General features: G+C 43.5%; 5 protein-coding genes across 8 annotated transcripts in view; 3 read left to right on the forward strand and 2 right to left on the reverse strand.

Moving 5' to 3' along the window:
• Nucleotides 1-11,884: 11,884 nt before the first annotated feature.
• LOC129704902 (kelch domain-containing protein 8B-like) lies at nt 11,885-157,165 on the forward strand. Of its 3 annotated transcripts, none has more exons than XM_055648312.1 (6): nt 11,885-13,192; nt 25,244-25,962; nt 63,556-63,720; nt 65,973-66,197; nt 130,192-130,293; nt 152,008-157,165. In XM_055648312.1, the coding sequence occupies exons 2-6, from the start codon at nt 25,587-25,589 to the stop codon at nt 152,202-152,204; spliced, it is 1,065 nt and encodes a 354-aa protein (XP_055504287.1). In that variant the 5' UTR covers nt 11,885-13,192; nt 25,244-25,586; the 3' UTR covers nt 152,205-157,165. The 3 variants fall into 3 exon arrangements, with proteins under 3 accessions (XP_055504287.1, XP_055504288.1, XP_055504286.1); XM_055648311.1 differs by lacking the exon at nt 11,885-13,192 and adding an exon at nt 14,308-14,892; XM_055648313.1 differs by lacking the exons at nt 11,885-13,192; nt 63,556-63,720 and adding an exon at nt 14,286-14,892.
• A 2,019-nt stretch (nt 157,166-159,184) lies between these two features.
• On the reverse strand, nt 159,185-184,574 carry LOC129704427 (uncharacterized protein C3orf84-like). Its single transcript, XM_055647482.1, has 4 exons — nt 184,548-184,574; nt 184,328-184,441; nt 172,982-173,059; nt 159,185-161,934 (listed from the first exon to the last, which is right to left on the reverse strand). The coding sequence occupies exons 1-4, from the start codon at nt 184,572-184,574 to the stop codon at nt 161,455-161,457; spliced, it is 699 nt and encodes a 232-aa protein (XP_055503457.1). The 3' UTR covers nt 159,185-161,454.
• Nucleotides 184,575-194,971: 10,397 nt separating this feature from the next.
• On the forward strand, nt 194,972-223,867 carry LOC129704903 (interactor of HORMAD1 protein 1). Of its 2 annotated transcripts, XM_055648315.1 has the most exons (7): nt 194,972-195,194; nt 197,628-197,697; nt 208,064-208,232; nt 217,367-217,527; nt 217,618-217,666; nt 220,184-220,271; nt 223,749-223,867. In XM_055648315.1, the coding sequence occupies exons 2-7, from the start codon at nt 197,642-197,644 to the stop codon at nt 223,757-223,759; spliced, it is 534 nt and encodes a 177-aa protein (XP_055504290.1). In that variant the 5' UTR covers nt 194,972-195,194; nt 197,628-197,641; the 3' UTR covers nt 223,760-223,867. The 2 variants fall into 2 exon arrangements, with proteins under 2 accessions (XP_055504290.1, XP_055504289.1); XM_055648314.1 differs by lacking the exon at nt 194,972-195,194 and having other exon boundaries at nt 196,555-197,697.
• A 1,169-nt stretch (nt 223,868-225,036) lies between these two features.
• On the forward strand, nt 225,037-238,790 carry LOC129704905 (uncharacterized). The gene is made up of 2 exons (XM_055648316.1): nt 225,037-226,428; nt 236,034-238,790. The coding sequence occupies exons 1-2, from the start codon at nt 226,345-226,347 to the stop codon at nt 237,366-237,368; spliced, it is 1,419 nt and encodes a 472-aa protein (XP_055504291.1). The 5' UTR covers nt 225,037-226,344; the 3' UTR covers nt 237,369-238,790.
• Nucleotides 238,791-255,275: 16,485 nt separating this feature from the next.
• The window catches only part of LOC129704906 (NUAK family SNF1-like kinase 1), a 70,648-nt gene continuing 43,910 nt past the window's right edge, over nt 255,276-282,013 (reverse strand). The window contains exons 4-7 of the mRNA XM_055648317.1: nt 282,004-282,013; nt 266,267-266,386; nt 263,132-263,264; nt 255,276-258,756 (exon numbers count right to left, since the gene is read on the reverse strand). The exon at nt 282,004-282,013 is cut by the window's right edge and continues 56 nt beyond it. Coding sequence (XP_055504292.1) covers nt 257,714-258,756; nt 263,132-263,264; nt 266,267-266,386; nt 282,004-282,013 — 1,306 coding nt within the window. The 3' untranslated portion in view covers nt 255,276-257,713. The remainder of the gene's footprint in view (nt 258,757-263,131; nt 263,265-266,266; nt 266,387-282,003) is intronic.

The raw sequence follows: 282,013 nt of genomic DNA on the forward strand, positions 1-282,013 counted from the left end.
CAGTTGCTAAATCTGGAAGGAATCGTGCATAGAACTGCACCATCCCAAGGAATGATCGTAGCTCTGACACATTGTTGGGTTTTGGAGCATTCACTATTGCTTCAACTTTCGCTTTCACTGGGCGAAGTTCGTTGCCGTCTACTTTGAGTCCAAGGTAGACCACCTCTGACTGTGCAAATGCACATTTACTTTGACGCAGTTTGACATTGTGGCAGTTCAGTCTTCAGAGAACTTGCTCTAGGATTTCCAAATGTTCTACCATGCCTTCAGTGAATATCAATAGGCCATCCTGGTTGCACACACAGTGCGGAATGCCTTGTAATATTTGATCCATGACAGACTGAAACATTTTTGGGGATAATTTCACACCATAGGGCAGCTTTGTATATGAACACAAGCCCTTATGTGTGTTGATAGTCAAGTACTGCTGACTTTCCTTGTCAACATTGAGTTGGGCGTAAGCGTGAGACAAATCCAGTTTAGTGTGAAGACTCTTGCTCCGCTAAGTTCTGCGTATAGATCTTGTGAGGTTGGTAACGGATATTGTTCATCATCAACGGCTTGGTTGATTGTGACTTTGTAATCACCACATAGTCGAACAGTTATGTCGGCCTTGGGTACGGTCACAATTGGCCTTGCCCAGTTACTCTGGTCTGTCTTCACGAGTAATCCATTACGCTCTAATCTGTCAAGTTCTACCTCCACTTGTTGCTTTAGTGCATATGGTACAGGTCTTGGTCGACAATACACAGGCCTCACATCTTGCTTTAGTCGAATGTGTGCAGAGTACCCTGTTATTCCCGTGTCACTGTCAGCAAAAATGTTTGCATGTTTGCTTATGACGTTTTCAAGACGTGATTTGGACAAATTGATGCTGAAAATGTTCTTCCAGTCTAATTCTATTCTACTCAACCAATCCTTTCCAAGGAGGGTTGGTTTATTTCTGTAGCTGGCCACTATGATGGGCAGTGTTACTGACTGACCATTATGCTGAACTTTACAGTTCATTTGTCCACAAGTCTCCAAAACTTCGCCCGAGTAGGTTCTCAGCTTGACCTTATTCTCAAACAATGGTATCTGTGGGAACTTTGTTTCGTACAGGTCTTTGTTCATGACCGAACAATCTGCTGCCGTGTCAATACACATATCGATTAACTGTTTATCAATAATAATAATAATAATAAATTTTATTTATGGGCGCCTTTCAAGAGTCTCAAGGACACCTTACAAAAATTTAGCAGGTAGAGGAAAAACATGTAAGGGGAATGAAATAAATAGTAGAGACATGACTAGTACACAAAGTAAATACAGAATTCAATACAAAACACAGTATGAGGCAATTAATGCACAGATGAAAAGGGAGGGGGACGTGGGGTTAAGGATAGGCAGAGGTGAAGAGATGGGTCTTGAGGCGGGACTGGAAGATGGTGAGGGACACAGAATTGCGGATCAGTTGGGGGAGGGAGTTCCAGAGCCTGGGAGCTGCCCTGGAGAAGGCTCTGTCCCCAAAACTGTGGAGGTTGGACTTGTGGATGGAGAGGAGACCAGCTGATAACCATATAACAACCATATAACAATTACAGCACGGAAACAGGCCATCTCGGCCCTAGAAGTCCGTGCCGAACAATTTTTTTCCCCCTTAGTCCCACCTGCCTGCACTCATACCGTAACCCTCCATTCCCTTCTCATCCATATGCCTATCCAATTTATTTTTAAATGATACCAATGAACCTGCCTCCACCACTTCCACTGGAAGCTCATTCCACACCGCTACCACTCTCTGAGTAAAGAAGTTCCCCCTCATATTACTCCTAAACTTCTGTCCCTTAATTCTGAAGTCATGTCCTCTTGTTTGAATCTTCCCTATTCTCAAAGGGAAAAGCTTGTCCACATCAACTCTGTCTATCCCTCTCATCATTTTAAGGACCTCTATCAAGTCCCCCCTTAACCTTCTGCGCTCCAGAGAATAAAGACCTAACTTATTCAACCTATCTCTGTAACTTAGTTGTTGAAACCCAGGCAACATTCTAGTAAATCTCCTCTGTACTCTCTCTATTTTGTTGACATCCTTCCTATAATTGGGCGACCAAAATTGTACACCATACTCCAGATTTGGTCTCACCAATGCCTTTTACAATTTTAACATTACATCCCAGCTTCTATACTCAATGCTCTGATTTATATAGGCTAGCATACCAAAAGCTTTCTTTACCACCCTATCTATATGAGATTCCACCTTCAAGGAACTATGCACGGTTATACCCAGATCCCTCTGTTCAACTGTATTCTTCAATTCCCTACCATTTACCATGTACGTCCTATTTTGATTTGTCCTGCCAAGGTGTAGCACCTCACATTTATCAGCATTAAACTCCATCTGCCATCTTTCAGCACATTTTTCCAAATGGCCTAAATCACTCTGTAGACTTTGGAAATCCTCTTCATTATCATCTGCATACTTACTAATCCAATTTACCACACCTTCATCCAGATCATTGATGTACATGACAAACAACAAAGGACCCAACACAGATCCCTGAGGCACCCCACTAGTCACCTGCCTCCAACCCGATAAATAGCCATCCACCATTACCCTCTGACCTCTCCCATTCAGCCACTGTTGAATCCATCTTGCTATTCCTGCATTTATACCCAACAGTTGAACCTTCTTAACCAACCTTCCATGAGGAACCTTGTCAAAGGCCTTACTAAAGTCCATATAGACAACATCCACTGCTTTACCCTCGTCAATTTCCCTAGTAACCTCTTCAAAAAATTCAAGAAGATTAGTCAATGTTGTGGTAGCAATCTTGCATGCTTTCTCGAATGTGAGATCTGGAGTGTTCATCAGTTTGGACTGAATTTGTTCATCCACTAGACCACAAACAAATCTGTCTCGTAGTGCTCGTCCAAGAAATGTTCCAAAGTTACAGTGTAACTTTGTTTTTCAAGGCAACAATGTACTCATTGATTGTCTCATTCTGCTTCTGTTTTATAGTGCCAAATTTATATCTTTCTGCAATTTCCAGAGGCTTTGGGTTGAAGTGCTCCTCCAACCTATTTATAATGTAATTGAATGGCACGTCTTTTGCATTTAACGGTGCAGGAGATTCACGAGTGTGCCGTACACTTCAGGACCGATCTCCGTGAGCAGAATTGCTTTAATTCGTTCGCAAACAGCCTTATTTGTTTCAGCCACTATCTCTCCTTCACCACTAATCTCTAATATATTGTTTTCCATGAAAAACATGTTTGCTCTCTCCATGTAGGAGCTGAATGGCTCTCTACTCTTGTCAAAAGTTCCACGGTTCCCAATGTAGCCTGTGGACGCTGCCATCGTGTCGTTCTCTTTAAATAAAATTAAATAAAAGGTCTATTCAAAACCCCAAATTCCTGTCTGTTCTGGTGTAACAATTCACCTAAAACTTAGCTGTACAAAGACTATTCAGCTTGAGGAATTCGACAAAGAAAACTCAGTCAATAATCTTGTACACTCCCAAGGACGACATCTTGCCACATGGACACAACATAGAGATACCTGACAAACTCTTGCCAATTTATTCAGCTGCTGTTTTACTACAGCTCCCTGCCTAGAAGGATCTGCAGGCCTCTCGTGTCTGATGAATAGAAATTCTGAATCAATGCTATAAGATTGTTCTGTAAGACAAAATGGTTGGCCAGGTAGACTGAAACAAAGGACATAAGATGGCTGCTGACCAGGCTTGCTGGAACAGGCTGTTAGGAGGGAATACACAATGTCTTGCAGTTACTGCGTAGTCATGAATAAAGGATCACAGGCCCAGTCTGACAAGATTGAGGAATACACAACCTCCCCCCCTTGCCAGGAAGACTAAGGGATGTACTGGTCTGAGATTATGTGTGGTTCCTCTTTCATCCCCTTATATGTACATACTTGGTTTCCTGTATTCTTCGTACGTGTTGGTTCTTTGATCGGGGGAATGTGGGAGGTGCTAAACGGTGGCATTAACATATAAAGAGCCTTGCAATTAAGGGCAGGCAGCTTGACTCTTTGCCAGGTTGTAACCTGTGTGAAGACTCCTGCTCAATAAACGTACGTTTAAAGCAACCCCGGTGCCTGGTCGATTATTGTCGAAACAACCGATGTGAGAGAAAAACGTGAATCAACATTTGGTGTCAGAAGTGGGATGTCAACCAGCGACTGATCGAGCCGGCGAGTGAATCCACTGGGCGACGGGATCGATGTGAAGGGTGCGCAGCCAAGTGAGTAGATTTAGTTAAATCTCCTCTTGGTCCTTCCTCGTATCCCGGCGTAGCAGGGTAATTCGCTGACTTGCGTCAGTTGGTGGGACGACATCCGAACATTCCGGTTGTGGGCACGGGGATAGGGCCGTCTCGAGGATTATCCTAGTCTGATCGAGCGGATAAAACACCCCGTAGAGGGGGACCGTAGACGGTATATAAGAGGAGTGCACTGTGTATAGGAAGTTAACTAGTATTGAGACGTTAACTGAGACCAAGGTACCCCCATATCTCACAGAAAGTCCACTTCAAAGTGACTGAGTGAGATACGGCGGAACCAAGGACTCTAGGTTAACCCTGAAAGAGTTAACAAGTATTGAGTGTTAACCGAGACCAAGGTACCCCCATATCTCACAGAAAGTCCGCTTTAAAGTGGCCGAGTGAGATACGGCGGAACCAAGGACTCACGGTTAACCCTGAAATTTTGTTGTGATATTTGTGTAATAAAGTTAACTAGTATTGAGACGTTAACTGAGACCAAGGTACCCCCATATCTCACAGAAAGTCCACTTTAAAGTGGCCGAGTGAGATACGGAGGAACCAAGGGCTCTAGGTTAACCCTGAAAGAGTTAGCAAGTATTGAGTGTTAGCCGAGACCAAGGTACCTCCGTATCTCACAGAAAGTCCGCCTTAGACTGGTTGTTAAGAGAGGAAATCCTCCACGCGAAGGTCAGGAATTGAAGTGACCGAGTGAGATACGGTGGAACCAAGGACTCGCGGTTAACCCTGAAATATTGTGTGTAATAGTATAAGTTTAAAAATGGGTAATGGTATGGACACCAGTGGTCACCCAGACCGGCCATTACATCAGCTATGTTTCTTGCATCCAGAAATGGAGGAGACCTTTAGGCGTATGTCGGGAGGACTCATTCATAAACTGGGGAAGGATGAATGGCCTGAAGGGGGTTCCAAGGATATGGGTGTGTTATCAAGGGCCCAAAGTGTAATATGGAGAACGGATAAAAAAATATATATAAAAAGGCCATTCAGTTGTGGATCGATCATTGTAACAAAGAAAAGGCACGGTCTTTAACGGCCAGTTGGCAGAGTAATGCCTTGAAACTAGGAATACCCCTGACCGAGGGGGGTCAGGAGAAGTCAGTGACAGTATTAAAACAGGAATGCAGGCATGCTAAGGAAAGTAAGGATCGTCAGGAGAGAGAGAGACAAAATAAGGCCAAGGTAGATAAAGACTTACGTAAGTCGGTGGCTGGCATAGATTTGGGAGGTGACGACGAGGAGGAGGTAGAGGATTATCCTTGGGGAGTCCGTGGAGCACCCCCGTTGAACCAGCCTGCCCCCGTTGCCAGTCCTGTGTCCGCTCCTCCAAATCCCGCTACCCGATCCAAGATTAAAACTCGCCCTTCACAGATACCAGTTTCCAAATCTCCCGTACCCTCGCTGAACCCCCAGAAGACGGTCCCATTCAGGGGAGACCACCGGGAAGACAGTTGCCCCTAGTGCCCCTCCCGCAGACTGACCCCCTCCGTATTCTCCTGCTGTCCCACAATCTATTGACTCCATGGGAGGCAGAATTAAGCTGAACCCTCGGACCAAAACCAGAAAGAATATGGCACAGCGGCGAACTCAATCCCTCTCCTACAGTATACATGGACCAGATTGCCACAGGGCTTTGTAAACTCGCTATTTTCTCGTTGTCTGCAACAGCAATTACAAAACCTGCAGTTACCTGAGGGGTCTGCATTGATCCAGTACATCGATGAACTTTTAGTGGCCAGTGAAATGGAGGAGCAGAATAGGGAAGCTATAATTTTGTTGTTGAACTTTGTAAAGACATTGGGGTACGTTGTGGACAAAAGGAGGTGAAATTCCTCGGAGTCATAATCTCAGCAGATGACCGTCGGTTGGACGAGAGCCGCACAGACCCCATTTACAGGACACCACCCCCGTCAGCCAGGGGAATGCGACAGTGGTTGGGAATGATACCTGACTCTCCAGCAGGACATTACCGTATATTCCTCCCACTCCGTGACCGCCTTACTGGGACAGTTCCAGACCCAGCATTTGACTTCAGCCAGACAAAATAAATATGAGATCTACCTGTTGAATAATCCCAAGCTACAGTTCCGGCACTGCACCACTATCAACCCTGCTGCGTTTCTCTGCTCTCCTCCTGATCTCCTCGCTCCATGCGACCATAACTGCTTGGAGGCTATTCTCGCGGATACCAGTCCGCGCCCTGACCTTAGCGATCAACCTCTAGCCTCTCCAGATTTGATCCTCTATACCGATGGAAGTTCGTCCATCAACGAGCAGGGACGCCGTCTGTCAGGCTTTGCGGTAGTTAAGCAAGATGGAACCTTGCTGGATTGTGGCAGTTTTGACCCACCGTTTTCAGCTCAGCAGGCCGAGTTGTTTGCCCTCACCCGAGCCTGTGTCCTTGCAGAGGGGCACTCCGTCAATATTTACACCGACTCCCGATACGCATTTGGAGTCCTTCACGATTTCGGACAGTTATGGAAAAACCGGGGATTCCTTACCTCGACGGGCCATAAGATTGCCAATCAGATCCTGGTCTCTGACCTGTTGAATGCTATCCTCCTGCCCTCTGCGGTAGCCGTAATCAAATGTGCGGCCCACACGACAGGAGATTCCCCGGTCCAAATCGGTAACAGGTTGGCTGACGATGCGGCTAAGTGTGCTTCACGCGGTAGATTTAAAGTGGTGGGTAGTATGATGAGGCAGGTGAAAAGCCTTTATATGGGCTCGTCTGAATCTGAGAAACCTATGCCAACCATAAATGATGTATTGCTCTTACAGGGGGACGCCTCTGCTAATGTTATAATGGAATGGGAGCAGCTGGGCTGTCGGAAGGCTGACTCCGGATTGTGGCTCACGCCGGCCGGACAGACCTGTATGACAGACCAGTTAGCGACCTGGGTCGTTGATTGCCTACATCTAGCCACTCACTGTGGGGCCACCTTGCTAGTAGACGCTCTCTTACAGGCATGGTGGCATCCTCGACTTAAGGTTTTGGCAGCCCAAACTAGTGCACGGTGCCTCACCTGTGCTACACACAACCCTGGTAAAGGAGTTGTCTGCCAGACGGGTCGTACTCCATTACCTACTGCTCCGTTTGAAACCTTACAGATGGATTTTATTGATTTGCCTAAGTGTCAGTGTTATAAACATGTACTTGTTATTGTTGATGTGTTTTCTAGATGGATTGAAGCCTTTCCAACCACTGATTGCACTGCCTCTACGGTGGTGTCTATTTTATTACGGCAGTTTGTTCCTCGCTTTGGGGTTCCAAACACCATCAGTTCGGATAACGGCCCTCACTTTATTGCCGCTATCAATAAAGAATTGTACCGACAGCTGGGCGTAACCCAGCGGCTGCATTGTGCTTATCGCCCACAGGCTGCAGGAATGGTGGAACGCTTGAACCAGACCCTGAAGACCAAGCTTGCCAAGCTGGTGGACCAATCAGGCTCCACCTGGGTTAAAATGTTGCCTGTTGCTTTGTTCCAGATCAGAGTCCTTCCAGCAGGGAAGACAAGGTTGTCTCCTGCAGAGATCATCTATGGCCGACCTCTGCGCACCCCCTGGACAGACATTATCCCGGCCACAATGACATTGCATCACATGACGGAGGAGATGGTCTCTTACGTCCTTGCCCTTACAAGGGCCCTGCGTGAGATTCATGGGGAGGTCAAGGCCGCTTATGTGGGCGACATAGATTTTCCCGTTAATGGACGGATCACCCCGGGTTCTTATGTGTTGATTAAGAATTGGGTTCGTAAGGACACCCTTTCTCCTCGATGGTTGGGCCCCTTCCAGGTTCTCCTCACCACCCCCACCGCGGTAAAGGTAGAAGGACGATCGGCATGGGTGCATTTGCACCATTGCAAAGTGGTTGGTGACACCAAGCAAAGGGGGGAGGTCGAGGTCAGGGAGGGGGATCCAGTCCACGGGAAGCAGGGCACGAATTAATTTTGCCATGAAATTGCACGTTCTTTTCTTTTTCCCTCCCTTGTCTTCACAGATACGAAATAAATCGCTGAGATGAGGGTCTTCGTGGCATTAATATGTGTGGCGACCACTGCAGGGTTAATCGGTTTTGGCTGGAAATGGACAAAGCCTGAACACGGACGGAACAAACGGGAAAAGAGAGGGGAACGAGAAAACTCCAATTTATTCATCCAGGCACACAACGAGCTATTCGGGAAGGGGCAGGTGGTTTGTTATCCACAAATGACATCAGTTACCTCCCTGTTTACCCCATCCCCTGCATGGGGCAGAACTGAACGACTGGTGAAGTGCCAGGACAAAAAACTGGTCCCTGTCAAGCCCGATTAATGGTGGCCTTATTGGGTTTGGGGACCACCCCCGAGGAAACTAAAAATTCTGTACGAATGATGGTCTTACAGCGTGAGCAGGAGAGACTGTTACCATTCCCCAACAACAGCGAAAACGATGAAGTGAGTGAGGAAGGAGAATTAGGGGACAAAGGTCAGACGGTCCAAGAAGCCTTGGCAAGGGAACTAAAAGGTTACGAGATTCGGCGAATGGGACTTTTAAATGGACTATGAGTGTTGCCATAAGAATGGCAAAAGGGGGGAATGATGAATAGAAATTCTGAATCAATGCTATAAGATTGTTCTGTAAGACAAAATGGTTGGCCAGGTAGACTGAAACAAAGGACATAAGATGGCTGCTGACCAGGCTTGCTGGAACAGGCTGTTAGGAGGGAATACACAATGTCTTGCAGTTACTGCGTAGTCATGAATAAAGGATCACAGGCCCAGTCTGACAAGATTGAGGAATACACAACCTCCCCCCCTTGCCAGGAAGACTAAGGGATGTACTGGTCTGAGATTATGTGTGGTTCCTCTTTCATCCCCTTATATGTACATACTTGGTTTCCTGTATTCTTCGTACGTGTCGGTTCTTTGATCGGGGGAATGTGGGAGGTGCTAAACGGTGGCATTAACATATAAAGAGCCTTGCAATTAAGGGCAGGCAGCTTGACTCTTTGCCAGGTTGTAACCTGTGTGAAGACTCCTGCTCAATAAAACGTACGTTTAAAGCAACCCCGGTGCCTGGTCGATTATTGTCGAAACAACCGATGTGAGAGAAAAACGTGAATCAACATGTCCAGCTCACAAACAACTGCGACACAACTCCGTATTGACTGTTTAAACTGTTAAACAATCCTGCGTGTTGTAAAACAGTCCTGCACTGTATTTAAAGGATGAGTTCACAAACTCTATCCCATCCTCGTCACCAATTTTGTTATATTCCGGACAGTAAAATGAACAATAACTTACACGCAGGCTGGCTGGTTCACAAAAGAGATTTATTACCCAATATTCCCTACTTATAGGTACACAAAATTGTTGGAGAAACTCAGCGGGTGCAGCAGCATCTATGGAGCGAAGGAAATAGGCGACATTTCGGGCCGAAACCCTTCTTCAGACTGATGGGGGGTGGGGGGGGGGGGGGGGGGGGAAGGAGGGAAGAAGAGGAGGAGGAGAAGCCCGAGGGCGGGGGGATGGGAGGAGACAGCTCGAGGGTTAAGGAAGGGGAGGAGACAGCAAGGGCTAGCAAAATTGGGAGCATTCAACGTTCATGCCATCAGGACGCAAACTGCCCAGGCGGAATATGAGGTGCTGTTCCTCCAATTTCCGATGTTGCTCACTCTGGCAATGGAGGAGACCCAGGACAGAGAGGTCGGATTGGGAATGGGAGGGGGAGTTGAAGTGCTGAGCCACCGGGAGTCCAGGTAGGTTATTGCGGACCGAGCGGAGGTGTTCGGCGAAACGATTGCCCAACCTCCGCTTAGTCTCCCCGATGTAGATAAGCTGACATCTAGAGCAGCCTACTTATATACAAGACCAACTCATTAGCATATAATGAATATGCATGAATACATTACAAATATGTTTCCAACAGAGTTAGGAATGTGACAAACATTAAAAAATGTAGTTGCTGAATAGAATTCCACAGATTGGTGTATGGTGAAACATTCAAAATTATTCAAATTGGGAAAAATCCTCTTACATTGCATAAAGTATTACTAAACATAAGGTTAAGATTACTTTCTGGATCTCATGACTGATAGGTTTGGATTCCTTAAGTATTTTTTGCAGACATTGGAATTTAAGGCTTTTGAAAGGAGATTGAATCGGAGATAATGAAGGTATGTGCTCTATTTTTGAATTTGATTGAACTTAGTCACAGTTTATTTTCGGGCTGTTCTGGTATCTTACTACAGGAGTATTGTTCATAAACTGGTAGTGGAGCTGTGCATCTGCTTCCCAAGGACCTGCATTTGCAGATTCAAATGAGTTTACTGTCATATGTACAAGAATGCAATGAAATTCTTTGTTCACGTGAAGCTCACAGAGTAAACAGTAATGATAAATACATAATAAATATGAATGCAGAAACAACAAAACATTGCAAGTGGAAAAGCTGAGTTATACAACGGAATGTTAAAGTACACTAATCATATCGCCCGAATGAGGTTGAATTCAGAGTAGGAGTACGTGGCAGCACCTTTGTAAATGGGTAAAAGGAGTGCTTGGTTCCTGAGTCAGATACCAGTGGGGAAGAAGCTGTTCTTAAGTCTGGATGTCCAAACTTTCAAGCTCCTGTATCGTCGCCCAAAAGATAAGACAAAAGAAAAGAGAATGGTCAGGATAGCGGGTATCTTAAATGATGCTTTCAGCCTTATTGATGCTATGCTATTGTATGGGTGGAAGGAAATGATGAGCTTATGATGGTTTAGGCTATGTTCACCGTTACTTGCATGTTCAGGCAGTCACGAGCAGAGCCGTTACCATGCCCGGCTGAGATTCATTACATCAATGTGGAATTCTCTGCCACAGAAGGCAGTGGAGGCCAATTCACTGAATGTTTTCAAGAGAGATTTAGTTCTTAGGGATAAGGGAATCAAGGGATATGGGGGAAAAGCCAGAACAGAGTACTGATTTTGGATGATCAGCCATTATCATATTGAATGGCTTGAAGGGTGAAATGGCCTACTTCTGCACTTATTTTCTATGTTTCTATTAGAATATGTTTTATAGTGCATGAGTAGAAATTCAAGAGAATCAACACGGACATGCTAAATCTCGATGCCGAAGAAATTAAATACAAGGATGTCAACAAAATAGATAGAGTACAGAGGAGATTTACTAGAATGTTGCCTGGGTTTCAGCAACTAAGTTACAGAGAAAGGTTGAACAAGTTAGGGCTTTATTCTTTGGAGCGCAGAAGGTTAAGGGGGGACTTGATAGAGGTCTTTAAAATGATGAGAGGGATAGACAGAGTTGACGTGGCTAAGCTTTTCCCACTGAGAGTAGGGATTCAAACAAGGGGACATGACTTGAGAATTAAGGGACAGAAGTTTATGGGTAACATGAGGGGGAACTTCTTTACTGTGGTGGCTGTGTGGAATGAGCTTCCAGTGAAGGTGGTGGAGGCAGGTTCGTTTTTATCATTTAAAAATAAATTGGATAATTATATGGACGGGAAAGGAATGGAGGGTTATGGTCTGAGCGCAGGTGTATGGGACTAGGGGAGAATAAGTGTTCGGCATGGACTAGAAGGGTCGAGATGGCCTGTTTCTGTGCTGTAATTGTTATATGGTTATAATGAGGCACTCTCATGATCACTGCATCAACTTGAATGGTTGAGGTTTGGTGGCTGGTAACATGGATGCCTAGGAATGAACTTGGTAACCATGTTCTACACCATAATAACACACATACACATTTATATTAAAAACAATTCGCATCAATATACCTCCCTTTTCAGTTTTGATTTGTGAGCAATTAACCTAATTTATTATACTAATTACTAAAAATATAAAATTATTTTTTTTAATTGTTTTTTAAGTTTCAGAGATGTGGTACATATCGTCTCGAAAAATCACTGTCACTATCCAAAAATCCCAAGATAGAAAACCCCAATGTCTGATATTTTTGAGGAGGCCAGTAGCTTGATTGAAGAGTGTAGGAAGGAACTGCAGATGTTGGTTTGAAGAAGGGTCTCGACCCGAAACGTCACCTCGTCATTTTCTCCAGAGATGCTGTCTGAACTGCTGAGTTACTCCAGCTTTTTGTGTCTATCTTTAGCTTGATTGAAGGGATGTGTCAACTGAAAATACTCCAAACCAAAGGAGGATGGAGTAGCAACTTCGAGATGTGCGTCTCTTCCATCAAACGCTAGAGGGCACAACTAAACTGTCCAATTCCATGGTCGAAACAAAATGCTGGAGTAACTCAGCGGGATGGGCAGCATCTCTGGAGAGAAGGAAAGGGTGACGTTTCGGGTCGAGACCCTTCTTCTGTCCAATCCCATGCTTTGAATGCTTTTAGAACCATTCACTGCACGGATACAGATTGTGAGCACTATATGTTTTTTAATTCACTTCCATTACAGGTGTAGATTGACCGTGAAATATGTATCAAATATAGTTATTTGCGATTTTTTACACAAGAGTGGTCTCAAGTGTGCATGAGCCTGAGATACAACGTTTCTCACTGTTAAGTTTTATTCAGACGCCGTGTGAAGGACCACACATGGATGTTTGCTGAATGCCTAAGTACGACAGACCTGTAAAATCTAGAGCCGAAAGGAGGAATACAACCCCTAGCATTGGTCTGCAGCGTTGGTCAGGATTTCAAGTTGTTTCACTTGTGGCCTCCGGCGTCGATTTCCGCAACGAGATTACAGCCCAAGCACAGAACTGTCCCGGTGATAAACAACGTGTGGGCAACGCCACGGCCACAGCCACGGCCATCCTCGGCAAATTCTTGACCGAAATCTTGCACTTCTTTCTGAAGGACCTAAAGAGTTACTTGGCTCTCGCTGCCAAACGAATCTTGGCCGAGCCGCTCTGCATGTTCCAGCACTTTGTGCAAAGTGGAAACAATTGCTGGTGAGTAACCAAGTAGCCAGGGACCACACGGACCACCACAGTCATAAGAAGTGTCTGGATCAAGGTCCACACCCGAAACTTTACCTGTTCGTGTTCTCCCGAGATGCTGCCTGACCCGCTGAGTTACTCCAGTACTTTGTGTCCTATCCGGTTTGTCAGCCGGAGGCGGTGCTAGAATGTACCAGGGGTGCAGGCAACCAGCGAAGTCCAATTACACACAGCCCTCGCCGTTAAGATGGACACACAAAGCTAGAGTAACTCAGCGGGACAGGCAGCATCTCTGGAAATAAGGAATGGGTGACGTTTCGGGTCGAGACCCTTCTTCAGACTGGTTGGGGATAAGTATAAGCAAACACACAGGCGGGAATAGTTCAATCCTGAAGGGGTTTGAATTATTATGTTCCCGCGTCCAAACAACCACACGTTTAAGCTCCATTGTGTGTATAACTCGTTCTCACCCAGATCACAGCCTCCTAGATCATCGCTACTTTTTTGTCCATCTTTGGAGTTTACCCTTTTCAGCGTTCTGCATTCAGAAGCTGTGCGCCATTGAGGGGGAACTGGCGAAACTCCTACCGTGAGAATGATCTTCAGACCGAATCGTTTGATAAAACTTTACCAGCAGCTGCCTCTGTGGAAACATCTCCCCTTGAAGAACAGAGCCCATCAGAAGTGTTGTTTAATATGTTAGCTGGAAGTTGGCATCAGGGGAAATTTCACTCACCACGCTATTCAATTTAAGTGCCAGCCAGCAAACTGGCAACATCTGTGTTTGTATAACTAGTTTTCACCTCGCCCACAGCTAACAATGGCCAGTTTCTTTGATAATCGTTACTTTTTGACATATCTTTCATTCCCTCTATATCACCATCTATATCTCTCGTTTCCCGTTCCCCTGACACTCAGTCTGAAGAAAGATCTCGACCCGAAATGTCGCATATTCCTTCTCTCCAGAGATGCTGCCTGGCCCGCCGAGTTACTCCAGAATTTTGCGCCAATCTACGCGTTTTAACTTATGTTGTACAGGGCAATTTCCCGGAGAAATGTCGAACCCTGGAAGGTTCTGAGCCTGAAAGAGTTAATTTGGGTGACGTGTTTTTGTTTGAGATTTTTAGCTTCCTCGGAGAGAGAAATTGTAAAGACATCAGTTGAAGGCTGAGGACAGAATGAGAGGGGGGAGAGAGAGAGAGAGAGGGAGAGGGAGAGAGCACGTGGCGAGAGGGATACACTGAATTCCCAATTGACAACTGAATTTCCAATTCACAGTCGTGAACACTTGTGGTAAGAGGAGTCGAGATTCCTGGGGAAAGTGATGAGAGTGAGAGGGAGAGCAGTGCCGCGTGGGGTCGGGGCTGAGTCAGAGAGGCAGCAAGCATGAGGAGTCGCTGTAGAAATCAATGGGGCGATAGGATCACAGCACAGGGTGAAGGCAGAGGCCGAGGCAGCCAGCTGGCGATTGGAACAAGAGGCGAATCCTGGGCGACAACGGAGGTTGGAGAGGGAGCATGGAGCCAAGTCGGTGCCGAGAAAGCGAGCGAACCGCGGCCGTCCGGGGACCCGCGCCGCAGCCCGAGCCAGTAGAGACGGCAACAGTTCCAGCAGAGCGAAGCGGCGAGCGCTTACATCTGCCAAGACACGGGGGAAGGGACAAGCTTGAGGAGTTGACCCAGGGCAGCTCAAAGCACGGGATGATCCAGCAGGTATTGCCGCCCGCGAAACACACAGGGACATGCATATGGTAACTTTATAATGGCCACATGGAACTTACTCGCTGTTTCATTTCTACTGTTTCACCGAGATTTCTGAACGAGGCAACAAGTTTATGGTGGATGTTTATTCAATAGAATAAAATGCAGAAATTGCTGGGATAAAAATCTCAGCAGGTAAGGCAGCGTGTGTGGATGGAGAAGCAGATGTTTCCACTCTGTGACCGCCTTTGTAAGAACACATTTCCCTAATTTCAAGTAACCCTTGCATTCCCTCTCCCCGTCCCTCCCCCACCCTAATCATCCTGCCAGTTTCACTGTTCGCATTCTTGGGTTATCACCTCTCCCGCAACCAACAATGGACCATTGTGGGCTCCACCTTTCCTTGGTCATCGGTGATGTCTCGGATTTGTCCTGAACTTTTTCATAACTCTTGTTTCCCTCTCCCCGACTCTCAGACTGAAGAAGGGTACTGACCCGAAACGTCACCTATTCCTTTCTCCAGAGGTGCTAGCTGACCTGCTGAGTTACTCCAGCATTTTTTGTCTATCTTCTGCAGTTTGTTTGGTTTTCATTTACGTAATGGAAATCCACGTTGGGGTGGAAGATTGTACAACGTGGGAATAATTACATAAGGGAGTAGTTTCGGGGAGAAGGATTGAGGCAAATCAGACTCTCTGTGGAGGAAGCAGATAGATGATGGCACAGTTATGCTGAATTCCAGGCACAGCACAGCTGATGGAAATAAGATGTGATTCTTCATGCAGACCGAGATTGTGTTCTCAACCTCAAGCAAACGGCTTTTGGCGTTCACCTGTGTACATCTGCCCACAGATTTTGTTATTTGTGGTCTTGGCAACATATTTCTATTAATCCAGCATCTGTTTCACTGTGGTGTTCCCCGCAGGGGAGCTGTATGTTGGTGAAAGAAACAGCCAGTTTCTCCAGCCTGTCAGCTTCAGGTTTCACACTGGGCCATTCTGGGTCAAATGGGGAAGTGAATAAAAGACTTAAAATTGCATTTCAATCATTAAATAATAAATGAAAAGATTAGAATATAGAAATGGGATGAAGGGAAACAGGCAATACAGGAAACAACTTTTAAAAAAAAGTCCGCTGCATTAATTTTCTTTGGTGAGATTAAGATTTGTATTATATTTTCAGGTGGAGAGCAGGATCATATTTCACATCCCTACTCTCCCACTAGTGGAAACATCCTCTCCACACCCACTCTATTCAGGCATTTAGCTTAATGCTACAGCATGAGAAATACCCATTTAAAACATATTTCAGGAATATTAAAAAGCACTTTTAAAGTTTGGGGTATTTGTATTGTTTTAGGGTTAACACGTGGAGTTTCTGTTGAAAATGAAGGATAGAGGTATTCACCTAAGGGATTGGAAGAAAGCTTATACGGGTCTATCATTAATCATTTACAGCAAAGGTTTCATTTATAAACAGCATATGAATTTGATTATGAGAAATTCCATATCGGTTTATATTTATATTTGTTACTCATAATTACTCATGGTAGAGCTGCTTCCTCACGGTGTAGAGACCTAGGTTCAATCCTGAACTCGGGAGATGTCAACATAGAATTTGCACGTTCTCCCTGTAACCGCATGGGTTTGCTCTGAGTGCTCATTCTCCTCCTACATCCCAAAGACATGCAGGTTTGTAGGTTAATTGGCCTCTTCAAGTTACCCCTAATGTGCAGAGAGTGGATGGGAAAGTGGGGAACACAGAACTAGTGTGAATGGGTGATCAATGGCGGGGTGGACGTGGTGGGCTGTCGGGCCTGTTTCTATGCTGCATCTTTCAATCAACCAATCAATTAGTATTTTAAAAAATGATGGTGTATTTTTAAGGACCAGTTGGCAGACACATATGTGTAAACGTATATGTTTTAGTTTAGTTTAGAGATACAGTATGAATAGCAAAAATTTGAGTATAGGAGCAGGGAGGTTCTACTGCAGTTGTACAGGGTCTTGGTGAGACCACACCTGGAGTATTGCATACAGTTTTGGTCTCCAAATCTGAGGAAGGACATTATTGCCATAGAGGGAGTGCAGAGAAGGTCCACCAGACTGATTCCTGGGATGTCAGGACTGAACTTATGAAGAAAGCACTGGACATATACTTGGTTATCACTCTCTAAGAATTTAGGAGATTGAGAGGGGAGGATCTTATAGAAAATTACAAAATTGAGGTTAACTTGTTGGACAGGCTAGATGCAGGAAGATTTTTTGCCGATGTCTCCATGGATTTCCAGGACAAGGGGTCACAGCTTGCCCAGGTCCAAGGATAAGGGGGAAATCCTTTTAAAACCAAGATGAGAAGAACTTTTTTCACACAGAGAGTGGCGAATCTCTGGAACTCTCTGCCACAGAGGGTAGTCGAGGCCAGTTCAATGGCTATATTTACGAGGGAGTTAGATGTGGCCCTTGTGGCTAAGGGGATCAGAGGGTATGGAGAGAAGGCAGGCACGGGATACGGAGTTGGATGATCAGCCATGATCATATTGAATGGCGGTGCTAATTACTTGGAAGGATGTCCGAATATTGCTCTTTGCTCCTGCACCTAATTTCTATGTATGCTATGTTTGCTATGAATAAAACAACAGCACACGACCCACTCGACGCTAGTTTCCATGTTATCCTGCTGATTCCCTACACATTAGTGGTTTATTATTTACAGAGGCAAATTAACCTGTAAAACTACACATTTTTTCTATGTGGGTGGAAACCGGAGCACCCGTCAGAAACCTACCCACACACACAGAGAACTCCACACAGAGAGCACCCAAGGTCAGGATCGAACCGTTGTGAGGCAAACGCACTAACATATAGGTTGATATCAGTCATTTATAAGATGTAGAGCAAAATATTATTTAGGGTGTAAAGTATGGAATTCCATTTTGAGGTTCAACTTGCAACGTAATGTATCCCTGTGACAAGAATTATTTGCTGATAGTCTCCATGGATTTGCATGGATTGTGGGATCGATGTTGCCCAGGTCCACTTGCCTCAGTTCCCTTTCTCTGTTTTACATTTTCAATCCATGCACCAAAAAGACTACATGAATGGGACAGGTTTGGAGGGATATGGACCAAAGTGGGCAGTTGGGACTAGTGTAACTGGTCTCCGCCATTGTCAATGAGGTTAAACGCAAATTGGAGGAGCAGCATCATATTTCGCTTGGGCAATATGAATATTGATGAATATTGATTGAATATGAATATTGATTTCTCTAACTTCAAGTAACCCCAGCATTCCCTCTCTCCATCCCTCCCCACCCAAGTTGCTTTTTCTGTCTAGCTGGGACATGCTAGTCGGTGTGGGCAAGTTGGGCCGAAGGGCCTGTTTCCACACTGTATCACGCTAATTACTTTGGAATCAGATGTGCACCAATATTGCTCTTTGCAATGAATCCGCAGCAGTAAATAGACAGGATCTTATGCAAGACTGCCTTGTTCAACACAACACAACACACGTACCCACTCGACGTAAATAACTTTTCCATAGGCATTAGGCTGATTCACTTTGTAATCAAGTGCTTTATTATTGTCATCCTTACCCAAATGCAAACAAAAGTTATCCCCGTAATCTCTTTTCTAGCTCATAGACCTAGGATTTAATTGCTAAAAAATACTAACGCTCATAGTAACATTGAAACACACAGAATAAAATAAAAAGTCATGCATTAAATTGTTTTATTCTTGCTGTTTTATTTGACTCATTTACAGGATTCGTGGTTTTGAAAGAGTGAGTGACATTTATACGTCTAGATAGGTGGAAGGGCTAAGAGATGTGTTTAGTTAGCGATGAATAGTAGTTACTGTATGTTGCCTTCTCATGGTATATTATTTGCAACAAGGACAGACAGCAACAACGTGGGTGGCACGGTGGCGCAGCAGTAGAGTTGCTGCCTTACAGCGCCAGAGAGACAGGTTCCATCCTGACTACGGGTTCTTGGCTTTACAGAGTTTGTACTTTCTCCCTGTGTTTTCTCCCAGGGGTTTTCTCCAAGATCTTCGGTTTCCTCCCACACTCCAAAGACGTACAAGTGTGTAGGTTAATTGGCTTGGTGTAAGTGTAAATTGTGCCTAGTGTTAATGTGCGAGAATCGCTGGTCAGTACGGACTCAGTGGGCCGAAGGGCCTGTTTCCGCGCTGTATCTCTAAACTAAACTAAACTAAACTGATTGGGGCAGATTTCTCTACCAGTAAGTTATTTTTAATTTTTTAAATCCATTGAATTTCACACGCAGTTTTATGTTCAATGTGTGCCTGAGGGTCAGTGATAGACATTTTATCGGGTATGAAGATCTGAAAAGAATTTCTTCAGTAGTGCTAGGGTATTGATATCCCCGATCAATCATCTTAACGATGAGAAATCTGCAGAAGCGCGGGTTAAATCTGGGTTCAAATGACTACAATTTATCAAGACAAGCACAGACAAGACCATTCATGAGCTTCAATGTTCCAGGTATGTGTATGCAATCACCAATTGTTATTGCATATAAATACCTGGAATATTGAAGTTTGATTTTTGGTTCTTAAATAAATGAGGATTTACATAGTGCTTGGTATTAATCCTCCAGGAGTTCTGCATTCCTCTAACTCGAGCTTCCTGTAAACCTCAGCCCACTTTGCCTTTGATTACATTCAATGATCTCGAGTCTAAAGTTTGCATTCTCTCTTACACAACTTTCCTCCTCTCCTGAAAACACTCCATTCATCTTATTTCTTTGTGCTTTTGATCACCCTTTTAACAACTGTTTTTCTATATCAGCGGCTGACTCTCAACATCAGAGACACGGGTTCAATCCTGATCTCGGATGCTATCTGTAGTTTGCATGTTCTCCCTGTGATCACATGGGCTTTCTCCCTGTGCTCCGGTTTCCTCCCACATCCCACAGGTGAGCGGGCTTGTAGGTTAATTGGCCTCTGAAAATTGTCCCTAGTGTGTGGGAAGTGGATGAGAAAGTGGGATAACATAGAACTAATGTGAATGGACAATTCCATGCTGCATGTCTAATAAAAAACTATATATTTTTTGAGTTGATTATATTCCTCTGAAAAAGGCACATTCTGTTTTCTTCATAACTGTGTAGGTGGTGGAAATGCATATGGTGGTTTCTTTGAAGATACCAGGAAGAAGGGTCTCACACCCTTGAAACTTCTGTAGACCAAGCCTTCTCTCCAGAGATGGATACACCAGTCCTGCTGATCCTGTCCTTCAGTAGCCTTGCACAATATGAATGTTGATCCTTGTTTGGGATTATTTACTCTAATATGTTGGGACCGGTTAGCATCTATAGTTCAATATATGGACGGGTAAGTAGTACATTTAAAGGTCAGAGAATAAATCGACCATGTGAACACTTGAGGTACAGTCTGGTGACATGGAGTCACAGCAGTTAGTGCTTCTAACTCACCACTGCAGGATCCTTGCTGGAATCATACCTTTATGTGCTGTCTTTGTGGAGTTTGCATGTTCTTCCTGTGACCATGTTGGTTTCTGCTGGGTTCTGCTCTGGTTCCCTCCTATTTATGTTGGTAAGTTAATTGGCTTTTGTAAATTACCCCTTAATGAGAGTAAGTTGCTGAACAAATTGCAAGGGAGTTAGTGGAGACATGAGAGTTAAATAAGTTGGAGAGACATATGGAAAAATGGAGAGGAGGAATGAGACAGATGGGATTGCTCTGCTGGGAGCTAGCATGAAGCTGATAGCCTGAATGGCCTCCGCTGACATTGTAGTAAATTGGTATGATAGTTTCCCTTGAGCATTTGTGTTCAGAGTGTGTTGGTTTGCTGGGTGCTTGTATTCACCAAAAGTAACTTGGATTAAGTTTTATGAAAGGACAAAAAAAAAATCAATAGCCAATATTGTAAGTATAACATCCACAAGATGGTATTGAATACTGTAAATGGTTACTACAAGCAAACACTTGGTAAGTAATCTAAGCAGTATTTGTAGCAGAGTCAGAAGAGGGGTGCCAACCCAAAAATACATCTGTTTGTGCTCTTCAGAGTTGGTGCCTGACCCACTGCGTTACTCCAGCACTTAGCTTTTTTTAAAGACTCCGGACTGTCAAAGCTGCCACAGCCAGACATAAAAACAGTTTTTATCCACGAGTAGTTGCTCTACTCAATAGCCAAAAATCTGTAGCCTCCCTTTGATCTGGTATTTTGTTGGTTCACATGCTTGATCAATGGTGTTTTATCATTAATGTTTTATTATTATTAATGTTTAGTGTTTTCTGAGTCATTCGTAACTGTCACTGTGTGTCATGTTGTTATGTGGGCGGAGCAACAAGGCAAATTCCTTGTATGTGAATACTTGGCCAATAAACTTACTTACTTACTTACTTAAGCAGTATAGTGAGGGACAAGTACAATGAAAACCAGCAGAGTGGATTATGAAATCTTTTGTGTGCGTGTGTGTGTGTGTGCGCGCGTATGTGTGTATGTGCGTGCGTGTGTGTTAGTGAGTGTATGTGTGCGTGCATGTATGTGCATATGTATGCTTGTACATGTATGTATGTAAGTGTGTGCACATGAATATGTGTGTGTGCGTGCAAATATGTATCTGTTTAGTAAAGATTCCTAGATGATTGTTGGTATTGCGACAACCTGCGCATCAAGTGGATCTGATAATATTTGCCTTGTTGCACAAATCACAGTGTAATAGCCCTTGCATACGGTATGTTCATGGAATTAATACAAATACAAATATACACTACCATGGCACAGTGAATGTGGTCCAGTGGATGTTTACGAGAATGACCCCAGGAATGATTGGGTTAACATATGATGAGCGTTTGATGGCACTGGGCCTGTACTCTGGAGTTTAGAAGGATGAGGGTCAACCTTATTGAACTCAGAGAATAGCGAAAGGCCTGGATAGAGTGAATGTGGAGAGGATGTTTCCACTTGTGGGAGAGTCTAGGATCAGAGGCCATAGCCTCAGAATAAAAGGATGTACCTTTAGAAAGTAGATGAGGAGGAATTTCTTTAGTCAGAGGGTGGTGAATCCGTTGACAGACTCTTGGTTAGTACGGGTGTCAGCGGTTACGGGGAGAAGGCAGGAGAATGGGGTTGAGAGGGAACGATAGATTAGCCACGATTAAATGGCGGAGTGGACTTGATGGACTGAATGGCCTATTTCTGCTCCTTTCACTTATGAACCTATGTTTCTGACTGATGACACACCAATCACAACTAGAATTACCCACATTCAGAATTCCTAATCCATCCCCATTACTGATGGCTCCTTGCAGTGTGAAGACAAATCAGAGGAATCACACAGCACCAATCTTGTTCACCCATGTGTCTATTTAAAAGCCTCTTTAACACTACTAGACTATCATATCTGCCTCTATAACCATCTCTGGCAATGCGTTCCAGGCTCCCACTACTCTCTGTGTTAAAAACTTCCCCCTCTCACCTGAAATCTATGCCCTCAAGTGTTGGATATTTCCATCCTGAGGAAAAGGTTCTTACTGTCTACCCTATCTGTGCCTCTCATAATTCTATATACTTCTATTAGGTCTCCTGTCAACCTCTAACATTCCAGAGAGAATGGTCCAAGTATATCCAACCTCTCCCTGTAGCTGAAACCCTTTAATCCAAGCAACATTCTGGTAAACTTCCTCTGAACCCTCTCAAAAGCCCTTACATCTTTCTTGTAATGGGGCAACCAGAACTGCACGCAGTACTCCAAATGCAACCTAACAAAGGTCTTATAGAGCTGCATCTTGACTTCCTGACTCTTATTATTAATGCCCCTAGCAATAAAGGCAAGCATACCTTATGCCTTCTTTACCACCCTATCTATCTACTTGTGCTGCCACCTTCATGGAGCTACAAAACTGGATACCAAGATCCCTCTACACATCAATGCTGTTAAGGGTCTTGCCATTAACCTTATACTTTCCCCTAACATTCAACGTCCCAAAGTGCAACACCTCACACTTGCTTGTGTTATACCCCACCTGCCATTTCTCCACCCATTTCTGCAACCGATCTATATCCCGCTGTATCTTCTGACAGCATTCCACATTATCTGCAACTCCTATTTTGGTGTCGTCAGCAAACATACTCACCAACCAATTTACATTTAAGTCCAGGTCATTTATATATATCTGGGGAATTCTCAAGAGCTGTCTAGCCTATAAAAATGTTGTTTTTTCAGGAAGTGTTCGTAATTCACTTTTATTCTTTAAATCATTTTTATAGCATAGACTGTAGGTTTTGTTGCCCATCCCTGATTATCCATGCATAGGTGGGTGTGAGCCACCATGTTAAACTGCTGCAGTCTTTATGTTAAAGTTGCTCCAGTCACAATGTTCCAGTATTTATACAATGAAGGACAACAGATACATTTCCAAGTCTGGATGATGTGTGACTTGGACAAGAGGTGACATTCCCATATGCCTACTCCCTTGATTGCCTTGGTGGTAAAGGATGCTGTTAAACAAGAACAATACAAGAATTCACCGCAGAACATGATACAGGTAAGACCACCTGAACCAGTTAAAGGTAAAGCCACCACAACCCTCAAAGCTCCTCAATCATCTTTAGTCACTTCTGCATTCTCCTGCTTTCAGCGATTATTCAAGACCAACATTTAAGGTTGACCTATCATCAAAATATTTGCACAAACTTGCAAAAACTTTGCAGATGCCTAAACGAGGCTACTCTTTGTGTAGTGTCTCCATGGCACAGCAGTACAGTTGCTGCCTTACAGCGCCAGAGACCCGGGTTTTATCCTGTCTATGTGGTTTGTATATTCTCCCGTGACCTGCATGGCTTTTCTCTGAGATCGTCGGTTTCCTCCCACACTTCAAAGACGTACCTGTTTGTAGGTTAATTGACTTGGTATAAATGTAAATGGTCCCTAGTGTGTGTGGAATAGTGTTAATGTACTGGGATCGCTGGTCGGAGCAGGCTCAGTGGGTCAAAAGGCTGTATCTCTAAACTAAACTAAACTAAACTACTGCGAGGTGAGGTCCGCTGTATGATTTTACTGGATTGTGTGCAAAACAAAGAATTTGACTCTACTGAGATACACGTGATTATAAAGTATCATTCAATTACTGAATCATTGAACATACCCAGAAAAACGACATGGGTAAACTATGGTACACAAAATTGCTGGAGAAACTCAGCGGGTGCAGCAGCATCTATGGAGCGAAGGAAATAGGCAACGTTTCGGGCCGAAACCCTTCTTCAGACTGATGGGGGGTGGGGGGGAGAAGGAAGGAAAAAGGGAGGAGGAGGAGCCCGAGGGTGGGGGGATGGGAGGAGACAGCTGGAGGGTTAAGGAAGGGGAGGAGACAGCAAGGGCTAGCAAAATTGGGAGAATTCAACGTTAATGCCATCAGGACGCAAACTACCCAGGCGGAATATGAGGTGCTGTTCCTCCAATTTCTGGTGTTGCTCACTCTGGCAATGGAGGAGACCCAGGACAGAGAGGTCGGATTGGGAATGGGAGGGGGAGTTGAAGTGCTGAGCCACCGGGAGGTCAGGTTGGTTATTGCGGACCGAGCGGAGGTGTTCGGCGAAACGATCGCCCAACCTCCACTTAGTCTCCCCGATGTAGATCAGCTGACATCTAGAGCAGCAGATGCAGTAGATGAGGTTGGAGGAGATACAGGTGAACCTTTGTCGCACCTGGAACGACTGCTTGGGTCCTTGAATAGATTCGAGGGGGGAGGTGAAGGGACAGGTGTTGCATTTCTTGCGGTTGCAACGGAAAGTGCCCGGGGAGGGGGTGGTGCGGGAGGGAAGGGAAGAAGTTGACAAGGGAGTTGCGGAGGGAGCGGTCTTTGCGGAAGGCAGACATAGGGGGAGATGGAAAGATGTGGCGAGTGGTGGGGTCACGTTGGAGGTGGCGGAAATTGCGGAGGATTATGGGTAAACTATGTATCTGCTAATATATGATCTTGAAGAATCTGAAATGGATTTAAACATTGAATCTGTTTGGATTTGTGGATATAAAAGAATGGCAGATGTTGTAAATCTAAAATAAAACCACAAAATGCTGGAAATTCTCACCAGACCAGGCAGCATCCGTGTAGGCTCTATTTCTCTTTCCACTAAGCATTTCCGGCTGTTTCGGTTTTTATTTTGGATTGGTGGAAATTTGAGCTTCAAAATAAGTAAAAATAGCTTTTAAATTCTACATGCGTTCTCCTGAAGAGCACAAACTGCAAGAACTACATGCACACTGCTCAAAAGTGGATGAGAAGATTATAGATTATCAAAAGATTTTGCTTTCACTCGATGCTATAACAGCAAAACCAATACTGACGCCTGTTTTTATTCCTTTTATGAAGGTTTAACCCAGAAGAAAGGGAGATGACGCCTAACTCTGAGATGAAGGTTCCTCTGCTGTGCTCTACTTTCCTCTTCAAGGCATTTACTTCCATATTCTGCCTACAGATTACCATATAAAATAACCTCCAAAATAGCCTTTACCAAACTGTGGCTATAGCTGTTACAATGGAATCTATCCTTTTATAATTTTGTTTTGAGTTCCAGCAATTGCTAAATCATCGTTCCAAGTTGTTGCCTCTAAAAATGGTTTGTCAATGAACTTCATGCTTAGTGCTCTGGAACTTGTAACTGAAGGACTCTGATGTTCTTTGGGAGACTCAGTGGGAACGCATTACTGCAGGTATGGCAGTGAGCGCAGTGAAGTCAATGTATTGGGAAGTGTTCCCTCCAATGCCCACTAAGCGAGTGTACTGCACTCCTGTGTATCAGGACAGGCAATTATTTGTATTCGGAGGCTGCAGTGAGACAGGATTGCCTCTGGACAAGGTGGAAATGCTGGACGTAGTCAGTCAGAAGTGGACGGGGCTTCCCTCGATGCCCACTCCACGCGCTGGGGCTGCAGTCGCCATTCTGAACAAGCAAATCCTCACCATTGGAGGCATGAATGAAGACCAGTGCCCCCTAGGATCAATGGATGTCTTTAACATGGACGAAGGCAAGTGGGAGAAGAAAGCACCACTGGGACAACCTTCAATGGGAATCACAGCTGTCAAAAAAGGTATGTCACTTAATATTTCTCAGTTGGACTTGAGCTTTCTCTTGGAGAACTTCAGCGAACATGAAGTCAGAGGTAACAGTTCATTTACTGACAAAACAGGAATGAAGTTAGACAAAAAATGCTGGAGAAACTCAGCGGGTGAGGCAGCATCTATGGAGAGAAGGAATAGGCAACGTTTTGGGTCGAGACCCTTCTTCAGACAGGAAAGAAGTACATGTCCTGTGTAGCAATGGATGAAATAATATTTTATGTAGAGTACGATATTTTTAAGGCGGAGATTGACAGATTCTTGATTAATAAGAGTTTCAGAGATTATGTGGCGAATGCAGGAGAATGGGGTTGAGAGGGAAAAATAGATCAGCCATGATTGAATGGTGGTGCAGACTAGATGGGCCGATTAGTCTAATTCTGCACCTATAATTTATGAACTTCTGAATATAAATTAAAACTTGGTTCTAAATTGTTTTTTATTTGTTTAGAGTCTGTGATAACTAAATATAATTTAGTTTTTATGTTCTAAAGCCAGCATATTTATCATAAATCAATTTAATTTTAACTATAGACAGATTACTTGATCTTGGCTTCTGCTTTGGCATGTTAATATTATGCTGCGTTTAGAGATCTCTCGCTAAAATACAAACTTCAGTGAAAGCTTATTCTATCAAATTCTGAGAAACCTAAAATGGATTGTTGCAAAAACATTGTGTTGCTTTATCAGCATGCTGTGCAAGACAGAATCATGGTTTGAAGTCTCAGCATGTTTTAATTTCAAAGTCACGAGACTCCAGAACAATATGACTTTACGCTGCTGCTAAGCAACGAGCTAATGAAGAATGGGAACATCATGTGCCCTGAGGTAGTCATTATCTGACAGAGTAAATATAAAACATTCTTAGATCAGATATATATCATGGAAGAAGAGTTAGCATGACTTGATTAGATACATGATACAAATGCACAAAATTTAGCTGCATTGAAGCCAATGGATTGGGGTAAGCAACAGGCAGCGGATGCAATATCATCTGGTTTGGGTTCCAAATTGGTTTACTTCTCTAATCTTTTTGCTAGTTACAGCAAAGAAATGTTTTATATTTGTTTTCCATTTTCTATTGTGTTCTATTGTGTTAATAAAAGGTTGTATGAAAAACCTGGCCCAGGTGATTTTATACCGTTACTCTGTATTCACCCAGTTGGATTATTAGAGTTCTATCGGGTTAATTATATTGCGTTGTGTATGAAGGAACTGCAGATGGTGGTTTATAACGAAGATAGACACAAAGTGCTAGAGTAACTATGCGGGACAGGCAGCATCGCTGGAGAGAAACAATGGGTGACGTTTCGGGTCAAGACCCTTCTTCAAACTGAGAGGAAGACACAGAGAAAGGGAAGGGCAAGGTGTGAAAACAAGACAACAAAGGGGTTCAAGGAAAATGTAGAATAGATCATTGTTAGCTGGGAGAAGCTGACACCGAAGCAAAGAGACTTAACATTTAATCAGGAAGACAGCCAGACTGGTCAGAGAACTAGGAAGGGGAGGGATGGAGATAGAGGGAAAACAAAGGTTACTTGAAGTTAGAGAAGTCAATATTATATTGTACTAGGCCCGGTGCGAACACGTTGGGCCCATTCCCCCCCCCCCCCCCCCCCCAGACAATATTCCACCACTCACCCATAGCCCCCAACTGCGCAGGTGCCGCTAACGTGTTCCTGTTGTGACGCCAGAGATCCCTGCTGTGACGCGTCACGGCAACCTTCCCCCAACTGCACAGGCACGTTCGGCAAGTGGGAGCACGACTGCGATGTTTTCAAAGTTCAAAATGACAATAACCTGGAAAATATCAGATCAATATGAATGCATCTCACTCTCCCTCTTCACTCCCCTATTCCCCTTCTCCATTATCCACCCTCTCTGCACCCTCCACCAACCCTCCTCTGCTTCTTCCCCTCACCCCCCCTCCCCTCCCCCCCTCCCATTACCTCGTCATCCCTCTTCCTACCCCTATCCTCCTCCATTCCCCCTCATCCCCCAGCACTCCCCCCCCCTCCTCTTCACCCCCCTCTTCTTTCCCCTCTCCTCCCCTCCCCCACTCCCCCCCCTCACCGCTCCCCTCCATCTCCTTCCCCCCTATCCTCACTCCCTCCCTAAACCCTCTCCCCATCCTACCCCCATCGCCCCTCTATCCCCCCTCTCCCCATCCCACCTCCCACTCTCCCTCCTCACCTCCCCCACTGCTCTCCTCTTCCTCTATCCCCCATTCCCTACTCCCCCACCTCCCCCCTCCTCTAATCCCCCCCTCCTCCCCCACTCTCCCTCCTCACCCCCACTTTCCCCTTACTTTTCCTACCCCCCTCCTCGCCCTCTACCCCCCCCTGCTCCTCCCCTTCACTCTTCCCCTCCCCCCCCCCCCCCCCCCCACAATGGAAATCACATTTTTTTTTAAGGAATTCTCAATGAAAATCATGTTTTTCCTTGAAATAACCAAAACCATAATGAAATAATGAAAATGGAAGAATTTGCCTAAAACTGTTTTTTTTTTCAGAATTTAAAAATTGCGATTTTTTTAATGTAAATGAAATTTGGGATCCCATTGTGACGTTAATGTGACATCGAATGTGGCTGGCGAACAGGGCAAGTGGGAAAGTGTTTTAGTAAAGTTTAAAATGTCAATAAGTTGTAAAATATACCATCAATCTGAATGCAACTTGCTGGTTTACATTGCAGGACAATGGATAACGCGATCGTGTACCATTTTGGCGTAGTTTCACGGACAAAGCCACATGCAAACAAACAAGATTAGAGTTTTAGTAATATACTTGACTAAGTGGGACCCGTTAGGTCCCATGTTCACATGGGAGGGCTGGTCCCCCAACGCAATACTCCACCTCAACACCAATTCCAATATTGCTGGCCAGTGGGGGCTTTCTGGAGCGCTAGTATGGGTGTTGTGGGCCGGGCATTGGTTTCCAGTTTTGGTCTCCAAATCTGAGGAAGGACATTATTGCCATAGAGGGAGTGCAGAGAAGGTTCACCAGACTGATTCCTGGGATGTCAGGACTGTCTTATGAAGAAAGACTGGATAGACTTGGTTTATACTCTCTAGAATTTAGGAGATTGAGAGGGGATCTTATAGAAACTTACAAAATTCTTAAGGGGTTGGACAGGCTAGATGCAGGAAGATTGTTCCCGATGTTGGGGAAGTCCAGGACAAGGGGTCACAGCTTAAGCATAAGGGGGAAATCCTTTAAAACCGAGATGGGAAGAACTTTTTTCACACAGAAAGTGGTGAATCTCTGGAACTCTCTGCCACAGATGGTAGTTGAGGCCAGTTCATTGGCTATATTTGAGAGGGAGTTAGATGTGGCCCTTGTGGCTAAGGGGATCAGGGGGTATGGAGAGAAGGCAGGTACGGGATACTGAGTTGGATGATCAGCCATGATCATATTGAATGGCGGTGCAGGCTCGAAGGGCCGAATGGCCTACTCCTGCACCTAATTTCTATGTTTCTATGTTCCCAGAGGTCTAGTATGGACATTGTGGGCCGAATGGATTATTTGGCTGGCAGCTCAGTTATTCAGGCTTGGTGGGCTGGCTGCTCAGAAACTGCCAGAAATGCTGTCCAAAACAGGTGAAAGACTCTGTGACAGAGAAGGGTGAGAGGGTGGAGAATCAATTTTAGCCATTTTTCATATTTTTCTGCAGATCACAGCAATGAGGGAGGAAAGTCTATCCTGGCCTGGATCTCACAATGAAGGGAGGGAGAAAAATAATGGGGTGAGGTTTAATACTTGCAGGGGATATACTTACTGAAGGGACTACTGGGCTAGTACAGGCCTGATGGGCTGAAGGGGCTCTTAAAAAACAACTCAGCTAAATCTCAGCAAAAGGCCCTTTTTCTGGACTTTTCCTGGCCTGGCATGTGCCTTTAGGGCCAAAATGCTCCTCCTAGACTAATACAGGCATTGTGGGCAAAAGGGATTGGGTTTCTCAGCTAATAGGGGCCTTGTGGGCCAGAATTAATGATTTCAGGCAGGCCAAACAACTCAATTCATTTCATTTCTAATTGCATTGCAGTTTCAAACACAGGGCAGGCCGAATAGCTCATTACATTTTCATTTCACTTCCATTGCCATTGCAGTTTCAAGCACAGGGCAGGCCAAGCCAAACAGCTGATTGCATTTTCACTTCATTTCCATTGCCATTGCACTTTCAGGCACAGGCCAGGCTCAAGCCAAACAGCTGATTGCATTTTCACTTCATTTCTATTGACATTGCACTTTCAAGCACAGGGCAGGTCCAAGCTAAATAGCTGATTGCATTTCCACTTAATTTCCATTGCCATTGCAGTTTCAAGCACAGGGTAGGCCAAACAACTCATTTCATTTTCATTAAGGGCTAAAAAATCATGTATTCAAGTACATTGCATACTCACAGTATATTGTAGTTTCCCAGCTCAGACAGAGAGTTGTGACCTCTCCATCGCCATCTTGCAGACAGACTGAGCCAAGCCCACACGTCCAGGATTTATAGTCCCCCTCCCACCAGAAGGGGTGTGGCCTTCATGGCTGTGATTGGCAGGAGAGAGAATCTGAAGATTTTTTAAACACTAATAAGTCTTTTATTTTGCATTGACGGGAAAAATCTTTGTGGCCTGTGCAGTGGAGGAGGACTCTGGGTAAGAAGGCCAAAAAATCACAGACATATGTGGGAGCGTTTTTTTCTAAAATCAAAGCACAGTGCTTGATCAAAATCAAATCAAAAGTGGTCAAGAATAGATAGATAGATAGATAGATAGATAGATAGATAGATAGATAGATAGATAGATAGATAGATAGATAGATAGATAGATAGATAGATAGATAGATAGATAGATAGATAGATAGATAGATAGATAGATAGATAGATAGATAGATAGATAGATAGAAGATAGATAGATAGATAGATAGATAGATAGATAGATAGATAGATATTGGTTTTCTGACCATAGAGCAAGTGAAGGGTACACAGCCTTTTATTGCAGACATTCTGTTGTCATCTAAAGATTGGTGAGAGGGGGTGGTGATGTGAAGAGGTTCACACACATTATGAATGTATAGACACATTTAGACTTTATACTTTAGAGATACAGTGTTGATACAGCCCAAGTCTGCGCCGACCAGCGATCACCCCGTACACTGGCACTCTCCTACACAGTAGAGACAATTTACAATTTAGAAAGGCCAATTAACCTACAAACCTGTACATCTTTGGAATGTGGGAGGAAACCGGAGCACCCAGAGAAAACCCACAGGGAAAACGTACAAACTCCGTACACACAGCACCACTAGTCAGGATCAAACCCGGGTCTCAGGCGCTGTAAGGCAGCAACTCTACTACTGCACCACTGTGCCGGCCCAAAATTTGTCCAATTCCTTACAGTTAAATATGATTTGGGACAAGGATTCATAGAAATATTGGAAAAGTTTTATTGTACGGCCATGTAAATAATATATTATGAATGACATGTTCGGATTGGAGTGTCGTGTCAGTATCCATGCTATTTATTGGCACAATCAGAATACTGTAGCAAGACTGAAATTAAACTGGAGGTGATTAAATCTAATTATTCAGCTAAGGTGATTATTTAGTCAGAGCACTGTATTACTGTAAAGCTTCTGCAAAGTTGATTTGTTCCCACCTCTACATTGTTGACATGCTTCTCACGTTTATATTGGGACATAGCTCCAATCTACCTTTTCAATAAATCATGCCTGAAATACTCATATTGTTCAAATGCAACATGAAGCCAAATTATTTGCCCATAAATTCCTGCGCTGTAATTTCCTCATTTACACCATATTATGCTTAAGAAACATTGTGAATTTGGATGAAGAACCGCAGTATGGAGTGGGAGTAAACATCAAAACAGAACTTCGAATCTAGAATGAATATTTGTGCTATTCAAAATAGTCATTTGGACAAACAGTCTAATCCTCTTACAGCGCCAGAGACCCGGGCTCGATCCTGACTACGGGTTCTGTCTGTATGGAGTTTGTACATTCTCCCCTTGACTGCATGGGTTTTCTCCAAGATCTTCAGTTTCCTCACACACTCCAAAGAGGTTTGTAGGTTAATTGGCTTTGTATAAATGTAAAATTGTCCCAATTGCGTGTACGACAGTGTTAATGTGCTCGGATCGCTGGTCAGTGTAGGCTTGGTGGGCCGAAGGGCCTGTTTCCACACAGTATCTCTAAATTAAAATTAATTCTGATATTAACAGCATTTTGGATTTATATTATGGAATTTATTGGTCGTTATGCATTATATATATTGTTTCTAGCATGTGGTAAATAGTACAAATTATGACATTGACATATGACATGGCCTTACTGTTAAATGCGTTGATGTAATCCCCAGGGCCTGATGGTCTGCATCCCAGAGTACTCAAGTCAAGTCACATTTATTTATATAGCCCATTTAAAAAACAGCTCTCGTTGGCCAAAGTGCTTTACATTTGTTCTAAGAATAGCACAACAAAACAAACTACATACATATATACATGTAGCCCTCACTCAGAGGACGTCAGGAAAGGCTTGGGAGTATAGATAAGTATTTAGTCTTGACTTAAAAGTGTCGATGGAGGGGGGCAGTTCTGATGGGAAAGGGGATGCTGTTCCACAGTCTAGGGGCTGCAACCGCAAAGGCACGGTCGCCCCTGAGCTTATGCCTAGACCGTGGGATATTCAGCAACCCCAAGTCGGCCGATCTGAGGGGCCTGAAGGTGGAGTAGTGGGTGCGAAGGGTTTTTATGTAGGTGGGGGCAAGCCCATTGAGGGCTTTGTAGACATGGAGGAGTATCTTGAAGTTTATACGGAACTGCACAGGGAGCCAGTGGAGAGAGGCCAGGATCGGGGTGATGTGGTCCCTTTTTCGGGTGCCCGTCAGGAGTCTCGCTGCGGTGTTTTGGAGCAGTTACAGGCGGGACAGGGAAGATTGGCTGATGCCAGTGTAAAGGGAGTTGCAGTAATCTAGGCAGGAGGAGATAAATGTGTGGATGACCTTTTCCAGGTCATCAAATTGGAGGAATTGTTTTATTTTAGCTATCGTCCGAAGCTGAAAGAAGCTAGCTTTTACCACGACATTGACTTGTTTGTCAAATTTCAGTGCTGAGTCAAATATGACGCCAAGGTTTTTGACGTGAGGTTTGAGTAATGGGGTAAGGCTTCCAAGGCTGCCTGCTATCATTTTGATTGAGTCTGAGGGGCCGAGAAGGATGACCTCAGACTTACTCTCGTTTAGTTGGAGGAAGTTCTGGGCCATCCAACACTTTATATCAATGGAAGGAAATGCCGTGCCTTTCAATGACTCGGCCTAATGGGAGCATATACAGGGAGAGGAGAATGGGGCCAAGGATGAAACCTTGTGGAACCCCACAGCAGAGATTAGCTGGGGAGGAGAATGAGTTGCCTATGTTAGTCGAGAAACTCCTACCTTTGAGGTAGGAGATGAACCAGCTCAGGGCAGTGCCATCAATACCAACCCCATACCGGAGACGGTTAATTAGGATGGTGTGGTCAACAGTATCAAATGCTGCGCTGAGGTCAAGAAGGAGCAGGATTGCACAGTCGCCGGAGTCAACGGTGAGGAGTAGGTCATTGTGTACCTTCACCAAGGCAGACTCTGTGCTATGGTGGGCCCTGAAACCTGATTGGAAAGTTTCCAAGATAGTGTTTTGGTGAAGGTAAGGTATAAGTTGACTTAAAATTACCTTTTCAAGGGCTTTTGAGAGGAAAAGCAGTTTAGAAGTTGGCCCTGGAAATCGTGGATTTTCCAATGTTCAATAGACTCTGGATCAGTTCCTGTGAACTGGAGGGTAGCCAATGTAACCCCACTTTTTAAGAAAAGAGGGAAGAAGACATCAGGGAACGATAGACCAGTTAGCCTGACATAGGTAGTGGGGAATATGCTTGTCGATTATTAAAGCGGTAATAGCAGAGCATCTGGAAGGCAGGAACGGTTAAAGCCAGCATGGATTTATGATGGGGAAATCATGATTGACTAATCTTCTGGAATTTTTTGAGGATGTAACAAGTAGAATGGATAAGGGAGAGCCAGTGGATGTGGATGACTTTCAAAAAGCATTTGACAAGTTCCCACACAAGAGATATGTTTGCAAAATTAGAGCACATGGTATTGGGGGTAGGGTATTGACATGGATAGAGAACTAGTTGGCAGACAGGAAGCAAAGAGTGGGAATTAACGGGTCATTTTCAGAATGGCAGGCAGTGACTAGTGGGGTGCTGCAAGGCTCGATGCTGGGACCCCAGTTGTTTACAAGATATATTAATGGTTTAGACAAAGGAATTAAATGTAACATCTCCAAGTTTGCAGATGACACTAAGCTGGGTGGCATTGTGAGTTGTGAGGAGGATGCTATGAGGCTGCAGGGTGACTTGGATAAGTTGGGTGAGTGGGCAGATGCAGTATAATGTGGATAAATGTGAGGTTATTCCCTTTGGTGGCAAGAACAAGAAGACAGATTATTATCTGAATGGTGTCAGATTAGGAAAAGGGGAGTTGCAACGAGACCTGGGTGTCCTTGTACATCAGTCACTGAAAGTAAGCATGCAGGTACAGCAGGCAGTGAAGAAAGCAAATGACATGTTGGCTTTTGTAGCGAGAGGATTTGAGTACAGGAGCAAGAAGGTCCTACTGCAGTTGTACACGGCCCTAGTGAGACCACACCTGGAGTATTGTGCGCAGTTTTGGTCTCCTAATTTGAGGAAGGACATTCTTGCCATTGAGGGAGTGCAGTGTAGATTCACCAGGTGAATTCCTGGGATGGCGGGACTGCGCTTATATTCACTGGAATTTATAAGGATGAATGCGCATTTTATAGAAACATATAGAAGCCTTAAGGGATTGGACAGGCTAGATGAAGGAAAAATGTTCCCCGTGTTGGGGAATTCAGAACCAGGGGTCACAGTTTAAGAATAAGGGATAGGCCATTTAGGACTGAGATGAGGAAAAACCATTTCACCCAGAGAGTTGTGAATTCTCTGCAACAGAAGGCAGTGGAGGCCAATTCAATGGATGTATTCATGAGAGAGTTGGATATAGCTCTTATCCTGGGGTACTGATTCTGGATGATCAGCCATGATCATATTGAATGACGGTGCTGACTCGAAGGGCTGAATGGCCTATTCCTGCACCTATGGTTCTATGTAATTTAGTAAATGTTGAATAATTTATTTCTTATCAGCTAACAGCTTCAGACGGCAATAGATCTAATACTTAACACGGCATAAAACATTAATCTTAAAAGTTGACACAGCATCATATGTTAATATTTACGTGCTCAAGATTTGCTGTGGAGATATCTCCTCTACATCTGTTCACATCATTTCACCCTGAAGATAGCAAAGACTTTCCTACAGAGTAAAACATGGCACCTCTATATGCACCATCTGGATGCAATAATAATATTTTATGACCCTCACCACCCCAATTTACTTGAGAGCGATCAGCAACCTCATGCTTTTCATCTTAGTTCTGTCATTGCTTCTCCCCAGACAAGTTTGAAGAAGTGTCTCGACCCGAAACGTCACCCATTCCTTCTCTCACCCATGCTGCCTGTCCCGCTGAGTTACTCCAGCATTTTCTATCTATCTTCGGTTTAAACCAGCATCTGCAGTTCTTTCCTACACAAATCTTGTGTACTCTGCACCAAGCCTTATCTTATATATTTCAACAGTCTTCATATACAGGCCATACACTACTACAACGGTTTAAATACAAACAACCCTTGATCATACCAGACCTAAAATTTATTCATCTCCAATGTCGTTAGCACCATTTGGAGGACAAGGATTTGGAAACATAAATTGTTTAAAAAACCTGTTTTTGTCCATGTTCTATATTACAATGAAATCCAAACATATTTGATTTGACAAGTCAAGATGCTGTCAGTTCAATTTACCATTCACCTGACGCTAATCAGCTATGACATAGACCACATTCAAACTAGCCTGAATAATGCCCATGTGCATAAATATATGCTCGCAACCATATCTACACAGGAGCAAAATGTAATTTTCTTGTGGATATTACAGCAGGCGCACATCAACAGAAGAAACTGATGAAGTGATGAAAAGTAAACCGTATCTTGTACCATGTCGGAGACTGAAAGCAAAGCCCAGCTATTTCGGGATACATGCATGAGATCGGACTAATGATTGTTATCTGTAGAGAATATTGAAATCTTAGTGCATCAACTCCACAGCATTGTCAGTGTCCATTAATAGAAATGCATTTATTCTCCCCTTGCATTTCCAATTTGAAATTCCGATCAAACAGGTCGCCATGCCTCTCATGATTAATTCATCCAATATGCACTTGCCCCGTTTCAGAAAGTATGGGACAGGAATCAGCTTTCAGCAATAACATGGAAGTAACTCAGCCTTAAAAATATTATTCTGCAACAGTAAGATGTGTAATATGTACCTCATTACAAATATGCTTAGCATCATAGAGTCTTGCAGCATGGAAACAAGCCCCATCTTGCCCACTCTGGCCAACATGTCCCGTCTACACCAGTCCCACCTATCTACAGTTTGCCCATATCCCTCTAAACGTGCCCTATTCATACTTATTGGATTATATTGTGGGGATGACTGGTCAGGGAGGAGTAGAAGCAACAGTCAGGTCTGTGGCACCAGTGGGGTAAGGTGAAGGCAAACAGAGCGATCGTGACAAGAGACTCATTAGTTAGACGGACAGGCAGGAGATCCTGTGACTGTAAACAGGACTCTAGGGTAGTGTGTTGCCTCCCTGGTGCCAGGGTACAGGGTGTCTTGGAGTGGCTGCAGAACATGCTCATGCTCAGTTGGTGTGCACATTGGCATAAATGACATAAGTATGAAAAGGGATGAGGTCCTGTGGCGTGAATTAGGGAATTAGGCAAAAGCATAAAAAGCAGAACTTGTATTGAGGGCAGGAATAGGATAAGACGGATAAACGTATGGCTCAGGGGTTGGTGCAGGACATCTCTCCTGGGATAGAGGTGACCTGTACAAGAGGGAGAGGTTACACCTGAACTGGAGGGGGGGCAATTTCCTTGCAGGGAGGGTCACGTGTCACTTGGGAAGGTTTAAACTTGAGTAGTAAGGTGGTGGGAACCAGCGTAGAAAGTCAGCAAATGGAACGAGTGATGGGAAGGTGGAAGATATGAGCAGCAAGTCTCAAAAGAAGGGCAGGCAGGTGAAACTCAAAAGGACACAAAATGCTGGAATAACTCAGCTGGTCAGGCAGCATCTCTGGAGAACATGTATAGATTACATTTCAGGTCGGGACCGTTGCTCAGATTGAAGAATGGGCAAAGAAATGGCAGATAGAGTTTAATCCGAGGAGGTGTGAAATGTTAAACTTTGGGAGTCAAATGAAAGGGGAAAGTATACAATTAATGGCAAGAACCTTAACAGCATTGATGTACAGAAGGATTGTGCGGGCCAAATCCATATCTCCAAATCCAGTCAATCCCACAATAAGAATCCAATAGCTGAAAGTAACAACACGAGTAGGTAGATTGGTAAAGAAGGCAAATGACCTTCATTGGTCAGGGCATAAGAGTTAGGGAGAAATGATGCAGCTTTATAGGGCTCATGATGCAGCTTCAGGACTTCCTAAGTATAAGAGTCAGGAAGACATGACACTGCTTTTTGGGCTACGGCCAGGCTGCATTTGAAGTATTTCTTGTGCCCCATTACAGGAACCGTGGGGTAGCTTTACAGAGGGTGCATAAGAGTTTACCACAATGCAGTCTCGATTAGAGGGTATTGTTGGGTTGTTTGGACTTGTTTTCCAAATGCAAACTAGGATTGTTTTCTCCGAAGCACTGGAGGCTGAGGGGTGACCCGATAGAAGCATATAAAAGTATGAAAGGCTTTTTCATACGGTGAACATTCAGAACCTTTTCCCCAGGTTGTAAATGTCAGTGACTAGGGGCATAACTTGAACGTGAGAGGGGCAAGAAGGTATGGGGTTCAATTCTTTACACAGGGAGTGATAGGTGCCTGGAATGCACAGCCTGGGTGGTGATGGAGGCAGATGCAATAGTACAGATTAGTTTATTGTCACATGTACTGTGAAAAGCGATAGTGGCATTAACGAGGCTTTTTGATAGGCACATGGGTACACAGGAAACAGAATATGGATCACATGCAGGCAGAGGAGATTAATCTGGCATCAGGTTCAGTACAGACATTGTGGGCTGTAGGTCCTGTTCCTGTGCAGTACTGTTCCATGTTCCAAGGAAAGGTTGACATTAGCTGTCAAACAATGGTTCTTTGGATTTTGAAAATGTCCTTCAGGTAAAATGAGTAGTCGCTTGATAGACTTGCCCATCAGAACTTTGGGATATTTAGCATGGTTTACTTTCCTTAATGAACAATAAATGTCATGATCATTAATATGCCCAAATATTGTTCATAACATTGGTGTAGAATATGATTTAAAGTTGCATCTTCGGCATGAAAATGTGTCCCAGCCATTTTGTTTATAAGCATGCGGTTCCATCAGATATACTTTCATAGAAGTTGTCATTACATTAGGGCAGCATGGAAGCAGGTCCTTCGGCCCACCAAGTCTGTGCCCACCACCGATCACCCATACACTAGTTCCATCCTACACATCAGAGACAATTTACCAAAGACAGCGGTAGAGTTGTTGCCTTGCGGCGTCAGATACCCGGGTTCCATCCTGACTACGGGTGCTGTCTGTACGGAGTTTGCACGTATTCCCTGTAACCATGTGGGTTTTCTCCGGGTGCTCCCACATTCCGGAAACATGCAGGTTTGTAGGTTAATTTCCTTCTGTAAATTGTCATTGATGTGCAGAATAGAACTAGTGCACGTGTGATCGGTGGTGGACACAGACTAGGTGGGCCGAATGCCCTGTTTCCACGGTGTATCTCTAAACTAAACTAAACTAAACTAAACTTTATTAATTATTATTAAACATATCAAAATTTAGCAATCGGTTATACCTGGTTGATCATCTGACTCCTTCCATCCAAACCTGTATCTGCCAGTTGTTCTTTTCTTAGAAACAGGACGCCTTTAATCAGATGAACAGCTCACCCAAGTGTAGACCAGACCAGGCAATATCGAGGAAGTGTGAAATATAAATCATGGTAGAATTCGCTGAGTACCCTTATGTATCATGTCCATATTCAAGTACTGAACAAGTGCAACCTGTTCGAAATAATATCTCTGCTATGTTAGAAATAAATCGAGTAACAACTGGAGTAAGGCACCATTGTTTGTTTGTGGTGGGCGTTGTACTTGACGTAAAGGTTCATTGACCCATTGTAAAAGACGGACTCATCTGATCGCTGACTCACTCTTTAATTTCTTGCTGCTTTACTGCATCTCAGGAACATGAAGACATATTCTGTACGATATGATTTATCTACTGACATACATAGGGTGCACTCATATTATTTTAAGAATATCAGTTGTCTAACAAGGTAATCTTTATTTCTAATGCTGTTTGCTATTAATGCCATGGAAGATTTAAAATGTCCTTGGTGTAATTGTAGAAAGCATATGATATTTTATGCTGGTGTTCACTAAGGGAAGTCATGAGGTTAGATCTACTAACAACATATCTTTCGCTGAAGGCAGCCAATGCTCAAATAACTGCATTGGCTATATAACATATCAAAAGTCCCATCACAAATTTTCAGAGTAATATACTAGACCAAGCCCCCACAATGCACCGGCTGCAGGAGATAAGGGGGGGGGGGGGGGGGGGGGGGGGGGGGGGGACCCGGTTCGATCCTAACCGCAGGTGCTATCTGTGTGGAGTTTGCACGGGGGTTCTCTTTGACATTTTTCATCTTTTTTTCTGCAGATCATAGCAATGAAGGAGGAAAGTCTATCCTGGTCTGGCCAAGTCTCAAGCACAGTGCAGGCCAAACAGCTCATTGCATGTTCATTTCATTTCCATTTCCATTGCAGTTTCAAGCACAGGGCAGGCCAAACAGCTCATTGCATTTTCATTTCATTTCCATTTCCATTGCAGTTTCAAGCACAGGGCAGGCCAAACAGGTCATGGTATTTTCATTTCATTTCCATTTCCATTGCAGTTTCAAGCATAGGGCAGGCCAAACAGCTCATGGCATTTTCATTTCATTTCCATTTCCATTGCAGTTTCAAGCACAGGGCAGGCCAAACAACTCATTTCATTTTCATTAAGGGCTATCAAATCATTTGTTGCAAGTACATTGCAGACTCACAGTTCAGTTGATTCACAGCTTAGGTACACAGCACAGAATCATAGTTGTGTCCTGTCCCTCGCGATCTTCCAGAGTGACTGACTCACATTCAGGCATCCGGGGTTTTATGGTCTTGCCCCCCCCCCCGGAAGTGCGTTACCTTCATCATGGTGATTGACAGGCGAAAGGACCAATCAGCCGATCTCAAGATTTGTTAAACACTCATAACATTTTTATTTTTCATCGTTCGGAAAAATCGTTGAGGCTGCCTCAGCGGAGGAGGACTGTGAGTAGGATGGCCAAAAATCATTGAGATATACGGTAGCAATTTTTTCTAAAATCAATATACACCGCAGAGAGGAAGTCAAGATTAGACTTTTTGTTATATAGGTAGATAATATAGATATATAGATAAAGTACTTCTTCACATCTGTGAAGTTACCATTATTTTATTTCAATTGAGGAGTAATTCCTACTTGAGCATTTCCATGCGCTGTTGGTACACCTCAATGTAGATAGCTTTGTGTTGGTCACATTCACTTTCATTAATACTAGTGAATAATTATCCAAATAAATCTGTCAATGCCAGGGAAGAAAAGGTTCTCTTTTATCCTTTTGCAGTTTAGTTCTGGTATTTGTGAATATTTGATCATGTCCTGTATTAGTCGGCTCCTGACCTCTACAACTGTCATTCCCCCTGACATTCTTCAATTATTCATGGCGGTACAGTGGCGCAGCTGGTAGAGCTGCTGCCCCACAATGCCAGAGACCCCGGTTCGATCCTAACCGCAGGTGCTATCTGTGTGGAGTTTGCACGTTCTGACTGCGTGGGTGTCCTCCAGGTGCTTCTGTTTCCCCTCACATCCCAAAGATGTACAGGTTTGTTGGTTAATTGGCCTCTGTAAATTGTCCCCTAGTGTGTATGGAGTGGATGAAAAAGTGAGATGATGTAGAACTGGTGATCGATGGTTGGTGTGGACTCAATGGTTCGAAGGGCCTGGTTCCATGCTGGATCAGGTCAATGTTCAATGATACAGTAGAAAAACAGAGCAAATGCACTTGCTTTTTAATAAAATCAATCCAACATTTTAGGTATCATGTGTAAATTCTTCTCCTTATCTGTCACCATTTTCTCCCCTTTTCACCTCTAACCTTTGTCACTTACTCCACCCATCTGGCAATCAAAGCCCCCCCTCATCTGTATCCACCTATCACTTGCCAGGATTTGTACCACCCCCACCTCTTTTATAGCTTTGTCCCCTCCACTACAATCAGTCTGAAGAATGGTCTCGACCCTAAACATTGCATGTCCATTCCCCCACAGTTGATGCCTGACCCACTGAGTTCCTCCAGCACTTATTGTATTGTACAAGAAATAACACGTCTGTAAACCTGAGAGATTACATTAGTGTAAGAAGATCGACACAAAATGCTGGATTAACAGGCAGCATCTCTGGATAGTTGAAAGTCTGAAGAAAGGTCTCGACCCGAAACGTCCAGAGATGCTGCCTGTCCCGCTGAGTTACTCCAGCATTTTGGGTCTAATTTTGGTGTAAACTGCATCTGCAGTTCCTGCCTACACACATTAGTTTAGGAGATGTAAATGTGAGGGAACGTAGGACATCCTGAAAATTACTTTCCTACAAGACAACATCAGACAATGGAGGAGGAAGCAGATTACTTTGAAAAAACAAGTATTAGTCGTATTATTCTGGCACAAATTTAAAAAAAAGCATAATCGCATATTTGGGGTTTCACATGCTCTCATTGACACTGACAAGCAAATGAACGGTATATATCACAGCTTCCATTCATTTTTGCCAGGAAATTGTATTAGCACCCCCCAGAGAGGATGATTACACTGTTGCAACAAAGATTGCTGTTTTTTCTGCTATTTTTTTAAATTATCTTTTTGGTTTTTGAGTGTAAATGTAACATTCTGCTTCTGAAATGCATCATGTGAAACTGGTGCACATATGTCACCCGCTTGTTTCTAAACCAAGGTGACATAGTTGTCTAACATTGTCAGGGGCTATGTGTGAAAAGCGTGAAAGATTACTAAATCGTGTTTGATTTAGATCAGGCTCACATGCTCCACATTCACACCAGCCCATGGGCCAATTCTCGCATTCACTAGGGACCAGGCGATGAACATGTTTATTTCCTTGCAACGTTTTTAGATTGAAACATTGAAAACATGCAGCAAGCTGATCAAGAGGAATAAATTAATTCCAACATTCCACTTGCTAAGGGAATATCCATACATAATTGCAATCGATAAAAAAAATAAACAGATGGATTTTTATTACATCAACCATATCCCTTTTGTGATGTTCAAATCTGGTTAGTTGCCAATGAAATGCATTTGAATTATTTTTCTAATAATGTGGGAAATTATGGGATGGCACAGTGGTGCAGCGGTAGAGTTGCTGCCTGACAGTGCCAGAGATCCTAACCAAGGTTACTCGCTGTACGCAGTTTGTACGTCCTCTCCGTGACTGCGTGCGTTTTCTCAAGGTGCTTCGGTTTCCTCCCACACTCCAAAGACGTGCAGGTTTGTAGATTAATCGGCTTCGGTAAAATTGTAAATTGTCCGTAACGTGTAGGGCAGTGCTAGTGTACAGGGTGATCGCTGGTTGGCGTGGACTCGGTGGGCTGAAGGGCCTGTTTCCACACTGTCTCTAAATTCTAAAGTCTAAAGAAATGTAACAGTCTGTTTGCTTACCACAGACAATAATGGGCCCATAGAACCATAGTCATAGAGTGGGATACAGTGTGGAATCAGGCCCTTCGGCCCAACTCGCCTACACTGACCAACAATGCCCCAACTACACTAGTCCCATGTGCCTGCGCTTGCTCCAAACCTATCCTATCCATGAACCTTTCTTAAACGGGATAGTCCCAGCCTCAACTATCTCTTGTTGTGGGGTGGGGGCTCATACAATTATGAAAGTCATAGATAAGGTAGACAGTCACAGCCTACTTCCCAGGGTAGAAATGTCAGACTAGAGGGTTCAGCTTCAAGTTGAGAGGGGCAAAATGTAAAGGATTTGTGCGGGTGAAGGTTTTTACACAGTGGGTGGTGGGTGCTTGGAATGTGTTGCCAGGGGTGGTTGTGTAGGAAGATTTGAAAATAGCATTGAGGAGGGTTTCAGATAGGTGCAAGGATATGCAGATAATGGAAGGATATGGATCCTATGCAGGTAGAGGAGATTAGTTTATCTTGGCCTCATGTTCAGCACGGTCACTTGGGCTGAAGGGCATGTTCCCATTGCTGTACTGTTCCACGATAACTCTCATCTGTGAGAGGGTCAGTTGTGTTAGTGCGGTACCAGGACATCAGGTGGGCATTGCTGTTCCAGCCACTGCACTGGGACTGCAATGGGGCGGCATGATAGCGCAGCAGTAGAGTTGCTGCCTTACAGCACCAGAGGCCCCGGTTCAATCCTGACTATGGGTGCACAGAGTTTGTACATTCGCCCTGTAAAATTCAATAAAAATTATAAATAGTCCTTAGTATGTAGTGCGTGCATATGTAACGGGGATCGCTGGTCGGCGTGAACTCGGTGTCTGCAGGGCCTGATTCACGCTGTATCTCAAATCTAAACTAAACTAAACTAAACTTGGATTTGAATCTACCGACTTGGAAGTGAAAATGTCAACTAATCCACAGCTTCAACCATGTGGCGAGGAATGTATGGAAATAAGGGAAAGTAGAAAGCAGTTTTATTCCTATCTGCCTTTTATTAACCTAACCCTAATTTGACACAACATGGAGGTTACTACAGACATCATATTGATCCTGATTAGCTGATGTAAAGTTTTCTTACCCCTCCTTCATTTTGTGTGTATTTTTGGACCAAGCAAATGAATGGCTCCAGTCTGGCAGTCCTTCTGAAATAATTGAGAGTGCAGTTCCTACTCGGCTGGACGTACTCCAAAACTACCAGTAACAGGGTATGTCAATGGGTAGTCGATACGTACAGATAATAAATAATTTCCTCTTTGATGTGAGCAAGTTAAGCTTCTGCAATCAAGAACAGAGGGCTGAGATTCACCAGGAAGATGGAATGTTAGGGTGGGGATGGGTTGGTATTGTTGAACATTGTTGTGGGATTAGAGTAGGTAGATATCATGGACAGTATGGATAATTTCAACATCAAGGGCGCTCATCATTTGCAAAGGCATCAGTCTGAGACATTAACTGAAACATTGACTCTCTCCACAGATGTGGCTGTATTCAAGCATTTCTCTTTATATTTCAGATTTTCAGCATCTGCAGTATTTTACTTTAATGCTATTAACAGCTGTAATTGGCCATTTGCTGAAACTGAAAAAGATGGATCCAATATTATCCATGTTTAGCAATTGTACAATAGAATGGGCATGAAAGGGTGCTTGTTGACTAGGTTAGTTTAGTTTGCCACATGTACCAGGGGTACAGTGAAACGTTGCATGCTATCTCAGAAGGAGAAAGACCATACATGATTACAATCAAGCCACCAACAGTGTACATGTACGAGATAAAGGGAACAGTACAAGATATAGTTCAGAAAGGTCAGATTAAAGTTGGTCCAAGGGTCTCCGATGAGGTAAATGGTAGCTCAGGACCTCTCTCTACTTGATGGTAGGATGGTTCAGTTGCCTGATAACAGCTGGGAAGAAACTAACCCTGAGTCTGGAGCTGTGCATTTTCACAATTCTGTACCTTTTGCCTAATGGGAGAGGGGAGAAGAGGGATTGACCAGTGTGCTACTCCACCTTGATTATACTGGTGGCCTTGCTGTGACAGTGTAAAGTGCAGATGGAGTCAATGGCAGGAGGTTGGTTTGGGTGATATTTGGGGCTGCGCCCACAATTCTCTTGCGGTCTAAGACGGAGCTGTTCCAAAACCATGCTGTGATGCAGCCCGTTAAAGCTGTTTCATGTGGACCTGCACCCATTGGGTGTGGCAAAAGTGTGAAGCTGGACTGCACAGGAACTGAATATGTGGAGCCACGGTGTCCACTCTTTGGCCTAAAGATTGATAAAAATCACACCCTCATTTTTTCTCTCCACTGCAACTCCATTTCCCAGTTGGTAACTCTCCCCCTCCCTGTAACAACTGAATGAGACGGCACCAAAGCTGTTATACTTAATCAGAGAAGCTTCCTTGAATCGGAGGCCCCTTGTGTGCATACCAGTCAAAAACCAATTGCCCAGCCTAATCCAATTTTCCAGCACTAGGCCCATGTCCCTGTGGTCATGGCACTGCAAGTGCTCATCCACGTGGTGTTTAAACACTTTGAGTGTTTATGCTGTTCCCACCACTTCCAGCAGTGACTACCCTCAGAGTGACAAGTCCTTTCTTCATCTTTAGACTTAGAGATACAGTGTGGAAACCGGTCCTTTATCTAAATATTGATGGGAAGGGGTGGTGATGTGAAGAGGTTCACCCACTGTATAGTGGTGTACATTTAGACTCTAGAGATACAGTGTGAAACAGGCCCTTCAGCCCAGCAAATCCACACCGACCAGTGCTCACCCCATGCACTAGCACTATCCCACACACTAGGAACAATTTACTATTTTACCAAAGCCAATTAACCTACAAAACTGCATGTCTTTGGGATGTAGGGGGGAAACTGAAGCACCTGGAGGAAAGGTATGTGGTCACAGGGAGAATGTGTAAACTCCACGCAAACAGTATCCGAGGTCAGGATTGAACCCTGGTCTCTGGCACTGTGGGGCAGCAGCTGATAATTGCCCCTCATAGGAAAGGTGTAAGCAGGACAATCAAAGATTTGCACATGATGTGTAGGAAGGAACTGCAGATGCTGGTTTACACCCAAGATAGACACAAAATGCTGGAGTAACTCAGTGGGGGGGGTGGGGGCAGGCAGCATCTTTGGAGAGAAGGAATGGCCGACTTTTGCGGGCCGAGACCCTTCTTTAGTCTGAAGAAAGGTCTCGACCTGAAATGTCACTCATTCATTCTCTCCAGTGATGCTGTCTGTCCCGCTGAGTTACGACAGGACTGGACTGCTGGACTGGAGAGCGGCATCTTCAGCCTGGATTGAGCGCCTCAGCTCAGAGGGAGAACAAGGAGGGAACAGACAGAGACTAAGACTTTTGCCTCCATCACAGTGAGGAGGTGCTTGGTGAACTCACTATGGTGGATGTTAATTTGTGTTTATTGTATGTTTTGTTATTTATTGTTACTGTGTATGACTGCAGGCAACGTAATTTCGTTCAGATCGACAATAAAGGAATTAAATTCAAATTCAAATTCTATCTTGCGCATGATGGACAGGTGCATGGATAGGAAATATTTAGAGGGAGATGTTCTATACGCGGGTACATGGCTTGGATGGGGTTTCTCAGTCGGCATGGATGAGTTGAGCTGAAGGGCCTGTTTCCATTCTGTGAGATTCGTATCTACATGCTGTAAATGAAGCAAAACTTCATCGTTGAAATTCTCAACTCCTTTCAGGGCCTCAATGTTGCCTTGCTTTGTATTTGTCTCTCCACTTATCGTTCTCTGAGAGATCCACCTCTATGAATCCTCAATACAGAATCCTGCAGCTTTATCTTTGTGGGTCAAGAGTGATCGTGGCATTTCTTACATTTCTTCGACTCCCTACATTCCATTCCATAGCAAATTTGCAGATGACATAAAGCTGGGTGGCAGTGTGAACTGTGAGGAGGATACTATGAGAATGCAGGGTGACTTGGACAGGTTGGGGGAGTGGGCAGATGCATGGCAGATGAAGTTTAATGCAGATAAATGTGAGGTTATCCACTTTGGTAGCAAAAACAGGAAGGCAGATTACTATCTGAATGGCGTCATGTTGGGACATTCTTGCTATTGAGGGAGTGCAGCGTAGGTTTACAAGGTTAATTCCCGGGATGGCGGGACTGTCATATGCTGAGAGAATGGAGCAGCTGGGCTTGTACACTCTGGAATTTAGAAGGATGAGAGGGTATCTCATTGAAACATATAAGATTATTAAGGGTTTGGACACGCTAGAGGCAGGAAACATGTTCCTGATGTTGGGGGAGTCCAAAACCAGGGGCCACAGTTTAAGAATAAGGAGTAAGCCATTTAGAACAGAGACGAGGAAACACTTTTTCTCACAGAGAGTGGTGAGTGTGTGGAATTCTCTGCCTCAGAGGGCGGTGGAGGCAGGTTCTCTGGATGCTTTCAAGAGAGAGCTAGATAGGGCTCTTAAAAATAGCAGAGTCAGGGGATATGGGGAGAAGACAGGAACGGGGTACTGATTGGGGATGATCAGCTATGATCACAGTGAATGGCGGTGCTGGCTCGAAGGGCCGAATGGCCTATTCCTGCACCTATTGTCTTTGTCTGTTTTTATAACCTACCTCATCAGCGATCATTTCTGGCTCACTGCCCGTAATCCCCTCACCTTCACTTTTTTTATTTTCACGGAGAAACATTCTTACCATTCAGGAATGACAAGATATAAGTCGTACCTTCAAGTTTTCATCGCACTGAATGGCAATTTGCCCCGTCTTTGAAAGGGAAGATTCATGGCATTAGATGTGCGGTTCTTTAGAATGTGCTCAACATGCTGCCATCTTCATGTGCTGCACGGCTTGCTAATAGGTTTGCTGTTGTTTGATGGAGCCTTGCGCTGTCTCGAGGAAGTCTGGAAGCTATAAAGTTGACGCCAGGGAACTACAAAAGGAAAAACCATGTTCAGCTCTTTCCTTGCCACATTCAATTTCCCAGAACAGCTTCAGTAAAACCACTGGGGAAACAGAGAGTGAACCTACTGAGAATGCTGAACTAGGAACTGATCGTTGCTGCAAAGAAGTTATTTCAGATTATTTTTACAGCCATTGACCAGATTTGGCAAATGCTTGGGAGTTGCAAAGATGGTAGTATTGTGCAAATCTGCCCAAATAGCAATCCGTTTAGTTTAGTTTAGTTTAGGGATCTCCGCTTTCTTCCCACACTCCAAAGACGTGTAGGTGTGTAGGCTAATATTTTAGTTTAGTTTAGAGATACGGTGCAGAAACAGGCCTGTCTGCCCACTGAGTCCATGCCGACCAGCAATCCCTGCACATTAACACTCTCCTACACACACTAGGGACAATTTACAATTGTACCAAGACAATTTGGTGTCACGGTGGCATAGCGGGAGAGCTGATGCCTTACAGCGCCAGCGACCCGGGTCCAATACTGACTACGGGTGCTGTCTGCACAGAGTTTGTACATTCTCTCTGATATCTGTGTGAGTTTTCTCCAAGATCTTTGGTTTCCCTCTACTCTCCAAAGATGTAGGTTAATTGGCTTGGTGTAAATGTAAATTGTCCCTGATTTGCAGGATAGTGTTCACATGTGGGAGTCGCTGGTCTGCATGGACTCGGTGTGCCGAAGGGTTTCTGCAATACATCTCTAAACTAAAATTAGTCTACACATCTATACGTCTTTGGAGTGTGGGAAGAAGCCGGAGATCCCAGAGAAAACCCACGCAGGTCACGGGGAGAACTCCAGACATACAGCACCTGTAGTTAGGATCGAACCCAGGTCTTTGATGCTGTAAGGCAGCAACTCTACCGCTGCGCCACTGTGCCACCCAAGATTCAGAGATACAGCCTGGAAACCAAGACCATATCGACCATTGATCTCCATAAACTAGTTCTATCCGACACAGAAGCCAATTAACTTACAAACCTGCACGTCTTTGGAATGTGGGAAGAAACCGGAACACCCGGAGAAAACTCTTTGTAGTCACAGGGAGAACATACAATCTCCATGCAGACAGCACCCATAGTCAGGATGGAACCCGGGTCTCTGGCACTGTCACATACATGTTTAATACACGTACATGTATGTTCAGAAACAATCTTTGTTACAAATGTCCTTTGAGGAAGAAAAGCTATGACAATATGACAATCTGACCTTTATGTTGCTCTGCTGTATCTGACTATCAATTGCCTTTGGAAAAGGAGGCCACTTAATTCAAAGGCAATCAGGGAGGACAATAGGCACTGGCCTTTCCAGTGACCCCTAGGTCCTGTGAAGGAATAAAAAATGCATTGCCATTAATTATTCTGCAGTGTGGAGTATCGTGTGACTGTGCAGTTTTATTATCTGTAGTTTTAAGAAATGTCACTCCTGTGGTGCAATTGTCATTGATGTGAATCCTCTTGAATGTGTAAAATCAATTCCCTTGCTGTGGAAATTATCTTTACTTTGGATGATTTTATTTTTCCCAGCTGGTCACATTCAGCTTCTCAGAAAATACATTCCCTCCTTGTGGTGTTAAATATTTTATAGTTATCAGTAAAATGGTTTGATTAAGGGGTCTTGGCTGCTGTCAGGTGTTGCTCCAAATCCTCATCATGACAACCAGGCCCTTTGTATTTTGTGTAGGAAAGTATGAACTGCAGATGCTGGTTTAAATCAAAGGTAGACACAAAATGCTGGAGTAACTCAGTGGGACAGGCAGCATCTCTGGAGAGAAGGAGTGGGTGATGTTTCAGGCCGAGACCCTTCTTCAGACTGATGTTAGGGGAGTAGATGGTACAGAGGTAAAATGTAGTCAGAGACAGTAAGACTGGTGGGAGAACTGGGAAGGGGGAGGGGATGGATAGAGGGAAAGCAAGGGTGACTTGAAGTTAGTTTAGATTTAGTTTAGTTTAGAGATACAGCGCTGAAACAGGCCATTTGGCCCAACGGGCCCACACCAACCAGCGATCCCCACACATTAACACTACCCTACACACACTAGGGACAATTTATATATTATACATTTATATCAAGCCAATTAACCTAAAAACCTGTACGTCTTTGGAGTGTGGGAGAAAACCGAAGATCTCGGAGAAAACCCATGCAGGTCACGGGCAGAACGTACAAACTCCGCACAGACATTCACCCGTAGTCAAGATCGAACCCGGGTATCTGACGCTGTAAGGCAGTCTTGCTGTGCTTGTGCCTGGTCTGAGTTGCAGCACACTCAGTGGATTGTTCTGACCCATTTGACTCCATGAAGAGTTTACTGGTGTAACCCTGAATGGCTGCAGCCAGGGGCTGTATGGCAGAAGATGCTGCTAATGGCTCATAACCTGGAGTTCCACACAGACCCCCAATTTAATTACTGGTATAAATACAAGCATTGAATTGGAAGAACTGCCCCAAATGTTTTCTGTAATGGAAATAAAGGCTTGTTATAAATCCATTAATTTACTCAAGGTAGATTGATTAACAAATGACCTAAATTTTCCAAATTGAATGAGGATTCCCGTCTCAATCATTTGGACCAGTGAGTTAGCTAAATAGCAGTCAAGCAGGCACATTGAGCAATTTAATTTTTGATCCCGTCCACCCAGTTTTGTGAGTTTAATTAATTTAAACTGTTCTCGAAATAGTAAAAGCAAGAATGAAAGGTGAAGGCAAGACAAGAGTGTAGAAGCTATAAAAACACGAGGGTGGCACAGAGTTGCTGCCCAACTATGTTCGATCCTGACTACGGGTCTACGTATGTGTCTGTACGAAGTTTGTACGTTCTCCCTGTGACCGCATGGGTTTCTCCCTGGTGCTCTGGTTTCCTCCCACATTCCAAAGACATGCAGGTTTGTAGGTTAATTGGCTTCTGCAAATTGTCCCTAGTCTGCAAGTGTGTGCAGATTGCTATTTGGCTTACACTCGGTGGGCCAAAGGGACTGTTTCCACACAGTACCTTTAAACTAAACTAAACGAAAAAGTCTGGAGACTTAGAGACTGTATCTCTTAACTAAACTAAACTTAAAATCTGAAGAAGGGTCTCGACCCGTTGTCTGAAGAAGGGTCTCGGCCCAAAATTTCACCTTGTCTTTTTCTCTGGAGATGTTGAGTTATTCCAGCTTTTTGTGTCTTCCTTTGGTTTAAATCAGCATCTGCAGTTCCTTCTTGCATAAAAAGTAACAATCATCACTTCAAATTGGGAAGGACATTTTCTCGTATCATTTCCAGCCAGTTTTGATGCTTTCAATGGTTCAATATTTGGGGGATTTCATCTCGCTCCTGTATCAAGAAGAAAGTCACTAGGTGGTCATGAGTGTTGTTGCAGGACTTGAAGGGTTAATCACTTTTCTCGCAGTGAATATTGTCCAATGTGGGACAAATTCACAAGCATAGCGACAGGGTTAAGGGGTTATTTGTTTATTTAATTTAAATGAGATAATTATGTCATCAGGTTGTCAAGGTGTCGCCAGGGAAACAGGATATTTGCAAAGGACAGTGAAGGTACAATAATTAAAGGCGTGATTCTTGTTTTCCTTTACATGAGGCACAGAGGAATCGTGTGTTGAATCTTTGAATAGCGATTATGTTGTACAGGTTAAATCTGTTTAAAAAAAATTCAGCAAGATCAAAGGTGAACATATTCTCATTTCTTCTCCAAAAATGCCCTATGATAGAACTCAATGGAAGAATAGTCAGCGATGTTCTGAATGGCTTTAAGACACCATTTTACATCATGTAACATGTCTGGTCATTTCTGAACCTACAGTACCTTAAGTACACGGTGACAAAGTAATTGGTTATTTTACTCTAAAATATCATGCATAAAATAATTATTATGCAAAAGGCATTTTCTGCATTTCTACCACCTCCATAATTAGATACAATTCTGGCATCTCAATCAAATCCCTGTTATTCATGCTGGCATCTTGATAGGAAATGCTGGCAGAAGTTCGACCAAATAAACATGGAAGGCCAGGACAGAACCCTCTGTACCTGTCTTGCAGAAACATGATGCAATGCACAGCACAATATACATGCTCCTCACTTCAATTAAACGCCTAGTCGACTCGTGGGTTAGGCTAAAACCAAATTAAATCCGCCAAATTAAAGCAAAGCCAAAACTAAGACTGAAGAAGCATCTGAAACATTGCCTGCCCATTCCCTCCACAGATGCCGCCTGACCTGCTGAGTTATATAGACCATAGAACATAGAACAGGCATCAGGGGTTATGGGGAGAAGGCAGGAGAAGTTAGGAGGAGGAGATAGATCAGCCAGTTAGCATTGACAGGCAAAATGGCCTAATTCTGCTCCTACCATTTATGACCTTATAATAGACACAAGAACAGACCCATCAGCCCACGATGTCTGTGCCAAATATCAAGTTCAAGTTCAAGTTCAAGTGGGTTTATTGTCATGTGTCCCTGATAGGACAATGAAATTCTTGCTTTGCTTCAGCGCACAGAACATAGTAGGCATTTACTACAAAACAGATCAGTGTGTCCATATACTGTAATATAAATATATACACACATGAATTAATAAACTGATAAAAGTGCAAATAACAGATAATTGGTTATTAATAATCAGAGTTTTGTCCAAGCCAGGTTTAATAGCCTGATGGCTGTGGGGAAGTAGCTATTCCTGAACCTGGTTGTTGCAGTCTTCAGGCTCCTGTACCTTCTACCTGAGTGTGTGGCTAGAATGGTGTGGGTCTTTGATGATACTGCCAGCCTTTTTGAGGCAGCGACTGCGATAAATCCCCTCGATGGAAGGAAGGTCAGAGCCGATGATGGACTGGGCAGTGTTTACTACTTTTTGTAGTCTTTTCCTCTCCAGGGCGCTCAGGTTGCCGAACCAAGCCACGATGCAACCGGTCAGCATGCTCTCTACTGTGCACCTGTAGAAGTTAGAGAGAGTCCTCCTTGACAAACTGACTCTCCGTAATCTTCTCAGGAAGTAGAGGCGCTGATGAGCTTTCTTGATAATTGCATCAGTGTTCTCGGACCAAGAAAGATCTTCAGAGATGTGCACGCCAGGAATTTGAAGCTCTTGACCCTTTCAACCATCGACCCGTTGATATAAACGGGGCTGTGGGTCCCCATCCTACTTCTTCCGAAGTCCACAATCAGTTCCTTGGTTTTGCTGGTGTTGAGGGCCAGGTTATTGTGCTGGCACCATATGGACAGTTGCTCGATCTCTCTTCTGTACTCTGACTCATCCCCATCGGTGATACGTCCCACAACAGTGGTGTCGTCAGCGAACTTGATGATGGAGTTCGCACTGTGACCGGGTACGCAGTCATGAGTATAGAGTGAGTACAGCAGGGGGCTGAGCACGCAGCCTTGAGGTGCTCCCGTGCTGATTGTTATCGAGGCTGACACATTGCCACCAATACGAACAGACTGTGGTCTGTGAATGAGGAAGTCGAGGATACAATTGCAGAGGGATGCGCAGAGACCTAGTTCTGCGAGTTTGGTAACCAGCTTGGAGGGAATGATTGTGTTAAATGCCGAGCTGTAATCGATGAATAACAGCCTGACATATGAGTTTTTGGTGTCCAAGTGGTCCAGAGCGGAGTGGAGGGCCAGCGAGATCACATCCACCGTTGATCTGTTGTGGCGGTAAGCGAACTGCAGTGGGTCCAGGTTTTTGTCGAGGTAGGAGTTGATTTGCTCCATGATCAACCTCTCAAAGTACTTCATCACCACTGGCATTAGTGCCACTGGTCGATAGCCAAATCCATCACTTATCTACCTGTACATAAATCACATTCCTCCATTCTCTGCACATCCATATGTTAGTAGATTTGATTTGGACGAGGGAATTGAATGCAACATCTCCAAGTTTGCGGATGACACGAAGCTGGGGGGCAGTGTTAGCTGTGTGGAGGATGCTAGGAGGCTGCAAGGTGACTTGGATAGGTTGGGTGAGTGGGCAAATGCATGGCAGATGCAGTATAATGTGGATAAATGTGAGGTTATCCACTTTGGTGGCAAAAACAGGAAAGTAGACTATTATCTGAATGGTGGCCGATTAGGAAAGGAGGAGATGTAACGAGACCTGGGTGTCATGGTACACCAGTCATTGAAAGTAGGCATGCAGGTGCAGCAGGCAGTGAAGAAGGCGAATGGTATGTTAGCATTCATAGCAAAAGGATTTGAGTATAGGAGCAGGGAGGTTCTACTGCAGTTGTACAGGGTCTTGTTGAGACCACACCTGGAGTATTGCGTACAGTTTTGGTCTCCGAATCTGAGGAAAGACATTCTTGCCATAGAGGGAGTACAGAGAAGGTTCACCAGACTGATTCCTGGGATGTCAGGACTTTCATATGAAGAAAGACTCGGTTTATATTCGGAAGATTGAGGGGGGATCTTATAGAAACTAACAAAATTCTTAAGGGGTTGGACAGGCTAGATGCAGGAAGATTATTCCCGATGTTGGGGAAGTCCAGAACTAGGGGTCACAGTTTAAGGATAAGAGGGAAGTCTTTTAGGACCGAGATGAAAAAATCATTTTTTACACAGAGAGTGGTGAATCTGTGGAATTCTCTGCCACAGAAGGTAGCCACAGTGGCCCTTGTGGCTAAAGGGATCAGGGGGCATGGAGAGAAGGCAGGGATGTGATACTGAGTTGGATGATCAGCCATGATCATATTGAATGGCGGTGCAGGCTCGAAGGGCCGAATGGCCTACTCCTGCACCTATTTTCTATGTTTCTATGTTTCTATGTACTCGCTAGAATTTAGAAGAATCAGGGGGGGTCTTATAGAAACTTACAAAATTCTTAAGGAGTGGGAGGGGGAGGCGGGGCAAGAGCTAGCAACCGATTGGTGGATGCAGGTGAGGAGGGGTTAATTGGCAGATAAAAGTTAGGTAGGGAGAAGAAGTGGAGGTAACAATGGAGGCTGAGGGGTGACAAGTGGAGAACACAAGGCTGTACATTCTGGAAGCTGATCAGAAAAGGTGAAGAATGGAAGTGATTGAGGGCCGGTGGCAGATGGGAGTAGCAGAGGGGAGTGGAGTGGAGGAGAGGGGAGGGGAGTGGAGGAGAGGAGAGGGGAGTGGAGGGGAGTGGAGGAGAGGGGGGGAGGAGAGGAGGAGAGGAGAGGGGAGTGGAGGGGAGGGGAGGGGAGGGGATGTGGAGGGGAGGGAGGAGAGGGGAGAGGAGGAGAGGGGGGGGGAGGGGAGGGGAGGGGAGGGGGGGGATGTGGAGGGGAGGGGAGGAGAGGGGGAGAGAGGAGAGAGGGGAGTGGAGGGGAGGGGGAGGGGAGGGAGGTGGGGAGGGGAGGGGAGGAGAGGGGAGCGGGTGAGAAGGGAGTGGAGGAGAGGAGAGGGGAGGGGAGTGGAGGGGAGGGGAGTGGAGGAGAGGAGAGGGGAGTGGAGGGGAGGGGAGGGGAGAGGAGGAGAGGGGAGGGGGGTGGAGGGGAGGAGAGGGGATAGGGTGTGGAAGAGGGGGGCATGATGAGGGACTATACTTAAAGTGGGAAGAAGGGAGTGTGAAAGAGAACCAGGGTAGATGAGGGAAGAGAGAAAGAGTTACACACACACCACTTGTCCCTTTCTATGCCCCTCAGTTTTAAATGGCAAACCCCATCTTTTGTTTATGACTCCCATACCCTCCCAGAGTAATCTACAATTCTTTGCACTTGAACTCTCACTTTAGTTTAGTTTAGTTTAGAGATACAGAGTGGACACAGGCCCTTCGGCCCATCGAGCCTGCTCCGACCTGCGACGCCCTGGCATTATCCAAAAACACACACTTGGGACAATTTATTATTTTTCTCCAAAGCCAATGAATCTACAGACCTGAACGTCTTTGGAGTGGGAGGAAACCAGAGTACCGGGAGAAAACACGCTCGGTCACGGAGAAAGTACAAACAAACAGCACCCGTAGTCAAGATCAAACCCGGGTCTCTGCCGCTGTAAGGCAGCAACTCTACCACTCCGCCACTGTGGCACCCTCACGCAGCATCAGCCAACCCTTGTTTTAGAACCTAGAACAGGACAGCACAGGATCAGGCCCTTCGGCCCACAATATCCGTGCTGAACATAATGCCAAATTAAACTAATCTCCTCTGCCTGCACGTGATCCTTAGGCCTCCATTCTCTGCATTTCCACATTCCCTTTTAAACGCCACTATTATAACAGCCTCCAACACTATCCCTAGCAGCAAGTTTCAAACACTAACCACTATACTGGTGTAAAAACTGCTTTAGATCTTTTGTGCAGTTTATATCCTTATAAATGGAAAAAAATAAGCAATGATAGAGAACTAAGTTTCACGGCTTAGCATGACTTCCAGGGGTGAAAGGAGGAATCAGTATTCCGCCTGAGGCATAAAAATTATGAAGAAGAAAGTTCTATGTTCTATTAATGTCCAGTTAATATGCAATACCTTTTCTCACATGGTATAGCAAATATAGAAGTTGTTATATTCAACTGTGGATCGAGAGAAATAAAGGAACTGAAATGGACCAATGAGTCTCTGGAGTCATTTCTATCATTTGATGTGATCTTGGCTCATTGGTTAATTGACCTTGGTTCTGTAATCTTTAAAGGCCTTACTTCACAGAAGGCCAAGGATTCCTGTAACTCATCTTGTGCAGCAAGACAAAGTCCCAGGGAGGGTTTGTAGGTTAGAATCTGCTTCCCATTTCAGGAAGATATTCCCATTCTACAACCAGCTTCACAATGATAGAGGAATTCAACTCCTTGACTGAATGTCGGGTTTTAGAAGAGGGTTCAGAATGCCGGATCTGAGAATGGTCTTGACCCGAAACATCACCCATTCCTTCTCTCCAGAGATAGACAGCCAACAGGTGCAAGAGTAGGCCGTTCAGCCCTTCGAGCCAGCACCGCCATTCAATGTGATCATGGCTGATCATCCCCAATCAGTACCCCGTTCCTGCCTTCTCCCCATATCCCCTGACTCCACTATTTTTAAGAGCCCTACCTAGCTCTCTCTTGAAAGTATCCAGAGAACCGGCCCCCACCTTCCTCTGAGGCAGAGAATTCCACAGACTCACAATTCCCTGTGTGAAACAGTGTTTGCTCGTCTCCGCTCTAAATGGCTTACCCCTTATTCTTAATCTGTGGCCCCCGGTTCTGGAGTCCCCCAACATTGGGAACATGTTTCCTGCCTCTAGCGTGTCCAAACCCTTAATAATCTTATATGTTTTAATAAGATTCCCTCTCATCTGCCTGTCCCGCTGAGTTACTCCAGCAATTTGTGTCTGTCTGTCAGGTTTCAGTGTTTAATGTTGAAGCCTGCTCTGCATATTCAGATGACAGAGGCAATTGCGGAATCGTGCTATGAGTTGGATTAGTTTGACGTTGTTTAATATTACCTTGGTTCTGGTTTAATGAAAATTGTTCTTTAACTTGTCAATGTCATTGTTGCTTGGTAAGTTTTTTTATCCGGATTTTTAAAAAACACAGCCATCGTGATATTTTCCACAAATATTGCATTACCTTTTTATATTTATCTCCCTGAACATTTTGCTTCTGTAGCAGATTGATGAAACAAGTATCATTCTTAACCTTTTATTCTTTGGGTTAATTGTAGTATCATCTTTTATCCATTCCTCCCATTACTGCTCTCTTTCCTACCTTGAATCAGACTTCAATTCCTGCATCCTCTATTAAGAGAGAAGTTCAAAATGATTATGAGGATGCAAAGCTTTCAGATGCTAACAACTTGGAGACTGAGTTCCAAAAGCATTGGTCCATTGCTACAGCATGAATCAGTCTTTGCTTTTTTCCAGGTGATAATAGACTGGAGTTTTCTTTGAGAGTGGAGGAGAGGAGATGGGAATATGGTGCCAGGACTGAAGAATTTTGCCTACGATGAAAGAGTTGTGTGGCTGGGTGATTGGTCATAGTGGTCAGATAGGTGAAATATGAACATCTTAGAACATGGAACTGTATAGCACAGGAACAGGCCCTACAGATCGCAATGTCTGTTTAGTTCAGTTTATCTCTACAGCATGAAACATGCCCTTCGGTTTACCGCATCCACGATGACCATTGATCACCCCCCCCCCCCCCCCCCCCCCCCCCCCCCTTCACCTTCACACTTTCCATCCACTCGTTACACAACGGGGGCCAATTAACCTACAGCCCCCGCACGTCTTTGGAATGTAGGAGGAAACCTACTCCACACGGACAGCACTCGAGGTCGGGATCGGACCCAAGTCTCTGGGGATGTGAGGCAGCAGCTCTACCAGTTGTGCCACTGCTTTGTCTGTGTTGAACATCATACCGAGATAAATTCATCTCATCTGCCTACACATAATCCATAGCATTCCCACCATATCCACGTGCCTATCTAATAACCTCTTAAATGCCAATATTGTATCTGCCTCTACCACAGCCTCTGGCAGTTCGTTCCAGCCCCCCACCACCCTCCATGTAAAAATCCCCCCCCCCCCCCCCCCACATCTCTTTTAAACTTTGCCCCACTCACCGTAAAGCTAAGCCCTCTGGATCTTGACAATTCCACCCTGGGATAATGGTTCTGACTGTCCACCCTATCTATTGTCTCCAATAGTTTTACATTCTTCTCTCAGGTCTCCCCTCAACCTCTGGCATTCTAGAGAGACAATCCAAGTTAGCCGAACCTCTCCTTGTAGCTATTACCCCCTAATCCATCACATGGCCGTCCAAAGGGAGGGGGGGGGAGGGTGCGGAAGGTGCACCCCCCTTTTTGAAAAGCTTAGTACGGGCCTGCATCAGCATTCTGGTAAACCTCTCCAAAGCCTCCACATCCTTCCTGTAATGGTGCAACCAGGACTGCACAAATACTCCAAACATGGCCGAACTAAAGACATAAACGTGTAAGAAGGAACTGCAGATGCTGGTTTAACCCGAAGATAGACGCAAAAGGCTGGAGTAACTCAGTGGGCCAGGCAGCATCTCTGGAGAGAAGGAATGGGTGACGTGTCGGGTCGAGACTGACTCAGTTTGAAGAAGAGTCTCGACCCGAAACGTCACTCATTCCTTCTCTCCAGAGATGCTGCCTGCCCTGCTGAGTTCCTCCAGCATTTTGTGTCTATCAAAGACTTATAAAGCTGCATTGTGGCTTTCTGACATATTCAATGCCCCAACGAGTGAAGGCAAGCTTACCATGCACCTTCTTTCCCACTCTATTTCTCTGAACTGTGGGGTTAAAAACCAAGGTATGTTATGGACTCAGAGAAGAGAGGAGCAATTTGTTTTTGTTTTAACCCATAGGGAGTACAGGGTTTTGAAGCTCACTTCTCAAATGAGTGCTTGAGGCAGACTTTCTCTCAATGAGGCGGGTAGCTTTTTTCTGTGCTATTTAAATGTTCTCTGATTCTATTCCTTTCAAGCCCCTCAGATGTATCAGCGTGCAAATTAGGTGAAGCTTTAGCTGGGAGTTAATCACATCATCAACAATGAATATATGCACATATTAAAGAACTGTGATTGAATCTAATGGTAAATAAAGTGAAATCTTGATTGAATGAAGTAATATGCTGGTTGCCTGATTGGGAATAACTTTAATTTTAGGTGAAACTGTCAAGTAGGCATTATTACATTAATTGTATTGGAAGGAACTGCATATGCTGGTTTGCACTGAAGATGCAGAGTAACCCAGCGGGTCAGGCGGCAGGAGTAGGAAGCGGGGTCAGGCGGCATTTTCTTCCTGATACTCATGTTCCTGACTTCAAAATTATTGCTATAGGAGAAAATCAAAGGAAAAGGAAATGACGTTTCGGGATCAAAGCATTCCATTTCCCTCCCGAAATCGAGGTCAAAGCCCCCGGCGGGCGCTAGTCCGCGGCAATTAAGGCCGCTTCTTCGGGAGAAGTCGCCGCTGCCGGTGCCCCGCAAAGCAGCCTCCCAGAGGATCCGCCTCCGATCCATCCACCCAGTTGTCCAGAGACCGCCGCTCTCCACGCCCCGAAGCGTTGAGTTCCACTACAGTACAGCAGCTTGTATCCATCTTCGGGCTCCGTGAATTGAGCCTATTGTCGTTCCGGTGGATTTTCTCCATGGCGCTGATACGGCAACGTTCCTGACTTCAAAAAAGGTATTGCTATAGAAGTTCTGCCACAAGGACTATTTTAATGAAATGTGGAGTTTGCTTTCCCTAATCTCGGGGTGGAAATATCAATTTGATTCTGCGTTTATTCAACAAGGGCATGTGAATGTTGCATTTATTGTCTATTCCACATTGTGTCTCAAACCAAGTAGTTTGTTGGATCTCTTCAGAGGAGAGCTACAAGTTGAGCCTAATAAATTAAATAAACTTGCAGCTGTCCAAAACCTGAGATTAAATAAAAGGCTGGAAACACTTAACATCAGGCAGTGTTTGTAGAGAGAAACACAGTTAACATTGCAACTTTTTGCAACATGTTTTTCTGTTCCCAGCTATCATTAAGGACCTTTGTTTCTCTTTCCAAAGATGTTGCTCGACTTGCAAAGTGTTTTCAGTATTTTAATTTTGTTAAGAGTTAAACATATTGCTGGAGTCACTTACAAATCAAAAAAACTGACAATATATAATCTTCCCTACAGACATTAGTCAACCAAATCAATTCTTACAACAATCTAGTGGCTTGACAGACATCATTATTGACATCATCTTTCTATTATGGATTTATTTAATTACTTGAATTTAAATTCGCCAGCTGCTGTGCTGGAATTCAAACTCAAGTCTGGGCCAAAGGTCCAGGCTTTTTGACAGTGGTAATCAACTTGAGCACAATGATATTCAATCCTTAAATAGGTACGTTTAATAATTGTAGCAGTGAACAAAAGAAATATGTTTCCACAATGACATAAAGTAATGGTTTCTGTGACAAGAAATTCAGTGTTTGCATGATTTTAAATGGGTCGACATCACCATTAAAATAGTGGACATTGGAATGCATTAATGTGTTACAGGGATAGACACAAATTGCTGCAGTAACTCAGCGGGACAGCTCTCAGACAGTTACTCCAGCATTTTGCGTCTATCTTTGGTTTAAACCAGCATCTGCAGTTCCTTCCTACACAATGTGTTACAGGGCTTCCCTTTAGAGAAATTACTTGGTGGGAGATGATGGATTTTCAATTGCGAACAGCTTCAATTTGGTTCACATCAAATGTTCACTGTGCTTAGGTTTTCTGACACACAAAGATTCTCCACAAACTCCACCACACTCCGCAATGTAGCTTAGACACAAAATGCTGAAGTAACTCAGCGGAATAGGCAGCAACTCTGGATAGAAGGAATAGGTGATGTTTCAGTCTAAAGAAGGGTCTCGACCTGGAACGTCACCCATTCCTTCCCTTCAGAAATGCTGCCTGTCCCGCTGAGTTACTCCAGCATGTTGTGTCTATCTACGGTGTAAGCCAGCATCTGCAGCTACTTTCCACAGCAATGTAGCTTCTCCCTTTGACAGGAAAGAGGAAAAGAAGTGTAGAAGTTCCCTGTTTTTATACAAACCTTTTTGTGGCATCGAGCCACATTTTATTGAAGTATTTCCTTACTGAGAGCAACCTGAAGAGGTAATTAAGGCAACTATATATAACAACATTTAAAAAGATACTTGGACAAGTACATGGATAGGAAAGGTTTAGCGAGATATGGGTCAATGGGCAGATGGAACTATCCGAGGTCCGGCATCTTGGTCAGCATGGACGAGTAGGGCTGAATGGCCTGCTTTTGTGCTGTATAACTATGACTTTATTATTTATATTTCAAGAAAATCAGTCACACTAAAAAGAGAAAAGATCTCAACTGCATTTTTGTTGATATCCAAGAACATATTCCATACGTTCCACGGCACTATTTGATTGTACGTTTCTACCTGTTTTTACATTCTGACGTAAGTGAGGATTCTCAAGAAATTCCAGTGTAACTGCGTGGAAATTAGTACATTTTGGGAATAAATTTGGAGTAAGGATGGCACAGTGGTGCTGTCTTACACCGGGTTCGATGCTGACTGTACGGAGTTTGTACGTTCTCCCTGTGACCACGTGGGTTTTCTCCGGGTGCTCTGGTTTCCTCCCAAACTCCAAAGATGCATGATTTTGTAGGTTAATTAGCTTCTGTAAAATTGTATCATGTAGCTAGTGTGTGTAGCTGGTGTTCGGGGCAATCACTGGTCGGCACAGACTCGATGGGCTGAAGGGCCTGCCTCCATACTGTATCTCTAATGTAAAGTCTAAATCAAAGGAGGAATTGTGTAAACGTGAAAACTTGAGAATTTTTGAAATGAACCTGGACACCATGAATGTGACATTCAATGCAAATTCGCTGATACAAATCACCATCTCAGGCAGCAAGTAAATTGCCCGTCACTGCTGCTCTAACAGTCTTCTAGTAACAAATCTCAAGTGACGTATGGCCATAAAGATCACACTAAACCAGCATAATACAAACTGACTTTAATGTGCAGCCAGTAAAAGAGAAAATCTTTATGTACAAGGAAAAAGTGGCCCGACCAAAAACCTACATTACAGAACATCATTGCACTGAAACTAAATTTGATAAATATTATTTTTGCATACTGACTTGTGAAGTAACTGTTGATAAACACAAATAAATCTGGTATAGCAGCATGTAACTTCAATGGCACCAGCCCAAATTTCGTGGTATTATCACTTAATGGAGCACATGGAGTATTGTGATCAAACCAAGTTCAATTCTAACCATTTTACTTTCAGTTATTGAGCAAAGCGCAGACTGCTGCAGGAACTCAATGGAACTCAATAGGCCAGGCAGCATCTTTGGATGGAATGGACAGGCGGCATTACTGGTCAGGGACCTTCTTCAGACTGATTGTAGTAGAAGGAAGAAAGCTGGGAAACAGAGGAGGAGGTATGTCAACGACTGGCGAGTGATAGGTGGATACACGTGAGTGTGGATTGGATCGGCAGATGGATGTGGAGAGGCTGTTTCCAGTTGTGGGAGTATAGGACCAGAGGGCGCAGTCTCAGAATAAACGGAGGTGCCTTTAGAATGGAGATGAGGAGGAATTTGGTGAACATGTGGACTTCATCGTCATAGATGGGGATGGAAACCAATTCATTGGGTATTTTTGAAGCAGAGGTTCTTGATTAGGAAGGGAATCAAAGGCAGGGAAAAGGGGTGTTGAGAAGGAAAAATGGACCAGCCATGGTGGAGGAGACTCAAGAGGCTAATTCTGCTCCTATGTCTTGTGGTCTTATTGGTGGAGTAGTTGATAAAGGAGATAAAAGAGTTGGTTCTGGCAGTCGGTGGGACAGGCTTTACAAACATTACAACTCCTCACCAATCTTTGCCCATCCCCCAAGCCTTTCCGCTCGTCGCTTTAATTTTATCTTTCATGTATTTTGTGTTTTTATAACTGTTGGCAGATCAATTTCCCTCCTGGGATGAATAAAGTTACATCGTATCGTATCGTTTGTCCCACAATCCCCCCCCACCTCTATTTTCCAGCTTTCTCCCCTCCACTACAATCAGTTTGAAGAAGGGTCTTGGCCTGTAATGTCATCTCTCTCTTCCCTCCACGGATGCTGCCTGACCCGCTGAGTTCCCTCCAGCACATTGTGGCTCTGCTGTGAGTTGTCAGCGCATGGTTGCACTCGTGCTTTGACTGCGCTCTCTGTTACAGACGGCAAGGTGTACGCTCTGGGAGGGATGGGCTTGGAGGCCGCCCCACAGGCACTGGTACGCGTCTACGAAGCAGACAGAGATCACTGGCAGCCCTTGCCACCGATGCTGACCCCACAGTACGCTGCCTCTGCCTTCCTCAAGAGCAACAAGATCTTTGTCCTAGGTAAAGCACACACGTTTGGCAGGGTGAATGGCCAGATACTTTCTGTGTTTTGTATCATTACTGATCAGTGTTTTCATTGTATTTTCAAATGGCTTTGCTGAAATGTTACAGGACTGAAGAATTTTGGCTATGATGACATATTGGAGGGGCGGGGAATTTGGTCAAAGTGGTCAAATTACATTGCTGATGTTGATTTGCTGGTGAGGGAAGAGACTAATGTACTCTGGCTTAGTTTAGTTATTTAGTTTAGTTTAGATGCAGCATAGAAAGAGGCCCTTCGGCCCAACCTGTCCATGCCGACCATCGATCCCCTTTCCCTCCCACTCACCTCAATCCTAAACCCTCAGCATCTATACATTTATCACTGCCATATTGGGCAGTGTTGGCATCATCCAGGTCAAAGTGCCCCCAACAGCCCCACACATGCCCCAGTTCCCACATGTGACCCTAATCTACACAACTGACCCCAGTCCAATCATGTGACCCCTGCCCCCCACACATGACCCCCGCCCCCTCACATGTCCCCCGCCCCAACACGTGACTCCAGTCTACACACATGATCCCTGTCCCCACACGTGACTCCAGTCTACACACATGTCCCCCGCCCCCACAACACATGACCCCCCCCCCCTCACATGTCCCCCGCCCCAACACGTGACTCCAGTCTACACACATGATCCCTGCACCAACATGTGACGCCAGTCTACACACATGATCCCTGCACCAACACGCGACTCCAGTCTACATACATGATCCCTGCCCCCACGTGTAGAAAAGTGGTGAGTCCCACTCTGGCGAGCTCCTCCTATCCCGCCCTCCCCATGCCATCTTTTCCATGTCAGTACCATTCTAACGTGTGACAGGGAACGCTGACCTATTCAAGGCAAGCAGGAAAACTCAAGGAAATACACAAAATGCTGGAGTAACTCAGCTGGTCAGGCAGCAGCCCTGGTGAACATGGATAGGTGACTTTGCGGGTCGGGACCCGAAACATCACCTATCCATGTTCTCCAGGGATGCTGCTTGACCTGGTGAGTGACTCCAGCACTTTGTGTCATTCCTTGGTAAACCAGCATCTGCAGTTCCTTGCTCGAACAGGAAAATCCATCTAGCTTTGTCAACTGGTACATCAGCATTATGGCACCCTTCAGCTCCAAACTTCCCATCGGAGTTATGTTCGGATGCCAATTGCAACTCCGCATAACTAACGAGATAAGAGCCGACACAACTGGACAACATTCAACCTTGCTAGCACTTGGTTAGAGCAAAGAGTAGATTTATGTGGCTTGTACCATGAGTGTGCCTGGATCAGTAATGCACACATTTGCCCCTAAACTATGTCCACATCTTCATCACTGCACTTTCATTCACTGGAACCTCCCTTTCATTGACTCCAGCTACACTTCATGCTCCCGTGGCAAGGCCACCAGCATAATCAAGGACAAGTCGCACCCTGGTCACTCTCTCTATCCCCCTCTGCCATCAGGCAAGAAGTATGGAATGCACTTCTCCAGATTCAGGGACAGTTTCTTCCCAACTGTTATCAGGCAACTGAACCATCCTACCATCAACTAGAGAGCAGTCCTGACCTACCATCTACCACATGGGAAACCCTTGGACTATCTTTAATCATCTGTACTGTACTTGGTCTTGTACTAAACATTATTCTCTTCGTCCTGTATCAATACACTGTGGACAGCATGAGTGTAATCACAAAGTCTTTGTTGCTGACTAGATGAAAACAGTCAGCAAAAAACAGGCCCTTCGGCCCACTGAATCTGCGCCAATCAGTGATCACCCCTTGCACTAACACTATCCTACACACCAGGGACAATTTACAATTTACTGAGGCCAATTAACCTACAAACCTATACATCTTTGTAGTGTGGGTAGAAACCTGAGAACCTGGAGAAAACCCACACAGTCACAAGGAGAAACATCGTACAGACAGCACCTGTAGTCAGGATTGAACCTGTGTCTCGAGCGCTGTAAGGCAGCAACTCTACCGCTGCCACCCCAGCGAGGTGACCCCACCCCAGCGACATCTAAAACCAAAATCTTCAGTCATAAACCTGAAACATCGACTGTCCATTCCCTCCACAAGTGCTGCCTGACCCGCTGAATTAGTCCACTACTTTGTGTTTTACTGAATCTGCAACTCCTTATGTCCCTAAAATGATAAAGGTTCTCTGACAGCGGTCTGAACATGGGTCACATTGTCCAAACGTAATAACATGCTGCTGTTTTATCAGGAGGAAGACAGGGTAAGCTACCAGTGACGGCTTTTGAGGCCTTGGACCTGGAAACAAAGAGCTGGACCAAGTATCCCTGTATCCCGAGCCGCCGTGCATTTGCTAACTGTGCCATGACTGAGACATGCTTTTACAGCCTGGGTGGTCTACAGCAACCAGGTCCTCACAACTTCTACTCCAGGCCACACTTTGTCAACACGGTAGAAGAATTCGACATGGAACAAGGCAAGTCAAATATTCACTCCTGTTTATTTGATGGTAAAGTTTTTGTATTGAGTTTTAGAGATACAGCGTTGAAACAAGCCCCACGGTTCACAGACTCCATGCCAGCCATCGATCACCCGTTCACACTAGTTCTATGTAATGCCACTTTCACATCCACTCCCCGCGCACTAAGGGCAATTTACAGAAGCCAATGAACCTACAGTACAAACCCCACACGTCCTTGGGATGTGAAGGGGAAAAGTGGAGCAACCGGAGGAATCCTCCGCAGTCACAGGGAGAACATGCAACACTGACAGCACCCGATATCAGGATCGAACCTGGGTCTCTGGCGCCGTGAGGCAGCAGCTCTACCAGCTGTGCCACCGTGCCGTCCCTGTAAACCTGCCATATGTCCTTCCCTTCAGTTCTCCATTTGTCAGGGGAAAGATAAGCCTTCAGACTGTTTCTGCTGACGGTTTTACTCAGCTGGGTACCAGGATCCACAGGCTTTAAATGCATTTCGTTGTCTCTGTACTGTACACTGACAATGACAATTAAAATTGAATCTGAATCTGAATCTTGTCTCTTCCTGCAATATTTCTCCTTTCTCCCTCCAGGCTTGGCTTGCTTTCACCATCTCTCCACAGTGAAGTGCTGATAGAAACATAGACAATAGGTGCAGGAGTGGACAATTCGGCCCTTTGAGACAGCACACGAAATTCAATATTTGGGTCATCTATTTGGGTGATCATCTAGTATAACATCAGTAGAGAGGTAAGGAGGATTTGCTTTTTCCCCATATCCTCTTCTAAAAAAGTTAGCCCAGAAATAAGAGCTACCAAAATCTAGTTCACTCTTACTTGAAAACATCCATGTGAATTGGCCTCCACTGCCTTCTGTGGCTGAGACGGAAAATCCACAGATTCAGTCAAGCAATGAGAACTGGGTGAAAATGATGTGGTGGTATCCTGGTTACTTGGGATCAATATTTGGTATTAAATTTACAAAGATAAAATGGGAGAGAGGGCAAGGTCTGATCTCAAAATATCCATTGCGTAAGATCACATGGAAATAGGAGCAGGAGCTGTCCACTTGGCCCCGCCACCCCTCTTCGGAGTGGCGGCGCGGCTCTGGCTGCAGCGGCTTACCCAGTCCCGTTGTTAGATGTCGTGCAGTTTGCCTCTTCGAAAATGACAAAGGCACACAGAAATTAGTGAAAAATGTAAGGAAGTGACCACAAATCATTTCAGTTCATATCCGTGTGATTACATGACGACCTACTTCATGCCCGCCAGGAGTTGCATGATATGGTCATCAATGTTGTTAAGGTTAGTCTGCTGCCAGCCGAAGGGAGATCCCGTTGGAAAAGGTGCGGCGCTGGCAGGTAGGGATTTCAGTCGGGGCATCAGCAATGACGAACGGGGCGGCCCGGTTTTTGTCGGGGCGGCCCAGATATTCAAGGCGGCGCATATCTGTGAATAATTATGGTGTTCTGCATGGTGCCTGAGTGAAACGGGCCAGCGGCTTCCTGCAGAACTGGTTACTTGGGCGGTGTTTGAGCAATATTTTTTTTCGCCCGGGGAATTTAGTGGAAAAGAGGACGGAAAGACTGCATTAAGATTTTGCCTCCAACAGTGAGGAGATGCTGCAACTGTGGTGGATTTTAATATGTTTATTGTAGTTTGATCTCAAAATATGTATGACTGCTGCAATTTCATTCATGGAAATAGGAGCTAGGAGCTGTCCTATCTATCTATCCCTATCCATCTATCTATTCTCTATTCCCCCTTCAGTATGATGGCTGATCTGCCCCCGGCCCCTGCCTATCATCCGCCAGTTCCCCATCATCCTTAATCTTTCCAATATTTATATGCCTCTGTTTTAAATATCTCCAATGAGCACGCCTTCGTGACCCTTGAGGGTAGCGAGTTTAATCATCCTTTGCAAAAACAAATGTTTTCTATGTACCACTGCCTTCCCTTGAATCACCATCCTCCATAAGAATGAATTACAAATCAAGTTGGGCACAGTGGTTGAGTTCCTGCCTTACAGCACTTTCAGCACCAGAGACCTGGGTTTGATCTGAACTTTGGGTTCTGTCTGTACAGAGTTTGTATGTTTTCCCCGGTTTTCTCCAATGTCATCGGTTTCCTCCCACACTCCAAAGACGTACAGGTTTGTGGGTTAATTGACTTGATATAAGTGTAAATTGTCCCTAGTGTGTGTAGGGAATGCGTTGGGGAATCACTGGTCATTGCGGACTCAGTGGGCTGAAGGGCCTGCACTGTATCTCTAAAAATGACCTGTTTTAAATAACCTGCCTATTATCCAGTATTTACGACTCCTCATTCTAGAATCTCCCATCAGTGTTAGTTTCTCAGAATCTGTCCTATTATGTATAGATGTTTCAATAAGATTTTCCCTCATTCCTTTCAATTACAAAGAATACCCATTTAATTTATTCTGGATTGGACATCTCTCATCTCTGGAATGAATTGGATTCTGATTCCGAGTCATTCGCAAACAAATCTCTTTTGGTGCGATGTGATTCTGGTTAATTTCTTTTACATTGTCTCCAGTGCTACAAGTTATCTTCTTCAATATAGAGACCAAACCTGTGCACAGCGCTCCAAGTACGGCCTCACCACTACCCTGTACAATTGTAACAGTACTTCCCAATTTGTAAAGCCCACTGCTCTTGTAATAAAGGCCAATATGCCCTATATCTTCCTAATCACTGCGGCTGGCTACTAACATTGTGTGACTCATGCACAAGGACACACACAGGCCTCTGCGCATCTTTCACGTTAATCTCTCTTCAGTAAGATGTCTGTCAGCTTTTTGATTCCTTTCCCAAGTGCATGATCTTGCACTTTCCTGCATTCAAATCTGTTAGCAAAGTTTTTCAACATTCACCCAATCTATAGATATCCCTTTGCATAGTCACAATATCCTCCTCGCGACATGCCTTGCCACATGTTTTCATGCAATCGGCAAACTTGGAGACATTACACTCTTCCCCTCCTCTAGGTTGTAAGCAATTGAGGGCCACGAGCTGATTCTTGGGGCATTCTGTTACATCCCGACAGCCTGAATAGCATTGAATTAAGCAGAATAAGGCCAAGGCCGTGGTACTGGTCATTTATATATTTATTTGGCAGCACAGTGACTCAGCTGGTAGATCTGCTGTCTCACCACTGACCCGGGTTGACCCTGACTTTGGGTGCTGTCTGTGTGGAGTTTGCATGTTCTCCCTGTAAACCACAGGGGTTTCCTCTGGGTGCTCTGGTTTCTTCCCAGATTCCAAAGATTTCAGTTGGTTAATTGGCCTCTGTAAACTTGCCCATAATGTGTAGTGGAATAACATAGAACCAGTGGTCGGCATGGACTTGGTGGGCCGAAGGGCCTGTATCTGTATCTCTAAACTAAAATAAACTAAACATACCGATTGACATTGGGATTATACAATGTGGCAATGCTTTCAAGCTGGTCATTGAATTGTAATGTTGGTTGTAATGTTTCCTAATTTACAACAGTGAACACCCTTCAGATTAAGTTTCTGACTATAAAACGTTATGAGACATCCTGAAGGGATGTTTGGGTTAGAAAGATTGTTTTGCCCTGCTTTGTTTTATTTTAGTTTGGTTTATTTATTGTCAAGTGAACCGAGGTACAGTGAAAAGCTTTTGTTACGTGCGAACCAGTCAACGGAAAGACAATACATGATTACAATCGAGCCATTCACAGTGTACAGATACATGATAAAGGGAATAATGTTTAAGGCAACACAAGGCCAGTAAAGTCCAATCAAAGTCTCCAATGAGGTAGATAGTAGTTCAGGACTGCTCTCTGGTTGTATTGGGGTGGTTCAGTTGCTTGATAACAATTGGGAAGAAACTGTCCCTGAATCTGGAGATGACAGCTGGGAAGAAACAGTCTCTGAAACTAGCGACAACAGCTCGGGAGAAACTGTCCGTGAAAGTGGAGACAACAGCTGGGAAGATACTGTCCCTGTTCTGATGTTGCTCGTGCATCAATACATATAGCCTCACAAAGTTCTAATTGTTCATCATGTTTCTGAGAGATAAATGGATGGTAGACAAAAATGCTGGAGAAACTCAGCAGGTGAGGCAGCATCTATGGCGAGAAGGAATGGGTAAATGGATATAAATCGATGTTCCTCATCCTTCCTTCCAGCAGTAGTCAAGTACACCGTGGCATACAGGAGGCTTACATTGAGCAATTATTTTCAGAACTAAAACAAAACCTGGTAGGTTTATGATGGAGAGCTAGAACATTATTTATTAAAGGTAGAGAAAATGTCAGTTTAATACTAGATACAGTACATCAGAGTCTCTACCATAAATTTGAACGAGTTCTGTAAGGTCAAATAATAGTAAGATTAAACGAGAACTTACCAGTTTGAAGTTTGATCTTTATTTTATGAGGAGTTACGATGAGGGATTACGTGAAGAAGCCCCGTTCAGCCGCACGTGCATCAATCTTCAAAGCAGCGGTGTGAAATCACAGATAATAGTGACTGAAGTATGATAGTAAGATGAAAGAAGACTAGAACTACCAGATGATCTTAATGAGGGCTGGGAGCGGAGGGCACGTAATCCCTCATCGTAACATCTCATAAAATAAAGTTCAAACTTCAAACTGGTAAGTTCTCGTTTAATCTTACTATTTTACTTCGGAGTCACGTGAGTGACTACATGAAGATTTCAAAGCTCTGTGATGTCATGCCGTGAGAAACAAGTCTACACAACCACAACTGCCCCATTGACAAATGAGGGAAAACATTTAAACATGCTGATGCTGTTAAATAAGCAATAACAATAGTCACATATCTCATCCGGATGGAACCTATAACAGAACATAAAATAAAATTGAGAAATACCCCTGGTCTGGCAACGGGTTATTATAACATGTTTGAAAATTTGTTTGTTTGACCACGCTACAGCCGTTAGGATGTTGTCCAGTGGAACGTAATTAACCCTTGCTGCTGCTGTTATAGCAGCCCTGGTGGAGTGAGATCCGGATCAGTATCTACTCCTGCATAACTCAACTCCGTTTTAACACCTGGCAAGATCTGAGCAGATAGGTTCTTATAACGTCTTTTGTAACTAACAATCATAGTTAGCTCAGAGTCTCAAAGGCTCTTGGTGACCTTGACATATTGTTGTATATGTGTGTCCCCACATAACGAAAGGTCCCTGTGTATGTCTTGAATTATTTTGAGACCTGACACCCCTACTGTTCTGCTTAAGTTAATTATAGCACAAAATACTATGCATATATTTGCAGATGTAATCATCCTCTCCTGTCACAATAATGTAGCGAGTGACCTGTTGCACTAACCAGCGCCAGGAGGATCACTAGCTAATGAGGTCCGGTCAAAGCTAACAATGTAGCTAAGAACCCCCTAGTGAAATAGTGTTAACACAATGTCAATCTCCCATACTGCATTGTACTTGGCCTGGGAAAGTTGTGTAACAGATATCCTTTACTAACTCGATATCCGAGGTGAACCCAACAACTTGGACCTCGTTAGCTGCAGTAGGTCTGATGGAAAGCACCTTGGCACAGTTAATGACCCTATAACTCAATATTATCAAAGACCATTTAAATGAACTGCAATAGCTCAGAATCTGTACCATTTTAAATGTAACATGAGCATTAAACAAACGCTTCCCATCTTCTGAAGCAGCAAAGTACTGCATTTTGGCACCATTCCAGCACTGTGAATACATACAAAAATAGGCGTGACAACCCAAGCTGTAAGCAGTCTATTGAGAATCTGTGGAACATATATTGATTTTATCATGCAACGGCTGACCTCCCAAGCCATATAAGGTTGCATTATTATTATTTCCGACAAACCGGGAAACAAACTGCTCTTGATAACTTTATTTCAAAACCCGACTCATAAAGCAAATTGATCATTAACATAAAAGACCATTCCTCATGCTTGTAGCGAGAATGTATCCTTCGCCACTGTTTTGCTATACATTTTTGCAACCTCTGAATTAGCATGAAAACAACATATCCATATTTGGTGTTGCATTGAATCAGAATTCCATAAATACTGTGTGGTCCAACACCCATTCTGTGTTGTCATTGATCTGTACTTAATGATACTCCAGTGGCAAATGAGATTATGTACCTTTTACAGGATCTTTTACCTGATTGCACCCTCATGCTTATCATATGCCACATCATAGTGTATCAACATGAAGTTGAGCATGCACCTACGCATATTCACTCAATCATTCTTTAACCCATAAAATGCACTTCGGGTCTATAGATAGTTGATACCAATACTAAAGAGTTAATAACTCATGCAAATCTCCTGCACCTCAAACTAGAGATGACATTACCATTTTCCCACCTTAAGCCATAGCATCATTTTGCAATATAATGACATATTTATTGATCAACTACTGGAGCAATGCTGAATACTGTTTGTCCATCATAGTGACTTTAGTAGCTTCAGCTGGTAATAGCAAAGTTGTATTATCAATGACCTTGATGACCCTTATAGTTTGCCATTAAGCGTGCTGTCAGTTCTCCCACTTGCACAGCTGCATCACATCTATTAGATTGCCAGTTAGTCTAATGAATAGAAACTGCTTTATAACAACAAGGCTGTTCCAGGTTTCTATTGACTCCAATCTGTTGCCCAGGGCGGAGTCTCAGGCCAACTATCCCTTTGATAACAACCTAATTTACCTGGATAGGAGACTGTAGTTGCTTGAGACTGAGTGGATTTTACTCAAATACAGCGTCAAAATATAATCCAGACAATACATCACAAGTGTTTTTGAACTCTGAGTAGTCCTTTGAATGATTTATTGTCATCATACTGTTAAATTGCCTCATCATAACAATGCCTTCAAATATCTCTGATGATCATTGTACATGAAAAACCCTATGAAATTGGTTTGACCACCCTTCTTTCATAATGAACAGTCCACACCTGCCATCATTTCATGTCTGCTCTGAACGGTAACTCTGGCCCGGTTCCGATAATTCTCACATGTCCCAAGACAACTCTTGCCATAATTCTGACCTTGTCTTGAAAGACAATTCCCCATATCTCCGAGCCTGTCTTGAAGGCAAACCTGGCTAAAATACTGGACCTGGCTCAACACTCTTCTGGCCAAATTCCAACCTTCTTGGAACACTAGTATTGTCCAGTTTACCTGGTTAAAATGCCTCTGAGTAGATGACAATGTCTCAATCATTTGTGTATTGCACAACCAATTGTAAACCTTACCAACTTGTTCATGGTCACTTAGTTGTAGAGTAACTCTGGTCAGCTTAATGCTGCTACCAGCTTCAGTGAACCGCTTCCTGCCGATGAAGCGGTGGGGTGCGTTTTCCCCTAAACTATGAATCCTACTCATCGTTGGCCTAATTGGTCCAACAGTTTATGCTTCATCCTTCAGGTTTTACCTGTGGAATAGGTCAAAGTCAAAGTCACTGTAAACTTTATTGTCAATTCAAATAATGCAACAAGTAGTTACACAGAGGATTGAAATTGCGTTTCCCCATACTCCAAATGTGCAAGTAATATTTATAACACAGACAGACTATATACCAATACAAATAGACAATGGACATATACATTATATAAAATATTCACAGTGTGCCAGAGTGTAGTAAAATTTTAAGGTATGTTATTAAGGTGCAATAATAAAAGGTGCAATATAGAAAAGTTCAAATAGCATACTGCAGACATTGAGTTAAAGTTATTTTGACAGTCAGTAGGTCTTTGTTTGTGTAATGTTCATGGACTAGACTAACCCAAACAAAATAAACAACACAAAAAACACAAACAAAGGGGACTGCCGGTGAGCCGCTGCAGCCAGAGCCGCGCCGCCACTCAGATAGCGGTGTTCAATGCATCGTGTTGGGATGGCAACCTTGCTACCAGGAATCTACCTCTGACATGTGCCCTTCATCCCTTGAGGCATGCTCCATGCTATACCCTCTGCATTGGCATCAGATTTACACTGACCCGGCATGTTCTCCTCTTCAGTAAGGGAGACAATAAGCAGCCCTACTACAAGGTGCCTTTCCAACAGGCCCACCCTTCAGGGTCAGAAAATGCCCCGGTAAGCTCACCTCCTCCATGAGGGAGACATCATGCAGCCCTTCTACAGGTGCTGCTGCCATACATTTAAGCAGCCCTATACAAGGCGCTGCTGGCACGGCCTAGAGCAATAGGCCAGCACTGCCATAGACTCTGCATCCCCATTATGCAGCCCTGTTACAAGGCGCTGCTGGCAAGGACTCTCCCATCTGCCCAACACTGCCATATACTCAGCATCCCCTTTAAGCAGCCCTGCTGCTGGTGCGGTCTTTCCCATAGTCCCGCACTGACACAACTCCTGATGTTATGGTGTATCTATCTTGAGCCTCCTTTCAATAAGGCTCCATCCTGGTCAACTTCCACATTATTAATTTTACCGGCAGGGAACCCTCCCGGCACCAGGACTGACCACTTGGGTCGATTTACCCCATATCTTGGGGACCTCTGCGGTCTGGGCACCGCATAGCTGGTGGATTTCCCCTCCCCCGGGAATCCCAGCACCCTTATATATTACCGGAGGGAAAACCCCTACCGGCACCAGCACTGACCGTTCCAGTCCATTTAACCCCTTTCCTGGGGACCCTGCGGTCTGAAAGCCGCATAATTACTGGATTCCCCTACCCGGGAACCCCAGCCTCTATACGTATATCAGGCAAAATCCTCCCGACACCCGGCATTTATATTTATATCGGGGGAAAACCCTCCCGACTCCCGGTCTACTGGAGGTCCCCTCCCCGGGAATCCCAGCGTCTATGTGCCTATCGGAGGGAAACCCTCCCGGCACCCGGCCTATTGGAAGTCCCCTCCCCGGGAATCCCAGCGTCTATGTGCCTATCGGAGGGAAACCCTCCCGGCACCCAGAGCGCCTGGAAGCCACTGACCACCCATCAGCAACCGACTTCCGGGCACCCAACAACCCAGCTATCCGCTACTGCGGCACGAACCGGGGTTTCCCCACAGTCCATAGCTGGTTCCCTCGACGGGCCTCGCGAATCCTCCAGCAGGAAGCCTCTGGAACAAGAGGTTCCTGCAAGGAACAAAACAGGTAAGAAATACAAGCTTACCTTTCTTGAGTTTAAAACTTACCGCGCTGGAGGAGCTCCTGCTGCCCCAACCAGTCGCCTGCACCAATGAGTCTGATGTAATGACACACGTGCGGCTGAATGGGGCTTCATCACGTAGTCACTCATGTGACTCCAAAGTAAAATTGACATATGCTACAGTCAATATATCCAGGAATTGTTGCAGGAATGCCTCACTGTTCATCACTTGTATTGGTGGTCACTGTTAATGTCAGCCATAGAAATTACACCTCATTGACTTCATCGTCATCATCCACACATCTATCCATCTGGATTTGTTCGACTGGGCCTACCTTTCCTATTCCCTTCCCCATTTTGCTTCATTTGCTCACCATCCCTCTCTTATATGGTTATATGGTTATAGATCAAACTCAAAAGGTTTAGATTAGTTTAGTTTTGAGAGGCAGCACGGAAAAGGGCCCTTCGACCCATCGAGTCCACACCGACCAGCGATATACTGTACATTAACACTACCCTACACCCACTAGGGTCAATTTTACATTTATACCAATGCTAGTTAACGTACAAACCTGTACATCTTTGGAGTGTGGGACCAAAGATCTCAGAGAAAGCCAACGTGGTCACGGGGAGAACGTTCAAACTCCATACAGACCGCACCCATAGTCGGGATCGTACCCGGGTCTCTGGCACAAAGGCAGCAACTCTACCGCTGTGCCACCATGCTGCCAACTGGACGTCTTGCTGGTGATGTTTTTTTAATCTCACTGCAGGTGTAATTTATTCATTTGCTGTGACAGTTTGGAAAAATGGACAGTCTTATGCAAAGATTATTCTTCTTACACTTTGCTTGCAAATTCCATATATTTTCTGTTGTCAGGGGAACGATGTGCTTTGTCATGGTTATTCTGATGGGATTAAAGATAGTTTCCTCCCTCAGCTTTATTGCCCCTCTCCACCAGCTCTGCATATGCAGTTCAAAGTAACCCTTATCTGACTGCATCAATTCTGAAGAGATTTAACACTAGGCAGCTCAAGTGTCTCTGTTTTATCAGTAAAGTACTTCACCATTCCTTCTACTAAAAATAGTCAGGGTGAGAGGTTATGTATAATCTCCAGTCCTCAAGAGTGGGGAGGAAATTACGCAGATTGTCAAACACGTCATAACCAATAATATTTGCTCCATTTGCTAGGACCTCCACTTCTGATTGCGTTTACTCAATTGCATAGAACTAAAGGTCATACAAGCATTTGAATGAAAGCAAAATGCTAGTGTTTTGAATTTCTGAAACCCTTATTTTTTTGTCCATTTGATCACATGGAGAGATTATAGCAATTCAGTTCCATTAATTACTTTCATTTATTACTATTCAGTGTAATTCTGCTACCTGTAAATGATGTCAAACGCTATATTCAAAACAATCCACAATCCATGAATGATTTTTTTAACTTTTAACAAATATACCAACATACTGACATAGAACATAGAAGAATATAGCACAGGGTCAGGCCCAAGAAGTCTATGCTGACCATGATGCCAATTAAATTAATCCCATCTACCCATACATGGTTTATATTCCTCTATCTCTTGTCTGTTCATGTGTCCGTCCAGATGCCTCTTAAAATATTACTATCATATTTCCTTCCACCATCTCCTGTGGCAGCGGGTTCCGGGCATCTACCCCTCTCTGCGTAAAATAAAATTGTCAGTGACTAGTGGTGTACCGCAAGGCTCAGTGCTGGGACCCCAGTTATTTACAATATATGTTAATGATTTGGACGAGGGAATTGAATGCAACATCTCCAAGTTTGCGGATGACACGAAGCTGGGGGGCAGTGTTAGCTGTGAGGAGGATGCGAGGAGGCTGCAAGGTGACTTGGATAGGCTGGGTGAGTGGGCAAATGCATGGCAGATGCAGTATAATGTGGATAAATGTGAGGTTATCCACTTTGGTGGCAAAAACAGGAAAGTAGACTATTATTTGAATGGTGGCCGATTAGGAAAAGGGGAGATGCAACGAGACCTGGGTGTCATGGTACACCAGTCATTGAAAGTAGGCATGCAGGTGCAGCAGGCAGCGAAGAAAGCGAATGGTATGTTAGCATTCATAGCAAAAGGATTTGAGTATAGGAGCAGGGAGGTTCTACTGCAGTTGTGCAGAGTCTTGATGAGACCATACCTGGAGTATAGTGTGTACAGTTTTGGTCTCCAAATCTGAGGAAAGACATTATTGCCATAGAGGGAGTACAGAGAAGGTTCACCAGACTGATTCCTGCGATGTCAGGACTTTCATATGAAGAAAGACTGGATAGACGGCTTGTACTCGTTAGAATTTAGAAGATTGAGGGGGGATCTTATAGAAACTTACAAAATTCTTAAGGGGTTGGACAGGCTAGATGCAGGAAGATTGTTCCCGATGTTGGGGAAGTCCAGAACAAGGGGTCACAGTTTAAGGATAAGGGGGAAATCTTTTAGGACTGAGAGTAAAACATTTTTCACACAGAGAGTGGTGTATCTCTGGAATTCTCTGCAACAGATGGTAGTTGAGGCCAGTCCATTGGCTATATTTAAGAGGGAGTTAGATGTGGCCCTTGTGGCAAAAGGGATCAGGGGGTATGGAGAGAAGGCAGGTACGGGATACTGAGTTGGATGATCAGCCATGATTATATTGAATGACGGTGCAGGCTCGAAGGGCTGAATGGCCTAGTCCTGCACCTATTTTCTATGTTTCTATGTTTACCACTCCATCTACTTGTGCTGATATCTTCAGCAAACTATGGATTTGCATCTGAAGATCCCTCTGTACATCAATGCTCCTGAGAGCCCGGCATTAATGGCATACTTTCCATTTACATTTGACCTCCCAATGAGCAATAATTCACACTTGTCCAGATTGAACTCCATCTACCATTTGTCTGCCCATTTTCCCAACTATATATTCTGCTGTCTTGTTTGAAAACCTTTTCAGTATTCACAATTCCACCAACATGCAGACTTACTAATCAGGTCACTTGTGATTTCATATAAATCATTTATATATATAAACAAATGACAGAAGAGCCAGGATTGATCCATGTGGAATAGCCATGGTACAGACCTCCAGTCAGTGTAGCTCCCCTCTACCACTTATCACCACCCTCTGCCTTCTATGGCCAACCAATTATAAATCCAATTTAATAGGACTATGGGTCCCACGCGTCATACTCTTCTCGATAGCCGACCATGATGGACATTGTCAACAACCTAACTAAAGTCCATGGAGCCACCATCCACCACCCTATCCACAGCAATCACCTCCAGCAACTGCTCAAAAAAAGTCATCAAGTTGGTACAACATGAGTAAAGGGCTCCAGAGTTGGGAGCACAACATATTAAGTAAGTAAGGAAGTAAGTTTATTGGCCAAGCATTCACATACAAGGAATTTGCCTTGGTGCTCTGCCCACAAGTAACAACATGAAATACAGTGACATACAAGGAGTAAATTGGAACATCTCTTAGTGATAGCAAATTCTTTCCAATGTCTGTTGACAGCCGCATAGACCATCATAAATCTAAATAATGGAGAGTTTAGTCATGATTGATGCAATACATCTTCACCTGGGTTACCAAAGTGATATTAAAATAGAACCTTTAGTGTATGCACCAAGTTAATTTGAATTAATTTCTAGTCTTGCCTTGTCTGGAACCAAGCAGAGAGTTTGTGCAAATTATCCCCGTTGAAATGACAGTTCAACATCTTGATTCCTTGCAGTAAGTAGGATGCAGTTCTGGAATAACTGATTACAATAAATGGTACAGTGCAGATGGTTAGAAATAACATTGGAAGTTGTAGTTTTACAGATATAGCATTGGAACATCACCATTCAGTCCACAGAGACCACGTCAACCATCGATCACCTCTTCACACTGGATCTAGGTTATCCCACTTTCTACTTCACTCCCTGCACATTAGGGACAATTTTACAGAGATTAATTAACTTACAAATCCAGACGCCTTAGAGATGTGGAAAGAAACATCAGCATCTGGAGGAAACCGAGGCAGTTACAGGGAGAACATGCAAACTTGCACAGGCAGCACCCGAGGTCACGGTTGAACCTGGGTCTCTGGCGTTGTGATCTAATGACAAATAAAGTGTGAAAGATGTCTATTATTACAGACATGGGAACAGGTCACTTCAAAAAATTATAGAACTGAGCAAAGTCAATATGGATAAAAAATAGGTTTGATAAATCTGTTGGAATTTTTTGAGGTTATCGCCAACAGAATAAGGTGAACCAGTCGATGTGATATATTTGGACTTTAAAAAAAACTCCACATCAAATATAGTTATAGAGTCATAGTCATACACCGTGGAAATAGGCCCTTTGGCCCAAATTGCCCACACCGACCAACATGCCCCATCTGCACTAGTCCCACCTGCCTGCTTGAGGCCCATATCCCTCTAAAATTGCCATATCCATGTACCTGTCTAAATATTTCTTAAACATTGCGATAGCACCTTCCTCAACTATCTCCTCCAGCAGCTGGTTCCACGTATCCACCATCCTTTGTGTAAAAAAGGCTACCCCTCAGGTTTCCATTAAATCTTTCCACCCGCACTTTAAACCTATGTCCTCTGGTTCTCGATTCCCCTACTCTGACCAAAAGACTCTGCATTCATCTATATATTACTAAAAGTCTGATCTTGACCACTGCCTGTTCTGTATATTGATTTTAGGAAAAACACCACGGCACACAGGTCTCTAGTTTGAAAAACATCCTTCCACCATTCTTCCTTCCTTGAAGCCAATGTTTTCTATTCATTCAGCTATCTCTCTTTGGATCCCATGCGATCTAATCTTCTAAATCAGCTTAACCTTCGGAACCTTGATGAATGTCTTGCTGAAATCCATATATAAAACATCTACAGCTCTGCCCTCATCAACGCTTTTAGTCACATCATCAAAAAATTCACTGAGGTTCATAAGACACAGCCTCCCATGTACAAAATCACATTGACTATCTCTAATCAGCTCTTACCCGTCTAAATGCATGTATATCTTATCCCTTACTAAAATACCTCTCTGATAACTTACCGGCATGCAGCCAATTGTTCTTACTAAACTTGTCAGTCGGGAATCATTGTTCCCCCAGGTACAAGTTATATGAACATCAGCCCTATTCTCTTTCATGTAGATCCTATTCTAATTACAACTTGGAAATGTATGTCTGCTTTTAAATGAGGTGTGCACTAATTAGAAATATTTTCACGAATGCTCTCTGGTTTGGAAATTCACATTTAAATAATTGTAATAAAATCCAGGAATTAAATTAGCAATTTCTAATAATATAAAAAGTAAAACAAATGTATTACTGGGTTGTTTATGACCAGAGGATTAACAAACTGCTGTGACTGAAGTTGATGAGGCTCAGCTCCTTCAGCGTCTGCAGTAAGATGCCGCAGGTTCTAGCAATTGGTGGGAGCCAGTGCCATCTTCTATGCTGTTGTGAGCTGGGGCAGCAGGTCGAAAGCTGCGAACACTAACAGGATTAACAAACTCATCAGGAAGGCTGGCTCTGTCCTGGGGCGGTGTTGAATTCATGGAGGTTGGTCTTGGAGGGGAGGATGCTCCTCAAACTGCGGAGCATCTTGGACAATACAGCTCACCACCTCCATGACACACTGGTCAACTTGAAGAGTACCTTCAGCAACAGATTAGTTCCACCAAGATGCAGCACAGAACACCACAGGAGATCCTTCTTCCCTGTGACTATCAAACTGTACAACTCCTCCCCCTTCTGTCGTGGGGTAGACTGTTCCCCCCCCCCCCCCATCTTTCCACACCCCCAACCTTTCAACTCGTCACTTTAAATTTGATGTATCTTGTGTTTTATGACTGTTGGCAGATTAATTTCCCTGCTGGCATAAATAAACTTCTATCGTATCGTATCGTACGGTATTATAAAATACAAATTGAGTTATGAATACTTAGACTTCAAAAATCACAGCTTTATTTATTAACTTGCACATAAATTATCTCAGCAGATAACATTGATTATATCTTGTTTTTCTGCCTTGCTTCTTTATTATTCGACAGGTTTGTTTGATTTGTATAATTGCTTTTTAAGGCTCGGTAATTTGTTTGATTAGATCTGATTCAATCCTTTGTAGATTGTCTCTCTGTAGTCTGAATGATTGGCCTGTTTCCACTTTGTTCCAGGGTTTGGATTCATCTGTGGATTACTTCATAGTTCATTTGCTCTTTTATTTTTTTTTAAAATATTTTATTTTATTAGAAGTAAGTACAGTCATATGGCACCAAAGTGCCTAATATATATTTTCATAATACATTTTATGTACAACTTCTTATTTTTTTGTTACATTGAAAAATGATTAGAATAAGAAAAATAAGTTAGATAGTAAAGGATAGAAAGATGTGAAATATATAGTGTGTGAAGAAAGAAAATGAGTAAATGAAGAAAGTTGAGAGAGAAAATAGAGAAAAGAAAATAAAATAAAAAAGAAAAGGAGATCATTATTTATAGTCTTGATCAACCCTCGTCCAGTCCTGAAACAGTTATTTTTTACAATTGTGTTGCACCATATGATTCCAAAAAAACGACGAATGGAGACCACCTCGTTAGGAATTGGTCTAATTTATCCATTAGGAGGAATCGCATTTGCTCAAGATGAGCGGTGTCCAACATACTTGCAATCCACATTTTAAGCGTTGGTATTGATGTACCCTTCCAAAATTTAAGTATTAATTTTTTTGCTATTATTAAACCATAGTTAAGGAATAGATTTTGAGATGTGTTCAATTTATTCCCATCTTCCATTACGCCAAATATAATCATTTCAGTATTAGGTTCCATTCTTGGCTTGAATAAATTTGTAAATATTTCAAAAATATCATTCCAAAATCTATAAAGTTTTATGCAGGAAACTAAGCAGTGTGTTATAGTTGCCTTTTGGGCTAGACATTTATCACAAGTGGCGGATATATTTGGATAAAATTTGCTCTTTTAATACTTAAAAGGATAAGGCCAGGCGATATTGTGTGCACAGGCAAGCAGATCCTGGGTGTGTGTGTTTGTTTGATTGTCCTTTGATCTGTCTGTCTGTTGGTCAGATTATTGGACCTTGTCTCCGTTCCCAAGGATCCTTTACCAAGTTAAAACATATTTTGCCACAGCTAAAATAGGGATCAGATTTGGAAGATAATGAGCTGATTAAGAACAGCCTAACCTTGGGTCATATTTTACATAAGTGATTGAGTTTTTTGAGGTGGTGACAAAGATGAGTGATGATGGTAGAGCATTGGATGTTCACTGCATGGATTTGAGATAAAGTCTGGCATGGTAGGCTGATCCAGATTATTACGATGCATGGGGTCCATTGTGAATGGATCTTTTCATAGAAGACAGAATGTTACAGTGGGAGGGGGTTATTCTGTTCAGGGACCCCATAACCAGTGAAACTCCACAAGGATCTATGCTGGATGATCAATGCAGATGGGTTGCTTAGCAGGTTTGCAGGCGACAACAAAATTGGTGGAGTTGCAGGCAATGAGGAAAGCTGCCAAGGCATACAGCGGGATTGAAATGGGCGGAGAAATGGCTGATAGCGTTTACGAGAGGAATTGTGTGGTGTTACACTTTGGGAGGTCCAATATAAGGGGAAGGTATACAGTTAATAGCAAGGCACTTAACATTCAAAGGGTTCTTGGTGTCCAAATCAACAGCTCTCTGAAAGTTCAACACAAGTAGATAGAGTGGTAAAGAAGGCATATGGTACGCTTGGCTTCATCTGCCTGGACATTGAGTATAAAAGTCAGGAAGTCACATTGCAGATTTGTAGGACTTTTGTTGCTTCACATTTGAAGAGATTGCAAAAGAGGTTAACTGGAATGCTGCCTGTTTAAAGGATATTGCCATATGGCGATGTTGAGCAAACTTGGATTGTTTTCTCTGGAGCGTCAGAGTGTGAGGGGAGACCTGATAGAAATATATAACATTATGAGAGGCGTAGCTAGGATAGACAGTCATAACCTGTGTCCCAGGGTTCTGAAATGCCAAAGACTCGAGGGCATGGCTTCAAGGAGAGAGGGGCAACATTTAAAGGAGATGTGCAGGGTAATATTTTTACACAGAGGGTAATGGGTATCTGATACAGGCTGCCAGAGGCGGTGGTGAAGGCAGATAGAATAGTAGCATTTAAGAGGTTTTTACATAGGCACATGGACAGGAAGTGAATGGAGGGATAGAAACATAGAAACATGGAAAATAGGTGCAGGATTAGGCCATTCGGCCCTTCGAGCCTGCACCGCCATTCAATATGATCATGGCTGATCATCCAACTCAGTATCCTGTACCTGCTTTCTCTCCATACCCCCTGATCCCTTTAGCGGCAAAGGCCACATCTAACTCCCTCTTAAATATAGCCAATGAACTGGCCTCAACTACATTATGTGGCAGAGAATTCTAGAGATTCACCACTCTCTGTGTAAAAAATGTTTTTCTCATCTCAGTTCTAAAAGATTTCTCCTTTACCTTTAAACTGTGACCCCTTGTTCTGGACTTCCCCAACATCGGGAACAATCTTCCTGCATCTAGCCTAGCCAGATAAGGATCAACTGCAGGCAGAGGAGATTAGTTTAACCTGGTATCGTGTTTGGCACGAACATTGTGTTCCTGTGCGGTGTTGTTCTATGTTCTATGAATGCCTGTATTTCCATTTGATGCCATTATTCAGTGTAGGGCAGCTGGCTGTCACCCAGAAAATGGACTTGCTTTAATTCTGGCACTGTTACAACCACATTGATTCTTGTTCCACGTTGTGCTGTAATTTTCAGTAACCAGAAGGTCCAATTGGGATCTTAATTTGAATACTTGTGGTGTAGCGGGAGCGTGAGAGAGCCAGGAATGTAGGCGAGAAGCCAGGCAAATTCTGTAGAGGTTTTAATGAGCACAGCACACTACTCTCCGCTTCAGTGAGAGACTGAAAACTGGTCTTGCGCCAATAATCCCTGCTCTTATCTTCGTAGCTGGAAGCCGCCTCCGAACCTGTCCATCAAGTGCGGGGGGGATAAACCAGGGAGTGGCCTACTCCCCAGGAACCGCCACAGTGGCAAATTAAATCTGCCGTTATTGGATAAGTATTAAGGGCTGAAAAAATGGTTTCTTATAACAAGCAAAATGAAAATAGAAAATGCTGGAAACACTCAGTTGGTCAGGCTCTATCTGTGGGAAGAGAAACAGAGTTCATATTACAGAACGCCTCACGGAAAGCCGCCGAGGAGCTTGCTGGTGGAGCCTTGCGGGTCGGAACCGGGGACCCGCGGGTTGGTCGGAGCTGGGGCCTCACGGGTCGACGGGCCTTGCGAGTCTGCCAAGCCTGTGCGGCCGGCCCCCGAGTTGCCAGAGCCCACGGCCGGCCCCTGGGTTGCTGGAGCCCGTGGCTGGGGACTGGGTCGGAGCCTCGGAAGCGTCAGGGAGGGGAACCGGTGGCGATTGTGGAGGAGGTCAGGGTCGGCGGTCGATGAGAGCAACAGCAGTCGAGGACAGGCCACATGGGGGTCGGAGGACCCGCCGCTGGGAACAAAGGAGGACCCAGTGTGGGGGGAACCGCCATATGGGGGGGGGGTGGGGAGAACAATTGTGGACCTGGCATGGGATACTTTGTCACTTTGTCAGCGACCTTTATGTAGTGACTATTTGCATACCTTGGGTAGACAAGCAAATAATTTCAGTGTAACCTGCCAGATGACAATAAAGTATTAATCAATCAATCAATCAAGTTGAAGACTCTTCTCAGAACTGGGAATGGAGAGGAAAGTCAGTCGTTCAGCAGCAGGGAGGATGGAGCAGGCTGTGTGGCTCCGATAATTTTCCTAAGCAATGTCTTTCCTCTAAGCCTGCTTTACTGCCACAAACATCAAACGGAGGTTTGAATGATTATTATATTAGTTTTAATTAGTCTATCAAGAAAATGCCCAATCCTTGGCTTTATACCACACAAGCAAAGCAAGTTTCTGCATTGCAGATTTGTGTCTGCCTAATGAGGAAACTCCTGATTCATTAGCCACTGCAATAAATATTTTCTAAAATGACTGAATGGCATAAACTGAGTGCAATTAAAGGGACATTGCAGTGATTGAATCATCAATTAGAAAATTAACCTAGTTCTTTTGATTCCTCCGAGAATTTTTTCTGGGCCGAGAATACAATTAGTTATCCTTCTCCCCCAGAGGACGACATTTCGTGCTGCAATAATCCACACGCACAATCTTTGGTATTTTGAACTGAAACCCATCAGTTCATATTTTTCTGAACTGCTTATTTAGCAACTCCTGGATCCTATCCAGTCTTTCCAGCAACAGTAATTCCAAACTAAAAACAAAGATGGCTATATTTCACAGCTAAAATACTACACATTTTAAGTTTCATTGTACTTAAAGTTTTGCATTACTTTCTGCCTTACAACCATCTTTTTCTGCTATAAAGTGGCTTAGTTCTCAAACACATTATAGCCTATGATCAGCTTCACCTGAAATACCAACCAATACTATGCCAATACTTCCCATGTGGCATTCTTCTTCTTTCGTGTGGCGTGCACAGCCTAAAGTTGTTGGACAACTCGTTCTATTTGATCTTCCGTTTGTGCACGTCGAGTTGATTGCATTAGTCGAAACCATGTGAAGGTTGCAATCTTCCACCCCCCATGTGGCATTCACAATGCAATGCAATTTCACTCGACAGCGGAAATTCTGTGGAAGAACTACTTTGTGTCTTCATAGTGTTTACTGCATGTCCTTGATTACTCTAGATATTTCATTTGATTATTTTTAAAATGTGTAAGGATACTCTATCACTTTGTTTTTTGTCAGGTCGTTTAATCCATGGAATTCTAGAAATGCTACTCTGATAGTTGCTACTGTTCCCTGGGGCTGATTTTGAAATTGAACTGCTCAGAAGCCAATTACATCTATTTGTTCAGCAGTATTTCTGGATCAGCGTTGACTAATGGAGACTGGAAAGTTTTCCCTATGGGTGAATAAATCCTAAATCCACTCACTTAGAAATCAGTGTTAAGCTTTCCATGAAATCCAACAGGGATTTTCACAAGTTCACAAGTTATAGTAGAATCAAGCCATTCGGCCCAACGAGTCCACTACGCCATTCAATCATGACTGATCTCTGCCTCCTAATCCCATTTTCCTGCCTTCTCCCCATAAACCTTGACACCCATTCTAATGAAGAATTCGTCTATCTCTGCCTTAAAAATATCCACTGGAGTACAGCAAGGGATGTCAAGGAGTGAACTATCCTGACTGAATCATGAACGGCCCAGTTGAGCACTGGAGGATGGGTCCCAACTATTGGAGAAAGACCGAGCAATGGGCCGAATGGCCTCCTCCTGTACTCTGTGATTCTACGATTCATTTTGTTAAAAGGAACTGGATAACCACTCTGTTGAATGAGTTGCAGGACAGTGGAATTCATGGCTCCTACAAATGATCTTGGAATTGGTTGAAATGTTTAAGAAGGAACTGCAGATGCTGGAAAATGGAAGGTAGACAAAAATGCTGGAGAAACCCAGCGGGTGAGGCAGCATCTGAAGAAGGGTCTGGACCCGAAATGTCACCTATTTCCTTCGCTCCATAGATGCTGCCTCACCTGCTGAGTTTCTCCAGCATTTTTGTCTACCTTGGAATTGGTTGAAATGTTTTTATATATTGGTTTAATATCAAACACTGCTTTGAAGTTGTGTTCTTCCTTTATAGTTTAGAGATACAGTATGGGAGCTGGTCTGTCAGCTCACCGAGTCCATGCCTACCATCACTCTAGTTCTGTGTTATCCCACTTTCTCATCCACTTGGCAATTTATGGCGGCCAATTGACCTGCAAACCCATTCGTCTTTGGCATGTGGGGGGGAACCCAGAGAACCCAGAGGCAACTCACCCAGTCACAGGGAGAACCTGCAAACGCCACACAGAAAGTGCCTGAGGTCAGGATCGAACCTGGGTCTCTGGCGCTGTGAGACAGCAGCTTTTACCCGCTGTGCCACTGTGTTGCTCCGACCTGTGAACCAGTTGGAATGTAACAGCAATGAACAATGCACCTTCCCTCATCAAAGTTCGTCACAAACCTGAACGGGTCTCCTACTGTCACCGTTGACTGAAGAGATAGTTCTAACCATGTCAGACCAACTCTGGTGCTAGTTGAAAGGTAACGTCCTTGCTTGAGGGATGGTGTGCATTCATCTCATAACAGTAGCATTGATACTGAAATGTTCAGAGTGTTCAAATGGCCAGAGTAAGTTGGAGGAACAGCGCCTCATATTTTGCTTGAGCAGCTTACACCCCTGCGGTATGAATATTGACTTTGCTAACTTCAAGCAACCCTTGCTTTCCCTCTCTCTCCATCCCTCTCCATCCCAGTTCACCGACCAGTCTGACTGTCCCTGATCACATTTTATCTCTGTTTGCTTTGTTGTTACCTGCTCCTGGATAACAATGATCTATTCCACATTTTCCCTGAACTTCACGCTCTTTGATGTCTCCTTCTCACACCTGACACTTTCTTATCTCTGTATCTCCCCCTCCCCCTCCCCTGACTCTCAGTCTGAAGAAGGGTCTCGACCCAAAACATCACCCACTCCTGCTCTCCAGAGATGCTGTCTGTCCTGCTGAGTTACTCCAGCACTTTCTATCTATCTTCGGTTTAAACCAGCATCTGCAGTTCCTTCATACATATTGATAATAAAAATCTTGTCTCAGTTTTACTGAATAATGTTCTGAGCCAGCTTCATTTTGTGCATCATGATGTTGGAATTTCTGCTTGCTTGTTCTGAATATCTTGGTATTGGTAATTTGGTATTGATTTTTTTTATTGTCACCTATATTGAGATACAGCAAAAACTTAGTTTTGTTTGCTACCCAGGGAAATGATCCCAATCCTGATGGGTACAAAGATCCATTTCATGAGTACACCAGGTAGTGGGGAAAAGCGAAATGAAAATGAGTGCATAATAGAGTGTTACAGCTACAGAGGAAGTGCAGATTTAAAAAAGTGCAAAGTCACAATGAGGTAGATTGGGTGATCAGGAATAAATCGTCAGCATATGAGAGGTCTGTTCCAGTGTCTGGTTAAGAATGGGGTCAAAACTGTAAAAAGTTGACCAATAAAGTTCATCAATAAAAGTTGACCAAAGTCCCTCCTGGGATACATAAAGTTCTGTCGTGTGGCATCATATCGTATCGTACTTAAATCCGGTGGTACGTGCTTCTAACCGTGGGGAGAGGGGAGAAGTGATATTGACTGCGGTGCCAAAGATCTTGCTTATGTTTGCTGCTTAATAAAAAGCAAATAAAATAATTGGCTGAATGATAATGCTGCATTTCTAATACATTAGAGTATCAAATATTGTTTAAATTGTGATTATTAACTTTTATTTTACAAGCTATCCATGCAGATACAATCGGTATGATTTTTAACTCGCAATCTCTTGGGAAATTAAATTCAAATGGAGAATTCACACCTAAAATTGGATTTGAGAAATGACTTATTACATCCAATTTACAATAAAATGATTTATTTTAGAAGAGGATGCAATGTCCTGTCACGATTATGAATCTTCTCAGTTCTAATTTATTTGCATTGTCATATTTCCTTTCTACACTCTGCAAGTAAGTGGTTATATGGGCCGGTGCAGTGGCACAGCTCATAGAAATGCTGCCTCACTCCTTCAGCAAGCAGATTCCCTCCTGACCTCTGATGCTGTCTATGTGGAGTATCCACGCTCTTTCTGCCAATATATGAGTTTCTCCTGGGAGTCTCCCACATCCCAGAAATCTGTATAAGAAGGAACTGCAGATGCTGGTTTAAACCAAAGATAGACGCAAAAAGCTGGAGTAACTCAGCGGGACAGGTAGCATCTCTGGAGAGAAGGTGATGTTTCGTCTGAAGAAGGGTCTCAACCCGGAACCATATAACCACATAACCATATAACAATTACAGCACGGAAACAGGCCATCTCGACCCTTCTAGTCCGTGCCGAACAACTTTTTTTCTCCCCATTTCTCCTCATATTCTCCCCTAGTCCCATATACCTGCGCTCAGACCATAACCTTCCATTCCCTTCCCGTCCACATAACTATCCAACATCACCCATTCCTTCTCTCCAGAGATACTGCCTGCTTTAGTTGCTCCAGCTTTTTGCGTCTATCTTCAGAAATCTGTAGATTGGCAGGTTCATTGGCTACCAGCAATGTTCAGTTGAGTGGGAACATCTGAGGGAGTTAGTTCAGTTTAGTTTCGAGATACAGTGCGGAAACAGGCCTTCGTCCCACCGAGTCCGCACCGACCAACGATCCCCACACATTAACATTATCCTACAACACTAGGGACAATCTACATTTAGACCAAGCCAATGAACCTACGTCTTTGGAATGTGGGAGCAAATCAAAGATCTCGGAGAAAGTCCACACGGTCTCAGGGAGAACATACAAACTACGTGACGTGAGTGCTATATAATTTGTGTGCAGAAGGGTCCGTTGCATTGCTGGGTGATGCCTATTATCTAAATTTAATCCATATTTACCTCAATTATACTTTCACAATGTTAATAAATCACGATCATCACCATAGTGGCTGCCTCGCCAACAGTCTGTCTGTCTCCTCTGTTTTTAATATTTTAAGTATGTTTCAAAAGTATGATTTAGCGTTTCTTGGTCTGTGGGGGGGGATCGGGGAAAACATTTTTCAATCACTTACCTCGACAGAGATGCGAATTTTCTCTGTGTCGTATCTCAGTCCCCCTGTGGCCTAACACTGTACCTAGTTGGATGATCAGCCATGATCATATTGAATGGCGGTGCAGGCTCGAAGGGCCGAATGGCCTACTCCTGCACCTAATTTCTATGTTTCTATGTTTCTAACAACATGGAGTGGTGCGGCCTTTCCTGAAGACTGGCCCGGCGCTTCAAGCCGCGGGTGTGGCGCGGTCTTACCATCGTGGAGCCTGCAATCCTTTGTCGAGGATCGTCTGTGAAAGAGCTCCAACAGCGGGGCCTGTGGACTTTAACACAGTCGTAAGAAGTGGCCACGGGGTGTTCCAATTCGTCCCGACGCCAGAGTTTCAAACATCCCGACGCGAGGGCTTCAGACGTTGGACCGTCGGCAGTGGCGACTGCAGAGGGTTCAACAGCCTCGACCACGGGTGAACAAGGAGGAAGATGAATGAACTTTATTACCTTCCATCACAGTGAGGAATGTGGATTCCACTGTGGTGGATGTTTATGTTAAATTTTATTTTATGTGGCTGTATGTATTGTTGCTTTTCACATCATATGGCTGTATGGTAACGCAAATATCACTGTACCTTAATTGGTAATTTTCTCACTCCACTCTCTCTACCATCCTTGTTTCCTTTCCCCTGCCATATTTTAATGCCCCTTCACCTTGTCGGCATGGCGAGGGGCAATAAAATTGCAAGAAGGTGGCAGTCATTCCAGAGGTCTACATCAAACTCATAAAATTATGTTTAGTATTTCAGAATATTGCAAGAAATTGTAATATCTGGTTCATGCATGTGGGAAAATCACACAAACCTCAGCCTAGAAGGGCCTTCTTATTCCCAGTCCGTTTTTATTGAAACTGGTGTCAGAATAACCTCTCAAGCAATGGCAGCAAGACAAAGGAGCTAGTAGCCGACTTCAGGAAACGTGGATGACATGCCCCAATCAACATCAATGGTCTCAAAGTTGAAATGGTTGAAATCTTTAAGTTCCTTGGCATTAATATTACCTGCGATCTGTCATAGACCAACCACCTGGAAACAATAGCTAAGAAGGCACATCAATGACTACTTCCTCAGAAGAGTGAGGAAATTTGGCGTGTCACCAATGACTCTTGCCAACTCCTACAGATGCACTGTGGAAAGCATACTGTCAGTGCATCACAGCTTGCTCTAGGAACAGCTCAGGCCCAAGACTGCAAGGAATTGCTGCGAGTTGTGGATGTAGTCTTATCACACATCCCCAGACTCCCCACCACTGACCGTCTGCATTTCATGGTGCCTTGGAAAAGCAGCCAAAGATTTGTCCCACCCCAGTCATTTCTCCTACTCGCCACTCCCATTAGGAAGAAAACACAGAAGTGTGAAAGTGCACAGCACCAGACTCTGGAAGAGTTTCTTCCCTTCTGTTATTAGGCTTCTGAACGGTCTTTCCTTATGCTACGGTACTGTCCGATTCACCTCCATACTACTGCGGACATTGGACTTTGTATATGGAACTGGTACACTACATTGCTGAGAACTCTCTGTACCTTCCCATGTGCATTACCTATTGTACTTGAATTTGACTTTAATTTATTTATATATGGTAGTATCTGATCTGATTAGCTAGGGTGCTTAACAAACTTAACTGTACTTAGTGCACATGATAAAATAAATCTAAACCTGACAAACCAACTCTCCCCGGTTTAATTAAGTTCAATAGAACATTGTTATTTTTAGAGAGGAATGATAATAAATTGTAAAACGGTAATAGCCTAACTAATTATCTGAGGACTATACTATCGTGTGCTATACTGTTCCACTGAAATATTGATCTTACACAAGCATGTAGGAGGTAGGTTCTCCAACCTACCTTATTGCAGACTTTCTCCCCTGGAACCGTCACGCTGTAATACTAAGAAACTATATTCTGCTCTGTAGTATTTATATTTTTGCTCTACTTTTTCTACTCGTATTTGGCTTGCTTGTTTTCATGTATAGTATTATCTGATTGGATTGCAGAACACACATTGTACGCCAGTACGTGACAATAATATACTTGAACCTAAAGGGTCAAGATCCATGTAGTTTGCCTGCTGCCTTGCTGGTAGCTGCATGGTTCCGTCAACATACCTGAGGCATCACAACTCTTGGGTCCTCTCAATTCTTGCGTCATCGCAACTATTGGTTCAGATCCGGGAACCAAATGGCTTTGCCTGACTGATCTCCTTTGCCCATATGAAATCTAGTGTTCCAGCTGATGCCATCCTTCATCCACTCGAAAGGGGATCGGATGTACTTCACCTTCAGACGGCAGGAAGAGCATGTGTGTGAACAGTGACCCTATTTATTTGAATGGTTCTGTTATTGATGTTCTTAACTCAGTATTATTTGATGGTACTTTTGGTTTATTATTTTCTTTTGTTTTCATCGTTTATATATACTTTTAACTGTTTCTGACAATCAGAGCTTTTATAGACAGCTCAAAAGGTTTTGTTGGGAGCAAGCTGTGAAAGACCATGAGGGCATTGTGTGGCAGGGTCTGTGTGATGGGCTGTCTGAGCCAGATCCACCACTTTGTCTTACAGAACCTCCCTTTGTTGCTGACAGTGGGATTATTCAGCCTGCACCACATGCAGGAAAGGTACTCCTATGTAGATGAGCATCGTGGCTGGCGATTCCAGCCTGTGCTCAGAACATTATGGTCGAGTGAGGACTAAATTGTTGAAATTGACTTGCCTGTGCAAAATGTGGATGTGGAGAGGATGTTTCCACTAGTGGGAGAGTCTAGGACTAGAGGTCATAGCATCAGAATTAAAGGATGTTCCTTTAGGAAGGAGACAAGGAGGAATTTCTATAGTCTGCGGGTGGTGAATCTGTGGAATTCTTTGCCACAGATGGGTTTTGAGGCCGAGTCAATGGATACTTTTAAGGCAGAAATTCTTGATTAGTATGGGTGTCATGGCTTATGGGGAGATGGCAGGAGAATAGGGTTAGGAGGGAGAGATAGATCAGCCCTGATTGAATGGCGGAGGAGACGATGGGCCGAATGGCCTCATTTTGCTCCTTCTAGGACCAGGGGTCACAGTTTAACAATAAGGGCTAGGCCATTTCGGACCGAGATGAGGAAAAACCTTTTCACCCAGAGAGTTGGAAACGCTTTCTCCTCCCCAGCTAGCCTCTGCTGCAGGGTTCCACAAGGTTCCATCCTTGGCCCCATTCCCTTCTCCCTGTATATGCTCCCCTTAGACCAAGTCATTCAAAGGCACGGCATTTTCTTCCATTGCTATGCAGATGATACACAACTCTATCTCCCCCTGAAGCCCAACAACTGATCAAATCTACTTAACCTTTTCCATTGCCTCGAGGATATAGAGTGTTGGATGGCCCAGAACTTCCTCCAACTAAACACGAGTAAGTCTGAGGTCATCTTTCTCGGCCCCTCAGACTCAATCAAAATGATAGGAGGCAGCCTTGGAAGCCTTACCCCACTACTCAAACCTCACGTCAAAAACCTTGGCGTGATATTTGACTCGGCATTGAAATTTGACAAACAAGTCAATGCCGTGGTAAAAGCTAGCTTCTTTCAGCTTCGGACGATAGCTAAAATAAAGCAATTCCTCCAGTTTGACGACCTGGAAAAGATCATCCACACATTTATCTCCTCCCGCCTCGATTACTGCAACTCCCTTTACACTGGCATCAGCCAATCTTCCCTGTCCCGCCTGCAACTGCTCCAAAACGCCGCAGCGAGACTCCTGACAGGCACCAGATAAATGGACCACATCACCCCGATCCTGGCCTCTCTCCACTGGCTCCCTGTGCGGTTCCGAATACATTTCAAGATCCTTCTTTATATTTACAGCCCTTAACGGGCTTGCCCCCTCCTACATCAAAAGTCTGCTCACCCACCACTCCACGTCCAGGTCCCTCAGTTTGGCCGTCTTACACTCCCCCCCCCCCCCCCCCCCCCCCCCATCGACTCCTTTAAGTCGAGACTTAAAACTCATCTTTCAAGCCTTTCTTGACGTCCTCTGAGGGAGGGCTATATTTATATATTTATGTATGTACATAATGTATGAACCACTGTTGTATAACGTTAGTACCTCCACCAATGTAAAGCACTTTGGTCAACAAGAGCTTTTTTAAGTGTGCTATAGAAATAAAAGTGACTTGACTCTGCCACAGAAGGCAGTGGAGGCCATTTCACTGGATGTTTTCAAGAAAGAATAAGGTTTGGAGGGAGAGATAGATCAGCCCTGATTGAATGGCGGAGGAGACGATGGGCCGAATGGCCTAATTCTGCTCCCGGGACCGTTCTGAGGCCCGGGACCGTTGGAGAGCAGTGGAGGAGGGTCAGGGCGGTGAGTACTTAAATCAGGCGCGGGGCTTGTTTTCACAGAGGCCCGGGACCATTGGAGAGCAGTGGAGGAGGGTCAGGGCGGTGAGTACTTAAATCGGGCGCGGGGCTTGTTTTCACAGAGGCCCAGGACCGTTGGAGAGAGTGGAGGAGGGTCAGGGCTTTTACCAAAATCTGTAACGTTCCACACTCCATAGGGAGGGTTCTGGTGGAAGCCGCTGATTGGTGGAAGCAGACTAGAGGAAGCAGCTGATTGGGTGCAACCTCAGGTTAGCATTTGTGCTTTCTGGTTAAAGGTACAGTGCTTTAGTAAAGGTACAGTGAGCCAAGGGTACAGTGGGCTAAAGGTACAGTGGGCTTACAGTGCTTTTTGTTTATATAATAAAGGTGCAGTTTAAAGGTCACGAGGGAGCAGCTGTTGTGAGTCAGATACCTGCTGATTTCTCCCAGCAGTTTCTATTGTATTATACTGGTATCAGATCCAGGGTAAGGCGGGAGAATGACAGTCAGAGCAGTGTACTGTTCTGGATGTCAGATGTGGGAGGTCATGGTGTCAGATGGCCCTCCAGACGTCCACATCTGCACCAGGTGCAGCGAGATGGGGCTCCTAAGGGACCGTATTAGGATCCTGGAGCAGCAGCTAGATGACCTCGCTCTGATCAGGGAGAGTGAGGAGGTCATAGAGGGGAGTTATAGGGAGGTGGTCACTCCAAAATCACGGGAGAGAGACATGTGGGTCACGTTAAGGAAGGGCAAGGGGCAGAGGCAGGAATGAGTGAGTACTCCAATGTCGGTACACCTCGCAAATAAGTACTCCTGTTTGAGTACGGATATTGAACAATTTTTTTTCTTCGGTATTCACCAAGGAGAAGGATATTGAATTATGTGAGGTAAGGGAAACTAGTAGAGTAGCTATGGATACTATGAGGTTCAAAGTAAAAGAAGTACTGACACTTTTGAAAAATATAAAAGTCTCCAGGTCCTGACAGGATATTTCCTAGGACATTGAGGGAAGTTAGTGTAGAAATAGCCGGGGCTATGACAGAAATATTTCAAATGTCATTAGAAACGGGAATAGTCCCTGAGGATTGGCATACTGCGCATGTTGTTCCATTGTTTAAAAAGGGTTCTAAGAGTAAACCTAGCAATTATAGACCTGTTAGTTTGACTTCAGTGGTGGGCAAATTAATGGAAAAGATACTTAGAGATAATATATATAAGCATCTAGATAAACGGGGTCTGATTAGGAACAGTCAACATGAATTTGTGCCTGGAAGGTCATGTTTGACTAATCTTCTTGAATTTTTTGAAGAGGTTACTAGGGAAATTGACGAGGGTAAGGCAGTGGATGTTGTCTATATGGACTTTAGTAAGGCCTTTGACAAGGTTCCTCATGGAAGGTTGGTTAAGAAGGTTCAACTGTTGGGTATAAATGCAGGAATAGCAAGATGGATTCAACAGTGGCTGAATGGGAGAAGCCAGAGGGTAATGGTGGATGGCTGTTTATCGGGTTGGAGGCAGGTGACTAGTGGGGTGCCTCAGGGATCTGTGTTGGGTCCTTTGTTGTTTGTCATGTACATCAATGATCTGGATGAAGGTGTGGTAAATTGGATTAGTAAGTATGCAGATGATACCAAGCTAGGGGGTGTTGTGGATAATGAAGAGGATTTCCAAAGTCTACAGAGTGATTTAGGCCATTTGGAAAAATGGGCTGAAAGATGGCAGATGGAGTTTAATTCAGATTCAGATTCAGATTCAGATTCAATTTAATTGTCATTGTCAGTGTACAGTACAGAGACAACGAAATGCATTAACAACAAAATGCTGATAAATGTGAGGTGCTACACCTTGGCAGGACAAATCAAAATAGGACGTACATGGTAAATGGTAGGGAATTGAAGAATACAGTTGAACAGAGGGATCTGGGTAGAACAGAGGGAACCGGTGGGGGCGCTGCACTGGCAGTAGCCCTGTCAGCAGCGTGTTAGTCTTTTCAACTTTTTTTATTTTTTTAGTATGTCTTAAAGTCTGTTTTTAGTGTTTCTTAGTATGTTTTGTGTGGGGGGTGGTGTGGGGGGGGGGTAAGGGGGAAACCGTTTTGGCCGCCTCCTCCATGGAGAGGCGACTTTTTCCAGGTCGCCTCCCCCGTGGCCTAACAGCGAGGATCGGCGCGGCCTTTCCCGGAGTCGCGCCCGGGGCTCGGGACTCCGGCGGCGGGTGCAGCGTGGACTGTCAGCACGGAGCTGGGGCTCGCTGGAGGGGAGCGCTCCGTTCCGTTGGCCCGCAGCAGACGGCAGCCTGAAGCCGCGGTCTGCACAGCTCCAGCTGGCGCGGCGTCTACAGCCCGGGATCCCTCGTGGGGGACCCGGGGGGAAGAAGAAGCTTCCACCGCCAGCCCGCGGCCAACTTCTACCGCAGGGTCCGGTATGGACAACATCACCCCTGGAGGGGAGCTTCGACCGCCGGCCCTGCAGGCTGCGGTGCTTACGGCTGCGACGTGGAGGGAACTTTAAATCTTCGGCCGCCGGCCTGCGGCCTACACCAACTAAAAGCCGCGGTCTCCGGTGGGGAGGAGCCGACTCTGGACTTACCTGGACTTGTACCTTGTCCTTTTACCATCTGGACGCCCGCAGCAACGGCTGCGGAAGGTTGAGGTCCCGACCACGGGGGGAAATGGAGGAGGACTGGCCAAATTGTGTGCCTTCCACCACAGTGATGAATGCTGTGGTGGATGTTTATGTTAAAAATTTATTGTGTTTTTGTGTGTGCCCTTTATCATTGTATCGCTGCTGACGTATCATTTCACTTGCACTTTTTGTGCAATGTGACAAATAAACGTTGTATTGTATTGTATTGTATAATCGTGCATAGTTCCTTGAAGGTGGAATCTCATATAGATAGGGTGGTAAAGAAAGCTTTTGGTATGCTAGCCTTTATAAATCAGAGCTTTGAGTATAGAAGCTGGGATGTAATGTTAAAATTGTACAAGGCATTGGTGAGACCAAATCTGGAGTATGGTGTACAATTTTGGTCGCCCAATTATAGGAAGGATGTCAACAAAGTGGAGAGAGTACAGAGGAGATTTACTAGAATGTTGCCTGGGTTTCAACAACTAAGTTACAGAGATAGGTTGAATAAGTTAGGTCTTTATTCTCTGGAGCGCAGAAGGTTAAGGGGGGACCTGATAGAGGTCTTTAAAATGATGAGAGGGATAGACAGAGTTGATGTGGACAAGCTTTTCCCTTTGAGAATAGGGAAGATTCAAACAAGAGGACATGACTTCAGAATTAAGGGACAGAAGTTTAGGGGTAATATGAGGGGGAACTTCTTTACTCAGAGAGTGGTGGCGGTGTGGAATGAGCTTCCAGTGGAAGTGGTGGAGGCAGGTTCATTGGTATCATTTAAAAATAAATTGGATAGGCATATGGATGAGAAGGGAATGGAGGGTTATGGTATGAGTGCAGGCAGGTGGGACTAAGGGGAAAAAAAAAAATTGTTCGGCACGGACTTGTAGGGCCGAGATGGCCTGTTTCCGTGCTGTAATTGTTATATGGTTATATGGTTAAAGAGTTAGATATAGTTCTTAGGGCTGAGGAAATCAAGGGATATGGGGAAAAAGCCGGAATGGGGTACTGATTTTGGATGATCAACCATGATCATATTGAAGTATTGTATACATCTGGAGTATTGTGTACAGTTTTCGTCTACTAATTTGAGGATGGACTTGTGATTGAGGCAGTGCAGTGTTCACGAGATTGATCCCTGGGATGGCGGGACTGTCATATGAGGAAAGATTGAAAAGACTAGGCTTGTATTCACTGGAGTTTAGAAGGATGAGGGGGGATCTTATAGAAACATATAAAATTATAAAAGGACTGAACAAGCTAGATGCAGGAAAAATGTTCCCAATGTGGGGCAAGTCCAGAAACAGGGGCCACAGTCTTAGAATAAAGGGGAGGTCATTTAAGACTGAGGTGAGAAATTTCTTTTTCACCCAGAGAGTTGTGAATTTCTGGAATTCCCTGCCACAGAGGGCAGTGGAGGCCAAGTCACTGGATGGATTTAAGGGAGAATTAGCTAGAGCTCTAGGGGCTAGTGGAGTCAAGGGGTATGGGGAGAAGGCAGGCACGGGTTATTGATAGGGGACGATCAGCCATGATCTAAGGGCCGAACGGCCTCCTCCTGCACCTATTTTCTATGTTTCCATGAATGGCAGTGCTGGCTCAAAGGGCCGAATGACCTACTCCTGCACCTATTTTCTCTGTTTCTATATTTCTATGTATCACTTATGACCATATGTAAGAGAAAGCACAAATAATACAGACCAGCAGAAGATGTGTTTGCTTAAAGTCACAATCTAATGGAAGTCAGACAAAAATGTCTGAAGAAGGGTTTCGGCCCGATTTCCTTCGTTCTATAGATGCTGCTGCACCCGCTGAGTTTCTCCAGCATTTTTGTCTACCTTCGACTTTCCAGCATCTGCAATTCCTTCTTGAACATCTAATGGAAGTCGTTGACTGTGATTCTTTTGGACCTACAGTATGCCTCAAATATTTTCCACAGGTTCAGCTCGACAAACTGCCATTGACATTGAATGTTCCGTTGCTGAGTGTAGGTCAGCACTGGATAATTGTACCCAGGGCAGTAAACAGAAACCCTTATCATTGTGTTTCAGATTGAATAAATCTCATGGTCCTGTGGGTCTTGGAACAAAACCATCAGGCAGTGGCTCGGGCTGTAAAGTACCACGTATTTATTAAGCGGAAAATAAATACACAAGTAGTTGCAAGTCCTAACAGTAAGCTTACCAGCATAGAGGATTCTCAGAATACGGAGTAATACAGGGGCCCTAACACTTAAAGCAAAATGGGAAAGGATGATAGAGGTTGTTTAATTATGTGGTCTTTATTGTAATGCAGGAATAGCAGCAGCACTAACAGCGATGCGATAATGGGCAGACGGTCTGATTTTGGTTGAGTGACTGGTACAGGGCAAGGTAATAGGGCTAACTCAACACGCTGTTCATTGAAATAGTAGATTTTAATATTCACCTGAGGTGGCAGAGAGGGTGCAGATTATAGTCTCACCTGATGGGTAACATCTCCTTCAGAGCAGGACTTGGAGGAAATTTAAAATGTCACCCTCAAATCATGACCTTAATCAAGAATTAACTAGAGAGTGGATTTCACTCTCATTTTCCGTGTGAAACATATCTTGGATGCAGCACTATCACCCACTTAAATTCCCTGCAAAAATTCACAACATTTTGCAAACATGGAAGGGGGGCCTTCCGTGAACAAAGGGGGCCCCGGTGTGGAGGGGCCGCCAAGAACAAAGGGGGACAATTGGGGATTAAATGGAGTACTTTGTCAGCGGCCTGTATGTGGTGACTCTTTGCATACCTGGTGTATGCAAAACAAAGAATCTCACTGTGACAATAAAGTATCATTCCAAGTATCATTCCTTCATTCATTCATTTTGCATGGGTGGTCACGGTGGGGCATCAGTAGAGTTGCTGCCTTACAGTATTTGCAGCGCTGGAGACCCGGGTTTGATTCTGACTACGGGTGTTGTACTCAGCTTGTGTGATCTCCCCGTGACCGCATGGGTTTTCTCCGAGATCTTCAATTTCCTCCCACACTCCAAAGACGTACAGGTTTGTAGGTTAATTGGATTGGAATAAGTGTAAAATTGTCCCTAGTGAGTGTGAAGGATAGCGTTAATGTGCAGGGATCGCTGGTTGGTGCAGTCCCAGTGGGCCGAAGGGCCTGTTTCCGCACTGTATTTCTAAACTAAACTAAATTAAACATGTGAGATTGTGCACTAAACCATGAGCTGTGCATTTCCCATCGGGGAAGCATGAAGAAACTGGCTGACTGGGATTTCAAAGTACTCTCTCTGTGCCACTCAAAGAGTAGCTGCAGAAAAGCTTGATGTGGGGGTGAGGGAAGGTGTGAGGGAGGGGGCGCAGCAACATTGCACGTGTACGGGGCCCCATTAGGTGATTAATTGAGTCCCACACCATGAATGACCTGCTGATGCGAGTGTTACACAAAATGCTGGAACTCTCTGCCACAGAGGGTAGTTGAGGCCAGTTCATTGGCTATATTTAAGAGGGAGTTAGATGTGGTCCTTGTGGCTAAGGGGATCAGGGGGTATGGAGAGAAGGCAGGTACGGGATACTGAGTTGGATGATCATCCATGATCATATTGAATGGCGGTGCAGGCTCAAAGGGCCGAATGGCCTACTCCTGCACCTATTTTCTATGTTTCTATGTAACTCAGGGGGACAGGCAGCATCTCTGGAGAGAAGGAATGTGTGACGTTTCGGGTCGAGACTGCAGTGATGGTAGTAAGCAAGGGTGGCTCAGTGACACAACTGGTAGAGCCACTGCCTCACAGCGCCAGAGGGTCAATCCCAGACTTCGGATGCTGTCTGTGTGGAGTTTGCACATGCTCCCTGTGACCGCGTTGGTTTCCTCCAGGTGCCACAGTTTCCTCCCACATCTCAAGGACGTGCGGGTTTGTAGATTAATTGGCTTCTGTGTTGCCGCTAATGTGTAGGGAATGGGTGGGAAAGTGGCATAGCATAGACTAGTGTGAGCGGATGATTGATGGTCGGTGTGGAATGGGTGGGCCAAAGGGCTGTATGTCTAAACTATGGCTCAAACTCGATTTGTACAAAATCTGCAAACAATGAAGAAAGAACAATGATGAAAATTGACACCATTGAAAACAAATGTTGTTTGCAAGACATCAATGTGATAGTGTAAACTCTCCAATTGACACCACATTCCCTAACCCTGCTCGATGTGGGCCTGGCTTCTCTATGAGTGAACAGTGACGTTTTTAGGTAATCCACAAATCTCCTGCTTCTGCTGGCACTGAAGGGACCATGAACTGTGTGGCTTGTGGGATTGTTTGTTTCGTGACTGACAAGGGAAGTCATCAGCCAGATATTTGTAACGAATTGCATATAAATTCATGTTTATTAGATATAGAAGCAGAATTAGGCCATTTGACCCATCAAGTCTGCTATGCCATTCAGTCATGGCTGATCTATCTATCTTTTCCCTCTCAACCCCATTCTTCTGCCTTCTCCCCATAACCCCTGATACCCATATTAATCAAGAATCTATCAATCTCTGCCTTAAAAATATCAATTGACAGCCTCCACAGCCTTCTATGGCAATGAATTCCACCGATTCACCACCCTCTGACTAAAGAAATTTGACCTCATTTCCTTCCTAATGGTACGTCCTTTTATTCTGAGGCTATGGCCTCCGATCCTGGACCCTCCCGCCTATGGAAACATCCTCTCCACATCCACTCTATCCAGGCCTTTCACTATATGGTAAGTCTCAATGATGTACCCTTTCATCCTTCTAAACTACAGCAAGTCCATGCCAATAGGCTGGGCAGATTTCCCAAAGGATACAAATTTTCTGGGATAATTAGAGATAATGCCTGCCAAATATCCTTTTTGACCGTGAAACCATAATTCCACATGTTGATAGCTCATACCCTCAAAAGAATATTAATGTTGCTTAAAAATGATAGTTTAATGAAAATTATTAGAACTCCCCACTGATAAGCATCTGAAAAATCTCTGCACGACCACAATCTATCCTGAGTGAAAACACTTTCATGCATCAGTTGCACATAAAAAAATAGCAAATGGATCCAATTTCCTGGCTAATATGTTTAAAAAGAGCCACAGGATGCTTGCTTTTGAATTTATTGACTTGACTATCGTGAATCTGGATTAATTTATTCCAAACTCTTGATATGAACTCGGGGACAATCCTTCATCTTCCGTGAGCTGCCAGCTAGCAGCTGCTGGAACAATTCAATTGGAACCAGTTAGTAACACCACTTTGCAAATGTAAGTGTTGCATTCAGGTAAATTACTTATTAGAGCATGAATGCATCAGTGCTTCCTTCAAGGTGACAGCAGTCTTATCAGGATGTTCTGCCCGGGCAAACCGTGAGTCTTTGATATTAGAGAAGGTAGGAAGGAGAGAGGAGGGTGTAAGGTTGTTTTTCAGACAGGAGTCATGGTACCAGTGAGGTGCCTCAGGGATCGGTGTTGGATCTATTGTTGTTTGTCATCTATATCAACGATTTGGGTGAGAATGTACAGGGCGTAATTAGTGAAGGGCATGCCCCACTTGGGCATTATTTGCACGTCATTTACGCGACATCATTTACGCGCCACGGCGCACGTGACATCATTTACGCGACATCATTTATGCGTCGCGCGCACATGGCGTGCATTACGCGTGCATGTCGAGTGGTGAGACGTAGTGGCGTAGGCAGTGACCTGCAGTTGCGCGCGGGGCCCCAGGATTTTTGGATTCACAAAATCTTTACGCGCGCCACCTGTATGATGCGCAAATGACGCCCAAGTGGGACAGGCCCTTAAGTTTGCAGATGACACCAAAGAAGGTGGTATCATAGATAGTGAGGATGGTTATCAAGAATTACAGACGGATCTTAATCTGTTGGGCAAGTGGGCCGAGGAATGGCAAATGGAATTTAATTCAGATAAGTGATAAGTGTTGGATTTTGAGAAATCAAACCAGGACCTTTACAGTGAATGGTAGAACCCTGGAGAGTGTTGCAGAGCAGAGAGGTCCAGGCGTAGGCGTACATCATTTGCTGAAGGTGACATCACAGATAGATAAGGTGTTGAAGAACATTTTTGGCATGTTGACCTTTATCTAGGTCAGGGAATTGAATTTAAAATTTGGCACTTTTTATTTTAGTTGCACATAATGTTGGTGGAGCCGCACTTGGACACCTGCACAGAGAAGGGGTACAAAGAATATTTATGAGGATGTTGCTGGGACTCGAGGGCCTGACCTTATGGAAGAGGATGGGCAGGCAGGGGCTTTATTATTGGGAGCACAGGAGTCTGAGGGGTGATCTTATAGATCTTATACATCTTATGTATAAAATCATGAGGGGAATAGTTACGGCAAATGCAGGGTAGGGGAATCGCAAACTAGAGGAAATAGGTTTAAGATGAAAGGGGGAATATTTAATAGGAATCTGTGGAGCAACGTTTTCACCAGAGGATTAAATGGATATATCAAATGCATTGGCAGAGGTGGCACAGTGGTAGAGTTGCTGCCTTACAGCGCTTGAGACCCAGGTTCGATCCTGACTACGGGTGCTGTCTGCACAGAGTTTGTACGTTCTCCCCGTGACGGTTTTCTCGGGCTGCTCTGGTTTCCTCCCACACTTCCAAGATGTAAAGGTTTGTAGGTTGATTGGCTTCTGTAAATCGTAAGTTATCCCTAGTGTGTAGGATAGTGCTAGTGTTCAGGGTGATTGCTGGTCGGTGCGGACTCAGTGGGCCAAAAAAGGGTCTGTTTCCATGCTGTATCTCTGAAGTCTAAAGTAAAGTCGAAAGGCAGGAATTGAGACCAGTACAACAACGACATTTAAAATATATTTGGACAGGTACACGATAGGAAAGGTTTAAAGGGACATGGGCCAAACATGGGGAATTGGGATGAACGTAGGTGAGGCATCTTGTTCAGTATGAATGAGATTCCATGCTGTATGACTCTATCTTATATTACTAAAACTCTGATCTTGACCTCTTTCGGCCCACTGTGCTACGATTTCCGACAGAACACCGCCACCTACGACCGTCATTTTTGGCCACCTCACTCAGAGCCCCCCTCCGCCTTACGGTGGCGGAGGATTTTTCCCATCGATGACAAATCAGAGTGATATTAATATTATTTTTTAAATCACCATTCTCTCTACTGCCCCTGCTGGAGGGAGGGGGAGGGACTATAAAACCAGCGAGTGGTGTGCCTCACTCAGTCTCTGCAAGATGGATGAAGCCAAGGGTCACGTCTCTCTGAGCTCTGAATAAAACTGAACAAATGTCTACACAACTGTGAGTCCCCTTAATGTGGTTTGAAAATGAAAATATGCTTTGTTTGAAGTTAAAAGGCACTGCCTGCAAATGGTTGTTTGGGTGCTTTGGCTTGAAGTTGAAAGGCACTGCAAATTGTGGCTTGGGAGCTTTGGTTTGAAGTTGAAAGGCACTATTTACTGCCAATGGTGGCTTGGGTGCTTTGGCTTGAAGTTGAAAGGCACCACTTACTGCAAATGGTGGCCTGGGTGCTTTGCTTGCAGTTGAAAGGCACTACTTACTGTAAATGGTGGCTTGGGTGCTTTGGCTTGAAGTTGAAAGGCACTACTTACTGCAAATGGTGGCTTGAAGTTGGCTTGAAGTTGTGAAGTTGAAAGGCACTACTTACTGCAAATGGTGGCTTGGGTGCTTTGGCTTGAAGTTGAAAGGCACTACTGACTGCAAATGGTGGCTTGGGTGCTTTGGCTTGAAGTTGAAAGGCACTACTTACTGTAAATGGTGGCTTGGGTGCTTTGGCTTGAAGTTGAAAGGTACTACTTCCTGCTGGAGGGAGAGGGAGGGACTATAAAACAAGGAAGTGGTGTGCCTCACTCGGTCTCTGCAAGATGGATGAAGCCAAAGGGGCACGTCTCTCTGAGCTCTGAATAACACTGAATAACACATGTCTTCTCAACTGTGAGTCCCCTTAATGTAATTTGAAAATGAAAATATGGTTTGTTTGAAGTAAAAAGGCACTGCCAGCAAATGGTTGTTTGGGTGCTTTGGCAAAGTTAAAAGGCACTACCTATTGCAAATGGTGGCTTGGGTGCTTTGGCTTGAAGTTAAAAGGCACTACTTACTGCACATGGCGGCTTGGGTGCTTTTGCTTGAAGTTGAAAGGCACTACTTACTGCACATGGTGGCTTGGGTGCTTTGGCTTGCAATACTTCCTGCAAATGGTGGCTTGGGTGCTTTGCCTTGAAGTTGAAAGGCACTACTTGCTGCAAATGGCGGTTTGGGTTCTTTGGCTTGAAGTTAAAAGGCACTACTGCAAATGCACTTACTTCCTGTTTGCAATGTATATTGATTTTAGATAAAACGCTACCACTTACGGCTGTGATTTTTGGCCATCTTACTCAGTCCCCCTCCGCGCAGCAGGTGCAAAGAATTCTTCCCATTAATGAAAAATAAAAGTATTATTTTTATAGTGTTTAAAAAATGTTGAGAATCTCTCTCCTGTCAATCACGCCATGAAGGCCACACCTTTTCTGGTAGGAGGGGGTTATAAAACCCGGAAGTGTGGGTGTGGCTCTGTCTCTGCATGATGGGGGAGGGAGTGGTCACGACTCTGTCTGAGCTGTGAATCAACTGAACACACTGAGTGGCTACTGAACTGTGAGTTTGGTGTTTTGTGTGGTTTTCTGGTGGTTTCACCCTGCATGAAATTGTATGAAGCTGCACTTGAATTTGATGGCCTTGCACCCTGCTTGGTGGTTGGAAACTGCACTTGAATTTGGTGGCCTTGCACCCTGCTCATAGTGGTAAGAAACTGCACTTGAATTTGGTGGCTTTGCACCCTGCTTGAAATGGAATTTCAAGGAATAGCCATGAGTCAACTGTCAGCCTACGTGCTGTGAGTGAGCTGCCAGCAGATCAGGCTTGATGGACTGAGCTGCCACCCCATGAACCCATACCAGCGCTCCAGAAAGCCCCCCCCACTGGCCACCAATATTGGAATTGGTGGAGAGGTGGAATATTGCGTCGGGGAACCAGCCCTCCCCAGTGAACATGGGACCCAACGGGTCCCACTTAGTCTAGTAACCTAACTAGAAGTCAGCCCACAATCATCCACTTTCTCAAAGTGAAATCTTGCCATATGTCTCTCGCTATATAACTACATAACCATATAACAGTTACAGCACGGAAACAGGCTATCTCGGCCCTTCTAGTCCGTGCCGAACACTTATTCTCCCCTAATCCCATCTACCTGCACTCAGACCATAACCCTCCATTCCTTTCCCGTCCATATACCTATCCAATTTATTTTTAAATGATAAAATTGAACCTGCCTCCACCACTTCCACTGGAAGCTCATTCCACACAGCGACCACTCTCTGAGTAAAGAACTTCCCCCTCATGTTACCCCTAAACTTCTGTCCCTGAATTCTCAAATCATGTCCTCTTGTTTGAATCTTCCCTACTCTCAATGGGGAAAAGCTTGTCCACATCAACTCTGTCTATCCCTCTCATCATTTTAAAGACCTCTATCAAGTCTCCCCTTAACCTTCTGTGCTCCAAAGAATAAAGACCTAACTTGTTTAACCTTTCTCTGTAACTTAGTTGCTGAAACCCAGGCAACATTCTCGTAAATATCCTCTGTACTCTGTCTAATATCATCATTCTGGGGCTGGTGATAACATGGGTGTAACACACTGTGAATCAACGGTTTGTTGGTGCAGAGGCAAGAAATAACAAATTACACCAGAGTTGAAAATGCTTCTTATGTATAAAATCATGAGGGGAATAGTTACGCCAAATGCAGGGTAGGGGAATCGCAAACTAGAGGAAATAGGTTTAAGATGAAAGGGGGAATATTTAATAGTAATCTGTGGAGCAACGTTTTCACCAGAGGATTAAATGGATATATAAAATGCATTGGCAGAGGTTGCACAGTGGTAGAGTTGCTGCCTTACAGCGCTAGAGACCCAAGTTCGATCCTGACTACGGGTGCTGTCTGCACAGAGTTTGTACGTTCTCCCCATGACGGTTTTCTCGGGCTGCTCTGGTTTCCTCCCACACTTCCAAGATGTAAAGGTTTGTAGGTTGATTGGCTTCTGTAAATCGTAAGTTATCCCTAGTGTGTAGGATAGTGCTAGTGTTCAGGGTGATTGCTGGTTGGTGCGGACTCAGTGGGCCAAAAAGGGTCTGTTTCCATGCTGTATCTCTGAAGTCTAAAGTAAAGTCGAAAGGTAGGAGTTGAGACCAGTACAACAACGACATTTAAAATATATTGGGACAGGTACACGATAGGAAAGGTTTAAAGGGACATGGGCCAAACATGGGGAAATGGGATGAACGTAGGTGAGGCATCTTGTTCGGTATGAATGAGTTTCCATGCTGTATGACTCTATCTTATATTACTAAAACTCTGATCTTGACCACTTTCGGCCCACTGTGCTGCGATTTCCGACAGAACCCTGCCACCTACGGCCGTCATTTTTGGCCACCTCACTCAGAGCCCCCCTCCGCCTTACGGTGGCGGAGGATTTTTCCCATTGATGACAAATCAGAGAGATATTAATATTATTTTTGAAATCACCATTCTCTCTACTGCCCCTGCTGGAGGGAGGGGGAGGGACTATAAAACCAGCGAGTGGTGTGCCTCACTCAGTCTCTGCAAGATGGATGAAGCCAAGGGTCACGTCTCTCTGAGCTCTGAATAACACTGAACAAATGTCTACACAACTGTGAGTCCCCTTAATGTGGTTTGAAAATGAAAATATGCTTTGAAGTAAAAAGGCACTGCCTGCAAATGGTTGTTTGGGTGCTTTGGCTTGAAGTTGAAAGGCACTACTTACTGCAAATGGGCACTACTTACAGCAAGTTGGCTTTGGTGCTTTGGCTTGAAGTTGAAAGGCACCACTTACTGCAAATGGTGGCCTGGGTGCTTTGGCTTGCAGTTGAAAGGCACTACTTACTGCAAATGGTGGCTTGGGTGCTTTGGCTTGAAGTTGAAAGGCACTTACTGCAAATGGTGGCTTGTGAGCTTTGGTTTGAAGTTGAAAGGCACTACTTACTGCAAATGGTGGCTTGGGAGCTTTGGCTTGAAGCTGAAAGGCACTACTTACTGCAAATGGTGGCTTGGGAGTGGCATGAAATTGAAAGGCACTACTTACTGCAAATGGTGGCTTGGGTGCTTTGGCTTGAAGTTGAAAGGCACTACTTACTGCAAATGGTGGCTTGGGTGCATTGGCTTGAAGTTGAAAGGCACTACTTCCTGCTGGAGGGAGAGGGAGGGACTATAAAACCAGGAAGTGGTGTGCCTCACTTAGTCTCTGCAAGATGGATGAAGCCAAAGGGGCACGTCTCTCTGAGCTCTGAATAACACTGAATAACACATGTCTTCTCAACTGTGAGTCCCCTTAATGTAATTTGAAAATGAAAATATGGTTTGTTTGAAGTAAAAAGGCACTGCCAGCAAATGGTTGTTTGGGTGCTTTGGCAAAGTTAAAAGGCACTACTTACTGCACATGGCGGCTTGGGTGATTTGGCTTGAAGTTGAAAGGCACTACTTACTGCACATGGTGACTTGGGTGCTTTGGCTTGAAGTTGAAAGGCACTACTTACTGCAAATGGTGGCTTGGGTGCTTTGGCTTGAAGTTGAAAGGCACTACTTGCTGCAAATGGCGGTTTGGGTTCTTTGGCTTGAAGTTAAAAGGCACTACTGCAAATGCACTTACTTCCTGTTTGCATTGTATATTGATTTTAGATAAAACGCTACCACTTACGGCTGTGATTTTTGGCCATCTTACTCAGTCCCCCTCTGCTCAGCAGGTGCAAAGAATTCTTCCCATTAATGAAAAATAAAAGTATTATTTTTATAGTATTTAAAAAATGTTGAGAATCTCTCTCCTGTCAATCACGCCATGAAGGCCACACCTTTTCTGGTGGGAGGGGGTTATAAAACCCGGAAGTGTGGGTGTGGTTCTGTCTCTGCATGATGGGGGAGGGAGAGGTCACGACTCTGTCTGAGCTGTGAATCAACTGAACACACTGAGTGGCTACTGAACTGTGAGTTTGGTGTTTTGTGTGGTTTTATGGTGGTTTCACCCTGCATGAAATTGTATGAAGCTGCACTTGAATTTGATGGCCTTGGATCCAGCTTGCAGTGGTATGAAACTGCACTAGAATTTGGTGGCTTTGCACCCTGCTTGAAATGGAATTTCAAGGAATAGCCATGAGTCAACTGTCAGCCTACGTGCCGTGAGTGAGCTGCCAGCAGATCACGCTTGATGGACTGAGCTGCCACCCCATGAACCCATACCAGCGCTCCAGAAAGCCCCCCCCACTGGCCACCAATATTGGAATTGGTGGAGAGGTGGAATATTGCGTCGGGGAACCAGCCCTCCCCAGTGAACATGGGACCCAACGGGTCCCACTTAGTCTAGTAACCTAACTAGAAGTCAGCCCACAATCATCCACTTTCTCAAAGTGAAATCTTGCCATATAACTATATAACCATATAACAATTACAGCACGGAAACAGGTTATCTCGGCCCTTCTAGTCCATGCCGAACACTTATTCTCCCCTAGTCCCATCTAGCTGCACTCAGACCATAACCCTCCATTCCTTTCCCGTCCATATACCTATCCAATTTATTTTTAAATGATAAAATCGAACCTGCCTCCACCACTTCCACTGGAAGCTCATTCCACACAGCGGCCACTCTCTGAGTAAAGAACTTCCCCCTCATGTTACCCCTAAACTTCTGTCCCTGAATTCTCAAATCATGTCCTCTTGTTTGAATCTTCCCTACTCTCAATGGGGAAAAGCTTGTCCACATCAACTCTGTCTATCCCTCTCATCATTTTAAAGACCTCTATCAAGTCTCCCCTTAACCTTCTGTGCTCCAAAGAATAAAGACCTAACTTGTTTAACCTTTCTCTGTAACTTAGTTGCTGAAACCCAGGCAACATTCTCGTAAATATCCTCTGTACTCTGTCTAATATCATCATTCTGGGGCTGGTGATAACATGGGTGTAACACACTGTGAATCAACGGTTTGTTGGTGCAGAGGCAAGAAATAACAAATTACACCAGAGTTGAAAATGCTTCTTTCCTGTGTCTTTGACTAAGATGGCACAGGGGCACTCTTTAAGATGTCTCCATTTGATTTTAAGAACATTGCCGCTGATCTCAGCAGGGAAGGAACTTAGCTTTGTGTAGATGTGTCAAGACTTTTCAGATACTTGTCATTGGAGAGTTCAAATAATTTTCATTAAAGTTAAAATAAAACTTTTAAAAAAAAGAATCAGCAGCATTAATTTTCTCCTGTGGGAATGAGCTTTCAAGATGTAGAATTAATATTTCATGGATGGAGAAATTGTTTAGTTGGAATTATGACTAATTAGCAGAGAGGTTGTTCAGCAGTAATTAACGCAAAATACGCAATTAACCTACTCCCAAAAGTATTGGCTATCAACTTTTTCCAGTTGTTTTTGGAAATGCAGTTCAGTAGTTTGTGTCAGAGCATCATGATAGTGATGGACTTGCATCCACATTTCCACTAAAGTAATATTAGTGCATCCTAGATATCCCTAAAACTTTCACCAAGGCTGTCTTGACATTCTGCACGTGGTATCTTGTGTTAGTATCTGCTTCCTGGTCACAAAGCAGTCTACATCATAGAACAGTACAGCACTAGAACAGGCCCTTCGGCCCTCATTGTCTGTGCCAAACATGATGCCAAGACCATCTCTTATCTACCTACTCACAATCCATATCCCACCACTTCCTCCATATCCATGTGTCCATCCAAAAGTCTCTTAAATGCCACTATCATATTTGCTTCAACCACCAATCCTTGCAGCAATGTGAGGGAAGGAACTGCAGATGCTGGTTTAAACCGAAGATAGACACAAGATGCTGGAGTGACTCAACGGGACAGGCAGCATCTCTGGAGAGAAGGAATGGTGACGTTTCAGGTCGAGACCCTTCTTCAGACTGAATCCTTGCAGCAGGTACCAGGCACTCACCATCAAAAAAGTCGCCCTGCACATTTCCCTTAAACTTTACCCCTTTGACCTTAAAGCTGTGCACTCTACTATTTGATATTTCCACCCTGGGAATAAGATTCTGACTGTCGACCCTGTCTCTGCCTTTGCCATTCCTGGTCTTATATACAGTCAGATCTTGAAACTTCCTTTACACACCATAAACTGGTCCCAGGTCTCAGCCTCTGAACTGTAACAATCGACTTTCATCACCTCTTATTCAATATATCTCCAAAACGTGAATTTGGTTGAAAACATTGATCTGTGTTTTTGCCTTGAGGGAGAACTGGTGAAAGGATAAATAACACAGTTCCTTCTGTCTTTCCTTTCCATCACTTGCACCATGAAAGTCAGTGCGGGATGGTATAAGCTGCATTTCTAATTCTTGCCTAAGTTACAGATGAGGGCTCTCTCACTAATCCTCTGGCAGCTTCTCTTTTGACTCGCTCACATTGCTTCACTCCTCACGCCCTTGATTCACACATTTAATATTTCCCCAGGCAAACCAAGATTAAAGCTAAACCTGGTGCAGCAAGTGCGGCCCACCTGAGAACAAGGAAAGTTTTAGAAACCAACAGCAAAATGAAGCAAAACACGGAATATAGATAAGTTGTAAAAGGAGGGAGGGAGGGATTAATCCCTGGGATGGCGGAACTGTCATATGAGGAAAGATTGAAAAGTCTAGGCTTGTGTTCACTGGAGTTTAGAAGGATGAGGGGGAATCTTATAGGACCATATAAAATTATAAAAGGACTGGACAAGCTAGATGCAGGAAAAATGTTCCCAATGTTGGGCGAGTCCAGAACCAGGGGCCACAGTCTTAGAATAAAGGTGAGGTCATTTAAGACTGAGGTGAGAAAAAACTTTTTCACCCAGAGAGTTGTGAATTTATGGAATTCCCTGCCACAGAGGGCAGTGGAGGCCAAGTCACTGGATGGATTTAAGAGAGAGTTAGATGGAGCTCTAGGGGCTAGTGGAATCAAGGGATATGGGGAGAAGGCAGGCACGGGTTATTGATAGGGGACGATCAGCCATGATCACAATGAATGGCGGTGCTGGATCGAAGGGCCAAATGGCCTCCTCCTGCACCTATTTTCTATGTTTCTATGTTTCTAGAAGGCAGAGCAAACTGTCTGCTGGAGGAGCTCAACAGGTTGGATAGTGTATGTGGAGGGAAATGGGCAGTCGATGCTTTAGGTGGGGACCCTTCCAGTCCAGACCTGAAACTTTGACTGTCCATTCCCCCCCTGACTTGCTGAGGTCCTCCAGCAGATTGTATGTTACACCAGTGTCCAGTATCTGCAGTTTCTTATGTCTCCATAGGACAAAAGGGAGCCTGAGATGTTTCTGTATTTCAGGGAGGTATTTAAATGCTGCTTATGGAATTATTGATAGCTTTACTGTTGTTATTACAGTGAAGATCATTGAACATGGCACCAGGCCCTTTGGTCCACCTTGTCCATGCCAACCACATACCCCATTCAAACGTCCCATTTGCCCATATTTAGCTAATATCCCTCTGAAACGTTCCAATGCATGTACCTGTCTGAATGTCTTTTATACATTTTGTTTCTGCCTCAATTACTTCCTCTGGCATTTCATTCCATATATCACTACCCTCTATGTGGAAAAAGTTGCCCCTCAGGTTCTAATCAATTCTTCCCCTCTCCCCTTAAACCTGTGTCCTCTGACTCTTGAATGACATAAACCATTGTTCCTGTAGAGAGATATCTCATTCACAATCTGCACAGTACCGTTGGTGGTAGGAGCTGGAGACAAGGTTAACCTCAGTATTTTAATGCATAATCTTATATATGCATCTTCTACTTGAATGTGTCACTATCTATGATTGACTTTATCCTGAAAAGCAGCTGATAGAGGCAGATTAGTTCTTGGCGCGTGGATTCATCCAACCTTTTAAGTTCGAGATTCAATTGCCTTTGATGACCTTTCCAAATGAATAATGTTCGCAATGACAGAAATCAATTGGGGTAAAAGTATAATCTTCCGTCGCCTGCTTCTACTTCTTCTCACATTAGCTTTTCAGGAGACATTAGAATCTAATTCTGACAGATACTCCTGCAGAATCCATATAATCAAAAATTAAACTATATATTTAACCAGAAAAAGAATGATTGTAACATTCCAAATTTTAATGCACGCATTAACTTGTGGACGTTTTTTTCCATTACTGCTGAGTGGAATCATTGAGGTTTACAACTGGCAGTGCACAATAAAATGGCACAGAATTTCTGACTGATTGAAAGAGGGATGCAAATTATACTTTTGTTATAGAATGAATGATATCCATTGAGAAGAATTTTTTAATTACATCTAATTCCACTTCAAACCTGAAACAGGATAGAAATGGTACACATTTGAAATCAAGGTTTTGCCTAACCTGAACAGTTTACAAAGCAGCTTATGCAGCAAAGGTAGTTACCCAATGGTGGGCTTTGGGATGTGCAGTTCAGCATAGCTTTGAGTCCAGAGTCAGCATGTGTGGTGTAGGTACAGGACTAGTAACCGAGAGGCAGAGTCAAAAACTTCAAATTCCTGGGCGTGCATATTTCCGAAGACCTTTCCTAGACCCAGCGTACTTGAGGCAGAAACAAAATGTATAAAAGACATTCGGACAGGCACATGCATTGGAACGTTTCAGAGGGATATTAGCTAAATATGGGCAAATGGGACGTTTGAATGGGGTATGTGGTTGGCATGGACAAGGTGGGCCAAAGGGCCTGGTGCCATGTTCAATGATCTTCACTGTAATAACAACAGTGAAGCTATCAATAATTCCATAAGCAGCATTTAAATACCTCCCTGAAATACAGAAACATCTCAGGCTCCTTTTTGTCCTATGGAGACATAAGAAACTGCAGATACTGGACACTGGTGTAACAGACAATCTGCTGGAGGACCTCAGCAGGTCAGGGGGGGAATGGACAGTTAAAGTTTCAGGTCTGGACTGGAAGGGTCCCCACCCAAAGCATCGACTGCCCATTTCCCTCCACATACACTATCCAACCGGTTGAGTTCCTCCAGCAGACAGTTTGTTCCGCCTTTTGCCCTCCCTCCTTTTACAACTTATCTATATTCCGTGTTTTGCTTCATTTTGCTGTTGGTTCCTAAACCTTTCCTTGTTCTCAGGTGGGCCACACTTGCTGCACCAGGTTTAGCTTTAATCTTGGTTAGCCTGGGGAAATATTAAATGTGTAAATCAAGGGCGTAAGGAGTGAAGCAATGTGAGCGAGTCAAAAGAGAAGCTGCCGGAGGTTGCAGGTTGTGGAAGCAGGTAGGGAGACTGACAAAAACCTCTGGGAACCTCCGGGAACTGCACGGAAACCTTGGGTGGGCGCAAAGTCTCCAGAGGTTTCCGTTCAGGTTTCCTAAGTGGGACAGTGGCTTAACTCAGTGGGTCGGGCAGCATCTCTAGAGAAAAGGAATAGGTGACTTTTTGGGTTGAGACCCTTCTTCATACTCGGGGGAGGGGGAACCTAGAGGTATGAAATGGTACAGAACAAATCAGATCCAGCACTGGTGACCAAGGAGCCCACAATGGTCCATTGTTGGCTGAGGAGGAAATGGTAACAACGGGATATGAACAATGAAACTAGCAGGATGACTACAGTGGGGTGGGATGGACAGAAAGGGAATGCAAGCTTGGAAACTGGTCCTCTGGTCCACCGACCACACAGATCATCGATCACCCATTCACATTAGTTCTACAAACTCCACATAGACAGCACCCAAGGTAGGGATTGAAAGCAGGAATCTGGCGCTGTGAGGTAGCGGCTCTGCAGCTGCATCAACTGTGCCGCACCAATGTGTGTCAAATGCCTTTAGCATTGTTGCTACATATTTCTGATGAGCAGAGAAGATGAGACAGTTAAACATCACTTGAATGATTAAAAAAAATTAAAGATTAATAAGTTCACTTAAAACTAGATGAAATATTAAAACAAAGATAAAAGAAGAACCTGCTGCCAGTTGCCTTTCAGTGAAAGTTCATAAGCCTTTTCAAGTCGATGGAGCTGAGTAAGATGCATGAGCTATTGCTGGTGTCAAGCTGGGTGGACAGATACAAGTTGTACCTGACCCACCAGTTTAGTACATCATACAATGCCACTGGAAATACCAGTGAGTCCAGGAGCACAGCAAGATGTCAGATGCACCCACACCTAACATGCAGTATCATTTACTTCTGTGCTGCTGTGCGTAGATGCTGACGTCTGCATTATGTTGGTTCACACACAGCCAACCTGCAGTTATGTAGGGAATCACCCTGCTGGCCATCAGTACTATGCAACCCCTTAATTCATTAAAAGTTGTTTTTCATCATGAATGGTGGCCGATTAGGAAAAGAGGAGATGCAACGAGACCTGAGTGTCATGGTGCACCAGTCATTGAAAGTAGGCATGCAGGTGGAGCAGGCATTGAAGAAAGCGAATGGTATGTTAGCATTCATAGCAAAAGGATTTGAGTATAGGAGCAGGGAGGTTCTACTGCAGGTGTATAGGGTCTTGGTGATACCACACCTGAAGTATTGCGTACAGTTTTGGTCTCCTAATCTGAGGAAAGACATTCTTGCCATAGAGGGAGTACAGAGAAGGTTCACCAGACTGATTCCTGGGATGTCAGGACTTTCATATGAAGAAAGACTTGGGCTTGTACTCACTAGAATTTAGAAGATTGAGGGGGGATCTTATTGAAACTTACAAAATTCTTAAGGGGTTGGACAGGCTAGATGCAGGAAGATTGTTCCCAATGTTGGGGAAGTCCAGAACAAGGGGACACAGTTTAAGGATAAGGGGGAAATCTTTTAGGACCGAGATGAGGAAAACATTTTTCACACAGGGAGTGGTGAATCTCTGGAATTCTCTGCCACAGAAGGTAGTTGAGGCCAGTTCATTGGCTATATTTAAGAGGGAGTTAGATGTGGCCCTTGTGGCAAAAGGGATCAGGGGGTATGGAGAGAAGGCAGGTATAGGATACTGAGTTGGATGATCAGCCATGATCATATTGAATGGCGGTGCAGGCTCGAAGGGCCGAATGGCCTACTCCTGCCCCTATTTTCTATGTTTCTATGTTTTTATGTTTCTATCATGTTATTTGTATGTTTGAAACCTGTTTGATACTCCTGCCTGCCTCATGTTGCTGTCAAGTCATTATTCATTTTTGAGAACCATTCTTCAGTAAGATTTCCCTATGCATTTCCACATTTTAGATCAGTTTACAAACACAGTATTGAAGCAGGCCCTTCGGTCCACCAAGTCCGTGCTGACCATTGATCACTCTTTCGCATAAGTTCTATCCCACACACTAGGGACAATTTACAGAAGCCAATTTTCCTACAAACATGCACGCCTTTGAAATGTGGGAGAAAACCACAGCTGTAAAAAAATGCACGCGTAGTCAGGATCAAACTCGGGTCTCTGACACTGTAAGGCAGCAACTCTACCACTGTGCCGTGCTCCGCTCACAGCATATCTATTTGAAACACTTATTTTGTTATGCTGTTTTATAGCACAATTGACCAGCTACATACTGTTTCTGAATTTTATTTGGAAAAAGAAGTTCATTTCTCACCTTCCTCAGCATGATCATAATGTCCAGGGCAATGGCTAATCTATCAAACACATATCTTTCCTGGATCGCATTCAGCAGAAATAATGGCACAAGAATGTCCAAGGGTAAAATACACTAATTATTGATCCGTAATAACAGTTTTCAGTATGTTGAGTTACTAAGTGAAGCACAGGAATGCTATTTTATTAATCCTATACTGGTTTCATCTTAATGTTGAATCCTGGAAGAAATATATTTTCAATAAAATAAATCTTAAATTCTGAACACGCGTTTACTCCTATTTTAGAATGATTTGCATCTCAGTACATTGATTCCATTCTGTCATTCAAAACTATTCCACTTCCAGAGAATCATTTAGAATATTTGATTTAACAAAAACTGGACCTAGGGTTGAGATTTTTGATTGGAGAAAGGCTAACTTTGAGGAGATGCGAAAGGATTTAAAAGGAGTAAATTGGGACAGTTTGTTTTATGGGAAAGATGTGGAGGAGAAATGGAGTACATTTAAAGGTGACATTTTAAGAGTACAGAATCTTTATGTCCCTGTTCGGTTGAAAGGAAATCGTAAAAATTGTAAAGAGCCATGGTTTTCAAGGGAAATTGGACACTTGGTTCGGAAAAAGAAGGAGATCTACAATAGTTATAGGCAGCATGGAGTAAATGAGGTGCTTGAGGAGTATAAAGAATGTAAAAAGAATATTAAGAAAGAAATTAGAAAAGCTAAAAGAAGATATGAGGTTGCTTTGGCAAGTAAGGTAAAAGTAAATCCGAAGGGTTTCTACCGCTATATTAATAGCAAAAGGATAACGAGGGATAAAATTGGTCCATTAGAGAGTCAGAGTGGCCAACTATCTGCAGAGCCAAAAGAGATGGGGGAGATATTGAACAGTTTCTTTTCTTCGGTATTCACCAAGGAGAAGGATATTGAATTATGTGAGGTAAGGGAAACAAGTAGAGTAGCTATGGAAACTATGAGGATCAAAGAAGAGGAAGTATTGACACTTTTGGGAAATATAAAAGTGGATAAGTCTCCAGGTCCTGACAGGATATTCCCTAGGACATTGAGGGAAGTCAGTGTAGAAATAGCAGGGGCTATGGCAGAAATATTTCAAATGTCATTAGAAACGGGAATAGTGCCGGAGGATTGGCGTACTGCGCATGTTGTTCCATTGTTTAAAAAGGGGTCTAAGAGTAAACCTAGCAATTATAGACCTGTTAGTTTGACGTCAGTGGTGGGCAAATTAATGGAAATAATACTTAGAGATAATATATATAAGCATCTGGATAAACAGGGTCTGATTAGGAACAGTCAACATGGATTTGTGCCTGGAAGGTCATGTTTAACTAATCTTCTTGAATTTTTTGAAGATGTTACTCGGGAAATTGATGAGGGTAAAGCAGTGGATGTTGTGTATATGGACTTCAGTAAGGCCTTTGACAAGGTTCCTCATGGAAGGTTGGTTAAGAAGGTTCAATAGTTGGGTATTAATGGTGGAGTAGCAAGATGGATTCAACAGTGGCTGAATGGGAGATGCCAGAGAGTAATAATGGTGGATGGTTGTTTGTCAGGTTGGAGGCCAGTGACGAGTGGGGTGCCACAGGGATCTGTGTTGGGTCCACTGTTGTTTGTCATGTACATCAATGATGGTGTGGTAAATTGGATTAGTAAGTATGCAGATGATACTAAGATAGGTGGGGTTGCGGGTAATGAAGTAGAGTTTCAAAGTCTACAGAGAGATTTATGCCAGTTGGAAGAGTGGGCTGAAAGATGGCAGATGGAGTTTAATGCTGATAAGTGTGAGGTGCTACATCTTGGCAGGACAAATCAAAATAGGACGTACATGGTAAATTGTAGGGAATTGAAGAATGTAGGTGAACAGAGGGATCTGGGAATAACTGTGCACAGTTCCCTGAAAGTGGAATCTCATGTAGATAGGGTGGTAAAGAAAGCTTTTGGTGTGCTGGCCTTTATAAATCAGAGCATTGAGTATAGAAGTTGGGATGTAATGTTAAAATTGTACAAGGCATTGGTGAGGCCAATTCTGGAGTATGGTGTACAATTTTGGTCGCCTAATTATAGGAAGGATGTCAACAAAATAGAGAGAGTACAGAGGAGATTTACTAGAATGTTGCCTGGGTTTCAGCAACTAAGTTACAGAGAAAGGTTGAACAAGTTAGGGCTTTATTCTTTGGAGCGCAGAAGGTTAAGGGGGGACTTGATAGAGGTTTTTTAAAATGATGAGAGGGATAGAGTTGACGTGGAAAAGCTTTTCCCACTGAGAGTAGGGAAGATTCAAACAATGGGACATGACTTGAGAATTAAGGGACTGAAGTTTAGGGGAAACATGAGGGGGAGCTTCTTTACTCAGAGAGTGGTAGCTGTGTGGAATGAGCTTCCAGTGAAGGTGGTGGAGGCAGGTTCGTTTTTATCATTTAAAAATAAATTGGATCGTTATATGGATGGGAAGGGAATGGAGGGTTATGGTCTGAGCGCAGGTATATGGGACTAGGGGAGATTACGTGTTCGGCACGAACTAGAAGGGTCGAGATGGCCTGTTTCCGTGCTGTATATGGTTATACAGGTGCACAACCTTTTATCCGAAGATCCAAATAACGAAAACCTCCGAATAGCAGACATTTTTTCAGTCCTTGAAGAAAGGTCCTTGAAAACGTTCACTGAGGGCGGCCCGCAGAGGTGACAGCGGAACCTCCGGTCGGTCCTCGAAGAAAGGGGAACTAAATCCCCATTCATAAAAGAGAAGGTGAGGGTATATTGCGCGGGAGGGTTAATAATTGACAATCTGCTGCTGCCCTGCCCGCTGAGTTAAAAAGTTCCCACGGTAGTCTCACGATACACATTGTATCGTGAGTCTTGCGTGGGAACTTTTTAACTCAGCGGGCAGGCAGCAGCAAATTGTCGCTCCCTTCAGTTTCACCCCACCTACACCCCTCTGCTTCCCGGCCATGTGTGTGACCCCTTCCCTCCCCTCTCCAGCTCCCCGCGCATTGCACCGGCGCGGAGGCTTTGCACTGTCTTCACGTTGGAGCCAGTGCCAGGCACCGGAGACGTCAGGACCAACGGGACACCGACCCCCAGACCCACTGCAAGCACGGAGAACCCAGAGACCCACAGCCAGCACCAGCCCAGCCCCGTTCCAATTCCAGAGGAACACGCTCTCCGCTGTCCCCGTAGGGACAGAAGCTGATGGCTCGGGCTGTGACGTCTCCGGCCACCCCCCTGTACAGGAGCTGAGACTGGGAACTGTGGGGTTGTTTGCAGTTGCAGAGGGAGGGGGCAAGGGCAGTACAGTTCCCAGTCTCAGCTCCATTCCAGGGGGATGGCCGGAGACGTCAGGACCAACGGGATACCGACTGCAAGCACGGAGATCCCAGAGACTCACAGCCAGCAGCAACTCTAGCCCAGCCCCGCTCCAACTCCAGAGGAACCCGGGTTGCGGATGAGGGGGCGCAGCTCGGGCTGTGGGCGAACTGCCACTTGTCGCTGTAGCGGTGCATCGGGGAGCGGGTTCCTGTTGGTCCTGACGTCTCCGGCCACCCCCTTGGACAGGAGCTGAGAGACGTCAGGACCACCAGAAGGCGCTCCCCGATGCGCCGCTACAGCGACAAGTGGCAGTTCGCCCACAGCCCGAGCTGCGCCCCCTCATCGGGACACCGACCCCCAGGCCCACTGCAAGCACGGAGATCCCAGAGACTCACAGCCAGCAACAACTCTAGCCCAGCCCCGCTCCAACTCCAGAGGAACCTGGGTTGCGGATGAGGGGGCGCAGCTCGGGCTGTGGGCGAACTGCCACTTGTCGCCGTAGCGGCCCATCGGGGAGCGGATTCCTCTGGAGTTCGAGGGACAGGGAGACACGGCGGCTTTTGAGAATGGTGGGCAATCTCTTCCAAAGTTCTGCCCACACAGTCAGTACACCTCTCCTACACTTGTCTCCCGCAATAAGATCATCTCGCAGAGAATGATCCCAGCCTAACCCTCCCTATTCCCTCCTATTCTGCAAGAAAAAACTACATTGAAGACTCAAACTCGCGATCGAGTAACTGCCGGGATCGAGGCGCAAACTCGCGACCTTGCGGATATGAGCCGAGCACTCTACCACTGAGCCAGCCGTTAAAATCTACGCTAAAAATCTTCCATTCCGAAAGCCGAAAAATTCTGAATTACGAAAAGTGTCTGGTCCCAAGGCTTTCGGATAAAAGGTTGTGCACCTGTATGGTTATATGGTTAACAGCATTTTCTCTCTTTATAATTCGTCTTTCACACCCACACTTCAGGGTTTATAAACCTCAGACCGGGCCTTTAAAAAATTGAAATGGATTATCCTCAAACTTTGGACGTGATTTCTTTTGAAGTATGTCATAATTTTCAATCTCAAAAGCAAACCACGACTGGGTCTGAGAATGAAAAACCTGCAGATGCTTGAAATCTGCAATAAAAACAGAAAAGCACTAAACAAGCTAGACGGTATCTGTGGAAAGAGAAACAGTTATTGTGCATAGTCAAAAACCTTCTTTGGAATTGGGAAAGGTGTTTGACCTGAAATATCAACTCTCTTTCTCTTTCCACAGATGCTGTCTGACCCGATGAGTTATTCCACTATTTTCAGTTTTATTTATCAACGGGCTTAATCTATACCATTACTAAAACTCTCATTTTGATCACTTCTGTTTTGCTTTTTTTTTTTAAATGCGCGCAAAAATGGTACCCTTTATCGCTAGGACCTTTTCGTAACCATACTCACCGTTCTCTCTCCAAGCCACCAAGTTTTGTTCCGATCGGTGGAAGATTACAAAAGTTCTGAAGGTTTAAACAAAATTGCGAGATCAGCAGATTGGTCTTCTCGCCTGTCGGTCGCCATGAAGGTAACGTCCCTTCCGGCACCCACTGGAGAATATATACCCCCGGAGGCGGGGCTGAGTCCACAAGCGTGCTGATTGAGTCAGCAAGAGTGTGGTCGGGAAAGCCGCTGTGTGGAGTCGGGAGGTGCTGTGTGGTGCCGCGGCCAGTGACCATTGAGTGGAGTCCCTCCCCTCCACACCCCCCCATCCCCCCCGAAACCCCCCTTTTCCCCCCCCTTCCCCCTCCCCTCCCCACACACCCCCACTCCCCCTCCCCTCCTCCCCCCCTCCTCCCCCCTTCCCCAAACACCTCCGATCACACCCACACCCCCCTTACCCCTCCCCCCTTACCCCCAACCCCTTTCCACCAACCCCACACCACCACACACCCCCACACCACCACACCATCCACACCACCCCCTCCCCCCACACCACCCCCCGGACCACCCCCCCCCCCCCACACCACCCCCTCCCCCCCACATCACCCCTCCCCCCCCACAGCACCCCACCCCCCCCCCCCCCACCCCCCTAAAGACCTGTTTTCACGTTTTTTATTATGGGGTATTGTGTGTAGATTGATGATAAAAAAAAGAATTGAATCAATTTTAGAATAAGGCTGTAACCAAACAAAATGTGGACAAGGTGAAGGGGTCTGAATACTTACTGAATGCTGCCTGTCCCGCTGAGTTACTTCAATATTTTGTGTCTACCTTCAGTATAAACGAGCATCTGCAATGTTTCCTACACACATGTCTCTATGCCTCAAGGTTCTACTCCAGGTTTTTAATTATCTCTCTACCTTTCAACCTATTTGCCAATATCTTTTGGGATCACCTATCAATGGATATCAATGCTAGCTTAAAACCCACTGTGACCATGACCCCCTCTCCCTGTGCCATCCCATGACATGCCTCCCTAATGTCACTACCGAGCCCAGATCCATCTTGCGGTCCTGAATGCACCTCCTGCCAATGTGGACCTTTTTTTTGACCCCCTCAACCACCAGATTGCCACAACTCACCATCGTCCCATATTCCAAATATGGAACTATAATAGTAAGATTAAACGAGAACTTACCAGTTTGAAGTTTGATCTTTATTTTATGAGGAGGAACGTTGAGGGAATACGTGAAGAACCCCGCTACGGCGCATGCGTGTCATCCTTCAAAGCAGCGGTGTGAGGTCACAGATACACTATAATGACCTAAGATAGTAAGATTATTAAAGAGATACCAGTTTAAGATATGACCATATGAGGGTGGGAGCGGAGGGCACGTATTCCCTCAACGTTCCTCCTCATAAAATAAAGATCAAACTTCAAATGGTAAGTTCTCGTTTAATCTTACTATTTTACTTCGGAGTCACGTGAGTGACTTCGTGAAGATTTCAAAGCTCTGTGACCTCATGCCGTGGAACGAGTCCAAGCTTCACAACTGCCTTGGTAGTTTGGGAGAAATTGTTACTGGTATTCAAGAAATACATTCATACCAACATTTTAAACAAAAATGGTAAATAATATTTATTAAATCAATTCATAAACCTTGTAAGCTTCAGGTATAAATTATATAGAACTTAAAATTTTCCCCGAAAACGTTTCTTCTTTTCTAACTGGTTTGTTGTAAAATCTGTGAAACGTTTTCTCTGATGACCATCCTGCAGTTCTGAGGATTTTGTCCATCGGTACCTCAAGGCGATTAGCTGCTGATGTAGCTGCAGCCCTGGTGGAGTGAGATTTGAATACATTAGTGTCCACTCCTGCCTGAATTAAGCAATATCTCAGCCACCGTGAAATGGTCTGAGTCGAGACTTTATGGTACGGCTTCTTATGGCTAATCAAAAGAGCCTTTTCATTGCCTCTGATAGCCCTTGTTCTGTCAATATATAACACAATGTGTTTCACTACACAGAGGCGTTCGTCCTGCGGATAGGCTATGAACTCTATGACCTGACCCGCTGATCCTGGTCTATTTTGCTTAATAAGGTCCTGGATCACGAAAATCAAACTTCCTGTCGCCTCAGTGAAGTTATCCAATCTTAATTTCTGCAATGACTGGACCCTTTGCGCTGTGACCAGCGCCATTAGCATTACCATTTTCATAGTGAGTTTGTTCAGCGTTAATGCTGTAGCCGGTGACCAATTCCGTAACATGGTTAGGACTACACTCACATCCCAGATTTGGCTATATCTAGCCCTTGGTGGGTTTGTGTTAAAGATGCCTCGTAACAGTTTTACTACTAGAGGATGTGAGCCCACAGCCTGTCTTTCTGTGCCTTCCCATAAATAACTCGACAAGGCACTCCTAGCACTATTGACCGTGCTGTAACTGAGTCCTTCATAGTGCAGGCTTGTGAGAAATTCTAGCACAGCTGGAACATCCATCTTTCTGTGGTCTAGATTGTTATCCAGGCAGTATTTAGTCCATTTCTTAATATGACATAAATACTGTTTTTGAGTCGAAGTTCTCTGTGCTGCTGTGATCATGTCCACAGTTCTATCAGATAGACCCATATCCCGAAGTGGTTCTTTCAGAGTCTACAAACCAATAAATTCAGATAATTATGGCAAGGATGGCTGTCCTGAGTCACCGGATGCACCAGCAACTGAGGACTATGTCTTAAAGTAATATATGGTGTTAGCACCAAATCCTGAAGCACCGAGAACCATGGTTGGGTAGGCCAATCAGGTACTATGAGAATCCCAGATGCCGAGTCTAGTTGAATTTTCCGTAGTACCCGATTGATGAGGCAGAAAGGAGGAAATGCATAAATGAACCATTTCCCCCAGTGCAGTGAGAATGCATCTGTAGCTTCTGCCCCAGGATCTGGTTCCCATGATATATACCTTGGTAACTGATGATTTAACCTGGATGCAAAAAGATCAATATCCGGCATTCCGTACTTTGCTGTGATTTCAGCAAATATCGTTCTGTCTAACATCCATTCCGTATTTTCATTAAATTTTCGTGACCTGGCGTCTGCCACTGAATTAAGTATCCCTGGTAGATACGTAGCCGATAACCAAATATTCCTTTGGATACACCATTGCCAAATAGAGTTCGCCAATTCATCACAGGATGTTGATATATTTCCACCCATATGATTTATATATGCCACCACCGTGGTATTATCTATCTGCAATCTAACATGCTGGTGAATCATTCCCGAGCAATAAGATTTTAGACCATAAAAGGCACTCAACATTTCTAAGTAATTTATACCCTTAGTGTTAAGTAGGTTAGTTTCCTGTATATTCCATCTCCCTCCACAGCTCGAGATGGTATCCGTTGCTCCCCAACCAATTGCACTGGCATCTGTTTGTAATACCACAGATGGGTTTGGAATAACTATTGGGTTGGAGCTATATTTAACATTGTGTTCCCACCATTGTAGTTCTTTTATGGCTCTTATTGTTAGCTCCATTGGCCTATCAAAATGGCCTCTATTAATTTTGAGTGCTCTAATTTTTTCTCTCTGTAAATTTTGGTAATGTAATCGTCCAAATTGAATGGCAGGAAACGTGGCTATAATTTTCCCAATAATCCTGGCTACCCGTCTAATGGATGGTTTAAAGGTATTAATAAGCTCTGTGCAATCCTTTTGTAACTCCGTAGCTTTCCCTATAGGTAAAGTTACTAACATATCAAGTGTGTTAATGGTGAACCCTAAGTAATCAATATTAGTAGCTGGTGTTAGTCTTGACTTAATTGGATGGATAATGAATCCCAGATGTTCCATCAATTGTGTTGTGGCAACCACTGCCTTACTAGCCAATTCATAAGTTTTCCCCACAATCAAGATATCATCCAAATATGCCATAACTCTATAGTTTTGTTGTCTAAGGAATGCCAAGGCTGGTTTAAGAATTTTTGTGAATAATCTAGGGGCTGACGTTAGCCCGTTTGGTAGCGCCTTGTATTGCCAAAGCTGACCCATCCAGTTAAATTTCAAAAACCGTCTGTGTTCGCCTCTGATGGGTACCGTATAGTAAGCATCTCGAAGATCAATACTTGCCATAAAGTAGCCTGCCAACACTAACTCTGTAGCAGTGCTAAAAGTATCCATTTTAAAATGAACATATTGTACAAAATTATTAAGCGTTGATAAATCAATAATAATACGGCAACCCCCATCTTTCTTATGTCTAATAAATATATTTGAGACAAATTCCTGTTGTTCATGTTTGGTTTTTTCAATTACTCCTTTAGTGAACAACCTTTGTAGTTCAATATGAGCTTTAGCTTTGTCTAATTTGGTAAGCATGTAAGTTCTGTCCGGTGTATGTTGTACTGGAGGGTTTTGTATGTGTATAAACTCTATCAGATATCCCTTAATACTGCTAAGGATATACCTATCCATAGTTAAATTACACCATGCTTCCAAATGAAATTGCAACCTCCCTCCAAGTTCCGTGCTCCTTATTAATTTTTGAGGCACAGACCCACCTACCTCCATGGTTATCGGTGGAAATTTTGTTACTTTCTCGGTTTCAACCGAGGTTGCGGAGGGCCTTGAGGTTGAGGGTGGGGTAGATGTTGAAGTGGAGGCTTGCGCATTTTCCATTGTGGGCGTCCCGGGCCAACCCCTAAAAAAGGACGCTGCTGCTGGTTACCTCTGGCCTCTCTCCAATTTTTCGTACTATAAATATTAGTACTTCCTTTTTTAGGAGTCCCATAAGGATGATATCGTTTGCCGAGATATCCTTTGGTCGCTCTAATTAGGCCCAAAGTTTTGGCCTCCTCTTCCAAATCTTTGACCTGTTTCGACAGGTCACCCCCAAACAACAAGGTTTGGGGTTTTATGGCTTTCTGCTTGCACAGGATTGCAAATTTTGGATCCAGAGCTGGCTGAATAGCCCCTTTCCTAATGTTGTTAAGTTCAAATTGAACGTTGCAAAAAAGTGCTAAAGCGTCTTTAAGGTCATTTGTCATGTCAACGTTCTCTAGCGTACGGGCCAAAGCTGTTATACCCGCCGAGAGACCTTTAAGAGCGTTTTGTATTTTGATATCTTGACTCCTGATTGCCTGACCAACGTGTCTCCAAATACTTCGGTTAACACTGGCCACATTCAGAGCCGCACAATTTCCCGGAGGTAAATGTCTTGCCAATACCTCAGCTAAGGTATTGGTTTGCAGGTGATGAGTAGTCATGTAATCAATGCTGGCAGCCATCCTGGCCTCTAGGTCTTTGCCAGTCTGTTCTTGCTGGAAATATTTGCCCACCATGTCCAGCAACTGTGTTCCCTCATCCTCCATATGGGAACGTGGCTCTGACTCTTGTTCAGAGTCTGACTCAGGCAGCCCTTGAACACCCTCTTCAGAGGAGGATGAAATGTCCAGCAGCCTTTTCTGGCAATGTGCTGAGGGACTTACACCTTTGCCTGTGTGGCTTTTATCCATATTCTGGAGCCTGGCACTGTGGAGAAATTCCTCCCACAACCGCTCCAGCCGACTTACGTGCTCTCCGGCACTGGTCGATCGCGGGTGTTTATTTTTATCCCACCGCTCCTGCCGACTTTCGTGCTCTCGGGCACTAGTCGCACGCGGTTTTTGTCGCAGCCGGTCCCCATGCCTACCGGCTCTGGTTGCTCCCGGCCGCTCCAAGTGCCGTTGTTCGCCGTCCCGGTACTCGTCGGAACATGTTGATGACGGCCCCACATGCTGCAGCCACTCGTACTGGTTTCCGAGCTCTGCAGATGTGGTCGCTGCTGGCTGCTCTATACCCTGCAGCTGGTCATCGTTATTGCGGTATAGATAAGTATTATCCGGCGACTTTTCCAGCTCACTTTCGCAGTGATAGGTTTTCCGTTTTGCCTTCCCGCCCGGTCTAGAATTTGTTTTTCCCGGCGCGGGGTTTAAATCTGGCACAGCTGTCTCAGTACAAGCTGCCTGTGCCGGCGGCTGCTGCTGCGGGTCCCCGGCACCTTCGCCGCTGACGTCCTGCAGCTTCTTCACAGCCTTTCTGCGTGTTGCTCTGTCCATTTGCTATACAGGGTGAAAATGCAGAGTCACTTACCTGCCGTCCGTCGGCTTTTTCAATTCTCCCGTTCAAGGGGACGTCCTCCCCAGGTGCGACGCGTTCAATGCGTGTATGCGATATGACACGCATGCGCCGTAGCGGGGTTCTTCACGAAGTCACTCACGTGACTCCGAAGTAAAATCTAAGCCATCGTGTTAAATGTTAGCCAATATTAATCAAAGTTAAATGTTGTCAACTGTCAAATGAAATATTGAGTTAATCTGTTAGGAAAATCACACTTAAATACTGCTGCTGCTGCTGCTGCTGCTGCTGCTGCTGCTGGAAAGAGTTAACATTACTGATGTTGCAATCGGAAACTAATATAGGCGCCAACAATCAGTGTTGGATCGTGTCTCCGGCAGCAGCTCCGTTTTCATATAAATTAAATTATAATTTTCACCTCAAGTTGAGAAGCAAAGGCAGCTCGTTCAGCAAATCCTCTGCCTTGAATGCTTGCACAAAGACCTCGATGAGATTGTATTCAGCGGCAGCAGGCAGCTGCCTCGCCAAGGAAGCTGTGGTTGGCCAACTTTCCAGTTGTTAGGTTTGTGATTGAAATCTCGTTGCCACTCTCACGTAAGTCGCAGCTGGTTGGAAGCACAGAGAATAGGAGCAGTCAGTCGTTCAGGCCCAATGCACCATTCCACATGATCACAGCTGATTATCCACTCCATTACCCTATTCCAACCTTCTCCCTGTATCCACTGATTCATTCAGCAGTAGGAAATACAGCTCGCTCATTCCGGAATACAGTTAAATGACTTGGCCTTCACTGCCAAGTCATTAACTTCCTCAGTGAATTCCTCAGATGTACCACCGTCTGGTTGAAGTAACTTTTCTTAACTTTAGCTGCAAGTTGTACACTCCATATCCTTAAGCTGCGATCCTCTTCCTCTGCACTCTCCAGACATTGGCAATGACCTAGATGGATCTAGTGTGTCTTGTCCTATTAGAATTGTGTAGGCTTTTTATTGGATCTCCTCTTATTCCTCTCTACCCCAGTGAATACAGGCCTAACTGACCTAATCCATCTTTATATGCCAGTCTCGTAACTCTCCATGTTGTTGCAAGAACATTCTTCTTCAGATAAACTTCAGATAAGGTCTCACCAAGGCCCTGCACGTCCTTGCTCCTGTACTCACATCTACTTGCAATGAGGCTGAATGTATCATTTTCATTCCAATCAGCTGCTGCAACTGTAGACTTACATTCAGTGACTGAAGAATAAGGACAGTCAGGTCTCGTTGCATCTACCCCATCACCTAATCTATCACCATTCATATGATGAACAATCTTTTTTGGATCAAAATGAATAACCTCTAAATGTTACACTGCATCTGCCATGCATTTGCCGATTAACCCAACTTTCCCAAATCACTTTGGCATTTCAACCCAGGGTAAAGGTTTCTGACAGTTGTTAGATAACATAAGTACATTGAGATTAAAAGGACATCTGTTTAGCTGCCATGGGCGTTGGATTGAGCTGTGTTTGTTGCTCAGTGTCTGTAAGAGGTGCATGATTTATAATTGTTGTAGGACCATTCTGGGCGGTACGGTGGCGCAGCGGTAGAGTTGCTGCCTTACACCGCTTGCAGCGCTGGAGACCCGGGTTCGATCCCAACTATGGGTCCTGTCTGTATGGAGTTTATACGTTCGCCCTGTGACCACATGGGTTTTCTCCGAGATCTTCGGTTTCCTCCCACACTCCAAAGACGTACCAGTTTGAAGGTTAATTGTCTTGGTATAAATGTAATTTATCCCTGGTGTGTGTAGGATAGTGTTGATGTGCGGGCATCGCTGGTCGGTACGGACCTGGTGGGCCAAAGGGCCTGTTTCCGTGCTGTATCTCTAAACTAAATTAAACCAAAGAAGGAATAACTGCTTAAGTGTCTGCAATAGTAAACAACAAATCAAAGGGAGAAACTGTATATTAAGATTACTTGACTTCGAGGAACAATCTGCTCGCGTGTTCCCAGTGATCATTGAATTTGATGCTATTAAATAAAGTCCTGATTACCTGATCTTTGTGGTGTGTTTTAAAGTTTTCTTTAATACTGTCTATCTGTGCCTCTCGTAATCTTATATACTTCTATCAGGTCTCCCCTTAACGTCCTGCATTCCAGATTAAATAATCTAAGTTAGAACATCCTTCAAATCCATCTGAAGACAATCTGAAGGACAAATAAAAAGGATATTGCATCGATATTTTATTTTAGGGAAATTTGATGGTCTGTTTCACCATAAGAGTGGAAGTTAACTTATTTCATTAAAAGACCAGACTATTAAACTTGAGGTTGTTGTAATTGACCAATTTAATAAAGGAAAGCCCCAAGGCATTGATCTGCAAATCCGTTCAAGTCAGACTTAGCCAAGAGGAATGCTAATGGTATCACAATGGGAAAAAAATAATTTGGTGATTAACCTACATTTTCTTAGATTATATTAATGAAGTAGTGGTGATGATTACTTTCAATTTACCAGGGAGAGTAATTACAGTTTTTGATTCACTGATTAGCAGATTCACATTTTCTAAATAATGTTCACAGCAACATTTCAGTGACCGGGTATAAAAATCACCGTTTGTCAACTTCATTGGCAATTGTAGTTTCTCCTGTTTAATGCACATTTACTTTTTTTTTAGGAAATTGGTTGAAACAGTCCCGCTCCACACGGATGAGGGAGAAGCGTGCAGATTTTTCTGTGGGTCACGTTGGAGGAAGAATGATTGCAGCTGGGGGTCTAGGTAATGTCATTCTAACGAAGGAAGACCCTTCATTTCCGATTTGTGTGAGACCACGCTCCCCGTGATCAATGACTGTAATCCATCCCTCAATTACGGTGATTAAATAAATGGGAAGAGGACTGAGGGGTCAAGAGGATAAACAATTTAAGCGTCAGAGGATTTTAGGAATATGTGTAAAATCAAGAGAGTCTTTAATTGTCGTATGTACTGACCTTACAACAATTAAATTCTTACTTCCAGCAGCATAATAGGCACAATTCACATAGATGATATATGATTGGGGAGAAAGTAGGATAATGGGGTTAGATGGGAGAGATAGATCAGCTATGATTGAATGGCGGAGTAGACTTGATGGGCTGAATGGCCTAATTCTACTCTTGTCACCTGATCTTATGATACTAAAAAAAAATTCAAAAAATGTAAAAAAGGCCCTATACCAGTACAAAAAAAGCCCAAAGTCCTTAGTGCTTAGTTCATTGGTTAGTGTTGTTAGTGTTCAAGAGTCTGATGGTTGTTGAGAAGAAGCTCTTGAACCTGGTGGACATATTATGCGTCTTTATTTTAAATAGAAACCGAAAACGTTAGAAATAGTCAACAAGCCAGGCGGCATTTAGTGAGAGAAGTGTAATTAGAGTTTCTGGGCAATGATCTTTCACTGGAACTCGTGAGGTGGTTAGCTGAGCAAAGAACCGTGGCTATGTAAGTGTACCTACATGAACCCACTGGGTTGTGCTGCAAAGAAGGTGGGGTAGAAGGTCAAGATTAGATTCTGAATGAAAGTTGCCATAAGGCCAAGATGGGAAGAGTTTAATTTTGAGCCCTTAAGGCATCATGAATATTGGCTATTTTCCATTCAGATTATATAGCAATAGATAATAGAGAGGCTATTCAGAGAGGAAGAGTCGCTCCAATGGAACTTGGATAATCTGAATGATCTATCAAGCCTAGTATTAGTTTGCCAACTCTATCAGTGGCAGTATTAGTTTGAGGCAAAAGCTACAAGAGGGATGTGAGGAAATATGTTGTCATAGGCAGAGCACTTGTGATCTAAAACTCACAGTTATGGAGTTATAGTCATAGAGTAATACAGTGTGGAAACAGGCCCTTCAGCCCAAACTGCCCACACCGATCAACATGTCCCATCTACACTAGTCCCACCTGCCTGCATTTGGCCCATATCCCTCAAAACCTTGTCCTATGAATGTACCTGTCTATGAATATACCTCCACACACCCATCACACTTTGTGTGAAAAAGTTACCCCTCGGGTTCCTATTAAATCTTTCTCCCTTCACCTTAAACCAATATCCTCTAGTTCTCGATTCCCCTATCCTGGGCAAGAGACTCTGTGATAGGCACAACAAGCTGGAGTACCTCAGTAGGACAAGCAGCATCTCTGGAGAAAAGGAATGGGTGACGTTTCGGGTCGAGACCCTTCTTCAGAACCTTCCTACACTATTCCTCTCATGATGTTATGCATGGCTTCTGGAGATAGAATCAATCAAAATGCATCAGTACTTGAGAGAGAATAATTTGCAGGGTTTTAGAGAAAGAAGGCTCAGCCCAAATCTTATTTTAGGGGACAGACTCCCATCAAGACAAGAACTGGTGAAGTATCCTTGACTCAGAGGTGAGAAAATGTTGTTAATATGTTTAAAAGAAGGCAGCGTTGCACAATTCAGATAACTATAATACAATTGAACAAACATAAATCCCAGCTAAAATAATATCAACTATTCTAAGAACCCAGCATTCTTCCTTAACATTCTCCTTTCCTACGTAGGAATCTATCTTGCAAATAAACTACCAAATAGCCAATATTCATGATGCCTTCAGTAACTACAAAACACTAGCAACTATTCAGAGGGCAAAATCTAGCCTGGAAAAATATTTTGGTTCCATGCAAATTAAGGTTATTTGGACTCTAAGACTATTTCTTAAATCACAATTTTTGTTTTAGTTTAAGGCTTGGATAGAGCGGCTGTGGAGAGGATGTTTCTACTAGTGGGAAAGTCTAGGACTAGAGGTCATAGCCTCAGAATTAATGGACATTCCTTTAGGAAGGAGATGAGGAGGAATTTCTTTAGTCAGAGGGTAGTGAATCTGTGGAATTCCTTGCCATAGAAGGCTGTGGAAGCCAAGTCAGAGGATACTTTAGATAGATCGATTAGTACGGGTATCAGTGGTTATGGGGAGAAGGCAGGAGAATGGGGTTAGGAGGGAGAGATAGGTCAGCTATGATTGAATGGCAGAGTAGACTGGGCCTAATTCTGCTCCTCCCACATGACCTTAGGACCCTATATTTGCCAGATAGATTCCTACATAGGAAAGGAGAATGTTAAGGAAGAATGCTGGATTTAAGTAAAGAACAGAGAGTTTATGATAAGATTAGAATCAGATGTAGTAAGACAAATTTGCACCATTTGTGTTTGAAACGGGCATTACTTTGCTTTTAACATTGTATCTTCGGGTTTAGCAATTCTGTTTTCTTTTCTTTGGTGTGAAGCATAAAATAATATGATCCAAGTGAAGACAATACGAATTCAGGGATTTGTTTCATTACTTGGAGTTGGTTTGAACTGGGCTTTGATCAAACTTTTGAGGAAAAGAAAGTCGTTTTTGCCTTAACACATTGAGCAAAGTTCCCTTCTGCATCTGTGAGAGCTTAGTGTTGTTATTTTCAATGTGTGCTGTCAAGTCTGGCTTCCCTTGAACTGACAGCAAACAGTTCCCAATGAAGGTGAGCATTGAGAATTAGCTCTAGTTTTTCAAATGCTCCCTAAGCAATGCCTCAGGCCCTGGTACAATTTCTCACCACCTTTCCCAAAGACGGGGTCAGAAGCTGTGTTGACTATAAACACAAAGCAACCATTTGTACAGTCGATATTGCTTCATGATAAAAGAGTGTTTGCAATTGTACTCTTTGAAATATAAGGCCTGGATTCTTCCGTTGTAGGAAGGAACTGCAGATGCTGGTTAAAACCGAAGATAGGCACAAAATGCTGGGGTAACTCAGGCGGCATCTCTGGATAGAAGAAATGGATGACACTTCGGGTCGAGTCTGAAGAAGAGTCTTGACCTGTAATGTTACCCATTCTTTCTATCCAGAGATGCGGCCTGTCCCACTGAGTTATTCCAGCGTTTTGTGTCTCGCCTGGATTATTTTCATTGCTCAGGCTCCCAGCAAAAGCTGGGTGGTGAAGTTGGAGGTTGCTGTTTTGCAGTGGCCCAGACTAATCCCTCTATGATCATGTTACATGTTCCTTTTGAGGGGGTAAATAGGTTTTCAGAGCAGCCAATCGGCGTTATATGCACAGTTCACTGAAAACCTTTGCATTGAAGGGATATCCTGTGCGTTTGGGGCATTACATTCATTCTTTATAAAGAAGCAGAAATGAGGCTGGAGATATTTGAGACATTTTACGAAATGAAAATTGATAAACTCAGCAGCCAAAACTGGCCATTTACTAATCTATAGTCTACATTTGGCTCACACTTCCAATCTGCAGTGTACACATGGCCAATCTAGTTTACATGTGGCCCAAATTGCCAATGCAAAAAATATGCATAACCCAATCGGCTAATCTAAGGTAGATGAAAATGCTGGAGAAACTCGACAGGTGAGGCAGCATCTTGGGAGTGAAGGAATAGGCGACGTTTCGAGTCAAGACCCTTCTTCAGAATGAGGTGGGGGGGGACGGGAAAAAGAAAGGAAGAAGTGGAGACAGTAGGCTGTGGGAGAGCTGGGGAGGGGAAGGAGGGAGAAAGCAAGGACTACCTGAAATTGGAGAAGTCAATGTTTATACCGCTGGGGTGGAAGTCAATGTTCATACCGCTGGGGTCACTTATGGCTGACCTCTAAAGCTAACATAGCCTACACTCCCCATTACAGCCCACATATAGCACATTTACCAATGCCAATTTACAGCCTACGTATGGTCCATACAGCTACATCAACATTAATGGAGACAGTCTGAAGAAAGATCTCGACCGAAATGTTGTCTGCCCATTCCCTCCATAGATGCTGGCTGACCCACTGAGTTCCTCCAGCACAGAAATGCATTGCATTCTAAAGAAAACTTAAGATGATTGTCCACAGTGTAAAATTAAAAAAAAAAAATTAAAGTATTGTGCCAGCTGCATTTCATTTTAATATTTTTTTCCCTATTTCTTTGCTGCTACCAGTTAACTGACAGTCAAATGATTTCTTGTTCAGAAATACCAATTTATTATTGCAAGTTCGAGCTCGTCTTATTTTACCGAGGCATTCAGAACCTATCATGTCAGAATATTTCTTTCACCAATGCATTTTTACCCATTTTATGAGAAGGCAGACAGCTTTTCTTGCACAAAAACAGAAAACTAGAAATACTCAAAGTCAGGGTGCATTTGTGAAGATAAACTGTCAAAGCTGTCCAAGAACAGGTTGGAGATCCTTTGTCAGAACTGAAAAATAGACCAAAGATGCTCAACTCTCAAGCCCTGTTGCTTAACCATCTTTTGTTTCCTTTTCAGTTCTGGCAAACGATCTCCACTCTAATGCATTGACTCTGTGTCTCCCCCCACAGATGCTGTCGGACCTACTAGGTATTTCCAGCGTTCCTGTTTTTGGTTCAGATTTGCAGCATCTGCAGCGTTTTTGTTTTTAATTTTCAGATTCATGTGCACTGGTTTGGCCATTCAAGCCTCCAAGGACAGAGAGATTTTTGAGGTCTTTGTGAAGTAGCTGAATGGATGAAATTAGTGCTAATTAGGCTCCGTTTTTGAAGCAAAAGCAAAATATTTCAGATGTTAGAAACACGAAACAAAAATATAAATTGTTGGAAACTCTTAACAGGTTATGCAGCATTAGTGGGAAGAGAATCCTTTTCATAATAGTATAACTGACATGAGCAGAATTAGGCCATTCGGCCCATCAAGTTTGGTCTTCCCCTCTTAACCCCATTCTCTTGCCTTCTCCCCATAATACACATGTAATCCTGAATCTATCTACCTCTCTATATCTTAAAAATATCCATTGATGGCCTCCACAGCCTTTTGCAGCAATGCATTCTACAGATTCACCACCCTGATTACAGAAATTCCTCCTCATCTCCTTCCTAAAGGAACATCCTTTTATTCTGAAGCTATGACCTCTGGTCGTAGACCCTCCCATTAGTGAAACATCCTCTCCACATCCACTCTATCAAGGCCTTTCATGTGAAATATTGTACTGTAAAACTTGAACTCGCAACCTTATGGGTCCAAGGATGATACTGTTGATTCAGACACAAACACATTCGCCTGTTTTGGAAAGGCTCTGGGTTTGTACTCTGGCATCTAAACAGGTATTTTTCATGTATTAACTTTGTCGCAGTTGGAGTAACAATGATTGTCGTCAAACTGAACACAAGATGCTAGGATATTTTCCAAGTCCAGACACTACTATTAATTTTGAAGTTTGTTGCATCTGTTTGATTCATTAATAATTCAACGGCCAATAGATTTTAGGGGCTCAGCATATAATTATGTGTGACAAGAAATTAATACTCTGAAGTCAATGACATACCCTTCGGATTGAAGTAGACACAAATCCTACGGATGATTGGAGAGCCAATATTGAGGAATTAAGTATTAAACATCTGCAACTGTGGCCCCCATTTATATGGAGTGCGGTGTGAGTGGCACTGATGTTCCATTCTCAAGTCATGTGAGAGTTCATTATATGATTAAATCAGGTTTCCACCCTATAATTGAGATTTGACCAACTGGGTTTAAAAACAACCTGCTGGAGGAATTCAGCAAGTCAGGCCACATCTGTGGAGGGAAATGGACCGGCATATTTCGGGTCGGGACCGTCCTTCACAGTGATCCAGCTGGGTTTGGTTGCATTGTGTTGCTAACAACAGCGTGTGTTGGAGAAACAAGGAACTGCAGATGTTGGTTTATACTAAAGATAGACACAAAGTGCTGGAACAACTCAACGGGCCAGGCAGCATCTCTGGTGAAAAAGAATGGATGATGTTTCGGGTTGCAACCCTTCGTCAGACTGAAAGTTTCCATCTGAGGAAAGATCCCGACCCGAAGCGTCACCCATCCTTTTTCTCCAGAGATGCTGCCTGAGCCACTGAGTTACTCCAGCATAATGTGTCTATCGGCGTGTGTTGGAAATTGGAATTGGAAATGGGGAACATCTGGCAAGAGAAACATTGCATTTGCATTTTGAGGTGCAATCCCTTCATTAGAATTGGATATTGCTAGATACTGCTGGATTAAATAGCATGCTTCATTCTCCCTTGGAACCTGATATTTGTTCCTCTGTTATTATTCTGTTTAATCCCACAAATTTACTTATTTTCTCCTTGAGACAATGAAGCGGACTAAACTCTGAATCATAAGGTATCTTTTTTTTGTTTTGTTTTGTTTATTTTATTAGAAGTTAATACAGTACAGAACAATACAGTGGAACCTAATTTTAGGTGCCAACTATGTAATACCGTAATCCATTCTATGTACAACCTCTAGTTTTATGTTATGAGAAGGAAGTAAGCAGGACAAGAAAAAGAAAACAATAGAAATAGGAAAAAGTGGAAAAATAGATGGTAGAGAGTAGAAAAACGTGAAGTGTGTATATAAAAAATAAAAAAGAAAGAGAGAAAGTGGAAAGTAGAAATAGGAGAGAAGGCCCCTTAAAAGAGAATTTTTCAAATCTGTATTCGGAGATGTAGATCTATCCGCGTCATGAACTGAAATCAGCAATCTTTACGGTACCGCTGCATCACATGATTCCAAAAAGTCGATGAAAGGAGACCAACTCCTTAAGAATTGGTCATATTTATCTATTAGTCGGAGTCTCATTTCTTCAAGGCGTGCTATGTCCATCATATTCCGAATCCACATTTTAACAGTTGGTATGGTTGTATTTTTCCAAAATTTAAGTATCAATTTCTTTCCAATTATTAACCCATAATTTAAAAAAACATTTTGATCTTTATTTAAATTGGTATCACAAGGTATCTTTACCCTTCATTGATGTTGATTGAGCTGCTGTGTTTCCAACATTTTTTGTTATACCGTTGAAAAACTCAGCGGAATGGCAATGAGCGATGTGATGGATGTTTATGTAAATAATGTTGTGTCTTGGGTCTATTTGTTTGTAATGTATGGCTGCAGAAACGGCATTTCGTTTGGACCTCAAGGGGTCCAAATGACAATTAAATTGAATCTTGAATCTTGAATCTTGAATGAGGCTGCAAGAACTTGGCCATGAACACAGCTACAGCTGTGTCAGGAGTGCTACTTGTGTGTAGAACCTGATGGAGAATATCATTGATTGTGTCATTAGATTCTGCAGAAAATAGGGCAACAATATTGCTGGTTTTCAGCTGATTTCAAACCTGTAGGAGTGGAGATCGAAAAAACGAACAGGGATATATTCAGGGATATATTTTGAAAACAGTATACCTGGAAACACAATGTTAAAAAGTATTGTGCCAGCTGCATTTAATTTTAATATATTTTTTCCTCTTTCTTTGCTACTTCCAGTTAATTGACAGTCAACACATTTCTTGTTCAGAAATACCAATTTATTATTGCAAGTTCAAGCTCGTCTTATTTTATCGAGGCATTCAGAACCTATCGTGTCAAAATATCTCTTTCACCAAGGTATTTTATTGATTGAAGTTAATACAGTTTACAAAAGCATTCCTTATTTATTAACCTGCTTACACCTTATAGAAGTATATAAGGTTATGAGGGGCATGAGTAGAGTAGACAGTCACAACCTTTTCCCAGGGTGGAAATATTTAGTGGACCAGGCCTTCAGTTTTGAGGATCAAAGTTTGAAGGAGATGTGCTGTCAAGTTTTTTACACAGAGAATGGTGGGGGCCTGGAACGCGGGTGGTGGTGGAGGCAGATACGATAGTGGCATTTAATAGGGTTTAAGATGGGCACAGGCATATGGAAGGTGGCAGAAGAAAGTTGGCATCATGTTTGGCATGGACATTGTGGGCCAAAGAGCTTGTTCCTGTGCTGTACTGTTCTATGTTTTATTTTTTAATATTGGAATAGAGTTGAATATTTAAAGAGAATTCCTTCCCTTATAATAATGAGTTGTTAATTCATATTTTCCTGTGTGGTATGTCCATGAAAAGTTATTTTTGCCAAGTTACAAAAGCACAATTCTCTTTCACAAATTGTCACTTCTAGAGCCTCTCACCCAACAGCACACAGTGTGCTATTCATCAACTGTTTAGGAGAAGTAGGAATAATATAACGTGTTTGTGCCTGTAGAATCCTTTCAAACAGCCATTGGTGCTTATTTCTTGAGGCAATGACTGAAAGGTGGGAACAGTTGCTTTTTAAGTTCTGCATTCAACTTCATCTATGAACTTTTTTACCTAGCACTTGATCATACAATTAATAAAAACATGTTACTTTGTTGCTATGAGAATACATGTTGCTATGAGAATGCAGGGTGACTTGGACAGGTTGGGGGAGTGGGCAGATGCATGGCAGATGAAGTTTACAGCGGATAAATGTGAGGTTATCCACTTTGGTAGCAAAAACAGGAAGGCAGCTTACTATCTAAATGGCATCATGTTGGGAAAAGGGGAAGTACAACGGGATCTGGGGGTCCATGTACATCAGTCTATGAAAGTAAGCATGCAGGTACAGCAGGCAGGGAAGAAAGTGAATGGCATGTTGGCCTTTATAACAAGAGGAATCGAATATAGGAGCAAATAGGTCCTTCTGCAGTTGTACAGAGCCCCAGTGAGACCACACCTGGAGTATTGTGTGCAGTTTTGGTCCCCTAATTTGAGGAAGGACATTCTTGCAATTGAGGGAGTGCAGCGTAGGTTTACAAGGTTAATTCTCGGGATGGCGGGACTGTCATATGCTGAGAGAATGGAGCGGCTGGGCTTGTACACTCAGGAGTTTAGAAGGATGAGAGGGCATCTCATTGAAACATATAAGATTGTTAAGGGCTTGGACACACTAGAGGCAGGAAACATGTTCCCGATGTTGGGGGAGTCCAGAACCAGGGGCCACAATTTAAGAATAAGGAGTAAGAACGGAGACGAGGAAACACTTTTTCTCACAGTGAGTGGTGAGTCTGTGGAATTCTCTGCCTCAGAGGGCGGTGGAGGCAGGTTCTCTGGATGCTTTCAAGAGAGAGCTACATAGGGCTCTTACATATAGGGGATATGCGGAGAAGGCAGGTACGGGGTACTAATTGAGGATGATCAGACATGATCACATTGATTGGCTGTGATGGCTCGATGGGCCAAATGGCCTACTGCACCTGTTGTCTATTGTCTATTGTCTACTTCTAACCACTAGACCATCACTTTTTTCAAATTCACATTAAACACTCATTTTCACATTCAATTCCCTTTGAATGTTCCCATTACTCACTCCAGTGAGTATGCATGCAGATTATAGATTTCCAATTAGTTTATTGTCGTGTACATCAGAGTGGCATTGTTCACATGAACATCATAGAAAAAGGTCTTGACCCGAAATGTTGCCCATTCCTTCTCTCCAGAGATGCTGCCTGTCCCACTGAGTTACTCCAGCACTTTGTGTCTAGCTTCAATTTGAACCAGCATCTACAGTTCTTTCCAACACATAGAGTAAACATTATATATGTGTGTGTACATATATGTGTGAGTATGTGGTTGTATTTATATATATCTATATTATTAAAAGTCTGTTCTTGACCGGCTTTGGCCATCTGTGCTGCGATTTCCGAGAGAACGCCGCCACCTACGGCCGTCATTTTTGGCCACCTCGCTCGGAGCTCCCTCCGCCGTATGTGTGCCGAGGATTTTTCCCGTCGATGAAAAATGACAGATATATTAATGTTTTTACAAAATTCCCCATTCTCTCTGCTGCTCCTGCTGGTGGGAGGGGGAGGGACTATAAAACCAGGAAGTGGTGTGCCTCAATTAATCTCTGCAAGCTGGAGCTCTGTCAATTAGTCTCTGTCACTCTGAGCTCTGAATGACACTGAACAGACCGCCCACAGACTGTCAGGATGGGATCCAATTACTCCCCAGTCCTGACGCTCAGCACAGGAGGGCCACAAGGTTGTGTGCTGAGTCCCATCTTGTATACAATATACACTTATGACTGTATACCAACACACAGTACAAACAAGATCATCAGGTTTGCGGACGACACGACTGTGATGGGACTGATAAATAACGATGACGAGTCTGCCTACAGGGATGAAGTCCAAAAACTGACTGTCTGGTGTACCAAAAACAACCTGGTACTCAACCCATCAAAGACAAAAGAACTGGACGTCGACTTCAGGAGTAAGAGGAGAGAGGAACCTGCTCCCTTATACATCAAAGGAGACATGTTGGAGAGAGCCACTGGCTTTAAGTTCCTGGGAATAAACATCTCCCAGGACCTCAAATGGCAAATGAACACCGTCACTCTCGTGAAGAAGTCACATCAGCGGCTGTATTTCCTGAGGTCTCTGCGGAGAGCAAACATCTCACAGCCACCGCTGCTGTCCTTCTACCGATGCGCCGTGGAAAGTATCCTCTCCTATGGAATCCTGGTGTGGTTTGCTAGCTGCACTGTGGTTGAGAGGAGGGCGCTGCAGGGAATTATAAAAACTGCACAGAGCATTACAAACACCCAACTGCCCTCCTTGGATGATGTATACAGGGCCCGATGCTTGCGCCGGGCCACAAACATCAAGCAGGACACATCCCACCCTGCCAACCACCTTTTCACTCTGCTACCCTCTGGGAGGCGATTCAGGTCTCTGAAGGCTCGCACCGGTAGACTAAAAAATAGTTTTTCTCCCCTTGTGCGATAAAAGAGCTTAATTCCAACAGAGAAAACTGGGGAAGCAAAATGTAATTCCAAGAAATGCCGCCAAATTCTTTTTAATTCTTTTTAAATACTTATTTATTATTTTACTAATAAGTGTACATATGTGTCAATGGTTGTCGTGTTTGTATTTTTTTAACCGGAGGAGATGTAATGGAATTTCGTTGCACAGTATTGTGCAATGACAATAAACGCATTCATTCAAATGTCTACAGCACAGTGAGTACCCTTAATTTGGTTTGAAAATGAAAATATAGATAGTTTAAAATAAAATAGCACTGCCTGCAAATGGTGGTTTGGGTTGAGTAAAAAAGGCACTATCTCTCTCTCTCCACCTGTCTCTCCCTATCCCTCTCTCTTTCTCTCCTCTTCCCACCCCCCCCCCTCCCCCCTCTCACCCCCCCTCCTCCCTCTGTCCCTCCCTCCCCCCCTTCCCCCTCCTCCTCTCCGTCCCCCCCTCCCTCCCCCCCCCCCCCCCCCCCCCCCCTCCCTCTCCACTCCCTCCCTCTACCTCTAGGGTGGTTATGGGGTAAAAGTAGCAAATTAATAATATTAATATAATATCAAGCATGAGTGCGGGGGGAGGGGGGGGTAGTTAGCATGTGACGCTGCATGCCGCCTCCCCCCTCACAACCGCACGTTGGGGGAAAAGACCCAACGGGTCTGCACTTGGTCTAGTATATATATAAAACTTTGTGGCTGGCTCACCGTGTGTGTTTCTGCCTGACTTGTGGTTGCCAGCCTTTGATTCGTTGCTGCGCCAACACCAGACGCAGAACATCCAGATTTTTTCCATTTCGGTAGAGATTTCAATTTTCATTCCAAGTATCCACTTCTGATTAAATTTTGTCGTGTTTATGTACACATTTAAAAAAAAATCTTTCTCCCCCCCCCTCCAAATGTTAAAAAAAAACAGCTTCTCACCCATAGAATGTTGGTGAACGTTCCATCGTATGATGTCACAATGCCCAATGCTCACAGATGTCCAATCGGAATGGATCTATTTACATATGCCTTTGCAGCAGCCTCTCCCCCTCCCTCCCTCCCCACTCTTCCACATCTCTCCCCCCCCCCCCTCTCCTCACTCTCCCTCCCCCCTTTTTCTTTTCCCTCTTTACCCCCCCCACCCCTCCCTCCCCATCCCTCCCCCCATCCCCCCACACTCGCTCCCCCCATCCCTCTCTCCTCCCCTGTCCCCCACCCCTCCCTCTCCTCCCCTCCTCCTCCTCCCCCCCCATCCCTCTCTCCCCCACCCCCCTCCCCACCTTCCCCCTCCCCCCCCATCCACACACTTCCCCCTCAACCCCCCTCCCCCCGAAAACTCTCTACCCCTACCCCATCCCTCTCCTCCCCTCCCCCACACCTCTCTCCTCCCCCTCTCCATCTCCCTCCCTCCTACCCTCCTCCTCCCACCCCATCCCTCTCCCCCCCCCCCCTTCTCCCCCTCTCTTCCCCCTCCCTCCACACTCTTCTCCCTCTCCTCCCTTACCCCTCTTCCTCCCTCTCCCTCCTCCCCCTCCCCCCCCCCTCCCCTACACCTCTCTCCCCCTCCCCTCTCTCCTCCCCCCTCTCCATCTCCCTTGCCAAATACATTCTTGCCATAGAGGGAGTACAGAGAAGGTTAACCAGACTGATTCCTGGGATGTCAGGACTTTCATATGAAGAAAGACTTGATAGACTCGGCTTGTACTCGCTATTTAGAAGATTGAGGGGGGATCTTATAGAAACTTACAAAATTCTTAAGGGGTTGGACAGGCTAGATGCAGGAAGATTGTTCCCGATGTTGGGGAAGTCCAGGACAAGGGGTCACAGTTTAAGGATAAGGGGGAAATCTTTTTAGGACCGAGATGAGGAAAACATTTTTCACACGGAGATGGGTGAATCTGTGGAATTCTCTGCCACAGAAGGTAGTTGAGGCCAGTTCATTGGCTATATTTAAGAGGGAGTTAGATGTGGCCCTTGTGGCTGCGTTCACCTATCGCTGTCAGTACAGGCAGTCAAGAGCAGAGCAATTGCCACGCGGGCCTGAGGTGCATCCTGTCAGAATTCTTTCTAAAACACTTCTGAAAAGCTTTGAGAAATTATTTGTGGACATGTAGAATCTTTTCAGGAGCATTAGATATGTTTTCTTGATCACCACATCAGCGTGAAGGGAACAGGTTAGGTTGCAGGTCATATGGATGCTGAGGAACCATGTCTACAGCTGCTCTGTCCATGAGGACAGGGCTGTGCCTTTACTTCCATAGATCAACAAACTATGATGCCTTTACTTCCATAGATCTTTAAACATGACCGCACAGTCATGGGTGCTCAAATAAGGGATTTAGCATCAACTCTGAGGGCCGTCAGTGTTGTGGGCAGTATGGAGGAAATGTTATGACTGATTATAGCTCACTGAGGTCTGTTGGTCAAGCAGTCCAAAAAACAGTTACAGATGGCCCTAATACCAAGGTCCAGAAGACTAGGGGTGAGCTTATTCAATATTATGGTGTCGCAGGCTGATCTGCAATCAATGAATAGCATCTTGACATAGATCTTCCTATTGCAAAGGTGATCTAGAGCTGAATGAAGTACCTGAGAGATGGCATCCTCCATTAAATGATTTTTCCTATATGTCTGGGAGCATGGCATTAATGTGGACCATTACCAACCTTTCAATCTTCTTGATGGTCAATATTAGATGTATTAGTCATTAAGACAGGTCACTTTATCTTTCTTGGAGACTTGAATGGTGCAGTTTACCCTGAAGCCAATTGTGACAGAAGACAATTGAAGTGTGAGGTTAAAGATGTCAGTGAAGATGGTGGCCTGTTGATTGATGCACAATTACAGAACCCATCCAGGGATCCATCTGGGTCAGCGTCTTTCCGAAGGTTTACCCTTGTGAAAGCAGATTGGACCTCTGCCCCCAAGATGTGTGGAGAATCACCTGGGTGACACCTTAAGTAAGAAGGAACTGCAAATGCTGGTTTACACCAGAGATAGAAACAAAATGCTGGAGTAACTCAGCAGGACAGGCAGCATCTCTGGATAGAAGGAATTGGTGCTTCTTGGGTCGAGTCCCTTCTTCAGACATTTTGTTGGGTCTGTTCAAAGAAAGTGTGAAAGGCATTGAGGTCATCTGGCAGAGATAAGTCATTGGCAGAGATTGCCCTGGATTTCAGCTTGTAGTCCATGACGGTGTTCAGGTCCTGCCATAGTGGCATCCTCTTGACTGACTTGAGCCTCCAGTTTGTTTTGGAAGTCTTTCTTAACCTTGCAGAGATCATACACGGCCTTCTCGTACAGAGTGAGATCTGCCCCCTTGAGAGCTGTGGAAATGGAGTTACTCCTTTGAACTGAAATCAAATCATCAGTACAACAATAGTTTTGTTTTGGTCAGTGTCTAGTTCTCCACTCTATCAAAAGAGAGCACTTTCTCAAACAACTCAGAAACATATCCCTCACTCTCAAACGTCAATTATAGGTTTCAATATATTATAGGTAGCTTTCAATCTGGATTAATTACTTCTTTAGAAAAACTGCAGGTGAGAAATTTATCCTGATTGCTAGTTCATGATATAAATAGAAACAATCTGTGCATTCGAATGGAACTAAATTTCAGAAGGGAAATACAATGTACTCTGATATTATATTGCCTGCGGTTAGTTACCCTGCAGACTAAGTACTCACTTGTAGGTGTTTTCATCATCACAACATTAAAAATTTCCAAGGTTTTTGCTTCCAATCGTTAGCTGCAAGTCTATTCCTGGCTAGGTTCCTCTTTGCAAAATGGAACTTCTGTTCACACTCTTAAGTGTGTGTTTTATCAACTTGAATCTGTGCCCATTACCCTACTTTTGTGGAAAAAAAGTATGATTTTGGATTAACTTATTTTCATCTATGACGCTTGGATCTAAAGGTCCACTCTAGCAACTTTCATTATAGTCTGAGAACCCCTCTTCTCTCTTTGTCACTTCAACCTTAGCTCAGCATTCATTGCACTTTGCTGCTATGAGCACTTGCATATCTCCTTTACTTCTCAGCAACCAGAAATAAAGCTTCAGCAATCTTTTTGCTGAACAGTTATGCTCAGTTCGTCTTGGCCGATGCGATCTCCTAGTTTCCAAACATTTTAACTCGCTTTCCCATTCCCATACTGACCTTTCTGTTCTACATCTCCTCCATTGTCAGATCAAACTGCCACATGCAAATTGGAGGAACAGCACCTCATAGTTTGCTTGGGTAGCTTACACCCCAGCAGTATTAACATTGATTTCTCAAATTTCAAGTAACCCCTGCATTCCCCCCCCCCCCCCCCCCCCCCCCCCTATCCCCCTGTACTGTCATCCTACTAGGTTCACTTCGTATCCTTGTATCCCTTCATTTTCACACCTTCCCCAGCCAACAATGTGCTCCACCCTCCCTTGGTTATCTGTTGCTAGCCCTGCTTTGTTCTGGCCTTTTCTTACCTTCTGTTCCCTCCCCTCTACATTCAGTCTAAAGAAGGATCCAGACCCAAAATGTCACCCATCCTTTTTCTCCAGATGCTGCCTGACCCACTGATTTACTCTAGCACTTTGTGTCTACCGAAAGCTTCTGTTTTTTCTACCTCCCGCTGGGCAACATGCTGACCAGTATAAGGATAATCTATTGTGAGACCAGGAATTGGTACTTTTAAGGCCCTTGCTAAAAGGTTGTTGTTACATTACGGGTGAGGTGTTGGAAGACTGGAGGGTGGCCAATGCTGTGCCTCTATTTAAGAAGGGCTGCAAGGATGGGCGGCGCGACTCATGTCGCAGCGACCTCTGCAGTCCGTCTGTCTTTTTGTTGTTTTTTGTCTCGTATGAATGTAGTTTTTATTTATTTTTTTGTGTATGTGTGTGGGTATGTATGTGTGGGGGGGGGGGGGGGGGGGAACTTTTAAAATCTATCCCCTGCACGGAGAACCCGACCTTTTCCCTGTCGAGTCTCCGTTGTCGTTGGGGCCGAGCACCGTGGAGCGGCCTCCAGCAGGAACGACCTGGGCTCCAGTCACGGAGCTGCGGATCTACTCACCATCGTGGAGCTGGCCCAGTTCGGAGCGGATGGAGCGGTGGTGGCGCGCTGCTGTGACCTGACCCTGGGGATTTGGAGGCTCCAATCACAGGTCTGGTGGACGGTGACACCGGGAGCCCACGGGTCCCTGCTGGGAGACCGCTTTTCGGGGCGACTTCACCCGCCCGAGTTGCGGGGTTGAAGAGTACCTGGAGCGCGGCCTTACATCACTGCCCGGCGCGGCTTCAATGGCTGCGGGACTTTGCTAGCGCCCGCCGGGGGCTCGAACAACAAGACCCGGAGCGTGGCCTTGCATCACCTGGCGCGGCGTTAATGGCCGTGGGACAATTGCCATCGCCCGCCGGGGGCTTTGACTTTGACTCTGACATCGGGAGGGCAGTGGGGAGTGCAGGGGAGAGATACGTTTTTTTTTGCCTTCCATCACAGCGAGGAGGAGATGCGCTGTGATGGATGTTTGTGTAAATTGTGTTGTGTCTTGGGTCTTTCTTGTGTGTATGACTGCAGAAACAACATTTCCTTTGAACCTCAATGGGGTTCAAATGACAAATAAATTGTATTGTATTGTTGTATTGTATTGTTGTGTTGGATAAGCCTGGGAACTATAGACCAGTGAGCCTAACAGCTGTAGTAGGCAAGTTACAGGTGAGGATTCTGAGGGATAAGATATATTTATGCATTTGGATAGCCAGAGGCTGATTAGGGATAGTCAACATGGTTTTGTACGTGGGAGATCATGTCTTACGAATCTGATTGAGTTTTTTTAAAGAAGTAACCAAAAAGGTAGATGAGGGCAACTTTAAGATCTGCAATACATATTGTCATGAGGGATTGGAGTAGAATTAGGCCATTCAGCCCATCAAGTCTACTCTGCCATTCAATCATGGCTGATCTAGCTCTCCCTCCTAACCCCATTCTCCTGCCTTCTCCCCATAACCTCTGACACCTGTACTAATCAAGACTCTATCTATCTCTGCCTTAAAAATATCCACTGACAGCCTCCACAGCCTTCCGTGGCAAATAATTCCACAGATTCACCACCCTCTAACTAAAGATGTTGTCTATATAGATTTCTGTATGGACTATAAAGTTCAGAGTCCACAAACACCTCCTGGTCCGTTTCTATCAATCCATCATTGAAAGCATCATCACCTCCTCAATCACAGTCTGGTACGGAAACACTGACAGTCACTCACTACACAGATTACAGCGCATTGTCTCCAAGGCCTCCAGGATCATCAACTCCCCCCTCCCCTCAATCCATTCCATTTACCTCCAACGTACCTCAAAACGGGCATTAAAGATCATATTGGACCCCTCCCACCCAGCAAACCACCTTTTCCAGTCTCTCCCTTCAGGGAGGCGCCTCAGGTCACTTGCTACAAAATCCACCCGCTTTAAAAACAGCTTCTTCCCCTCAGTAATAAGAACACTCAATTCCCTCCAATAACAGACAATACTAGGACTTTTGATGTATACAGTGTCTTGTCTATGGTCTTTGTTTGTTCTTTTGCACTATGTATTGTTGGTGAGATTGTGATTTGTGATGTGGTATGGATGCACTTTATTACTGTGATCTGTGTTGTTATTAGTGTTAATGTGACTAAAGCAGTGTACCATCATGTACCGAACCCAAATACCACCAACCCTGGTCGCGTGGCAAATAAAGATTTTATCTATCTGTCTATCTTCAGTTCGTATGGGATCCAGAGAGAGCTAGCAGACGGGATAGAGAACTTGGAAGGAAGGTTGTTTTTCAGCCGGGAGGCATGAGGCTAGTGATGTGCATCCGGAATAGGTGCTGGGCCCATTGCTGTTCATGGGTTATGTCAATGATTTGGATGAGAATGTAGAAGGCATGAATCAAGAACCAGAGGACATAGGATTAAGGTAAGAGGGGAAAGATTCAATAGGAACTTGAGGGCAACATTTTTACAGAGAGAGTGGTGGGCATATGGAATGTGCTGCCAGAGGAGGCAGGTACCATGCAACATCTATCTATCTATCTATCTATCTATCTATCTATCTATCTATCTATCTATCTATCTATCTATCTATCTATCTATCTATCTATCTATCTAAAACTCTGTTCTTGGCGATCTGTGCTGCGATTTCCGAGAGAACGCCGCCACCTATGGCCGTCATTTTTGGCCACCTTGCTCAGAGCCCCCCTCCGCCGCATGTGTGCTGAGGATTTTTCCCGTCGATTAAAAATGAAGGAGATATTAATGTTTTTACAAAATTCCCCATTCTCTCTGCTGCCCCCGCTGGCGCCAGGGGGAGGGACTATAAAACCAGGAAGTGGTGTGCCCCAATCAGTATCTGCAAGCTGGAGGAAGGCAGAGGGTCATGTTTCTCTGAGCTGGGAATAACACTGAACACATGTCAACTCAAATGTAAGTGCCCTCAGTGGTTCAAAAATGCTTGCAGATTGTGTCTATTGGTTCTAAAGCTTGCAAAAATATGTATATTGGTTCTAAAGCTTGCAAAAAGTGGCTCTATTGGTTCTAAAGCTTGCAAAAAATGTCTATTGGTTCTAAAGCTTGCAAAAAAATGTGTCTATTGGTTCTAAAGCTTGCAAAAAAAAATGTCCATTGGTTCTAAAGCTTGCAAAAAAAATGTCCATTGGTTCTAAAGCTTGCAAAAAAAAATGTCCATTGGTTCTAAAGCTTGCAAAAAAATGTCCATTGGTTCTAAAGCTTGCAAAAATATGTCTATTGGTTCTAAAGCTTGCAAAAAGTGTCTATTGGTTCTAAAGCTTGCAAAAAGTGTCTCTATTGGTTCTAAAGCTTGCAAAAAATGTCTATTGGTTCTAAAGCTTGCAAAAAAAAATGTCGTATTGGTTCTAAAACTTGCAAAAAATGTCTATTGGTTCTAAAGCTTGCAAAAAAAATGTCTATTGGTTCTAAAGCTTGCAGAAAAATGTCCATTGGTTCTAAAGCTTGCAAAACGATGTCTATTGGTTCTAAAGCTTGCAAAAAAATGTCTATTGGTTCTAAAGCTTGCAAAAATATGTCTATTGATTCTAAAGCTTGCAAAAAGTATCTATTGGTTCTAAAGCTTGCAAAAAAATGTCTCTATTGGTTCTAAAGCTTGCAAAAATATGTCTATTAGTTCTAAAGCTTGCAAAAAATGTCTATTGGTTCTAAAATGGTTCATACTAGCACTCCAGAAATGATGGCTTTGTAGCTTTGGCTTGCAGTTGAAAGGCACTACTTACTGCAAATGGTGGATTGGTTGCTTTGGCTTGAAGTTGAAAGGCACTACTTACTGCAAATGATGGCTTGGGAGCTTTGACTTGAAGTTGAAAGGCAGTACTTACTGCAAATTATGGCTGCTTGAAGTTGAAAGGCGCTACTTCCTGCAAATGATGGCTTGGGTGTGGCTTGAAGTTGAAAGGCACTACTTACTGCAAATGAGGGCGAGGGTGCATTGGCTTGAAGTTGAAAAGCACTACTTACTGCAAATGGTGGCTTGGTTGCTTTGGCTTGCAGTTGAAAGGCACTACTTACTGCAAATGGTGGCTTGATTGCTTTGGCTTGAAGTTGAAAGGCACTACTTACTGCAAATGGTGGCTTGGGTGTGGCTTGAAGTTGAAAGACACCACTTACTGCAAATGGTGGCATGAAGTTGAAAGGCACTACTTACTGCAAATGGTGGCTTGGTTGCTTTGGCTTGAAGTTGAAAGGCAGTACTCACTGCAAATGATGGCTTGGGTGCAATGGCTTGAAGTTGAAAGGCATTACTTACTGCAAATGATGGCATGAAGTTGAAAGGCACTACTTACTGCAAATGGTGGCATGAAGTTGAAAAGCACTACTTACTGCAAATGGTGGCTTGGGTGTGGCTTGAAGTTGAAAGACACCACTTACTGCAAATGGTGGGGGTGTGGCTTGATAAAATCCAGAAATGTGGGTGTGGCTCAGTCTCTGCAAGATAGAGGAGGGAGAGGTCACGACTCGCTGTCTTTAGTGGCTTTGCACCCTGCTAGAAGTGGTAAGAAACTGCACTTGAATTTGGTGGCCTTATACCCTGCTTGAAATAGAATTTCAAGGATTAGCCGTGAGTCAACTACCAGCCCACCAGCCGTGAGTGAGTGAGTTGCCAGCACAACAGGCTTGATTGACTGAGACGCCAGCCCAAGAATCCATTTGGCGCACAATTTGCATACTAGCCCTCTGGAAATCAGTCCCTTCAGCCCATAACACCAATACTAGCGCTCCAGAAAGCCCCCCAACCAACTGGCCACCAATAGGTGGAATATTGGAGTTGGATGACCAGCTGTCCTGTGTGATGCTGGGACCCAACGGGCCCCACTTAGTCTAGTATATATATAAATTTAATAAGAAGTACCATCTTCAGGTGGTAAAACGGGAGTTTGGCGAATGCAGGTGTCAATACAAATTTTTTAACACACACTCCACCGTGGCTGCTACTACATCAGCTCATAGGATTATGTACATTTGTTTTGGACCACATCCTAGCAGCTGCAGGATGGTCAAACAAACATACTTTACCAATTTTTAATACAACCGTTGCCAAATCGGGGGTATTTGCCAACTCCATTTTTTGACTTGTTAATAGTTTCCTCTGGATGAAAGGGGTCGCTATTATTTTCATTGGATGAGCAAGCATCAGCATAACAAACCAAGTCGTGTCTGAATGCATGAATCTTTTTTCAATCATCCATGGTCACTTCATGTGTTACGCATGGATTCGGTTCCGGCGTGAAATCGCAGAGCTTTGAAATCTTCACGTAGTCACTCACGTGACTCCAAAATAAAATAGTAAGATTAAACGAAAACTTACCAGTTTGAAGTTTGATCTTGATTTTATGAGGAGTTACGATGAGCGAATACGTGCCCACCGCTTCCACCCTCATATTATCAAGGTCATACGGTAATTCCAGTTCTCAAAATCTTACTATGTTCATGGTCAACTACTTGTTTCTGTGATTCCACACCGCTGCTTTGAAGTATGACGCGCCAAGTAGGATGACGGCCTTCACGTAATCGCTCATCGTAACTCCTCATAAAATCAAGATCAAACTTCAAACTGGTAAAAAGATTCTCGTTTAATCTTGTAGTAATTGATGTCATTTCGGCCTACTCTTTCTCGACCAGTAAGTTTTCGTTCAAAATCAATTAAAGTAAAATCCTCATAACAATCAAGATCAAACTTCAAACTGGTAGATTCTCGTTTAATCTTACTAGTTTACATGTGGCTGGGAAGAAGCTGAGGAGCATGACATCATGGGTGGTGAAAAAGTCATGCGATGCATGATGGAGATGTGTTGATGTTGATATGTCCATCTTACTAGTTTACCTTGACATCATGGTCAGCATGTTGTGGGTTGAAGGGCCTGTTCCTGTGCTGTTCTATGTTCCAATACAAGTAGCACAGTGGGCATTGATTCAAATTGCTAATGGGTTCACTTAATGCTGATAACAGATGGTTTGACTTTACAAAAAGGATTTGATCCAAGAATAGATTCTCACATAGAGGCTGGAAGGAAAAGACTTTAAACTTTAAAAGATTCGATTTAGAGACTTTTTGGACCACCGATCACCCCGTGCGCTAACATTACCCATCGCACACTAGGGACAATTTATATTTTTCCGAAGACAATTAACCTACAAACCTGCACGTCTTTGGAGTGTGGGAGGAAACCGGAGCACCCGGAGAAAACCCATGCGGTCACAGGGAGAATGTACAAATTCCGTACCGACATCACCCTTAGTCAGGATCAAACCAGGATCTTTGGTACTGTAAGGCAGCAACTCTACCATTGAGCCAATGGGATACCCTGATTTCTTGTTCCTTATTTTGTTTTGTGTCTTTCCATTGCAGGAAACCAACCAGTACCACTTGGATCAGTCGAAGGGTTCAATCCTGTCAAGAGGAAATGGGAAAGTCTACCTCCGATGAATTTCCCGCGTTGCTCTTGCGCCAACCTCCAAGTCGACAACATGCTCTTTGTGATCGGTGGTGTTGAACAGGGACCCAGTAACGCTGTGGAAGCCTTGTGTGACCGAGAGAGCATCTGAACCGTGTGAAACTCTGAAACAGTCATGGCGTAGATCAACCGTTAATTCAATTACGGGCTTCTTGATTAGTGTTCCTGTCAGTGTTGTTTGAAGAATATACATGTTATCAGTGAACGCTTTTAAAATAACTGTTGTGATACAAAGGCGCATAAGAAACTCTTAAACACAAGGGTGATGTTTCCTTGTAGAACTAGTTGAGTATTTTCATTCTTAACAAAAAAAACAAATTGCTGGAGTAACTCAGAGGGTCAGGCAGCATCTCTGGAAGACATGCATTGGTGACGACTCGTGTCAGATTGCACTGTCTCAAACAAAATGTGGTCAACTGTAGAATGATGAGAAACTGATACAACTTTTAGACGGAATAGGAGATGAATGTACACAAGTGAGAGTGGATCTCACAGTTGCAAAACGAGCATTAAATTAAGGAACAATGGTTGAAGCATACAGAATGCAAAATGGCTCAATAAATTGTAGGTAATCACTTATTCTGCTGAATTCCCTTAATTTGCAAGAGGAAACCTTATTAATAGAAAATTTGGGAAATAATTTAACAAAATTGTTGGTGTTTCCTGTATTGAGCAATAGGTCTGATCCTTGTATCAAAGGCCACAGTGGTGGCACAGCGGTAGAGTTGCTGCCTTACAGCGCCAGAGTCCCAGGTTCGATCCTGACTACGGGTGCTGTTTGAACGGAGTTTGTATGTTTTCCCTGTGACCGCGTGGGTTTTTTCCGGGCGCTCCAGTTTCCTCCCACCCTCCAAAGACGTGCAGGTTTGTAGGTTAATTGGCTTTGGTAAAATTACAAATAATCCCTAGTGTGTAGGATAATGCTTTACAGGGTGATCGCTGGGCGGCGCGGATTCGGTGGGCTGAAGTGCCTGTTTCCGCGCTGTATCTCTAAAGTCTAAAGCCAAGCTTTGGAGTCAAAATTGTTCAAATAAATGTGAGAGACACATATTAGTATCAGATTATTGGCCATTAGGGCATGCTTGAAGCATAGTCCCAGTTTTAGATTATTATTAGAAATGCTGCAGAAGGAGTATGAATAATAATATGGTAATCAAAGGACTCGTATCTTTCACAGCAATTAAACCCCTGGAAGAATACAGTAAATTAACAAACTATGCCGAGTGTGCATTATGTGGCTCGGAATTAATACAATTCCTGTGAGCTTCCTGTACTAACATTACTCTGTGCTGTATGATTTTTATAGTCTTATTCACCGGATAGAGTGCAGAGACATTCTTGTTGTGCTCTTCCAGTTCTGTAATTGACGTTTCTTTAATAATCTTATGTATGTGGTAAGAATTTTGAAGTAAAACATCATTGGTTCAAGTGAAGCCATATATAGAAAGCGCTGCTCAGTAGGTTGGGGAATTCTGTGGAGAACGGACAGAACTGTGCAATTGTGAGTTAATGGTTGAGGTCAATGATCATTGCAGTGAAATGTTAACCCTGGTTCTTTCACAACAAATGTTGAGCATTTCCAGCATTGTCCCCAGCATCTCCAGTGTTTTGCTTTTGAAGTCATATATAGTTGTGCTACTAAAGTGCAGAGTATTATCCACTGTACACTAAGGTTCCCAGAACAATAGAAAACCCTCTTTATTTGCTATCATGTTCTATCAGTAGTCCTACACCAGGTTAGGTTCAGTCAGGCAAACTTGCATTGTTGCATGTTCAAATGTTCTGTAGTTCCTGTGGCAATACCAATACACAATTCCTTGATACCAAACTAGTGAAAGTATTGTGAAATTTTTGGGGATTGTTTCAGAGTGTAAATATTTTTTCTGTTGTGGCGCTACATTAATTAAATGAATACTCTCTGTTGCATTCTCTTTTGGGTGGCACAGTGGCACAGCGAGTCAATTGGCCTCTGTAAATTGCCCCTAGTGTGTATTGAGTGGATAAGAAAGTGAGATAACATAGAACCAGTGTGAACAGGTGACCGATGGTCAGTATGGATTCAGTTGGCCAAAGGGCCTGTTTGCAGGCCGTATCTTTCACTCAATCAACCAATCAATATGTTAATATTGAATTAATATGGTCATTCTGACATTCCATGTCGTGTTACTCGTGCAAAATCCCATGGTGCCATTCGTACTACGAACATTTATTACGCTATTGGAAATAAAGGTTCTATTGTATTGTTACATCATTTCCCACTATAATATGTCCATAAACAAGTGTGTCAAAGGTGTTTGCTTCATTCCCATTCCATCGCCTCCACTATTGCCCACATGAGCTCTCATATTTGTTCTAGTCTAATATCTATTGATCTATAGAATCCAATCCAAGGTTCTCACCCATTCAGAGAAATATCTATAGTATTGGCATTCGTGAGAGATAGACACCAAATGTTGGAGTAACTCAGCGGGTTGGGCAGCATCTCTGGAGAAAAAGGATGGGTGATGTTTCGGGTACTGACCCTTCTTCAGACTGAAAGTAAGGGCTCGGGGAGGGAGTGAAGAGCTGGAGAAAATACCAGTGCTGGCCAGAAATGACGTCAAGCAGGGCAGTGCCTCGTAGATCATCAGGGAAGGTGTGATCTCAAAAGGGAAACCGTGGACGACTGTGGAACTGGTCAAATGACCAAGAAGGAGGAAGGGAGTAAGAGGGTGGGCGAGGAAGAGGAATGTAAGTAGAATTACTTAAAATTAGAGAATTCAATGATCAAACTGCTGGGTTTCAAACTACCCAAGCAAAATATTCGGTGCTGTTTCTCTACTTTGCCTCACTCTAGCAATGGAGGGGGGCCAGCACAGAAAGGTCAGTCTAGGAAAGAGAAGGAGAGTTTAAATGGTTGGAAACCGGGATATCCCGTAGGCCTAAGTGGAGCGAACACAAGTGTTCAGCGAAATGGTCGCCTAGTCAACGTTTGGTCTTGCCGATGTACAGGGGCCCACATTGGGAACACCAGATGCAGTAGATGAGATTAGAGGAGGTACATGTGAACCCCAGTCCAACTTGAAAGGACTGTCGGGGTCCTTGGTTGAAGTCGAGCGAGGTGGTATAAGGACAGGTATTGCATCTCCTGCAGCTGCAGAAAGTACTTGGGAGCCAGTGGTTTGGGTGGGAAGGGGTGAGTGAACCAAGGAGTTGTGGAGGGAACGGTTCCTGTGAAATGAGGAAAGGGGTGGAGATGGGAAGATGTGGTTTGCGTATGGGGATGAAGGAGGCCCAGGATAGAAAGGTCAGTACAGGTGCCTCACTCTGGCAATGTCCACCCCTCTCTGCCTTCCGCAACTCCTTGCTTCACTCATCCCTTTCCACCCAAACCACACCCTCCTCAGCTACTTTCAAGGAACAGTAATACATTATCTAAAGACTAAAGGAGGTCCCTATGTAACTGAGGCTCTTTTAGCAGCACCAGCCCTTTCATATATTTTAAGGCTATTTTACAGCAATACAGTCAGTATGAAGCTCATTTAAGAATATTAACGCCGTGATTTATATGGAAACGTTGCCCGGTGATAATCGTTCCAGTGCATTAACAATGCCCTAGTTTTTTAAGTTTTATTCCAATGTGATTGATGTATTTAGCAATCTGTACCTGATAGAGCTTCCCGTAAAAAATTTAAATCATTATGGGCTTGTTTAGGAGTGGCACGACAACACTGTATGTGTTAAGATGTCTATTATACTGTTACACTAATGTAACAAATAGGGGTCACGTAGTTCCTGTATGATTGTAATAATATCATGTATCATATTTTGCACATAATGCAAAAAAGTTCCCATAAGTAACATCACAGTGTAATTGATGTGATAGTTGTGTTACACTAGTGTTAATGAAGTTACTGCAGTGGTGCATTGTCAATATGATTCTTCAATAGCATTTCCTCAAAGGGAACAGTAGGAATTCCCAAAACCAGTGCACACATGAGCACTCAAAATGATGCCAATAGTATAAGTGAAGTGTAAGGCAGCAATTTTAGCAAATCAGTATTAGTAAAATACCTCTAATAATTGTGGGGTTGTAATTGTAGTATAATTTCTAGTAGTTGTATCTGTCCACTAGATGTTTACTACAGAAAGTCAGAGTTCATGTGAGCGTTCTGCCAAACGACATCTCCATTTTCTTAATGTAGTTTGTGAGATGATCCTTTAGATTTGCTCCACACTGAGTGAGAGATTCTTGCCCTGTTCCAGTGCTTATAATATTCTTCAGGCATTGCTATACCACACTGAGCACCACAAACTTCCCTCATTATGCCAAACCACCATGCTATAACAATGGAGCACCGTGCCGCAGCTGGTAGAGCCGATGCCTCACAGAGCCACAGACCCGGGTTCCATCCTGACTTCGGTTGCTGTCTGCGTGGAATTTCAACATTTTCCCTGTGACCTCGTGGGTTTCTTCTGGGTGCTCTGGTCTCCTTCCACATCCAAAGATGAGCAGCTTTGTAGGGTAATTGGCCTCTGTAAAATTGTCCCTAATATGTTGGGAGTGCATGAGAAAGGGGGATGTCATAGAACTAGTGTGAATGAAGGATCGTTGGTTAATTAGCCAGAGGGTCTGTTTCCATGCTGTATCTCTAAACTAAACTATGAGGCCCGTACATCAAAGGTGGATTGCTGCAGTTAAGAACCCAATACAAAGATTTCCCTTAAGTTTGAACATTAGGTTGGTCATCTGCACAGAAAACGAGGTACTTATTAAAGTAGTACCTTTCAGTGTTAGCCAGAGATGCTACAAATATTTTTTTTTAATTTAACATGAACGGAAATTTAAAAACAATAAAAAAAGGCTTATGTCTTTGGCTGGATAAATTATTTTATTTGTGTTTACTTAACATTGTTTCTCAACATCAGGCTCGATCACAAGTTCACTGTTTAAAACTCTTTAAAACTTTCTCCGCCCCGGAGATGTCGTCTTCCATTTCTTGTGTGAAGTATTAAATAATTAATTATTTGCTCTGAGCTTTCGACTGTCAATTCAATTTACAGCACTTTGTGATAATAGATTTTTAAGAATTATGAAAGCATAGTTTCACCCCACTCATCTACTTGGTCAATAAATATAACCTCCTGTGATCGTGTCTTAATTATTTATAAATACAATGTTTAATTTAGAAAGCCAATTTGCTATAACATGGTTTAGTCAAGTTTAACTCCAGTCCTGTAATTTATGGTTAAAATTTGGTGGTCTCTGTAGTGGTCTAATGAGCAACCTAGTTATCCAACAATTTCCACTTAAATCCCATTAACTACTTTGACGATGTATTTAAAAATGGTCAATGCAGTCCTGCCACAAATGTTCATGTAATGAGACTAAATTAAGAGTTCAAATCTATTTGATTTAGCTTTGGGTCTTTTCATTGATTGATGTTTCAGCTACCTTTGGTGAGGTATCATTTACTCCTTCATGTTATTCTGAGTGAAACCTCCTTTATACCTTCCCCCTTTTTGTCGCTATTCTGGGATTATCCCCCTCTTGTGTTTCCATTTTATTTCTCCACAATGTTGTGTTCTTTAGTATGCTCTTCTTTAAGACATTTATCAGTCTGAAGAAGGGTCTCGATCCGAAACGTTACCCATTCCTTCTCTCCAGAGATGCTGCCTGTCCCACTGAGTTAACCATATAACCATATAACAATTACAGCACGGAAACAGGCCATCTCGACCCTTCTAGTCTGTGCCGAACACATATTCTCCCCTAGTCCCATGTACCTGCGCTCAGACCATAACCTTCCATTCCCTACCCGTCCATATAACTATCCAGAGTTACGGCAACATTTTTGTGTTTATCCTTTTATCATTTAGTCTATACTATTTATCACACTGCTTCTCAATGTACACATATTTTCACACCTTAAAACACAGTACAGGCACTCCCTGAGATAGGTTCCGTGAACCCTTGCTTAACTCAGACTTTAGTAAAGTGGGATTCACCGACTCTCACCGCCGGGGCACTCTCTGGGAAATTGCCGGCTTGTTTCTGATGTAAATTTGAGTGATCATAGAGTGTTGCTGAAATTAAAAACTGTTGTGATTGCACTTGGGACTGAGTACAGTATTTCTTACGCAAGTCACCTGCTGCATAAGTCGGGGAGTGTCTGTACATCCTGTACCACGTTGTTGGCTCCTGGCTATTCTTCAATGCCCCACTTCTAAGTTTGTATTCACTCTTGCATAACTCCCCCTTTGTCTTTCCATCGAACATTCTCTACTATTATGAAAGTGTTTAAATATGTATGACAGCAGAAGATGACCTTCATGGGGAAAACACATTAAGTGCAGATGTTATTTGGAGCAATACGTAATCTGTAATGCAGTCACAAGGAATCGCAGATGTTGGTTTACAAAAAAAGGCACAAAGTGCTGGAGTAACTCAGCAGGTCAGGCAGCATCTCTGAAGAAGGGTTCTGCCCCAAAACGTCTACTATCTATGTTCTCCAGAGATGCTGCCTAACCCACTGAGTAACTCCAACAGCGAAAGTGAAGTCAAGCAAATTGATGTCATGCCAGCAGTTGGATATAAAGAGGTCCAGAGAGGGTAGAAGGTCAGCAGGGAAGATGCAAGAGGAGGGTTAATGTTGGAGATCTGTTTTTAAAGGGGGTGGGGGGTGGTTATTTCGGGCCTCCTCCAGGACAGGGACAGGTCGCCTCCCCCGTGGCCTAACAGCGAGGATCGGCGCGGCCTTCCCGCGCCCGGGGGCTCGGGAGAAAGCACGGAGGCCGCTGAAAGGGGAGCGCTAAAGCAGCCTGAGTCTCTGAAGCTCCATGGCGCGGCGTCCAGCCCGGGATCCCTCGTGAAAGAAGCTTCCACCTATCCATGGACTTACATCACAGCGACCGTTGCCTGACGGCTCGCTGAGGGAACTTTAAATCTTCGGCAGCAATGCGGCCTTAAAAGCCGCGGTCTCCCCGATCTCTACCTGGACTTGTACTCTGGACGCCCGCAGCTGCGGCGGAGGGTTGAGGTCTGTGTCCAAATTTGTGCCTAATATTCAGCAGAGATTGGTGTGTGCCCTTTATCACTGTATCGCTGCTGACGTATCATTTCACTTGCACTTTTTGTGCAATGTGACAAATAAACCCTTGTATTGTATTCAACAGCGATGTTGCCTGACTCGCTGAGTTACTGCAGCAGTTTGTGGCCATTCAAGTTACTCCAGCACTCTGTGTCTTTGTAATATTCAGCAGAGATTGGTAGTTATCCTATTGGCTGGCATCCACAAATAAAGCAATATATACTCTGAGCCCCTTCACAGCTGCCAGGTGTAGTTTTGTGAGGTAGAGTACAGTGGGGGAAGCAGGGAATAATACTCACAACCTGTGGGCACATAGTTGTCACTTTAATCGCTACATGAATTGGGCATTTTGAAGAATTCCCGGGGGGGGGGGGGGGCGGACCAAACAATTGTACGGATATCATTATTCATGCACTGCTCATCACTGACTGGAAGTTATAAAAGCCAAACAAAGTAATTTCAGAACGCTGTTTCAACACTGACAGGATGAAGAGAAATCTGAATTCTAAGTCGACAAGGCAAAGAGTTCAACTCCTGCACTTACAGATTTCTATTCAAAGAATGTGAAGACAGTTCCTAATGTGTAAATGTTACATGTGAAATATGTCAATTACCTATTTCCCGCTCCAGATTAACTCCATTCGACCCACTAACTACACAAAAGGCTCTCAAGAGAGCAAGGAGATGCCACATAGGCATTCTTCTGCACATAGGAAATACAGACAAGAGGATTAGTTATTTGGATTCCTGTATGTGTGGTACTTTTTCTCACACTGATGAAAGATAGACAGGCCTGCATGTTTACTGCACAATTAGCCATTCAGAACGGCCTCGGTATAATCTGTCAGTGGAAAGATACTGCTGTAGACAATACCGATCTATACTAGTCACAGTGTATTTAGTGATTGTAGCACTATGTTCAGTTTGTAGCCTATTTTGCTTTCCTTACATATAAGTAAGGCATTCTAACTAAATCCTATAATCAGTGAACCTTTATTGACAAAAAATCAATAGCTGTGTATGGAGCACAATATCACAGATTATCATATGTGATTTTTAAATTAATAAAAGATGAGCGCTTCTGGTGATGGCATAAGGAAAATGTAATGCTTTTACAGAAAGACAGATGCGAAACAGCATTTTCTAGCAACCACGACTAATTCAAAAATTCCCTTTCCTCGCAATTTCACGATTGAGTTGATAAAGCCTTTAAATATTTCAATTAAAACATCTGTTCCTAAGCTCATTTGCCACACTTGTGCATACAGTGGTTACCTGAGAACATAAAGTTATAGATTTCACCTGCTATTTATTGATGCACATATTAATTAATCTCTGCAGAAAGCAAAAGGAACGGGTTTGCGATTTAATGCAAAATTATGACTGAATGAGTTTGTTATGAATTTTGTTTGAAGGTACAGGAAATGAATCTCATTACTTTAAAGCATCCCTGTGCAAGCGAACAAATCTCATGTCAAGTATAACATCGCCAGATGCAGTACAATATCCTGGCCTACACAAACAGCATCAAAAGGCTCAGGCTCAGATCACTCTTCTGAGCACAACGATCCAGTTGCCATTTTAACCGAGTGCTGGAAACACTGCAATGTCAGAGGTATTTCAGAAGAGATGATAAACCAAATAATCATCTGCCCTTTCAAGCAGATGTTAATGATTCCCTGATGCTTTTCCACAGAACAGCAGGCTTGTCATCCCTGGTGATCTTGCTACTATTTATCCTTCACTCAATATTATTTGAAGGGGGTTATCTAGTCACTATGTCATTGCTGTTGGTGGGAGCTTCCTCGGCACCAGCTGGCTGGAATATTTCATTCGTTAACCCAGTGACTGCACTTCATTGACTGCATGACATTTGAGATGTCTTTAAAATCGCTACATAATGCAAGTATTTCATTTAGTGGACTCGCTGCTATTTACTGCCAATTCTCACACCTCCCTCTGAGTTGGTTGGAAAATCAGCACTAAATTAGTGGGCACTTTTCCAGGAAACCTATGAAAACACCAGAGTCAAAGAACAAAAGATCCCAACATCGTTGGAGCAATTAGAATAGAGTAAGTATTAAGCAATAGTTAAGGACTACTTGTAAATGATTTCTCACAATTAGAAGGCTACTGGGGAAAATCCCATACAATTAAAGAGTGAATTATAATAGGCAAAATAAATGTTTTGCATCGGAATTAGCAAAGTTTATGTAAACACTGTGGTCACTTTTGTTTCCTTCCTTGTGTTGGTTAGCACCCATGAAGTTTTCAGTTGGCCGTTCCACTTGTTTGTGGGACATACCACGAGAGACAGTCGGCAACAGTGAAGCACTCTGAGGGGGAGGATCTCGGTCTCCATTCACCATTTGCCAGCTTCGGCTTTGGATTGACATAGACAAACGATGCTTCCGTTTCCATGGGCTTGCTCTGCACTTCCCCAGTGTATACATTTGTGTGCACCTTTGGATTCGGCTGGCAGTGCCCATAGTACTGGCGATACGTGGTCTGCATCGTTTCCGACTCAGGATGGGCGGCAGTGATCAGCCGCCGAACACGGGGGACAAGCAGTTGAGGGATCATCACTGCTGCAGACTGTGCATTTCTGTGATGCCAGAAATCCGCTTGATATGTGGATATTAATGGCCACTGCTGTGGGCCCTCGGTCTGAGTTGGAATCCAGGAAATTAAATCTTTGTTAAATTCTCTGCTTCTTCCAAAAGCACTTTTGGCCCGACTTTTACCCTTGTTCTATGGAAGGGAAAGAAACTGTTAATATTAAAAGTCTTCAACTAACAGCATAGTAAATATTTAAATAACCCTGAACAGTTTAGCACACATGATCGATTCACTGACGTTCTCCAAATTTTGGCTGGGGTTGGAGAATTTAATAGTGCACATATACTTAAACTTTGTGCATATGCTTGACACTAGCTCGATACCGGACTATATAGGAGCCAGTGATGGTAATGGAACATTTGGCATATAGCCAAAACTTGCATTCTACAAAGTGGCGCAGTAATTTCACTAATGCGCCAGAATTTGAAGGATGCTACATCAAAGTGATTTTCACTGACGTAAAAGCTTTTTTTTTCAGTCGGTCTCAACCGCAACTCCAGTGGGAAGCAGTGTTTCATACTGGAGAGGTCTGCCTCGTAACATTTGGGATTGATATGGGATGAATTCTAACTATGAGGCAGTGGGTAAAGATGTCTAGGTGTGATATCTCTTCGTATGCTGAGATATACCCATTGGTCAGCTCCCCTGTAATGCCAGCATTTCTGAGTTTAGAATTCATGGTGAGTGTATCCTGGGGCCCAGGAGAAACTGAACGCTAAAGAATTGTCCGGTGTGTTGATGCTTGTTGGCACAGTGTTGCAGCAGTAGAGTTGCTGCCTTACGGCGCTAGAGACCGGGGTCCGATTCTGACTATGGGTGTTTGTACATTCTCCCCATGACCACATGGGTTTTCTCCGGGTGCTCCGGTTTCCTCCTACATCCCAAACACATGCAGTTTTTGTAGGTTAATTAGTTTGTGTAAATTGTCCCTAATGTGTAGGACTAGAGTGAGTGTATAGGTGATCGTTGGTCAATGCGGACTCGGTGGGAAAAAGGGAATGTTTCCACGTTGTATCTCTAAACTAAACTGCCAACTCGGAAGAGAGCAGAGCAAGTGATCAGTCATTTTATACTGATTGAGAAACGGAAGAGTGGAATTTTAAACACAGGATGAACAGGTTGAGGGCAAGAGTGGAGAAGTAATGAAAGGCGGTACTAATTTAAACGTTTGGAGAATTGGGACTTTTATAAGTTCGTAAGTCGCAGGGGCAGAATTAAGCCTGTCAGCCCATCGCGTCTACGCCGCCATTCACTCATGGCTGGTCTGTCTTTTCCCTCTCAACCTGAGTATAGGAGCAGGGAGGTTCTACTGCAGTTGTACAGGGTCTTGGTGCGACCACACCTGGAGTATCGCGTACAGTTTTGGTCTCCTAATCTGAGGAAAGACATTCTTGCCATAGAGGGAGTGCAGAGAAGGTTCACCAGACTGATTCCTGGGATGTCAGGACTTTCATATGAAGAAAGACTGGATAGACTCGGTTTGTACTCGCTAGAATTTAGACGATTGAGGGGGGATCTTATAGAAACTTACAAAATTCTTAAGGGGTTGGACAGGCTAGATGCAGGAAGATTGTTCCCAATGTTGGGGAAGTCCAGAACAAGGGGTCACAGTTTAAGGATAAGGGGGAAATCTTTTAGGACCGAGATGAGAAAAACATTTTTCACACAGAGAGTGGTGAATCTGTGGAATTCTCTGCCACAGAAGGTAGTTGAGGTCAGTTCATTGGCTATATTTAAGAGGGAGTTAGATGTGGCCCTTGTAGCTAAAGGGATTAGGGGGTATGGAGAGAAGGCAGGTACAGGATACTGAGTTGGATGATCAGCCATGATCATATTGAATGGCGGTTCAGGCTCGAAGGGCCGAATGGCCTACTTCTGCACCTAATTTCTATGTTTCTAACCAAATTCTTCTGCCTTCTCCCCGACACTTTTACAAATCAAGAATTATTTCTTTCTTCAGTTTTAAAGTCGACTGGGTAGATCTTCCATGCCTCAGGAAAAGTCGTGGCTGAAGGGAGGTGGGAATGCTGAAATGGAACAGATGGAAATTTTTCAGCATGGCCTCTGGTCCAAGAATGTCTGAAAAAACATTGTTAGCCCATCATGACTCAAAGACATCTGCAGCAGCAGTTCTCCCAAGGCCCTGCGGACCTTCACTTACTCCCATTATGTCCATCAATCCCAAACACTAATACACCCTGACATCCCAATATGTGGTCGAGAAGCAATCTTCTAATCTGAAACACCACCTGTCCTTTTCCTCCACGGATGTTGCCTGACCCGCGGTGTTACTCCAGCTTTGTGTCTATCCCAATCTTCTGGGGAAATAGTTTTCCAGGATGGCGGTGCCTCGTGGCAGCGGCCTCTGCAGTCCGTCTGTCTTTTTATTTTATTTTTAATGTTTGTCCTGTTGAGTGAATAATTTGGTTGTAGTTTATATATTGTTTTCAGCTGTGTATATGTGGGGGGGGGGGTGGGGGTGGGTGGGGGGGGGGGGGGGGGGGGGGGGAAGGTGGGAAACTTCGAAATCTCTTCCCTGTATGGGGGACCCGACCTTTTCCCTGTCCAGTCTCCGTTGTCGTTGGGGCCTAGCACTCCAACCGGAATGACCTGGGGGCTCCAGTCGCGGAGCCTGTGGACTCACCATCGTGGAACTGGCCGGCTTTGGAGCATAGAGAGTTGTGGTGGCGCGCTGCTGCGACCCGACTTCGGAGCTTCGGAAGCTTCAGCCGCAGGCCCGGTGGTCGATGACATCGGGAGCTCGCAGGTCCCTAGTGGGAGACCGCTTTTCGGAGCTCCCGCAACGGCGACTTCTCTCGCCCGAATTGCGGGGTTGAAAACGACCCGGAGCGAGGCCTAACATGGCCCAGCCCGGCCTTAACGGCTGCGGGACTTACCATCGCCCACCAGGGGCTCCAACATCAAGACCCGGAGCGGGGCCTTACATCGCCCGGAGCGGCCTTAACAGCCACGGGACTTGCCATCGCTCGCTGGGGGCTTTAACATCGAGAGATGAATGGAAAACAGGGGAGAGACAATGACTTTGCCTTCCATCGCAGTGAGAAGATTCACTGTGATGGATGTTTGTGTTAATTGGGTGTCTTGGGTTTTTTTCCTGTTGTATGACTGCAGAAACCAAATTTAATTTGAACTTCATTTGAGGTTCAAATGACAATAAAGGTATTGTATTGTATTGTATTGTATTGAAAAAGTTTCATGATGAATCAGTCGGTGAACTTAAGGAAAGTGTCATCCAAGAGCATTAGTTCAACTATTTTGAGGACAGCTGACAAACTGCAGGCTGGATTGGTAACAAACCCTGTCTTGGGTATGCAGTCTCCATCAATGTTCCTTCTGACTATGTGGACTTGTTTGGCCCAAACTGTGAAAGGTTGGAACCAATGCTGTTAGTTGTACCGGTAGCTGCAGCATTATTGTACCTGGGTGATCCTATTTTCCAATCAGGTCATGGGACATTTGAGGTGGGATCACATGGAGGTGCCAGGAGATTAGATGTAGACTGGTGCGTCAACAAAATGTAGCAATCTGTACTTTAACGGTGCAGATTGACAGATTACTGATTAGTAAGGATGTCAGAGATTATGGGGAGAAGGCAGGAAAATGGGGTTGAGAAGGAAAGATAGATCAGCCATGATTGAATGACGGAGTAGACTGAGGGGCTGAATGGCCTAACTCTGCTCCTATAAATTATGAACACATGAACTTAACATCAATGTGTACGAAGGAACTGCAGATGCTGGTTTGAACCGAAGATAGACACAAAATGCTGGAATAACTCAGCGTAATAATGCTGGAGACCCTTCTTCAGGCTGAACATTAATTGTAAAACTTAACATTAATTGTTGGTCTTATGATTTTCAGGAGGAAATTAAGTGCAATAATCCACGATTAAGAGAGCATCCAAAATATGGGCTGACAAGTCAAATTTGTAACTGTGATTTAATCCTGCTACGGATGTCGTGAAGCACGAACACAAAAATGCTTATTTTGTAATTACTTCAAATTCAGTTGTACAAGGTCGTAAACACTGGGTAATTTCCCTGCAGAATGCGGCTGCGTTCTGCACCAGCATTCTTAATGCTGCCAGACCTTCATCTTTTTTCCTCTGCTGGTTTAATGATGAAAGGAAAGAAAGGCTAAGAACAGAACAGTGAAAAAACTAAATAAGCAAAAAACTGAGACGTTCCAAAGTGATAAAAGTACTATTTGTGTTATACACCAAAGACTGGATGTGAAAACTGAGGTTGCTTAAAAAGGGCAATATGAAAAATTAATAACTGAAAAGAAATAGCAAGCTTTCTGTGTATGTGTGGGGATGTACGTAAAAGGTCAAAAAGGGAAGTATTGGCTGTGAATTTCTGAGGTTTTTTTCAGTTTACGCTGACTTTATAGACATCTGACATTGACTCCTTGAATGTCAGTCTCCATCAGAGAGGATTGGTGAAAATCTCCTGTGGCTCCTTCATTCAGCTGCCCTGACACTTACGCAGCTCAACTTGAGATATTGTATACCAAGATATCACGAGGATCAGAACGTTTAAAAAAGGAAAAAAAAATGATATGGTCATCAGTGATAGGAGCAGAATTAGGCCATTCGACCCAAGTCTACTTCACCATTCAATCCTGGCTGACCTATCTCTCCCTCGTAACCCTATTCTCCCGCCTTCTCCCCATAACCCTCGACATCTGTACTAATCAAGAATCAATCTATCTCTGCCTTAAAAATAGCAATTGATTTGGCCTCCACACCCTTCTGTGGCAACTAATTCCACAGATCTGGATGAAGGTGTGGTAAATTGGATTAGTAAGTGTGCAGATGATACCAAGATAGGGGGTGTTGTGGATAATGAAGAGGATTTCCAAAGTCTACAGAGTGATTTAGGCCATTTGGAAAAATGGGCTGAAAGATGGCAAATGGAGTTTAATGCTGATAAATGTGAGGTGCTACACCTTGGCAGGACAAATCAAAATAGGACGTACATGGTAAATGGTAGGGAATTGAAGAATACAGTTGAACAGAGGGATCTGGGTATAACCGTGCATTGTTCCTTGAAGGTGGAATCTCATATAGATAGGGTGGTAAAGAAAGCTTTTGGTATGCTAGCCTTTATAAATCAGAGCATTGAGTATAGAAGCTGGGATGTAATGCTAAAATTGTACAAGGCATTGGTGAGACCAAATCTGGAGTATGGTGTATAATTTTGGTCGCCCAATTATAGGAAGGATGTCAACAAAGTGGAGCGAGTACAGAGGAGATTTACTAGAATGTTGCCTGGGTTTCAACAACTAAGTTACAGAGATAGGTTGAATAAGTTAGGTCTTTATTCTCTGGAGCGCAGAAGGTTAAGGGGGGGACCTGATAGAGGTCTTTAAAATGATGAGAGGGATAGACAGAGTTGATGTGGACAAGCTTTTCCCTTTGAGAATAGGGAATATTCAAACAAGAGGACATGACTTCAGAATTAAGGGACAGAAGTTTAGGGGTAATATGAGGGGGAACTTCTTTACTCAGAGAGTGGTAGCGGTGTGGAATGAGCTTCCAGTGGAAGTGGTGGAGGCAGGTTCATTGGTATCATTTAAAAATAAATTGGATAGGCATATGGATGAGAAGGGAATGGAGGGTTATGGTATGAGTGCAGGCAGGTGGGACTAAGGGGGAAAAAAAAATTTGTTCGGCACGGACTTGTAGGGCCGAGATGGCCTGTTTCCGTGCTGTAATTGTTATATGGTTATATGGTTATTCACCACCCTCTGATTAAAGAAATTCCTCCTCATCTCCTTCCTAAAGGAACATCCTTTAATTCTGAGGCAATAACCTCTATTCCTAGACTCTCCTACTTTTGGAAACATGCTCTCCACATCCACTCTATACAAGCCTTTCACTAATCGGTAAGTTTCAATGAGGTCCCCCCTCATTCTTTTGAAATATTGTAAATTGTAATACAGTGTTAAATGACTATTACAACAAAATTTGTCTTGTGTTTGTACAATGTTAATGCCAGAAAGGCTAGTTTAGATATCACTATGGTTCACAGAGCACTACTTATCTTTGGAATATATTGATAGTTTGTGCAGTGGGTAAAAATGTTAATTGAAGCTGGAAGGCATGTTGAAGGAGGAGTGTAATATTGCCAAGTACATAAAAACAATGCAAGTTCACCATTTAAGGAAGGAAGGAAGGATAAAACTTTATTGATCCCAGGAGGGAAATTGATCTGCCAACAGTCATAAAAACACAAAATATGTGAAACATGAAATTAAAGTGACGCGTGGAAAGGATTGGGGATGAGCGAAGGTTGGGGAGGGCGGAGGGGACTCGGTCTACTACAAGACAGAAGGGGGAGGAGTTGTACAGTTTGATAGCTACAGGGAAGAAGGATCTCCTGTGGCGTTCTGTGCTGCATCTTGGTGGAAACAGTCTGTTGCTGAAGGTACTCTTCAGGTAGACCTGTGTGTCATGGAAGGGATGACCTGTATTGAGGAGCATCCTCCTCTCCAATGAATCCAACTCCGCCCCCAGGATGGATCCACCCTTCACGGTGAGTTTGTTCACCCTATTAGCGAACCCGGCCTTCGCCCTGCTGCCCCAGCTCACGGCAGCAAAGAAGATGGCACTGGCTACCACCGATTGGTAGAACATCTGCAGCATCTTACTGCAGAGGTTGAAGGAGCGGAGCTTTCTCAAAAAGAGCAGCCGGCTCTGTCCGTTCTTAGTTCCCTGTGCCTGTTCCACATTCCATATTATATCTGATATGCAGCTTCTAACCACTTTAGCAAAAAATCATCAATCCTTCTACATTTAAACAGTACAGCACCGGAGCAAGCCCTTCACCCCACAATGCATGTGCCGAACTATGCAGTCTGCCTTGATGGCTATCGGCTGGTGGCTCTGACATTTCCCATCTTCATTATTTTCTTCCTTAGCAATACTGGGCGGCACAGTGGCACAGCAGTAGAGTTGCTGCCTTACAACGCCACAGACCCAGGTTCCATCTTGATTACGAATGCTGTCTGTATGGAGTTTGTGCGTTCTCCCTGTGAGCACGTGAGTATCCTCCGGCAGATCCCGTTTCCTCCCACATTTAAAATATATGCAGGTTTGTAGGTTAATTGGCCTCTTTAAATTGTCCCTCGTGTGCAGGATAGAATGGGTTATCGATGATTGATGTGAATTCGGTGGGCTGTAGGGCCTGTTTCCACACTGTCTTGCAGTGCTAGTGTTAACTGGATCAGCCAAACCTTTAAAAATAATTTTCATTCAATGCCTGATTTATATATAACAATTGGGTTGATATAAAATGCAGAAAAATGTTCCTAATATCTGCCATCCTTTGGGGTTACATTATTTCCTAAATTCACTCCTGAAAGATTTGGCATTCATTTTTATCTACGGGATTCGCTAATAGGGTGAGGACGGGAGGAGGCTGATAGGTACTTTGTGAGACGGTGGAGTCCTTCTGCCAGTTGCACATTACTTTTAGGTGCCATGAGGTTCTCAATACCATTCTCAATACCCTCTCAAAAGCTCCTTATTCATATTGATCAGCCATGGGCCAGAGGATGGCAGGAGTTCTTCAACAAGACTGTTGTGCTCGTCTTTGGAACTGTTTTCTTTGTCCACCTGGTAATCTCCTCCCATGGCAGAATAGAGTGTGTTCTTTGCAAGTCTGGCAAATGATGAAACATTCCCAATGCAGCTGAGAGTGAGAAACTGGAGCTCCAGTGCTTGGGTTAATGGTGACCCCATATGCACCAGATATGAACCAGAACAATGAAAGTCTTACTTATTGCAGCTTTACAGATGCTATAACATTAACACATATCTGTGCAAATTATCAGTTATTCTAAGTTATTCCAAGACCACGAAATTGCAAAGACCAAAGTATGTAGAGTACCCATAATAGTGCAAGGTAGACAAAAATGCTGGAGAAACTCGGCGGGTGAGGCAGCATCTGTGGAGAGAAGGAATAGGTGACATTTCGGGTCGAGATCCTTCTTCAGACTGATGTCGGGGGGGTGGGGGGGTGGGAAAAAGAAAGGAAAAGGCGGAGACAGGCTTGTGGGAGAGCTGGGAAGAGGGAGGGGAAGGAGGGAGAAAGCAAGGACGATCTGAAATTAGAGATGTCAATGTTGATACCGCTGAATATGAGGTGCTGTTCCTCCGATTTGCGCTGGGCCAATTTACTCTGGTAATGCAGGAGGTGCAGGACAGAAAGGTCAGATTTGGAATGGGAGGCGGAGTTGAAGTGCTGAGCCACTGGGAGATCAGGTTGGTTAGTGCGAACTCAGCGGAGGTGTTGGGTGAAGCAATCGTCAAGCCTGCGCATGGTCTCGCCGATGTAGAGAAGTTGCTTTATTGACAGGTGTAAGAAACATTCCAGGTGAGGCAGAGGTTCACGTGCACCTCCTCCAACCTCATCTACTGCATCCGCTGTACCAGGTGTAAGACCTCCCTCCATAGTAGTGCAAGGTCAGTGGTGGTTCTGGGCTGAGATAGGGTTGTGGTTAGCCTTGTGCAGGGTGGTTCAAGTACCAGGGTGATTAATGAGAAGAAGCTGTTCTTAAATCTGGAGGTAACAGTTCTCAGGCTCCTGCACCTTCTTCCTGAAGGTAGCAGTGAGAAGAGAGTGTGACCAGGGTGGTATGGTTCTTTGATGATATTAGATTACTTCTTGACGCAGTGCTTTCTGTAGATCCCTTCAATGGAGGGGAGCTCAGTACCTGCGATGGCTCAAAGAGGAGGACTAGGGAGGAAATTGAGTCCCTCAAAGACCAGAGTGGAAATTTTTATGCGTGGAGCAGGATGAATGTGCTACTGATCACACTCAGGAGGTGAGTGTGATCAGTAGCACAGCTGATAGAGTTACTGTCTCACACGCCAGAGATCCAGGTTCAATCCTGACCTCAGGTGATGTCTGTGTGATGTTTCCACGTACTTCCTGTGACCACGTGAGTTTCCTCCAGGTGCATCAGTTTCCTCTTACATCTCAAAGACCTGTGGGTTTTAGGTTAATTGGCTTCTGTAAATTGGCCCTAGTGTGCAGGAAATTGATAAGAATGTAGGATAACATAGACTGCATCTGTAGTAGGTAAGTTACTGGAGGAAATTCTTAGCAATAAGATATACATGCATTTGGAAAGACAGGCTGATTGGGATGGTCAGTGTGCCTTTATGCACAAAGCCACAATTTTTTAATTGAGTTTAAATGTAAAGTTTTTTGAAGTAACCAAAAATATTGATGAGGACAGGGCAGAAGATGTGGTCTGTATGGACCAGCATATGGATGTAGTCTATATGGACCAGCATATAGATGTGGTCTATATGGACCAGCATATAGATGTGTGGTCTATATGGACCAGCATATAGATGTGGTCTGTATGGACCAGCATATGGATGTAGTCTATATGGACCAGCATATAGATGTGGTCTATATGGACCAGCATATAGATGTAGTCTATATGGCCAGCATATAGATGTGGTCTATATGGACCAGCATATAGATGTGGTCTGTATGGACCAGCATATGGATGTAGTCTATATGGACCAGCATATAGATGTGGTCTATATGGACCAGCATATGGATGTGGTCTATATGGACCAGCAAGGTCTTTGATAAGGTTCTGCTATATGGACTTCAGCAATGTCTTTATTAAGGTTGCTCTGGAAATTAAGACCACAATGGATCTAGGGAGAGCTAGCTAATTGGATATATATCAGCATAATAATGGGAAACATAGGATGATGGTGGAACGTTGTTTTTCAGACTGAAGGCCCATGATTGAGTAAAGCACATCAGCAGCCGATGCTGGGCCCATTATTGTTTGTCATCTATATCAACAATTTGGTCGAGAATGTACAAGGGACAGTTAGTAAGCATGCAGATGACGTGAAAACAGTGATGAAGGTTATCAAGAATTACAGCGGGATTTTGATCAGCTGGATGAGTGGCAAATGAAGTTTAATTCAGTTAAGTACGAGGTTTTGCATTTTGCCTATTTGTAGTGAATGGCAGGGCCCTGGGGAGTGTACAGAACGGAGAGACTTAGGTGTACAAGTGCATAGTTTCTTGAAAGTGGCATTGCAGGCAGACAGAGAGGTGAATAAAGCTTTTGGTATGCTGGCCTTCATCAGTCAGGGCATTGAGTATAGAAGTTGGGGTGTTATGTTGTAATTTTGGTCACTCTGCAATGAGAAAGAGGCCATTAAGCTGGAAAGAGTGCAAAAAGATTTACGAGGCTGTTACCAGGAATCGAGGGACTGAGTTAAAGGGGGAGGTCAGACAGGCGAGGACATTATCCCTTTGAGCATCGGAGATGAGATGCATAAAATTGAGGGGCATAAATAGGGTGAATGCAGTATTTTTCCATGTGGCGAGCAATTACGAATTTGAAGCCATAGCCTTATTGTGAGAGTGGAAACATTTAAAAAGGACCTGAAGGGCAACCTTTTCACACAGAGAGCTATGCATCTGCGGAACGAGCTGCCAGGGGAAGTGGATAAGACAGGTCCAATAAAAACAATTTAAAACATTTGGACAGATTCCTAGATAGGAAAGATTTAAAGGATCGAACATGGGCAAATGGGACGCATAGATGGACATCTTGGTTAGCATGGATGAGTTGGACTGAAGGTCTTGTTTCTATGCTGTGTATCTCTGTGCTACCATGATGGTGTACAGGAATAAGATGGAACCATTCTGAGCCAGAAAGGTTGATTGGTATCCTATTAATATTCATTTCCTCAGAAAAAGCTTCACGCTGTTAAGTACATTGAGTAAATGTAGCGTTTATTGGACAAATCTAGCTCAATTTAAAGATAACGCAGAAGAACAGCAGATCAATGCAAATTAAGTGATATTCTGGAGATTCATAATGCAATTCCTATTCAATTTCAGCACACATACTTTTTCAGCAAGACCCAGTTATTATGCCCAAACTAATTGCAGAAATGATTAGATTCCATAATTACATTTGAGGAATAGTTCCATAATCTCTTAATTTACTTATACTTAATTGGTTATTTTTCATTTCTCCTAGAGTTCGCCTTCACTCACCTGTTTTCCACTATGACTATTTACTGTATAGTACACTCTGCTTTTCATGTAGAGAGAATTAAAAGTCCCTGACTCGCTGCACTATATATGGCATGGGTACTTACATTCTCCATATATGTGGCACCATCGTAGAACACCAGTCGACTATCGTGCTTGGAAAAGTTATGTTTCAAAGGGCTTTCCTGGAAAAAAAATAAAATATCTTTTTACATCAAAGCCTGGACCGCAGTGGGTGATGCTGCTTTGATGTAAAAGTAAAAATATACAGCACTCAACTGGATGCCTCAGTTTAAAATAGACCAGGCCTGCATGGTAGCCAGGCAGCAGGCACCGAGCCCTGCTGTGTACTCTCCGCAAAAACACAGCAGCTCCCTTCAACCGAAAGAATTGAGGAAATCTGACCACCCTACTCATTATCACCTTTCCCACAGCCAGCAATGGATGGATCATTGTGGGCTCCACTTTTACTTGATCATCAGAAGAAGGGTCTCGACTCGAAACGTCACCCATTCCTTCTATCCAGGCTGCCTGTCCCACTCTTCCTGAGTTACTCCAGCACTTGGTGTCTATTTTCCTTGATCATCGTTGTTTTTTGCATGTCTTTCATTCATTTGTTCTATGTACCTTCGATATCTCTCGATTCACTCTCCCGTGACTCTCAGTCTGAAGAAGGGTCTTGACCCGAAACATCACCTATTCCTTTTCTCCAGAGATGCTGCCTGACCCATCTTTTATTGAGTGAGTTACTCCACCTTTTTGTGTCCATCTTCAGTATCAGCAGTCCCTTCCTACACCGACTAAACTTGGTATCCTAAAAGGCTCAACCATATTGGATTACATTTTAGAAGATACAGTGCATTGTCAATTAAAAAACTTTCTATCTAATACAGATTTATGAACAAAATAAATGATTTATAGTGGATGGCAAGGAACTACAATTCACCAAGTAGATGGAGTATTTATACTGTGCTTTGAATGCTTCCTGATGAACTGTGATATTCTGGGGGACTGCAGATTATCCAGCAACGGTTATGTATCTATCAATAAACATGGCTCCTGAGGTTACAGCTGGCACTCACATAAGGCGGCATCTGCACCCTTTAATGGATAACTAGAATGAATAACTAGACAAAGTGCAGACCAACGCGAGATTCCACGACTCACCTGTTTCCCCCATTGAAAGCCGTTCCCTCAATGCCATATTGCACCACTCACGCATAGCCCCCAACTGCGCAGGCGCGGCTCATTTGTCCTCATCCCCAGTACTCCCTCATCTTCCTTTTCACCCTCTCTCTTTACTCCCTAGAGAGGGAGGGGGGTAGAGAGGGATGGGTGGTAGAGGGAGAGTGGGGTAGAGAAGGAGGGTGGGTAGAGAGGGAGGGGGTTAGAGAGGGAGGGGGAGGGGGTAGAAAGAGAGGTAGAGGGGGAAGAGAGAGAGGAAAGAGCAGAGGGAACGGAGAGGGAGGGGTAGAGGGGGAGGAGGGAGGGGAGGGAGGGGGTAGAGTTGGGGGAGGGAGGGTAGGAGGGAGGGAGGGGGTAGAGAGGGGGGGGGAAGAGAGGGAGGGGGGAGGGAGATGGAGGGGGTAGAGAGGTTGGGAGTGAGGGTAGATAGGGAGGGGGCATCTCCCTACTCCACCCCTCACCATCTCCCTCCTCCACAACCCCCCCCCCCTTCCATCTCCCTCTACCACCCCACTCCCCACCCCATCTCCCTCCTCCTCATTTCCCTCATCCCCCTCCCATTCCCTGTCCCATGACCTACCCAGGTCGTAGAGCAGCGCCAGGGCCTGGAACTCGGCCTGGTTCTCGTATTCGAGCCGGCCCTGGACCCAGGCTTGTCCTTGCTTCCAATCACAGGTTCTTTTTCGGCCCCGGGCTCGACTCTTACTCCAGCTCGAGCACCAGGCTCAGCTCCAGCCAGGGCCCGAGGCACCACCCTCGCCACCAGGTGTCGTATGTCGGGTGCTGGGGGCCAGCAGTGGCCGCCACGTGAGTGTGCTGGACTGTCCATCTTCCCCGGAATGACACATCCTGCCTTGCAAGTCCATTGTGACGTCACTCGGTTTTTTTTTCCTGAAATGGGTGAGTTTTCTGGCTTTTCTAAAAACTTTGAACGATTAAAAAGTGCAGAAATATAGGTGGGAATGTGACGGGAAGATGTTTATCGCCTCGATGGAAAAAATGTGAGTAGAATGTGTGAAAATGGGAAGGCTGCGGCCTAGCGTTTGGAAGAAAATGGTAAATTAGAAATTGGCACACACACATGCACACACACAGCCATAAACAAGACGAAGAGTTTTAGTAATAGTATAGATTAACAATCTCTTTGGTGGTTCAGAGTGTTGTTGGAAATTCCTGTGGACAATTGTTTAGAGAACACTTGAAAAACTGGTTTACCACAGTGGAACTTCTGATGGAGATTTGAAGTACTAATAGTCTAATCGGTTCTCACATTGGCCTTTATGTAGATGCATTGGTGCAAAAACTGCAGAAAACACGTTTAAATATTCAAGTCAATACTGAATTCATCAAATGGTAGAGTCACAGAGTTATACAGCACAGAATTAGGCCCTTGTGCTCATCATGTTCAATCTAACCTTTTTCTCTACCTTTTGTTTTTGTTACCGCCCCCACAAGGGGAAAAGTATTCCGACTATCTACCCTATTTATGCTAAAGTAGTTGTAATCTTCACAGTAAACCTGGAGAAGTCTGCATTGGTCTACTGAAGTGTTCAGTAGACTTTACTTTAGACTTTAGAGATACAGTGTGGAAACGGGCCCTTCAGCCCACTGAGTTTGCGGCAACCAGTGGTCACCCCATTCACTAGCACTATCCTACACATTAGGGACAATTTATAATTTTCCTGAAACCAATGAACCTGCAGACCTGTACGTTTTTGGAGTGTGGGTGGAAACACGGAGCACCTGGAGAAAACCCACACAGTCACAGGGAGACTGTACGAACTCCCTACAGACAGCATCCATAGTCAGGATCGAACCCGGCGTTGTAAAGCGGCAACTCTACCACTGCACCACTGTGCCACCCTAATTCCTGTTTCCCTTACTCTAGAGCAACTGAACCTGAAGTTCTTAAAGTTAATGTTGGTCATAAATATTAATTTTTGTTTTGTTTTTGTAATGTCTCCATGAAGCTTCAGGCTCCCTTCGTTATTTTGAGTAAATTCCAGTCTCCACAATCAAAGGGTTTTATTGTGTAGTTATTACACCCAAGGTATTGGTGTTTTAAGCTCTCAGCAGCCTTGGATGAATTATATATCAGAAGCTGTGGATTTTGCGCAGCACAAGGTTGGGACACACTGGCCTACAGCAACTGAACCTGAATTGGTATGTTGGTCAAAATTATTGTACTATGTTTTTGTACTCATGAAGCTACTCCCTCTGCATAATGCTGACATTGTTTTATAAAATCATGATGAACGCAGAAGCGGCCATTTGCGCCCATCGAATGGCTCTGCTCCATGGTCCAGTGTTAGAAGCATAAAGAAGGGAGACTCGTAATCTGTATATCCTTGGGCAAATGCACCCATGTGAAATACTGATTTGCACAATTTAAATTATTTTATAAATAAAGGATCGTTGCCTTGTTAGTTTAGTGTTTTGTCTATCCTCTCGTATCCTAGAGGGAAATACTGAGTGAGGTACCAAACTGCTGAGCTTCACTGGTTTTAGTTTTAGAGATACAGCATGGAAACAGGCCCTTCGGCCAACCAAGTCCACGCCGACCATCAATCACTCTTTAACACTAGTTCTAAGTTATCCCACTTCCGCATTCACTCCCTACATGTTTGGGTAATTTAAAGAGGCCAATTAACCTACAAACCCACACATCTTTGTGTTGTGGGAGGAAACTGGGGCACCAGGGGGAAACCCACACAGGCAAGGGAGACTGTGCAAACTCCACACAGTTAGCGGCCGAGGTCAGGATCAAACCCAAGTGTCTGGCACAGTGAGGCAGCAATTCTACCGGCTGCACCACTGTGCGGCCCTAAACCACCTATTTTGGACAACTGACATCAGATGAAACTACTTTATGTTTGTGATGATGATATTATATTTAATAGCAATAAATGTAGTAATAATACATTTTCCATTTTCACATGTGTTTTCCATAAGGTTATCCAATCTATCTGTGGATGGTTAAATAAGGTCCAAAACTAAAATTATTTTTTACCTATTGCTGGCTCAGGCATTGGCTTGGTGGTGTATCTTTGCCAACCTGGATCCAAGCAAAGCTCCCTACATGTGCCTCTCAAATGAAGGTTCTGAAAAGGAAGGTAGACACAGGTAGACCTCCTGTGGTTTTAATTACAAGAGGAAACCTCCTGTGGTTTTAATTACAAGATTTATATTTATAGCAAAGTACAGTATAACAAAAAGCTCGGGAAAGACTTGATGGCTGAAGGAAAGGGGTTGCCATGGAGAATAAGTCTGATACCATCAGGCTTTTGTGAAATATGTTGTACTTAACTAATGTTAAATGGATTTATTTACTACTTTAATTAACTATTTCTATTTTTATACATGTGGTTGAGAATTGTTATTCATGGTTTAACTGTGCAACAAGTTTTTAGAATTAGAAGGCAAGATATAAGAAAGGGGAAAAAGGGAAAAACTGTTCTCTTCATTGTTTTACCTGAACACCCATTATCCCCTTCCTATCTCATCCAAATCCCCATTGTCGGAAGAAGGGTCTCGACCCGAAATGTCACCCATTCCTTCTCTCCAGAGATGCTGCCTGTCCCGCAGATTTACTCCAGCTTTTTGTGTCTATCCACATTCCCCAATTCTCTTTTCTTTACATCCCCCATTCCTCAGTCTGCATCTCTTTCCCAATTGTTGAGGAAAGTTATAACAGAGCTTCCCTTGCACAAGTAAACATACCCCCTGAATTTCAAAGCCACCCCTTATATCCCTCACCACCACTCCAAATCATACTCCTCTCATGCTTTAAACAGGGGATAGAGTGATCACACTTTGATAACAAGCCCCTTTGAAAATGTTGGTCAGTAATTGCTCAAAATTAATGCCCTGGAGCTATATAACGACCCCTCGCACCAAACTAATTGTCCGTAGTTACTCACAGAATTTATCAACGGAGGGTGGGGAAAACGGAACTTGGTCTATTACTCATTACTCATTAGTTTCCTTTCAGTCATCACCAAAGTGATGAAGGTAGATAAAAGTGCTGGAGAAACTCAGCGGGTGAGGCAGCATCTATGGAGCGAAGGAAATAGGCAACGTTTCGGGCCGAAACCCTTCTTCAGACTCAGCCCGAAACGTTGCCTATTTCCTTTGCTTTTGTCTACCTTTGATTTTCCAGCATCTACAGTTCCTTCTTGAACCAAAGTGATGAATACTGTTTAGTATAGTTTAGTATAGTTTGCAAATACAGCATGGAACAGGTCCTTTGGCCCACTGAGTCCGTGCTGACCAGCGATCCCCATACACTAACTCACCCTAGACACTAGGAACAATTTACAATTTTACCAAAGCCAATAAATCTACAAATCTGTGCTTCTTTGAAGTGTGGGAGGAAACCTGAACAGCCGGAGAAAACCCACGGTCACCAGGAGAACATACAAACTCATTACAGACAGCACCTGTAGTCATGATCGAACTCGGGTCTCTGGTGCTGTAATGCCCCTGTCCCACTTAGGAAACCTGAACGGAAACCTCTGGAGACTTTGCGCCCCACCCAAGGTTTCCGTGTGGTTCCCGGAGGTTGAATGTAGTGGAAGCAGGTAGGGAGACTGACAAAAACCTCCGGGAACTGCAAGGAAACCTTGGGTGGGGCGCAAAGTCTCCAGAGGTTTCCATTCAGGTTTCCTAAGTGGGACAGGGGCATAAGGGAGCAACTCTACTGCTACGCTATTATTGGGCAGCACTTACTCTTCAGTGAATTGCTTAGTGTTGGGTTCCAGCAGGGTCCAAGGTGTCTAAGCTCATTGCAGCCTTGCTCCAGGCATGGATCAAACAGTGGAATTCCAGAGGCAAGCTAAGAATGACTTGTTCGACATAAAGACAGTACCGGAGTGAAGAAAACTCTTCACAGACTGGAAGAGTCTTGACACAAAGGAAGATAGTTGCCGTTGCTTGAGACAGATCCATCATCTCAGGTTGTTGCTGCAGGCCAATGTCCCAGGTCCACCAACTTTACTGTGCCTTGATCAGTGACTTCTCCTCCATTATAGGGTCAGAAGTGGAAACATTTACTGACGCCAACAAAATGTTCACTTCCATTTGCAATACCTCAGAAATTGAAGCATTGGATACATTTTTGTAATCGTCGTGGCTATCACTCGAGGTCGAGGATGATGGTCTACGTTCTATTGTTTTTATGGACTCTCAGGTGGTTTATGAGTCCAATCGTGGCTTTGAAAGTTCTTCGACATTCAGGACAGGAAATACAAATTTTTGTAATAAGATGTGGATAATAACTAGACTTAGTTAATCGGTGGCAAATAATTTTCCAATGTACGTTCGAGAGTTCTTTCTGGGATCCCTCTGATAAATTCACCGTCCCAAACAGGATATGATAATTCAATGTCACTCTACCTTAATTGGTACGTGACAATAAACTGACCTTGAAATTTTGAAACCTTGAACTATACAATCGACCAAATGACTGAATGCGGTCAGCAAAGCAGTTTACAAACATTTGCACCATAGATTTCACGGTGTCATTCCTAGGTAAACAGAAATTGTGCAGCACAATCATTTATTCCATGTAAAACAAAAGCGCTGGGGTAATTCAGTGGGTATCTGTGAAGAGAATGGATAAGCAATGTCTGAAGAAGGGTCACAAACCTAAACGTCATATATCCATTCCCTCCACAGATGTCGCCTGACTTGCTGAGTTACTCCGGCACTTTGTGTTTAGCTCAAAATCACTGCATCTGCAGTTTCTTGTGTTCCCACTTGTTCCATGTAGTTGCCATTCCAATGTCCTACTCTCAATACAACATTTTGCTAAATAGACTGATCCCTATCCCACAAGCAGCAATGCCCCTTCAACGGGTATGTCTTCACATAGGAGATAGCCTCTGTAGGCAGGTGTGGTGGTTGATCTTCCTCATTGAGGCAAGTTTCCAGCATGCCCTTGAAGGCATGCATTGACTTCACTGACAGAGTGTGATGTACAGGCATGCTAATAAAGCTCTCCAAAATCATTTTCTGTGTGAAAACCTATAACTAATTACAGCAAGCAAGCGTCCCTTGTGCATCTTGGAATCAAATCAGACACCCACGCGCTATCCCTAATGGGTTCCCGCAGGGATTAATGCTGGCACCAGCTGTCGTTAACATTGATACCAGTGACCTCCCTCCCACAATGTCATGGCTCTTTGTATCCTGTATGTTGATGATTTGGGCCTGGCTTGCCAAGCTAGAGTATTTCAGCAGATGGGAAAAACACTTACAGAAAATGCTCTGGAAATCGGCTTTGAACAAAAAAAGAGGAGCTTTGAGGAAGTGTTGCCAAGACAATCATTTCAGCCTTTCATCTAAATGACTTGATATATAATTCTGTGGCTAGCAATTCAGCCTTGATCCAGTATCCAAGTACCATGACATTACCTCTGACTGTCCGCTGGCTTACAGCAACGTCTCAGCAACATTGGACCTGTGGTCAGAGTCAGAGTGAATTTGGCATGGAATGAGATGGGGAGCCACCTGGGACAGCTGAGCCAACACAGTATGCAATGACAGCACAAGAGACTGTGGATGCTGGAATCTATATCACAACATGGAAAGCTGGTAAAGGAACAGTGAGCCAGGCAGCATCCATGTAGGGAAATGGACAGGCGATGTTTCGGTCTGGACTGGACTGAAAGAGTAGAAGGGAAACAGCCAGAATAAAGGGAGAGGGTGAGGTGTGAGAGGGTTAGGCAAGATCTGTAAAGACATGAGAGGAGGGCAGATAACAGTCAGATGGGGGAGGGAAAGGTAAGTCAAGTCATTGCCGGCATGCTGAACCTTAGAAAGCGAGATCCATTCCTGGTTAAATTACGTATTCATACGCTGACACTTAAAGCTATAGAATTTGTTGTGAGCTTTACTCTCATTCCTCAGCCATATCTGACTTTTTATTAGCATGGCTTTGTCCACAATTACACAAGGATATTTTTTTTTCCAGATTCATATGGATCTGTAGATCTCCAGATCCATAACACGCAGGATTCTTCAGGACCCCTCTCACATCCTGTTTCCTGAGTTTGAGTGGCTCCCCACAGGACGCAGACTCCGCTGTCCGGGTTGCCGGACACAGAGGAGGAAGGCAACCTTCATCCCCAGGGCTGTCCAGCTTTTTAATGCTGATCACTGACTCATGAACATATGAAATGAAATAACCTTCTATATGCACTTTTTAATTGAAGCACTTAGGAAGCACTTTAAAACTATTGCTATGTGTTGAATGTTGATGTGCGGTGTGTGTTGTGTGATTGTGCAGTGTGTCTGTGAAATGCGTGTGCTGGTTGATTGTGCAGTATGCGTGCTGCTTATGTTTGTTGATTGTGTCCCTTTTAAAAAGCTACTGTAATGCGCCTTTTTAAATTGCCCCTCGGGGACGAATAAAGTGCTTTGAATTATGAATTCCTCCAACTTTGGGGAGTGCAGTAAATTTCTATTCCACTCGCAGGAACAATTGTGGGACTAGTATAACTTACTTTACTATAAATCGCAGAGAGGAGGATTGTGAAGATCCACAATTTCGAGGCAGCAACAAATGTTTCCATGTGTAGTAATTTCTAAACTTAATTAACCAGTCAATGTGAGTAACAACCACACAGTTCATTAATCAATGGTAATTAGAAAAGAAGGTCCCCATAGAACAAATGAAGTCAATTGGTGCCAGTGCTCTAAACCTTTCTGATCTTACAGATTGTTTTGCTAATGAGTACTGATGATCTGCACATAGTTTACCTAAAAGGTCACTTCAAATTATTCTTGAATTTTCGATTAACCAGCACTTCAAATAAATTTGGTATTTATTTAGTCCTATCTTTTTCCATGTAGAAACAATGAGCTACAGATGCTGATTTACACATAAGAACACCAAATGCTGGAGTAAATAGGTAGGTGATGTTTCAGATCTTCAGATTGCAGAAAGGTCCTGACCTGAAACGTAATCTATCCATTTTCTCCAGAGATGCTGTTTGACCTGCTGAGTTACTCCAGCATTTTGTGTCCTTCTATCATTTTCCATAACTATTTAAAAATGAATAGAATTATATACAATTATACTATAATGTTACTCCTCAACCTCCTTCACTGTGTGGCTACTGAAAGAGCACTTAATACTCCAAGTGAGACCTAACCAATGGTTTATAAATAATATCCCAGCTCTTATACAGTATTTAATGCCCTGACCTGTGAAGGCAAGCAAAGCATAAACCTGCTTTGCTTCCCTATGGATCACAGAGTCTCTCTGTTCATCTTGGAAGAGAATGTTCTTTGGTGCTCTAACGTAGAAATAAGTAGCTGCAGATGCTCCAAAAGAAAATAACTTGCACAAAAGAACACAAAATGCTGGAGTAACTCAGTGGATGGTAGCATCTCTGGAGAAAATGGACAGGTGACGTATCAGGTCAGAGTCCTTCTTCCAACTGCAGAAACTCTGTATTTTTGTGGCATATTTGAGACACCTGTAACTACTGTTTCATATATATACATTAACAAATTACAAAACTATAGTAGCTTTTGGATGTAAAAACAATCCCAGTGTATTTTGTGAAAGTATAGTTAAACTAATATATACATTAACGCATGGAAGGGCACATTGGGAAGAGGGCTGAAGTAAAGCTTGGTCACAGAGGAAGCACGGAAAATAGATTTCACCAAAGGAATTCCACAATGTGTAACATAATGGTTGAAGGCACAGATGCCAACAGTGGAAAACAAAGGGGAGATAGGAGAACTCTGAATATAGTGAAAGATGAGAGGGTGGGCTTTTGGTATGGAGGTGATTGCAGAACCATATAACCATATTACCATATAACAATTACAGCACGGAAACAGGCCATCTCGACTCTTCTAGTCCGTGCCGAAAACGTATTCTCCCCTAGTCCCATATACCTGCGCTCAGACCATAACCCTCCATTCCTTTCCCGTCCATATAACTATCCAATTTATTTTTAAATGATAAAAACGAAGCTGCCTCCACCACCTTCACTGGAAGCTCATTCCACACAGCTACCACTCTCTGAGTAAAGAAGTTCCCCCTCATGTTACCCCTAAACTTCTGTCCCTTAATTCTCAAGTCATGTCCCCTTGTTTGAATCTTCCCTACTCTCAGTGGGAAAAGCTTATCCACGTCAACTCTGTCTATCCTTCTCATCATTTTAAAGACCTCTATCAAGTCCCCCCTTAACCTTCTGCCCTAAAGAATAAAGCCCTATTCGGGGAATCAGAATCAGGGAAAAACAAGGAATTAATCAAATTACAGTTTGTAATAAATGAGACACAAGACTGTGACATTTCTGTAGACCAGAAAGGTGAGTAAGTGGGACTTGCTGTTCCATAAAATACCAGCTGTAACTTTTCAATTGGTAATGTTAGTCAGAAATTTCAATGAGGCTACTTCCTCTCTATCACAGTAACTGTGGAGTGCAGCAGAATCCTCATTTATCTGTAGAAGCTGTGTTACCACCCACTCCATAATTTACCATGGTGAGGCAGGAATAGCTAAAATAATTCAATAGCCACTTGTTCATGCTTTGAGTTTTTCCAGAAGAGTTTTGGGGGGCTGAGTTTCTCCAGCATTTTTGACTACCTTCAATTTTCCAGCATCTGCAGTTCCTTCTTAAACATTTTTAATTTGGTGATTTAAAACAATGTAAAACATTCCACATGTTATATTAAAACTCAATATAGAGACACATGAAGAGATATTAATGTAGATGACCAAAAGATATTTAATCGCACAAAATATAGCAAATAGGACAGTACAGCACAGGTATAGGCCATTCGGCCCACAATGTCCATGAAAAAGAGTATTGAAGGAGAACAGGAGGCAGAGAGAGAGAGAGAAAGAGAGAGATTTGGGGCATAGATTCAAGAATTTATGACTCAGGCAGTGGAAGGTGAAGCTGCTTACAACCTGGTAGGCACAATGGACCAGGATTGTGGGGATACCAGAAAGGTGGAGGGTTATAGTGCTGGAGGAGGCTGTGGAGATAGAAAGGGTTGGAGTCAGGGTGGCATTTAAAGGAGAGTACTGGAAACACCAAAGGTAAACACTGCATCGTTACTCAGCAGGGGGCTAACGTGCACACGGGATGACGGGTGAACAAAGTTCAGAGGAAGTTAGCAGCAGAATTATCAAATAATCACATAAATTAGAAGTAAATAAGATGATGCTGTCGCACTTCTACAATCGAATAGTGGGATTAAGTTAGCATATGGGTTCAACGGGAATTCTTTGCACTCACCCGAAGTCGCTTTAGAAGTTTCTCGGGAGGGGGCGGTTTGGCCTGGAGTCTGTATTCTTGAAATATATCATTTCTCGATTTACTGCGGGCATGTCCGTGAAATCCAGTCGGAAACTAGAGAGAGGGGATAGGATCAATGAATATAGATACAGGCCGAGCGGGATTTTCTCGTGCATTATGCAATCGATGTTTCATGAACTTCCAAAAGTAGCTTTCTTACCCAAGATCCAGTGATGGCCCCAGCCATAGCGGCTGGTAAACTCTCTTTATCTGTGAATGGGTTTCCTTGGAACCGGTGTTGAGCTTATGTTGATGTCTTCCCCCAGTTGTTTATTCCGTTGCTACACTACACACTTGGGAGGCGTGCACAATTGGATATGTTTATAAAATATAAACCACACTGTCCACCTACAAACATTGTAGTCAATGTTGAAAGGTGACCTGATAGTTGAGCATGAACAAAGCCGCGATTCTCAATTGGCCGCCCTAAACCAAACATTAGGAGTAAAATAAACCCAAAGGGACAGAAGGCACAAACAAATGGACGTGGAGACACAAGTGCAGATGCTGGAATCCTGAGCAAAAAAAACAAATTGCTGGAGGAACTCAGGAAATAGGAATATGTTTTCATTTTTAACGTTATCAAACAAAGGAGGAGTAAAGAATAGATTGGGGGATGGGGGGGAATAAAACATCCTACATACGAATGCGCAATGACGCCACATAATTTAAAATATACAGAAATTAAGTCCGAAGGAGAGACATTCATACAGTACAGAAAAGAAAGCGAGAGCAAAATGTTGTAGAGTGAAGATATTGGTGCAATTTAGCATTTTCTGCACCCGCCACTCCAGGCTTTAAAATGTCACCCTAATTTAAACTAAAGTCAGATTGAATTAACAATCTGTTGCTTCTGATCAGAGCAGACTGTGGTAGCAGGCACTGCATTTCCCTCACAAGTCAAATTCTATTTTTACGGATCATCTTAAAACGGCACTGAATGATGGGAGGCAGGGCATGTTGGATAGGAACCGACATAGGCACTCAGAGGATCAAGAGATAGCATGTATTGGAATCTGGAGACATTAAAAGGTCACAAAAAAGGGTAGCACGTCCTTACATAAAGAGTGGAATAATGCATGAAAGCATCTGTGATCGGTTCATCTCGAGAAATAGCTGAAAACCCGTGTGTTTTCTAATGCTGTTCTGCCTCAGGTCAAAGGTCTGAGCAAAAGCTGACTTTGTGGGCAAAGAGCCTTCTATGATCTTTGTTTGTGGGTGTCTATATTCGCAATATCTTCTTGCAAAGCTCTTAAACTTGCTGGACAGAGGGGAAGGGGGAGTAATGGAGGGATACGGATCATGTGCAGGCAGAATAAATTAATTCGAACTACATAAACCCGGGGACATTATTTTTATCCTTGCATTATTGTTTGTATTTATGTATGTATTGGTTTTGTTGTATGTTATATGTAACTGTCAGTTATACTGCTCCGGGAAGGCTATTCTAAATTGAAAATCGATTTCTTAAACAGAACACAATTTCGGTCAAAAGAACAAACATGAAATAACAATCATAAACGATTACGTCCTTCCTCCCATTATACAGTTTTGTTGATGCAAGACGATATTTAATGTTGCCTTCCACCACCGCCACGATCATTCTGTCTCTCTTCAGATGAAAAGTACCATTATACATGTTGTTCCAGCAATAATTTTTAATCCACAGAATATGCACATTGGAATTGGAAAATATCACTGGGGATAATATCTCGGATTAGGTAATTCGTGAAGCATGCATGCAGAATTATTTGGTGCAGATTGATGAAGATGTTATGAATATTTTAATGAAAAACAACGTAGTGTTTGCAAGGGGGCAAAGGAGAAAGTGATAGGTTTCGCGGTGGCGAAGCGGTAGAGTTGCTGCCTTACAGCACCCGAGTTCGATCCTGACTATGGGTGCTGTCTGCACGGAGTTTGTACCAAAGATGCTCTATGATCTTTGGTTTGTACTGTGACCGTGGTTTTTTATCCTGGATCCTCATCACACTCCAAAGACGTACAGGAAATTGACCCGTAAATATTGTAAATTGTCCCTGGTGTCAGGGCATAATTTACACCGAGTCCGTACCGACCAACGAGTTAATACACTAACAGTGAAATGTTAGGGTTTTTAATCGTTAGTTAGTGTACTAGCTAACACTGTTAGTATTTTAGTGTTAGTTAGTGTACTAACCGTGGTTAGTATACAGGGATGGTTGGTCGGCATGGACTCGTGGGCCGAAGGGCGCTGCATCTCTAAACTACACTAAACATGGGCAGATATACATATCTCACACACTGGGTAGATCGAGAACGACTGAAATGGTTGCTGCAACTCAGCGGGACAGCAATCGCTCGGATTAAATATTTGGTGAGGCGTGCATGCAAAAGTATTCAGTGCAGGTTGACGGAAACGTTATGAAAAACTTTAAGCAAAAAAAACCCCAACAACGTAGTGCTTGATGGCAGAGTAGGGCAATGCGCGGTTTCTGTGTGGACACACACACACACACACACACACACACACACACACACACTGGCCATGGCCGTCCACGGGAGCGCGCGTTTCCCGCCTTCCAGCAGCCGGGGCTTCCATCACCAGGGCGTCGTCTGCCGGGATGCGGAGCGGTAGGGGCAGTAAAACATGACAGGATTTCACAATATGTTTACATTTTGTAGCAAAATGGCCTGACTTTAGAAGGGTAGGGACGTAGTTAGGAGGGTGACTGGCCTGCGAGTGTGTGGGGATTACCTCAGGGCTCCTTCCATCTTCCTTCCCAGGGAGGAGAGCGCCAACGACATCTGTTCAGTTCAGTTTATTGTCACGTGTACCGAGGTACAGTGAAAAGCTTTTTTTTGTTTGCTATTCGGTCACCAGAAAGATCATGCAATCAGCGCGAACAGAGACCATTCCTCTGGAGACCACGCTAGTGTGTTGTGAGCCATGTGGTCTCGGCCAAAGGACACTACAGGTGGAAAAATGGGTGCAAAGTCACCGAGCGATCCCCGGGATGGTGGGAGAGTGGTTTCCAATTCATCCAAGCAGGAGGTGACAGCAACCCGGCGACCTGTCAGCTTCACAGGGCGGGTGCTGCCAGGGTCTTGCCATTGCAGGCACTAACTATGCATCACTTTTGTTTAGTTTATTATTGTCACGTGTACCGAGTACAGTGAAAAGCTTTCTGTTGCCTGCTATCCAGTCACGGAAAAGACAACATGATTACAATCAAGCCGTCCACACTGTACAGATACTGGATAAGGGAATAAGGTTTAACGCAAGATAAAGTCTAGTAAAGTCCGATTAAGGATAGTCAGCGTCAGGTCGATGATAGATCAGGACCACTCTCTTGTTGTGATAATATGGTTTGTTGCCTGATAACATCTATGAAAAACTGTGCCTGAATCTGGAGGTATGCATTTTCACACTTCTGTACCTCTTGCCTGATGGGAGAGGAGAGAAGAAGGCTTGACCTGGATGAGACTCGTCTTTGTTTATGCTGGTGGCCTTGCCGAGGCAGCGTGAAGTGTACAGGAGTCGATGGAAGGGAGGTTGGTCTGCATGATGGTCTGGTCTATGTACACAACTCTCTGTAATTCCTTGCAGCCTTGGATGGAGCTGTTTCCAAACCATGCTATGATGGATCCCATTAAAAGGCTTTCTATCGAGTATCTGTAAAGGTTGTTGGACTTGCTGAACTTCCAAAGCCTTCTAAGTAGTGGCTTTGGTAGAAGCCTTCTAAGTAGAGGCTTTCCCCGCACCGTCTTGGGTGGTTGTGTGCCACAGAGAACATCAGTACAGCAATCCCAAACCTGGGCAGGTGCAGTTTACAAAATATATTGTTGTACAAACTTGTGAGTGTTCAGACTGCTGGTCTAGGAGTGCCTGTCCCACTTTCTAATTCACGACCTCTGCCGAGTTTGCCCTTGGCTCAAACTCGCAGCATATTCATCACAAGGTCTTAGGAGGTCGTAAGAGGTCGTAGGTAGGTCGTAGCAGGCCGTGATGTTGGTCGTAGGTACTCGTGGCAGCAAGTAGGTTGGGGAGTTTTTTCTAACATGATGAAAAATGTTCACGAGTAAAAAAGGTAGTGAAAGTGGGACAGGCACTTTAGCAATCAGTGCTCTGCAGGGTGCCAGTGTACCAGTCATGAAGAATGCCTGAAGAACCCTTAAAAACATAGAATACTTTTTAATCTTGGTCACTTGCACATTTTATATGTATGTAAGGAATCGTTTCAGCAAGTGGTGAACACCAAAACTGCATTTATGTATTTTCACATCCCTTTTAGGATGTCATGGAGCCATACAGCATGGAAACATGCCCTATGGGCCAATTTATCTATGCTGACCAAGATGCCTATCGAAGCTAGTCCCATTTGTCCATGTTTAAACCAATCCCTTGAACCTTTCCTATCTAAATACTTATCTAAATGTCTTTTAAATGTTGTTATTGTACCTGACTCAACCACTTTGTCTGGCAGCTTATTTCACATATGTACCTTCTGTGTGAAAAACGTACCTCCCAGATTCTTATTAAACCTTTCCGCTCGCACCTTAAACTTATGCCTTCTAATTCTTGAATCTCCAAACTTGGAAAAGACTTGGTGTGGCCATCCTATCTATTCCCATCATGACTATCCACCTCTAGAAGATCACTCTTCAGTCTCCTGCACTCCAACAAATAAAATCCTAACTACTCCATATACTGTGCTGTACAGCTGGCGGAGGTATTCACAAGAATCTTCACACTGTCTCTATCTCTGGCAACGGTCCCCAAGTGCCTGAAAACAGCCACCATAGTGCCGGTGCCGAAAAAGTCTAAAGTCACCAACCTTAACGACTACCGTCCGGTTGCCCTAACTCCAATCCCAATGAAGTGCTTCGAAAGGCTGGTCCTCTCCCACATCAAATCCAGCATCCCTGCCTCACTGGACTCTCATCAATTTGCATACAGGGCAAATAGATCAACAGAGGATGCCATCTCTCTGGCTCTTCACACTGTCCTGACTCACCTGGACAGACAGGGCATGTACATGAGGATGCTCTTCATAGACTATAGCTCTGCATTCAATACGGTCATCCCCACCAAGCTCACCACCAAACTCCACCAGCTAGGCCTCAGCTCGCCGATATGCGATTGGATCCTGAACTTTCTGACGGAGCGACCGCAGGCAGTGAGACTGGGCCCGCACCTGTCCTCCACTATCACCCTGAGCACCGGCACACCACAGGGCTGTGTACTAAGCCCCATGCTCTACTCCATCTTCACTCACGACTGTGTTCCTGCATTCGACACCAACACCATCGTGAAGTTTGCAGACGACACAACAGTGTTAATGTGATGAAACAAAATACAGAGCGGAGGTGCAGAACCTGGCGGACTGGTGCGCACGTTCACTAAACACCTCCAAGACCAAGGAGCTGATTATGGACGTCAGGAGGCCCCATAATGGAGAATACGCCCCAATCTCCATTTACGGGGAAAGTGTGGAGAGAGTGTCCAGCTTTAAGTTTCTGGGCACTCAGATTTCAGAGGACCTCACATGGTCCACCAACACCGCTGTGCTGGTCAAGAAGGCACAGCAACGACTGTCCTTCCTGAGGACATTAAAAAAGACTGGTCTGCCCCAACGGCTGCTGACAACGTTCTACCGCTGCACCACAGAGAGCATATTAACGTATGGCATCTCTGTGTGGTATCTCAGCTGCACGGAGGCGGAGAGGAGAGCTCTTCAGCGCGTCGTCCACAGAGCGCAGAGGATCATTGGGACACAGCTACCAGCCTTGGAGGGCATCTACCACACACGGTGCCTCAGGAAGGCCGCCAGCATCCATCAAGACTCCTCACACCCTTGTAACGGACTGTTCAAACTACTTCCCTCCGGCAGACGTTACAAGGCCTTCTACGCCCGAACCTCCAGACTCAGAAACAGCTTTATTCCCAGAGCTATAGCGGCTCTGAACCGGCCCTGCTGAGCGCTCCCCACCCCCCCCCGGACTGTCTCCCTCGGATGGTCACGTCACACAGCTTATTTATTTATTTTACTTTTCTTTTACATCGGTTGGAAGCTGCATACTAAATCTCGCTGCACTGACGTGCAATGACAATAAAAGATATTATTATTATTATTATTATTATTATTATTATTATTATTATTATTATTATTATTATTATTATTATAATCTCAGGCCATTGAGTCTCGGCAACACACACATAAATCTTTTCTGTTCTGTTTCCTGCTCAATGCATCTTTTCAGTAGCAAGGTGACAATAACTGAATCCAAAAGGAACAAATGCAGTAGTTTGGAGCCAATGCCTTTGAATGTTTGGATGTAGGAAATGCACAGCGCTCCCACTAAGAGCCAGATAATCTTATTTATTAACATTAAGAGATCAATAAATATTAGTCACCACCAAACATCCATAGTTGGACATTAAACCTCTTTTTGTATCTCCACATTCCCATCAATGGACCCCAAATTTCTATCACAAATCTACATTTATATTTATTTATTTATCTATCCAGTTATTTATTTATTTATTTATTTATTTATTTATTTATTCCGAACAAGTAAAGACATTAAAGACATTAATAGTAACAAAATCGAAATTATCAAACAATTGGACATTACAATCAATATTTACAAGCAATGAAAAAAACAAAAAGCAAATTTCCAATGTCCAACTCTGTGTCTGTACAAGCTCGAAAATGAGTGTGAAGAAGAATAACTTATTAAATCTCACCCCTTTTCCCCAACACTTCTACAATATTTAAAAATCAATTAATTAATGATAATAATACTACCCCAGGCAATTTCCCATAATACCTACAGACATATATATATATACATACAACTATTATACACATACAAACTTCATATATGAAGTAACCAAACATAAGTAAACAATTGTAAAGCAATAGATATTCATTTCTTAAGAAAAGATTAACATTTTTAAATAGCCTAAGTGTCCAAATAACATTCACCAAGAATTCACAATAAAACATGATTTTTAAATCTCATTTACCTTCATTTATAGGCCAAATGGAAGGAATTTTGTGTTCAATTGCTGCAAATTAATGGCCTTTTAAATGAGCTTTCGAGTGGGATCCTGTAGAACTCTGCGCTTGTTTAGAACGTTCCCATTGCGGTGAATTTGTACCCCAAATGCCCAGAAAAAAACTGCGGGATTTTAATGGGGCTACTCGCAACATAAAACTTTGTATAAAGGGATCTTAAGAAGCCCTTTTTAATGTAAAAATAAACAACCTACCTTCCGTTGTCCCCTGTATGAGATCCGTCCTGTTGTCGGCGGTCGCGGGTTTAGAGGATAATTTTTAACCTACTATAACAATTAAACTAACCAAATAAATGTAAAAATAGCTCCAGCGAAAGAATCTCCCAGCGATTTTTCGTCAGCAACTAAGTAGGCTGAACAAGCTCGATTTGAATAGCCTAGGGAAAACCGCGTTTTAAACCCGCCCCGGGCGGTCTAGAACACATGTAGTTTAACGGAGATCATGTCGGGAGACATGGCCCGATCGGCCTGTGAGGCGGACGGACGGGCGGTTCTGTCTTTTGACTCCATTATGACACCAATGGAGCCTCGGGGTTCCCAATGTGGCGTGTCGATAAGCCCGAAATGAAGGTGAGGAGTGGGGTATTTCAGGAGGAATTTTATTAGTTGTTATTCTTTTCCAGTCGGGTCTGCAAGAAGACGATCGTGCCTAAACCCCTGCTCTTTATCCCTGTAGCTAAGGGCCGTTCCCGGACTAGTCCATTCCCATGCCAAGGGGTTCGATAGTGGAATGGCCCGACCCTTGGGAGCCGCCACAATTTGGCATTTTTCCTACCTGTAAAATAACTGCAAAGGGATCCATGTGATGTATTCAAGCGAGAGTTAGATATAACTCTTGGGGCTAACGGAATCAAGGGATATAGGGAGAAAGCAGGAACGGGGTACTGATTTTAGATGATCAGCCATGATCATATTGAATGACGGTGCTGGCTTGAAGGGCCAAATGGCCTACTCCTGCACCTATTTTCTATGTGTTTATGATGCAAAACATGGACTACTGAAATTCAGGTCGTTGAGGAGCACCTGTGGTGGGAAAGGGTCGGCAATGTTTTGGATCCAGACCCTGCATATTTCCACAGATATTGCTTGACCCATTGAGTTCCTTCAGCATGTTGTTCAAGAAGGAACTGCAGATGCTGGAAGATCGAAGGTACACAAAAATGCTGGAGAAACTCAGCGGGTTCAGCAGCATCTATGGAGCGAAGGAAATAGGCGACGTTTCGGGCCGAAAACCTTCTTCAGACATCCTGCAACATCCTGAGTTCTTTCAGCAGTTTGTTTATGCTCCAGATTTCAGCATCTGCAGTTTCTTGCGTCACTTTGTTCTTCTGTTCTTATTCAAAATTAGCATTAATGGTAATGTTGTATCCACTTGAAAGGTTAAGCTGGGTGTCAGTTGAATGACATAGCACAAACTGCAACATTCTCTTGGTAGTGCACTGAAGTGTCAGCCTCAGGTCTCTGGAGTGGGACTTAGCTAGCAACGTCTGACACCAGAGTGAACACTGAGAAAGATTACTCAGAATGCTCAGTATTCTGAGATGGTGTGGGTGTGAAGTTTAAAATATGGTACATCATTTTGTCAGAATGTAATTACCAACATTGGAGTGCTTCAACCTTCAGCTGAGCTGTCTGGGGAGAGATGGAGCTTCTTTTTTATCATTTTGGATAAGAGGGCATGTGGATGACATATTCTCCCAAGTATACATCCAATAGATGCTGATTATAAAAACGCCATAGGTGAAGGCTTGAGCCACTTGTCCATTTTCAGTGTTGCCTAACATCAAAAGGTAATTTTTTATTAAAAATTATTTCTGTATATCTTAAAAATAATAATATTGCTTAAATGTAACTAACCTAGGGAAAATATGAAAGTAAAATAAAGAAAATATGAATTAGGATTTTTAAGCACTGGATTGATGTGTTCGACATCATGTCCATCAGCTCAATTGACTAAAGTAGAGAGTGTTGGCCATCTTTGGAGTAGCTCGCATAGAATCTTTGGCCAGCAATAGCACAGAATCCGTGACCAGTTATAATACAGGGAGTGTTGATGATGTTAGTATATTATTGTCTAATCACCCTTCTCATATCCCAATTCCTCTTCAACTCTGAATCTTTTCTGTTTTATAAGATGGTGTGAGCATGTTTACTTTCTCTACCCATCATGGACCTCCCCTCATTCAGTTGGTGCAGAACGCCCACCTTGTCCTGTTGTGTTTATTGGGTAACACGAGCCAAGATCAAAGTCGATCATGATTTGATCTGCCACTTGCAACGTATCACTTCACATACCAGCCGGCTGTGTATATTACTGGATAGGGCTACACAGTGGCGCGACAGTAGAGCTGCTGCCTTACAGCGCCAGAGACTCGGGTTCGATCCTGACTACAGGTCCTCTCTGTACTGAGTTTGTGACCATGTGGGTTTTCTCTGGGTGCTCCAGTTTCCTCCCACACTCCAGAGATGTACAGGTTTGTAGGTTAATTATCTTTGGTAAAATTGTAAATTGTCCCTAGTTTGTAGGATAGTGTTAGTGTATGGGGTGATTGCTGTTGGCGTGTACTTAATGGGCCGAAGGGCTTGTTTCCGCGCTGTACTAAAGTAAAGTGAACCAAAGTAAAGTTCAAATGTAGGATCGGGTCTTAGTGAGTCACAAGTGAGTTGCAGGCAGGAAAGTGGTAAGTTCCTAGAGTCCAAAACCAAAATCCAATGACGCCTTCCGGGGTTGCCGCTGAGAAGCTGAGGACGGTGCCTCGCAGGCTGGAACTTCACGGGTCGGAGGTGGAGCCTCGCAAGTCGGAGCCTCACGGGTTTGTCGTGGAGCCACGTGGATCGACGAAACCCGCATTCATCGGTGCCTGGGTCTGCAGAGGCCATGGCTGAGGCCTGGGTTCGTGTCACAGACGCATCCGGAGAGGACCCGGCAGCATTAATGGAGAGGCCGGTGCGGCAGTCGATGATGGTGTCGACCGACGAACGAGGACGGACACGTGGAAGTGAAGACGCCGCTGCAGAAGGAAAGAATAAAGGATGACATGGCATGGGGGGACCACCATGAGGGAGGGGGAAGGGCACACAATCCTGTCTCGGAGGTCTACGGACAATTCTGTCGTCTTCATGGCTTGGTTTTTGCTCTAACATGCACTGTCAACTGTGGGATCATATATAGACAGGTGTGTGTCTTTCCAAATCTTGTTCAATCTATTTAATTTACCACTGGTGGACTCCAATCAAATTATAGAAACATCTCAAGGATAATCAATGGAAACAGGATGAACCTAAGATCAATTTTGAGTGTCATAGCAAAGGGTCTGAATACTTATGTAAATGTGATTTTCAGTTATTTCTTTTTAATTACTTTGCAAACATTTCTAAACACCTGTTTTCACTTCCTCGTTCTGTGGTATTGTGTGTAAAACTGATGATAAAAAAAAGAATTTAATCCATTTTAAAATAACGCTGTAACATAACAAAATGTGGAAAAAGTGAAGGGGTCTGAATACTTTCTGAATGCACTGTACATTAAAAGACCTCGGCAATTTCTGGCATTACCAGTATATTATCATCAGCATGCACATCTTTCTTTTTTAGGCATTCTGAAGCATTTCATGCAACTGGTAGTGCAGGAAACTCGGGTTCGATCGTAACCTTGGATGCTCTCTGTGTGGAGTTTGCACATTCTCCCTGTGACTGAAATCCTGAGTGTTTCCTCGAACTACTGCGGTTTCTTCCCATATTCCTAAGGTTTGTAGGTTAATTTGACTGTGAATTTCCCCAAATATATAGGGTTCAAGAAGGAACTGCAGATGCTGGAAAATCTAAGGAAGACAAAAGTGCTGGAGAAACTCAGCCGGTGAGGTAGCATCTATGGAGCGAAGGAAATAGGCACCATTTCGGGCCAAAACCCTTCTTCAGATGTATAGGGAGTGGATGCAAAAGTGGGATAACATAGAACTAGTGTAAATGGTTGATCAGGTGTGGACTCAGCAGGCTGAAGGGCCTGTTTCCATGCTGTGTCTCTGAACTAATCTAAACTAATAGAATGTACTTCCCATGTCATCTTTCCAGGCAAATGAAAAAAATAAACTTTTAGTTTCTGCTATATTATTTTCCTCCTGGTAATGTTTAATATCAGTGGACTTTTAAAAATTTGTTTGAAAGATCATTTGCCTGAAATATTCAGTTTTTCCAGAGATGTGCCTTGAATGTTTTCTGAAACCTCTTTTGTAATTTCTGGTCATTCGTCCCTTTCTGCGTTCACTCATTTTATATTATACCTCTTCTCTCCCTTGAGAAATTATAGAAGCTACAAAGGTAACACTTATTTTTGACTAATTGGTGCATAATTGCTATACTACAATCTGCTAATGCCATCAGCATAAAATATAGAAAACCAACTGAAACATGTATTCAAACATAGGATAGAGCTCTTTAGTTTCTCCCATGTTCATGGATTTGGCCCATTCCGACAAAAGCTTTGACAGATGGAGAAAAATAAGCTGGTTATTGAATTCAAATAACTCTGCAACCTTGCATTTTCTAATATGCATCTTACTGGTTAGGATGAATAATCCTTTAGACCTATTTGGATCTGTGATATGAGATGCAGACAACTTACATATCATTTTTATAAAGTCATATTTGAATAATCCAAGCAACTGACTGTTTTTATTGATTCTGTTGAACTATGATTTTTTTTAATGCTTTTTTTCTTACTTCTTAATAATGGGTAATCCCATATTGCGTAGCAGTCTATCTGACCTTTAATCTACCTTCTGTCAATTCTTTCTTAACAAGGAATATTGCATCTGTGGGTTTACAATTTGTTAGGACCACATACCCAGAAACAAAGATCCCCTCCTCTGACATCAGTCTGAAGAAGGGTCTCGACCCGAAACGTCGCTCATAACATCTCTCCAGAGATGCTGTCTCACTCTCTGAGTTACTCCAGCATTTTGTGTCTACCCCATAAACAAAGATGTGTGGCTTCAGGAAAGACACCAGATCGACAATGAAAACACTGACAAGTGGAGGCGAGTTAATCCAATCCTGGCTAATTGGATGGACCTGTTGCTCCTCTGGCTGTGGCCTCAGCTCAGTCCAGGATGCCCGTGTTTTCTGGTAGCCAGATGTTGTTAGTGGTGCGTGTTGTTGCCGGTTGGGTCTGGGCTAGGCCTCGCTCCAGGGTGAGTAGGGTATGTCACCAATCTAAGGACGCTGAGTGTGGCTTGTATAGCTTGGGCTTACTCAGTACTTATGTCCGAGAAGCTTGTTGTGCCATTATATATTGGTCCTCCACCAGCAGGCTCCATAGATAGTGCTCCATCAAGCCGTGGTCCACTGATGTATGTCAGTGAGGCTGGAGCCAGCGAGTGGCAAGTCTCTTTAGTTGGGCCAGGTCATATCAGGGACGTCCATTCGGGTAGTAAATCCACTGTGAAACTGCTGTGCCTCAACCTCTCCTGGAGTGATGCCAAACGATGTAGTACTTCAGTTTTGACATTGTCACTGTCAGTAGCTGCCACACAGGAGTGCAAAAGCAGGCTTATTTACAGATTTTTTTAAAAAGGGACATTTAGCTATGGTTCCAAGTCCATGAGGGGACACAGTTCCTCATCATCTGTGGCTGGTGAGGAGGCACTGGCAGTCTCCAGCTGCTCCCGGCAGCTCAACGTTGCTTCAAAGCACAAAGAGAGGCACAGCTAGTGGGAGTGCTCCAGTTTCCCCTCTCTCGCTCCTGATTGGAACTGCCTTGATGTTTAAGGAGACGAGTTGATGAGGTGCAGGTGAGTTGATCCAATCCTGGCAACTTGATGGCAGCTCTTGCTCCTGTGGCTGTGGCTTCAGCTCGGTCCGCCGTGCTGTCCGGGATGTCAGTGTTTTCCGGCAACTAGACACTTGCTTGTTGGCTCCCCTTGGCCTGTCTGCCGGTGCAGGGATCGGAGTGGCCTTAGGGTGGATGCATTGCCACAGGCCTTAATAACATTGATCTAAACTTGAATATGAAGTCATAATATTTTTCAGAGCTGACATGAAATGTTAAAATGTGAGCATTCATTGTTACTGTTTCTTTCACTTGATGCATAAATGATTTAAATCCACTTAACTGGCGTAATTGATGTACACGAGCATTTAGTTTTAAAACAGGAACATTTATTTCGTTTTATTCTTTTCCAGCAAATATTGCAGAAATGACTTCAAACATATGGAACATTAGAGAGATGTTAAGCATCCCAACAGCACTTGGGTAAGTGGCAATATTTAAAAAAATGCTTTTGCATTACTGCTGAGGTGATAATTTTGATATAGATGCACTGGAGAGTGGATGACATTGCATAAAATTGGATTAAGAAGAAAAGGATTTATATATTTTATGACAAATTCATGCAGTATAGCATTGTTTTCACCCAATTCTGGTGGTTGTTCTGGCCAAAAGGAAATTGGACCAGGCGCTTCCTGCCACAATTCATCCAAATGCAGATGTAATTTATTGCATGAACATGCATGAGATTTACTGAAAATGTACTGACAAATTAGGTCAGGAAGTCCCGACTTGCAACCTTCATTTTTCACTTGCACTTAAATAAAAAGCATCTGGTAGTCATTTTTAGATGTACCTTCTCCCTGTGGATTTCCCCATCTGCATGAGAGCCTGTGTAGCAAGCAACCACCATCTGTGATTGTGCTTCAAAAAGCGAGAAAAGTGTGATTAGCGCTACATATGAAACTCAGTTGAGTGTACCAAAAAAGAAAAAAAATGTAATTGCATCTCGAGCGTAGTAAAAATGCAGCTTTTGTTGCAACCCAAATTTTTGGTGGCATTGCTGCCTCCTATCCTGCCTTTGTAGATCAGCTTGATCAACATTCATATATTGTGACAAATAACTCTTTCTGAAGACACAAGGAACTGGAGATGCTGGCTTACAAAAAAGTAAGTACATAAAGAAAAGCTCCGAAAACCGGCCATGTTGGAGTTGACCCAAAACGACCCACGGTCAGTGGGTCACAAGCATCTCTTGAGAACATGGCTAAGTGATATTTAGGGTTGGGATCTTTCTTCTGACTGATTGTAGCAGGGGGAGAAAGCTGGTAGAGAGGTGAGGGCGGAACAAAGTGACAGATAGATACATGGAAGGGAGGCTTTTGATTGGCAGATGGGTGGACAAAGACCAGAGATGGGAAAAAGACAGAAAGCTGTGAGATAAGAGGCGAAGAGGAAGGGATTTGGGTGGAAGGATATGGTGTAAGAGGACAGGGACAGATATTGAGGGAAATGGGAACATGTGTGATATTAGGGTTGGGATCCAGGTGAAGCACAGAGAGGTGAGGGCGGAAAAAGATACATGGGAGGGAGGCTTTTGATTGGCAGATGGGTGGACAAAGACAAGAGATGGGAAAAAGACAGAAAGCTGTGAGATAAGAGGCGAAGGAGGAAGGGATATGGGCGGAAGGATATGGTGTAAGAGGACAGGGACAGATATTAAAATTGGGTGAAAATTCAAAGTTTGTATGGTTTTGTAGGGTTGTAAAGTTCATGGGGAGAGGGGTGATTTGCATGGGAATGGATGAGTGAACCAAGAGGTAGTGGTCTCTGAGGAAAAAGGAATGATTGAAGAGGGTGCAGTCTCTGCGGAAAGTGGAAATTCTCTATGGATGCAGTTGCACAAGATTTCATTTGATATAGGCAGCGTTCCTTTTTTTCCTCATGGTGTACTGTTTAGGGGAAACAGTTTCAACACTCAGCTGTACAGGTCTGTCAGGAATTGATATGCAGAGGACTTGGGCCTCTGAGGACTGAGGTTTTTTTTCTAATTACTGTCCAATTTGTACTTGATTTGGATTTGCAAACAAATACAATTCATTTGTTACATTTGATCTTCTCAAATGTACATGGGAATATAAGACTTGCACCTAAACAAAGTCTGCTAGTTATTTTTATGTTCTTTCAGAAATTGTGAAATCTATAGCCGTCACACAGAGAGTGGTGAATCTCTGGAATTCTCTGCCCCAGAAGGTAGTTGAGGCCAGTTCATTGGCTATATTTAAAAGGTAGTTAGATGTGGCCCTTGTGGCTAGAGGGATCAGGGGGTATGGAGTGAAGGCAGGTACAGGATACTGAGTTGGATGATCAACCATGATCATATTGAATGGTGGTGCAGGCTCGAAGGGCCGAATGGCCTACTCCATATAACCATATAACAATTACAGCACGGAAACAGGCCATCTCGACCCTTCTAGTCCGTGCCGAACACGTATTCTCCCCTAGTCCCATACACCTGCGTTCAGACCATAACCCTCCATACCTTCCCCGTCCATATAACTACCCAATTTAGTTTTATATGAAAAAATCGAACCTGCCTCCACCACTTCCACTGGAAGCTCATTCCACACAGCCACCACTCTCTGAGTAAAGAAGTTCTCCCTCATGTTACCCCTAAACTTCTGTCCCTTAATTCTCAAGTCATGTCCCCTTGTTTGAATCTTCCCTACTCTCAGTGGGAAAAGCTTATCCACGTCCACTCTGTCTATCCCTCTCATCATTTTAAAGACCTCTATCAAGTCCCCCCTTAACCTTCTGCGCTCCAAAGAATAAAGCCCCAACTTGTTCAACCTCTCTCCGTAACTTAGTTGCTGAAACCCAGGCAACATTCTAGTAAATCTCTTCTGTACTCTCTCTATTTTGTTGACATCCTTCCTATAATTAGGCGACCAAAATTGTACACCATACTCCAAAATTGGCCTCACCAATGCCTTGTACAATTTTAACATTACATCCCAACTTCTATACTCAATACTCTGATTTATAAAGGCCAGCACACCAAAAGCTTTCTTTACCACCCTATCTACATGAGATTCCACTTTCAGGGAACTGTGCACAGTTATTCCCAGATCCCTCTGTTCACCTGCATTCTTCAATTCCCTACTATTTACCATGTACGTCCTATTTTGATTTGTCCTGCCAAGATGTAGCACCTCACACTTATCAGCATTAAACTCCAACTTCCATTTTTCAGCCCACTCTTCCAACTGGCATAAATCTCTCTGTAGACTTTGAAAATCTACTTCATTATCCTGCACCTATTTTCTATGTTTCTATGTCCTCTTCATCCAAATTCTCTTCATTTCTACACCAAACAATGTATTTATATATATATCCATGACAATGCATGCTGCTGTATTGCATCCCCCGTGTATTTCATTTTAGGAGTTATTTTATCTGTTGATGTTATCTTACATAAATAGGGATTTTGCTTATTGTCATATATTTTACGTTGATTTCCACAGCTTTGATTACGACATTGATTTTCTTTTGTGATGCGGATTGTTCAGTGAGAATATGTTTGCTTTGATATTACAAAAAAGAGAATGGAGACGTGGGAAGCAAGGCAACCATTACCACAGTATCGCTTCCTTACATGCCTATCAGCAAGTCAATTTGCAATGAAGGAAAAGAGTCAGACACCAGCTTCCTAAATTCCGGGCCAGTATGATCCTATTAGCGTGAAAAGTAAGACTGGCAAGATAAGAAAACCTTGGTTGACAAGGGATATTGAGAGACTGCACAGGAAAAAGAAGGAAGCATATATCAGGCATTGGTGGTAGAGTGGACTGTAAAGAAGGTTGTCTAAGGTTACAATAGGATTTTGATTAACCAAGTAAATTGTCAATGGAATGACAAATGAAATTTAATTGAGCCAAGTGAAAAATGGACCAGGGCAGGACAAACACATTGAATGGCAGGGCCCTGGAGATTGTTGCAGAACAGAGGCCTGAACAGAGTGGTACAAGTAAATAGTTTCCTGAAAGTGGCAACACAGGTAGATAAGGGTTGAAGGAGTATGGCAAGCTCAGAGTACAAGAGTCGAGACATAATGTTACAAGGCTGCACTTGGAATATTGTGTGCACTTCTGGTCACCACACAAGAGGAGAGATGTGACTAGGCTAGAGAAGGTGCGGAAATATTCACGAGGATGTTGCCTGATTGGAGGGCTTGAGTTATAAGGAGAGATTGAAAAGGCTGGGTCTGTTTTCCGTTGATCAAAAGAAGGTGATAGAGGTGTGTAAAACGTGAAAAGTATAGATATGGTAGATAGTCAAATCCTGTTCCACATGGTAGGGCTGTCTAAAATTTGAGAGGCATAGGTTTAAAGTGAGAAAGAGAAGGTTTAAAGGGGAACTGAGGGGTGTTTTTGTTTCTGCATACATGTTGGTATCTAGAATGGGCTGCCAGGGATGGTGGTGGAGGCAGAAACAATAACAACATTTAAGAAACATCTGGACAGGTACTTGGGTGAGCAATGTGAAAAGGGATATGGAATTAATGCAGGCAGATGTCATTAGTGGATGAAAGGCCCGTTTCAATGCTGTACAACTCTATGATGACTATATAGAAACATAGAAACATTGTGATTGAAGCAACCATTATGTAGGTTCACGAGATTGATCCCTGGGATGGGGGGGACTCTCTTATGAGGAAAGATTGAAAAGACTAGGCGTTTACTGGAGTTTAGAAGAATGAGGGGGGTTCTTATAGAAACATATAAAATTATAAAAAGACTGGACAAGCTAGATGCAGGAAAAATGTTCCCAGTGTTGGACGAGTCCAGAACCAGGGGCCACAGTCTTAGAATAAAGGGGAGGTCATTTAAGACTGGGATGAGAAAAAACTTTTTCACCCAGAGAGTTGTGAATTTATGGAATTCCCTGCCATATAGGGCAGTGGAGGGAGGCCAAGTCACTGGATGGAGAGTTAGATAGAGCTCTAGGGGCTAGTTGAGCTATCTTTCGCAATGAAACTTACAACTATCTGCTACAACTAACATTGAATTTTTAATTGAAGTCAGTTATGGTTGTCTCGTATGTCTTGCCTGCTGCTTCTGCTGGCTGTCCACAGCATATAAATGGACATTAGCCAGTTTGTAGTTCACTAACACTACTATGTTTGATACAGCAAGCAGTCTACCCCATTGTGGTCCTTGCATATTGTTTAAAATACACTTTCTCTGTAGTTGTAACACTATATTCTGCATTCCATTCATTTTCTCTACTTAATGTACTCATGTATGGTATGATTTGCCTGGATAGCACGCAAAATAATGTTTCTCACTGCTTCTCGTAAAACGTGACAATAATAAACTCAATACAAGCACAATTTCTATAATTTCTATCATAGTCATTCAAAAACAGAGCTTTGAATTTACACAAATTACATATGTATACAATATTGGAACTCTAACTACATCATCTGTATTGTCAAAGACACAAGATACTGGAACCTTAAATAAAAAACAAACTGCTGGTGCAACTTAGCGTGTCAGGCAACATCCATGGAGGTACAGTATATGGGCAGACAACATCTTAGTGCGGGACCCTTCTTCATGATGGGAGGACAAATTATGTTTTGGGTCAGAACCAGTCTTGAGAAAGGTCCAGACTTGAAATGTCATCTATCCATTTCCCTCCAAGGAAACTGCAGTTCCTCCAGCAGTTTTTTTGCAACTGCTTTTCATTTTATTTTCATGAATTAAAATGCCACCTGTCCATAAATGTAGCACATCATGAGTGTGTGTCTGCTTTGCTAGAGGATCTTTGTGATACTGCTCTACTTAATGTACTCATGTATGGTATGATTTGCCTGGATAGCACGCAAAATATGTAAAACGTGACAATAATAAACTCAATACAAGCACAATTTCTATAATTTCTATCATAGTCATTCAAAAACAGCTTTGAATTTACACAAATTACATATGTATACAATATTGGAACTCTAACTACATCATCTGTATTGTCATGTCCTCACTCTTTGGCATGGATTGTTTGGGCACAGAAGGTGGATGCCTGAAATGAATTATTCCAAATGATTTTGAAATGATTCATATGGAATGATCCACCTCAGGCATCCATCCACCTTTTGTGCCCAAACATTGCTGCAGGGAAATTCACAGCTCAGTTAAAAACCTGACTTAGCATTGGATTCATTGCACGGTCCTTACCACGTTAAAATTGCAACCTAAATTTGCTTAAATTTGCTGCATCACAGCAGTGACCACACTTCAAAAGAGCAAATTTGTTTTCCTTCATTCGGGAATGTCTCGCACTCATAATGAAATGTAACTCTCTTTACTTTTTTAAACTTTTCTGTACTCTGGTCATGTCTGATGTCCAAAATAGCATGTAAAAAGCATTGCTTACATTAAAAAACATTAGAACTTTTGAATTAAGACCTATGCATCATAGGCAATACCACCACTTATTGCCCATCCCTAATTGACCTTGAGAAGTTTATGGCAAGTCACGTTCTGAAATGTTTGTGATCCATCTGGTGAAGATACTCCAATGGTGTTGTATGTTGCGGAGTTCCAGGACTTATATTCAGCAATGATGAATGATCGGCAATGTATTTCCAAGTCAGAATTGTGTGCAAATTAGAAAGAAAGCAGCAGGTGGTGGTGTGCCAATGGATTTCTATATACATATACATATACATACTATATTGTTGAGTAGGGAATAGTTTTGATTTTTACAGACATCCAAGTCAAGTCAAGTTTATTCGTCACATGCACATATCAGATGTGCAGTGAAATGAAAAGTGGCAATGCTCGCGGACTTTGTGCAAAAAGACAAACAAACAAACAACCAAACAAACTACAAACAGAATCACATATTCTTTAACATATTAAATATTGTGGGCGGAAGGAAAAAGGTTCAGTAAAGTTAGACCCTGGTGAGATAGGAGTTTACAGTCCGAATGGTCTCTGGGAAGAAACTCCTTCTCAACCTCTCCGTTCTCACAGCATGGCAACGGAGGTGTTTGCCTGACCGTAGCAGCTGGAACAGTCCGTTACAGCGGTGGAAGGGGTCTCCCATGATTTTATTGGCTCTGGAGTTGCATCTCCTGATGTATAGTTCCTGCAGGGGGGTGAGTGAAGTTCCCATAGTACGTTCGGCTGAACGCACTACACTCTGCAGAGCCTTCTTGTCCTGGGCAGAGCAATTCCCAAACCAGATGGTAATATTTCTGGACAAGATGCTTTCCACAGCCGCTGAGTAGAAGCACTGGAGGATCCTCGGAGACACTCTGAATTTCCTCAATTGCCTGAGGTGGTAAAGGCGCTGCCTTGCCTTACTCACGAGTGCTGCGGTGTGTGATGTCCATGTCATATCCTCAGAGATGTGGAATCCCAGATATGTAAAACAGCTCACCCTATCCACAGGACCCCCATTTATCCTCAATGGAGTGTACATCCTCGGATGATGTGCCCTCCTAAAGTCCACGATCAGCTCCTTAGTTTTTTTGATGTTCAAGAGGAGGCTGTTGTCCTGACACCAGAGTGCTAGATCAGCCACCTCCTCCCGGTAGGCCTTCTCATCATTGTCTGAGATCAGGCCCACCACCACAGTGTCATCAGCAAACTTGATTATTGAGTTGGAGCTGAACCTAGCCACACAGTCATGTGTGTACAGGGAGTACAATAGGGGGCTGAGGACCTAACCCTGGGGCGATCCTGTGCTCAGGGTGAGGGACTTCGATGTATTCCCTCCCATCTTGACTACCTGGGGCCTGGCGGTGAGAAAGTCCAGGACCCAGGGAGGTGTTGAGCCCCAATTCCAGCAGCTTCTCGGCCAGTCTGGTGGGGACTATCGTGTTGAAGGCTGAACTGAAGTCTATGAACAGCATCCTCACGTAGCCCCCCCTTCTGGCTGTCCAGATGGGAGAGAGCGGTGTGCAAAACCTGGGAGACCGCATCGTCCGTGGATCTGTTCCACGAACTGTATGCGAACTGTAACGGGTCCATGTTGCGAGGGAGGAAGGCGCAGATGTGTTTCTTCACCAGCCTCTCAAAGCATTTCATGACTACCGAGGTAAGGGCCACCGGACGGTAGTCATTCAGACAGGCTGGGGAGCCATTTTTTGGTACCGGTACAATAATGGATTTTTTGAAGCAGGCAGGGTCCACGGACTTGTCGAGAGAGAGGTTGAATATTGTAGTGAGCACCGGAGCTAGCTGCGTAGCACAGGACTTGAGTACTCACCCCGAGATGCCATTGGGGCCTGCAGCTTTCCTCGTGTTCACCCGTGTCAGAGCCCTCCTCAAGTCGTGCTCGGACAGCGAGAATGTGTGCACATTCCTCCCTTCAGCTTCGTTAGCCAGCCCGCTGGCGGTATTGTCGATAGTCGGCAGACCTGGGGTGGTGTTGCCCATCTCGAAACGAGCGTAAAAGGAGTTCAGGTCATCAGCTAGGGAGGTGCTGGCACTTGCGGATGAGTGTGGGGTGCTCCGGTAGTTGGTTACAGTCCATAGCCCCTGCCACAGGTGTCTGGTGTCCTGCTGCTCCATCTGTGACTCCATCTTGTCCCTGTACCTCCTTTTTGCGTCCTTCACCGCCCTTCGCAGTCGGTAGGACTCTACCTTGTAGACGTCCATGTTTCCTGATACCAAGCCCGAGTTGTAGGCAGCGGTGCGAGCATTCAAAGCCACACGAATGGACCTGTCCACCCAGGGTTTTTGGTTCGGAAAGGTGCTTACCCTTACCGTGGGGACGATGTTGTCGGTTATTGTTGCGATGAAGTCCGTGACTGCTTCTGCAAACTCACTGACGTCACTGGAACTTGCTTGGAACATATTCCAGTCGACATCGCTCAGTGCATCTTGCAGCATGGCCTCTGACTGCTCGGACCACCGCTTTACGTCCCTCGTCTCTATCGCTTCCCGAACTATGCTCTGTTTATACTCCGGCAGCAGGAAATGGCAGCGTGGTCAGATTTTCCTAGGGGAGGGAGTGAAACGGCCTTGTAGCCCTTCCTGAACGGCGTATAGCAGTGGTCCAATGTTCTCTCCCCCCTGGTGGCACACGTGATGTGTTGGTAGAAGTCCTGCATGACCTTCTTGAGATTTGATTAATTAAATTCTCCAGCCACCACCATAGCTGCATCCGGGTACTTGTTTTGATGTCGACATAGCACATCGTGTAGGGCTGATAGTGCCACGTCGGTGTCCGCCTGCGGTGGAATGTAGACGGCTGTGACGATCACTGAGCTGAACTCCCGGGGAAGGTAGAATGGGCAGCATGAGATCGCCAGGTCCTCCAGGACTGGCGAGCAGGAACGGGAAAGCATCTTGATATTTCCAGGGTTGCATCCGCAACTCAATTTTGTCCGTATTTCATAAAATACACAAAAATTACTTCCACAGTAATGTAATGGATGGCATTACAATACCGTGGAAGACTGATAAAAAAGAACAAGTGGAAAGAACAAGTGGAACTAATTCTGCTGTTTGTAGGAATATATGTGTATACCTATGTCGGACTTTATGGAAGCTTGTTTATTTGTTGCAATTTCTGTAAGTCAGTTATCTATATAATGCAGGCATAGTCTGTACCTACTGTATTTCACAAATTTGGTAAGTGCTTTTAGAGTAGCGTTGGCGAGTGTAGATATACACAGCCGCCGTTGTGCATTGCAAATAAAAGAATGAATGGTTAGGGTGCCAGTGAAATGAGCTGCTTTGTCCAGGATGAGATTGAACCTCATGAGGGTTGATGTTGCTCTACTCAACTAGGCAAGTAGAGTGTTTTCCCCAAACTTCTTCCTTGTATGTTTTATATAGTAGAAAGGCCTTAGATTGTCATGATGTGAGTTATTTGTCACAGGATATCCAGCCTTTGCCCAGACCATTAACAATGGTGTTCATGTGGCTGGTTGGGGTAGGCATCTTGGTCCTTCAAACCTGTCCTGTCATTTATTAAAATCACAACTGACCGAGCACAATGCTATTTTAATGCACTTTCCCCATATCCCTTGATTCATTTAATATCAAAAAATCAAATGATGTCTGTTTTTAATGAACTGAAAGACTAAAACTTCACAGCTTAACGTGGTAGAGAATTCAAAAAAATCACTGCCCTCTGTATGTAATGTGGCACCATGTAGTGCAGCTGTGTCACAGGTTCTGCAACCTGGCTTGCTTCTGACCTCTGGAGATTGCATATTCTCCGTGGGATTACATAGGCTTCATTCAGGTGCTCCAGTTTCCTTCCACATCCAAACAACGTGTTGGATGGTCGGTAAATTGGCTATTATAAATTACTATTGTTGGAGGTGGATAGGGGCAGGAGTATTGTTAATAGATATATATGAGGGAATAGGTTTGCATGAAAAACGTGGGGAATGGGCTTGCACTGTAATCTAGCATCTCAGTGGGCTGAATGACTTCTACTGTACCATTATATATTTTTTTAATTCTGCATCTCAGTCAGAAATAGTTCACCTTTAATTCTGATAATATTTCCATTGTTTCTTTCCTCTAAGACATCTTGTTTCATTGTTTAGGGAAGAAGACTAAACGTTTACTCAATATTGCTGGTCTGGTCTTACTGAGGGCCTATATAACTGCTGGAGGACATCCACTCCTGCACTCAAACCCTCTCTGAGTAAAAGCCAACGTACCATTTGTCTTTTAAATCCACTGATTCGCCTGAATGTTGGCTGCAAGATCAATAAAATTACTCTCCAATGGAAACTCAAAGTGACAGATTTGGCTTTATATCTATAAATGTAATTTATTGCATGTTTAATGTTCACTTACTTCTAATTGTTTTAATGTAGGATGACTAAATCTGCCACTCGGAACAACGCTCCCAGTGATCATTCCAGCTTGACTGATTCTCAGTTTCTTTTTGGATCACAATTTTGTCCTGAGAATTCAGAGTCACAGGATTTTAACTTGCCTCCAAGAATCCAGAAGAATTCCCAGCAGAACTCACAGCAGAACGACGTAAGGCTGGTTTGAGTGGGTGTCTCAGGAATCTCAGTATTCCAATTTCTGAACTGCAAGTAAAAAAAATGATTATGCCTAAAAATGTAATTGCATTGTGATGTCTTGTTTGCAGGAATATATGATGAAAAGATCAATTATAACAAGAGCAACAATCATTTTGGATAAAGTATTTCTAGTCTTGAAACTGAACTGGGCAACCGCTGTTGTGGTCCATATTATTCCATACTATGTGCTCCCAGTGTTAGGTGGACATCTAATATCAGCAGTTGTAGTGCAATGCATGTTATAAGCCTGGCAACATAAGTTGGAGCCCCCAGATTGTTAATAGTTACAACAAAGTAAGTAACATAGGGTACACAAAAAAGCTGGAGAAACTCAGCGGGTGCAGCAGCATCTATGGAGCGAAGGAAATAGGCAACGTTTCGGGCCGAAATGTTGCATATTTCCTTCGCTCCATAGATGCTGCTGCACCTGCTAAGTTTCTCCAGCTTTTTTGTGTACCTTCGATTTTCCAGCATCTGCAGTTCCTTCTTAAACACTAAGTAACATAGGGTATGTGTTCATCAGGCAGGCTCCATTTAAAAGGCTATTCGCATACATTGGGACATTTTGCAAGATAGCTGTGAAACTTACTGGAGGTTGCTCATTAACTTTCTAAACCTATTTAGTCCGTGCTCAAACTAATGAGTTTTTTGGAGAATATAACTAATGAAAATAATAACAATATGTTTAGATCAGTGATCATCTAGCACGAATGTGAAGCCAGGTGTAACAGGGCTTCTCTAGGAGATTGGCTGAGCCAGAGGAAGAGATACTGCAATGCATATTTGACCAGACCCTCTTCCTTTAGCTTTATTCTCCATCAGTATACTCCTCCCCATCTCACTTCCCATAGACTCTGTGTGCTATGGGTATCTGGGTGCATGGGGTTTTGTAAGTCTAATTCATTTTTATCCCCGCTATTTGTTTTACCCATGAACTACTAGGATTCTTCAAACAAACCTGGAGGAGCCAATACAGAAGCTCATGCAGTGCTAGTCCAAAGAAACAGATGAGATCCTTTGCAACTGCTTTGCGTTGGTCCATATTCAAGGACCCTGCAGCCAACCTAGTTGAATATGCCACTGTTGTCACAGACTTGGTCAGCAAGTGTGTGGAGGACCGTGTGTGTTTCCCAACCGGAACCACGGATAAACTGTGAGATCCACTCCCAGGTGAAGCCCAAATCCAATATTCCAATTCAATTCAAACAAATCCTAGGGGTACGACCTATGCAGAGCCATTAAGGTTGCCAAGATGGAATTCTGGACAAAGCTGGAGTCTTGAGACAATAACACAGATATCTATAAATTGTGGCAAAGCTTGTATACTATTACAGGCTACAAAGCTAAGGTAAGCTGAATTGCTAGTAACAATGGGACCCTCCCTGATGAACTTAAAACATTCTATGCCAGCTTTGAACAGAAGGCTTATGTCGGGACGTCACCTGGTCTGTCAGCCTCAGGTTTGCCTGTATCAACGGTTAATGTGGCAGACGTAAGTTCAGCTTTCCTGATAGTGAATCTGCGGAACTCAACTGGCCCAGAAGGAGTCTGTGGCTGCGACCTCGGGATCTGTGTGGATCAGCCGGGAGAAGTATCCACAGACATCCACCATAATTAAGTGCTTCGAGAGCCTGGTGATAGCACACATTAACTCCAGCCTCACACGCAGCCTTGATCCACTACAGTTTGCTTACCATTGCAATAAGTCCGCAGCATTCACCACCTCCCTGGCCCTAAACTCATCTTCTGAACACTTGGTCAACAAGACTCCTACATTGGACTTTATCAATTATAGCTCTGTCTTCAACACCATAATCCTCACCTAACTCATCCCAAACACCTGGACCTATCAATCAGCATCCCCCTTTGTCACTGGATCACCGACTTCCTGACCCACAGATCACAATCAGATAGAACACCTCCCAAAAAATTCTCAACACCAGTGCCCCGCAAGGATGTATTCTCAGTCACTTAATACTGTGGTAGACTGAATCACAAACTATGATGAGACGGAGTATAGGAAGGAGATAGACAACATGGTATCAGGACAACCCCCCCTCAATGTCAGCTAGACAAAGGAGCAGGTTATCCACTTCAGGAAGCATGGTGGAGTACATGCCCCAATCAGCATCAATTGAGCCAAAGAGGAAATTATTGCAAGCTTCAAGTTCGTTGGAGTTAATATTACCAACGATCTGTCATGGACCTATCATATGCGATAGCACGAAGGACATCAACGCCTCAACTTCCTGAGGAGACTGAGGAAATTTGGCATGGCTCCAAATGACTCTTACAAACCTCTATAGGTGCACCATGGAAAGCATACTGTTAGGTTACATCACAACTTGTCTTCAGAACAGCCCTGCCCGACACCACAAGAAAGTGCAGGGAGTTGTAGATGATTATCTTGGCTGCTTTTCCTAAGCAACATGAAGTACAAATGGAGTCAATGGTGCGGTGTCCAGTCCATACCACAGACCAGACTCTCCACAATTGATTTTATCTACACCATGCTGCCTTGGAAGAGCAGCCAAGATAATCAGACTTGTGCCACCCCAGTCATTCCTTCTCGCTGTTCTCATTGGGTAAGAGGTACAGAAGCTTGAAAGCACGTAGCAGACTCAGGAATACCCTTGTTCATTCTTTTATCAGGGTTCTGTACAGTCCTTCCATAAACTAGAGTACTATGCAATTCACCTCTACTCCATTGTGGATTTGGACTTTGTCTCTGAACTGTTGCACTACAATGCTGATAACTATATTCCCCACTCTGTATTTTCCCCTTTGCTCTACCATTGGACTTGAATTTGACTTGATTGTATTTATGTGCAGTATTATCTGATCTGATTTGATGGCATGGAAAACAAAGCTTTTCACTGTAACTCAGTACATGTGACAATAATTCTAAACTTATATAAATCTTAATAGTGCTGATCAAAAAATACACACCCATGTAGATCAAGCAAGAGAGTGTAACCATGAATGCTCTTTGACTGTAGTACCCATTGCAAGTTTTACCCTAATATATATAGTCTAAATATAATTTGATAGTGTGTCAGTGAGATCATCAAGTTGTGGTTAATTACATTCTCATTAATTTAGTTGCTAGGATATCTCTTACCATGTCTCTGTTTTGTCTCTTTTGAATTATACTTGCGTATAACTGATTAATTGTCTCTACGATCTAATTAATTTGAACAGTCCAGTCAGTTCCTCATGTGACAGCTGTGTCAAAAACCTGTCGCCTAATTTTGGATCTTTACAATGTAATAATTAATTGGTTGTATTTATGATTAACAGATTGCTCACACCTTATGGACTGACGTTTGTTTCTGAATGCTCTGCAGCCAAGTGGCTGAAATGTTAAAAGGATATTGCTCTTTGTGGGTCAAAACCTAGTGAATCTTCTGAGGTGGAAAACACATTTAACATATGTGTATGCTTGTTTTTAACCAATTTCACCATCTTTTTGAGGACCCAGTTGGACAACTCTCCATACATAATATTTTGCTGCACCAGTTGTGCGCCTGTTTCTCTTCATGAGTATTTTCGCAAGTTCAGTTCAGTTTAGTTTATTGTCACATGTACCGCATGCTAACCAGTCAGCAGAAAGACAATACATGATTACAATTGAGCCGTTTACAGTGTATAGATACATGATAAGGGTAAGTTATCAGTGCACAATTTGGGTGGAATTTATTGTTTGCGCTATATGAGCTGAGAAAAATATATAAATATTCTAGTTTCTGTGTCATTGTATAAGTGATGTTTACCTAAATTTGTGGTTTAACACTAAATTCTCCAAGTGACAAGAGGTTTGGCTAAAATACTTCTGTTGGTGAGGAATGAAACTCAATCCCTTGCAAGGGGTGACATTGAAACAGGAGATGTGGAGTCAGTATGGATAGAACTAAGGAATTGTAAGGGTAAAAAGACCCTAATGGGACTTATCTGCAGGCCTCCAAACAGTAGCCTGGATATAGGGTGCAAGTTGAATCAAGAGTTAAAATTGGCATGTCGTAAAGGTAATGCTGCGGTTGTTATGGGAGATTTCAACATGCAGGTAGACTGGGAAAATAAAGTTGGTACTGGACCCCAAGAAAGGGGGTTTGTGGAGTGCCTCCGTGATGAATTCTTAGAGCACCTTATAACCATAAAACCATATAACAATTACAGCACGGAAACAGGCCATCTCGGCCTTTCTAGTCCGTGCCGAACACTTAGTCTCACCTAGTCCCATCTACGTGCACTCAGACCATAACCCTCCATTCCTTTCCCGTCCATATATTTTAAATGATAAAAACGAACCTGCCTTCACCACTTCCACTGGAAGCTCATTCCACACAGTTACCACTCCACTCTGAGTAAAGAAGTTCCCCCTCATGTTGCCCTTAAACTTTTGTCCCTTAATTCTCAAATCATGTCCACTTGTTTGAATCTTCCCTACTCTCAATGGAAAAAGCTTATCCACGTCAACTCTGTCTATCCCTCTCATAATTTTAAAGACCTCTATCGTCCCCCCTTAACCTTCTGCGCTCCAAAGAATAAAGACCAATCTTGTTTAACCTTTCTCTGTAACTTAGGTGCTGAAACCCAGGCAACTTTCTAGTAAATCTCATCTGTACTCTCTCTTTTTTGTTGACATCTTTCCTATAATTTGGCGACCAGAATTGTACACCATATTCCAGAATTGGCCACACCAATGTCTTGTACAATTTTAACATTACATTCCAACTTCTATACTCAATGCTCTGATTTATAAAGGCCATCCTACCAAAAGCTTTCTTTCCCGCCCTATCTACATGAGATTCCACCTTAAGGGAACTACGCAGGAGGATAGTACAAGCTTCTTTAGGTATGTGAAGAGGAAAAAATTAGTTAAAACCAAAGTTGGACCCTTGAAGACTGAAAAGGTGAATTTATTATGGGGAACAAGGAAATGGCAGATGAGGTGAACAGGTACTTTGGATCCGTCTTCACTAAGGAGGACACAGAAAATCTTCCTGATGTACTAGTGGCCAGAGCATCTGGGGTAGTGGAGGAATGGAAGGTAATCCACATTTGGCAAGAAATGTTGTTGGACAGACTGATGGGACTGAAGGCTATTAAATCCCAAGGGCCTGATGGTCTGCATCCCAGGGTACTTAAGGAAGTGGCTCTAGAAACCGTGGATGCATTGGTGTTCATTTTCCAATGTTCTATAGATTCAGGATCAGTTCGTGTGGATTGGAGGGTAGCTAATGTTATCCCACTTTTTAAGGTAGGCGGGAGAGAGAAAACAGGTGAGGAAGATGCTGGAGTCAATCATAAAAGATGAAATATCGGCACATTTGCATAGCAATAACAGGATCGGTCCGAGTCAGCATGGATTTACGAAGGGGAAATCATGCTTGCCTAATCTTCTGGAATTTTTTGAAGATGTAACTTAAAAAATGAACAAGGGGAGCCAGTGGACGTAGTGTACCTGGACTTTCAGAAGGCATTTGATTAGTTCCCACATAGGAGATTAGTGGGCAAAATTAGGGCACATGGTATTGGGGGTAGAGTGCTGTCATGGATAGAAAATTGGTTGGCAAACAGGAAACAAAGAGTTGGGATTAAAGGGTCCCTTTCAGAATGTCAGGCTAGTCAACTAGTGTTCTCTGCCCTCTCCTCCTAGCTAGAACAAGAATATAGTCCCCCTCTTCCTCATCTGTTTTGAGTAACCTCCACATTCAATGAATCATTTGCATTTTCTGCTACTGTCAATGGGATTCCACTGCCATTTCCCCATCATTCCTCCCCTTTTGACATTCTGCTAAGGTCATTCCCTGAGCAACTTCCTCATTTGTGCTTTCATTTCCCCCAATCATTCCCCTCCTCATCACACTTTTCCATGAAACTACAGGACATGCAGTTAGACCTACCCTTTTACCTTGTTCTTTCCCACTGTCCAGTTGCCCAAAACATCCATCCAGTTGAAGCAGCAATTCTCTTGGACTCCTTCCAATTTGGTGTTCTTCCAGCATCTTCATTATCTAAGATTACCTGCAGTTGCAGTCTTCTGTACCAGAAAGATTAACTTCATTTTTTTTATCTTCTTTCCCAGCCCTCATTCATCTCTTTCTATTTACACTTAATCCTGTTGGATCATTTGCACATTGCCATTCCCTTTCAACTGACAGCACCTCTATTGTTCATTGATAGATCAGTGCTCTTCTGTGATGAATGTGGATGAAGCTCTGAAAGTAGTACGGACACAGAATGGATGAGGGTTTTCCATGTCCAAAGAGTGACTTGGTATCTCCATCAAAAACCATATAAATGCCATATAAATAACATACATTGACATTCCCCTGTCCATTACTTTATCCAAAATTGTTAATCTGTACATGCCACATAAAATCTAGGTACTTGTTCATTTAGAGAAAATTAGAAAGAATTAACCTAAGCCTTGCACATTCTGCCATTCACCTACAGGAAGACATCAAAGGTGATGAGCAAATCTTATTTCTGATTTTGACTAGTGATACAGCATGGAAACAGGCCCTTCGGCCCACTGAGCCGCTCCGATCAATGATCACCTGTACACTATTTATATCCAACACTCTGGGGACAATTTACAGAAGCCAATTAACCTGTAAACCTGCACATCTTTAGAAGTTGGGAGGAAACCTGGAGAAAGCCCACATAGTCATAGGGAGAATGTGCAACCTCCATACAAACAGCAGCCAGGGTATTGACCCTGGATCTCTGGCGCTGTAAGGCAGCAGCTCTACCGGTGTGCCACTGTGCTGCTCCTGATTGTTGACGCGTCATCATCATAATGTAGGGAGATCATGTAAGAAAAAGAGAGGAAAGTAATCAATAACAACATTTTTTATTTTGTAAGGTACCCAACCCTGTAGTACCCGTTTAGTTATAGCCTACAAAAAGATGCCTTCACTTTCATCCTTTGCTTTCTGCTTCATAACAATTCTCAATCCATGTCAATATATTACTCATGCCACCTGTGTGTGCTCGAGAATCTTGTTGCACAGTGTGCCACTCACCTGTGGAACAAAGTCTGAAAATTTTTTCTGATTTTGATAATCCAGGTAAACAGGCCCTTCATCCATCCGCACCGATCACTTATCTGTTACTATTAGTCAAACTCTGCAAAGAAAACTACAGTAGATGAGAAACAAAGCCCACATAGTCATAATTCAGCTGAGGGTATTGACCCTGGACTCTAGCGCATAAATAATGTTACCCCTTAAAGGTGCCGCCACTGTTGACGCGTCATTCATAATAGGGAGATCATGTAAGAAAAAGCGAGGAGTATCAAAAATTTTTGTCTAGAAATCAGTTTTCGTGACCTACAAAAAGTCACCAAACTACATCCATGACATTTTCCACACACCTTGGATGAAAATATAATTGAGGTAAGGAAGTCATTCTCACTCGTCATTCACCTGAAAGTACAGTGCACATTAATTAATTAATGTTTCCCCTAATGCCACCACTTAATAATATGTGGGCTGATTTGTCTATTTTTCGTGACCTATATATATTTTCCAGATTTAGATAATATAATTGAGAAGGAAGTATAACTAATATAATAATTATATAATTATACCATTATTTTTATATTACTATCTGTAGTAATATAGGTATAATATAATATAATAACATAATATATTATTATATTATACCTATATTACTATCTGGAATATATATAGGTAATATAATATATTATTATATCTATATATTCCAGATAGTAATATATATTCCATATAGATATATTCTGGAAACGGTCGCTACGGACGTCACTATGTCCACCCCCCCCCCCCCCCCCCCCCCCCCCCACCCGCCCACGGAGAAGATCCGCGGCTCCGCGTTTGCGAATCGGCCGCTTATTAATTGAGACCGCGGCTTCACTATGTTAAATACATAGGCCTCGCGATCGGAGCAATTTTTCCCAGTAAGTTATCGCAGGTAGCACCGAGATTAGATGATTAAGACTTATTACTCTACAACAAGCTGGCATTAGTGAAAATGTTTATTGATACCTTGTTATTGATACATATAGTTTAGGCCCTCAACTTCATGAATGAATGAATAAGTGAATGAGTGAGTGAGTGAGTGAGTAAATGAATTATTGATTGAGTGAGTGAATGAATGATTGAGTGAGTGAATGAAATAATTAGTGAGTGAGTGAGTGAATGAATGAATGAGTGAGTGAGTGAAGTGAGTGAGTGAGTGAGTGAGTGAGTGAGTGAGTGAGTGAGTGAGTGAATGAATGAATGATGATGAATGAATGAATGCATGATTGGATGAATGAATGAATGAATGAATGAATGAATGAATGAAAGAAGGAATGAATGAGTGAGTGATGAGTGAATGTACAGCCTCCAAATCTCATTTTTTCCCATTATAAAGTGCGCAATTAAATTAATTAAAGTCCATACAGATTAATTTTCATAAATTCAGACTTTAGATCTTACCTTTCAGTTTGAGTTGATTCACAAAGTTTCACAACTTTGTGCTCAGCAGGGACTTTGCTTTCAAGACTTTCTTCCACTTCTATCCACTTAGCTGCACATTTTTCAGACTTCTTAATGCTTTTCTCACTAAATTCAATTACCCTGCTGCAAGTTTCCACGACAAAGAACCTTCATCGGAATCTCCAGTAAAACAGGCATCAATGAAGCCCTCTCAGCTATGATGTGTGCTAGCCTGAAACAAAGCGCGTGATTGGCCAACTGGCAGACAACTCAATGTTAAACGTGCTTTGATTGGACTAAAAATACCCGAAATGTTTCCGTTTTTTCTCTAATTTAATAAAAAATGTGCAAGTCTTGTTCATGACGAGTTTCAGGGGTGATTTATATAATTTTTTTACATAATATGTGAAAATTTAATGTAGTTCTGTGACTTGGGTTCACGAAACACTGGAATAAAGCTCCTCGGCCCACAGCCTATAAGCATTTAGGGAAAGGTTAATACGTCCAAAATTGGAGATGTGTGGATTTTAAAACAGATATACTGGTTTGTTTTAATTAGGAAACACTAAACAAAGTTCTTGAGAAATATCGACCTATCACATTTATTTCCATTATTTTATAGAGTGAATTGAAATTCTATGAGAAATACCAGGCAAAACCATTTCTGTTTGGTGTGGATAATAAAGAGAGTCGTTCATTGACTCAGTTTTGCCCTGGGAAACCCATGGGATTTCTGGAGCGGTTTGAAATGAGCAAGCGAAAAGCAAAGGAAAAACTAGAAAGGTAATTATTGCAGAAGAAAATGACTAACATACCATTTTAATACTACCTGGTTATATGTTTGATTGCAATTTCTTTTTTTTCTTATTTTAGTGAATACTTTAATAACTGGATTACTAAGCTCCATGACAATGTTGAAGTGGTATGTATGTGGCAAGTGTGAATATTTTTTACCTTTTATTAATTTCACATTTTCAATAATCACTTCAGCAGCAATAATATGTGGTATGTCCGGGACTCATTCTGCCTACTTTGGGATGAATTAATTTTGATTACTTGGCCATTGGAGGTTGTCTTTCACATTTGGATGCCTGCTGGCTTCCTCAATCACATGTTGCATCTCAGTTTGGCTACAGTTGCTGTAACAGTCCACACGTAATATCTTTGGTCCAAGCTGTTTTCATAGCCAAGGTCCATATCATGACTGTGCCCTGTTTCAACAAATCAGAAAAGAAGCATGAGCTCAACATTAATACTGAAAAGCCTGCAATTCTGTTAATATGTGCACCAGTGGAGAGCAATGGCCAGTAGCCTTAACATTAATTTTGTTGAGGCGAGCATAAATAAGGATGGAAGAGACTTGACTTCATTATGAGTACCTTAATTGAATTATTTACAGTCAGACCTATTGACATTATACGTATTGACTTTTTGTTGTTATTCTGGGGTAAGGAGAAAAATTCCTGACTGTTATTCTTCCAATATTTGCGCTGCTTCCAGAAGACACGAATATTGAAAAGATAGGAATATCCTCTCCTGATTCATTGCTGTGAAAGCAGAAAGCAGTTTTAATTTGCTCATTGAGGGAAGCATCAAATCAGATAATGGGGTGATGTTTCATCAAAGTTGTTCTTGTCATGATTCATTAGACATTCTTCCACTGCAAAAGCAAAATAATGTGGGGGCAATGAAAACAGGTTAGCCCCAGCTTCTATGCTAACCCTCCAGGCATATCAGGAATCCTCGGGAAGCACAATAAGAGCTTTGAACATTTCTGATCTGTTTTCCTGTTCAGCATGGCTTGGACTCCAGTGACATAGCAAGGGAAAATCTTCCATATAGTTTGAAGCCTTTTTTTCCTCCCTCAACCCCTTGCCAAGCCCTCCAACCACCAGGGCAAAAGCTGATTGGGAAATAAAATAAAATCTGACCCTAATTATGAACAGTTTCTTCACCCCATTACCTTGATTACTAATACTTGCCCTAAGGAGCAGGGCAACACATTGCACCTGGTTTGATGGTAATGAATAGGAGAGGATATTCCTAACTCTTCAATCTTCATTTTGTCCAAGATTCTGGTATCCATCATATTGCCTGGAAGCTATCATATTGCAAGATCTATGTGAGTCAAACAGCAACATGAACAACATGTTCAGCAAGATTTATTACAATTTCCTTCAAGGAACAAACAGATTTCTGGCCCAAAGATTTCATACTTGCTGTTCTTTAATAGCAAATAGTAAGACTCGTATTTCTTACTGGGAATAGTAATGGTAGTGAGTATCGAGTAATTTGTTTTTATTTTAAATCAATGTCTTCTAGACAGGCACTAGTATTATATTTGTTGTTAAACTGCTCTCGTTTCCAAAAATGGAATTTTCAAGTAAACATAATTGTATCCTTCAGGAAAGATGTCCTGAGAAAAAAATGGCAATTGGACCTTCATTATTTCACGCAATGCTTTTGTGCTTTTTCGCTCCTCAACATTCCTCAGTGCTAAAGCTTGCTTATGCTCCTTGTCTATAAATAGATGCATTTCTTTCCATTAGTGCATGGTGTAGCATGTGTCAGACCACTGCACATTATAGCAGTGTTGAGGGCATTTGGCTATAATCACTTCCCTTTTATTGTCACCGAAAGAATCACTGAAAGAAGCTTATGTCTTAAAATAACCAAATCCAGCTTGATTAGATTCCTACCCCCATGTATTCCTTCTTATAGTGGTTTTCCTCAGGGTTGTATTTTGGTGTCACAGCCACATTTAAAACCAGTAAAACACTTGGAAATACAGTTGTTTTCACTCCCTGAAATATTGTGTTAGAATCCAGAAATCGAATGGCTACAGATAATTTGTTCATGTGTCAGTTTATTTTCCTGTAGATGAGCAGATCAGTGTTCTTAATTGGTCAGATAGCTTGAGGTGAAAATGTCTTGTGAATGCCATACTTTTGATAAAGTCCATAATGTTTTATGTTGCATCCTAGTGCAGAACTAATGCCTCCTAAACATGTCACAATAATAAATTGTTGCCCTAGAAGATAATACTTAGCTAAATTGAGTGTTCTTCCTTGGTCTGTGAATGTTGTGGCTATCAAGTGAAGGATATGCGGATTGTCTTAAAAATAAGGATCTTACCTCTAATATTGAGGTAGTCTATTTAAATTGGTCAGTATCTAAATTTTGGATTTATACATAACATTCTGTGTGTGCGACATTTGGAAAGCATTTGAACCTGCTACTAATAACAATACCAATGTTTAGTGCATTTATTATCCATTTCTTTTGAGCCCCATTTAAAAAAGACAATTCATCTAAATTAACATGTAAGTACCAATGTTACAGGATTGAATAAATAAAAGACAAATGTAATTATATATTCATTCACTGATATTTTTTATTGACTTTTGTTGTTGTTTTAATTGTTGTTTTCAATTTAAAGATTAAGGTATCCTTTAATAAACTTGAACAGAAAGCAGAACTACAAAACAAATCAGTTCAAGAAGGATTGGAAAATTTATCAAAAACAAGTAAGCTTACTTTTTTCAAAGGGTTTTTCAAATAAAGGTTATAGAAAGTAGGAAGAGGAACACCATCCAAGCATTTCAGACAGAGAGCAAGATAAAATGGGACATCCTTCAGTAAACTGCAGTAATTTTAATGCTGCAGCCAGGTTGAGTGTTTGATGCAATACAATGTCTGCTCATTGTCGAGCCTGTCTGATTTTAATTTCATTAAAAGCTAAAGCAAATGGAAAGCTGTATTAAAGCCTGGATTAAAGCCAATAACAAGGAAGTTTGATGATGGCAGCACATTTGATATATTCTTTGTGGATTTTAGCAGGATATTTGACAAATACTCATGTGGCAGACAAACAAGGAAAGTAAAAGCCCCAAGGATGAAAAGGAATGTAGTAGGCCAAATTAAAAAAATAATTTAGTGTAAGAAAGTGAAAGATAAAATTAATTGGCTGATTGCATATAGTGGGGTTCCCAACACAAAAGTGGTAAGTTTATTTGCTTTTTGCGGTACCCTATTTAAGAGTGGCCCTACATTTATGAGGTTGGCGGATGACACCAAAATCGCAAAGTGATTCATAGTGAGGAGAGGGTAGTGAATCTCTGGAATTTTTTACTTTTGAGTTGGATGGAGACAAGCTTCTTTAGGTATGTGAAGAGAAAAAAAATAGTTAAGACCCTTGAAGGCCAAAAAAGGTAAATTTATTATGGGGAACAAGGAAATGGCAGATGAGTTGAACAGGTACTTTGGATCCGTCTTCACTAAGGAGAACACAAACAATCTTCCTGATATAGTAGTGGCCAGAGGATCTGGGGTGATGGAGGAACTGAAGGAAATCCACATTAGGCAGGAAATGGTGTTGCATAGACTGATGGGACTGAAGGCTGATAAATCCCCAGGGCCTGATGGTCTGCATCCCAGGGTACTTAAGGAAGTGGCTCTAGAAATTGTGGATGCATTGGTGATAATTTTCCAATGTTCTATAGACTCAGGATCAGTTCCTGTGGATTGGAGGGTAGCTAATGTTATTCCACTTTTTAAGAAATGCGGGAGAGAGAAAACAGGAAATTATAGACCAGTTAGCCTGACATCGGCGGTGGGGAAGATGCTGGAGTTAATTATAAAAGATGAAATAGCCGCACATTTGCATAGCAGTAACAGGATTGGTCCAAATCAGCATGGATTTACGAAGGGGAAATCATGCTTGACTAATCTTCTGGAATTGTTTGAAGATGTAACTAGGAAAATGGACAAGGGAGAGCCAGTGGATGTAGTGTACCTGGACTTTCAGAAAGTATTTGATAAGGTCCCACATAGGAGATTAGTGGGCAAAATTGGGGCACATGGTATTGGGGATAGAGTGCTGACATGGATAGAAAATTGGTTGGCAGACAGGAAACAAAGAGTAGGGATTAACGGGTCCCTTTCAGAATGGCATGCGGTGACTAGTGGGGTACGCATGCTAATTACCGCAGCTATTTACAATGTACATCAATGATTTGGATGAAGGGATTCAAAGTAACATCAGGAAATTTGCAGATGACACAAAGTTGGGTGGCAGTGTGAACTGTGAGGAGAATGCTATGAGAATGCAGGTGACTTGGACAGGTTGGGGGAGTGGGCAGATGCATGGCAGATGAAGTTTAATGTGGATAAATGTGAGGTTATCCACTTTGGTATAAAAAACAGGAAGGCAGATTACTATCTAAATGGTGTCAAGTTGGGAAAAGGGGAAGTACAACGGGATCTGGGGGTCCTTGTTCATCAGTCTATGAAAGTAAGCATGCAGGTACAGCAGGCAATGAAGAAAACGAATGGCATGTTGGCCTTTATAACACGAGGAGTTGAGTATAAGATAAAGAGGTCCTTCTGCAGTTGTACAGAGCCCTAGTGAGACCACACCTGGAGTATTGTATACAGTTTTGGTCCTCTAATTTGAGGAAGGACATTCTTGCTATTGAGGGAGTGCAGCGTAGGTTTACAAGGTTAATTCCTGGGATGGTGGGACTGTCAGCTGGAGTTTAGAAGGATGAGAGGGGATCTTATTGAGACATATAAGATTGTTAAGGGTTTGGACACGCTAGAGGCAGGAAACATGTTCCCGATGTTGGGGGAGTCCAGAACCAGGGGCCACAGTTTAAGAATAAGAGGTAAGCCATTTGGAACGGAGACGACATTTTCTCACAGATAGTTGTGAGTCTGTGGAATTCTCTGCCTCAGAGGGCAGTGGAGGCAGGTTCTCTGGGTGCTTTAAAGAGAGAGCTAGATAGGGCTCTTAAAGATAGCGTAGTCGGGGGATATGGGGGGAAGGCAAGAACGGGGTACTGATTGGGGATGATCAGCCATGATCACATTGAATGGCGGCGCTGGCTCGAAGGGCCGAATGGCCTACTCCTGCACCTATTGTTTATTGTCTATTGTCTAAAATCATTAAACATATACAAGGTGGTGATAGATAAATATTTGAAAGATTGACATTTAGGGGTTGTAGGGAACTGACATAGAGGAGGAGTTGAGCCCAGAGTGGATCAATCATGATCATAATATAAGGCAGGCTTGAGGGGTCAAGTTACTGCCTTAGCTCCTATTTTCTTGTGTTTTTAATGTAGCAGGTCAGGGAGCTAAGGTGTTTGAGAAAATACATTGCTAAACATGCAATGTGTTTCGCAAACACCTTAGCTCTCTGACCTGGTATATTAAAAACACAAGAAAATAGGAGCCTCATCAGCTGAGGTCGCCCAATTATAGGAAGGATGTCAACAAAATAGAGAGAGTACAGAGGAGATTTACTAGAATGTTGCCTGGGTTTCAACAACTAAGTTACAGAGAAAGGTTGAATAAGTTAGGTCTTTATTCTCTGGAGCGCAGAAGGTTAAGGGGGGACTTGATAGAGGTCTTTAAAATGATGAGAGGGATAGACAGAGTTGATGTGGATCAGCTTTTCCATTTGTGAATAGGGAAGATTCAAACAAGAGGACATGACTTCAGAATTAAGGGACAGAAGTTTAGGGGTAACATGAGGGGGAACTTCTTTACTCAGAGAGTGGTAGCGGTGTGGAATGAGCTTCCAGTGGAAGTGGTGGAGGCAGGTTCGTTGGTATCATTTAAAAATAAATTGGATAGGCATATGGATGAGAAGGGAATGGAGGGTTATGGTATGAGTGCAGGCAGGTGGGACTAAGGGAAAAAAAAGTTGTTCGGCATGGACTTGTAGGGCCGAGATGGCCTGTTTCCGTGCTGTAATTGTTATATGGTTATAGGTGCAAAAAAGCAACAGCACAGTTTCATGGTATAACTGAATAACACCTTAGTTAGGTCAGAATAACAGTACTCTGCACATACTAGTCATTGCACAACATGGGATATATGATAACACTAGAGAAAGGGCAGAAAAGATTCATGAGTTTATTATCAGGGCTGGAGAGGTTTAGCTGTGAGGAATTCGGGTCAATAATCTGAAATATTCACTCTTTTTTCTCCCTCCACAGATGACGATTGACCTGCTGTGTATTTCCAACATGTCCTGTTTTATTTCAGTTATGATGAGACTGGTTGCCAGAATTGTTTTCCCCATAACAATGGAGAATTAAAGTGTATAACATTACAACAGTGAACACAATGGACCTATTTCCTTCAGCAAAAAATCAATAAACAGGGAACATAGATTTAATTAATTAGCGGAAGAATTTGAGGGGAGCTGAATGGTGGAGTCTGAAACTCAAATGTCTGAAAGAGTGGTGGAGATAGATGTAATCATTACATTTAAACCAATGTATCCACAATGCTTCAAACCAAGAGATAGAACTGGCATTAGCTCCTTTATTGGCTAGCACAGACCTGATGGGACAAACAGCCTTCTGTGCCATAGATTTCTAAGATTCCATGGTTTATTTATATGCCAAGATTCACTAATCAAAGTCTGAAGATATAGATATCAGTAAGGCGTGCACAAATAATACTAGGTTCAGAGGTCAGGTTTTCACAAACCTTATAATTCAATGAATACTTCAGATAGGGTGTATCCATAGTAACAGTATTAAATATGAGCTATGTTTAAGAAGGACTGCAGATCTGGAAAATCGAAGGTAGACAAAAATGCTGGAGAAATGCAGCGGGTGCAGGGAATAGGCAACGTTTCGGAGCGAAGGAAATAGGCAACGTTTCGGGTTGAGACCCTTGTTCAGTCTGATGTAAGGGTGGGGGGGGGGGGGGGGGGGGGGGGAGAAGAAAAAGGAAGAGGCGGAGACAGGGTTGAGGGAGAGCTGAGAAGGGGAGGAAAAAGCAGGGACTACCTGAAATTAGAGAAGTCAGTGTTCATACTGCTGGGGTGTAAACTGCCCAAGCGAAATATGAGGTGCTCCTCCAATATACGGTGGTCCTCATTCAGGCCGTGGAGGAGGCCCAAGACAGAAAGGTCGGATTTGGAATGGGAGGGGGAGTTGAAGTGCTGAGCCACCGGGAGATCAGGTAGGTTAATGTGAACCGAGCGGAGATGTTAGGCGAAGCGATCGCCAAGCACATGCTTGGTCTCACCGATGTAGAGCTATCTTGTAACCTGTGTGGCAACAAATTACCTTGGCAAAAACTAGAGAAACTGAAGTTTTGTTTCACGCTGATGGCTATACAAGATTAAATGATTCATCAATAAAAATATTCATCAAGATTTTCTGGAATTAAATATTTGGTTGATTGGTAGCGCAGCAGTAGAGTTGCTGCCTTACAGCGCTTACAATGCCAGAGACCCGGGTTCGGTCCTGGTTACGGGTGCTTGTCTGTACAGAGTTTGTACGTTCTCCCCATGACCTGCCTGGGTTTTCTCTGAGAACTTTGGTTTCCTCCCAGACTCTAAAGATGCACAGGTTTGTAAGTTAATTGACTTGGGTAAATTGTCCCTAGTGTAGTACCACTTGTACTGGTAAAATAGAGAAAATGCATGCTTTCTCTCCGGCCCCAATATGTGCAGTTACTTGAGGCGAGGTGATAGCATTAACATCCGCTGACTCCTTTTTCTGCTCAGTAAGATCTGGCTCTTTCTTTACAGTATGAAGCACATCAGGATGATTCTGCTTACGTTTGTCACAAATTATTGGGCACTTACAGTCTTTTACCATGTGCCCCTTCTTTAATATACGAGGATCGTTGGTCGGTGTGGGCTCGGTGGACCGAAGGGCTGGTTTCCATGCTGTATCTCTAAACTAAACTAAACTATAGCATCATGATCATAAAGCCACTAGATGGAGCACTGCACATTAACCAAATTTGTAACTACATGTACAAGTCAAAAAAGACTAGTTAATGAGCTGTAATATATTGTTTCTATGTGAATTAAATGTAATGAGTATATGATTCCTTAAACCATGAAAGTAATGCTCAAACCAAGTGATCAGCTGGATCACATTAATTAAGAGAATTCTTTTGTCAGCTGTTTGCAAGAATGGAAATTATTATTTGCTAAACCAGTAATTCCTCTAATGTTTCCATGTTGCATACATATATATTGATACAAAAAAAGATTTTTGATAAATAATATTCAGACAGACTGTGGCACAGTGGTACTGCAGTAGAGTTGCTGCCATACAGTCCGGGCTCGATGTCGACTATGGCTGCTCTGTATGGAGTTTGTACGTTCTTCCTGCGATCGCGTGGGTTTTCTCCGGCTGCTCTGGTTTCCTCCCAGATCCCTAAGTGTTGCAGATTTGAAAGTTAATTGGTGTCTATAAATTGTCCCCAGCATGTAGGATAGTAGTGTTTGGGTGATCGTTGGTTGGAGCAGACTCAGTGGGCCCAAGTACCTTTTTGCCACACAGAATCTCTAAACTAAGCTAACAATTGTGTTTTTTTAATCTTACCATAATTATGTTGGAATCCTACTTAGACTGCAAACCCAACAATGATCTCCCTTCTTAATGAACCATAACTGATAGTCATTTACAACACTCCGTTCTCATTGACGTTTTGGGCATTTTAGAGCATAATCTCCCAAACACTTGGTGAAATTCTTATAACTAGTCAACAATTTATGCATTGTTATATGTTCAACATTTCCTTTTTTTTTCTCTTTGTTCAGTACAGGAAAACATAAACATGCACTATGAAACAATAGTGAGTGCTTTGGAAGCAAAAAGTAGTAGAGAGCAAATTCTTGAAATGGATAAAAGACTTGCAGCTGTAAGTTCAATACAATGACATAGTCTGCAGTTCAAAAAAAATCATAAAGCTATTTTGTGTACACCATACAACATACAGTGCTAACTGAACTGATACATTTTTACCATATTTTTGTCATTTAATGAATCTTTTGTTTTGAACTTAATCTTTGGCAAAATAGAAAATATCAGGATGTATTTCTGCTGCTAACAAATGAATTCACCCATTTAATGATAATTGCATCATTGTGAAAAGCAGATTGAAGAAAACAATTTGTTTTACATTTTTATTACTTTAGTATTTTTGTATTGAAAAAATGCATGATTTATTTTAGTTTGCAAATCAATATATTTATTCTGGTTAACCTTCGCACTGGATTTCTTTCTTGTTTTAATCATTTCTTGAGTATACAAATGCAAGGATTTCAGTCACAGTGCCCTATGACAATGTAGATCATACATTTTAGATATACTTATTGTCAACACAATTGTTGACATTCCTTCTTAATTCCTCACACAGCCTGCAGTAGATAAAGAGGTGAGATCTCTGTGTGGGTATTGAGTGTTAGTCTTGCCACAGGCAGTCACATTCTGTGAAAGCATGAGACAAATACAAATCTTCAGAATTACATACTCAAAAGTAGATTCAATGAAGAAGACCTGGGAATAGATTTTTTATTTGCAATGCCCAAATATTTTATGGACTTGTGTTCTCCAAAGTCTTTAATAAATTATAAATAATTTTGATTATTATTTTCGGAGTGGCCTATGAGTCACCAATCACAGTAAGCACAGACATATTTTCGCAAAAAACACGCTAGTTGCTCCGCAATAACATTTGACAGGTGCCATTTCTTTTGGGGTAGCAAGTTGACTTGATCTGCCACCTGTCCTCGCAACATATTTCTGCTATTTTAGGAAATATTTTCAATAGTTAAATTCCCTTGTGATCAAACATCATATAATGACAAGAGAATTTTTGGAAAGCTTATTATACATTGATTGCACCAGAGTCTCAGACTAGTCTATCACCTGTGAGTCACTCTGCCTCCCTTTTCTCTCTTCAGACAGTCAGTTAAGTAATGTGGATAGATACAAATAGCTGGAGTAACTCAGTGGGACAAGCAGCATCTATGGAGAGAAGGACGTTTCGGGTCGAGATCCTTCCTCAGACTCTTGAGTAATGTGGATATATTGGATGGTATATTAACCAGTGTGCCACCACAGGCATGTAGTCTAGTCATTACAGAGTAATTAAATACCTTTTGGGGAGCAGCTCTATTGCTGTAAACTTAGGTTGCTCATTGCTCACTGTTGAAATGTGAGGAAAAAAATTTGGATTCACAAATAGCAGATTGTGAGAGAGAGAGAGAGAGAGGGTGTTGATGATTAGGGGCTTGCTCTGGGCCTAGTGGGAGTGGTGCTCAGACATCACAGACTTACTCAGGGCATGGGCTAAGGCATAGACTGAAGGCTCATTCAGGACTCTAGGAGAGGTTATCATAAGTTTGATTTGAGTGCAGGGTGGGACACAAACATTAAAGTAATGGTCAGGGTTCGCAGATATGGGTGAGTTTGGTTTAGAGCTCAGCTCCAAATGAAGCTGGGTTGATGGGCGTTTAGCTGGACGTAGATTGTTGCCTTATGGTGGATAGAGAGGTGAGCCGTAGAGCTTGGCCTTCCATCCATGGATTGGGGAGTTTGGGAAGTATCAGAGCAGGGCAGTTAGGGACAACATTTGCTGATGGAGAGCTTGCAAGTTTGGTGTGAGTGGTTGGTATTGAAGGAATTAATTAAAAAATACATTTCTTAGAGGGGATCCTAGCTAAAGTAGCACAATTAATACTTTGCTGTCCCAATAATGCCCAACAGTAGCACTCCAGCAGAATGCTGGAAAAGAAGCAATGATCGGGAATAACGTTATTTGTTGCACTTCTGGCTTGAAAATTGCATTTGGAGCACAAGGCCAATTTATGCTAGAGATGACACAGAAATTTTAGTGATTATTTTTGTGTTTCCCTCTGGGAAAAGTCAATTGTTTGTGATATAACATTGACTTAATCAGCACTTGGAAACATAATTTGGAGGGCACTGTTTGTATAATGATAACACCTTAAGATCAGAGTTCTGTGAATGTATTTTGGGTGGTAATGGCAACTAGAATTTCTTGACTTTCACGTATTTCAGGTTAAGCAAAAAGATTGTAATGATCTTCCTTTGGGATACTGAACATATTTCAGTAACCCCAATTTCCATTTCCAGGCAGACTTCATAGAGTTATACAGCATTGAAACTGGCCCTTTGGCCCAACTTGTTCATGCTGACAAAGTTGCCTATCTGAGCTGTGTTTGGCCTGTATGCCACAAAACCTTTTTTATCCATTTACCTGGCGACCAAAAGTGCTGCAAAAGCCCTTCTCTAAACCTTATCTATCCATTTCCTTCCATAAATGCTGTCTGGCCTGCTGAGTTCCTCCAGCACTTTGTCTCTTGCTATCTACCCATTTAGCTGTCCAAAATGTCTTAAACATCAGCCTATATTACTTTGTCTGGCAGCTTGTCTGGCAGCTATGTGGAATAATTGTTCCTCCAGGTTCTCTTTAAATCCCTGTCTTCACACCTTAAATCTCCCGTACTCTGGGAAAGATTGTGACCATCCACCTTAACTATCCTGCTCATAAATTTATATACCTGTAAGGTCACCCCTAAGCCTCCTAATCCTCAGAGAAAACAATACCCCAGCCTATCCAGTCTCTTCTTATAACTTAAGGCCTCCAGTCCTGGGATCATCCTTGTGAATCTTTTCTGCACTCTTTCCACCTTAATGAGATTCTTCCGTTAGGTAGGTGACCTGAATTTAATTGTGTTGCAAACCCTTTTTCAGTTTTTTTTGCAGCACAAGAAAAGGCTGAGGTTAAATGTTGTAAAGGGAAAAGGAGGTCCTCTCAATTTTTAGAGTCATGCAAATTTATAGTTAGAAATGCCAACTTAATTTCTGTTTGGTTAAAAAGACATTCATGGCCCTACTTCACAGGTAGAGATTCTGTTCTTGTTTGTAATTTTTGGGAGAACCTGAAAGGATAGTCTTATATGAGAATTCAAGTTCAAGTTCAAGTTACATTTATTGTCACATACACCAATTGGTGCAGTGAAATTTGAGTTACCATACAGCCACACAAATAAAATAAAATGAACACAACACTATAGAATTTAACATGAATATCCCCCACAGCGGAATCAATGTTTCCCGCTGCGAGGGAAGGTAATAAAGTTCAGTCATCTTCCTCTTGTTCACCCGTGGTCAGGGCCTTTGAACCCTCCGCAGTCACCGCTTCGGACAGCCGGATGTACAGGCCCTCCCGCCGGGATGATCGGAACTCTGCCGTCGGAACGGAAGAACACTCTTAGCGGCATGGAGTTCCGAATCGGTCATTTCTTACCTGAGACCGCGGCTTCCGAAGTCCACAGGCCGAGCTGGACGGAGCTCCAACACTGGCGATCCCCAGCAAAGGATCCCAGGCCTCCGCGATGTTAAAGTCAGCGCCGCCCGTTGCTGAAGCTCCACAGACCACAGCTCCACGGTGTTAAAGTCGGCAGTCCCAACACTCCGGAGATTCCCTCAAGGCATCGCTCGCTCCGCGATGGAATTCAGTGCTGCACCGCTGTTGAAGCTCTGGCCGGTCTCCGGCAGGAAAGGCCGTGCCAATCCTGATGGTAGGCCGCGAGGGGGGGCGAAGATGCGGCTCGGAGAAAAGACGCATCCTCGACCAGGAAGTGACTGGGAAATGGTTTCCCCTCTTTCTTAGCACAGCCCTAAATTCTAGTGCTCTCCCTTTAACTCTCCTGGGCGCTGTTCCTGGGTTTACTTTAAAACTTCCTGCTGCTGTTTCTCGTGTTCCCTTTAAGCTTACTGGGTTAATTAGAAAATGTATTACTCTACAGGGTTACTGATGTAAATGAATTAAAAGTGTGTTGTAGCATTATTAGCAATAAAGTCTGAAAACTCTGTTAGCCCGACGCCACAAAATTTGGGAGTATTACAGATTAACTAAAGTTTATGTGTTGTCATTCCTTCAGGGCCATTGGATCTAACAGCTCCTACCCAATAGCATGTGGAGGTGTTCAATGTTTGACCAACCATCAAATTATCAAGGGAAATAAAAATAGATTGTGAAAGCAATCTCCATTGTCAATGGTAAAAGAAAAATCCAGATCATAACAATTCCTTGCATACATTTATTTTCCTACTACTCCTTCCTTTTGGTGCTGCTGGATACAAGTTATCATTTATTAAAATCCTGTGGTGCCACCTAGTGGTTAGGCCACTTGCTGAGCGAACCCTCGGCACTTGGGCTGACAGGGTCACGTGACTGTGTTTGGCGGGACGGGTTGTCGCGTGGGTAGTGGGTGTGCCCTGGTATATATAGAGAGCCCTGGGAAAACCCTCCCTAGTGCTGTTCTTTGTATTACCTCAATAAAGATCACTTTGATTCACAATGCGTGGCTCGCTATAGTGGTGACCTCGACGATCCAAAATGGTTATGTTGGATTTGCACAATGGAAGCCGCCAATGATCAACCTCTGCAACAAGGCTTCGCCGTCAATCTGGCCCAGCAGAATGCCGTCTTGCTTAAGCTGCCCGCGTTCTGGACATCGTAGCCCCAAGCGCGGTTCCAGCAGGCCGAGGCCCAGTTCCATATTCGACGCATCATGGCCGATGACATCAAGTACTATTACGTGGTCGGCGTGCTGGATCATGAGACAGCCGGTCGCCTGGTTCATTACCTAGGCGAGCCGCCGGCTGCGGACAAATAAGCAGGCCTCAAGGTGCTCCTCTACACCTATGGGCTCAGCCGCTGTGACCAAGCAGCGTGGATCATGCACATGGGCGGTCTTGGTGATCGCAAGCCGTCTGTGCCGATGAGGGAATTGCTTACCCTCATTGACGGTCATCAGCCCTGCCTCCTCTTCGAACACGCCTTTCTGGACGACATCCGCCTGCTCCTCATGAGTGAGAATTTTGCTGACCCCCTGCAGCTAGTGGAGCATGTGGGCGAGCTGTGCCAGTCCAAGCAGCAGAGTGGCACTGTGATCAATCAGGTGTTGGCAGTGCCTTGGAAGGCCCAGCGACCGGGCCCTGTATCCACAGGAGGTTCAGCTGTGCAACCGGTCCCTGGAGACACCGGTAAAGAGAAGCAGTGTTTCGAAAAAAGTCCGCCTGTACGCTTCCAACCTCCAGTTCCATCCGGATGTATGGTGTTTGTACGGACCCGCTCATCTTTGGCCCCTGTCATTTTACCTGGACTTTTACGGTTGCCGACTTCATTGCTGGGCGTCGATTTTCTCTGGGCTCAATCCCTGTTGGTGGATGTGAGGGGACAATGCCTCGCTCATCTGCCGTCTCATTTTCGTGTCTCCGGTTGTGGGGGGGGGGAGAGGGGTGGCCTGTGGCGCCACCTAGTGGTTAGGCCACTGAGCGAACCCTCGGCACTTGGGCTGACAGGGTCACGTGACTGTGTTTGGCGGGAAGAAGGCGTCACGTGGTTAGTGGGTGTGCCCTGGTATATATAGAGAGCCCTGGGAAAACCCTCCCTAGTCACGTGTGTGTTGTTCTGTGTATTACCTCAATAAAGGTCACTTTGATTCACAACGCATGGCTCGCTATAATCCATTAGATATTTAACTTTCTCTGCAGTCATGTGATTGCCCAGCTCTTTTTTGAGTCCTTTTGCCAGGTACCTTTCTAAAAAATCTCTGCTCTTGTGAAATATCTTTTAAATATCTTGATGTTCTTTTGAAATTGTGATGCCTGTTATTGGCCACCATTTGTACCATGTCATAACGGGTGTTTTATAGGTGTTAAAACGTTATAATGTCTTAACTTAAGTAGTTTGTACCACTAATCTTTGAGCCAAATACTGTGTGTGATTAGTTAAACAGCCTTCTCAATCTGTTTTGCAATCTTTGAAGATTTATGTGCATAGATTACAAGACCGTAAGACATATATACAGAATTAGACCATTCAGCTCATTAAGTCTACCCCGCCATTCATGCATGGCTGATCTATATTTCCCTCTCTACTCTATTCGCCTTCTTTCTCCCTGTAACCTTCAACACCCTTACTAATCAAGAATTCTTAATCACCCTTACTATCAATCTCTGCCTTAAAAATACTCAATGTCGGCCTCCATAGCTGTCTGTGGTGATGCATTGCACAGATTCTCCACCCTCTAGATTCACCATCCAGAGGAACTTTCTCCTCATCACCATTTTGAAGGTACATCCTTTTATTCTGAGACTGTGCCCTCTGGTCCCAGACTCTCCCATTAATTGGACCATCCTTTCCCACGTCGCATCCCTCTGAGTCGCGCCCTCGCCCCCCACCTCACGGCCTTCCAGCTGGATTGGAGCGGCCTTTCCTACCGGAGACCGAGGACCGGACCAGAGTTTCGGCAGCGGCGGCGGCGCGGCGCTGGATTCACTGCGGAGCGGGCGTTACCTACCTGGATCGCTGTTTGGAGCTCCAGAGCGTTGGGCCCGCTGCTCCAACATCGCGGAGCTGTGGTTCACGGAGCTCCCAGCGCGGGCGGCGCTGACCGACATCGCAGAGTCCCTGGGGCCCTTTGCCGAGGGTCGCCAGCGGGAGTCTCCGCCCGCCACGACCTGGGGACGTTGGGAGCTGCAGATTCCGGTGGGAAGCGGCCGTTTTGGAGGTCCAAGCCGCTGAGGTTAGCCTCCAGTCCCGACGTCGGAGAGCCAACATCCCGGCGAGCGTCACAGGTGAACATCAGAGGAAGAGACTGACTTTTGTGCTTTCCCTCACAGTGGGAAACGTTTGAATCCGCTGTGTGGGGATGTTTTATGTTGAACTCTATTAATTCTATGCTGTATCTTTATTTTATTGTATGGTGATCACATTTCACTGTGCCAACTGGCACATGTGACAAATAAATGTATCTTGTATCTTGTATATGTAGGTCTTTTATGTAGGTTTCAATGTAGCCTCTATGTAGGTTTCAATGAGATCAGCCTCTCATCTTGGGCTGCCAACTTTCTCACTCCCAAATAGGGGCCAAAAAGTCAAAATAAGGGACAAATTCCCCTTGTTAACCGACTCGGCCGTGGCTGGGTGAAAGATGAGTTGGCCCGGGTGCTGGACTGCACACAAAGCCCAGCCCACAGGCCAGCTGAGCAGTTTTGGCTCGGGGCTGCGCGCAAAGTCCGGAACCCCATCCAACTCATGAACTGATGATCGGCAATGAGAAAGGGGTGGTGGTATTGGCGGTAAGCGAAGGTCCGAAGGTCGGACAGCTGGCCGGGCTGCCGACCGACGGGGCCCACAGGCGAGGAGCTGCTGCTGCACTCCATGGGCTGCACTACGTCGGGATGGGTGAGGCGGGGCCGGACGCGGCGTTCCGATCCGACAGTCCCCTCGACCCGAGTAGTAGCAGTCAAATATGGGACAAGGGACAGTTGGCAACCCTACTCTCATCCCTCTAAACTCCAACAAGTACAGGCCCAGAGTCTTCAAACGCTTGATAAAGCCTCAGCGTTACGTCCTTGCTTTTATATTGTCACTTCGAAATGAATGCTAACATTACATTCGATTCCGTACTCCTGACTCAACCTGCAAATTAATGTTTTGGCATTCCTGCACCAGCCCTCCCAAGTCTCTTTGCACTTCTAATTTCTGAAACCACGCCCTATTTAGAAAACAGTCAACGCCTTTATTCCTTCCAAAACAAAGTTCTTGACCATTCGGTGTTTTTACTTTTCCACTTCTTTCTCTGCGGTATCTAATTAATTAATTAATTATTCAATAGTCCCAACTTGTGGAAGACTGCAGCCTACTTCCTCAACATTAGCTGCCCCTTCACCGATCTTTGTGTCATACACAAACTTGGCCACAAAGCCATCAATACCCTCATTCAGATCATTAACATATAACGTGAAAATTAGTGGACCCAACACCGACAGCTGCAGAACACCACAAGTCACTGCCAACAAACCAGAAAAAGCCCCCATTATTCCCACTCTTTGCCTTCTGCTAGTCAGCCAAACCTCTATCCATATTAAGACTTTGCCTTTAATACCATGAACTCCCATCTTGTTTAGCAGCCTCATATGTGGTACCTTATCAGAGGCCTTCTGAAAACCCAAGTAAATAACATCCACCGAATTTCCTTTGTCTATCCTGCTTGTTACCTCATAAAACTCCCACAAGATTTGTCAGGCGAGACCTCCTCTTTAACAAAATCATACTGACTTTGGCCTATTGTATCATGAGGTGTCTGTTACTGATCTTACATTAAAATTGTGCGTTCATCTGTCCTCTTTTTCCTGTTCCTTGTTAAATAAATCAGTTGGTTCAATTTTTACATTTTTCCAATTAAAAAATAATGACTTAAATATAGAGAAAAAAAACCTGTAAAGTAACTTACCTTAGACAGTTCTCTCAAATCTAAAGGTTATGCTCCTTGACATGGATATTTTTTTGAAATGTGTGATCTTGACCTGTATGTTGTACGTCACAGAAAATCCAAAATGATTATTCAAAGTACAGTATCTGAAAAAGAAGTTAAAGGAATAATTGCATACCTTCCTACAAAATCTATTCATAATATTAGATTTGAAAATGGCAGTGATTAGAACTAATGAAATAAAAAGATGGTACTTAGAAACGTTTGGCCCCAACTGGGCAGATAACATAAGATTAAAAATTGATAAAATTACCCATTCTCTTTATAACCTACAACATTCTAAGGAATGTTTGGACCCATTCTTTGTACCACATACAATCTTATATTGTGGTTACATGCACAATGTTAAAATGTAGGGGGCAACCAACAAACATTTTTCAATTTACAGAGATGCAAAACATAACTGAGATTTGATTTCCATCCATTAATACCATAAGACAGGAGCAGGATTAGGCCATTCAGCCTATCAAGTCAACTCCACCATTCAATCATGGTTGATCTGTTTTTCCTTCACAACCCCATTCTCCTTCTTTCACCCTGTAACCATTAACACCCTTCCTAATCAAGAATCATTGTGGAGAATATAAAAAAAACAGGATTAGTGTAAATGGGTGCTTGATGGTCAGCCAAGACTCGATGGACCAAAGAGCCCGTTTCCCTGCTACATATCAAGTGTTCTTTTAACGTTGACATGAATATTTGGCCTTATCAGTTGAAATAAAATGCATTAAACATATTTGTTATTTTTAATTATTTTTCTTTCTGACAGTCAGTGTCTGCTTTGTTCAAGTATAAAAATGATTATTTGTGCTGTTTTCAACTACTTTTCTAATGCTTTTTAAGATTATGTTTGTACTCGCTTTTAGCTAAAAGAAACGCAAATTTAGAATTGTACCTCTGAGTCTGAATTTCAGTGGTAATACGGCTTGAAAATTAAGTTCAAAGGATGGGAGGTTTTTGAAATATTTCTGTTGATACTTCCAAATACGACGTAATGAATGTATGTATAGCCGCTGAGAATGGTGGAAGTATTTTTGCACAATTATTGTTTACTGTATATTTTTTTATTCTGAATAAAGTTTATTTTGATGTTTTTAATTGAATTGTGAAGAGTTTCATGAACAATGTAATTTAATTTCCCTCATAGAAGGAGATGGAAGTGAGTAATCTTAAAACTCAACTGCAGTTGATGCAAGAATGTCTGGATGGAATAAAAGATTCACAAAGTCAACAAAATCAGAAAATGTGTGAGCAGCTCAGCTGGTTTAAAGATCACGTTAAGTTTACTGAAATCCTATCCGAACTCCATAAACTCACTTCTATTACGAATCCTGTCATCCAAGTACAGAATGATATGACACAAACAACTCCGAGTACATGTGGGGGTCTCTGCATTGTTCATAAGCAAAGAGCTTATTATGAAAGCACAAGAGTTTGCAGAACATCATTCCAACCTCAGCCTGCACAAATAGACAACTATCAACTTTGTGACACCAAAGCTGTATGTACGGATATATTACCAAAAGGTAGCAGCCATGCTCATGAGAATGTTTATCAGAAAACTTTATCAGACACCACTAAGCCAAGGCCATGTGGTTCCAAATTTTATGTTGCATGTTCATGTTGTCAAGACAACAATGAAGACCCCTCTTCATTCCCCACTGTAACTAACTCAAATCACACAATATGTGCATGTCCTGTCGGAGGCATAAATGGGCTTTCTTCTCAAACATTTATCCCTGGTGACGTCGAATTGGCTGAAGACGAGAATGACTCCAAGAGTAATTCTCCCTCTATTCAGAAAATGCCTAATAATAAAGAAAAAAAGAGGGCTCGTATTTTCTTCAGTCCAAGTGTAAAATGTAACCCTGGCCATAGTATGTGGCCAGACTCAACGATAAAAAACAACAAAACAGGAGCTGGTGGTAGTGCTGTGACATGCGGTAAGATTGGAACCAGAAGATGCCGCACTAAATTAAGCTCTTTTCCATTCAATAAAGAGAGGATCAAACTCAACAATGCACCAGATAAGTCAAACAGCATTAACGCTGGCCTGAAAAAAGCGACTTCAGATGAATTAAAGATTAAACCAGCCCCACAAAAGCAATCAAATGGGAGTGAAAAGAAAAGTATTGGCAAAGCATCTTATGAAAAGCGAAGATACCCTCTTGAAGGACTGCAAGTGAAAGATGAGACCTGGCAGGAACAAGCGATGAAAAGAAATTACTTACAACAGCAGAAAGGAAGGAAGGAGTTTGTCAAAGTAGCTAAGAGAAATCCTTCATGGCAACATCCAATCCCTTTTCAAGATGGTATTTTGCAGAATGGTAGGGAATCTGAGCATCTGCTTCAATCATGGTTTAGTCCTTTAACTCCAGCTCACGAGAACTACAGTGGTAACCCAGCAGACCCTTCAGTTGGAAAAGATGCTCAAACTAAAACAAAGCTTAACTTTTTTGACAGCAGTGAAGATTCTGATTAGGATGCATTTAGTTTTGACTCCCATCAGATTTTATTTTAAAAGACTGAGGAAAAGAAAAAGTAACATTAAGATAAAAAATATTAATAACTTACCAGTGAAATTTGTATTACTTTGTTCAGTTTTATGCTAAATATATAACATGCTTTCCGTTTTTGTTGTCAATTCTATTGACGTAAAAATTAATGCTTTAAAACTGGTGTAAGTTGATCATTGTTTGAAATAATTATATCTTTATTACCATCATTACATTGGTGCTTTTCCTTTTGTTTGATGTAGCTAATAATTAGTTAGGATTTTTTTATTTTTCCATATTCTTGATTTTGTCAGCTTTGTAGGACTTGACAATGTTTTAGTATTCATTTTTTTATTTACAGATACTATAAGATTTACAGACGACAGATTTACAGTACAGATTACAATACATTTACAGGTACTTTTCCTGTGCAGTTACAGGATTATACTTGTCTTTGATGCATTGTCTTCTACATTGTGTGTGTTTTTTTATTGCATAGGCATTTAGATGTTTTATAACTGTCAAAAACTATTGCTAAAAAAACACTTCCATTGTAAAATGGCAGCAGTCCATTAAAGGAAGCCAAAAGCAACTATTTGTTGGATCTGATATGTAACCAATTCTATGTCCATGTGATCATTTTATGTTTAGTAATAATAAATATTCGTATATTCTGCAAAAAAACAAAGGATCTTTGATTATTTGATTAAGCGGTTGGAAGGTCTTTATAGAAGTTCTTTTAACATGGCACCATTTAATTTTTTTACATAGTTTTCTTGTCTTAACAGCGATTTCCAATTTGTAAAACAATTTGTAAAATTTGTTCTCCTGGAGAGTAGTTCAACAAAAGGCGAGCTGGTGGAGGATCTCGGCGGGTCAAGCAGCATCAGTGGAGGGAAATGGACAGTCGCCGTTTTGTGTGAGACCCTTCATCTGAAATGAAAGAGTAGAGGGGAAGTTGGCAGTATGAAGAGGTGGTAGAGGGGTAGTGCAAGAACAGGCAAGTGATAGGTGGATATATGTGAGGAGGGGTTGACTTGCAGATAGCATCAGGAGAGAGAGAAGGATGAAGATAGCGACAGTGGCTTGGAGATGGTAAATGGAGAAAAGGTTGTATAAAGGTCCCATCTCAAATCTACTTCTACAAATGCTACCTGACCAACTGAGTTCCTTCAGCACTTTGTGTTTTGCTCAAGATTCCAGCATCTGCAGTTCCTGATTCAGTGGTTACTGAAGTTCCATTGCTAATTCTCACTTAAGAGTACAGGATTAACACTGACTTGGTCGTATGGATTTGGAACTGTATATTGGAACAGGAACTGCAAGACAGAGGGTTGAGGCGGAAGGACAATATTCAGGCTGGAGGTCTGTGACCAGTGGAGTTCCGTGATGATCTGTGCCGGAACCTCCACTCTAGTGCATTCGGCCGAACGCACTACTCTCTGCAGAGCCTTCTTGTCCTTGGCAGAGCAATTCCCAAACCAGATGTTAATGTTCCCGGACAAGATGCTTTCTACCGCCATTGCGTAGAAGCACTGGAGAATCCTCGGAGACACTCTGAATTTCCTCAATTGCCTGAGGTGGTAAAGGCTCTGCCTTGCCTTACTCACGAGTGCTGAGGCGTTATGCCCATGTCATATCCTCGGAGATTGGACTCCCAGCTATTATTGTCACCCTATCCACAGGATCCCCATTTATCCCCAATGGAGTGTACGTCCTCGGATGATGTGCCCTCCTAAAGTCCATGATCAGCTCCTTCGTTTTTTTGATGTTCAAGAGGAGGCTGTTATCCTGGCACCAGAGTGCTAGATCAGCCACCTCCTCCCGGTAGGCCTTCTCATCGTTGTCTGAGATCAGGCCCACCACCACAGTGTCATCAGCAAACTTAATTATTGAATTGGTGCTGAACCTAGCCACACAGTGATGTGTGTACAGGGAGTACAATAGGGGGCTGAGGACGCAACCCTGGGGCGATCCTGTGCTCAGGCTGAGGGACTCCGATGTATTCCCTCCCATCTTGACTACCTGGGGCCTGGCGGTGAGAAAGTCCAGGACCCAGGCACACAGGGAGGTGTTGAACCCCAATTCCATTAGCTTCCCGGCCAGTCTGGTGGGGACTATCGTGTTGAAGGCTGAACTGTAGTCTATGAACAGCATCCTCACGTAGCCCCCCTTCTGGCTGTCCAGATGGGAGAGAGCGGTGTGCAAGACTTGGGAGACCGCATCGTCCGTGGACCTGTTCGGACGATATCCGAACTGCAACGGGTCCATGTTCCGAGGGAGGAAGGCGCAGATGTGTTTCTTCACCAGCCTCTCAAAGCATTTCATGACTACCGAGGTAAGGGGTCGCTGCCGGTAGCCATTCAGACAGGCTGGGGAGGCATTTTTTGGTACCGGTACAATGATGGATTTTTTGAAGCAGGCCGGGACCACGGACTTGTCCAGGGAGAGGTTGAATAATGTAGTGAGCACTTAGCTGCGTAGCGGACTTGAGTACTGCCCCGCCATCACCACACCCGCAGAGCCCTCCTCAGGGTGCCGACAGCGAGAATGTGTCTTCGCTGCTTCGCTGCTGTCGCAGACTGCCGCCAAACAGCTTCAGGTCGTCAGCTAGGGAGGTGCCGGCACATGCGGATGAGGAAGGGGTGCTCCGGTAGTTGGTTACAATCCGTAACCCCTGCCACAGGCTTCTGGTGTCCTGCTGCTCCATCTGTAACTCCATCTTGTCCCTGTACCTTCTCTTTGCGTCCTTCACGGCCCTTCGCAGTCGGTAGGACTCTGCCTTGTAGACGTCCATGTTTCCTGATGCCAGGTCCAAGTTGTAGGCAGCGGTGCGAGCATTCAGGGCCACACGAACAGACCTGTCTACCCAGGATTTAATGGCGGAGCTGGCGGCATCGGAGCTGTAGCAGCGGCAGCAGCGGTGGAGACCCAACTCGGCCCCGAAGCTGTAGCGGCGGCAGCAGCAGTGGCAGCGGAGACCCGACTCGGCCCTCTCAGACCTCCGTCACTCTCTACTGTTTGTGATTTATATAAATTACTTGGACGGTAAACGTAGATGATTAGATTAGATTAGATTCGTTTATTGTCATTCAGACCTGTCGGTCTGAACGAAATTCTGTTTCCCTGCAGTCATACATATAATTAAAAAAATGACAAAAACACACAATCAACACAAATTTAACATCCACCACAGTGAGTTCACCAAACACCTCCTCACTGTGGTGGAAGGCAAAATCTTAAAGTCTCTGTCTCTTCCCTCTTTGTTCTCCCTCTGCGCCGAGACGACGGCTCCAACTCCGCGGGTGGTCGCTGCTTCCGCCACAGCTCCGAGGCCAAGTCGGGTCTCTGCTGCCGCTGCTGCCGCTGCCGCCGCCACAGCTTCGGGGCCGAGTCGGGTCTCCGCTGCCGCTGCTGCCGCTGCCGCCGCCACAGCTTCGGGGCCGAGTCAGGTCTCCGCCGCCTACGCCACAGCTTCGGGGCCGAGTCGGGTCTCCGCTACCGCTGCTGCTGCCGCTGCTACAGCTCCAGGACCGAGTCAGGTCTCTGCTGCCGCTGCTACAGCTTCGGGGCCGAGTTGGGTCTCCGCCGCCACTGCTGCTGCCGCCGCTACAGCTTTGGGGCCGAGTCGGGTTTCCACCGCTGCTGCCGCTGCTACAGCTCCGATGCCGCCAGCTCCGCCATTAGGCCTCGGCGCAGACGGAGACGGGGAATACGACCGAAGAAAAAGTCGCATCCCCCGAAGGAAGAGACCAAAGCATGTTTCTCCCACCCCACCCACACACATACACAACTTAATAAAACAAAATTAACTAAAACATGACAAGGAACAAAACGAAAGAAAAAAAACAGACGGACTGCAGGTGGGCCGCAGCTGTTAAGCCAGCACAGGCATCTTGAAGCTGGGTTTGGTGGGTATGTTTGCAGGTGACACCAAGATTGCTTGGTTTGTGGGCTGTGAGGAGGAGCGTCAAAGTATGCAGCAGGATATAGATCAGCTAGAAAAATGTGCAGAGAGATGGCTGATGGAATTTAATCTGAGGAAGTCTGAGGTGTTGCACTTTGGGAGGGTGAATTAAGGGGAAAATCTACAATTAATGGCTTGATCCTTAACAGCATTGAGTACAGAATAATCTTGGTGTGCAAGGCCATAACTCCGTGAAAGTGGCAACGCAAATAAATAAAGTGGTAAAGAATGTTTGCTTTCATAAGTTGGGGCATTGAGTATAAGAATCAGGAAGTCACGATGCAGCTTTGGTTAGGCAGAGTTTGGAGTATTGCATACAGTTCTGGTCGCCCCATTACAGGAACGATGTGGAAGCTTTGGAAAGGATGCAGAGGAGTTTTACCAGAATGATGCCTGGATTAGAGGGTATTTACTAAGGGAGAGGTTGGACAGACTTGGATTGTTTCCTGTGGAACGCCGGAGGTGGTGGGGTGAAGCTGCCAACTCTCACGCATTGAGCGTGAGACTCACGCATTTCGTCCAATTCTCACGCTGATCACAGAATTTCTCACGTTCTGTCATGAGAAATTCTGCGATCAACGAGAATTTCAAAACTAATATCAACTGCTTGTGTGCGCGTCTGTTGACAAGACAACAGTACTCATATACTCTCTGTCATTCTCACTTGACCGAACCATCACGCACCTCCAAACCATGTCCCCAGGCAAATTTACATTGAAAGACACGGTCCGGGCAGTGAATGAGTATCACCCAGCGCAGCAAATAAGGCCATGTCCTACGGCAGTCGGAATTTAGGGATTTGCAGGAAGCGGCTGACATGAGCAGGAGAGAGACATGGGCCGTGGAACCGGGGGAGGGGGGGCTGCAGCCCCCATTTCTTTGGCTAGACATGTTTCAATATATCTGGCTTTGGGTGAGGCGCTACTGTGTTCTGAGCCCAACCTGGTTGTGGGTGTTGGAGAGCCAGGGCAGAGGGAGGGATGGAAGCAGAAGCAGCGGCGGGGGCAGATGCGGATGGGGAGACGGGGCTGGCGAGTGTTTTCCGGGCAGCTCCAGCCATGGAGTAGTCCCAGTGCAAGAGTCCCGGGCTGTCGGAGGCGTCAGAAGCGTTGCGCCGTGGCCGTGTGAGTCTGTGCCGAATTCGCCCTAGTGACCGGCATGGACCAGGCTGCGGCTCAGTGCATCCTGGAGGACAACCCGTGGTCGCTGAAAGTAAGTACCAAGCACTGGGTAAAAGCAGTGGAAGATAGAGGCCTTCAAATGGGGGTGGTTGGAGAAAGCATCCTGCTTGCCTGCTAGATTTTCACACACTGTAACTGCAGGAAAAATGTTCTTGACGTTGGGGAAGTTCAGAACCCGGCGCCACAGTTTAAGAATAAGGGGTAGGCCATATAGGACTGAGATCAGGACAAACTTTCTTCATCCAGAGAGTTGTGAATCTGTGGAATTCTCTGCCACAGAAGGCAGTGAAGGCCAATTCACTGGATTTTTTTCAAGAAAGAGTTAAATTTTGCACTTGGGGCTTGCGAAATCAAGGGATATGGGGAAAAAACAGGAAAGAGGTACTGATTTTAGATGAATAGCCATGGTCATATTGAATGGCAGTGCTGGCTCGTAGGGCCGAATGGCCTATTCCTGCACATATTTTCTATTGTTCTATGCTTGAGTATATGGCAATAAAGCTCGACCACTTGATTTTGAAACATTCATGCATGGTGGAGGTATAATGTAGTCAGAGTGATACAGTGTGAAAGTAGGCCCTTCGGCCCAACTTGCCCACACCCGCCAACATGTCCAGCTACACTACCTGCTTTTGGTCCATATCCGTCCAAACCTGTCCCACCCATGTATCAGTCTAAATGCTGGGATAGTCCCTGCCTCTGGCAGCTTGTTCCATACACCCACCACCCTTTGGGTAACCTTTAAGTTACCCCTTTAAAAGTTACCTCTTAAAAATACTTTAAACGCAAAACATTGAAATCATACTTCTACAGTACACTAAAACATGATTTTAATACATCAAATTTTTAAAAGCATCCCCCTCCCCACACCCTCCCCCCATTCGGTCGCTACACTGCCCCGTCGGGTACCCCCAAGGCCCGTGATCAGTGATCGCTCAGACCCCCCCCCCCCCCCGTTTTGTAATTAGCCTGATTTGTAATTAGTTGACATAACCTTAATTTATTAATCCGGAATATCCAGGGGGATGGGATAAGTGTAATATTAAAATGGCATGCAAGATGTCAGGCTGTCTGTCACAACATGCAGCCCTGATAACCCATTATTTCCTTCAGTTAAATATTGGGAAGGTAGCACTATTGTAATTTGCCACTCAACTATTATGTTTGTTTACCTCTCTGACTATTTCTAACCCCCCCCCCCCCCCCCAAATTCCTTTGACAGGGTGAATAGATATGTCCCCAATCTCATTGTTTTATTAATTGAACACGTAGATGAACATCCTCGAGGAGTGTAATCAGATGGAAACTGATTTAGATCCGATGTTGAAGAGCTTGTTCAAAGAAGGGGCATATTAAAGGAGTGACAGTAATACTTGCAGGGAAATGTGTGAGGAGGTTATTATTTGTCTTTAGTTTTATCTTGAACCAGGACATCTGAAGATTCAAAGTTTAATATAGTAATTGTGCTGATACTGACTCCAACCAACCATCCATTCATTCCGTAGGTTTTATTTTTCTGATGACATTTAAACCACTTGGATTTCAATCACTTTGATGTAAAAGTAATTGGGAATGGGGAGCATTGGAACAAAAATGTGCCCTCGGTACATATTAACTGTAATATAGTAATGTATCCATGTTGGTAGGTGCAATCAAAACAAAGATATTTTTATCATTGTTGTGTTATGCATACCACAGAAAATATTATGTACCTTCAAGATCACACTAAATAGAATATTATTGTTTAAATATATATTGTTATTGGTCTTTGCCTTTCGGTTAAGTCCCAGCTGAGAGGAAGACAGCAAAATACTGAACATATTGGGGGTGAAAATGACTTCAGGATAGTTTGTTAGGAAAATGAAGGAAATGGTAACAGAATACTTATACAGCTGAGTAAGTATACTTTTACGGATAAGAAATTGTGTTCAACCAATTGATGACTTCTTTGACAAAGTAACTAGCATGTTAAATAACAAGGAAGCCAATAGATGTAGTAAATTTTGGTCCGTGAAGTGCCACATTGAAGATTAATGCATTAGATAAGCACCTGTGGACTTGAACGTAGTAGGTTAATTCCAGGAGGTCAGATATGGGGCTTATGTGTGGGCCGGATATATTGTCAGTGCAGAGGGGCTTGGAGCAAGGCCAAGTGTGCATCCAGAGTCAAGGTCTGGAATAATACTAGGTGTGCAGTCAAAGCTGGGACAATGGGAGTGTTCAGCACTGGGAAATTAAGCAGGTAAACAGCTATAACCATATAACCATATAACAATTACAGCACTGAAACAGGCCATCTCGGCCCTACAAGTCCGTGCCGAACAACTTTTTTTCCCTTAGTCCCACCTGCCTGCACTCATACCATAACCCTCCATTCCCTTCTCATCCATATGCCTATCCAATTTATTTTTAAATGATACCAACGAACCTGCCGACACCACTTCCACTGGAAGCTCATTCCACACCGCTGCCACTCTCTGAGTAAAGAAGTTCCCCCTCATGTTACCCCTAAACTTCTGTCCCTTAATTCTGAAGTCATGTCCTCTTGTTTGAATATTCCCTATTCTCAAAGGGGAAAAGCTTGTCCACATCAACTCTGTCTATCCCTCTCATCATTTTAAAGACCTCTATCAAGTCCCCCCTTAACCTTCTGCGCTCCAGAGAATAAAGACCTAACTTATTTAACCTATCTCTGTAACTTAGTTGTTGAAACCCAGGCAACATTCTAGTAAATCTCCTCTGTACTCTCTCTATTTTGTTGACATCCTTCCTATAATTGGGCGACCAAAATTGTACACCATACTCCAGATTTGGTCTCACCAATGCCTTGTATAATTTTAACATTACATCCCAGCTTCTATACTCATCTATGATCAGGGTAGAATAGGGGGCTAGGTGTAAGGCTGGACTCAGGGTCAGGATTGAGAAAAGATATGCAACTGGAGTAGTACCAGGGTCAGGAGTAGTACCAGGTGTGCAGTTAGACCCAGGTTGGTCAACATGGGCCAAGTTGTTGAATATAATCTGATTTCCATGCATGAATACATTAAGATCATTCATGTGCTGCACCTGTTGATCAGAGTTTGGCTCTATTGTGGAATGTAATTAGGAATGTAATTTAGCCTAACCTTATTCATAGCTAATCCAAATTAAAGCATAAATATTGCATTCAAGTGTAAATTAAAAGACTCACAACAATATGCACCAGATTGCACAATTTTAAGCTGCAAAATGCAAAAGCTCCCCCCCCCCCCCCCCTCTCTCGGGCTTGGTCTCTCGCAATTTCTCACTCCCAACTCTCACCCAATGTTACCAGCCCTGTTGTGGGGAGACTTGATAGAAGTATATAAAATGATGAGTGGCATGGATAGGATAGACAGACCCTTTTCCCAGGATGCAAAAATCAATTACTAGAGGGTCTGGCTTTAGGACGAAGGACAAAGTTTAAAGGAGATATGTGAGGTAGCTTTTTTTACACAGATGGTGATGATGGTCTGGAATGCACCAGCTGGGGTGGTGGTGGAGGCACATGTCATAGTGGCATTTGAGACCTTTGGATAGGCATATAGATATGCAGGGAATAGAGGGACATGGATTGCGTTCAGGTAGATTAAGAGATAAGTCGGTATTATGTTTGGCACACACATTGTGGGCCAAAGGTCCTGGTCTTGTGCAGTACTGTTCTATGTGCTCTGATATATTGTCCATTCATTTGGATTGGTCCAACTTCAACAAAACACAGGAAGCTTGATAGGGTTCAGGACATATCAGTTCACTTGATTGGTACCTGATACACCACTTTAAGCCTGTATTCACTCCATCACTGGTATGGTGAAAACCATTCATGTGCATAAGCCACTCTGACAGCTCTTCGCTAAACCACAGGCTCTATTACTAAGACAATTACGATACGATAGAACTTTATTTGGGCCCAGGAGGGAAATTGATCTGCCAACAGTCGTAAAACACAAAATACATGAAACATGAAATTAAAGTGACGAGTGGAAAGGATTGGGGTGTGCAAAGATTGGGGTGGATGGATGGAGGGCGGGGGGGGGGGGGGGAGGCAGTCTATCCCTTGACAGATGGGGGATGAGTTGTACAATTTGACAACCATTGACCAAGATGCTCCGCAGTTTAAGGAGCATCCTCCCCTCCAAGACTACCTCCCATAAATCCAACTCCGCCCCCAGGACAGAGCCAGCCTTCTTGATGAGTTTGTTAATCCTATTGGCATCCACAGCATTTGCTCTACTGCCCCAGCACATGACAGTGAAGAAGATGGCACTGGTTATCACTGATTGGTAGAACATCCTCAGCATCTTATTGCAAACGTTGAAGGAACGGAGCCTTCTTAAATCTACAGGCAACTCTGTCCCTTCTTGTACAGGGCCTCAGCATTCCCGGACCGGTCCAGTTTACTGTCCAAGGTATTTGTACTTCCTGGTAAACTGCACATCCACACCATTGATGGAGACGGGGACAGGGGTGTTCCTCTCCTCCTAAAGTCCACCACTAACTCCTTAGTCTCGATTATGGGCAGTAAGCACATGGAAACATTATCACTGGTTATACTGATTTCTGTCCAAGTCAAGCATCATCTTGAAATATCTTGCTGCACTGTCATTGTCCTTTAACTCCCTACCCAGCAGCACTATGGTAGTACCTTCATCAGAAGCATTGCACTAGTTTAAGAAGGTGGCTCAGTTTAATTTGGCCCAGAATATTGGGCAATTAAACAGTTCTGTAACATATGTATCTTTGGGATTTATTTTTCTACTTCAGTGCTTACATGCCATGATTTTGATCGATTGATCTAAATAGATAGAACATCTCAGGCCAAATTGTATAATTTCCCAGTAATGCTGAGATTTTACGAGTTAATTTTCTTCCCCTCCATTGTCAATATTAAGTAATATAAAGGCAAGGAGTTTAGCTGAACTAGAGGAATGCCTGTACTACAAAGTCAATTCTGCCATACATAGTGGTCTTTTATGCCACAGGGTGCGGTTTCTAGCTCCACTATACTAGAATTAGATTGTTCAATAGAAAAGTTCACCTTTACATCAACCTGGACTAAATTCAAGTCCAGTTCCCCGTGGCAAAGTCATATTATGCTAAACAGCACTCGATAAATAAGGGATAGTTACATGCTTTCAAAAACATCTACAAATTTACCCAGCCAAGGCAACAACAATAAAAAGATAAAACATCATGTCTCATCATGTTTGGGCTTGTGAGTGAGTACCTTGATCATATTTTGAAGTTCTGGCGAAGGTTCTTGGCAGTTAAACCAAACTGTATGTCAGTGGAATGTCTGATAATAAATAGAAATAAACCCTTGCAGTTGCATTTTACTACATTGCACATCTGACAATGGTTTTGGGAGATTTATGTTGTATATCTCTTTGAACACTGAGGTAATTAATTAATAAGTAGATATCCCCTGCGGTTTGAAATAACACTTTAACTTTGAAGCTGAAAAGAAACATTAGCACAAGTTTCATCAAAACTCCCAATGCAGTTGAGGTGAATGTTTGACAACTTAAAAAAAAAGTCTTGCTGTGTTCTTTATAAAGCCTGTTACATTGAAATATCTGGAAACAAAATGTAATAAGTTACTTGTGAAGTTTGTCATAAGCAAATAAAAATAATCCACTGACATATGAAGAGAAGATTCTCACAAACAATATCTTTAGTTTAGAGATACAGCGCGGAAACAAGCCCTTCAGACCACTGAGTCCGCACCGACCAGCGATCCCCACACATTAGCACTATCCTACACACTAGGGACAATTTAACATTTACACCAAGCCAATTAACCTAGAAACCTGTACGTCTTTGGAGTGTGGGAGGAAACCGAAGATCTCGGAGAAAATCCACGCAGGTCACATGGAGTATGTACAAACTCCGTACCGACAGCGCCCGTAGTCAGGATTGATCCCGGGTCTCTGGCACGGTAAGGCAGTAGCTCTACCGCTGTGCCACCATGCCACCGTGCCGAATCAAATGTGATTCATTTATATTTTTATAAACGTATGCCAAACAATATTCAAAGATTTGCCAGACAGGTTTTGTATTTTATTTTTCGTTAGCCACAGAACATAATTAATTCTTGTCCTTCACCATCAACTTGTTTCCAAGATATTTTTGTTGTTTCAAATCACAATATTAGCTTCCACAGTTGTGATGCAAACATATTCTTTAAACATTAAGTTTATTGTACACAATATGAATACTTTGAAACAAATAGAAATTATAGACATAAAACTGAAAGGGTTTAATACCAATCACATTAAGTAAGATTGTAACAGTTGAAACATGCAAAATATTGGTAGCTGGTAACAGTAATCATATGTGATAGTTTGGCAAACTAACAATGATATCTTCTGAGAGGCATTCTTAATTTCTCTCCTTAGAAAAAATAAATTACCATTGTGGTCAACCCTAGTTTCATTCTGTAAATATCGAGTTGAGTATCAATGAAAATATGGAAAACAAAATAAAGCACAAATTGTAAGCCTCAAGTAATGTGTTTGTGTACAACTTGCGGCACAGTGGTGCAGCGGTAGAGTTACTGCCTCATTGAGCCAGAGACCCCGGCTCGATCCTGACGATGGTTCTGTCTGTATGGAATTTTACGTTCTCCCTGTTACCATGTGGGTTTTCTCCAGGTATCCGGTTTCCTCCGCATTCCAAAGAAGTGCAGCGTTGTAGATTAATTGGCTTAAGTAAAAATTGCATATTGTCCCTAGTGTGTAGGATAGTGCTAGTGTACAGGGTGATCGCTGGTCGGCTCTTACTTAGTGGGCAGAAGGGCCTGTTTCCGTGGTGTATTTCTAAAGTCTAAAGTAAAGTCTAAAGTGGATTTAATTTTATAATTGTTAATGATTCATCCCTGACTCCTACTAAAATGACAGGAACACAGATAAAATGATGAACGTTGAATTTTCCAATTTTAAATAACTTCTACCTCCACTCCACTCCCCTCCCTGCCCCTTTATTCCCAGTTGTGTAACCAGATCTCCACGTTGTATCCCCTTTGAGTTCACACCTTCCCTCACCAATATTGGGCCCTCCAGGACACCACCCTGCCTGTGGTTGGCCCTTATTGGTCCTGGTCTTTTCTCTGCCCTCCCCCCCCCCCCCCCCCCCCCCCCCCCCCACCTCCTACTTTCAGTGTCTTAAGTATGGTCCCAACTCAAAATGTCACCCATTCTTTTTCTTCAGAGGTGCTGCCTGACCCGCTGAGTTACTCCAGCAGTTTGTGTCTATCTTTAAAATAATGACAGCTATTTTTCATTAAAGGTATCGAACACTTAATACAGGAGCAGTTATCAGATATGTTTAAGCCTCTAGTAATGTTGCAAAGAACCTCGCAGTGGATTAGCCTATTGGTTCTATTGATCAAAATAACTAAATCAATTAATTACTTTAGGAATGTTTATAAGCAACATGCTCATAAAGTTTACAAATAGCAAATTTGATCAATTATTTGATATTATGTAAAGGTGAGAATGCTGCCAGCTAATCCATCAGGTGAGTTCTCAACTCTTTAAATTCTTGAACAAATTTTGTTTGAATAGGCAAGCAAGATTTTAGTTGAAGTTTCACTGAGAATGTCACACAATGCTATTTCCTTCAGTCAACCATGATTCATAAGTAGTAGCTTTACCTGTAAACTCTAAGCTTCCCACCTTTAAATGGTCAACATGAAATGAAAATGTGATTTATTTATGAAATTTAATAGTAAGATTAAACGAGAACTTACCAGTTTGAAGTTTGATCTTAATTTTATGAGGAGTTACGATGAGAGATTACGTGAAGAAGGGCCGTCCGTCTGCGTGCGCATCAATCTTCAAAACAGCGGTGTTAAATCACAGATAAAAAGAAGACCTGAGAATAGTAAGATTGTGAAAAAACTAGAACTTCCATGTGACCTTGATAGTATGAGGGTGGGAGCGGTGAGCACGTAATCGCTCATCGAAACTCCTCATAAAATCAAGATCAAACTTCAAACTGGTAAGTTCTTGTTTAATCTTACTATTTTACTTCGGAGTCACGTGACTACGTGAAGATTTCAAAGCTCTGTGATTTTACGCCGGTTATGAATCCAGGCATCACACACTGAATGGATTGACCATGGATGCGTGTAATCATTAAAGCATTCAGACATTACGTAGTTAAGTAAAGACACTGATGGTTTAAATGAAAAAAAAGTTTTTTTTTAAATAGTTACCCCTCCCAACCTTGGGGGGAAACTAAGGGACAGAACTTAAAATGGTACGTGCAAACACCCCCAGTCCGGTTATGGGTTTGTTATAAAAGCGGTGGACTGTTATTTCATTCGTCCATCCTGCAGCCACTAGGATGTCGTCAAGGGGCACATCCATAGCTCTTGCTGCCGACATAGATGCAGCCCTGGTGGAGTGAGTGGTGGAAACTTATAAATGTTCCCTGCACCTGCTACCCGACCATTACCTCCTTTTCCGACCATCGTTGAGGCTGCAACGAGGAGTTGACTCCAACTGGTGTGAGACCGGGGATGGCTGAGGACCGATTGTTCGGAGCCTCTGAGGTTCTCCGTAACTCTCAGATAGTGGTGTTAGTATGCTGCCCTGCCCACACAACCGTTGGTCCTCTGGATAACGCCAGAACTAGATCTCCATCCCTGGAGCATTTCTGGCCTGCTCTGTTTTATCAGGTTCGCTGATTACGAATGTTATGTTTGTTTCATATTGGTGGGGCCTGTGTAGTCCAACCCATAGCTTTTGCAGTGTCTGGACTTTTGGTCAGCATACCACCTTCAGGGTTAGTTATAGGCGGTCCCGGTGTGCGACCTTGTCAAAGTAGCGTGGCTTTAATGGCCGCTCACAATCCCATGCCAGCGTGTACTTTGGCTTTAAATTGTAAATTCGGGGGGGGGGGATTTTGTTGTAAAGGGATAAGTCGATTTGTGCCCTGCTTCCACAGCAATAAGATGGATGGAGAGTGCGCCTATGCACTATTGATGTGCACTATAACTTTGTGTTTGTATAGTTATAGCACAGAGATTTCGTTAGGAACTCCAAGACCAAATGTTATCCGAAAATGTATCTTGTATCTTGTATCTTGTGAGTCCTATGCCTTATAAATGGCCTCCTCACCGAATCTGCAGACCATCAAGATGGTTAGTTGACACCTTCATGTGTGGATGATTACTCCAGATGTGGACTGGGTGTCACTAGGAGCCTCCTGCTCTCTGGGTACAGCCATAACTGGTGGACTATAGTTCCCAAATTTTTTTGGGGACCAGGCTTGAGTAGGCCAATCTGGCACTACCAATATGCCTGTGGCTTAGTCTTGCTTGATTTTGGTCAAGCATCGGTTTGTGAGACAAATTGGCGGAAAAACATACATAAACATTCCTCCCCAATTGAGGGAGAAAGCTCCACTGCTTTGCTCCTGGATTTGTCAGCTCGCAGGACCATATCTGGGTTAGTAATCTAGTCTAGATCCCACTGTCAGATCAACATAGTGGTACGCCAAATCGTGTAGTTATTTTACCTAAATACTGTCTGATTTGTAATCCCTTCATGAATTTTGTTGTTAAAGGGGTCGTGATCCATCGACTGTCACCGTGTTCCAGCTATAAGTAGGAGGAGAGACCGCTGTTACCCAAATATTCTTCTATTATAGTTGTTTTCCCCCCTAGGCAAAGTCACCAAGATATTACTGTTTTTTGATAGTAAATTCTAGGTAAACTCAATTACCCTTGTAGGTGTCAATTTTGATTTAACTGGATGGCTGGGATGAGGTACCAACAATTCTTTCAAATGTAGTGGATGATTACTCCCTTTAACTGGGTTTGCTTTGACTGATGCTCTTGGGTGCCAATTCTGGGTGACTCCAAAATGAAATTTTTGTCCTCCTTGATAGGCCATTACTATGTGGTTCTGAGACCCTTGTAGACCCAGAATTTGTTTCCATCGTTTTGTGAGACAATATCTAGGAGCTGAACATACAACCCATTTGGCAGAGCCATGCCATCCAGTTAAACTTCAAATGCCTCCTGTTCTTAGTGAATAGACAGGACCGAATAGTATGGGTCTTTGAGGTTAGTCTGCATCCAATGGACCATTTTATTGGAATGCTCAGAAAACGTGTAGTTATTTTGTAACATAAAAAATTTCAACATCCATTCCATCTGTTATTAAACCTTCGAAAGGCAATCCTGTCACCGTAATAATGGGCTGCCTTAAGATAGACTCCGGTCCGTTACCCAAATATTCTTCGAACTTATAGTTGTTGTGCAGTAAGGCAAAGTCACCAACATATTATCTGTTTTTTAAAACCAGATCTGAAATTCTAGAACAAAAACACATTGTAGGTGTCAACATGTAACTGGCCCATGAGGTAACCAATTGTTTCAAACAGGGTTTTGGTTTGCTTTGGCTGATGCTTCTGCCAATTCTTGGTGACTCCAAAATGAAAATGTCCTCCAAATATGCCATTACTATGTGATTCTGAGACCTTTGTAGGCCCAGAATTGGGAATAAGACTGGTAGGGAGTGTGGATTCCATGTTTCTCCTGACCTCTGCTTGGGTCTTGGTCTGAAAACCTTATCATACTGAGCCTGCCTTGTAGGACAATTCTGGCCATAATTCTGAGTCTGCCTTGAAAGACGACTCTGATCATATTTCCGTGCCCCTTTCAAGCTACAACCGACTTCAGTGAACTGCTTACCCCCTATGGAGGTGTGGGGTGTGTTGTCGCCTATTGATGAAGTTTGCTTGTCGTTGGTACCTGATGGTCCGACAGCTTTCTGGTCACATGGCATGCATCGACCTCAAAGATGCATACTATTCGGTGTCTATTCACTGAAGTTTAACTGGATGGCATGGCTCTGCCAATTTCTGGTCTTACCTGAAGAGAGGATTCGGCGGCTGGTTTCTCCAAAGTCACCCTGATAGCGCTGTTCCCTTGCCGGCATTTGTAGCGTGCGGATATTCTGCCAACTGCTGTCTCTTGAGGCCATATGCATGTGCTTCAGTATGTTCATACTTTAAATTCGAGATCAGTTACCTACTGATCACTCACACTCCCCTCCACTGAGTGTGAGATTTGTAGGCAGCCCTGAAAACAGGTGCTGCCGCAGGCCCCTGAGGATGCCTGCGCTGACATGGCCCCTCCAGCGGACCTAGATGAGATTCTTGCTTTGGGTCAGACTGAAACTGACCGTGAATGCTCCTCTCCTCAGAGCCGGAGACATTTGCTAGATCTCCATCCAGGGAAGCACCCAGTGGAACCTGGATGATTGCAGAAGTACTTCTTTTCTTTTGTTTATATGGGAGCTTATTATACATTTTATGTAAAGCACTTTGGTGTCAATGCGAGTTAACTTAAACAGTGCTATATAAGTAAAAGTTACTTACTTACTTCCTTTCTTCTGTTTGTCCCTGGGAAAGATCCCCCCCCCCCTACTTTTGTACTCTGATTCAGAGTGGTTTCTTCCATATGTACTTCCCCCTCCAATGGGGAAGACATTGGGCTGCCCCATTATGCGAGGCTCCCGGTACTGCCTGCTGCTGTAGGCCCGGGCTGACACAGCTCCCTCCTTTAGAGCAGGTCATTGTTGGAGCAACTTCTCCAAACGTTTGCTGCATGTGGGAGAGTCGTCCTCAGACGCTCTCCGTTGAGGGAGGGTATCCCTTTTCCCCGGACTCATCTGAGTCAACGGGGTTTAAGACTTGCGGGTGGATTTTACGCCCCCCGGGACCACCATGGAGCTCCTCCTCCTGCTCGAAGTCGCCTGCCGATTCTGCTGCCGACGCTAATGTCAGGAACAAGACCGTCACCCGCTATTGGGAATGCTGAGGTCTTTGGCAGCCGACTTCCCCGCGGACCGTCTCCTCGACATCTGGGCCCTGAAACTACAAAAAGTTTCAAGCCCGAAAGAACGCAGGTAAGTAGTTTCAACTTTCCTTACCTGCCCATCCCGGCGGGCTGGGAGGACGCAGTGCCTCTGCCAGTCCGTCGTGCACGTTGCGTTCAGACGTAATGACGCGCACGCAGACGGACGGCCCTTCTTCACGTAGTCACTCACGTGACTCCGAAGTAAAATTGACCGCTTGCATGTATTATGCTGCAGATTGTAACAATCCATGATCATGAAACAGAATCAGCCTAATGTTAACTGTCAGTCTTCACTGATGGCATTGGACCGATTTCCAGTCTTCTCTGTTTTAATTGTTATTAAATTTAGTGTTACTAATTGTTATTATTTTAATATTTCAATCATAATAAAAATAATAATAAAAATATTCTAGTGATATATATGTCTGTTTAGTGAACATAAATTTTGCCGGTAATTGAAAGAGATTGATAAAGAGATTAAAAGACTGGTTAAGATTGATTAATTGATGACGAGATTGGTCTTGAGCCAAAACGTCCCCCATTCCTTCTCTCCAGAGATGCTGCCTGTTCCGCTGAGTTACTCCAGCATTTTGTGTCTAAGATAAATTAATACCTTGGCATGTGAAAATGATGTGTGCTCTTTGCACAAAGCGCTGAGGGTCGACACTCAATTGCAGTGTCAAAATCGTTTCAGAGAGAACTTCTTTTCATTATTTTGAATATAACGCAAAGGAGACTACAATCAATTAGTAAAAGTTGTACTGCTCTGTTCATCGATTTCTCTCACTTATTCGAAGCTTTGACCGACACATGGAAAATCTTGTGCACAATGAATCAGTTCAGAAAACCGTCAAACAAAATCTCCAAAATATTCTATTTTAATAACTTTTTACAGGAACATTTGAAATGTAAAATTCCACAATCATTGGTAGTAAGCACTGGTGAAAATACGATGTCTTGTATTTTTGTCTTGCATTGAGTCAAGTGAGAAACTGAAGAAGTGGTAAGACCATCACTTTTTACATGATCGTTTTGAGCTGTTTTACAAATATAGGAAAATGCATATCTCCAAGTGATTTAATTTTATCAACAGACATTTAAATATATTTTTCAAACTAAGTGCAAAAGTTGAGAAATTGACAATATTATGGTGTAGAAAGTAGCCAACCTGGAAAAGTGCAGATTGCCAGTCTGTTTTTCAGCAGTAGTGGTGCTAACTAGAGACAAAGTCTGGTTTGACCAGAGCACTATCTCATTTGTATTCGACATTTTTAAATCCTGTTTTTTTCATTGTTCCACAACAATCGGCTATGTTGACTGTCAGTTCTACTGATATTTTTAAACTATATACAGCAATATTCATACCTAATTATGCCACCTACTTTTTCTCCAAATGTGTAATGCAAGGTTAATTTATTTTGCCGTTATGCTTAACCACATATGTATTTTGTTCAGTCCAATTTGTGCTCTCATGACCTAATTCAGAAACGTTATCGACCCTAATGCCATCTGACTATGAGAACCAGGTGGCCCACCACTGATCTATGTGAGGTCATGATCTCCACACCCACTCGCACATATCTCCTCAAACAAATACCTTGGAATGTCTGCCCTTCAACTACTTGTGAATCGATTCCCAATTTTATTCCTGGGCTTCATTTCCTTCAAGCATCAATGTTTCAAGAGCAATTTTATCAATTGCTGGTTGGGCTCCTGGATTGTCATGCCTTTTCCACAATGTATTTGAAAAAAGATCAAAAGGATTTAAACCCTTATGAACCTATATTTGTTTTTGATAACCAGGTTATTATTGTGCAGGCAATTCTAAATTTCACTCCTAAAAATTAATTAATTGTTTGATCCAGAATTCAAATGAAAGAGGGCAGCGGAGGCCAAATCACTGGATGGATTTAAGAGAGAGAGTTAGATAGAGCTCTAGGGGCTAATGGAGTCAAGAGATATGGGGAGAAGGCAGGCACGATTTATTGATTGGGGACGATCAGCCATGATCACAATGAATGGAGGTGCTGGCTCGAAGGACCGAATGGCCTCCTCCTGCACCTATTTTCTATGTTTCTAATTTCAGGGCAATCTCAAGCCAGTTGCCAGAGCACTGCTAGTCATCATGCCCTTTTGTTCCAATGGATCTAGGCATAATAACAAAGACAGAAACAAATGACCTAATTTTCAAATCCCACTTTGAAATATGCCAATGTTTTATATGTAAGCATACATAACCAAGTTCTCAATTCTCCACCTTTAACACTGACAAAAAAACATACATTTGTAAACAGATTCAGTTTGAATAATGCAATTGTGTGATATATTCAGTATTTTGTATGATGGTTTTGGAAAAAAGCTGATCTGAAATAATTCACAAATCTAATTAAAATTCCATCCCTTACCTTCATTGTAATCATTAGCATTATGAATCTTATCTCAACAAAGCATGCATGCAAGTAAAATAAATAATGACCTAAAGTATTGGAGTAACTCAAGGTGTCAGACAGTATCTCTGGAAAACATGGATTGGCAACGTTTATGGTCAAGACCCTTCTTCAGACTGCAGAAGGGTTCCGACCTGAAATGTCACCTGCCCATGTTAAGTTAAGTTTAGTTTAGAGATACAGTGTGGAAACAGGCTCTTCGGCCCACTGAGTCCACGCCGACCAACAATCACCAGTATACTAATTCTATTCTACACACTAGGGACAATTTACTGAAGCCAATTAACCAACACACCTGCACGTCTTAGGAATGTGTAAGGAAACCAGAGCACCTGGAGAAGAAACAAGTGGTCACAGGGAGAACGTGCACACTCCGTACAGACAGCACCCGTGGTCAGGTTCGTACCCAGGTCTCTGGTGCTGTAATTGGTAACTCTACTGCTGCACCACTGTGCTGCCCGGTTCTCCAGAGATGTTGCCTGATCTGCTGAGTTCCTCCAGCACTTTGTGTCTTTTTGTGTAAACCAGCATATGCAGGTACAGTATTTAAATAAAATAAGAGTTATTTAGCATATCAGCCTTGTCACTAGGATAAGTACATTTTGCTAGTGAATGTCCTCATGCGATATTTAAATAAAAATTACAATAATTTATTTTGTCTATACATAGTCTTTATGATAGGTCTAATGAATACCATTTTTTTCAAGTTAGTTCAGTTGAAATAATATTAGGGTATAATTTACGCAGAAGAATATCCATAATTCATTCTCCTTTCCTTTAAATGAGTGCAGGTTTCTTCAGCTTCATCATCAACATGCACCTTGTGTTCCATTATGGGAATTTATTTTCCCATGTTAACATTTTCAGAGCCTACATTCTGTGCAGTTTGTGGTTCCCCTCCTGTCTTACCCAGCTCCAATAAATCATCTTCTGAAATTAAACTGTGGATACTGCCATGTTTACTTTGTGTAAACAATCTTCTTTTGCCGTCAGCTGTGGAATGCAGGAGATCAAATGAGTCGCTGGACAGTATGGAGTCATCACTGATTACACTGGATGGGCGACTCGTGCTTTCCCTGCCACTTGCTAAGATCAGGTCCTTGAAAGAATCAGAAAGACTGAACGTTGAACAATCATCAGGCAGATCTAAGCTAATGGAAAATTTTCCATTTCGTTTCAGAATTCCCTTTTTCCTGTATACAACCTGTCCCGATGTCAACATTTCTGACTGCTTTTGACTTGGTTTTGAAGGAATGGCAGCTGTATCCCTGTCCACAGATTCACTGCGTTCTGGAGAAGAAGAATAGCCAGATTCTCTTTGGCATGAGTTCTTTAGGATCCCTTTCACTGGCATGTTACTGCAGACTTTGTTTGGCACTGTGTATACATTAAAGCAGATGGTTGTAGATTCTGCTATGGTAGTTTTCGTTTCAATCCATTGTGATTGCATGTCTATGACTGTAGTTGAAATATCACTGTCGACACTGGTCCTGGTTTTTAAAATTCCCTTTGGCTTTTTCTTTGTATCTTTGTAAGTTATCTTTTGCATTTTTGCATCACTTTGTGGGTGCGTGATATCATTTTCTTTCTTTGACTTCTTTAAACAAGCCTCTCCCCTGATTTCTCCTGTAGGAGATTTATGTACAGAACTCACCAACCACTGGGCATCCTCCGTTTCATTCTTCCCTTGATTACAATATCCAGCACTGTTTTTCCAGTCAATATAATGCACCAGTAAAGGTGAGTGCGAGTCATTTTCAGAAACATAGTCACAAACTGGTGTGCCACAACCCCAATTAACCCACCAATGGGTTGCAATATCGTCAATTGTTGCCCGCTTCCTTGGATTCACTGACAGCATCCAATCAATTAGGCCATGTGCACCTAGTGATGAAAATATACCAACATATAATAATCCAACAAAAGACTTTCTCGTTCTGATATTTTTAACAAGGATATGGGTATTTCCGTAAATAAGGGTGACCAAATTTGAAAGTTATTAAATCATAATGAAATACCACAGTATTAAAAAATAGGCCTACTTACAGAACTAATTTTGATCAAATCGACCAAAATTTGACCAAAATTTGACCAAAATGTAATACGTTCAAAATATGGGAAAAAAAACAATTTTTTTAAAAACTGATTTCTAAGCTTCCTTACAAAATGTTGGCACGTAACGCACCACGAGGCCCGTAGTTCACGCTAGGGTCATTATAATCGCACTGTTTGATTTTTTTTTTAAACCGCGATGAGTGCAAAAAAAAGTTATAGCACTGACCACGTTATAGACAATGAGAAGGACCACAGAATGAGACATCCATAAAATAGGTGAGCAGACGATTTTCATTTCATGATTTTAAGTTCTATTCATTATTTCAATGGATAGCTTAAACACAAAATATAAACAATAAAACAGAAACAATTAATATAAAAACGGTTACTCTGCTATACCGCTGCTCACATTCTGCTTAAAAACTTGGGGCATCGGAAAACCATCTAATCAGGTGATAAATCGTAATCAGAATTTGGTTTATATAGTTATTTAATTGCAAAAATTAATGTAATCTTTCCGGTATAAATTAGCCTAAGGATTTGATGATATCCTGCTTGAAAAATGTCACAAAAAAAGACAAGAAAACACAGGGCATATCTGATATTTTTGCTTCATCTCATTATTTTGGCTATACACCATGATCTATACTACGTAAAATACAGGATATGAAACAATGGAAAAATTACATTAAAATCGGGAAATAACCTGGAGGTTTGGAGACCTTCAGTTTCACTACTGTGTGCTGTATTTACGGAAACTCCCAGATTATTCATATTGTTTGATGGAAATACAATTATGTCGAAGTTAAGCACCATTTTTCCTACCAATCCATTATCCAAGTAAGAAAACCTCAGGTGAGTGACTTGAATATTGTGAATTTACTGCAGGTGTGAGTTTTAAGGGAAACCAAACAGGATGCACATTTTTGAAAATTGCTTTGTCATGCTTTAAATCTCTTTCTCTTTAAATCTCTTCTCGTTTTCCATTCAATTGTCACGTACCACTGTAAAATTCACAAACTATAGACAATAATCCCAATAAGTGTCAGCAAAACCAACACACATAATTACTGCATGTTCCCTAAGTAAATATGGCTTAGCTCAATTGAAGAATAGCAACATCTGCTGTAGTGATTAAAACAACAGCTCTCCAGGACTTTTACATTTGTCTTGTATGAAACAATTAAATATTAAATTAGATCAGGGTAGACCTCTGAGTAATATGATTATGAGTTCAAGCCTCAATTCAAACCTGGTGCAAAATAATCTGGGCTGTTAAATGCATATAAAACTGTGAAACCAGGTCACAACAACTAATTCATGATATCCGTGCTTTTTTATCAACAATGAAATCCTTGTTATTTTTGTCAATTGGTCAATATATCAAGTACAGGAGTTGGGATGTCATGTTACAGCTGTACAGGATGTTGGTAAGGTCACATTGTGATTACTGTGCACAGCTCGAGTCACCTGCTATAGGAAGGATGTCATTAAACTAGAAACGGTACAGAGGAGATTTATAAAGATTTTGCTGGGTCTGGAAGGCTTGAAGCAAAAAGAGAGGCTAGATAGTTTGGTCTTTTTTTTCCCTTGAGCATAAGATGCTGAGGAGTGGCCTTATAGAGGTTTATAAAATTATGGGAAGAGAGGGGGATTGGAATGTATAAATATATAAATAAATAAAAAAAGGGGGGGGGGGGTTGTAAGTTAGTTACCTGAAATTGGAGAATTCATTGTTCAATTTTTAACGGAAATGGTAGAAGCGGCACATTTACAACATTTAAAAGACACTTGGGATGTACATGGATAGAAAACGTTTGGAGGGATAAAGGCCAGCCACAGCAGGCAAATGCGCCTAGCTCATTTAGGCAAATTGGTCGGCAGAAACAAGTTGGGCCGAAGGGCCTGTTGAAGCGCTATATACTGTAACTCTATGACACTAATGGTCTCAGTGAACATCTTTAACAGGTAGGCTGGATCATTATATTGTTCCGTTTATGAGACGTTGTTTTCAAATTACTTGCTGTTTTGATTACATAATGAGCAATGAAAGATTAAAAGTAATGTACTGCTTGAGAAATCCCTGGAATTTCATAATGTATGAAATATGATCCAAGTACTTTATCATTCCAGAGCTCAGATATAATTGTTCATATTATTTTCCACTGAGTAAATTGTTCTATTGTTGCTCTGAGGCCATTATCACTCAACCATGTCTTGTGTAACTGAAATAATATGTAGGTCATACCATGTAGGAGTGGTGAACGTCTTTACAGAAGGACATTAATTAATCAAGTATTTATTACAATCTGGTCACATTCATTGTCATGTTCTGACTCCCAGATTCCTTAAATTCAAATTTGTAATTTCTTCTGTAAGATTAAACTTAAGGTTTCAAATTTAGAATATAATAACCCAGGGTATCATCCTCATAAATTAATTATCCATGTTCGTATGCAGCATAAGACATGGATTGACAATTGGCAAGTGGCATTTGCTGAAGAGAAGTGCCAGGCAATAGCTATCTTCAACAAAAATGAGTCTAACAATCTTTGCTTGGCATTCGACAGAATTCCCATCACTGGGTTTCTCACTAAATACCTGGGTTCACCATCATTAATAACACACTGACCATCTGAAAACTGTAACAAGTAATTTACCTCCCAAAGTTACAATGCTTTGAATGCTTACAATGAGTACTCATCATTTAAGTTTACTTTGGTTATAGATACAGCATGGAAACAGGCCCTTCAGCCCATCGATCACCTGTTTGCAATAGTTCTATGTTATCCCAGTTTTCCATCTGCTCCCTACACCCAAGGGCAATTTACAGGGGCCAATTTGGGATGTGGGAAGAAACCAGAGCACCCGGAGGGAACCCACACGGTCACAGGGAGAATAAGTAAACTCCACACAGACAGCACACTTGGATCGAACCCAGGTCTCTGGCGCTGTGAGGCTGCAATTCTACCTGCCGTGTCACTGTGTCACCCTTAAACATAGAACCATTTAACATAGAATTGTACAATACCTAAATGGGCCCTTTGGCCCACAAAGACCTCACTGAACATGATGCCAAGTTAAACCAGTCTCCTCTCTCTGCAGGTGATCCATACCCCTCCATTTCCTCCATACCCATGTCTATCCAAACCCCACCATCATATCTGCCTCCACCATCATCCTCGGTGCTGTGTTCCAGGCATTCACAAGTTTCTGTGAAAATAATTTGCCTCACACATCTCCTTTAAACTCTTCCCCTCTCCCCTTGACTATACCCTCTAGTCTTTGATATTTCCAACCTGGGAAACAGCTTTTGCCTGTCTACCCTATCTATGCCCCTCTTCATTGTGTAAAGTTCTATCAGCTCTCCCCTCAGCCTCCGAAGCTCCAGGAATAAATAATTCAAATGTGTCCAATCTCTCCTTATAATTAATACCTTCTGATCCAGGTAGCATTCTGTTAAACCTCTTCTGCACAGTCCCCAAAATCTCCACATCCTTCCAATAAAAGGGCAACCTGAACTGCACACATATTACTTCAATTGTGCTTTAACCAAAGTCCTATGTAGCTGCAACATAACTTACTGATACTTACACTCAATGCCCTGATTGATGAAGGCAAGCATCCCATATGCCTTCATTACCACTCCATCTATTTGTGTTGCCACTTTAAGGGAGCTGTGGGCTTGGACTCCAAGATCCCTCTATATGTCAATGCTGCAACCTGAATGCATACAACTTTCAACAAAGCTCATCAAGCTTAATACCAACCCCCACCTTGAATTTGTATTCCCTCTGCATCTGTGTATTGTGGTTCCAGTCTGAACCATCCACAAAATGCACAGCAATTTCTCTTCAAAGCTGCTTGGCAGCTCCTCGCAAACACCTTCATCTGCAAGTTACCCTCCATCATACTTCATTCTGGTGGGGAACTATATATCCAGTCCATGATCAATTCTGGGTCTAAGTCTGGGAATTCTCTGCCAACCATGCTGTGGAAGTACATTCACCAGAAGGAATGCAGTGGTCCAAGACAACACCTCTCCACCACAATCACGGGCAACTAGGATTAGGCAATGAACTTGTCAGAAGCACTGCTGTCTCACAGGCAGAAGAAAAACATTGATATTGCCGTCTTTATCAGAGTAGACATTTGCATTTGCATTGAGAGCTCACATTTGCTGCTCAAAATTCTAATTCCATACCAGACATCTGTGGAGGTTTCTTGTATTCTCCACGACTGATCTGCTGTGTTAAAGTTTTGTAACTCTGACTATCAAATGGCATTGTTCCATACACCAGCGTGTACAACAGGACTCCTAAGGCCCAGCAATCAACCTAAAACAGAATGAAATGCGTGATGATTAATCAGTATGAATATGAAAATACAAACGTTGGCTTAGTTGACATGTTATATCTAAATCAGGAAGTATTTTGTGCGCTTGTGTTTGCGAAACAAAGGTAATGGACTTAATTTAAAAGTAAATAGTGTTAAAGTTTAGTTTTAGTACAGTTTGGAGATACAGCATAGAAACATGCCTTCGGTCCACCGAATCCATGCCAGCCGTCGATCATCCTAGATCTATGTTATCAACATTTTATCACAAACACACTAGGGTCAATTTACAGAGGCAATTTACAGTTAACCTACAAACCTGCAGATATTTAGAATGTGGGAGGAAACCAGAGCAAGTGGAGGAAACCCGCGAGGTCACAGGGAGAACATGTGAACTTCACACAGACAGCACCCGAGGTCATGATTGAACCCGGGTCTCTGTTGTTGTGAGGTAGCACCTCTACCACCTGCGCCACCCTACAAAAGTCTTTCAATTACCAGTTTCCTTTATTTTATAATTTATTATTATTTATTTTTTTTAAACTCAGGACTGATTAACAATGTGGGGCTATCTATATCCATTCAAGGACTGGTGTTTTTTGAATAGTGGTAGATATTAGCACCAAGCAAAATATTTAAATATCCTCTAATCTTGGCAAGTGTGGTGGGGGCAGAGTTACAAACTATGGATTTGCAGACATTTTAACCGCAAAGCAGGACTAATGGAAACATTCGGACATCTATTTTATTAATTGAGTCTACATGCAACCAAATTCGGAAAATAAGGTCCACAGGTTGCACTGACTAAGTGGTATTGATTTTCTCTTGGTCGATAATGTAAATGAGCTGAATAACTCTGAGCTGACGTACAGCAAGGGGCAAGGGGCAAGGTGTTTGCAGTATTTCCAGCAGTTATTAGGCCACATTCTGTGATCAATAAATCTGTTCAACATTAACCTTGAAGAAGATTCCCATATCTTGCGTAAAACACAAAGTGCTGGAGCAGCTTAGCAGGTCATGGAACATCTGGGTGGCACGGTGGAGCAGCGGTAGAGTTGCTGCCTTACAGCATCAGAGACCTGGGTTTGATCCTGATGATGACTGCTGTCTATACGGAGTTTACACGTTCTCCCAGTGACCGTTTGTGTTTTCTCCGGGTGCTCCGGTTTCTTCCCACATTCCAAAGACATACAGGTTTGCAGGTTAATTGGTTTCGGTAAAAATTATAAATTGTTCCTAGTCTGTCAGATAGTGCTTGTGTATAGGGATCGCTGGTCAGCATGGACTCAGTGGGCTGAAGGGCCTATTTCAACCCTGTATTTCTAAACAAAACTAAAAAACTGTGGAGGGAATGGGTAGGAAATATTTCGGGTCGGGACCCTTCTTCAGACTCTTTGGTAGCGATCAATCAATATAGAGTCACAGAATCATAGTCATACAGTGTGGAAACTGGCCCGTTGGCCCAACCTGCCAACATGTCCCAGCTACACTAGTCCCACCTGCCTGGGTTTGGTCCATATCCTCCAAACCTGTCCTATCCATGTATCTGTCTAACTGTTTCTTAAATGTTGGGGTAGTCTTTGCCTCAACTACCTCCTCTGGCAGCTTGTTCCATACATCCACCACTCTTTGTGTGGAAAAGTTACCCTTCAGAATATTTTTAAATCTTTTCCCCTTCACCTTAAACCTATGTCCTCTGATCCTCGATTCACCTACTCTGGTCAAGAGAATCTGTGCATCCACCCAAACTATTGCAATAAAATGGGGCAATAGGGTTTCAGCCCCATTTGGGGTTAACAATGGTGTTAGACAAGGGGGAATTTTGTCCCCAGTCCTTTTTAATCTATATATTGATGATCTGTCTAAACAATTGAAAGCCTGTAACACTGGGTGCGTGATTGGTAATATTTTAGTGAACCATATTATGTATGCAGATGATCTTGTGGTCTTTAGTCCATCTAGCGCTGGTCTCCAGCAGCTCCTTACTATATGTTCCGTGTATGGTGTGGAACATGACATTAAATATAATGCTAGTAAGAATGCTGTTATGGTCTGTAGAACCAAAGAGGATAAATGCCTAAAATATCCTGATTTTAAATTGTCTGACAATAATCTTAGTGTCTGTAATAAGATAAAATATCTAGGGCATATTATTACAGAACAAATGACAGATGATGAGGATATTTATAGGCAACGACGCATGCTGTATGTACAGGCAAATATCCTCTTGCGTAAATTTGGTGCGTGTGCAGATGTGGTGAAGATGTCGCTATTTAGAGCATACTGCACACCACTCTACACTGCGCACCTGTGGTCGAACTATTTAAAGACAAGTATGCAGAGACTAAAGGTGGCATATAACAATGCCATGAGAACACTGCTAAGGCAACCAAGATGGTGTAGTGCCAGTAATATGTTTGTGGCTGCAGGAGTCAGTACTTTAGAAGCTATCCTAAGACACCACATGTATAAATTCATTTGCAGGATAAATGACTCTAAAAATGTGCTTATTGTGGCCTTGACAAACATAAGGGTTAGCACTACACGCTACGAATCCCAGTTGTGGAGACACTGGTATCGTTGCCTCGTTGTAGGACATTGATCATCTTTTAATCTGGATTTTTAACTTAAGTATTGTGGGTTTAAAAAATATATAAATTATGATGTTTGTATGTGATATACCATGATTTTATTTATATTCATGATATTTGATATGCTATGCATTTTGAATGTAATGTTGCCCCTTGTCTGGACCTTGAGTCCGTAATAAAGTTTATTATTATTATTATTATTATTGCTCTCATTGTTTTATACATCTCTATAAGATCTCCCCTCATCCTCCTGCACTCCAATGAATAAAATCACAGCTTACTTAACCTTTCCCTATATTTCGAAATGTAATTTATCTGAAGCTAACCATATGATTTTGTTCAGCAGAAACTTTGGGCTGAGAAAAATGCTTTTATAAAGCTGATTTGGTTAATAGTCTATTCCCCTCACTTACCTCGGGGCCTTGGTATGGGAGTCCATTCACTATTTCTGGTGAAGCATAAAGGGGGCTTCCACAGTATGTCTCCAAAAGGCGATCCTCGTGATACAAGTTCGACAAGCCAAAGTCAGCGAGCTAAGCAGATATCCATAAAATAAGAAAGAAATAAGATTATTGATGGTCTGTATAAATTCAGCTGCTCATTGACATTTGAAATTGACAGAGAAGGCATTATTTAATTTTCTATTAGCTGGGCAAAAGAAAAATTCTATACTTGGTCAGATTTTTGTATCACATTTTGGAGCGTGTAACTTGGAATTTCTTTCCTCTCTCAGAGGATAATAGATCCCTGGAATCCTCTATCCCCGAGGGTGTTGCAGGTCAGATCATTAGATATATTGAAGGGGGAGATAGATAATATTTGAAAGGTCAGTCAATTGAGGGTTGTGGGGAACTGGCACAGAAGTGGAGTTTAGACCAGCAGAGATCAACCATTATCATATCGTGGGCAGCACAGTGGCACATAGGGCAGCACAGTGGTGTAGCTGCTGCCTCACAGTTCCGGAGACTCAAGTTAAATCCTGACCTTGGGTGCTGTTTGTCTGGCATTTGCATGTTCTCTCTTTGACTGCATGGGATCCACCCCCCCCCTCCCCCCGATGAAATCGCCCCTAATGTGGATGAGATTGGATGAGAAAATGGGATAACATTGAACTAGTGTGAATGGATGGATGATCGATGGTCGGCGTGGACTCGGTGGAATGAAGGCCTGCTTCTATTCTGTATCTCTAAATTAAACTAAACTGAATAACAAAGAAAGCTTCAACGTCTGGTTGCCTATCCTGCTCCTATATTCTTTTGTTATGATGTTCAAAGGCCAAATGTTATATTCAGCAAGCAGTATCAGGTTTTTCCATACCTATATTGTAAATGAGTTGAATAACACTGAACTAAAGTACAAGATGGTATCATGTTTCCAACACCACTCAGGCCAACTTCTGTGTTAAGTAAAACGTGTTTCTGCTGCACTTGAAGAAAGCTTCACACATGTATCTAGTTATTGCAGCATGAGTTTCCCCTTTATCCATCTTAATTTCATTTTGGCATCTGGATTAGAAGAATTCTGGCATACAATAATCCAAACAGTGAAAAAGTCTCATGACTGCAAACTAGGAAGTAAAAGCTCAAACTATAAATATTTTGCATATAGCACATTAATATCATGCACTTCAAATTAAGATGGCATGTGTGATGCATACATTGGGGGGGAAATGAATTATGTAGTTTTGAAGATATTTCTGCAGAACTTGGAGTCCATAAATAACAACGTTTTCTGATTCAGTGCAGTAATCAGCAGGAATCACAGTACAATATGTCAATAACACTCAATTACACATGCTTCAGCAAAGACTATTTTTCAAAGAGCTTATGGTTAGAATAGAGAGCAGACATTCAAACTTGTTGATTCAGTGCCTTCAATAATATTTCCATGTGTAGATTTTAACGGAGCACAAATGGAGGAGCATAATCCCATGCAATGGGATTTGATGTTTCACTGTTTATATACAGACACTAGTGTCCACTCTATGACACCAGTGTTGGCCACAGTCTGCCAACATTGCCATCATTGTAACTACAAAACCCTAACCTGTAATAACAAGGAATTGTTGGTGCCAGTTTATCAAGGAAAGACACAAAAGAGTAACTCAACAGTTCAGGCAGCATCTTTGGAGAACATGAATAAGTAATGTTTTGGTTTGGGACTGTTCTTCACTTATGCTCGGTCTGCCAATACCTATGGGGTGTCCTGGTTGTTAATAATTTAAACTCCCCTCCCCATTCCCATTCCAACATCTCTGTTCTGGGAGAGTGAAGCCACACGCACACTGGAGGATCCGCTTGGGCAGCTTATAGCCCAGTGATATGAACATTAAATGCTCCAGTTTTAGGTAGCTTCTATAAACACCTCCCTTTCTCCTCCCTGTTCTCTCCCCTGAACACTTCACCCCTTACTTATTCCTCTCAGTCCCTTCTCCCGAACCCCGCCTGTCCTTGCACTGGTTTCTGACACCCCACCCCCTCCCCCAAAAGTCTTTCAACAAGCTTCACAGTTCACTATGTATCCCTTTTGGGGTCACACCTGGTTAAATCTCCAGCCTTTGTCCAACAATCTGCCTATCAGGGAACCCCCTCACCTGAGGTCATCTTTTGTTGGCCATGATTTGTCTGGTCCTCTCTACCAGCTTTCTTTCCTGCCCCCCCCCCCCCACCCCACATTCAGTCTGAAGAAGGGTCCTGAGACAAAACATTACCTGTCCATGTTCTCCAAAAATCCTAACCTACCTAAGTTTTATAATATATTAACACTATACCCTATTTATATAGCAGTGTACCTTGTTTATATCAGTGAGTTAGTAGTTGCATGACATCTAAGGAACATTCGAAATGGCTGGAAATACTGGAGCCAATTTGTAAAACATTCATCCCATCTGTTTTGGACTGACATTTAAATGTTCCAGAGTGAGTAAGAATGTTGTGTGAGTGAAGTCTGAAGATTTCTTAATGGTGAGGTGCGTGTTGTGCATTTTAATAAGAAAGAATATTTGCATGATTGGCATTCTTTAAATTCCACTTACTTATTTTAGTCTTGGAGTTCTTGCCAAATAAGGGATTGTGTTCTTAGCTATTTTTGAATTATTTTGTGCAGTCTGGGTGCTATTTTTTGTACATGATTCAGTTAAATTCATTGAAAAGGATTAGAGATTAGTCATATTTAATCCGAATCTTCTTTGAAATCCAATTTTACGGAGAAATGCTAAATATTCAGCTACCTTTTATTTTTCATTAAATGTTCATTGTGGGAATTATGTCATGTGTGGCGTATTAATATTTTCCAATAATTGTCATTTGCTTTTGATCTTCCGAAAATGTATTAATGTACTAAAGTGAAGCCTCCACGCTGCTGATTCCCACTCGTCTGGGTTTGACTGCACTGGGTCCTAGAGCTAGTCTACCCAACCCTAGTAACCTCAGTGGCTGTTCCCCTGGGTCTTCCCCATCCCCCTCAAACTATTTGACCCCTGGTCTTCCCTACCCACACTACAGCCCTCATACCCCCTCACCCCCAGACCACCTCCTACCCCCCCACCACACATCGCCTCGTCCTCAGTCCACTCACCAGCCTTCCTCCGGCCCCAACCCCCATCTCTGCCGGGTGTTCACCATCCCCCCCGACCTCTCCCACACCGAACGGTCTGTCCTCAGCAGAGGTCTTACCTTTGTCCCCCTCCGTCCCCACCTCAATGAGTTCCGCGCCCACCACAACTTGGAGCGCTTCTACTGTCGCCTCCGCCTCACAGCGCACTTCCATGGGAAGGAGTCCTCGCCCCCCCCATTGATGACCCCTTTCCCCGTCTCCAACGCACCCGCTCCTCGTGGAACCCCCCTCGTAACCTCCCGGATTTGGAACTCTTTATCCAAAACTGCCGTTGCGACTTCAACTGCCTCAACTTCTCCACTCCCCTGTCTCACTCCAATCTCTCCCCCCCTGAACGCACTGCCATTGACTCACTCCGCAACAACCCAGATTGGGTTATCAAACCAGCCGACAAGGGAGATGCCGTGGTAGTCTGGCGTGTCGATTTCTACAAAGCTGAGGCCACGCGCCAACTCTCGGACACCTCCTCCTACTTACCCCTGGTCCATGACCCCACTGACGAGCACCAGGCCACCATCTCTAGCACCATCACCGATTTCATCAACGCCGACGCCCTGTTCCCCCGAGCCTCCAACCTCATCGTTCCCCAGCCCCGCACGGCCCGATTTTACCTTCTCCCCAAAATGCAAAAACCTGACTGTCCCGGTAGACCCATTGTGAAAATGAAATGAAATGAAAAAAATGAAATGAAATCTCTCTGAATTGTCTGTGCCTGTTCGTGCCCCACCGAACTCATCTCCACATACCTTGACTCCATCCTATCCCCCTTGGTCAAATCCCTTCCTACCTATGTTCTAGACACCTCAGACACTCTCCGCCGCCTCCACGCATTCTCTAGGCCCTCACCCCCTCATCTTCACCATGGACGTCCAGTCACTATACACCTCCATCCCCCACCACAATGGCCTCAAAGCCCTCCGGTTCTTTCTCGACCAGAGGAGCAACCTATACCCAGCCACTGACACTCTCCTCCGCCTAGCGGAGCTGGTCCTTACCCTCAATAACTTCACGTTTGACTCCTCCCATTTCCTCCAAATTCAAGGCGTAGCTATGGGCACACGCATGGGCCCCAGCTATGCCTGCCTCTTTGTAGGGTACGTTGAATAATCATTGTTCAAGGCGTACCGTGGCCCCATCCCCGACGTCTACCTCCGCTACATCGACGACTGCTTTGGTGCCACCTCCTGCACCTGCACACAACTGACTGACTTCATCCGCTTCACCACTAACTTCCATCCGGCACTCAAATAAACCTGGACCATTTTCGACACTTCCCTACCATTCCTTGACCTCACTATCTCCATCGCAGGTGACAGACTTCTGACCGACATCCACTATAAACCCACTGACTCCCATGGCTATCTGAACTACACTTCTTCCCACCCTGCTTCCTGTAAGGACTCCATCCCCTACTCCCAATTCCTCCGTCTATGCCGCATCTGCTCCCAGGATCAGGTGTTCCACACCAGTGCATCGGAAATGTCCTCATTCTTCAGGGAACGGGGGTTCCCCTCCCTCACTATAGATGAGGCTCGCACCAGGGTCTCCTCCAAACCTTGTAACACTGCTCTCTCTCCCCACCCCCCCACTCGCAACAAGGGCAGAGTCCCCTCTAGTCCTCACCTTTCACCCCACTAACTGGCACATACAACAAATAGTCCTCCGTCAGTTTTGCCATCTCCAACGTGACCCCACTACTCGCCACATCTTCCCATCTCCCCCCCTGTCTGCCTTCTGCAAAGACCGCTCCCTCCGCAACTCCCTTGTCAATTCTTCCCTTCCCTCCCGCTCACCCCCCCCTTCCCCGGGCACTTTCCGTTGCAACCGCAAGAGATGCTACACTTGTCGCTTTACCTCCCCCCTCGACTCCATTCAAGGACCCAAGCAGTCGTTCCAGGTGCAACAGAGGTTCACCTGCACCTCCTCCAACCTCATCTATTGCATCCGCTGCTCTAGGTGTCAGCTGATCTACATCAGTGAGACCAAGCGTGGGCTTGGCGATCGTTTGCCCAACACCTCTGCTCGGTCCGCATTAACCAACCTGACCTCCCGGTGGCTCAGCACTTCAACTCCCCCTCCCATTCCGTATCCGACCTCTCTGTCCTGGGCCTCCTCCATGGCCAGAGCGAGCAACACCGGAAATTGGAGGAACAGCACCTCATATTCCGCTTGGGGAGCCTGCATCCTGGTGGCCTGAACATTGAATTCTCACAATTCTGTTAACCCTTGCTGTCTCCTCCCCTTCTTATCTTCCACCCCCTATCAGTCTGAAGAAGAGTTTCAGCCCGAAACGTTGCTTATCTCCTTCGCTCCATAGACGCTGAGTTTCTCCAACATTTTTGTGTACCTTCGATTTTCCAGCATCTGCAGTTCCTTCTTAAACACTTAATGTACTTACAATTTATACAACAAAGAAAAAAGCCCAAATATCCTGACGTGGGGTCTCAATCTCATGTTGGCCATCCCTCTACCTCTAAAGAAGCTGCGTAATTCACTAAATTCCTCCAGAAGTTTGTTTTGTGCTCCAGAGTACAACATCTGCAGTCTCTTGTGTCTCCAAACCAAAATTATTCTATTTGGATTTAGGTTTAGGGTTATTATTGTCAGGTGTACCGTGAAGTACAGTGAAACGCTTTGTTTTGCATGCTGTCCACGCAGATCAGAGGTACTATACATAAATACAGCATAATCCTGTCGAACACAGATATAGCAGAGAGGGCAATTGGGAAGTTACAGAGTGCAGAATATATATAGTTGTCAGCATTTTAGTGCATTGAGTGCATAGACAGATGAGTTACAATGCTGACAACTATATTCTTTAATGCATCAATCGTTCGAGTTTTAGGGAAAAACCAAGTCCTGGGGGGACTCAGCAGGCCAGGCAGCATCTGTGAAGGGAAATGGAGAGACAATGTTTTAGGATACAATGACTGCTCATTTCCCTCTACATATGCTGCCTGGCCTGTTGAGTTACTCCAAACCTTTGTATTTGCCCTAGATTCCATAATCTGCAATATCTTTTATTTCCATTCCAAGTTTGGGAATATTAAATATGTTATGAAATATGTAAACAGCTCTTGCTGTTTGCCATTCCTGCTCATCCCAATTCATTGTCCATTTCATCAGAGATCAAAAATGGAACATGTCCATGGAGGCAAAATATACTAATATCCAGAAAAATGAACCAAAGATGATCCTCATCATGATAGATAGCTACCATTGGGTGTGGACCCCACATAAGCCACAGTTTCGGAATATTCCTTCCAGCTGGTCTCTACTATCCCCCCCCCCCCCCGTACAACAATTTGAGGCGGGATCTCATTGAAACCTATTGAATAGGTAGAGTGGATGTGGAGAGTAGTGGTATATACTAGGACCTGTGGGCAAAGCCTCAGAATAAAAGGACATACCTTTAGAATGGAGATGAGGATGAATGTCTTTAGCCAGCAGGTGGTGAATCTGTGGAATTCATTGCGCCAGAAGGCCGTCAATAGATATTTTTAAAGCAGAGATTGATAGGTTCTTGATTAGTAAGAGCGTCAAAGGTTATTATGAGAAGGCAGGAGAATGGGGTTGAGAGGGGAAAATAGATCAGCCATGATTGAATAGCAGACCAGACTCGATGGGCCGAATGACCTACTATCTTATGGTCTAATTTGTGCAAAAGAAAACATATGTACAACTATTGAGGGTTTGCTTGCTTGATGGTGAGATGGGCTGTCCCTGTCAGCTCCTTCACGCTCGATCAGAGACTAAACTCCATCACATGACGGCCTCACGGTGGCTGTGAATGCATATTTGTCAAGGAATTTTGTAAAGAAATGCCGTGGTCCTTGTCAGGGTTCATCCCATACAACTGCTACACAGGATTCTGTGTTCGACAGGATGTTCCCAGGGACACATACTGAGACGAGCATTAACTGCTGCCAGAGGGTCATTAACTCAGCGAGAGAAGCAATTTGGTCTGCCAGAAAATCACTGGTCTCCTGAGTAAGGAGCCTTCCACAACTTAAAGTTGCAGGGAGTTACATTCCAAGGTCCAGGACTACGTGCTAAGATGCAGCCACAGCACTGGCTACATGGAGAAACACCCCTGTTTAAAGCAGGCAAAATGTGTAGGAGGGAACTGCAGATGCTGGTTTCAAACAAAGATAGACACAAAAAGCTGGAGTAACAAAGGCTCTGGCAGCATCTCTGGAGAAAAGGAACAGGTAATGTTTTACCCGAGACCCTTCTTCAGACTGAAGGTCAGGGGAGAGGGAAACTAGAGGTATGAAAAGGTACAGAATAAATCACAGCCAGCACCGATGAGTCAAGAAAGATGGAGCCCACAATGGTCCATTGTTTGCTGTGGACGAGGTGATAATGAAGTGATACAAACAGTGAAACTAGCAGGATGACTAGGGTGGGGCGGGAGGGGGGGGTGCGGGAGACGGAGAGAGAGGGGAAGCAAATGCTACTTGAAATGAGAGAAATTAGAGAAGGGCAGCATAGTGGTAGAACTACGGCCTTACAGCGCCAGAGACCCAGGATCGATCACGACTTGGGGTGCTGTCTGTACGGAGTTTGTACGTTCTCCCCGTGACCTGCGTGGGTTTCCTCCGAGATCTTCGGTTTCCTCCCACACTCGAAAAACGTACAGGTTTGTAGGGGTGATTGGCTTGGTATAAATGTAAATTGTCTCAAGTGTGTGAGGGATAGTGTTAATGTGCGGGGATCACGGGTCGGCACGGACTCGGTGGGCCGAAGGGCCTGTTTACGTGCTGTACCCTAAACTAAACTAAGACACCATTATTCATGCCACTGGGTTGTAAGATGCACAAGCGGAATATGAGCTTCTGCTCCTCCAATGTATAGGTGACCTCACTCTGATAGTGGAGGAGGCCCTCTCACTACAAACCATAGCATACTGAAGGGCAGTTTGGTGATGCAAACTATCTAGAAGTAAAACCGTGATGCCAATACAATGTAAATGATATTGTATTAATGTAACGCTCTGACATGAACTGTGAAAGACAATATGTGAATATACTGCATCATACATTTTCAGATTTAACATTTATATTTTTGGGAAGATTACTTTGCCAACCACTTTTCCCCAAACTTGATCTAATCATGCCATTGATACCACAGAGAACTCCAAAGAACTCCTCCTCTCAACCAGCAGCTCAGTGTGATTAGATTTATTATTTTCTCCGATTCAGCGACTGTATTACTGATTAACGCACAGATTAAGAAGGTTCTCAACTCGAAACATCACCCACTCATAGAAACATAGAAAATAGGTGCAGGAGGCCATTAGGCCCTTTGAGCCAGCACCACCATTCATTGTGATCATGGCTGATCATCCACAATCAGTAACCCGTGCCTGCCTACTCCCCATATCCCTTGTTTCTGCTAGCCCCCAGAGCTCTATCTAACTCCTTTTTAAATTGTGGCAGAGAATTCCACAAATTCACAACTCTGGCTGAAAACGTTTTTTTCTTATCTCAGTTTTAATTGGCCTGCCCTTTATTCTTAGACTGTGGCCCCTGGTTCTGGACTCTCCCAATGTTGAGAATATTTGTCCTGCATCTACCTTGTCCAGTCCTTTCATAATTTTCTATAAGATAACCTCTCATCCTTCTAAATTCCTGTGAATACAAGCCCAGTATTTCCAAGCTTTCCTGATTTGACAGTCCCTCCATCCCAGGGATTAACCTCGTGAACCTACGCTGCACTGCCTCAATAGTAAGGATGTCCTTCCTCAAATTAGGGGACCAAAACTGAACACTGTACTGCTGTAGATTTGGGAGGAACAACAGCAGCAACAGATTAGCAGGAGATACCACTGATTGGCTCTAGCCCAAGTGTGAGGAGAGGGGTGAAAACAGTTGAAAACTGAGGAATTGGCTGTGTAAATTGGTAAATCAGGCAATTTATCAGTCAATTTAAGCAGGACAGCTCTTTGCGAGCGGCAGTGAGTGAGCGGCCTAGTGAGGGAAGTGCCCTGTGAGAAAAGTGTGAGTCTTTGGCTCGAGAGTCTTCGGAGAGGAGGCTGAAGAGAGGAGACCACGCAATACGCTTGAGAGGTGCTGTCGCCGAGGGAGGACGGACGGAGCCGCGGCTCGAGAGACTAACAGAGACTAACGGAGGCAAAGAGGTTTGCCACGCACTGCAAGGGAGCAGTGGACCAGACAGGAAGAGCGGACGGAATTACCACTAGACAGCCAAACCAGTAGGTAATTTACGGCTGGGGTGAGTACTTTCCCATTTATAGGAGGTAGGATTATATAAATAAGGGGTGTATCAATACAGTAGGGGATTCTTAAATAGGACCAGTTAATTACTTATATAAGATGGGCGGTCAGGAGATGTGCCAATACTGCGAGATGTGGGAATTTGTCGACACCATTGATGTAGAAGATCCCTACAGCTGCAGTAAGTGTTTGAGGCTAGAGGAACTCCAGCTCCGCATTGATGAGCTGGAGACCCAACTTCATACGCTGCGGTACATCAGGGAGGGGGAGTATTACCTGGATGTTTTGTGCCAGGGGATGGTCACACCGACCAGTTTAACTAATTCAGTAGGCAGTGAGCAAGGAAAGGAAGGTGTGGCCATAAGCGAGGCAGGTAGGGGGAACCAGGAGGAGATGCGGCAGGAGCCACAGCCCTTGTCCCTGACGAGCATGACCGAGGCTCTTACTCAATGTAAGGACGGGATCAGGGGCTGTGGGAGGGATGAGCAACCTGGCTGCAGCACCGTGGATCAGGAGGCCATTCAAGAGGGGGGAGTTAGAAGAAATGCCGTAGTGATAGGGGATAGTATTATTCGGGGGGTAGATAAGGTTCTCTGCGGCCAGCAGAACATGTCCCGAAGGCTGTGTTGCCTACCCGGTGCTAGGGTTAAGGATATCTCTGCGATGCTGGAGAGAAATTTGCAGAGGGAGGGGGAGGATCCAGTGGTCGTGGTCCATGTGGGGACCAATGACATAGGAAGACGAGGAAGGAGGATCTGCTGAAGGAGTTTGAGCAGTTAGGGAATAAATTAAAAAGCAGAACCTCGAGGGTACTGATCTCCGGATTGCTACCTGAGCCACGGGCCAAATCGGCGAGGGTACGTAAAATTAAAAAGCTAAATGCGTGGCTCAAAGACTGGTGTGGGAATAATGGGTTTGGTTTCTTGGGCCACTGGCACCAGTACTGGGACAGGGGGGATCTGTTCTGTAAGGACGGACTTCACCTGAACGGTGCTGGGACTGGGGTCCTGGCAAATCATATAACTAGGGCAGTAGAGAGGTTTTTAAACTAAGTAGCGGGGGGGAGGTAACAAGGGGGGTAATAACGGCAGGGGTAGAGGAAATAGAGCAGGGTATCAGTGGGGAAGCGGAAAGTCAAAATGTGACAGGAGACAGAATGTGTGAAGATAAAGCTTTAGATGTAAAAGGGGCAAAAACGGAAAGGAAGGGTAGTAAAAATCATCTGAAAGTGCTTTATCTCAATGCACGGAGCATTCGTAATAAGATAAATGAATTAACGGTGCAATTAAGTATATATAGTTATGATATCGTGGCCATTACGGAGACATGGCTGCAAGGGGATCAGGACTGGGAGTTAAATATAGAGGGGTACTCGACAATTAGGAAAGATAGACAGGAAAGAAAGGGAGGAGGGGTGGCCCTTTTAATAAGGGAGGGAATAACGGCAATAGAGAGGAAGGATATTGCGTTGAAGGATCAGGATAGTGAAACAGCTTGGGTACAGATAGAGAATAATAAGGGGAAAAAAACACTAGTGGGTGTAATTTATAGACCTCCAAATAGCTGTGACGCTGTTAGTCAGAACATAAATCTGCAAATAGTTGACGCATGTAAAAAGGGAACTGCTGTAATCATGGGGGACTTCAATTTTCATATTAATTGGGCAAACCAAACTGGGCAGGGTAGACTAGAGGAAGAGTTTATAGAATGTATTAGAGACGGGTTCCTAGAACAGTATGTCACAGAACCGACAAGGGGGGAGGCAATCTTGGATCTGGTCCTGTGTAATGAAGCAGGATTAATTAAAAATGTTATAGTTAGGGACTCGTTGGGAACAAGTGACCACAATATGGTCGAATTCCATATTCAAATAGAAGGGGAGCAGGTGGAAACTCAGGCTAGGGTGCTTAGTCTAAATAAGGGGGATTATGAAGGTATGAGGACTGAGCTGATCAAAGTTGACTGGGATAGCAGACTCAAGAATAAGACGGTACATGAGCAGTGGTGTACGTTTAAGGGTATACTGTATAACCTTCAAGAAAAATTTATTCCTATGAAGAAAAAAAAGGGGTAAGGGTAAGAACAGTCAGCCATGGCTCAGTAAAACTATAAAGGATAGTATTCGGCTGAAGGCAAGGGCATATAAGGTAGCCAGAGATAGTGGGAGGGTAGAGGATTGGGAAGCATTTAAAGGTCAGCAAAAAATAACTAAGAGATTAATTAAGACGGGGAAAATAGACTATGAAAGGAATTTAGCGAACAACATAAAAACTAATAGTAAGAGTTTTTATAGCTATATAAAAAGAAAAAGGGTGGCTAAGGTGAACGTTGGTCCATTGGAGGGTGAGACTGGAGAGTTGTTGGTGGGGAACATGGAAATGGCAAAGGCATTAAACGAGTATTTTGTATCAGTCTTCACCATAGAAGACACAAAAAATATTCCAACGCTGGATAAACAGGGGGCGGTAGGAATGGAGGAGCTAAATACTATTAAGATCACCAAGGAGGTGGTATTAGGGAAATTAATGAGACTGAAGGAGGATAAATCCCCTGGGCCTGATGGATTACATCCAAGGGTCTTGAGGGAGATAGCGGTGGGGATTGTGGATGCATTGGTGATAATTTTCCCAAACTCCCTGGAGGCAGGAACGGTCCCAGTGGATTGGAAAATGGCCAATGTAACACCTATATTTAAAAAAGGAAGTAAACAGAAGGCGGGTAACTATAGACCGGTTAGTCTAACATCGGTGGTGGGTAAAATGTTAGAGACAATTATTAAAGAAACACTAACGGGGCACTTGGATAAACATGACTTCATCGGACAGAACCAGCATGGTTTTGTGAAGGGGAAGTCCTGTTTAACGAATCTGCTCGAATTCTTTGAGGAAGTAACAACCCGGGTGGATAAAGGGGAACCGGTGGATGTGGTATACTTGGACTTCCAAAAGGCTTTTGACAAGGTGCCACATAAGAGACTATGGCTAAAAATAAAAAATTATGGGATTGGGGGTAATATATTAGCATGGGTAGAGGATTGGCTAACAAATAGGAAGCAGAGAGTGGGGATAAATGGTTCATACTCGGGATGGCAACCGGTAACTAGCGGGGTTCCGCAAGGGTCGGTGCTGGGACCCCAGTTGTTCACAATTTATATAAATTATTTGGAGGAGGGAACCAAGTGTAATATATCAAAATTTGCGGACGATACAAAAATGGGAGGAAAAGTAGGGGATGAGTAGGATAGGAAGAGTCTGCAAAAGGATATAGATGAGCTAGGTGAGTGGGCAACAACTTGGCAGATGAAATTTAATACTAATAAATGTGAAGTCATTCACTTTGGGAAAAAAAATGATAGGGCAAGTTATTTTCTAAATGAGGAGGAGCTGCGTTGTAATGCAACGCAAAGGGATCTAGGGGTATTAGTACATGAATCACTGAAAGTTAGTATGCAGGTGCAGCAAGCAATCAGGAAGGCCAATGGAGTTTTGGCCTTTATTGCTAGGGGGATTGATTATAAAAACACGGAGGTCTTGCTGCAGCTGTACACAGTATTAGTGAGACCACATTTGGAATACTGTGTACAGTTCTGGGGTCCATACTTAAGAAAGGATGTACTAGCCCTGGAGGCAGTGCAGCGAAGGTTTACAAGATTAATTCCTGCAATGAGGGGATTGACATATGAGGAAAGGTTAAGTAGGCTGGAACTCTACTCTTTGGAGTTTAGAAGAATGAGAGGCGATCTCATTGAAACATATAAGATCGTGAGGGGCCTTGATCGGGTGGATGCACCAAGGATGTTCCCAATGATCGGGGAAACTAGAACTAGGGGACATAGTTGCAGAATAAGGGGGGGCTCTTTTAAAACTGAGATGAGGAAGAACTTCTTCACCCAGAGGGTGGTTAATTTATGGAATTCACTGCCCCAGGGAGCAGTGGAAGCAGAAACTTTAAATATATTTAAGACTAAAATAGATGGTTTTTTAGCTGCCAAGGGGATAAGGGGCTACGGGGAGAGGGCAGGGATATGGACCTAGGTATGGTTAGTATAGTAAGACCTGAGTGATCTCCTGGACAAGTGTCGATCGCCTAGATTGGGGTCGGAGAGGAATTTCCCGGATTTTTTTCCCGAATTGGACCTGGGTTTTTATCCGGTTTTTTGCCTCCCCCAGGAGATCACGAGGTTCTTGGGGTGGAGAGGGGTGATAGCGGTATAAAGGGGAGGGTAGTGTCTTGTGTTCTGTGTCTTGTGTCTACTGTTTGTGGGTAAGTGTGTCTGTTTAGTGTTCAGCCATGAGCAAATGGCGGTGCGGGCTCGACGGACCTGGTGGTCTACTCTCGCACCTACTTTCTATGCTTCTACAATACTCCAGATGTGGTCTCATCAGGGCCCCGTACAATGTCATCCATTTTACTTGTCAATTCCTCAAACAATTCTAGAAGATTAGTCAAGCAAGATTTCCCCTTCATAAATCCATTTTCTCCAGAGATGCTGTGGTCAGACACTGAGTTACTCCCGCTTTTTGTGTCTATCTTAAGTTTAAACCAGCATCTGCAGTTCCTTTCTACATGATTAATCTTGCAGGATGAGTAAGTGATCTTTTTCCTTCAAGCCGTTGGATTTGTTTTGCTGTTGACCTTTCTGGGTTTGAGAATACAGTCTAAAAATTCATGAGATGAATATTCAAGGTGAATGCACATCGTTTACCCAGGGTAAAGGAATTTAAGAACCAGAGGATTTAAGACGAGAAGGGAAAGATACCCGAGGGGTAACTTTTTCACTGGGAAGGTGATGGGTATATGGAATGAGCTGCCAGACAAAGTAGTCGAGGCAGGTACTTTAAAAAAAATTAAAATACATTTGGACAAGTACATGGATAGGAGATGTCTAGAGGAATAGTAAACCTCAATCACATGCTAGAAATTCTGAGTATTTTCTTGGATAGTTGGAGAGAATCTGCTGGGTTAGTTCAGGGTAGATGGTTGACATGATTTACTGGAATCAAGAAACAAACTGCTGAAGGAACTCACCAGCCAGGCAGCATCTGCAGAGGGAAATAAACAGTTGACATTTCGAGATGACATCCTTCATCTGGGCTCATGTTCATAAGTGGTAGGAGCAGAATTAGGCCATTCGACCAATCGAGTCTACTCCACCATTCAATCATGGCTGATATATCTCCCCCTCCCATTCTCCTACCATCTCCCTATAACTCCTGATATCCGTACTAATCAAGCATCTATCCATCTCTGCCTTAAAAATACCCATTGACTTGGCACCCATTCCTTCTTTCCAGAGATGCTGCCTGTCCCGCTGAGTTACTCCAGATTCTTGTGTCTATCTTCGGTTTAAACCAGCATCTGCAGTTCCTTCCCACAAAATCCATTGACTTGGTGTCAACTGCCTTCTATGGCAATGAATACCACAGATTCACCACCCTGAATCCTTGGACTGAAAGATTAGAGGGAAAATACGAGGAACCCTGAACAGGACACACTTTCAGAACATTGTATTTCAAATTACTTTGAGCAAAAATAAATTAATCCATCTTCCTTTTGCTCTTTCCCCTATGTCCAATGATATTGGCTGTTCTGCTTAGCAACCTGACTTCAGAAACAGCCAAGCCCCAAGAAGGAATTGTGAGATCTAGGCAGTGGTGGAAAAGGTTTTAAGGAGACCCGAGGGGCAACTTTTTCCACAGAGAGGGTGGTGCGTTAATGAGCGTGTTGCCAGAGAAAGTAGTAGAAGAGGTAACAACTACAACATTTAAAAGACATTTGGACAGGTGCAGAGATAGGAATGGTTCAGCAGGATATGGGCTAAACACTGGGAAATGGGACTAGTTTAAATAGACAATTTGATCAGTCTGAATGATATGGGCTGAAGGGCCTGCTTCCATGCTGTATAACTCCATGATTCTCTGCCTTCACTGATTTATATACTCCACTACAGCGAGAAATAAAAACCAGTACAGACAGGAATCTCAATCCAGTCAATGTACAAAGTTTGTAGAAAGGAACTGCAGATGCTGGTTTATAACAAAGAAAAACACAGAGTGCTGGAGCGGGTCAGGCAGCATGGGTCGGGACTGCTACATTTATTGCTATATTTATTACTATGAATATATCTGACGAAGGGTCCTGACACGAAACATCACCCATCCTTTTCCTCCAAAGACACTGCCGGACCCGCTGAGTTAATCCAGCACTTTGCGTCTATCTTCCATGTACAAAGTTGTTAGACCAGGTTTGGCATCAACAATACAGAGGCAGGAAAATAGTGACAAAAATAAACCAACCTTCACATTA

This window comes from Leucoraja erinacea, chromosome 16, assembly GCF_028641065.1.
Source record: "Leucoraja erinacea ecotype New England chromosome 16, Leri_hhj_1, whole genome shotgun sequence".
NCBI lineage: Eukaryota > Metazoa > Chordata > Chondrichthyes > Rajiformes > Rajidae > Leucoraja > Leucoraja erinaceus.

Coding starts and splice junctions, on each gene's coding strand:
- LOC129704902 (XM_055648312.1), top strand. CDS start 25,587: ATGGCAGTGAGCGCAGTGAAGTCAATGTATTGGGAAGTGTTCCCTCCA. Junction 25,963..63,555: donor AATCACAGCTGTCAAAAAAG/GTATGTCACTTA, acceptor TCTCTGTTACAG/ACGGCAAGGTGTACGCTCTG. Junction 66,198..130,191: donor AGAATTCGACATGGAACAAG/GCAAGTCAAATA, acceptor CTTTTTTTTTAG/GAAATTGGTTGAAACAGTCC.
- LOC129704427 (XM_055647482.1), bottom strand. CDS start 184,574: ATGGCTGGGGCCATCACTGGATCTTGG. Junction 184,442..184,547: donor GGGCCATCACTGGATCTTGG/GTAAGAAAGCTA, acceptor CCCTCTCTCTAG/TTTCCGACTGGATTTCACGG. Junction 173,060..184,327: donor AACTTCTAAAGCGACTTCGG/GTGAGTGCAAAG, acceptor TTTTTTTTCCAG/GAAAGCCCTTTGAAACATAA.
- LOC129704903 (XM_055648315.1), top strand. CDS start 197,642: ATGACTTCAAACATATGGAACATTAGAGAGATGTTAAGCATCCCAACA. Junction 197,698..208,063: donor AGCATCCCAACAGCACTTGG/GTAAGTGGCAAT, acceptor GTTTTAATGTAG/GATGACTAAATCTGCCACTC. Junction 208,233..217,366: donor AGAACTCACAGCAGAACGAC/GTAAGGCTGGTT, acceptor ATTATTTTATAG/AGTGAATTGAAATTCTATGA.
- LOC129704905 (XM_055648316.1), top strand. CDS start 226,345: ATGCACTATGAAACAATAGTGAGTGCTTTGGAAGCAAAAAGTAGTAGA. Junction 226,429..236,033: donor TGGATAAAAGACTTGCAGCT/GTAAGTTCAATA, acceptor TTTCCCTCATAG/AAGGAGATGGAAGTGAGTAA.